General features: G+C 35.5%; 2 protein-coding genes across 3 annotated transcripts; one reads left to right on the plus strand and one right to left on the minus strand.

Moving 5' to 3' along the window:
- Positions 1 to 13,450: 13,450 nt before the first annotated feature.
- On the plus strand, positions 13,451 to 212,153 carry LOC149774336 (protein pigeon-like). 2 transcript variants are annotated; one of them, XM_089945450.1, is made up of 30 exons: positions 13,451 to 13,562; positions 19,189 to 19,265; positions 25,287 to 25,340; positions 27,044 to 27,113; positions 51,299 to 51,367; positions 53,413 to 53,568; positions 57,509 to 57,558; positions 68,066 to 68,239; positions 77,175 to 77,224; positions 79,592 to 79,632; positions 81,015 to 81,193; positions 92,907 to 92,973; positions 96,429 to 96,503; positions 102,779 to 102,871; positions 107,819 to 108,022; positions 109,437 to 109,597; positions 111,809 to 111,976; positions 130,510 to 130,740; positions 134,792 to 134,865; positions 137,840 to 137,963; positions 140,531 to 140,626; positions 146,186 to 146,274; positions 154,699 to 154,793; positions 158,711 to 158,759; positions 167,035 to 167,105; positions 170,375 to 170,436; positions 176,908 to 176,995; positions 183,596 to 183,655; positions 190,352 to 190,441; positions 208,821 to 212,153. In XM_089945450.1, exons 1-30 carry the CDS (start codon positions 13,460 to 13,462, stop codon positions 208,946 to 208,948), a joined length of 3,048 nt encoding a protein of 1,015 aa, XP_089801576.1. In that variant the 5' UTR covers positions 13,451 to 13,459; the 3' UTR covers positions 208,949 to 212,153. The 2 variants fall into 2 exon arrangements, with proteins under 2 accessions (XP_089801576.1, XP_089801577.1); XM_089945451.1 differs by lacking the exon at positions 183,596 to 183,655.
- A 9,385-nt stretch (positions 212,154 to 221,538) lies between these two features.
- Positions 221,539 to 243,347, minus strand: LOC149774337 (uncharacterized). The gene is made up of 4 exons (XM_089945413.1): positions 243,231 to 243,347; positions 240,573 to 240,946; positions 230,518 to 230,707; positions 221,539 to 227,327 (listed from the first exon to the last, which is right to left on the minus strand). Exons 2-4 carry the CDS (start codon positions 240,905 to 240,907, stop codon positions 227,217 to 227,219), a joined length of 636 nt encoding a protein of 211 aa, XP_089801539.1. The 5' UTR covers positions 240,908 to 240,946; positions 243,231 to 243,347; the 3' UTR covers positions 221,539 to 227,216.
- Between the last annotated feature and the right edge of the window lie 8,411 nt (positions 243,348 to 251,758).

Below are 251,758 nucleotides of genomic sequence, written 5' to 3' on the forward strand. Positions count from 1 at the left end.
ACTAAAATGGGTAAAATTAGTAACTACTTACAATATCAACTTGTGTGACGATCGTGATAAACACCCATGTATCTATTTATAGCTATAATCAGCTGAAATTCCTATGAAATCTCACTATCTATTTATAACTACAACTTGTGGGTTATTCCTTTGGAAAACCCGACTATCTTTTTATAGCCTCAGCTTGAGTGACGTTCCTGTTTATGAACTCTAGTACATATGTGTAGCTACAACCTGTGGAAAACACCAAGTCCATATTTATAGTCTCAAAATTTCCAGCGTCAGTGACGTCACTGTACTGGAAACTAGGGGATAAATGGCAACAGTGTTGCAAGTGGCTGACCTGAATACGCGCTACTGTAGGTAGGTAGGTAGAATGTATTTGATAGGGATAAAGGGAGTTTTATAGGGACAAACAGAGACCAACACACACACACACACACACACACACACACACACACGTACACCACAGAGGGAAGAAGAAAAAACAAACCCAAAATATGCTATTCACACAGGGAAGAGGAAAAAAAACCCAACAAATATACTATCCAGACGTTCTTACACTAACACACACACACACACACACACACACACACACACACACACACACACACAGAGATCGAAGAATAAAACCAAAATTAAAATATACTATCCATACAAACGTACGCGAACGCATACAAACCCCAAATATACTATCCACACAACGTCGCTAACGCGTGCAAACCCCAAATATACTATCCACACAAACGTACGCGAACGCACACAAACCCCAATATACTATCCACACAAACGTACGCGAACGCATACAAACCCTAAATATACTATCTATACAAACGTACGCGAACGCATACAAACCCCAAATATACTATCCACACAACGTCGCTAACGCGTACAAACCCCAAATATACTATCCACACAACATCGCTAACGCGTACAAACCCCAAATATACTATCCACACAAACGTACGCGAACGCATACAAACCCCAAATATACTATCCACACAAACGTACGCGAACGCATACAAACCCCAAATATACTATCCACACAACGTCGCTAACGCATACGAACCCAAAATATACTATCCACACGGAAGGGAGGGAAAACAAACCCAAAATATACTATCCACACCGAAGGGAGGGAAAACAAAACCAAATATACTATCCATACAAGCGTACGCGAACGCATACAAACCCCAAATATACTATCCACACAACGTCGCTAACACGTACAAACCCCAAATATACTATCCACACAACGTCGCTAACGCATAAAAACCCCAAATATACTATCCACACAACGTCGCTAACGCATAAAAACCCCAAATATACTATCCACACTCGGGAGGAAGAAGAAAAAAAAAACAACCAAATATACGATCTACACAACGTACGCGAACACACACACACACACACACACGCATGCACACCACAGAGGGAAGAAGAAAACCATTATACACTATCCACACGGAGTGAAGAAATAACCCTTTATATATATAATCAACAGAAAGTGAAGAAAATAACCCATTATATTCGATCAACACAGAGTGAAGAAGAAAAGTTTTTTGAAAGCACCTAAGCCCTCACCTGCAATGACCAACTCTGCCAAACACCTACACCCCACCCCCACCCCCAACACTACAAAACCCATTTAACCCGTTATTTTATGGCATCAGTGTGTGATTTAGGAAACATCAAGGCACAAAATGATGGATGAATAGACTGACTATTGTTTACCGACTTGCATGCCTAAAGAGCGTGCGTGAAGGAAAACATCCTTCCATATCAATTCTAACTAAAACATGATCCAGAGGGATAGAGAGAGGTGAAAGAGCACAATTTCATAAAGTGTGAGTAAAAACAAAACACGCCATCCTTATTATACAATGTCAAGACCAAGAGACACTTACGTTTTCTTTCTGGTATATTCTCTTTTAGAAGGTAGTATGAAATTTCACATCAGGGCCAGCGCATCGGCTCACATTGTCAATTTTTCCATTTCCATGTCTTCACTGGCACAAGTTCTTCCTCATCTTCAATTTCTTCTTCTTCTGAATCCCTCTTCTCTTTTTCGTCTTGTTTCTGTTTCTTCTCTCTTCTCTTAGGGCACTCTGAATCCCAGTGTCCTTTCTCCTGACAACGATATTAGGTATCTTGACTTTTGTCTCTCTTTCTTAGACGAAGCAGGTATTCTGGAGACAAATACCCATTTACCTTTGCAGATATAGCAAACTTCATCAGCACTTACACACTTTCGTATGACTCTCATCAAATCAACGACCAAAACAGTAAGTTTTGTTGCCACTTTCGCCTGTGAATTATGCTTCCGTATGACTTTTAGCATATATTTGACCAGCAGGTCGATCTGTGCTGACTCTTCCATCTTCTTGATCGTTTGAGAGTGGAATGAATACTCTGACGCTAAGACACTCTCCCTATATACAGGGACCTGCTGCATATGAAACCTAGTCAAATGTAATTTTGCAATAAGATGAAACGATTTCATTGAGAAAGTAAAAGGCAATGACGTGCCGTGTCGCCTCACACAAGACCTGAAGTGTTAGCTCAAATCCGTGTCAGCGATTTCGAAGACGACATAACTGAGCTTTAATCAATGCTCTCCAATTATGCCACAAAACCACGAGTCCTGATTCACGCCAAAAGAAATTTCGTTCGGTCCATAAAAAATAGTATCACATCTGAGAAACGCAAAAACGAACTTCCAGAAAACTGAGAACGACGGCTTACACCTACAACTTGAAATGTATGAGTTCAAGTAGTGCGTAAAACTTAGTCAAATTAAATTTTTATAGTCAAGACGAAACGATCTCTTTTCGAAGAAGAAAGCAGACACCAAGCGACAATGGCGATCCGTGTCACACAACACTTTTCAAAATGTGCATTATTAGAGGTTTGTTCTAGCGATCTGAACGGTTAAATTAAATGTTGATGTATTTTGTAATAATTCGGACACAATTTCCATGGGATCGCCCATGGTACGATTGTTCGTGCATTAGTTTAATTTTTAAAAATATTTTTTTATATAAATCGCCTTTAGGATAGATCCAGTAAAGCATGGCCATTCTCGTCACTGTGTGAATAGCTACTCAAGTCAATTCGAAGTGAACGCGGTAAGAAAATAAGTATAGCCAATGAAATGGCTTACAACGGGTGATGCATTGTTTTGTTCTAGGACTGTGTGGCATAATAATCCCTACGCTCTTGCGTTGTTACCATTACAGTGCAGACAGACTGGAATGTGAACTTACAAGCCCTCTTTGTGTATTGTACCATTTCTTCTTACCACATCAAAATACTGAGCGTCACAGTATTGGTTCGCGTTTTCAAGCTGACCATTTTTTTATATCTTACTTAAACATTTTAACATAAACACTCACACTCACATCGGTAGAGTCAGAACAGACGTGTTACAGTATTGAGGGGATGTTATCTTTTTTTTTTCTTCAAACTAATAAATTTGGGGTTTGTATGAAGTAAAGAACCGAAAGTACAGTGAACCTCAAGGATGATGACCCAGTCTGTCTGTCTATTGATGCGTGTATTTACTTAAGAAGAAATATGACCTCTAAAACACAAAGAGATACGGCAAGCATGATTAGAATGAACACAACAATGTTTTCCTTCACGCCCGTGTAATTTAGAGTTTCAATCCTCTTTCAAGACAAACTTGGTCTCCTTTTGTAGGGCTTGAAATAAAAAAAAAAATGAAAAATCTTAAGTACTTTGCTATAGATAATTTCATCAACAGACTAAACAACATACATACCGTTACAACACCAGAAAGCCTTAAATCTTCTATCAAAAAGAAATGCATCAAAAAATTAAAGATTAACGATAACTAACCAATGAAACCGAATTTAACAAAGGCAGTGACATGTGAAGAAATGTCTCTCACTTTGGAAAGGTAGGCAAATGTAATCTGTCATGCACCATCAACTTGAAAAAATTATAAACAGAGAGAAATCTGAATTCAAAATTCTTTTTTTTTTTTTTAAAAATTGTTTCGTTTCTTTTTTCCTTTTTGGAACAAATCTAAGCACTAATAAAGAGTGGAAAAGGGAAAATGCACATAAATGCTTTGATAGTTCTGAAAAAAATGAGGGGATATTCCTAACGTTCATAATCACCTATATATGCTTGGACTTGTCTGTGACTTATCCACAAAACAAGATGTACATATTTCTGGTCAAGCTGCAAGTGTGTGCGTGTTTTGGAAAATGGTAAAAATTGGATATACAATTTTCTCGTGACACTTATAAAGTGAAGAGTCTGTGCAAGTGTCAAAAGCCAAAGTCATATAAGTTTTGTATTTTGTACGGCTTGTAAAGATTTCCACTTTAGAAAATGTGAAGTATCACAAGTTATTATCACAAACAGAAGTGGAACATAGGGGCTTGCAAAAAAGAAAATAACCCAGACAGTTGGTGTCATCAAGAGTGCTAGAGACGGTACCCGAACTTGCTTGCTTGCTTACTTGAATTAAAGTGATTTTCGCTCCAATGGAGCATGTATCACTAGTTTAATCACGCACCGCGTGATTTTTAATTACTCCTGGGGAAGGAAAGAGAGCCGCATCCCTCAGGCTTTTATGTACTCACAGATTACTTTTAAATTTAGCCACTCAGGTGTAGGACTAACTAGTCCTTAACAACCTGACGAAAAGGCTTTAAACATGAGTGGGAATAGTCTCACCACACACTCATTTTTCTTAGTTGGTTTGAAATGCCTCAGGTGTCAACCCAAGCAGTATGTAAAGCCCGCTACGATTGGTCGGTAGCGATGACGTCACATTAGGACACATGGGCGTGTGGCAGGTGGAAATCGTTCCACATTCTGCCACGTGTACGATGTCCGAGCGTGGTAAAGGAGGAAAAAAGGTGCTCAGCAAGCCAGCGATGGATGTTAAGTACTCTCCAAAACGCCAGCCCGTACTTATTTGAAATCAAGTCCCGTTTTTGCTAATGGACAATAAAAAGTACCAATAATGTGTTTTCCACCTGTGCAATTAGTTCAAATCTAACGAGTCTGTTAAATTTCCTACTTCCTAACGTATCTATCTGATATTAGTGCTTAGTATACATAAAAATTTTGTTTCGAGAATAGTTTAGTTAAGGAGGGATACCAAGCCAAATATGGTTCCCTATTTAATAAAAGGCAATCTTTTGGAGTCCTAAAAAGGGCTGTTTTTTCTGCTTGAAGGTACCACGTCTCTCTTTCGCCCTCACGATCTTTCCCGCACTCCTAGTCTCATGATTCTTGATATCAGGAAATGCGTAGCCATGATGGGCGACAATGTAAGCAGCGGCTTCTACAAGTTGACTGAGGGGGTATCCAGTGTAGGCTTGTCTGTAGAATTGGGGGGGGGGGAAGAACTCTGACCCCAAATCCCCATTGAGAAGGTCTTGTTTAAAGGTGTCTAGAGATTTGTAGGCAACGTATCGTATGGCTCTTATACACTGTCTTGCTTTGTTGACGTCATACAATGCTTGATCTAGCCCCATTTCGGTGTACTTCTCAACGAGGGTCAGCGTCCCCTCCTCCTCCTCAACCGCATCTACGGGTATTTCCTCTTCTGGTTCTGATACTAATTCTTCAGTTGAGGTAGATAGTTTCAAATCCGCTGCTATGGTGTCTGTCGCTGTTATTGTTGTTGTGGTTGTTATTTCAGCTGGGATTGCCTGTAGTATCGGAGTGAGAGAAGAACGTAGTGCCTACGATAATTGACTCTGAGTTTGCCATACCGTTTGTCTAACATAATTGGCCCTTTGTTCTGCCACCACTCTTTCCGGGGTGGGTTGTTTGTTAGGTATAGTCGGCTGTTGACTAGATGTTATTTGTGGTCTCGAGGTGAGTGGAGTGCTAACTGTCTGGGTCTGCATTTCTTGCTCCCGCTGCTGTTGCGTATATTTCTTCCCTCCACACCGAGTTCTGGGTCTAATTATTTTAATTTCGTTGTACCCGAACTTACATTGTCCATATTATCACCTAAAAAAAAAACAAAAAAAAAAACAAAAAAAAAAAAAAAATAAAAACTCACAGACCTAAAAGAAACACTCATTCACTTTTTACTGACCATCACTATTTTAAAAATTTTGAGGTTTGTATGTGTTCGCGTACGTTTGTATGGATAGTATATTTGGGGTTTGTATGCGTTCGCGTACGTTTGTGTGGATAGTATATTTGGGGTTTGTACGCGTTAGCGTACGTTTGTATGGATAGTATATTTTAATTTTGGTTTTATTCTTCGATCTCTGTGTGTGTGTGTGTGTTAGTGTAAGAACGTTTGGATAGTATATTTGTTGTTTTTTTTTTCCTCTTCCCTGTGTGAATAGTATATTTTGGATTTGTTTTTTCTTCTTCCCTCTGTGGTGTACGTGTGTGTGTGTATTGGTCTCTGTTTGTCCCTATAAAACTCCCTTTATCCCTATCAAATACATTCTACCTACCTACAGTAGCGCGTATTCAGGTCAGCCACTTGCAACACTGTTGCCATTTATCCCCTAGTTTCCAGTACAGTGACGTCACTGACGCTGAAAAGTTTGAGACTATAAATATGGACTTGGGGTTTTCCACAGGTTGTAGCTATACATATGTGCTAGAGTTCATAAACAGGAACGTCACTCAAGCTGAGGCTATAAAAAGATAGTGGGGTTTTCCAAAGGAATAACCCACAAGTTGTAGTTATAAATAGATAGTGAGATTTCATAGGAATTTCAGCTGATTATAGCTATAAATAGATACATGGGTGTTTATCCACGATCGTCACACAAGTTGATATTGCAAGTAGTTACTAATTTTACCCATTTTAGTCTAAACCATTGTAACTTAATTTTCGGGGATATGTTTATTTTCCTTTTAATTCTGGGACAATTTCGTCATTTTAGCGTTACTTTTAGTCACATCCATTTTGACGTTGAGCATTTCCTTGATTATAGCTATTTATAGCATCATTACAATTATGCACATTTTTGAACACCCCAGCAAGATTTCAGGTCTTGGTAATGCTTTATATATAAATCTCACGCTTGTACTAGTGTATGTATGCCTCTGTCTGTGTTATGTTTGACCCTCTACCATCATTGTCCCTAGACAGTCCCACCATGTTCAATTCCCCTCGACGCTATACAGACCCACCATGTTCAATTTCCATATGTTAAATTCCCCTTGAGGCTAGAGTTGCCCAAGACTTTTTCCCATGTTCAATTTCCCTTGAGGCTAGAGTGGCCCAAGACTTTTTCCCATGTTAAATTTCCCTTGACGCTAGAGTGGCCCATGATTTTTCCCCATGTTAAATTTCCCTTGACGCTAGAGTGGCCCAGGTTTTTTTTTAATGCTAATTCCCTTTGACGCTAGGGTGGCCCTATTCACTACTGACGGATCTTGAACGAACTTGTTTGAGTTGTCTGATGCTGGCGGTGAAACGGTGCGTTCATTTAATGTATTTTCTATGTCTGAAATGCAATTTTTCTCCAATTTGGATTGTTCAAAATCAATATCGGTCACATTTTCCGCTGAAACAAATTCTGAAGTGTACTTGTAATGCGACTCTGCTTTTAGCAATGTGCTGCTTCTTTCGGTTTCTGTTTCCGATATATCGACCAGCATCTTCGCTAGCCTAGGTTCCGATGTGATAACCCTTACCAACACATCAGTACTTTGTCCTAGCGGCATCTACTGGATTTCATGAGTTACCTTCCGCGGTATATAGTGCCAACTAACTAATAGCGTAGTGCATTGTACATCGGCCAAAAATGGTGGAGGCAATCGACCTAAAAAGGATTCTTTGTAAATTTAACATCGAAAGCATAACTTTTGTATCAGAGGGAAGCTATTACAGGTGTATTTGAGTTGACAGTGGAAAATTACTTAGTTATCTGTCCTTTCAAGTTGTATGCTCGATCAAATCGGAACAGTGTTCAAATTTGAACAACTTAATATTGATTGGATGCCGTGGATTTCCGACGTATCCAATGAAATTTACAGACCCGAAGCACAGAAATATCTGCACGATACTCCAGTGTGTGGATATGGTTATCATATGGGAACTTTGGCTAGCGAAGATGCATCGACCAGAGGTGCAGGGTGATTTGGCAGCCAGATACGATTGGAATGAGGAGCAGCTCTTGACCGCATCACTGGTATTTGTACTCGATCTGACTTGTTCCTGTTGATATGAAAACGTGAAAGTAATGTTGAGGTGTGGTCAGCTTTGCAATACACGTGTGGATACACGGTATAAATGTCACGGTCTATTGCATCCGATGCTGCCTGTAAAGCCCATGCTAATGAATAACCTCCTTGGTGAAGGCATTTTGGGAACAGGATTCCATATACACAGGGGTGTCAGCAGAATTATTTTTGGGGCTTGGAGGCAAATATATAGTAGTCAGCTATTAAGTTTTACAAATGTAGTCCAGACCATGTTTGGAGGTATGTGCGGTACACATGCATTTATATCAGTGATGTGTAATCAACGCGCTGCTTTTTTTTCTTCAAAGTGTTCATGACTAAGTAATTCCTGCACCATTGATTGTCCCTGCAAGCAATTGCTCGAAGGTAATCAACGCCAAAAAAAAAGCAGCCTAAAACAACATGAATAAGTTTGGTTGTGTATAAAAATATTGATATTAAAGTTGGTTTCATTCACATTCCACCTGAGGGATCATCTGAAACATCGAAATAACCAAGTTGATAACATAACCAACTATGGCTATAAATTTATTGACTTTTCCAAATCAAATTATATGTAGGGCCTATATAGCAAATGGAGGAGTCGTTGAAGACATTAGACCTGATTGCTATTCCCGGTGGATTTATTTTAGTCTCCGAAGTTCGTATTTGTCTTTTATTATCAGATGTTTATTCTTCTATGATAGTTTGTATAAGCACTACGTTCAGAGCAAATATAGACCCTTTCATAGTGTTGGCTACCTTTTTCATATTGTCGATTCAGTAAGTAATAGGTTACCACTTATTGCCGATTAAAAGAAATCCTGTATCAAATCTGAACACTCTTCATATAGAAGTGTTCTTTGGTACCAGCTATATAAATCTGAATAAAAAGAGATGGTCGATTGTACAAAAATATTTCAGTGAAGTGAACCCTGTCCGAAAATATTTTCATATGAACCCCGCTCTGAGATTTTGAGATTTTCTAGATAGGGATCTCTTTCAACAGAAGGAAAATTTTACCGAAGATTCATCATTCACACACACATACATACATTACATATATATATATATATATATATATATATATATATATATATATATATATATATATATATATATATGCATGCATACATACATGGTATTATGATCTTCTGCTTTCCAAATCATCACATATAAGCAGCGCTTATATATATATATATATATATATATATATATATATATATATATATATATATATATATATATGCATACATGCATGGTGTTATGTCTTCTGCTCTCCAAATCACATATAAGCAGCGCTAGGACTGTGTCAGGCTAGTTCTTTCCGTTAGACTTTATGATGAGAGTTCACCTTCCTTTACAGGTAAGAAACTACTAACTACTATCTGTATTTGTGAGATTTTCTTTAGCGTAGTAATGCAGGGATTTGAATGTTTTAAACGAGATGTATTTTCGTAACAATTTAATTCTAGCTGGACGCATTTTACATATTTTGGAATTCTTATATATATATATATATATATATATATATATATATATATATATATATATATATATATATATATATATATATATATGTGTGTGTGTGTGTGTGTGTGTGTGTGTGAAAATTAAATTGTATTAAGAATTTATATTTATTTATGATCGTAGTATTAATTGATTGTAAAGACGATTTCGCAACCAACGTCATGCTTACTAATAATTTAGGAACAGGAAATACTATTTTGGAATTTTAGATCGCACATTCAATAAAATACATTTAATGCAGATGATTTTATCATTAGTTGGAACATTTAATTATTATACACGTTTTTATATTATTGTTCACTTATTGGACATTTCATTATTCACGTGATATTCCAAACTACAGAAATTCCAGAATTGTATGAAGTTGGTATGGTTGAAAGAATGTGATCATTCATATCTAAAATGTAAAACTTATGTATATTTATTTCTATATTCAGAACGGGATTTATTGTATGCATAATTTCAATAATGTTCTTTTCGTTAAACTTTATGATGAGAGTTCACCTTCCATTACAGTTGATCCCGTACCGCTCTGTGCGTCCCCAATTACGTGAAATAATATCAACATCGCTGGAAGCGAACCCCAAGTAAGGGAGCCTTGAACTCTCACCTTCCTTTCACCTTTTTATTAATCTAGATATGACTACCATTAAATTGGGCATGACGAAGAAAACTCGCTAATATGTTAAAAGTACTAGCCAAATTCCTTCCTAAAAGATGAATAAAGTTGTATAAACCATGTAACTCATTTGTCTAGAACACCTTATTTAGTATAATATGATTGTAACTACATCGTTTGTCACATGTCCATGAGCGGAATAAACCTTGTAACAAGAAGTATGTATCCAGTCTTAGCAGAACATAGCGAATGAAGAAATGAAAGACACCCATGTTTTATTTCATTAAATAACTATCCTTTCCAGGTCGGTGTAATCCTTAGGCATAGCAATAATCGGGCGTCCACGGTCTTTACCGTGAAACAAATTTTAGCAATGATATGGTCAATCAAAATTGTTGTAGGTCTGAAAGTTTGCGTCACATAAATGTTCACAATGTGAATGATGCCACTGATTCATAAAGAACGCGGACAGAAGTGTAATTTGCGAGACAAGAATCTCCTGGCCAAATTGCTGCTTTAATAGTTGCGGTAAATTTGCGCTTTTTAGGATGCATTGTGCGATGCAAGTTTTTTTTCCCTTAACAACTTACAGCAAAATTGACCGATATGAAAATTAAAATGAGTATAGTTTCCAAAATATTCCAGTGTATAAACATGTTTGCAAACTTATTGGTATGATTTCTCTGACTGAGCAACCAAAACAATTTAGCACGGTCTCATTTGTAATCATTACTTTAATTTGATTTTTTGCATCGTTATTAGATCCTTGAGCAAAACGGATTCGACGGCGTATACTTAAACAAGCTTGCAATCATTTACAGTAAGGTTGTTAACTGCATACCGGCATAAGATGACAAATAATAACACTTGTCTTGGTCGCCTTTGATAATGTTTCGGTGTTAAATTGGATTAAAAAGAACACATTAGCAAGTGGAACAAAGGCGCTGTTGTTTTTGAAATAATAAATAACCAGTTTAATCAATGAACGTTACTTTTACAGGATTATCGTATTTTATGAAAGACGACACTTCATTTTGATGCTGGTTGATTAGGAGCGTGGTCTAATATACCGTATGGTTCAGCCCGAATGCCATGTTAAATATCAAAATAAAAATAAAAATGGAACACACCTACCTGATTTACTGTTTTCGTGTGCATAGTAAGATAATGCAAATGGTTATTATTCAGTTGTTACATTTTTATCTGATAGTTATTAACAAATTTCTAGCCGAAATAAAAAAAAAAGTAGATATGAGCTATCACAATGAGATTTTTTAAACCAAATAACTCTCCATTGTTTCAATAAAGAAAATATAAACTTAATCTTTTTAATAAATCAGGCCAATATCAAAACTTGCAAACAGTAGTGTATGTTAATGGACCGAATGTCATGCTAACAGTCTTTCTTCACGGTATATTTACCCCAACAATTTGTGTAAATAGGTCTTGACGAGTAAAACGATATTATAACTTACTTCGCCGTTATCGTTAAATTTTTATCTAATTTATCGCTGAATTGTTTTGTTTTTTTGGAGTAAAATCTGGAATCAGTAAACCAACTACTTTTATTTTAAACTTTTGAAACATTTGAAAATATTTATTTTAAGGTACACATTAAACACATTAAATCCATTTAATATTAATTTCGGAATATATATTTTTGTATAGTAATACATACCTAATATAATTAATACTCCCATGTAACCAATGATCCCCAAATTATATCACGTCAGCATTATATATTGTATTCAAATATGGTACTAAATGGTACTAAATTTAGTAAATTGTCAAAATAACATCAAAAGCACTTTAATTAAAGCGACGTTGGTCAAACGGGTTTTGCCAATTCATGGCCAGATGATGCAACTATTAATGTTTGCAGTTAAATTAATGAAGGACGCAATACTCAAACAAAGTAATAAACAAACCGCAATAATTTAAGTTAAGACAGCATCCGACGGTAGCTCAGACTACTAGCATAAATAGACGAGCAACAAGGAAGAGTGATAGCACTGTACAAATCCTACCCTGATAAACGGACCTCAACCAGTTAGCTACTGAAGTTACTTGCCATCATTTTATAGACATTTTAGTTTCTCCCATTCCTATATTATATAACTACAATTATTGTAACTAATACTATGCTGTTTTATACTCGTGCTCTTGTACATTGTATATTTTTGCTCTTATCAATTATAATATGCATACATTATTTTTAAAAAATCCATTATAAATTCAGCTAATGAAAATCAATGACAGTGCTCATTGTTTTTGTATATTGAAGTTATTAAGTATAATGAAATATTCTTCATAAATCTATTTTATAAAGGCAATAACATTATCAGAGCAGTATATAGTAACCAAAACATTACCATAATAAGACTATAGACGAAAACAAATGAACAGCATTGATATTTTTTTTCAGTGTTATTAATTTTAATAACATTAAATGATATACTATGAATTCAGAGAACAAAAATTAACATACAGTGCTTTAAACAAATATTATTAAATATATTTCATCTTACGATGCCCACAAAATTAAAATAATGTAGACTTATGGTATTGACGTGTGATATTACATGGTACTAAATCATAAATTGTATAGGACATCACTTTTTATTTTTTAGTATACAAGTTGTATTTAGTAATATTAGTATATAGTGCAATATATAGTATCACGATAAATTCTACATAAATATGCTAAAGGCAGTGACATCATCAGACCATACTGTACTTCAAAGAAAGATTCATAAAATATATTTAAACTTTCAACATAAATAATATCACCATTTTTGTTGCGTTATCATTTTCTTTATTTCTTTGTTACGAGATCCTCGTGATGATCAGAATATAGAGCATGATAGTATAGTTAATTAAATCTTAAATTTGGTAAGAGAAATGTGGAATATCACATTTTAAACAAATGTAGATGTCACAATTAAGTAAGTCCCAGGTGAGACTTAATAATATTTCACATAGTCCGAATCAGCCCTGTGTGTGGTCTGAATCGGTCTGTTACCCGCTCCAGTGTCCTCTGACAACGTCGGGTTAAAATATATGTTCATGCTCGAATAAGGATGGCTATTCGGAATCCCTCGATCCTCTAGCAGTCATGTGATAATGGTTGCATTAACAAGGGTTTTAGACTTGAGGGAGTCTATTGAGAATTTTTTACTTCAGCGACGAGACGAGCTAAAATTGCCATCACATTTAAAGCGAGAATGTTTGTATTAAATTCACGAAGTGCTATGTTTAGATGACATTTGCAGTTATCTTTGCTTTAGTCCTACATGTAAGACCTGACGCTGATAGTTACGTATAGCACCTAAACAAAATGATCATGTGCTATGTCTTACATGTAGGACTGTCTTTGCTTTTCTACGTTACGACTTATTTCTTACGACCGAGGTGCGTTGCAGTGTACATTAGCATAGGGGCTCGTATCGTTGCTTAAAATTGATTTGTCATACAATGAAACATGTACTGTATAATAACTACAAGGGAGGACACTTCTCTCCTTTTTGACTCGAATTGCATATGAAAATGTGATTTCTAAATGTCAGCATCAAAACCCAATCCATGACTTTGAACCTGTAACCAAGAAAATCTTATTTACTATGTATCTTTTAGAATTATGCAAATAAATACATTATATAAAATATAGAAATGTATACCTTAAAAAGATTCTGCATCTTAATCCAAGCTTCAAATTTTGCAAGAAGTTGTTCTACATATACAAAATCATCGGCTACCCAACGTGCCAACTTGCCACTAGAATGGGATTCTCAAGAAATTCCCAAGTGTTTAGTCTGTTTCTAAATTTGTTAGTAATTTTTCCCATAAACAAGACATTGTAAACACATTACAGCCTATTCATTGTTGTTTCTCATCCACATAATAGCTTATTTTTTTTATAAAACGTTGAACATTACTAATTTTTTTTACAAGATTGTTTTAGTTTGCTTAATATCTCTTGCCATTTATTGGCATTGTTATGTTGAATTTCATAAAACTAGCTATAAACCTGACCTAATTACTCGACTGAACTGCTGAGAGAACAGTCCAATATAATGTATTTTATTTCTGTAGCTCGATGGATAAACATTACATCTTTTCAAAGCTGTGCGCAGAATAGGTCAAATTATCTCCAGTCATGAAAACATGGGGGTGGTATCCCATCTGTCCAAAATTAATATTATTTTGAACAGAATATTTTGGTGACTATAGCCTCTTTTCAAATGGTAAGCATTGCAGTATTTTATTTTTGTCAGTTGGTCAAATTCGTTATGTGTTTTGCTTCAATATTGGAGACAGAAACCAACCTTGTGCAGAAATGTATGTATGTATGTGTGTATGTATATATATATATATATATATATATATATATATATATATATATATATATACACAGTGCAACCACGCTATAACGCACCACGCTATAACAAAAATTTGGATATAATGCGGTCGTGGCATGGCTCACTAATTTGTTTATATTCATTTGCACATGAGCAAATATTTTTTGTTCAGATTACATGAAATAGTGTATAAAAAATATATTATCATTATGGGGAAGAGATCGCGTATGAATTCGAATTTAATATGATCGTGGCATGGTTCCTGAAATTATTAAATACATGTATGTCCATTTTTCTCATACCGGGAAAGAATATTTTTTTAAGTACGAGAAATAGTGTGTTCAGTGTTTGTTATCATTTTGGGGAAGCATTTGTGTATGAATTTTAATATAATGCGATCATGGAGTATCTTCTGAAATTTAGCAATATCACCAGGTTCTGGAAGTCTTATGCCAAAATAAACATTATCGGAAATGTTACTTACTACGGGTCAGTGAGTAAGTCGTCTTTGTGATTGTCTTCAATTAAATCTGTATACAATTGTTGCTCAAACAATAGCCAATATGTATTTCTTCTTTAACTGCATACACAACCAAGCAGCATGCAGTGCGGTGGTTGATAAAAGATTGTCACAGTTTAATAAACATCAAGAAATAAAAACCGCCAACATGTTGGCTGGGCTTGGCGGTGTTATTAGATGCAATCAGTTGACCAGTAAATAATGTCCTCTTTATTAGCTGGAAATTGAAAGGGTATGAAATTGTACATGTGTTCAGCTTAAATTTTTTTTATATAAAAGTGACTCATGACCATTGCAAGCCAACTGCACTTAGTTCTCTGGTTTTACATGGGTATGGTGTTTGTTTATGAACTCGTTATTAATTTCCTATTTTTTTAATAAAAATATTTTACCATTTTGGAAAAGCAAGTTCACAAATGCAATTCATTCTCTGCACTTTGCGTGATGATTAGTATAGTAGTTTTCACACATTTCTTTCAGTATTCACAAAATCTGAAGTAAAAGTTATATGAATGGTGAAAGCATGTGTTGATTGGTAATTATTCTTGCTGTAGTCTTTCAAATGAATAGGAGTTCAAGCATTAATTATTGGAAATTTGCAATGGATAAATGTACATGGAAATGCATATGAGAAACTTTTAGAAATTTGTACAGAAACTGTTCATAGACCCTGGAACGTAATGAACCGTACACCTGCTTCATCTTTCTTAACCTAATTTTGCTGTTAAATTTTCCCATTGAATTCGGACAGATAATGATGTGTGACAAAATTATTCAACAGTTTAAATTCGTATGCAGTTTGTGCAATGGAATTACATATATTATGGATTCATTACAAGCCCCGACGATATGATGTCAGACGGCAAGTAAACGGTGTTGATACTCTGTTTATGCTGTATATTAGATGTTGAATTCAGATACAATGATCTGGGAATTGTTTGTATTGAATATTGTAAATCTGTGTGCAATTTTTCAATGGAATTACATGCATTATAGATGAACTGCATGCCATGATGGCATAATAATAAACAGTGTTGATACCCTGTTCATCATATAAATTAGACATGAATAGATGCATATGTGCCAATGAGTTGTTCTCTGAAAAAAGTTAAATATTGTAAAAACCCGCATTAATGCAACCATGATATTAACATGATCCAATTTTTTAAATCCCAATTATCATGTTATAGTGGGGTTCCACTGTATATATATATATATATATATATATATATATATATCACATACATTAGAAATAACATGGCTTTTAAAGTGTTGGTATAAAGCAATTCTATATACCAATTATATATTGTAATCCACCCATGGCACAATAATACGAATATAAACATTCTTTCAACTGCAGGCCTATAGGTCAATGATGAATGTTCGCTCATTAATCATTAATGACATATGAAAATAATGATAAAAAGTATTAATAGTCCCCATTTTCTAAATGAATTTAACGTGGTTCACGATAAAAATTTCATTGCAATCCTTTCTTTTTTACGTTCCCCTTTCTCCAATCATGCATAAGGGCAATGTACACAGAAATATGGAGTGAGAGAGAAAACTAATTTAAGCTGGAAAACCTTAAAACTGAACTTGCACCAAGTAACCTACAAGAATATGGTTTGTCATCAGAGATCTCGGAAATGCTTAATCATGCGTATTTGGATGCCAATTTTTGATCTGGGACACAGAATATCACTGAGGCGGGAGTCCTCCGTACGCATGTAATAGGTGTGCAGCAAAGTTCAAAGACTTGCCAGTCCTGCTTCAGCCACCTGCTTTGTGGGAGAATGTGTTGATCAATTAGCTGTGCTGATATTTACAATGACAGAATTCAGTGACTGAAAGACCCCTTGATGTACATGTTGCCATTTTATAAGAGTACATAAAAAAGAACATGATGCAATAGCTGGGCAGCAAGTTCAAAGGCTTTGACTGGTGGCCGGGTGGGAAAATGTACTGATATTTACAGTGATTGAATTCAGAGGCAGAAAGACCCAGAGATGTACATGTGGTCATTTATAAAAGTACATCAAATAAACAACTTTAGGTTTCGTTATTGTGTTCATTTCCAAATGTAGCAGAATTAGCAGTGCATGTGACCTCAGAATCAAGACATGTTGAGACTTAGACAAAATGCCTTTTGTAGGTGGGTGACAAGTTGCCTAAAAATGTAAACTTTGCCTTCTTCTGTTTGGAAAGCGAAAACAACTTCGTCCTGTGATTATTTAAGAGGTACATTGACTGACCATACCATATTTTTTTTAAATGCCCCTCGCCTTAGCCTGGTTAGTTCAAGTGTTGTAGTGAAATGTATTCATCAAGGCATCAGTAGCTAGGCCTAGTTTTTATATCAATTACATTGACAAACAAACTCTTGCCCATTCACAAGCATTATATTTTGATAGCTGATTGACCATTAACCCTTTTCCTACTAAGGTAGCAACTATCAATTTCCTGTATGCTATCCTTTGATGGTAAAACACAAACTTGTGTTTAAAGATCAGAATCAGTGATCTGGATATATGTTAACTGCCTCTTGTACACTATTTTGTCATAAAATTAGTTTGAAACTGTAAGTAAACCAGTAGGCCTAACGGAAAATAATGGCGGACTTTGCTAAGTCTGGGATGTACCAGTTTATTAGATTATCTGTTCTCTTAAATCATCGGGCAAATATATTCAGAAAAAATATACAAATCATTGAAACCAATGCCTAGGTATTATTTTATTAAAGATTTAACTTTAAAATGCAAATTGTTTAGGTCAGAAACGTATGGGATAATGCTATGTTGTAGAATTCGTGAGATGCGCTTTAAGGTCTAAGCTGTTTTCTGACTTGACATGTATTTGCGAAAATACGGGGAAAAAACAGCAAATCAGATACTATTTATTTGCCTAAAATTACTACAAGTATGTATACAAGTAAATAAATCATAAATTTGCGATCCTGTCAGTGGACTGTTGTAATGAAGCTATATTATAGTGAGTGATTACATTACAAAAACCTCTCCATCTATAAATAGATGCACTCGCGTCTGTGTTGATTCTGTAGGAAAGAAGGGACTGAAACTTTTGATGGTGGGACTCCTATTTTTACCAAAATGGGAGTCCTGGACTCATAGTTTTAAAATCCTAAGCGAGACCTCTTGGTCATAATGGTATGTTTACACTTTCCTTGGGATCTATCTACAGTGTTCATAATATCAATGATACAATGTTGCAACTGTAGACACTGTAAGTTAAATTTATCTGTTATGAGGCACACATTCTGTAAGGTATTTAATGATTTGTTGTTGTTGTTTCTTAAACCTATTATAATGTTCTATAAATGGATTATTATTTCTTAAATATGAAAATGTCCAAACTGTGGGCCCTCCTTTTTCTGTCTCCATCTCTCTCTCTCTGGTCCATTAATTATCCAAGTGTTGGGGAGTTTCTTTTGTTTCATACGATGATGTCTATGGAACTATGAATGATGAAGTTAAATCAAACTGTCCAAAGGAAAAGGGGAGAGACAAAATGGTAGTAATGTAAATTAAAGCAGAATGACTTAGATCAGCTGTAAATATATTGAAATATTTTAATTACCTCTTGATGGTTCATCATTTCACTTAGTTTTTATTCCATGCTGATTTCCATACGCCAGTATGTGAATGCCTGAATGTTCAGTGTGTACAAGAAGCTGATGTGTTTGTAGTGCTCTACTTTCTTCAAAAAAACAATCTTTTATGTTTAAATCATAAGTGTGTCTTATATGTGAAAAGAAATAGAAACTGAGGAAGAAAACTGTCAACTTATCAGTTTGCAATTTGTTCGTTCACTATTTCTAAAGAATAATCACTATTATCCCAAAAATATTCCCAAATAAAATGTTAATAATTTCAATAAGAAAACATGATTTTTTAGAAAACGCTATGCTTATGAGTTGTCTGGAAAATTTTCAAGTAGTTTATCTCTTTTTGTAGATTCCATACGGGTCCTGAACCAGGAAAAAGATGGCTGCTTGCTGTATACATGGGATGAGATAACTGCTTGGAGCCAGGTACATTTTGTACTCAGATCTAATACCTTCTATTCACCCTGAACAGATCTTGTTCATCATAATATTGGTTTTGTATTGTTCAAAATTAAATGCCCTCACTTTAAAGCACACACCTGGCCCAACCCAAGTAGAGATCGAAGACATCGCAGATATCCATACCTTGTTATATATGTTTCTACCAAGCCTTTCCATTCCCACTCTAGGGGTGCATTTAGGATTGTAAACCTTCTTTGTGACCTATTCTGTCACATGAAATAGCATACCTAATATAATTACCTCATCTCAAATAGTGTATACAAGGCTTGTACTTGGGGCAATTTGGGCAAAATTGTCACTCATATGCACAGATTTACTTCATCTGGCAGGAAAAAGAAGTTAACTTCATCCAGTCTGATTAAAATAAAATCAGATCTCCACTGTCCTATGTGAAGATCTGACAAAGACCACATAGGGGTCATGTTCTGATGACCTTTGAATTTAGCCACTGGAAATGCAGCTTTCAAAAATCTGAAACTCATTCAGCACACATTGATGTTCCTCAGCCACACTACTCAGTCTCCAAAACTTCATCTGATTGGCAAATAAAATTTAAAGTTATGGTATTAATGTAGGTCATCAGAACATGACCTCTAATCGCTCCCTGTCAGATCTTCATGTAGGACAGTGGAGATCTGATTTTAACCAGATTGTGACTTTACCTTGCCGTGAGTCAGTACCTCATTGATATTCTGCACAATTTCTGAATCCTGCTTGCTTTTAAGTTCTAAAACTTATTTTAATCAGCATAAAATAGTAGATACATGCTTTAAGACTAACTTTTTGTGCTTATTTAGTGGCTTGTGATCCAAATACAGTATTTGCATCACATATTTATAAAAAGCCATTTTTTTTCTCAATGGATATCAATCTGTCCTTGCTTTGATCTGTCACATACTGTGGTCATGGTGTATATCAATATCATGGCTCAAGAGTGGATGGGCTGTATTTCATTTCACCCCTCGGAAAGTTACAGCCAGCAATATAATTATTTTTTTTTTTTACTACTCTGTGAATTACTGGATTTTCTGAGAGAAATAATCTTGTAATTCACTGTAGTGAAATAGTATAAATAATTTTTCACTGCCTGTCAATAAACATTGGTTTCATTATGACAAAGAAATTCTATGTTTAGACACTTGATTAGTCAAGATGTCTGATTCACATTCAAAAGCAGGGGTCTCAAACTCAAACCAACCCTGAGGGCTGCATTAGGGCATTTTTGATGGCCCAAGGGCTGCACCACCTTTGTTATCTCTCATGACACATTGTGATGCCAATCATTTTGTGGGCCACATGATATGGGTTTGCAGGCTGCATGTGGCCTGTGGGCCGCATGTTTAAGACAGCTGTTCTAAATGAACTTAATTCAATACAAAAAGGTTTGGATACTTTTTTCTTTGATTTTTTTAAATGGGTTTATTTTATATTGAATTGGGAATGAGAATTATGTTGCTACTTATATTTTCTATGCAAACATGCACAAAACATGTCAGCAGAACATAAATATTAATCTGTTGACATTATATGGGACCCAGTAAGAAATTCACTACTACAATCAGTTATACATATTCCTAGCCAATATGTTTGAATATAATATAAAAAGAAAATTTGCTTCCTGTGAGTGAATAAAGAGCTTTATTTCATCTTGTGGGTGAAATCTTAAGCACTTTCACTCACTTGATGCAATATATCCATTATTCACTTGTTTCAAGCAAATATCCTCCCTGTAATAGTGTATGTCCATTGCATTATGTGGGGTATGTCTGTTAGCTGTAGTAGATAGGGCAGAATACTCTTTTCAGGCTGTTCTCAATGCTTTTTAATATTCAAAGAGAAGTTCGCTATAACATAATAGTACAGTTGTATTAACAGATATGAAAGATGTATCTTTAAGTAAAAAAATCCCAGGAGAATATTTTGATCTTCTCTTTATATAAAATTTTTAATGGTACAATGATTTTAATAACCATGACAAAAGAGGAGGCGGGGAAGAAGTTCTGTTTGCAAATACATAAAAGAAAACTACTTTCTTGTAATACCATCCACTTTGGTGTATTTTGAATGACCTTGATTTTACAGAGTTCGGAAGTAGGGCATCACCTCCTGATGCATCAATACATTTTTATATCCATTAGAGGGGCCCTGAGTGGCCGAGTGGTCTAAAGTGCTCACCGTTCCAGATCACTGCCATCTCACCTTTATCTGCGTGTGTTCGAGTCCAAGGCTCGGCTAGCGTGCGTACGTGGGAAAGCCTGCCAGTAGCTTCTTGTGGGTCAGTGGTTCTTCCCTGGGTTTTCCTGGGTTCTTCCTCCACCAGTTATACTGGCCGCCATGTATAGCCTATCTTGTGCTGAAAAATGGCGTTAAACCCTATAACAACAACAACAAAATTTCCATTAGATAAAATGTGAAGTTAACATCAACATTATGCTACTGTGTTTATAGTGTACATGCATGATGAAGTACATAGGCTCTAATGACATGTCTGTAATTAGTCTCTGTCAAGGTAATTGGGGTAGTAATAATGGCATCAGATACTGACATAACAAAAAAAGAGAGGTGGTGCAAATATATGATAAATTTTTTAGATGCCCTCCTCAGGTACAGAGTAGATGAAATTCTTAATGGGAGGTTCAACATTATTGGGTACATGCGACAGTCACTGAACATAATTTTTGTTGCTGTCCTACTCGATGATGACTTATTTGTGCTTATTGAGGCAGAATCCTTTCTGAAAGATATTTTAACACCACAGGTTTTTGGCTTTGGTTACTCTGTGATAGGCTTGGTCAATTATTTGGCAAGGATTGGTTTACAGCTTTGTGTTGGCCATGGAGAGTATGAGTGGGAGTACTGCTAACAGAAAATGTAGCAGTGTTTTTGTCAGACAAATGCTTGTACATATGTAAGTAGGAAGCTCCACTGCATTGGGATTCAAAAATTGCAACGCAACCTGTGGAAAATATAAACCCTGTGGCAGAACATGCCATGAAGATTACTGCAGAGCACACAAATATTAAATGAGGGATTAGGGGCATCACCTTGCCTGAAATGTGGCACTGAAGTCAAATCACATAAACAACTTTGCCAGCCTTGTGGATTGGTTCACGAGTACTATAAAATGCACAGATACAAATCAAAACCACAAATGTATATGGCTGCCCAAGTACAAACACAAGCAGATACCACATCAAAAGAAATAAAATAATCACCAGGATTGAAGCTGTTGCAGTTTCTGATCCTTGCATATGCTTACCAAGTTGTATGAGAAAAGCAGACGTACTTGAATTATATAGACCCATCTTTGTGTTGGATCTGTAACTATTAGCACCACTGCCACTGGTTGTTACTGCAGCAGCAACCAACCAAACAACAGTAAAACATGCAAGTCAGTTTGCGCATGAGCACATTATCTGAATATCCAGAGATGCAAGAAAAGCCAACATCCTTGCTGTTGAAGACTGATATGAGCAAAACAGTCTTTGTGCTGCGGAAGAGCAACAGTGTTTCACCTCTTCTATCACTATTGAAGTGGCTGAGTATGTTTGTGCAAAAAGACAAGTGCAATGAATATTTTAAACCCACGTTGACTAAACAGAGAAAAAAAGGTTATTCAACAAGTATGCACGTCTTCAGTATTGGGGAAAGAAGATAGTTTCGAAGGTTCTAGCATAATCAGTGTGTTTTTGTATGAGAGTGGTGCCAAACCACAATTTGGGGATATGTAAGCATTCCTGAGGCAATTTGTTTTCATAACTGGATGACAATTGTGCCAGAAAAAAAAGAACTGGTTAGAAGTGCACGAGTATTGCATCTGCATGTGATGATGAGATTGGACAAGGACTGCCTGTCATGAAATTAAAATATGTGATTGTATTATTGATATAAGAACTATTACAGATCCTCAGTCTTACAGATGTGAAAAAATAAAGTGGAACAACAGCTGCGAGATGAAATTACCAAGAGAACTGCACTGATTGTAAGGTACAAACGTGTGTTTAGTCATAGATGCTGCTTGCAGTCTTACTGGAATCATTACAACATCAACCATTGTAGGTACACCAATCAGTATTGTTGTTTGAGCTGTATTGACAGTAACTGGTCTTCAGGTGGTGCAAGCAAACTAATTTTGATGTGACTATATTCAAGAGTATGCTTCTATACTGAATTGTTTGCAGCCACACAGAGCAGTCTCAGTATGATCAGTAAACTGTACTCAGTGGTAGTTGAGGATAAAATAATCGTTGCAGCCAAGTTTGTGTTGGCAGAAAATCACAGACAGCTCCAAGCAAAAATAAAAAGTTGAGCAGGTGCGGATTTACAGACCGTAAAAGTTGAGTAAAAAAAGAAGCAATCTTCATGTATATATTGATTGCTACTTTAGACCTGCCTCTCTGAGTATGCCACTCACTCTCTTGACAGGATTTGCTGACTACAATCACTGCAGACTAGAATAGTATGAAAGTGGGTCAGTTTGACCTTATTTGCTACCCTATGAGGACATGGACATCTGTACGAGACTCTATCCTCCTTGACTGGCTTACTCACGTCATGTGTGTGTTTGCACCTCTAGTGCCCCTTCAGCAAAAAAGTGATCAGACATCTATGGGCTGCATGGGGATAACTTCTTATGGGAGTTAGGGCTGTCAAAAATCACGAAAAACCAACCCGGGTACCCGTTGCGAAATTTAACGGGTACCCGGGTACCCGTTAGCACATGAATGACATGTACAACCGTAGACCAACTAATTGTTATCCCCATTTCTTTAATATTTTATATGGCGATAGAGGCTAACCGTGTAATGCACTACTCGGTCTGATGCGTCCGCACCGATGTAGCTGCGAATGATCTGACCGCACGCTTTTAATTAATAAATCTATTTAGAATGACCTTTGTACACAGATGGTAGGTATAATCCAACTTTTAATGATCACTGTGATCAGCCGCGTTAAATCCTTTAGAACACTCACCTTTTTTTGAAGTATAAGTCCTTGTTAGAACAGACCACGTTTATTCATCGGCTTTTGACCGCAGATTTGAATTACCCACGCATGCGTGTAAAGCAGCTTTACCACATGTCAAGAGTAATGCGTTAAAACCGTCTTTGTGTGTGTGTGTACGAAGATTTCAAGGTGTCTAGGTGATAATTGTTCATAATATAAATTGTGGGATTTCTTCGACATGTGTGTTCGGAAATCAAAGGTATCCATCTGGATTTCATTAAAAGAGCACGCAATGTACCGATCATTTAGCACCCACAATCAATATTTATCGTCTACAAAGAGGTTTATTACCTGTAGAACAATGCTATGTTTTAACCTTGGTATATAATGCCTCGGGGATAACGGTTTGTCCTGTTGCACAATGCCAATGAATTTTATTAATCCAAACAGACTCTCTGATGTATTGTTTATTTATATTAAGCAGGGATCTGGTTTCTAATTAAAGCCATAGCTGTCACACCTGTTTGAAGTGGTTGGCGAGTGTGTCGATTTTTTTTTTTACGGGTACCCGCGTTTACGTTTCAATACCCGGGTTTTTCAATACGGTCGGGTACCCGGGTACCCGAGTACCCGTTGACAGCCCTAATGGGAGTTAGAAGTGAGGATGGGTGTCCAGGGTTCCATAGGGTAGCGAATAAGCCAAAGCGACACTTTCATACTCTTTTCGGTTTGGTTAAAGTTAAGGTTATTTATTGAAAGAAGAAAAATATCTTCTGAAAAAAAACAAGTTGTCTACATAAAGAACTATTAAACACAAGATGAGCATATAATGTGCCATTCATGGTATTCTTGTTAGATCCTGGAGGAAACACTATCATGCCTAACATGATAATTCACTATGTGACATATGACAGTGGATAGTGAATAAAAAGCAGCTAATAAAAAGAGATATTTTCAGCAGATTATGTGGTCAAATATAACTTGTCAGATATGATCCATTGTAGCTGTTTCAACAGTTTCATGTCCTTTCTGTTTCAGAGTGCAACAGTCACCCACTTTGGACAGTATGACCCAGTTACCCAGAGGCATCAGGTAGGCCATTTAGGTAGAAGGCTAGTGGACTCAAATAATTTACACTCAGAAAATGTTCATATCTATGTAAAATACAACTTGGATCATAAGAACTCAGTATAATGAAATCATGGGGCTGTGTAACTTGGTTACTGTTTAACTCATCTGGCAAAAGACTAGGTGAACTTATGGTATGACACTGTTCTATACATCATCATCCATTATGTCATCTATATTCTGTCCATGCATCTGTTCATCAGCACTTTTTGTGAACACTCCAGTGGCTTCTTTTATGATCAGATTTGAATCTCTGCTGAGTTCTGTTATCAATGTGGTGATCTTGCATCAGATTTTCTTCCCCTGTGAACACTCTAGAAGCCCTATTTCTGATTAGTTTTGGCATATATACTTGTATTGTCAGGATGTTGGATGAGTTCAGTTATTAGCAACCTTCACACATTAATGAGGTGATCTTGCATCTGATAGTGTCTTGCATCTGATCTTGTAAACACTCTAAAGGCTATATTTCTTATTAGGTTTTGATCAAATTTGGTAGGTATGTTTATATGGTCACGATTACAGATAAGATCAGTTATCAGCAACATCAATACATAATAATGAAGTTGTCTTGGATCTTATTGGTTGAGTTGTGAACAAACTTTGAGTCCGTCTTTCAGATCAGATTCAGTATGTGAGATTATATCGTCAAGATCTATAATGAGTTATATTGTGAGCAACAAGCATACATATTATTGAGGTGATCTTGCATCTGATTGGCAGAGCCTGTAGAGGCCATATTTCTGATTGGCAGAGCCTGAAGAGACCACATTTCTGATTGGCAGAGCCTGTAGAGGCCATATTTCTGATTGGCAGAGCCTGTAGAGACCACATTTTTGATTGGCAGAGCCTGTAGAAGTCACAGTTCCGATTGACAGATTTTGATCAGGTTTGTTATTATATGATCAAGATCTTGGTTCAGATTGATTATCCACCCTAATTAATGAGGTGATCTTAGAGTCGATTGACTGGGTTTGTAAACACTGTAGAGATCATATTTCAGTTCAGATTTTGATTCAACTTGGTATATAAGCTATATCATTAAGAACTCAGGTGAATTAAAGTAGGAGCAACATCCATGCATATTAATGAGGTGAGCTTGCATCTACTTAGCTGTAGAGGCTGTATACCTACCTAATCAGATTTAAATCAGATTTGGTATTTAAGCTTATATCCTCAGGATCTGTGATGAGTTGAATATGAGTGAAATATACACATATCAATGAAAATCCAGGCTGATCAGTTGGTGGGAATTGAATCTGCAGTATTTTGGTCATGAGACAAAGGCCTTAACCACTGAGCAACTGCATCTTCCTTTGGCGTGAATCTCAATGGCTTTCAAGTTATGATTTCAGGTTTGCCACTAGGGACAGATCCAAGAAATGCATGCTGACCGAACAGATTAATTCCCGTTGTAATGCCAGTTTAAGTCTGTATACATTAAGGGTGGGGTTATGAACAGATTCTAAGTTATGAGCCAGGGCCTACACTCCAGGAGCAGGGAAAGATCCAGGGGACAATGTTGGGTGTGTAAATATCTTAAATATCTTGTCCTGTTTATGTTAAGTGATTATATGTATCTTGTGTTTACTGATTAGACATAGCATCTCAGTAATGATTTTTATTGTATTTGTCTGAATATTTAACATTTTTTTTTGTTATTTCAGGTTTTGTATATTTACAACCAGTGTGTACATGTGGTCTCAGCATCAATCAATCAACAGAGAACACTGCTAGGTGGGTTAAGTATCATATCTGATATCTGGCTTAAAAATACAGATACTTTAAAAGCATATTACTTTAATGTAATTAGCATTACGAAATAATAACATTCTTTTGATTTTCTTACCAAAATTCAGTATGTTTTGATTGTTGCACTCAGTCGACTTTAATTTAGTACTAAACCACATGTTCATCTCACTCTTGCACATCATCTCATAAAATATGTCATTTTGCAAAGTAGCTTGTTACCATTCATATATGTCTCACAAGTATTTTTAGCATTTCTTTGGGGATCATTGCTTGGCCCTCATCATTGTTGATCTTAGCACTTAGGAGATGGTGTACTGTTACTGGATCCAGGTTTTCACTAGAGACAGCCTGAATTTTCCTCAGATTGGAAACGGACTTAGTGTCTGCACTGTAATGCAGCAATGTGAGCACAACTCTACTGAATCCACCAGGAGGTTTAAATTGTTACCTGCCTGTAGGTAGATTCAGATTGCTGACTGCCGGCCAGAACTGCTCAAGATTGGTACTGTCTGGCTCTAATATTTTTTCAGTGCATGCTTTATACCATGACACTTTTTGTGACTTTAAGCCTAATTTGAAGACACCCTTGTTGTCATCATTATTATCCCTGTGACCACTCTTTAATAAGGATCATCAAACCCTGAAAATGATTATCATTTACTAGTATTATAGACGAAGGCAAAGACCCCCATTCATCAAAGACATTATGGATTACAATGGCAGTTATTGCCATATAGTTTAGTCTGGTTTACATTAATGTTTACAAAGGATTAAATCATGGTTAATGATACTTCTATCTGTATTTGCAATGCATTTGTTCTTAGTAGTGTATAATGCACATTTTGCCCAAAAATTGTGGCTACTGGTTACATTCTGCAGATGGTCATGCACAACAGTGAGTTCATACAATATATTATTATTATTATTATTATTATTATTATTATTATTATTATCATTATTATTATTATTATTATTATACAATTAAGATTATGATTTCTTATGAAAAATAAAATTGTCACTATGTGAGTAGTTTTGTCTGATTGCATGAGAACTTTTGTGAGATTTATGAGCCAGGGAACATTATATTGACTTGGTCTGAAGAATGATCTGAGCCAGGGAACATTATATTGACTTGGTCTGAAGAATGATCTTAGTCTGGGAACATTATATTTACTTGGTCTGAAGAATGATCTGAGCCAGGGAACATTATATTGACTTGGTCTGAAGAATTATCTGAGCCAGGAAACAGATTGACATGGTCTGAAGAATGATCTGAGCCAGGGAACATTATATTGACTTGGTCTGAAGAATTATCTGAGTCTGGGAACATTATATTGACTTGGTCAGAAGAATGATCTGAGCCAGGGAACATTATATTGACTTGGTCTGAAGAATGATCTTAGTCTGGGAACATTATATTGACTTGGTCTGAAGAATGATCTGAGCCAGGGAACATTATATTGACTTGGTCTGAAGAATTATCTTAGTCTGGGAACATTATATTGACTTGGTCTGAAGAATGATCTGAGCCAGGGAAAACATTATATTGACTTAGTCTGAAGAATGGTCTGAGCCAGGGAACATTATATTGACTTGGTCTGAAGAATTATCTGAGTCAGGGAACATTATATTGACTTGGTCTGAAGAATGATATGAGCCAGGGAACATTATATTGACTTGGTCTGAAGAATTATCTGAGTCTGGGAACATTATATTGACTTGGTCAGAAGAATGATCTGAGCCAGGGAACATTATATTGACTTGGTCTGAAGAATGATCTTAGTCTGGGAACATTATATTGACTTGGTCTGAAGAATGATCTGAGCCAGGGAACATTATATTGACTTGGTCTGAAGAATTATCTTAGTCTGGGAACATTATATTGACTTGGTCTGAAGAATGATCTGAGCCAGGGAAAACATTATATTGACTTAGTCTGAAGAATGGTCTGAGCCAGGGAACATTATATTGACTTGGTCTGAAGAATTATCTGAGTCAGGGAACATTATATTGACTTGGTCTGAAGAATGATATGAGCCAGGGAACATTATATTGAGTTGGTCTGAAGAATGATCTGAGTCTGGGAACATTATATTGACTTGGTCTGAAGAATGATCTTAGTCTGAGAACATTATATTGACGTGGTCTGAAGAATGATCTGAGCCAGGGAACATTATATTGACTTGTTCTGAAGAATTATCTGAGTCAGGGAACATAATTTTGACTAGATCTGAAAAACGATCTATTACTGGAAATGGGATATTGTGTTGAGAAGTGGGCATGGCTTTAAAAGACAAATCTTTTCTTTGATTGGCTGTAGATATATATCATGAATCTTCACTGTTCTGTATCATTACGCCTTCAAAATGAAATTCAAATTATGATTACATAAAAGAATGTTATTAAACTATGAGTTTATTTAACTATTTATGCTGTTGATTTTAATTATAAGGATTGACTGTTTTTTTTAAAATAAAATTCAGTGAAGAATGATCCAAAAACATTGTGCAAACTTTATATAATCTGCTTTGCAGATAATTCAGTTTGTACATTGATTTTTCGGTTCAGACTTCATAGAATTGAAAAAAACATGAACAGTCAACCCTAATTACATATCACAATAAAGCAAAGTATTCTTTACTTTGATAAAAGCTACAGCAAAGTGATCACTCTGTATGTGCTGTATTTCACTGCATGCATGTGAAGTGGCAATAATATAAGAATAGTATTCATTTTCTGCAAGTATGCAGAATGGTAATGTCATTCCCCACAGTTACTTCCTTTTATATATGTGGATATAAGCACATGTATATCTAAAGCTGTTACCAATTATTTATAAAACTCCATTGTTATGACTTGTATGTTTCTATCATCATGCATGTTATGCCTGCCCTGTTATTATAACTTAAGTGTTGTTGTGAATGATGTGAAATATTATCATTATGATGATGGTGATTATTATTATCTTCTGCCAGAAGAAAAAGCATTGGAAGTTCTTTCCATACTAAATACAAAATTTAAAATGTGCATAATTATTGTTTTCTTAGAGAGTGAGAGAACCCCATTCCATTCTGTCAGCATTCTGTAAAGAATTAAGCTTCCTGAATTTTACATTTTAAAAAAAGAATGAAATCACTCAAGATGAAATGTGGTTTTCTGTGATAGAGACCTTATGCAGTATAAAAACAGTTACTTCCTGGGTTTCGAGTCTTGGGACTAGTTTACAAACTTCCAAACATGCATGTAACACATTTGAGACACAAGAACAAAGAACTAACAGGGCAGTCTTGTTTTCAAATGTGCTATATTGTCATCATTGAACTATCACAATTTAATTAGGTAATTCCGGCAATTTCATTGCAAGCAGTACCCATACATGTACAGCAACTGATCATGCAACCCCAGAGATAATTTAAAATGACATAGTTATTATGTTGGTGAGTAAAATCAAGATTGTTGAATTTTGTGGGTTTGTGGGACTCCAGTTTGGTAGCCACTTCATGGGTTATAATTTAATATGTCAAATCATATGACTTTGGGATCTTGCTAAACATAATCTTTGAGATGATAACTTTGCAGATCATTATTATTTACTGCAGCACCTGCCAAACTAGTTCTTGATTCAATTTTGTCAATTATCAACAATAGGTTATTTGCTAATTTGTGAACATTTTGTCAATAACTGAGAACGCTGCATTGAGAACGGCAGCTTGGCAGGTGCAGCATTAAATAGTATTAATCTGCAAAGTTGTTGTCTGTATGATTTTGGAGCAAGATAATAAAGTCATCTCCTTTGACATATTAAATGCATGCTTGTTAATCTCTTCTCTGTTTTTCCCAGGGACTTTTTTCTTCACAAATATAAATTCAGCAATTGCTTTTGTGCAGTTATCTTTAACTGAGACAAGTTAATTGGTATAAGATTTTTTTTACTTTTTAATTTTCAAAGAAGATGGAAGTGAGTATATTTCAAAGATTTTAAGGTATCAAGTTAGTAATTTCATTTTTTTTCCTTCTATTTAAAGATATAAAGCACAATCATTGACAAATGCCAAAGCCTTTCAAAATGAATGGTAAATCTAAAATGTAGAATCTCATAAAGAATGGTCATGAATAAAACTTAAAATGTATCTATGACTTAAGATGATTTGATTTTTTAATGTTGATCTAAAAACTGAAATGCTTTTGCCAACTTTGGTAAATAGTAAAATATTTTGTCCAGGTTATATAGTACATGTTGCTGTAATCTATTCCAATGGACAGTACCTGAATCGACAAGAAGCAGGGGAGGATGCATGATTTTATTCTGAGAGGATTTGTTTAGAAGAGGTGGTTCAGTGGCTAACATTCTTGTTTTTCACCTAATATTGTAGGATTTAAGCAGATGGGTGGGGGAACCTAACTATCTGACACCATCCTGCCCAAAATGGATTTCTATAAGGAAGTGATATAAAACATTTTTAAAGCTTTACAGAAACAAAATCATTGAAGATTTTCCCACATATTCGAGAAACATCTGTGAGAGATTCCTTGCCTTTCTGTGTAGCAGCCTGACTTTCTGGAATCATTCCTTTAGAGATACATCAGATATTCTCCTGCTTGTGTGGTTTTCAGATTTTGTTAGATTTTGTTGCTCATTTGAGTTGTACCTCATTTGCATGTTAAAATGCGTACAAGACTAATGAGAGGAAAATCTTGCGTGAGAGTCTGATGGGCACAAAGGTGGCCAATTTGGTTCAGGAGCTGTAATTGTGAAGTGGTATTTAGTACTTGTAAGCTTACACTTAAAGTACCTTAGTACTTTCTTTTTTAATATGCTGTACAAGAGGTGGTAATTTAAACAAGGCTGATACCACATTTGCAATCTGCACAACAGGATTTTGCATTACGTGAAAAAGTTTTATCAGCTTACCATTCATGATTTGAAATGCAAAACATGAATACACCCATAATAGTCCAAGTTGTTTTATAATTTCTGGTAAATGTAGTATCTGATGTAAATTTGCTGATTTGTGCTTTTCACCATACGATACAGAGAATGAGAAATATAATTTTATAAGAAATTTTAAAAATCTTTTACTTGAAAGAAGGCTGTTTTGAAATATGTATTTTGTTAAATAAATCTACTTCAGAACTAGTTTGATTTTGTTGCATTTATTGAAAATTTATTTTATATATAACTGCTTTTCTAATTTAACTGGAACAATTTTATCATTTTATTCTTGAGTGGAGATAATGTCATTTTTCTGTGCAATGTATTTACAGCAATAAACCTTGCATAAGCTTGGGCAGAATTTGATAGCTTGCACAAGCTTGTTTATTATTTGATTATGGCTGTGCAGGTTTGTTCATTACGTAATTTAGGCTTACTTAAGGTTGTACATTACACTATTTAGGAGTGTGCAGGCTTGCAGCAATTTTCTGTTAGCTTGCAACATTTCTTTGTGCCAGCTTGCCGCAAAGTTCCAAATATTCGCTTGCACGATTAATTTTTGAAAGGTTCTCATAAGGTTGCATGAAGAGCATGTGATTTCAGTTTGTTGTTGTTGTTGTTGTTGTTGTTGTGGGGTTTAACGCCATTTTTCAGCACACAATAGGCTATGCATGGTGGCCAGTATTAATAGTGGAGGAAGAACTCGGGAAGAACCACCGACCCACAAGAAGCTACAGGCAAGCTTTCTCATATACAGTCGACTCTGGTTAACTGCACAGCCTCAGGCCCGTCACGAGACTGTGCAGTTAAACGGAGTGTGCAGTTAACCGAAGTACGGTACAGTACAGCTTTAAATCAGCATGGCACGAATATAGGTGAAGAATAATGTATAAAGATGATTAGAATCCACTCTTTCAATGTTTACTTAAATGAAACAAGAGTCTACAATGAACAGCACTAATGTAATATTGTTAAATCAAACACAATGAAATTGACGATTTCCGAAAGAAATCGGCAGTTGATGTCTGCACACAAGTTTTACTAATAAGTTGGTGAATTGCCGACTCTATTTTGTAAAACGGTTCAAACAGCTCACATTCTCTCTGTTCCATGAATCTGCGTAAATTCAGGAGTGACTGAATAGTGACTTTAGATGAAACCTGGTCATCTACTGCGTCATCGTCATCACTTCTTTCGTCATTTTCTACTGAGTCGTCGATTTCACCTTCTGTCTGAAGACCGTCATCTATTGCAACATATGATTGTTCCCACGCTATTGCTCCCTGGTGGGCGGGAATATACATGTATCTACCACCTATGGCGTCCTTTACATGTCAATCATTTACAAAGTCGCATTTGCCGGCTTAATTGTTGGCTTATTTGAAGCGCTACAGCAGTGGACTGGCAATATCTGATCCTGACTATACATTGTGCAGTTAACAGGAGTAAAATTGTAATGAATAATGTGCCACGGGCAGAACATTTATCGTGCTATTATCCGGAGTGTGCATTTAAGTGAAGTGCAGTTATCCGAAGTTTGTTCCCACTGAAAAGCATTGGGAAAAAACAGGACCGGCGTGACTACGTGCAGTTATCCGAAGTGTGCAGTTATCCGATGTGCAGTTAAGTGGAGTCGACCGTACCCACATTGGGATTTCAGTTTGAGCAATGTAAAGCAACTCTTGCAAGATGAAAATTGAATGCATTACTGAAAACGTCACCAATCTGCTTTGTTTTACTTAAAGTTACTTATATTTGCTTGCCTTATTTACTCATAATTTCTTATTTCTGTGTTTACTTAAAAATGACTTAGCAACATTAATAAGTAAAATATTTTATTTAGTAAATTTGTTATTAAGTAATATTTTACAATGCAAAAATAATTACTTAGTAATATTTTACTGAGCAATTTATTAATAAGTAATAGTTTACTGAGTAAAATAATTACCAAGAAATAAGATTTTACTTAGTAAAGTAATTGCTAAATAATATTTTACCAGCAAAATAATTACTTAACATTACTTGAAATTACTTGCAATTATTCATCAATTTGACAAACGTTTTTACTAACTTTTTACATATTTTGAGTAAAAGAAATACCCAACTTTTGCAAGACATGTGCAGGGACCAGTCTAACCATCATTCCACATCATGACACTAATTCAGTACGATGTCACAAATAGTTCCTCATGCTTCAACAGATGTCCCTTCATAATTTCTCTACACTCTGCCATGAGAAGAGACTCTTTACTCAGTGACTGTCTCGAAGTCACAGTTTCTAATTCATGGTGTTCTACAAGTTTTGTGAGTGACAGACCTTATCACCCTTTGCCTGCTATGTCTCAAGTATTACAGGGGACCTTCCCTTCACCTCATGCAAACAAGATGATGTTGCTTGTCCTCCAGTGTTGTCATGTATTCCATACTTTCTAATGGCATGGGAAGATTCAGCCTTCCAAGCCTCCAGTGATGACGTTTTCCACCTTTGACACGGGGAGTTTTGTCCTCCTCCCACTTGATCAACAACCTCAACCTGAGCTCCAGCATCTGTTTATCTTATGACAGAATGGGAGAGTCTGTCTTCATTTACTTCTGCAGTCTGGGAGAGTTACAAACCTTCTGACCAGCCTTCATCATCAGTTCATCAGCAGTTCTAACTTTGCCACACAATGTTCTTTAATTCGGAAATTCCAGCAGGTGACAGTGATGTTGCTACTTTGGGGATGACAAAGCCACACTTCATACATATGGACCAGATGGCCTTTGGGGATGACAAAGTCACACTTCATACATATGGACCAGATGGCCTTTGGGGATGACAAAGTCACACTTCATACATATGAACCAGATGGCCTTTGGGGATGACAAAGCCACACTTCATACATATGGACCAGATGGTCTTTGAATGACAAAGCCACACTTCATACATATGGACTAGATGGTCTTTGAATGACAAAGCCACACTTAATACATATGGACCAGATGGTCTTTGAATGACAAAGCCACACTTCATACATATGGACCAGATGGTCTTTGAATGACAAAGCCACACTTCATACATATGGATCAGATGGTCTTTGAATGACAGAGCCACGCTTCATACATATGGACCAGATGGTCTTTGAATGACAAAGCCACACTTCATACATATGGACCAGATGGTCTTTGAATGACAAAGTCACACTTCATACATATGGACTAGATAGCCTTTGAATGACAAAGCCACACTTCATACATATGGACCAGATGGCCTTTGGGGATGAGAAAGTCACACTTCATACATATGGACCAGATGGCCTTTGAATGACAAAGCCACACTTCATACAATTGGACTAGATGGCTTTTGGGGATGACAAAGCCATATTCATACATATGAACCAGATGGCCTTTGGGGATGACAAAGTCACACTTCATACATATGGACCACATGGCCTTTGAATGACAAAGCCACACATCATACATATGGACCAGATGGTCTTTGAATGACAAAGTCACACTTCATACAGATGGACTAGATAGCCTTTGAATGACAAATCCACACTTCATACGTATGGACCAGATGGCCTTTGGGGATGACAAAGTCAGACTTCATACATATGGACCCGATGGCCTTTGAATGACAAAGCCACACTTCATACATATGGACTAGATGGCCTTTGGGGATGACAAAGTCACACTTCATACATATGGACCAGATGGCCTTTGTATGACAAAGCCACACTTCATACATATGGACCAGATGGTCTTTGAATGACAAAGCCACACTTCATACATATGGACCAGATGGTCTTTGAATGACAAAGTCACACTTCATACATATGGACTAGATAGCCTTTGAATGACAAAGCCACACTTCATACATATGGACCAGATGGCCTTTGGGGATGACAAAGTCACACTTCATACATATGGACCAGATGGCCTTTGAATGACAAAGCCACACTTCATACATATGGACCAGATGGCTTTTGGGGATGACAAAGTCACACTTCATACATATGGACCAGATGGCCTTTGAATGACAAAGCCACACTTCATACATATTGACCAGATTGCCTTTGGGGATGACAAAGTCACACTTCATACATATGGACCAGATGGCCTTTGGGGATGACAAAGTCACTTCATACATATGGACCAGATGGCCTTTGAATGACAAAGCCACACTTCATACATATGGACTAGTTGGCCTTTGGGGATGACAAAGTCACACTTCATACACATCGACTAGATGGCCTTTGGGGATGACAAAGTCACACTTCATACATATGGATCAGATGGTCTTTGAATGACAAAGCCACACTTCATACATATGGACCAGATGGCCTTTGAATGACAAAGCCACACTTCATACATATGGACCAGATGGCCTTTGGGGATGACAAAGTCACACTTCATACATATGAACCAGATGGCCTTTGGGGATGACAAAGTCACACTTCATACATATGGATCAGATGGCCTTTGAATGACAAAGCCACACTTCATACATATGGACTAGTTAGCCTTTGGGGATGACAAAGTCACACTTCATACATATGGACCAAATGGTCTTTGAATGACAAAGCCACACTTCATACATATGGACCAGATGGCTTTTGGGGATGACAAGGTCATACTTCATACATATGGACCAGATGGCCTTTGAAAGACAAAGCCACACTTCATACATATGGACCAGATGGCCTTTGGGGATGACAAAGTCACATTTCATACCTATGGACCAGATGGCCTTTGAATGACAAAGCCACACTTCATACATATGGACTAGATGGCTTTTGGGGATGACAAAGCCATATTCATACATATGAACCAGATGGCTTTTTGGGATGACAAAGTCACACTTCATACATATGAACCAGATGGTCTTTGAATGACAAAGCAACACTTTATACATATGGACTAGATGGCCTTTGAATGACAAAGCCACACTTCATACATATGGACTAGATAGCCTTTGAATGACAAAGCCACACTTCATACATATGGACCAGATGGTCTTTGAATGACAAAGTCACACTTCATACATATGGACTAGATGGCCCTTGGGGATGACAAAGCCACACTTCATACATATGGACCAGATGATCTTGGAATGACAAAGCCACACTTCATACATATGGACCAGATTTTTGGGGATGACAAAGTCACACTTCATACAAATGGACTAGATGGCCTTTGAATGACAAAGCCACACTTCATACATATGGACCAGATGGCCTTTGAATGACAAAGCCACACTTCATACATATCGACTAGATGGCTTTTGGGGATGACAAAGTCAGACTTCATACATATGGACCAGATGGCCTTTGAATGACAAAGCCACACTTCATACATATGAACTAGATGGCCTTTGGGGATGACAAAGTCACACTTCATACATATGGACCAGATGGCCTTTGAATGACAAAGCCACACTTCATACATATGGACTAGATGGCTTTTGGGGATGACAAAGTCAGACTTCATACATATGGACCAGATGGCCTTTGAATGACAAAGCCACACTTCATACATAATAGACTAGATGGCCTTTGAATGACAAAGCCACACTTCATACATATGGACCAGATGGCCTTTGAATGACAAAGCCACACTTCATACATATGGACCAGATGGCCTTTGAATGACAAAGCCACACTTCATACATATGGACCAGATGGTCTTTGAATGACAAAGCCACACTTCATACATATTGACCAGATGGCCTTTGAATGACAAAGCCACACTTCATACATAATAGACTAGATGGCCTTTGAATGACAAAGCAACACTTCATACATATGGACTAGATGGCCTTTGGGGATGACAAAGCCACACTTCATACATATGGACCAGATGGCCTTTGAATGACAAAGCCACACTTCATACATATGGACCAGATGGCCTTTGAATGACAAAGCCACACTTCATACATATGGACCAGATGGTCTTTGAATGACAGAGCCACACTTCATACATATTGACCAGATGGCCTTTGAATGACAAAGCCACACTTCATACATATCGACTAGATGGCTTTTGGGGATGACAAAGTCAGACTTCATACATATGGACCAGATGGCCTTTGAATGACAAAGCCACACTTCATACATATGGACTAGATGGTCTTTGGGGATGACAAAGTCACACTTCATACATATGGACCAGATTGCCTTTGAATGACAAAGCCACACTTCATACATATGGACTAGATGGCCTTTGAATGACAAAGCCACACTTCATACATATGGACTAGATGGCTTTTGGGGATGACAAAGTCACACTTCATACATATGGATCAGATGGCCTTTGAATGACAAAGTCACACTTCATACATATGGACCAGATGGCCTTTGAATGACAAAGTCACACTTCATACATATGGACCAGATGGCCTTTGAATGACAAAGCCACACTTCATACATATGGACTAGATGGCTTTTGGGGATGACAAAGTCAGACTTCATACATATGGACCAGATGGCCTTTGAATGACAAAGCCACACTTCATACATAATAGACTAGATGGCCTTTGAATGACAAAGCCACACTTCGTACATATGGACCAGATGGTCTTTGAATGACAAAGCCACACTTCATACATATTGACCAGATGGCTTTTGAGGATGACAAAGTCAGACTTCATACATATGGACCAGATGGCCTTTGAATGACAAAGCCACACTTCATACATATCGACTAGATGGCTTTTGGGGATGACAAAGTCAGACTTCATACATATGGACCAGATGGCCTTTGAATGACAAAGCCACACTTCATACATATGGACTAGATGGTCTTTGGGGATGACAAAGTCACACTTCATACATATGGACCAGATTGCCTTTGAATGACAAAGCCACACTTCATACATATGGACTAGATGGCCTTTGAATGACAAAGCCACACTTCATACATATGGACTAGATGGCTTTTGGGGATGACAAAGTCACACTTCATACATATGGACCAGATGGCCTTTGAATGAGAAAGCCACACTTCATACATAATAGACTAGATGGCCTTTGAATGACAAAGCAACACTTCATACATATGGACTAGATGGCCTTTGGGGATGACAAAGTCACACTTCATACTTATGGACCAGATGGACTTTGAATGACAAAGACACACTTCATACATATGGACTAGATGGCTTTTGGGGATGACAAAGTCACACTTCATACATATGGACCAGATGGCCTTTGAATGACAAAGCCACACTTCATACATATGGACTAGATGGCCTTTGAATGACAAAGCAACACTTCATACATATGGACTAGATGGCCTTTGGGGATAACAAAGCCAGACTTCATACATATGGACCAGATGGCCTTTGAATGACAAAGCCACACTTCATACATATGGACTAGATGGCTTTTTGGGATGACAAAGCCATATTCATACATATGAACCAGATGGCCTTTGGGGATGACAAAGTCACACTTCATACATATGAACCAGATGGCTTTTGGGGATGATAAAGTCACACTTCATACATATGGACCAGATGGCCTTTGAATGACAAAGCCACACTTCATACATATGGACTAGATGGCCTTTGGGGATGACAAAGTCACACTTCATACATATGGACCAGATGGCCTTTGAATGACAAAGCCACACTTCATACATATGGACCAGATGGCCTTTGAATGACAAAGCCACACTTCATACATATGGACTAGATGGCCTTTGGGGATGAGAAAGTCACACTTCATACATATGGACCAGATGGTCTTTGAATTACAAAGCCACACTTCATTCATATGGACTAGATGGCCTTTGGGGATGACAGAGTCGCACTTCATACATATGGACCAGATGGCCTTTGAATGACAAAGCCACACTTAATACATATGGACTAGATGGCTTTTGGGGATGACAAAGTCACACTTCATACATATGGACCAGATGGCCTTTGAATGACAAAGCCACACTTCATACATATGGACTAGATGGCCTTTGGGGATGAGAAAGTCACACTTCATACATATGGACCAGATGGCCTTTGAATGACAAAGCCACACTTAATACATATGGACCAGATGATCTTTTGGGATGACCAAGTCACACTTCATACATATGGACCAGATGGTCTTTGAATGACAAAGCCACACTTCATTCATATGGACTAGATGGCCTTTGGGGATGACAAAGTCACACTTCATACATATGGACCAGATGGCCTTTGAATGACAAAGCCACACTTCATACATATGGACTAGATGGCTTTTGGGGATGACAAAGTCACACTTCATACATATGGACCAGATGGCCTTTGAATGACAAAGCCACACTTCATACATATGGACTAGATGGCCTTTGGGGATGACAAAGTCACACTTCATACATATGGACCAGATGGCCTTTGAATGACAAAGCCACACTTCATACATATGTACTAGATGGCTTTTTGGGATGACAAAGCCATATTCATACATATGAACCAGATGGCCTTTGGGGATGACAAAGTCACACTTCATACATATGGACCAGATGGCCTTTGAATGACAAAGCCACACTTCATACATATGGACCAGATGGCCTTTGAATGACAAAGCCACACTTATCACATATGGACCAGATGATCTTAGGGGATGACAAAGTCACACTTCATACATATGGACCAGATGGTCTTTGAATGACAAAGCCACACTGCACACATATGGACCAGATGGTCTTTGGGGATGACAAAGCCACACTTCATGCATATGGACTAGATGGCCTTTGGGGATGACAAAGTCACACTTGATACATATGGACCAGATGGCCTTTGAATGACAAAGCCACACTTCATACATATGTACTAGATGGCTTTTTGGGATGACAAAGCGATATTCATACATATGAACCAGATGGCCTTTGGGGATGACAAAGTCACACTTCATACATATGGACCAGATGGCCTTTGAATGACAAAGCCACACTTCATACATATGGACTAGATGGCCTTTGGGGATGAGAAAGTCACACTTCATACATATGGACCAGATGGCCTTTGAATGACAAAGCCACACTTAATACATATGGACCAGATGGCCTTTGAATGACAAAGCCACACTTCATACATATGGACCAGATGGCCTTTGAATGACAAAGCCACACTTATCACATATGGACCAGATGATCTTAGGGGATGACAAAGTCACACTTCATACATATGGACCAGATGGTCTTTGAATGACAAAGCCACACTTCACACATATGGACCAGATGGTCTTTGGGGATGACAAAGTCACACTTCATACATATGGACTAGATGGCCTTTGAATGACAAAGCCACACTTTTTACATATGGACTAGATGGCTTTTGGGGATGACAAAGTCACACTTCATACATATGGACCAGATGGTCTTGGAATGACAAAGCCACACTTCATACATATGGAGCAGATGGCTTTTGGGGATGACATAGTCACACTTCATACATATGGACTAGATGGTCTTTGAATGACAAAGCCACACTTCATACATATGGACCAGATGGCCTTTGAATGACAAAGCCACACTTCATACATATGGACTAGATGGCCTTTGGGGATGACAAAGTCACACTTCATACATATGGACTAGATGGCTTTTGGGGATGACAGAGTCACACTTCATACATATGGACCAGATGGCCTTTGATTGACAAAGCCACACTTCATACATATGGACCAGATGGTCTTTGTGGATGACAAAGTCACACTTCATACATATGGACCAGATGGCCTTTGAATGACAAAGCCACACTTCATACATATGGACTAGATGGCCTTTGGGGATGACAAAGTCACACTTCTTACATATGGACTAGATGGTCTTTGGGGATGACAAAGTCACACTTCATACATATGGACTAGATGGCTTTTGGGGATGACAAAGCCATGCTTCATACATATGGACCAGATGGTCTTTGAATGACAAAGTCACACTTCATACATATGGACCAGATGGCTTTTGGGGATGACAAAGTCACGCTTCATACATATGGACCAGATGGCCTTTGAATGACAAAGCCACACTTCATACATATGGACCAGATGGCCTTTGAAGATACTCGGCAGTTAGAGCGCAATGAGGGACGTTCGTCTCTATGACTGTCTTCCAACAGGGGAACAGTTTATCTTCTTCCATTCCGAATACTCAGTACATGCATGGGGGTTGGTTTCAAGAATAACCTGAGTACTGAATACAACCACTCTACACACTTTGGTCAATGCCATAACTACAGCTATAAATTGACAGTTGGTGGAACATGACTCATTGCTCTCTTCCTGCTGAAGAACCATAAGGTCATGCTAAGAGCACAACCTTTATCCTCTGACCTTCTGCTTAATGGCCAGATTGAAGAAATCTGGAAACAGACCACGAAGGAGACCAATTCTCCTCCCTCCCACAACCACAGTGTCAGTACAGGAATAGTACGGGAAATCAGCAAAAGGACACAAGGGCTACTCATAGGATGTATAGCTCTGAAAACTGTCCTGTTGAAGCTCCACCCAGCAAAAGCCACAGTTCTCACACACCAAAGTGGATTTAGCACCAGAGGGTCCTATCGTTCACTCTAGACTTATCTTGGTCCCAAAGGCAAGTGGCACTCTGTGACTGGTCATTGACCTTAGTGCCCTCAATTTATTCATGCCCTTTGGTTCTCAGTGGAAACACTCCAATGCATCTGAATACCATCCATAAGGGAGACTTCACCATTAGTGTGGATTTAAATTGTACATACCTTCATATGCCTATTCACAAGGCTTCCAGGACATTCCTGTGATTTGCTTCCAACATTGTATACCAGTTCAGGGCACTCCCGTTGGAGCTCAACATCAGCCCCAGGGCCTTCACTCATCTGATGAATTGAATAATGGCACATGTCTAGACTATTTCTATGGTGGCAAGTTATCTGGACGACATCCTGCAGAAACATCAGTGAGTTAGATATAACAAGATATGATAACCCTTGTTACCGTTCTGGATTTCTCGTCAACAAGAAAAAATCCGACCTAGTACCATTTCAACACTTTGTTCACCTAGGCATGGAGTTCAATACATGGCACATATTTTGTCTCCCTCAGGATCGGGCATAGAGATCGGAACCATGGTAGCTCCTTTACTTTTGAGGAATTCTATCTGTGCAGGGATTTCTTTGCCTACTATGCTTGATCAGTGCGGCAGCAGACCTCATGGTCCTAGGTCACATTGTTATGCACCCATTTCAATAAATCTTCTGCCTGAATGGAGTCCTAAACTTTGCCAATGGGAACTCCTTGAGTATTTAGATTTCCTCCCATCTTCTCAAACAACCACAATGGCAGTTGTTTCAGTCCTACTCAGAGCTTTAGAACCTGCATAGCATCTGCTGTTGTAAGATAGGTGAATAGCATCATTTAAGGTTGGCTAAGTTATTGCATAGCAAAAGTTGTTTGAATTGCTGGCAATGTAAACTTTTCCATACCGATTTCACATCAGTGACTTTACATAACTTATAGCAACAAGTCTCTCTTTTATATTATAGAGGACTTTTTAGACCTGTTATTTATTTAATTTGGAGTCTCCCATGTATATCTGATAGGATGACGTGAAAGAGCTTCAAGAATATCCAGGTTTATAACCTACAATGGTTGTGTAAATATTTATCTCATCATTTACTGAAGTGTCATGATGTTTTTCAGTTTTTTTAGATTAGAAGCTAGAATGACAATTTTTTTTTTTTTTTTTGTTGCAAAGCTTTACTTGAACTACTAAAAAGCTAAAATATTGATGTCCAACAAAAGTTTATGTTCGGAAATTTTGTAATGGATCTTGTCAAATAAAGGTAGAATATTTATTGTTCAGTGTAGAGGTTCCTACAGTTGGAAAGAAATAATTTGATGTTAAATTCATAAATTGGAAATTATCTGCTTGCTGTAGTAAAACCAAATTAAAACTGTTGCAGTCTTGATGTATCACATGATATGACCCATAATGTCTGTGAATGAATTCACAATAATTCCAAATTGGTGATTTAGTCTGAAAGATTATTGAATGCTGTAATTCAGATTAATAATTCAAAAAAAAATAAATCCTCTCAGATATTAACCCAACTGAAATTGATTCTGCTAAGACTGATATTAAGATCTGGAATGAAGAATTTCTGTTTCTTTCTCCTTTAAATAAAAAAATGTAAGACACAATAACAGAACAAGGATGAAGGTAATTTTCCCATGAAATTCATTTCCAGAATATTCTGAGTTGTAAAGAAGGTCAGATCTCTTTCTAAAAATTTAGTAAAGAACATTTACAACAGCATGTACACCAGGAATTTCAAGGGAACACCAGTGTCCTAAATTCAGACTCAAGTAAACATATTTACATACAAATAATAATAATCATAATATATAATCTACAATGATAGAGAAACATTAGCTATGTAACATGTTGTTGATAAAAAAAGAAGACATTAGTTAGGTAGGCCCAACTCCTGCTATCAGTTATGAACAAAGGTGAATAACACAAATTAAATATACATAGCATATAGTCATGGGCAAAAGCCAACACATGGTACAAATTAAATATACATAATTTGTTGTACAAGGACATGATATTGATTGGGTTGCTGCTACCTTGCTTCAGATTCCTTGCCTGATCCTCCCTGCTTTGATTTCATTCATTTGGATAAGTAGTTTTGAACCCTCTTCAACCGTGTATGCCTATGGCTGGAATGCATCACGAATCATTTCAGTAGTGTCTACCATTTGCTCCAAGATAAGATATGAAACCCTGGAATCTCCTCACCTCATTCATCTACTCAGTGCAACAATGGAGCTCTCATCTTGGGGCCACTTGTTTACAAGACCCCTGCAGATGATCTTTCCCAGTGGTTAACAATTTTAGCCCTTTTTCCCTTCATCTTCTAGATCAGGGATCAGACTTTGGGCTATATTAGATTCCATCTCAGCAATGGATGAACCTTATTTGCTGCATAAATACAGTTGGAGACCACATTTTGCATGCATGGCAGCACAACAGGTTTGGGAAGTGAGATCGACATGGTCCTATCAGTTTTAGCTCTTCTGGCCACAGGCTAGGAGAACTTATGGGTTGTCTTGCTGTCTGTTAGCACCAATTTGTTATTTCTATTCCTCTGAAACTACTTGTAGGATTGCCATGAAACTTTACATGTACTTCATTTGCAGAGTCTGTTTGGTCTTAAATGAAAATGGGTTTGCTTGGACATCCAATATGGACATGACAGTGGCCAGCATGAAAAGCTTGTTATCACTGCTGCATATAACTTAAGAATATCAGAGTTGGTTTCAACATTAAGCAGTTAGAAAGAAGAAATGGTGTTATTTTAACTCTTGGAAATTCATTTTGGCCAGTAGAATGTCAGTCACTTTGGGGGATTCTCATTTGTATCAGTCCTTGGCATTGAAGGCCATTGTGACAAGGTAGGAATACCAACTCACTATTCATGATCACTCTCCTCAAGTGGGATAAGATCATTGATAACTGTCTTCTGGAATAGAGCATTGGGGATTTGCTGGAGCATCTGGGCCTCTCTTTGCCTGTACAGTAACCTTAAATGCGGGTTTTTCCACATCATTTAGCTATTCTAAGAGAGGAAGCTAGCCCCCACATCATCAAGGGTTGCTGGGCCATGGTCAGGGAATACCATGGCATCACAGACAGGAGAACTTATGCCAAATAAGGACCTCTCTGACCTTGTCTGTTTTCTTTAGACTTAAATGACCATAGGTTCAGATGTGGTTTGACAAAGCCATTTGAACCCCTGTTCTGAACTTCATTTACTTTGCCACTAATCTGAGTCCTATTTTCTATTTGTCCTGGCTCTATTAGGCAGAATAAGTGAGATCAGGATAGTTCATTTCCTCATTTGGTAGCCCTGTTTTTATTGCCTGGTTTTGGAGGGGGTGGGGTCATTGTTGACCAGTAATGTGTCTTACCAAAACAATTCCTCTCTTCCAGGGTCTGTAAACCAAGCAAGATTTTAAGACCTGATCAGGGCTCTGAAGAGATTCCAAAGCACTCTGAGCCATTCAGGATTTAGATTAATACTACCTCAAGCAGGTGGAAGCTACTTTTCAGCTCATTCTCTGTTGTCTGGCATGCAGTGGGTTCTCTCCCTTTAGCATACTATGATTAGTCCAGTATTACTGTAGAAACCTAATGATTTGTCATTGAATTGGGGTACCATCATGTGTTCATGATTATTTTTTTAGTAGAAACTCAGCACAGAGAAGATGTTCATTATTTTCCAACTTGGTAGATTTCACTGCAGTATGTAAAAATCCCGTCAACAAATAACAAGTAGTTGAGCTACTTTGGACCATTTTAAAATTTTTAAATGGTGAAGTCATATTTAATTTAATTCTGAGCACTCGATGATATAAGAATTCTACACACTGAGACAATCCGTCAGTTTCTGATACCTGCTTTACATGTTGGTGTGACTGATTAATGGGAGACACTCTTATGATGCAGTATGTGCTAATTTTAAGCGTTTGCATAACAAGAATATAAAATTTAGACTGGTACTTTTGATATTATCAAGTCAGACAACAAACTTTATATCAGACCAGGCTGAAATACATTTCACAGATAATTCATTTGCTATATGCAGGCTCATGAGCAGCATATGTGAAATGGAATAATTTTTTGCAGTTTTCATATACTACATTTCCTTTACTAATTGGGTTTGTTGCTTTCTCTTTTTGTGCATATTTACACAAATATACTGCTTATTTGGGACCATGCCTCTCAAATACTCTGAAACACGAAAGTCATAATGCATTTTTGTTGGTGCATATTTGATTAGCCACCATGCCATGACTGCATTTGCAAAATTTGATCAGAAAATAATAATATTGAAAATGCCATTGTAACTGCAATTTTTGTACATTTGGCATTTGGCACCCTGTATCCCCAGGGATGGAGTCAACTGTTGATACTCTTCGTGCAGATGGTTACCACATTTTATAAGTTGTCACCTGTTTTTTTTATGGAGATGTGATATTTGATATATGCATAAACAGAAATAGGACACAATAATATCCCAGATGCTCCCCAAAGCATCATGGATAAAAAAACATGCTGCACTGTCTGGTGATGTGTAGAATGTACTTCACTATAATATGGTGGTCAGGTTGAAGAGAATGCCATCTTGTTACATAAAGTATTGTGCAATATTGAGACAGGTCAGTTAACTGAAGAAAATGTTGCATATGTATCATCCAGGCTATACAAGATTGTGGGGTGGGGGAAAAAATATCTTGTCTTCAAAGATGCCGTTACCAGCTTCATTTGATGCATATTAAATTAAAGATAGTAAAAATAGTGATTACATGTTTAGCATATAATTTTCTTTAGAGAACCATGCATTGGTATATACATGTACAAGAAAACTGTGAACTAAATAACGTAAATCCATAATTCCTTCAAAACAATGTGCATAAAGATGCAAAATTGTTACTCATCCCAGCATAGATCATGATGTGTCTGAATTTGGTGGGAAACATTATTCTAGGAATAAAATAAGGAAAGACATAGCACAATTCTTTTTCCGTTTGCACATTGCACATGTGTACATGTCAACGTCATTAAACAGTGTATACATTTTCAAACCTTTGGATTATTCTCAGTTAGATTCCATTTGAATCTAAATACTTCATTCCTTTCTAATAATCTTATTTAGGGATGGACATCAAGGACAGATTTTATTGTTTTCCAAACAAGTGGTTGATTTTCAGTTGTTTGTGATTCACTCTGTGATGATTGGCAGAGAACATGGGCCAACATATTTTTTGATGATCTGCAATTATTTAATTAGGTAGTAAAATTAAATGGTATATCAATTCAGGTGATAAACTTATATCAACAACAGCATTATTTGGTACAGTGGTATGTATGCCAGTTGATGCAACATTCATCAGTGGGCTATTTGTTCTGAATATAACATATTTGCACTCAGTGCAATGAAAGCAAGCACCACAGTAAATTATTAGCTTTAATGTGGCTGGTTAAATACAAATTAAATGAAAAATTATCAGCTGATCAGATAGTGGATATTAAACCAGTAACCTTCTGGTCATGAGTCCAGTGCCTTAAATAATGAGCCATTACAGATAGCATAGGTGGGACTAACAGTGGTTTCCAAGCTGTGACTCTACTGGTATGGCCCCATTGGGGTTATGGCCTAACTGAGCAATCCATGTTGACTGCACAGGTTAACTCCCTTTGTAATACTAATGCAGAACTTGTATCAGTAAGATCTGGTAGATGTTTGATAATGAGTGAGGTACATTACATAAATATTAATGAAGTAATCTTACATCAGATTGGCTGAACTTGTTATCCTTTTGGAAGCCATGTTTCTGATCAAACTTGAAATGTGAGTTTATATCATGATTCCTCATGCTTTCAGATGAGCTTGATATTGAGCTAGATCCATGCATATTAACAAGCTGGTTTTGGAACTGATTGATTTAGCTTGTTATCATTTTGGTAAGCCATTTTACTGATCAGATTTTGATTAAATTTGGAATATGGGCTTATATTAACCTTCACTTGGATGAGTTTAAGATCAAATAAGATGTATTTAAATGAGGTGAAGTTACTACCAGTCTGAAAGACATATTTATTTTTACATCAGATATTGATAGAACTTATTAGTATACAGTCCAAGTTTCCAGGATTTCCAGTAGTCTTTCGATTTTAGACCCATCTTTTGATCTCCTAATTTGCAGAGAAAACTCCCAGAAATAAAACAATCTGCAAAGTATAGGTATTTCATGCTAAAACAACATCTTCCAAGCTTGGTATTTCCAGCTTAAACAACATTCAGTGGACTTTTACAACTATCATACTCCATCATTCAAGTGTTTATTAATCTTAGAACCAGTCAAATCATTAGTCGTAACACAAGCTGATTCATTTATTGTACACATTTGAGTTGTTTTACTCATCAGTATTTCAGTATTGAGTAATGTATCGTGTATAAAACAGTTCTTGATCTATTTGGATATATAATAAATTTTTTAATGTACGCTAACAGATTCAAAGGATATTATGCCCTCCGAAGTAAGAAATATGCTTGCAAGTTCAACAGTACTTGGTCAGATGAATTCAAATATGTGAAATGTAATGAAAACATAGAAAGCTTAGTGTACTGCACAACCTGTGACACACATTTGAACATCTTTATGGTGGAAAAATGACCTTGAAAAGTATGCAGCACACTACAAATGAGAAATCATCATTACATGTGCCTAAAGTAATGCAAATGAATGCAACTTGGATGGCATTTTTCCAAACACAGCTGAGCTGCTTCTTCAGGAGTGTAAGGTCCTTGAGTGCTGTTTCAGCATGTTGAGGAAGATTCTGACAGACTACAGTGGAAAAAGGCATCATTAATATCGTGTAACATAAATGTTAAGTGACTGTTTTGAACTCAGTCCTTCAAACGATTTATATGTTGCTGCAAATAGAGCTTCTCTACAAGACTTAAGGACAAAAAATATTTCTGAAAAAAACAAGTTTGAGTATTTGAGGTTCCAGTGTGTCACAAGTTTTTGAATCGCTGACAGTGATTCTTGAGAAGGTTCATAAATTTTTTGTGAGATAATCTCCCTGATTTAGACCTAATCTCCCTGATTGTGAATACCAATCTCCCTGCTTTTGTCCCAGAAAACTTGGAATGTATGTAATGGGTTGATGTGTTTATACATGTACAGTCAAGAGCTTACACGAGTTCAGTGTTGAGAAGATGAGACATGAATGAGGTAGTCTTGTGCTGAATGGGGTAGAATGAACTTTTTACCACACTTGAGACTATTTTTTTTCAGTCCAGTTTTGAGTAAACTTGGTAAACTGGCTTTAAATCCCCAAGTTTTTATTGAGTTTTATTATTTAAAAAAAACAGCACATGTCAATAAAATTGAGCATTGTTGTAAATAGTTCTCAAATCATATGAAGTTTAAGCAAGTCTCTTTTGCTTTTAAAATACCTATTTTTTCTCTTTAAATTAAAACAATTCAAGAATTGTAATTTATGTTATTGTTGACTACTGAGTTTGGGGTGGCAGAGATCTTTCTCGTGCAGTTTTTGAAAGCCAGTAAAAAATAAATTTTAGGATACAAGATTTGTAAATTTCAATTGAACATTTATGAAAATTTGCACAATAAAACACCTTAGTGATTTATAATTAATGAAAAATAATAAAATAGAAATAGAGTGTCAGTACATTTGCAGACAAGTACAAACTTTGTGCAGTGTGTTGTACTCTGGGATCAGAATAACTTTATACAGTTGTAGATATTTATTTGCACGTAATCATGCTTTTTTTCCAATATTGATTTCGCTCAAATAAGTACATATTTCTGGGAAAGATGGTCCTAAATTTATACATTTATTTTTGCAGAGAATTATTTATTGAAACTTGACGCCTTTGAAGTTCTTAGATAGTTAAAACCAGTTTGATATGTTTGTGGTGAAATAGAGTTTGACATTTGCTGGTATTGCCAAGTTAAAGTACCTGTAACATTTGCCATTTATATCTTATTGTATGTATGTTGTAATATTTGATGACATAGTATATATTCAATGCCAGTACTTACAGATTGTTTGGAATTTATACTTCTTATTTCTAAGTTTTAATTAAAAAAAATACTTTAATGTGCTTTTCTTCTGAAACACTTCAGATTTATTTACTAAGAATAATTAAACCCATGGCTTAACCCCCCCCCCCCCCCCGTGACCTATGAATTATCATTTAATTCATGTTAAAGACATGTGACTATGTAGACCACAAGTGAAAGAGTCATCTGTAAATTGAACTTTACAAGATCTTGGATGACTTCAGTTATCGGCAAAGACTATGCATATTAATTATCTCCCTTTATCTTACAAAGAATTTTTATCAGACTGTTGTCAAACCAGTAAGATATAATATTTGAGAGATAGCTTGCATAGGTTGCATTTCTTACAATTTTACTTAAACCTGCTTAGTGAAATAGTCGACAGTTATTTTATTTGCTTAGCTTCCACTTTGCCAGTACACAGTAGCTCTCTGCATCTGCCTGTCTCTATTTATTTGTCCATTCATCCGTCATTTGGTTTATCCATCAGTTTATATGTCTGTCTGTCTTGTAGTCACTTTGCCTATTTAAAATCCTTACTTTGCCCAAATACCATTGAATATATCAGGTCACATGGTACTGTTTAAGCCTTGCTAATTGATACACATATGTCTCTATACTTGTAGCATTTACTACCTATGACAAAAATGGTGAAATTGGAAGAACAACTGACGTCAACAAGAGATCCAGCAAGGGTATATAAAGATTTTATTTTATTCACACAAAAAAAGTTGATAAAAGAATGCAAGGGAGGTAACATAAATAAATAAATATATATATATATATATATATATATATATATATATATATATATATATATATATATATATATATGTGTGTGTGTGTGTGTGTGTGTGTGTGTGTGTGTGTGTGTGTGTGTGTGTGTGTGTGTGTGTGTGTGTGTGTGTATATATATATATATACACATACATACATACATACATACATACATACACACACACACACACACACATACAACAGTTGTTGTGAACAAAGTTTTGTTACAGTTCTCTGGTGTTAAACTAAGTAACAGAAAAAAGTGAAAACCAACAAGTTTAGTAAAATTCAACAATTAATTAATTTCCCTAGAATATATGTGAAAAAAAGAACTTACAGGACTGTCCATTATAACCCAGATAGTCCTAAAAGTTCTATCACAAATCCAGAAGTATAGATTATTCTAAAAGAATTCTAATGGTGTTCTGAATGAATTCCAGTCTTGAATGTGCTGATGTGCCAATAGCCTGGAAGAGTGTTGGTGTGCTAACAGTCTTGATGTATCACAGTTATATAATCCAAAATGTCTCTAAATGAATTCACAGTAATCCCAAAAAAGCAATTTAGTTTTAAATTCTAAAGCACTTTGTAATGTCAGTGAATAATTGAAATAAATAAATCCCCTCAAATATTAACTGAAACACAACTAAAGGACTGATTCCACTAGACATGCTGTATGGTAGGAATGAGTAATTCTGATGCAAACAACATTAATATAAAAAATTAAGACAGTAAGACCAGAATGAAGGTCAAAAGTTGATTTCCAGAATATTCTAACTTGTCTTTTGCTTCAATTTTAGTAAGCTACCTGGCAAAGATAGGTAGACCATGTTTTCCTGTAAATAACAATTTTCTTCAAATACAATCTACAATCATATGCAAAAGTTAGGTATGTAATATATTGTTTACAACAATAAATTACATAGGCCTAAACTACTACCTTCAGTTATCAACAAATGTCAATCTCAAAATACAAATTAAATATACATAACAGTTGTAACACTTGGAGAAAAACTTCTCAAAGGTTATTCAATCTGGCTGATGCCTATTTGATCAATATGTTTTGAGTTATGAATGCAATTTGCATATGTTATATTATGTTTATCCACATGCTTTATTAGGTGATAAGGTGAGACCCATCATATGTCCGTCTGTCTATATATCACATATGTAAGTACTTCTGTAAACCACATGGCATAAATTTTCAAAACTGTAGTTTTGTTATCCTTAAGGTAACCATCTCTAAGAGAGGTGTCATCCTGAGCTGACACCATTATAAAGATGCCAGTTACAATGACATTTAATCTGTCAAATATTTTCTGCTCAGTCTTTATGTATGCAGGCATAGCAGGAAGACACATGCAGATTTTGCTTTGTGATCAATGGGTAAATTTCTGGGGATGGGGTAGAGTATCAGAGCAGTGTCTTTTCTAAGAAGCATGATAATATAATCCATGCTAAATGTTTTTTAACAAGTAAACATAACAAAATCAACCACATCTATGAAAATCACTTCTTACATTTTTAAAGTCTTACCCATGTTTCATTGATTAATCTCTCCAACAATCAGAAAAGTTCCCTCTTTATTTTAAATGATGGGCAGGTGATTTCCCTTCTAAATTTTCTGTTCTAGAATATAGACTTCTAGGGGTTGGAGGTCCTGTATGGGGATGGCAATGGAATTGAGTTTGATTCAGTTGGGCAGGTGATTTCCCTTCTAAATTTTCTGTTCTAGGGGTTGGAGGTCCTGTATGGGGATGGCAATGGAATTGAGTTTGATTCAGTTGGGCAGGTGATTTCCCTTCTAAATTTTCTGTTCTAGAATGGAGACTTCTAGGGGTTGGAGGTCCTGTATGGGGATGGTAATGGAATTGAGTTTGATTCATTTGGGGATTTGTGTGTAATTGTTATTTTCTAGTTCATATTATTTTTAATTAATATTATTTTTGTTAAATATTTTTAGGGATTTTCAGTGCCTTTTTGGCTGAGATTAAGGCCAAGAATACGAGAGTATTTTCACTGAATTTAGAGCGGCCTGTGTTTTTGAAGGCACAGTTTCTTTATGTAGACAGTGACTCAGACAAAGAATCCAGGATGATAGTGCTTCTGCATAAGGAGTGTGAGTATTTCATCAGTTTCCACTCTGGCTAGCTGGGCCCCATTACAACACCTTGGTATTCTTTTGCTTCACTGTCACACTTCAGCAAACAGAAAAACACCTTTGGTGTGATTGTCCTCACTGCTTATTCTCTTATGTACATCACTTTCTTCAGGTTTGATAAATAGGTTCTTTTTAATTTTCTCAAGTGAAAGAAGACTGATTATCACAGAATATGTATTACTGGTAGTTTGATGTTAGGAATTAGTATGGCTGGAGAAAAAACTGAAAGAACAAAAATGGTTGGTGTGTGACAGCATTAGTTCTGATTCACAAAACTGAACCAAACTTTATGGATAGCTTGCACTTGGGGAAAGAAAAAAATCATTTTATTTCGAGAGTCAGAAGGTCTAGGTTCCTGTGACTAAAATAAGAAAAATTGTTTCTGCCCAATGACATTAGTTCTGCATCACAACCGTGACCAAACTTTGTGGATGGCTTGCACTTTGGGTAAGTAAGAAGCCTTTTGATTTTGGGATAAAAGGTCAAGATTACTGCGACTCACAAAAGAAAGATTTTTGCGCAAACATTTCAACTCTCTATAATGTACCTTCACCAAATTATTTGGATGACTTTCACACTGAGTAAGCAAAGTATTTGGATGACTTTCACACTGAGTAAGCAAAGTATTTGGATGACTTTCACACTGAGTAAGCAAAGTATTTGGATGACTTTCACACTGAGTAAGCAAAGTATTTGGATGACTTTCACACTGAGTAAGCAAAGTATTTGGATGATTTCACACTGAGTAAGAAAGAGACTTATTGATTCTGGGGTCTAATGGTTGTAGATGAAGGTCATTGTGAATGAAGGAGTAAAATGGTTTGCATAATAACTTCAGTTCTAGACCATGTACTTTAACCAAAGCCTGTGGAGGGCTTGTACTTGGGGCAATAAAAGAAACATATAGATTCTGTGGTCAAAGGATCAGAGATCATGATTATGATTAGTCTAATAAGAAATTAATGGGGTCTGCGTAATAAATTTAGTTTGAGATTGCATACCTTGACCAAAGGTCCAGGGCAGTAAGACCTTTTGGTCACTCTCCATAGTGAACCATGCTCTACTAGTCCCTATTTAGAGGTTAGACATTGGCATACATTGCATGTATATCATCCATACAGTGTCACTTGCTTGAAAAAATGTGTCAGTTTATTCTCACAGGTACTGGATACAAGCTTGAGACTTAAGTGGTCAGACTGAAGATATCCCCTTCAGTGTAAAAAAAGAAGGTTAATAACTCTAGAAATTAAACTGTTACCTGTCCCTTAATTTGTGATGGTATTGATGTTTCACTGACACTTTTCAATAATTTAGGTATCATTTTGATGTGGATTAAAAAAAACTTAAGATTCATTTACATGTAATAAGTTAGTGACATTTTTCATGTGAAAAGTAGTTCCATACTTTTAGGAATATCTCTTCTGGCATCTTCCTTTAGCATGTATGAGTGAAACTGCACAGTCTTGAAAATACTTTGGACCCAGGGCAAGCGTAACCCCGTCCAACTAGATGAAAAATCCCCATATTTTTATATTTGTAGGCTCTTAACTTCACACAGACCTAATGTACATAGCTGTTTGTTTTAATCTTCTTGAAAATGTTTACATTTAGAATGTCACCTAGATTACTGAGAAGTATCACTGTGAATCTGACTGCCATTATTTAAGAAATCAAGGTTTGAAACTGCAGCATCTCGAGTTACTGATCTTGTCTCTTGTTATATATTTATCATGGCCTTCTTTGAATATAATTTGTAAAACCTTTACAAAATTGGCCATCATAAAGGTAGATGTTCACAAAGAAGACATAATCTGCTGGAACATTTTAACATGATAATGAAATGACACTTAGCTCTAAATACTGACCCATAGCAGATTATGGCAAAGTGATATAGGTGAATGACAAAGTGATATAGATGAATGACAAAGTGATATAGATGAATGGAAAAGTGATGAATGACAAAGTGATATAGATGAATGGCAAAGTGATATAGTGAATGGCAAAGTGATGAATGGCAAAGTGATATAGGTGAATGGCAAAGTGATATAGATGAATGGCAAAGTGATATAGGTGAAAGGCAAAGTGATGAATGGCAAAGTGATATAGGTGAATGGCAAAGTGATGAATGGCAAGCCATGTGAAAATCTGGAGCAAGTAATCACATTGAGCGTCTTTGTATGACTATGATCTATGCTTAATACGTTCTATATTCATCATAAAAATTGGCACCCTTTACCTAAACACGTCTTGATAATTATATTGGATGATCCTCATACCAATAAACAGAGTACAGTTAATTGTGTTCCAGTCTGAGTGCATTTTCTCCATTACAAATTTAGGGCAATGCTCACCATATTCAGGGTTTTTGTGTTGGACTTACTTCGGCATTTTTTAAAACATAAATCTTGACTAAATTTCCAGTTTTTAGAGGTACGATATAATGAATAGATATATTTTATTTTGGTGATACATTTTGTTGTCAATAGCATTCTTTACATTATAAATTAGTATCAGTATTAAAATTGGGTCGTGTTCATGAACAAAATTTCTAGCAAGACTTATCACCAATGGCAGTAGTTATTAACAATGAACAGACTCCCGAGTTTTACAAATAAAAAGAAAATCACCAGAAATGCAACCAGAATTTTTTTATTTGTTAAAAAACCACTGAAACATTATCATGTATGTTTTATTACTGGCAAACAAGAATTTAATGCAACCAAGTTTACCAGCATTGTGCTTACTGGGTGCATAGATAAGACAAGAATGATATTAATTTTCCTGACAAAATATTTGGGAAAATTGATCATTTTCATTAGTATATTAGTATTTCAATTATCTGGACCGAGATAAAAGTAATTATTTTGTTAGTATCCAGATATTTAAGTCAATGATTGTATTCTTTTACTGCAATAGAATGCTTCAGGAGCAAAATTGGTTCGCATGTTGTTTTTAATTTAAGAAGTATTTGGATACTAAGATGATAATGTGAATATTTCAGAAGTATTATGTGAATTAAGTTTTTACAGATGCATCTCCTACCTTCCTTTGTCAGGAAAGATGCAAACTGTTTTCCAGAATTGAAGAAAATCTATTTGAAATAAGCAACTTCCTGTGTACACATCAGAGAAAGATATTAGGTTGCTCAGATGTTCAGTGATGTCCAATATCAAATGCAGGGAGCCATGACTAAAATAGAGAAAGTAACATGAGCATTTCATGTTAAACATTAACCGGTTCCTTTTTCTAATCTTGTGATCTACTTCATAAAAAGATAAACTTTGTATGTATAGTTCCTGTTCACACATTAATTTACTGAACAATTTGAGTGGATTGCAGGGGAAGATAACCAGTAATGGTTGCCAAAAACTATGCAGCACATGGCCATCACTTCTAGGTGGAAATGTTTTCAATGGTGACTCCCCTAAAGCATAGTTCCTGTACGTGCTTTAAGTCAGTTTTGCAGCTACATGTGTCATTTTGTAGGATTTGATTACACATATCTTTAAATTGCTTTTATTTACTTTATTTCGCACCTTGTCCATCAAATTTGCTTTGAAGATTATTGCATAAATTCCTCAAAAAATGGTTAACAGCAAATTCAGTGATTATATACTTTGACATTATAGGCACAGTCAAGCAAGCAGGGTGATCTCATTGTTTATTGCAGTATCCTCAGTCACTGTCACTTCTGTTTACAGCATTATAATGCATGAGTATAGTAACTACATTTCCCTTTTTAAACCAATGTGTGCCAGGTGGGCAATGTCAGGTCCACTTGGACCTCTTGTAAATGATAAAAATAGTTATTGACATGTTGCTAGTCACTGTCTTTGAAGCAATAGCATAAAGATTTATTTTGTAGATTCACAAGAGTATTTCCTCTTCTGTTTTACAGCTGTTGGGCTATACAGCATATCATTGGGGAGAGTTGGAGAGAAGGGAATGGTGAGTATGCCAGTATATGCTTTAATTAAGAAATACTGAGTTTAAGAGAGGTATCAAATTTAGTAGAACTATATATTACTTGTAGCAGCATTTGTTAATCCATGAGAATGCATGTAAAAAATTACAACATTATGTACAATTTTAGGATGACAACAGGAGAACTTAATGATACATTATAAAACATTAAGTGTCAACTCCACTGTTCTGTGGCTTTTGGAAAGTTGCATGTAATTTGAATCTACATCACTGACTGAAATGACAATTTTTAGGAGCTGTACTTTTCAGTAAGTCATAGCTACTCAGACAATGTGGCTTGTGTTAATGTACAGAATGTTAGCCTAGGTTACCACTATCGTACTTTTTTGACAAGAAAGGTTAAATGCAAGAGAAATGGAAAAATACACACAAAACTCACATGAAAGCACATTTAGATGGTTTACTTCATTCTTAAGTGATAGAACACAATATGTTTGTATAAATAATGTTCTGTCTGAACCTGGAACAATTAGATATGGAGTACAACAAGGCTCAATTCTAGGTCCATTACTGTTTATTTTATTTTTTAATGACCTACCGCTTTTACTCAGGGACTCAATATCATCTACAGATCTCTATGCAGATGACACACCATTGTCAGACATCCAAAACACAAAGCATGAACTTGAAATTTTTTTACAGCATGCCCATAACAAACTGGACAACTGGTGCACATGCAATGGCATGGTGGTAAATACTGGTAAAACTAAAATATTACTTATTACAGCATGGCAGAAAAGGACAAATCTTGATAGTGATGAACTATGAATGACATGGAAGGATACAAATTAGCAAATGGTCTGTCATGATAGACTACTTGGTGTTTTGGTAGATAATAACCTATCATGGACTGAAAATATTAAACATATCAGTAAAAGAGTCAATTCAGATTTATGGTTTTTCAGTAGGATAAGACATTTTCTCCCTGAAAGGCACAGAAAACTATTTTATAACAGTTACATACAACCCTATTTAGACTACTTTAATACATTATGGGGTAATTCAAATGATAAAAACATAGGAAAGCTGGCACATCTTCAAAAAATAGCATTTGGGCTAATATTGATCCAGAAAGAAAGCAAGGAAAATTTAGCTGGTAAGTTAAAAATATTACCTGTTAAAGACTGAATCTGTTTGAGAAAAGCCAAATTAATGTACAGGATATCCAATAATAGTGCTCCTGAATATTTACAATCATTATTCCAGTATAGGCTACCTGGCAATACTTCCCACCTGTGATCCATGTCTACCAAACAGTATAAAATTCCTAAACCAAATAAGGAATTATTTTTAAAAAGTTTCCAGTACTCTGGAACTTTGCTCTGGAATAGTATTCCAGTTGAGATTAGAAATGCCCACTCCATTTCCTTCCAAACCCAATATACCCAGTGGCTTCAGAGATGCAGCTAAAATAAATAAATTCCTTTGTATGAGGGTCTCAAGGTAGATTAGTTCTTAGCTAATTGTGTTACCCTCTTTAAATTAAGTCATTATTATTTTTATTATTATTATTATTATTATAGAAGTTTGGGGACTTTGTGCTTGAATTTGTGTTATGTCACAAAAAGTATACAGAAAAGTCCTATGGATTCAGATCAGTGCAGCATTTCATCCCAAACCAATATCAAACAGAAAGGAAGAGAATCATATTCTGTGTAATTTACACTGCCATTCATGGTAGTCTTACTTCCAGAATCCACTTCTTTGGTCTAATTTTGTTGGTTCTTTCTGCTCTGTGTCACATCCATTATTTATTGATAATATTTTAAAAAGCAAAAAGGGTCTGTTGGGAAAATTCTGTGAGTGAAGGTTCTGTTGGGTAAATTCTGTGAGTCAAGGTTCTATAGGGTAAATTCTATGAGTCAAGGTTCTGTCAGTTAAATTCTATGAGTCAAAGTTCTGTTAGGTAAATTCTATAAGTCAAAGTTCTGTTAGGTAAATTCTGTTAGTCAAGGTCCTGTTGGGTAAATTCTGTGAGTCAAGGTTCTGTTAGGTAAATTCTTTGAGTCAATCATAGTCCTTTGCATGTAGTTTCATAAGCCTAGGAATTCTGATTATTTTGCTGTTAATCAATTAAATGTATTGGAAGAAAAGTTTTGGAAAAAATCATTCTGTAAAATTACATAATGCTGAGTTACCACCTGATTCTCCCTCTACATTTACGCTTTACAAACTAGAGAGTCTTTTAGTTAGATACTTCTATAAATTTATCGCTTTACCAAATAAAATGAATGTCCCTGAATACCCCTGGTGTGAGACAAATGCAATGTCCAGAATGTATCCTATAATTATTAAATCAAAATGCATGTTATAGTCAAATATGTAGTTTTCATTGATAAAGTAATACAGTTAAGTCTAATTCATTAGAACTCAGAACTTGCCTATTATATAAGCAATAATACAAAGATGAAATGGTTATTAATGTTTTGAAAATGGCCCCTAATATAACTCAGTAGTTATCTGCCAATCATTGAACTGGGGTTCCTTGTATAAACCCCGGATTCCCACCAATCTGTCTGGAAACTTATTGACAAGCTAAAGGACCAGTATGTTCAAATGGCAGATGACTTTGCCTAACTTTCAGAGAGCTCCTGACAGTGTGTCAAATAGGACTTATTTTACTGTGAATTAAACACTCTAATGATATATGACAATATAGAAATAAATATCACTAAAAGATGTACACAGGCAATACATATATGTGGCAAATCATATGGTTATAATATGTTAAAGTATGACTCTACTCAAAGCACTGTGAAGACAACCATATATGATAACATGACTCGGGTTATGGTGAAAAATAGTCCCTTGATAAAGAGGTAATTTCAGTCATAGCTTTTACAGTTTATTGGTTGTAATTACTTATGAATAATCTAAAATGATAATTTGATATGACTAAATGATGTACATCATCACATCATCAAAATATGTTTTATAGCTCCAGCACTTATCTAAATATGTCACATAGCTTGTCAAGATTCAAACTTTGGCAGTAATTTTGCACACACACCCCAAAGCAATATATCACTTTAGGTAGGCATATATATTAAATAACAAATAAGACAGTTGAGAGTAAATTTTATATTACAGCTCAGAAAGTTATTTATCATATTCATCATATTTTAGACTTTGGATAGTGATTTTGTCTGCAAGAAGTCCAAGCCCTACCAATCATTAGGCATATTTTACCTAATTTTCTTTAGCACAAACGTTTATAAGACAAAAGTTTCATTCATTCCACATGCACTCTGTGAGTACAACAAAATTAGCATTAGCATAAATGAAATATCTTGAATTCATGGGGTGTATCTTACAATGAATCATGTATAGGATATTTGTGTGTGCTTAATTTTATGGATTTGTCATTTAAAACATTAAAATTAAATATTGAGCCATGATGTACAAATCATTATGAAAGATTATACCAACACGTTCAATTCCAAGGATGTGCAAGCAGATTGGCTTAATCCTAGTGCATTAATTAAGTTGATTAATTTATTCATTGCTCACACTTAGCATAAATGCACAGAAATTAATGAAAATACCAGCATCCATATCATATCATTCATCCAAACATGAACGAGTTAAAAAAGCTAAATTCCATTGTTGTAATGTAGATGAATTTGGTCTTTTGTGTTATTAAAAGCCACTCTTAAAACGTCAAGCTCTCGACAGTTAGGGATTAGGTGCTAAAACAAAGCCAATGATAATAAACCATTTTCTTGAAGCAATATTTGCCATGTATAAACATTTCTGTTAAAATGTCACTCTCTCAGCTATCACAATGACAATTACTCAGTAGTTAAATGTTAAAGTGCAGAAAACTTGAGTAAAATTGCCTTCTGTGGAATGCTTGCCTGATCATAAGAAGTCCTCTAATATGAAGAAGCTCTTTCTTGGAGAAACTACAAATGATGCTGTTGAAACACTGTTGTGCAAATGGGTGAGTACAGCTCACATGGCAACCAACTAGGGCTAAAATTGTGAGATAATTGAAAACTATTATTCAATAACTATGTAACCAAAGGAGCACAAATATTAATTGCTGAGCTTGTTAGGAAGGTAAGTGAAATATGTCCACAGTATCTCATGACCAGTAGATTAAAATCAACAAATCTGGTACAGAAGACGTGACAAGCCTGTTGCATGATAATCAGACCTTGTCATCCAAAACTGGATCAGTAAAGTTTGTCTTGATGTTGTAGTTATAAATATGTGTAAAGTACTGTCATAGCATGTACTGAAGGAATTATTGCAAAATATGATGGAACTATTTTTGGTGCAGCTCTTCTTTATATTTTTTTTCTTCTAGAACTTCTTCCACATTTCTCAAATGTTTGCAATTTCATTGGATTGCATAAAGTTTAAATGAGTTTTCATAATTATAAATTGATAAAACATGTGACAGAACAGAGAGGTCAGTTTAAGACAGGAGATTTGCAAAATTTGGTCCGTTGTTGTGATTTCAAAGGGGGATGATTTTCATTGATATGATTTTTAGAATGCATATAGTAAAAAATTACAACTGTTGAACAAAGATTTTTTTATATATTAAAATATACACTTTATCTCATCACATAATTCCTTTTGTAATAACTTGTTGGTATACATACTCTCCTTATATGTACCTCATACATTTTTAGCAATTCTCTTGCAGGCTCATTGTCTGTATGATGTATTGTTTCTGGATCCGGGTTTTCTTTGTAGTCAGTCCTGAGCCTTTATGCTCTTCTAGGCACAGATGTTAACCTTGGGATTTCTCTAACCACTGACAGAATACCTTTTTTTCCCAATCATTATCTTGCATTTGTCACTTGCATATTCAATGCAACTGGCCCAAGAGAGAATTCTGTATCTGAAATATTAAATAGAATCTGTTGTCACTTAAGTGCTCACTTCAGCATAGTTTATACACAGCAATAGGTGACCCACTCACTACCATTCCTGCAAATATTCTGCATTAATATGCACGAGATGTATTAATACATCACTTGCCAGCCAATCAAAACAGTCCCAGCTGCAGCTGTTACGTGCAGCGTCTTTTGTTCAGCTGTTCTCGTTTGTAGCTGAGAGCGATAGCACGCATATTTCGGTCGAAAAAATGTGCATTACAAATTTTCTTTGTGCGTGCATCTTTTACTAACTTTCACAATACATACTTTTCTTAATGGATCTAAAATTCCCTGTTTATTATCATCTTTCTATTCTGGGAATTCATCAGGAGTTTAATTGCCATTCATTGGACCCTCTGGGAGTTTACTTTGTTTACAAACTGTGGCATCATGCTTTTCAAGGCAGACGTTAGTCTCATATGATTTGGACAGTCCTTTCAACTGGACTACTCTCCATTTAAAGTGGAAACTAGAATCTATAGGCATTAAAGTGTCTGCTGTTCTCCCGAAGCACGCCTTGAGACAGCTATACATGGATAATGCACCTTCCACGAGTTCATGGCCTGCTGATTGTTTACTGAGACAAGAATGGAACAGCCCAACTCAATTGCAACCCAGCATATGTCAGTGAGAGGAAGAAACAGCATCCCTCATTCCACATCAAACTCCACGTCAAAGTCGCCTTAGTGCGACCATTGCTCATGATAATGTGGCAGAGGGATTCAATGAAGGTGGCGCTCACCAGATAATATGTACTTTTGAGAGAGTGACATATGTAAGGTGAAGTAGTTCGCATTTAAAACATGCACAGTGGAGAGAATGTTGGCATATCTCTATGCTACATTAATGTAATGTGGATGATATTTCTTTTGGATATTGTACTTTTGGAAATTTTACATGATTTAAGTACACTGCTAACTAAAATGACTGCTCCCTTGTGTTTAAAAATCAATCTGAATTAGTCTAAAGTGCACTATACACAGCAGCTATTAAAATAGGGAAAATGAATTTTGCCAGACTAGACAATACCAGCTTCTGAAAGTGCAATGAATGAATTACCAAATATATAAAATGTAAAAAAAGTTATCGGTTCTTTTTTATACAATTGACCTCTGAAGTTCAGGAAGTGAAAATGACCAAGTAGAGCTAGCACTTTTTTGAAAGGTGCACATCTGAAGTAAGGCCAAGCTGTATACTCTATAACCCATAGTACACCCATCAATCATACACCAAAATAAAGGGAATTAAAGGTTCTTTGCATTATACCTAAGATATACAAGGTCTTTTTTAAATAGCCAGTATAACCAGTGAGGAGAGCCGGGGAAATTCTTTTTCTTTAAAATCCTAACCCTATGCAAAATGCGAAACTGTATAGCATCACCGAAGTGGTAAAGGCAGTACAATGTAGTATTCCGGAAGTAGGGACTACTTCCAACATGGCCACCATTGCTGAAAACGCATTGTCTCCAGCCAACATAATGACTTCAGTCCACTCCATTCAGTGTTCTATCGCTGAACTAAATAATTCCATTGCTAACATCATGGCATGACAACAGGCCTCTTCTCCAGGGTTATTCTTTGGTGGCTCAACACATCTCTCATCATTGCCTGTAGCCCAGCCTGCAACATTGCTCGATCAGATGATGCAGTCCCATGGAGTTTTGCTGGAAATACTACCAGCAATCGACATGGTATCCGAAAGCCAGTAGAAGCAGATACTCAAGGGTAAGCACATCAATCTTGCCACTCTTTTGCTACCACACTTTGAATCAGATCTATTAAATCACGATGACAAGGCTGGGAAGAATGATCCCTGATTACTTAAGCATCTCAGTCCAAGTGAATTCATAACGGCTTTCGGAAGATTTAAACGAATCATCTGTTCAGTTTATCCCAACAAACAGCATGAATTGGACATGTACGAGGCCGACATTATAAAAATTGCCAATGTCAATGGGGACATTTTCTATAACTACCATAATGTCTACTCCACTCAAGCTTCTCTTGCCCTGTGTGACTACAAACTCAAAGTAAACTGGGCTCTGAGGGATCAGGCAGCTCTTCAGCTATTGATTGGAGTCCAAAATAATAATGACATGCAACATCTGCAGTTCTGTTGCTCACCCAACTGACTTTTGCCAACAATAAATGTGCACTACCACGCCCATTGTGAACATAGCCAAACAGAAGAAAAAAAATGGATATTGACAAGTACAGCCGGCCTAGACAGATGATAGATGGAAAAGAACTCTGTAACAATTTTAAGTCCATACGCAGTTGCCACCGAACTATATTTGCCAGTTCTTACATACTTGCAATCACTGCAAGGCCAAAACGCAATGTTGCAGCCACCTGCCCAAACAATCCATTACAAAATTTTTCCAGCATTGGTAAACACAGTGTCAATACCCCTCCCAAATCAGTGCCAGATAAGATGCAACAAATCTGACCTACTTTCTCGCCACATGCTTCCACCCCCACTGACGTTAACAGATTGCAGCATGAACTCCTTAATCATCCAGATCAGAACTTTGTTCAATATTTGTCTTCCAGTCTGAAACGTGGTTTTGACACTATGGTGCAAAAAACTCACTTGCCTACAAAAGAGTGCAAAAACTTTCTGCTTCTAAACAACCATATATTGTGGATCAGTTATTAACAAAGGAATGTGCCAAAGGTTTCATGCTTTGCCCTTTCCCATCTCCACCATACAGTCAGTCCTATTGGCATCGCAGAAGGTAAATATTCAAAAAAGAAGAGACTTATCATTGACCTGTCCTCTCCGCATGGGGATCACGTGCATACAAGTATCAATGAACTTATTGACAAGGATAGATGCTCCCTATCCTGTGTCATGATTGATGATGCCATTCGAATTACTCAGAGTTATGGTAAGGGAGCTATTATGTGCAAAACTGACATTTCAGATGCTTTGAAACAGATTCCCATTGCACCTTCACAATGGCACTTGTTCTGCATAAAATGGAGAGGACATTACTATTACATTATTATGCTTGTGTTCGACTCCCTTTTGGGCCACGTTCAAGTCCAAAATTATTTGATACCTTATCTCAGGCGATTTGTTGGATAGTAAAACATAATTATGGTATTGACATCACCTTTCACCACCTTGACGACTTTCTTACAATAGAGCCTCCTTCTGCATGTGGTGAGAGAACATTGGCTTTGTTGACTTTAATTTTCAACAGATTGAAGATTCCTACAGCTCCAAACAAGACATCGGCCCATGTACAGTTATAGAATATTTGGGAATAATTCTGGACTTGAGCAAATGCAAACATGTTTACCACAGGATAAAGTGGAGTTTATTGTGAACTACATTTAACACTTTCTTAACAAATGAAGTGTCCGCAAGCGAAAACTGGTCCAGTTAATGGGCCACTTAAATTTTGCTACTCATGTTATCCTACCATGGCATGCATTCGTGTCATCTCGCATACGACTATCTACCAAAGTCAGGGAACTCGATTATTACATACACTTAGATGCAAATTGCAGGGAGCAACTATACATGTGGCACCAATTTTTGCTTCATGGAATGAGTTTCTATGTTTCTTGACAATCAGTCAACTACATTGGAAGATCTTGAATTATGCACAGATGCTTCATCCAAAGTAGGGTGTGTGGGTTATTTCAAAACTCGCTGGTTTGCAGCTGCTTGGTCTGATGATCTTCAAATGCTTTTTTCTGTGGAGGATGATTTCTCTATGGCATTCAGGGAGTTGTATCCATTTGTTGTGGCTCCCATTATTTGGGGTGCAGAATGGGCAGGCAGATGAATAATATTTATATGTGATAATATGGCCACAATGAATATACTTCAAAAGGGGAGATCTAAATATATGCATATAATGAAATTAATGCATAAACTTACATGGTGTGCAGCTTCTTGTAACTTATTTTTCTGCCAAACACATTCCAGGATTTATAAATAATGCAGCTGATGCCTTGTCCCGCCTTCAATTTCAGAAGTTTCATGCACTGGCACTCACATATACACTGTTTTTCCATCCTGGATGTGTGTTTCTGGATCCAGTTCATCGCTACTGTACCATGTGATGTAATTGCTGTGGTTCCAGTCTCCTTAGTTGTTCATTGTGTTTCTATATTCATTATGTGTGGAGTTCTGTATGTGTGTGATACTAGTGTTCTTTGTGCGACACTAGTGCATGTCCATATTTTCACAGCCATACATGCATTCAATTTCTTTATTCCTGGAGGTGTTATTGCATTCTCATGGAATTCATCTACCCATTTCATCGATTCTTATCTGAGTTGGATGTGATAATTTATTTATTTCCATTCTCAAATTCCCATAGTTCATCTTTGCCATTTTCCAAGACACTCATGGAACCACTCCGAGACATTCTCACAAGACTTGATATTTTCATAAATCATAGACTTATTGCAGCTCATGTGGCTTTGTCTTGATAAGTCAGAGGCTGCTGTTACAGTAGTAATACCAGTCTTAGTGTTACAGTAGTAATACCAGTCTTCTTAGTGTTACAGTAGTAATACCAGTCTTCTTAGTGTTACAATAGTAATACCAGTCTTCTTAGTGTTACAGTAGTAATACCAGTCTTCTTAGTGTTACAATAGTAATACCAGTCTTCATAGTGTTACAGTAGTAATACCAGTCTTCTTAGTGTTACAGTAGTAATACCAGTCTTCTTAGTGTTACAGTAGTAATACCAGTCTTCTTAGTATTACAGTAGTAATACCAGTCTTCTTATAGTAATTACATGCTGTTTCTTGCCATTGTCGATTTATTCCTACATGCATGTATACCTTTCTTTTACATTATTATTGCTATGCTGCTGTTGTATCAACCGATTTTTTCCCCTTCTTTTTCTTCATTGATCACTGAAGGCTTCTCCACTATTACATTCTGGGGGGACAACATCTGTTGCACATATGTTTTCTTTGGGCATTCACTTCATTCCTTTATGTTTATTCACCCAAGAATCTAATGACAGCACTATATGGTGTATTCAAACTAAACCATTGACTGAAGTACACACAGTTGCTGCTGTCATCCCAACCTTCGTTGAACAGCCCAGTCTTCGCTATGCTCCTTCAGTTTCCACTGAAGAAACTTTACTCACTGGTTATCCATAATATTCTGTCAGGGAGTTTCACAGACCAGCTGTGACCTCTGTACAACCACGTTGTGCCATTCAGTAGCTGCTGAATCACTCACTGACAGAATGAACCAAACAGTTTCATAAGTAGCAGCAGACAGTCCCCCTAGGCAAACAGTATATAAATTATAAATAAAAACTTAACTGGATCTGTGTTTTGTTCTGTATAAATTGCAAATATCATGTTTCATTGCTCACCAATCAATAGTCAGTAATTATCAGTATTGTTGATAGGAGATATGGCAACCTATCTCACCAGATTAGAGAGCATTTATTGGATTCCCAAACATTTTGTTTTAATTTCTGTTAGATTCTTCACATGAAGATAAATATGTTATATCATAACATCCTTTCTGACTTAAAAGACACCTTACTGCAGTTGAATTGAGCTGTTGATATTTATGTCTGTGAATTTAGGTGATGACGGGACAGCCAAAAACGGAGCAGATTGTGAAGAAGTTTGTGTGGTGTCAGTGGGATGCTGTGAACCAGAGACTGTTCTACATTTATTTCCGGAGTCATGGGGATGAGAACAAAGAGCCCATTCTAGCCAGCCTGCAATTCTACTCTAATGCCAGGCATGCCAACATGGTAAGACATGGCTGTAAATTAGAGAGAAAGTTATAAACAAAGGAAATCTTTGAAGTTCATATGGATTTATTTTTCAAATACATTACCTGATCAGAATACATTAACAATAATTTTGGAGTCCTTACACAGCCAAAACAAAAGCAGATATTGACAATGTCCTTCATCATCTACAGCATGGCAAATGTGATGATCGATTAGAAACTTTTATTTGTAGGATCGACTTGACAGTAAGTGAGCATATATGGTACTGACATTTCATTTTGGTACTTGATCTTTCTAAACTTACTGTGTTAAAAGGATCATTCATTCTCAGAATTTAGATTGTTTCTGTAGATGTCTTGCAATTATTTATTTTCTTGGTGTGCACTACACTGTAAACTTAGGATGACACTTGACTGATGTGCCATTAATTTTGTTGTGTCTTATTATAGATAGAGTACATGTAGGACTTGCAAGAACTATATGCTTTCAGAGGATAATAAGCTCACCTGTATTGGGTGTCATGAACCACACTCGTGAAATCTGTAAACTTTGGTCAGAGGACAAATGGGCAATGATCTCAGTGAAACAGTCCAGTGAGATAGCTTGGATGTGATCAGTATTTCTGATGAAACTGCCTTGGTAGTGAATTTCTTGTTGCAGTCACTTCTGGCCAAACAATCACTAATAAGGCTTAGCAATCTTTGGCTTCTTGAGCTTTTCGTACAGTTTCTACTCCATATACTTTGGTGAAAACTTAACTGTGTAGCATTATTATTTAAATTTGACAATGTTTTAACTGTTCAGTCACATACACAAACAGTATAAAGAAAGCTAACCTGAAGCTTTTGTTCTCACATAAGGACTTCATCAGTCAGTTGATTTAATCTCTACTGACTGTTAACATCACTCTATGGGATGGTTTGGTGAGCAATGTTAACAGATTGTCCCACATATGCAGCAGGTTGTAATGGCCCCCATCCTTGCTCAAACCAGGCTTGTTCTTGAACTGAGATTTTTACTGAGATACCTCAGATGAGCTTGAACTTGGTCTTCTATGTTCACTGAATCTCGCTTTCAGTGTCCTTTCCATTTTCCCAATAAAGTGATGATGTTACTGACTTTCACCCTTAATGTGATAGAATAGTCCACAAATATCTTTCTTATCAGACTTATCCTTAGGGTGAACTAACATTTGTCTTAGGGTCTGGTACGGTTTAAAATACACATTAATTTTGTGTTGTTGAAAAATGCGCTTCAGGCATTCAGAAGTCCCTGTTACATGTAGTAGGATGATGTTACCTTTCAAATCTATTCTTCCAGTTGGTCTGCTTATCCTGGTATGGTCATTAGGACTAGCCTTTTAGCCTGTCGGAAACCTTCTCAATCACCCACTCTGGTACCAGCAGCCTTCCACTGATACTGAGTTTCTGGACCAAAGTGGTCAATGTTTAATGGCACCAGACCATTCTATCACCAGTGCCAGCTTCTTCACAGCTCACAAACATAACTGTTTATGGCATCTTTTCTTTTCCTGGTACAAATTATTAATTCATTATTATTCATGGAGTACCAGTTTTTGTGGTTTTAGTTTAAGCTTGACCACAAATTTAAAGTTATTTAAAGTTGCAATTAAATATTAATTAAGGTAGCATTAAAATTGTTCCTATTAGAGTGTGCAGGTAAAGCATTACTAATGTATGTTGTTTGAATAACAATGGTATTTTTTTGATGCAGAGAAAGATATATATCATGATGCATTGAAGAACAATATTAGTTGATTCATTATGATTTATTTCACATGGAAAATTGAATGTAATTTAAAGCTCTGTAAAACGCTCCCTTGATAACTCGTGTCCAGATGACTCGTGAAGCCTGTTATAATGCAGTGTCTTGCATGGACACATTTTTTGTTTCAAAAGAGATATAAAAAATTGGCCACAGTGTGTTGAATGTAAACAAAATTGCAATCAGAATTGGTAAATGAAACCTTGATATATTGCTCGTTTTAAAATAAAAAATGTCAGTTAGTGCCTGAAAAGTTTGAATCAGCATTATGAAATTTCCAAGTTTTAATAAGATATGACATATTTTGTTACATTTTATTGGAAAAATGTTTCAGGTAAATAAATAATATATAGTGAAATAGTGATCAATGAAAACCTTGGTAAATGCTAACAGATGGCAACAATGAAGAAAATAAAAACCAATTAAATATGTCTTACCAGGTGAAATTCATATTTTAATAAATTCTGTTCTGTGTAGGCAGTATAATCATGCCATGTTTTTTCTATTAAAACATAAAAAGAGTCAGTTCACCACCACATCATTACCCACAAGCACTTATGTAAATAAAAACTAATTATAGCTCTATTTTGATCTACAACTTGGAAGCGTTTGTTGAATTTAAGTGTATATATATATATATATATATATATATATATATATATATATATATATATATATATATATATATATATTCATATATATAGTATGTGTGTGTGTTCTTTTATCACATTAAATATGCCTTTTTTATCAAATCAGGTAAGGGAAGTACAGTAAAATTGTTCAAAGGCATACAAATCCTGCCTGCATAAGGCCTTGTGATCATTATTGTGTCTCAAAATAAATCCATTTTATTTGACCAGTCAAACATGGTTTCAAATTGTATGTATTTTAAATAATTAAAGAATTATATATTAGTAATATATCCAAATCATTTGTAAATGTGATCATGGAGAGTAAAGGAATCAAGCGAAAGGCATACTTGGTGAATCAGTGAAGGAAAAGCTTTGTGTCATAAATAGGGTTCATAATGGTGAAGCAAGGTTGAAAGTTTGTAGTGAACTCAAAATTGCCAAGTCAGCACTCAAAGGTTGGCTGAAGGATGAGTAGAAATTTTGGGATTATTTGCATGATGTTGATTCTGATGATGGTTTCCAATGAAAATTGGGCATGGACTACAACTGATACAGAATTAGATGATACTGTGTACACCTCGTTCACACAGCAATATGAACAATCGATGTCTGGAACAATTATCAAAGCCCAGACAGAGAAAATGGCAAAAAAGTATGGATCGTAGCAAGTCACAGATGGCATTAGAAGTTAAAGTGCCAACATGGAATAAAACAAATTTATTTTTGGGAGAGATATGCTTAAAAAATGGGGCATGAAATGTGATGTTTTATATGTCAAGTGTCACAAACTGCAAATAGTATTGTGTTTTCGTATGCATTTCTTTTTATAATTTTTTTCGACCCATTGAATTCTTTTTTGGTAATAATTAGCCTTTGTGAATTTTTTTTTGTTGCATTCTACTGTAACTAAATCTATCTTTCAATCTGTGTTGTGACAGAAGAATAAAACAAATGAAAGCAACACAAGTTTTGATGTTATTGTTTCTCGAAATGAGTGTTAGTCTTTTTTGAAAAATAAATCTTTGTAAATTCTGAATGCCTGAGAAATAAAACTTGAATGTATCCAATTCATCACAAAAAGCAGTGACATAATATACAATGTACCCATTAAGTGTATGGAAACCATGTGGAATAATATATACTTCTATATAGTTTTTTTTCTGAACTTAGAGGTAATTTATGAGGAAAATCAAACCACTATTATCAAGAGATATTTTTTCACAGTTAATTTCAACACAAATATAAAATGAGTATTGAACAATGTAACATGACACACATACCTGCTCTACTTTTGCCTCCCTCCATTGATTTCCATATTTTTATTAGTTTGTATAGGTTCCTTGGTAACTCATGCCTTTACTTATAGGATGGTTGATGTTTTTGGACCCCATTGTGTGCTGCGAGTTATCAAGGGTGTGTGTTACTGATGTAATTACTGTCTGATGCTATTAGTAATAAATGCAACATTTCAACATGGAGTGGAAAAGCCTCTGACCTGATGACTCACAGGTATTACAGGTTGCTTTGGAGGGTCTACAAACCTCATATCTTAACAGTTTTCAGTTATTAGAGGTTCCATTTGCAGAGGACATTTCAAATGACCAATACCAGTCACATGTCCTGCAGTCGGAAACAGACTCCATTCAACAAATGGGTGAGAGAGTGTGTTTGCAATTTAGACTGACCAGGATTTACTCCAGACTTTTATTAACTGCAAGGTTGACAGGCAAACTCAGACCCAGCATCAACTTCTGCTCCCTAAATCAACACATATGGGCACCTAAGTCTGGATGACTTTCTTTAAAAACACAGTTTGTGCAACTCTTTATTCAAAGATATTTAGTCCTTTGCTTGACCTTGTGTTTCCTGCTGACATGGACAAATCCAATATTTTCCTATGCCAGCATTTCAGCCATCTAGGCATGGAGTTTACCTCCCTCAAGAACATGCCTTAAAATTGTCTCATTGGTATCTTCCAGAACCCAAACCTGGGAATTTCACCTTCAAATATGTTAAACAATTACATTAACATTATGGATATAAGCCTGCTACCTCATGAATTTAGCCCTGCTAAAAGACGAAAATCATCTTTTCCTATCTCATATATACAAAGGACATAACTCTTCCCCATTACCTCCCCTTGCCATCGCCAAGTGTCTCTAGTTTTTAAGTTTCATACTGATAACATGTACATTATACATTAAGCAATACAAGCCATCTTAGTGACACTATTGGGCCATCCAGCTTTAAATTTGGATTTATTGTGTTGGACAATCACTCTTTTACAGGTTGTATACATTATTCTTAATTTTTTTTTTCTCCAAATTTGAGTGACCTTGTTACCTTTATGGACTTCATCTACTTAAGACCACATTACAACATGTTATCATTGAACTCGTGTTGTCATTTATGAATTAGCATGATGCTGACTTTTTTCGCTTAGGCTGCCTAGTAGGCATAGGTTTCCACGCATGTCCGAGTATGTCCTTTGGGCCTGTAAGTCTGGATGCATTTGGTTTGTACCAGATCCATTATATCCATTTCATTATACATCCTCACTATTGCTTATCATCCAGTTGTCAACAGCTGTCCAGCCAGCTAGGATTTACAGGGATCTTAGTGACAAATGCATCAATTTAGCCATACCATCAGTGACATACCCTTACTATCATAGAGATTTTAGTGAGAAATATGTCCATCCACACTTGGAATACCCAGAGATTCTACCTACTTGCACATTTATAAAAATAAACTCTGTCATCATTGCATTTGTTACATTATTGTTTTCAGTGGAATGACAGTTGTAACAACCAAAAATAATAAAAAGTGACAAGAAAATTATAATTATTACCTTCCTCACTCTATAGCCAACTCTTTAGATACTCATTGTGTCTTTCTCTCTGTGTTTTGCTAAAGGACTGGTCCAGGAGTTCATGTGAAGTATGTTGATGTAGTAGCCATTGGTTCAGCATGTTTATGTACATCTATTGATAACATTCTTTGTAGCTGAAAAAAATATAAATAAAGTTTCATTTGCTTATAATTTATAATTTAAATCTATTTCTCTGTTCTGTATTTGTCAAGTCAACACTTAAAACTGATTCACTTAATTTTGGCAAGAGTACATTATGGTAACAAATCTGAATTTTTTTCACATAAATAAAACTACCTTGATTTCAGCTGAAAATAATAACTAGTAATATGACAACAGCAACCTGCCAGCCTCTAAACTCTGATAACACTGTAACATCCATTCCTATCATTCCTAGAGATCCTTTCATCATTGTAGTCATTTCAGTGCTTTATAATGAATTTACTAGTAGTTGAAAGATGTACAGTAAATCTTAACATCCAGCCTATCATAAACATGGGAGATGAAACATTTATAAACCAGTTTTACAATCAGATCTAGAAAACCCTATGAACAGTTGAACATCAGAAATGTATTATTTGTTATACACATTTACATGCACAGGTTATGAACCTTTTGCGCAAGCAATGTGCTTGTCCTATTACTCCAGGGTGTGTTTGTATGTGTATGTGTGTGAGAGAGAACTGCTGTACATGTATAAAAGTTTTCTTACATAATTTAAAGAACTGGTCTCACGAAGTTAAAGTACATGTATACAAAAGATACAAATGAACTTGACATGCTGTTAGATACCCCTCTCCTCTCACAACGCAATCACAGAGTGAAATATCAGTCAGCTGATTATACAAAGTTCTAGAACCTTACAAAACAAAGCAAGTCATTTTTCCAATGATAACAGTAATAAAACTGTGCTTTCAAACATGGCAACTAGACATATGACAAGTGGAGAACACACTATTAAAGTAGACACTGGCCTACCTGTCCAACAGCAGCTTCAGCATTCTAGTGTCATATGACAGTTATAACTTTGCCATCAGTGCTCTTCATTGAATAAACTGGCCCCCCAGATGATAAGCTCTATTTGGTTTCTCTGACAGCTCTTTGAAGTTTCTCTTCAGAACGCGACCAATGGAGGCAACCTTTACATCTTTACTCCCATGTGCATATGTCATTTTTATTTATTATGGATATTTAAATTACAACCATGTGACTCATAACCCTCCCTCTAGGCAAAGATGACGTAGCCTTTTATGTTGTCTCATGAGATTTCAGTAGCAGTTCATGACCTATAAGTTTCAATTGCCTTACATCAAATGGCCCAGTAATAGGCATGCATTGATATTTACATTTGCCTTAAGTCAAGTTCCCCAATACTTGGCTCACATTGATATTTACATTTGCCTTGAGTCAACTGCCTCAGTAACAGGCATGTATTGATATTTACATCTGCCTTATGTCAAGTGCCCCAGTAACAAACATGCATTGATATTTACATTTGCCATTAAGTCATGTGTCCCAGTAATAGGCATGCAATGATATTTACATTTGCCTTAAATGCCCCAGTACTTGACTCACATTGATATTTACATTTGCCTTAAGTCAAGTGTCCCAGTAATAGGCATGCATTGATATTTACATTTGCCATTAAATCAAGTACCCCAGTAATAGGCATGCATTGATATTTACATTTGCCTTAAGTCAAATGCCCCAGAAATTGGGACACATTGATATTTACATTTGCCTTAGGTCAGGTTCTCTAGTAATAGACATGCATTGATATTTACATTTGCCTTAAATTGGGTGTCCCAGTAATTGGCACACATTGAAATTTACATTTACCTTAAGTCAAGTGCTCCAGTAATAGGCACACATTGATATTTCTATTTGCCTTTATTCAAGTGCCACAGTATTAGGCATGTATTGATATTTACACTTGCCTTAAATCTGGTGTCCCAGAAATTGGCTAACATTGATATTGACATTTGCCTTAAGTGCCCCAGTAATAGGCATCCATTGATATTTATATTTGCCTTAAGTCAAGTGCACCAGTAATTGCCACACATTGATATTTATTTTTGCCTTAGGTCAAGTGTCCCATTAATTGGCACACATTGATAATTCTGTTTGCCTTAAGTTGAGTGCCCCAGTAATAGGCACACATTGATATTTACATTTGCCTTAAGTTTAGTGTCCCAGTAATAGATGTACATTGACTTTTACATTTACCTTTAGTCATGTGCCCCAGTACTAGGCATGCATTGATAGGTACATTTGCCTCAAGTCAGATGCCTCAGTAATAGGCATGCAATGGCATTTACATTTGCCTTAAGTCAGTGCCCCAGTAAGTGGCACACATTGATATTTACATTTGCCTTGAGTTGCGTGGCCCAGTAATAGGTACACATTGATATTTACATTTCCCATAAGTCAAGTGCCCCAGTAATAAACATGCAATGATATTTACATTTGCCTTAAGTCAGATCCTCAGTAATAGGCCTGCAATGGCATTTATATTTGCCTTAAGTCAAGTGGCCCAGTAATAGGCATGCATTGATGTTTACATTTGCCTTAAGTCAAGTGCCCAAGTAATTGGTGCACATTGATATTTACATTTGCCTTGAGTCAAGTGCCCCAGTAATAGTCACACATTGATATTTACATTTGCCTTATGTCAAGTGCCCCAGTAATAAACATGCATTGATATTTACATTTGCCTCAAGTCAGATGCCTCAGTAATAGGTCTGCAATGGCATTTACATTTGCCTTAAGTCAAGTGGCCCAGTAATAGGCACACATTGATGTTTACATTTGCCTTAAGTCAAGTGCCCCAGTAATTGGTGCACATTGATATTTACATTTGCCTTCAGTCAAGTGTCCCATTAATAGGCACACATTGATATTTACATTTGCCTTAAGTCAAGTGACCCAGTAATAGGCATGCATTGATATTTACATTTGCCTTATGTCAAGTACCTCAGTAATAGGCTGCATTGATATTTACATTTGCCATAAATCAAGAGAATTGTCACTTAGTTGTTCAATGTGAACAAATTAAATTTTCTCATCTTCTTAGCACCAGGTCTTGTGATATTTATTTAATGAGCCAAAATTCTTATCTGCATCATACATATTTAAAGCTAACATGTCTTTATCAAACTTATTGTGTCAACTTCTTAAAAATATGTAAACCGTTCCTTTGATAATCAAGTAATTGTAATTTACATGCTTTCCACTGTATATTCAAAGACCATTATATGTTTTTATACAGGTTTTATTTTGTTTTGTTACCAGTTTATTATACTTAATAATATAAAACTAGTCTTAAGCTCATTTCACTTGCTTTCAAGATAGAATATGATAAAATTATGTTATATAGTTTTTCTTTCTTTGAATATCTAGAGAGTAAAAATATTATACTTGTACATTAAATGCAAACAAAAAACATTTTTAAAGTTACTTCCAAAATGTTCTGTCAAAATATTTTATAAATGCAACATTTTTATTCATTATTTTTAAATAAATTTCCTGACATGCAGTAAGACAAGTTTAGAATTTTGCACGAAATGAAAGTTTACATTCAAATAATGTCTGTTTATTGCAGCTAAGCTCAGAACATGACAGACAAAATAATCAATATATATATTTTCTATTATTCTGAAAATAGCTTGAAGTTCCACTGAATTTTCCATTCCCAGGCAGTAAATATTTCAACAGGTAAGCAGGCATTTTCCCATAGAAAGATTATGAAGTGTTGATAATACCCTAAGGGACCGCTCCGGTGGCCTAGTGGTTAGAGCATCTGCCTTGGATGCGGGAGGTCTGGGCTTGATCCTTGGCCGATTTATACCAAAGACTTATAAAAATTGGTACTAACAGCTACCTCATTTTGCACTCAACATTAAGAGGTTAGTTTTAGAACTGGTCAGCCTGGTGTCAGGATAATGTCACTGGGTGGGATATCATACTACATGTCCGTGGTATGATTCCCCAGTGCTGGACATCACTATAAACTGCCACACTGCAGACATCATAGCAACATAAGCTATGTTAAAAATCCAAATCACACCCACATACATACCCTAAGGGAACTTTAGGCTCTGCGCATCAGTTTATTTAGCCCCCTAGTAATGACTCCCATGTCCCTTTATTATTAGATTTTTCTTGCTTCATCCAGTTTTGTTTGCATGTAATAGTTGCCATGTTTAAAGCCAAGGCAACTTGTTCTTTAGTAGTTCAGAGAAAATATAAAGATTCCTTCTTGTGCTTCTTTCATTTCAAAGTTTCTTGCATTTTTTTATCAGTCAAAGTCTGTCAGGTCAGGTCCTGGTATGATACTGTACTGAGTCAGTAGAAAAGCAGCTGGTCATTGTGATGTAACTATTGCCCATTGTGACAGGAAATGTGTTGTAACTATTGCCCATTGTGACAGGAAATGTGATGTAACTATTGCCCATTGTGACAGGAAATGTGATGTAACTATTGCCCATTGTGACAGGAAATGTGATGTAACTATTGCCCATTGTGACAGGAAATGTGATGTAACTATTGCCCATTGTGACAGGAAATGTGATGTAACTATTGCCCATTGTGACAGGAAATAAGCTTCTCATTCAAAACTGGAAAACTAGGAATCCTGAAATGGCTCTTGCCTAACATTTGCTACCAAAATTTAATTTAGTTCCCGTTTATCAGAAATTTTATATAAAAACATTCAAAGAATGCCTAACATATTGTTTTACTCAATTATAAAATGTACTGGAAAATGTGTCATTGTCAGTTCCAGATTTTCAATTGATTCATTGTTTGTAGTACTAGTTTTACTTTCAAACTATTTCTTTATAAAGCTAAATGTTTTCTTTAACATATATATATATCTATATATATATATATATATATATATATATATATATATATATATATATATATATATATATATATATATAATACAGTACACTATCCACTTAGTCACCGCAGCTTCTCCATTGGTGGAAAAAAAAACTGTTCACATGCTGTTTCATAGAGCAAATCTATTCGTCCAAAACTTCTGCAACGTGATTCACTGGAACTACTCTATTTTTGTATAAAAGTTTTATAATTTAAAAGTTTCTGTTTGTTAATTGCATTGTCTGAGTTTGATAAAGATGCACATTTTGTAACTCCCCCTCCCCATTGTCATAGCAAGACATTATGCAGATGCTGCTAATTTCATTATCACATTAATTTCTTTCGAGAAGTTCATACTTGATTTCATTGATGTATTGGATGAAGGGAGGGAAACCTTTTAGACAGTTTCACTTGGATGGTATCACTTGATGATAAATGTGGGAGATTCTCTGTAAAAAAAAGGTTATTAGCATGTTCACTATATTCAGTCATATCAAGGAATTGGTTTGCATGTTCTGTGACTGGTTTAATCATTTTGTCTCTAGCATCGGCCTGTCAGTCAAATTCTCAGTTGCATAATACTCATCACAAATAAATGTTTTAATTAACAACCAGGAACTGTATATGAAATTTGTGCTGAAAATTATATACCATGCCTTGTTGAAATGACCTTCATCTTTAAGTGTGCCATAGGTACAGAAATGAAGTTTATAGTGAACCTTGGTGCATGAACTTGGAGTATTGCCGTGATCAGTGATTGTGAATATTTAATTACTATGCTGATAAAGTTGTCTTCCATTTAAAAAAAAACACTACTTGTCAGTTTATTAGACAACAAATTACTTTTGTATCCTGGCAACGTGTATTATGTTTTGACCATATTTGTCCATCTTTTTATCATTAACTTTTCATATTCTGGTCAAAAGGTCAAATGTCAAGGCTACTGTTACTGAGAGAAGAAAATGCTTTTTGAATAAAAATGTCAGTTATCAAATTTTGTAGTTAGCATGCACACATTGGGTAAAGAATGAATATTAATTTGGGGTCAATATTTTAATGGTCAAGGTCACTTTGAGAAGATAAATGGTGTTTACATAATATGTTAACTTTACTGGGCTAGTGTATAATGTGCCTTTCAGAATAAAAGTTTGTTTTGCTAGTTTTGCAGAAACCTTCCTGTTTGTCTTTACTTTTCAGAGTTGCATATGACAATGTCTCATTTCACCCTGGTATACCAGGTATGTACCAAACTATGCAGTACTTATCACTTATATTACCACATTTAAAATTCAGCTGCACACTGAAGGCAGTTTGTTTTGCAAGTCAAGTGTACGCATTATAAAAGGATAGCCTTTGTGAACTGTTTAAACCTGATTTGACAGTTTGACAGTTTATATCAGGTACAAAACATATGTATGTTTCTCATTGCACTGGTTTTATTATTAGGGTCGGCAGGTCATTCTTTTTTAATGTTTTATTATATTTAATCATTAACATTATATATATATATATATATATATATATATATATATATATATATATATATATATAATTTTTGTGATTTTATTTAATTTTATTATACTTTTTCACCATGACAAAAAAAGTACTAGGTTGGCAGTTATAAACAGGGATGGTTTTCAGACTGGCCACACATATTTTTTGTTTGCCTTATAAGACCAATAACTTGACAAGTACATTTTATATCATGAATGACTTTTAATTATACTGACAATCTTTACAGATTCAGACATTTATATTTTACATATGTTCAGGATTTTAGAAATTGTTTTCTCATGAAGAATGTTAGAAATTAACAAACCATGACATGATCTTATTGTGAGTAAAATTAATTCTTATTTACATCAAATAAGTCCTGAAAGATATCACTAAATATAATGATTATTATGTCAATGCTAAAAGAAGTAACTGTTAACAATTTTAAAACTCTTGTGTTTGTAAAAAAAAACATTAGAAATTTTGTAGGCTTTTAAAATTCTTATTGCTCTTGGTATGGTGCAGGTGAATGTTGACATCGGCAAGCAAATAGCCTGACATAGATTAGCCATCAAGCAAATAGCCCGACATAGATTAGCCATCAAGCAAATAGCCTGACATAGATTAGCCATCAAGCAAATAGCCTGACATAGATTAGCCATCAAGCATATAGCCCGACATAGATTAGCCATCAAGCAAAATAACCCGACAGAGATTAGCCATCAAGCAAGCCCGATATAGATTAGCCATCAAGCAAATAGCCCGACATAGATTAGCCATCAAGCAAATATCCCGACAGATTAGCCATAAAGAAAGACTAAATCTGATGATACCTGTAAAATAACTTTACAGCTCTGACTTTGCATATAAAAATTTGCTTAAAACAGGCGGTGATTTTATTTGATGTATATCAATATGTTCTTCAAAAGTCTATGCTATGCAAATACATTAAATACATATTTAAAATCTCTTGCACCAAATATGAAACTATTTGGTGTTAAAGTAGAGTACCCAAACTTTCTTCTGGCTGTTCACAACCTAGTGATATTAATTCTGTAATTGTTGAGAGTGTACAGTTGAACAAAACAAAAGTTGTAATTGACGTTTGTAAATTTGCCAATTACAGACAAGTCAGTGCGTTTGTGTGTCCTGACACAACCCAATGGAACATTCTGTGTTTGTTACCAGCAGCAGCATCCAAGTTCAGCCACTGAACACCGCTCAAAGTCCTCTCCCCGACCTCCATCTTCTCCACTCCTGAGAACCTCCCCATACCAGCAGCATATCTCACCCTTCCAGAAACAGGTACAACTTCTGCTTACATTAGGATCAGCTACATCTTGTCGTTTTATGCAATTTTTATCTCTTTCAAATCTCATCTTGAGAACAAATGCATAAAACAAGGATGCCAATTATTGAACTCCAAACCAGCAATCCCAACAATTCTGATTTTGATAGAACCATTCTGATTTTTAACCTCAGATTATGTCATCAAGGTCATTTCTGTTAGATTCCAATTTTCCAGTAAAAAAGTAAGGCCTAATATATTCTCAAACCCAAACTAGTGTCCAGCATTCAGATATTGAGATAAAGAAAATTGTAGATTTTTTAAAAAATCTCCCCATGGTTACACACTTTTGATATAAGGATTTACCAATGAATAAATTGGGGTGAATACCTTTTCTTTACATTTTTTTAATCCAGTGTAAAATACAAAACTCCAGTGTTGCAAATTGCAACTTAAACAATGGTATATTTACACTGAAAAAAATTACTAGTAATAACTCAAAACTGGTATTTCTTTTACTCAAAATAAGTAAAAAGTTAGTAAACAAAACCCTGATCAAATGGATGAGTAATTTCAAGTAATGTTAAGTAATTCTTTTGCCAAATTTAAGTAATTATTTTGCACAGTAAAATGTTATTTCTTAGTAATTATTTTATTCAGTAAAATGTTATTTTATAGTAAATTATTTTACTCACAGTAAAATGTTATTTCTTAGTAACTATTTTACTCAGTGAAATATTACTTAGTAATTATTTTAATCAGTTAAATATTACTTAGTTATTATTTTAATCAGTAAAATATTACTTTGTATTTAATTTAATCAGTGAAATATTACTTAGTAATTATTTTACTCAGTGGAATATTACTTAGTAATAAATATACCAAACAAAATATTTTATTAATTTTGATATGTAATTTTTAAGTAAACACAGTAATAAGTAATTATGAATAAGTAAAGGCAATCAAATGTAAGTAACTTTAAGTAAACAAAGCAAATTGGTGAAGTTTTTAGTAATGCATTCAATTTTCATCTTGCAATAGTCATGCTACATTATTCAGACTGAAATCGTACGCTCATTGTGCAAGCCTGCAAGAACCATGTAGAAACTTATCATGCATGGTAGTATTTGGTACCTTGTGGCAAGCTTGCACAAACAGCATAAAAGAATTACAGCAAGCTTACAGAAAATTGCAGCAAGCTAGTGCAATTCAAAATAGTGTAATGTACAAGCTTATGCAAGCCTAAATTATATAATGAACAAACTTTCACAGCCATAATCAAGTAGAAAACAAGCTTGTGCAAGCTATCAAATTCTGTACTAGCTTATGCAAGGTTCATTGCTGTAAAAATATTGCATGCAAAAATGACATTGATGACCATTCAAGAATACTCTTCATAATGGTAAAATTGTTGCAGTTAAATTAGAAAAGAGGTTATGTATAAAATAAGTCTTAAATAAATTGAGCAAAATCAGACTATTTCTGAAGTAGATTTATTTTTTAAAAAATACACATATTTAGAAACAGCTTTCTTTCAAGTAAAAGGTTTTTAAAACTCAGATATTCATTTACCAGACACTGTAAAACAATTTGGACCATTATGGGTGTATTCATGTTTTGCAGTTCAAACTATGAATGATAGCTGATAAAATATTTTCATGGAATGCAAAATTCTGTTGTGCAGATTGCAAATGCTGTATCAGATTTGATTAAATTACCAGTTCTTGTTGATCATACAGTGTGACCCCACTATAACATGGTAGTTGGGAGCCATAGAACCCAACCGTGTTATAGACCAAACCGTGTTATAAGCAACCAAGTCAGTGAGCTGAAAAAGGGATGCATGTACCACAAAAATAAATTGCGGGGTGGGGTGGGGTGGGGTGGGGTGGGGTGGGGTGGGGTGGGGTGGGGGGTAGGTAATAAATGCGGGCAGTAAATTTACGTGCTTCATTGGCACAGTTACCATCTTAAATTGATGCATATTAAATGAGAAATACACCTGTAGTGAAAACAGAAGGCATATATAATAGTTTACTTTATTTATAGAACCAAAAATTGGTACATATATGAGAATACTGTTTATATATACTTGTCTAATGTATAGCATGAATAGAGTATCAACACTGTGTACTCACTCGCGAATCTCATCATAGACATTGAATCCACAATACAAGCGAGTCGATCAAAACTATGCACACACAGAGATTTAAAATATTCAGTAATTTTGTAACAGGTCATATTGGTCCGAATTCAGTGGAATAACATAGCACAATCACATAACGAATGATGAAGCACATTTACTTTTCAGTATGTCCCAAGTTGGTAAAAGCTAGTTAGCGCTTTAAGCGCCATTGGTAGCATTCATAAGCATAAACTTTTTCCCTGCAAAAAGGAAACTTTCACAGCACAGTTAACGTGTTCCAGTCTCATTGGAAAATGCAAAAATCCATCAGATTCCATTACTTTTAAGTCTGGTACTGACTTCTTTTGAAGAAAAGTTATTTGTTTTTATTGAAGATTGTAGTCAGCTTTCTTTGATGAAAGGTGCATGCATTTTTGAAGTCACTGCTAAAGGCCAGCTTTGGAGAACCAAACAAATGCCCCTTTCATATTGTGGTGGCAACATCAAATAATTGTATTGCTTGATTGAGACTGATATTTTTTCCATTTGCCGAGTACGTTGTCATAACAATCGGTGCTTCAAAGGTAATCTGTTTCCTTTGAAATTTCAGCAAAGTATTTTATCTGGGTAGATCATTAAAAAGGAATCGGCCTTCGTTTTGTCTATTCTAGTTACAGTTCTGCCCTGCCTAATTCTTTTTTACATTTGTGGTAGCAGCGTGATGCTGCCTTCTATGCATGCATCAGAAATATAACAAAAGTGTGTTCTGAATGATTTACTTCTGACTGAAAAGAATAGGATTTTTACTTACCATTCTCATACAAATGTCAGTCTTTGTAAATTACTAGTGAGCGGCCAAAAATCTGACAAGAGATAGATTATGAGATAATGCCCTGCCCGGTTGATCTCCGTTACCAGAAATGTCAACAAAAATGCGGATATCTCACAACATATAGTACTCATGCTAGATGTCAAGATAAGTGGATTATAATATAACAATGCACTGTTTAAATGGTTTGTCAATATGGACAAAGAAAATTTGTTTATGTAACAATAGATAAATTTCAGTCCATTTTATTTCCAGCTTGTGGCTTCCTTTTATTGGGGCCTCTGAATTTGGGTATTTATGGTGTAATCTTACAAGTACTATGTACCAATTCACAGTTGCAGCTCCTGAACCAAATTGGCTACCTTTGTGCCCACAAGATTCTCATGTGTGACTGTACCCTTGTGCATTTTAACATGCTAATTAGGTACACCTGACACGAACAGTAAAATCAAACAAAATCTGAAAATCATGTGTGACTATTTAGTTGTTTTGAGAAAGCATTTCAGTTTTTAGTTCAACATTGAAATATCATTTGACAAGTCATTTATAAGTGTTATTCTTGACCATCCTTTAAAGAGATCCTGAATTTTAGCTTTACCATCCATTTTGAAAGGGCTACAACATCTGTCAACAATTGCTACTTTATATCTTGAAAAAGAAAAAAGCAATGAAATTACTCACTTGATACCTTAAGATCTTTGAAAAAGACTTAATTGTCGTCTTCTGTGAAAATTAAAAATTAAAAAATTAAATGCAATAACCTCTGAATTTGTCTAAGTTAAAGTTAACTGCATGATAGCAGTTGCTTAATTTGATACGCATAAAGAAAAAAGTCCCTGAGAAAAACGGAAATGAGGTTAACAGGCATGAATTTTATATGTCAAAGGAGATGACTTTATTATCTTCCTCCACATAACACTGGGACATCAACATTGCAGATCATTATTATTTAGTGCTGTGCCTGTCAAACTCCAGTTCTCGACTCAATGTTGTCAGTTATTGACAAAAGGTTATTTGCTAATTCATCAACCTATTGTCAATAACTAACCAAATTGTATCGAGAACTGCAGTTTGGCAGGTGAAGCATTAAATAATAATGATCTGCAAAGTTATCATCTGAATGGAGCAAGAATACATAGTCATATCATTTGACATATTAGATCATAATACATGAACTACCGCCAAAGTGCTGTCCTGCAAACCTTTCCCAAAATGCATCTTGATTTTACTCAGCAATATGATAACTCCATGATTTTAAATTTTCTCTGGGGTTACTGCTCATGTATTGCACATGTATTGGTACTGCTTGCAATGAAATTTCCCAAATTTCAGAGCTAAATTGTGATGATTCCATGTTGAAAATATAGCATATTCGAAAATGAGGCTGACATTGTAATTCTGTATTCTAGTATCTCGTATATGTTACATGCATGTTTGGAAGTTCTTAAGCCAGTATCAAGACTATAAACAAGGTATTGATAAATAATTAGGTGTCTGTCGCAGAACAACACATTTCATCTTGAATGTTTTCATTTATTGATTTCTTTTTCTAAAATGCAAACTTTAAAAATTCAAGAAGCTTTATTCTTTCTTGAATGCTGCCAAAAGGTATGGGGATGGGTCTCTCTCTCTCAAAGAAAATAATAATTATATACATTTTAAAATTATTATTTAGTATGAAAAGAACTACCAGTTCTTTTTTTCTTCTGGGAGAAGATAATAATAATAATAATAATAATAATAATAATGATAATAATAATAATAATAATAATCACCATCATCATAATGATACTATTTCACATCATTCACAACAACACTTAAGTAATAATAACAGGGGCAGGCATAACATGCATGATAATAGAAACATACAAGTCATAACAATGGAGTTTTATAAATAATTGGCAACAGCTTTAGATATACATGTGCTTATATCCACATATATAAAACGAAAACTGTTAAAGCTACATTAAAAATCCAAAACACACACACACCACTTCACATGCATGTATAGTGATATATAGAGTGCATATTGAGTGATCACTTTGATACCTGCATCAGCCTATAACAGATTAATGAATAATTTAATTTACTTTTTCTGTAAGGCCAGAGTTGACATGTAGCATCCATGGATTGAACAGAATGCATAATTTTTGTAAATTGAAACTCACCAGAAAAGCACCATATACTGGAGCTAGAGTCCCAAGCCAATAAACCATTTGAAATATTTGGGACACGTAATTATTTTATTCTTGCAAGTAATTTAGAGGTGTATTCATGCCAGAAAATTAAATGAATTTGATTACATATTATTACTCTTTTGTAATTTTATAGAATAAAGTAACATTTATTTAAAGTGGCTGTGTTAAAATGAGTATTTGCTGCCAGAAAACTAGTAATCACATCAAGTAAGACTTTTACTAACATCAAGTACAAAAAATACCAAGTAATTCTGTTTATTGTTTCAAGTAATCTGTCTTTTTCTAGTACAGCATTTAAGTAATTCTTGCTTGAAAATTAGTTTCATCACTAAGTAATAGTCTTAAGTAATTTATTTTATTAAAATAAATAATATTGTCTAAAGTAAGTAATAACAAGTGATAATTAGTAATTTGTAAGTAATAACAAGTAATAATAAGTAATTGGTAAGTAATGACAAGTATCAGATAGTAAAACTTTTACTCAAATCAAGTAAACATAAATTAGTAAGTTGTGTAGATCACTTAAATGTTTGTAATGTCTGTTTGTAATTAATTTGTGAAAGTGTACCTAAACATTTGTATTGCAAAAGCAATTGAATATTGATTAATAAAAAATCATGTTTCTTTTGTGTACTTATTCATCTATAAATAGACATTAGTGTATTGTTCCAAGCAGGTGGAGAGAACAAATTTGATACAACTTAGGAATGTCAAGGCTGTCAGGACAAGACTATGTTCCTACGCCATATCAAGCATGTTTTTTTCCCCAACTCAAAACAAAACACCTGGTTTTGTATTTATTACATATTCCCTTTTTATTCACACATTCTTTTAAAAAAAAGTTAATGTAAACTTTTTTAAAAAAAAATAATGCAATTGGCGTTTTATGAAAGTATACAACTCTCAGCATGTGCATGTATTTAACCATGGCTAAGTCTGTATAAACTTTGCAGTTGCTTCATTGGTCTGTCTGTATTTAAAATATGGATTTAGTCTTCAGCTTTGACTTTTAAAAATGTTGTATGGGACATGAATGGATTTAATTGCTTTCACTGGCAAGTGCATTTTTCCTTCTCAAATGGAAGGTTTTGGACAAATAAGTGTCCCATTTTTTACACTCGACTTAGTGAATATACACTCTGCTTCCAAGCAAATTTCAGGCAAATTTTGCAGGCTAACTCACTATTTTTATGTCTTCAATTAATACAAGAAATTGTTCATGAATTGAATTGATATTTTAAGAAGAGAATTAAGATATCAAAGATAGATTACATTTTTAATATACCGCTTCGATGGCCTAGTGGTTAGAGCATCTGCATCAGATGCGGGAAGTTGCGGGTTCAAACCCCGGCCGAGTCATACCAAAGATTTACAAAAATGGTACCAACAGCTGCCTCGCTTGGCGCTCAGCATTAAGAGGTTACTGTTAGGACTGGTCGGCCTGGTGTCAGGATAATATGACTGGGTGGGACATCATGCTACATGTCTGCGGCATGATGCTCAGTGCTAGACATCACTATAAACTGTCACACTGCAGACATCGTAGAGATATTCCTGAGAAATTGTTAAAGCTACATTTTAAAATCCAAATCACACACACACACACACACACACACACACACACACTGCCTAAGAAGGTCCCCATTTTGATTTTGGGGATTTGTACAGTCATGGTAATTAATTGTTACTTAGAAGAGAGTCCTTTTGTCCATTTTACCCAAATAAATAGACTGCATATCTTGACTTAAAATCTTGTCGTGTGTGTATATGTGGTCTTAAGAAATTGTAGGCAAGGAATAATTGACTTAGGAATACTGTTAGAACTATGTCTGCATATATATTTTCATGTGTGCTGAAAGTAAGCTTCAGAAACGTTCAAACAACTACCCTTATATTAAGGGGGCACAGGGAGGATATTTGCTTGAGATGAATGAATAATGGATATAAATCATCAATTGGGTGAAAATGCTGAAGATACATATGATATTCGCTTGGAACAATCAGAGTTTCTTTTTAATTTATGCTGAAATCTATTGGATAGTGATACGTATAATGGACTGAAGTAGCAGTATTCTTACTTTACCGTTTTTGCTCAGCATGTTTTGTCTGTATTCACACAGAAAACTTAAGTAGTAGCATAATTCTCCTCAACTCAGCAGATAAAGAAACAGATTGATGAAAATGTATATGAACATTGTGGGGTTGAACGTAGTTATTTGCATGTTAGGTGACATATGCACTAATTGACCATGCAAACAAAAAAAAATAGCTCAGATTTCTTGGCCATAATGTCTTTTGATGGATCCATGAAAAGTTATTAATGGTATTCCACTCCAGTTATTTATCAAGATTATTTCTCGGGGATAATCCAGTAATTCACGGTTTTACATAACATAAAATGTGGTATTTGTGGTAATCTTTTGGCTTGCACACATTAAGTCCAGTATCCTGAAATTATTATTTTAGTTTGAAATAACAGGAAAGTTTTTGCTATAACCATTCCATTGGCATCAACAGATGTAGACAGCAAATTTATTTCTAAGCTTTTGATAATGACTTATAGGAAAGAACTATTCATATAAACTTGGCTTCAGTGTGTTATGGCATTCTGTTAGCAAATGTTTATTATTTTTACTCCTCTTAAACTACTTGGAGGATTGCTGTAAAATTTGACACACACATTCATCTCAAGGTCTAGTTGACATTAGTGTACAGGCAGGCAATGCTGTTTTTTGACAGATCTTTTTTTATCAAACTGTTTAAATGGAATACACTTGCATAATGGCGTTACCTGATGATTCAAAGATCAAACAGTCAAAGGTTAAAGTTCTGTGAGCACAAATGGTGATTTTGCATTTCCACATGATAACATTTCTATCAAAAGTCACGAGACCTTTGGACTAAACTTGTGCATGCGGAGGCAGATCCTTTCCAATTTTAAGACCAGAAAGTCAAAGGCCAGAGTTTCTGAAGTGGAAATTTTGATTATGTTTCAAGCACAGTAAGCGACTTATCATTGTAATTGAACTACAGTTACAGTGAGTAAGCAGTCCCATTTAATTTAAGGGTATTAAATTACCAATGTCCCAAGTTGCCATACTTGCATTGCATGATAAGTTTCCTATACCCTTGTCCCAAATTGCCATACTTACTTTGCATGACAAGTTTCCTATACCCTTGTCCCAAGTTGCCATACCTGCTTTGCATGATAAGTTTCCTATACCCTTGTCCCAAGTTGCCATACATGCTTTGCATGACAAGTTTCCTATACCCATGTCCCAAGTTGCCATACTTACTTTGCATGACAGGTTTCCTATATCCATGTCCCAAGTTGCCATACTTACTTTGCATGACAGGTTTACTATACCCATGTCCCAAGTTGCCATACTTACTTTGCATGACAAGTTTCCTATACCCATGTCCCAAGTTGCCATACTTTGCATGACAAGTTTCCTATACCCATGTCCCAAGTTGCCATACTTTGCATGACAAGTTTCCTATACCCATGTCCCAAGTTGCCATACTTACTTTGCATGACAAGTTTCCTATACCCTTGTCCCAAGTTGCCATGCTTGCTTTGCATGATAAGTTTCCTATACCCTTGTCCCAAGTTGCCATACATGCTTTGCATGACAAGTTTCCTATACCCATGTCCCAAGTTGCCATACTTACTTTGCATGACAAGTTTCCTATACCCTTGTCCCAAGTTGCCATACTTGCTTTGCATGATAAGTTTCCTATACCCTTGTCCCAAGTTGCCATACATGCTTTGCATGACAAGTTTCCTATACCCATGTCCCAAGTTGCCATACTTACTTTGCATGACAGGTTTCCTATATCCATGTCCCAAGTTGCCATACATACTTTGCATGACAGGTTTACTATACCCATGTCCCAAGTTGCCATACTTACTTTGCATGACAAGTTTCCTATACCCATGTCCCAAGTTGCCATACTTTGCATGACAAGTTTTGTATACCCATGTCCCAAGTTGCCATACTTTGCATGACAAGTTTCCTATACCCTTGTCCCAAGTTGCCATGCTTGCTTTGCATGATAAGTTTCCTATACCCTTGTCCCAAGTTGCCATACATGCTTTGCATGACAAGTTTCCTGTACCCATGTCCCAAGTTGCCATACTTACTTTGCATGGCAGGTTTCCTATATCCATGTCCCAAGTTGCCATACTTACTTTGCATGACAGGTTTACTATACCCATGTCCCAAGTTGCCATACTTACTTTGCATGACAAGTTTCCTATCCCCATGTCACAAGTTGCCATACTTTGCATGACAAGTTTCCTATACCCATGTCCCAAATTGCCATACTTTGCATGACAAGTTTTGTATACCCATGTCCCAAGTTGCCATACTTTGCATGACAAGTTTCCTATACCCATGTCCCAAGTTGCCATACTTACTTTGCATGACAAGTTTCCTATACCCTTGTCCCAAGTTGCCATACTTGCTTTGCATGATAAGTTTCCTATACCCTTGTCCCAAGTTGCCATATATGCTTTGCATGACAAGTTTCCTATACCCATGTCCCAAGTTGCCATACTTACTTTGCATGACAGGTTTCCTATATCCATGTCCCAAGTTGCCATACTTACTTTGCATGACAGGTTTACTATACCCATGTCCCAAGTTGCCATACTTACTTTGCATGACAAGTTTCCTATCCCCATGTCACAAGTTGCCATACTTTGCATGACAAGTTTCCTTTACCCATGTCCCAAGTTGCCATACTTTGCATGACAAGTTTCATATACCCATGTTCCAAGTTGCCATACTTTGCATGACAAGTTTCCTATACCCATGTCCCAAGTTGCCATACTTACTTTGCATGACAGGTTTCCTATGTCCATGTCCCAAGTTGCCATACTTACTTTGCATGACAAGTCTCCTATATCCAGTTCTTATTAAACTTAACGAGTTTACCACACATAGGTAAATACAGCTCTGTGTTGATCTATTGATCTGATAGGTCATTTACTGAACCACCAGTTTTAAATTTACTACACCAGAAATGCTTTAATGATGCATTGAAGATGTCACTGATTTTCTGCATATCCCAGCAAAGTTGTACTTACTGCTTGAAATGTCTTCAGTATTATGTGCATAAGTTATCCACTAAATGTAGTCAAAAACATTTTTTCTGGGGGGTGGGTGTTAAACACTATCATTACTGACACAGATATCAACTTTATCAATATTGTTTTGCTTAAATATCCAGTCTTCTACTACCAAACACAGTCATTCATTATTCTCACCAGTGTGGTAGAGAAATCTGTGTTTTGCTAACCTTACTTTTTCCATCTTGGTCGGGTTATCTCAGACCTGTCATTTCAGTCATGGTATTCACATGCTATTAACTACTTTCAAAAAGTAACCCTTGCTGTCTTCTGCTGTGCCTGACAGATGTTATAAAATCAAAAAACAAGAACAGATTTATAATAAAAAGAAATGCACTCATAAAACAACTTAAGGTCTCTCCGACTTTGATAAGACGATACAAAACATTTTCACACACACACACACACACACATGCTATGGCAAATCCAGCAAAAATCAGAAATGTGTTACATCACAATGTTTTTTTTTTGTCAAACACCCACAATCTGCTCTAGATGAATAAAACAAAATAATGTGAATGCAGATGTAAACTCCTGTACTTAACAACCAGAATGGCCCATTCATCAGCCCACATGCTATACCACAAGAAATGATTTCCATGTAGCGTATCATTGCACTAGTGATAGCAGCATTGGCCATATTTCCAGGACTGAAAATATAAATTTCCAAGAAAGTCATGAATTAGAAATGTCCTGGTGTTGCTACACACTTCGTTAGAACTGTACACTGTAGGAATATTCATATATGTAGGCCTACTTCACAGTATTATGCTATTACCTACCGTAGAACATTTTCTAAATTTGAACTTATGTAAGTTAAAACCTAACCGTATAAAAGATATTACTTATTTGTTGTCAGTTTCATATGACATCCATTGATTAAATGTGATAATACAGTAATAATGTCAAATGATTTTATGTTTCTATTTCCTCATGTGTAGAACTTGTGTACTTAGGGTAGACAGGTCACACATTGCTCTCATTATATGCGTCTTAATGTGCAGTACTGGATAAACAAAAGCACATTGCTTGAGACAATCATTGCACAGTACTTCCATCACATAACAATTATAACTTTTCTTGATTTGTTTTCCTTTTCTAAGAGCAGCATGTATAGCTAGATTCTACTTAGATAATTATTCAGGTTTTCATAAAAGAGTACAAAACCAGATGACCTTTATATAGAGTGAGAAGCAATACTATTACCTGATGAATATTGTGTTTTGAATCTGCGAACTAAATTGCAATGGTGCAGAGTTATTTTAGTTCCATTGAAAAGAATTGGGTGAGAAAAATAATCTTATGTCGGTATTTGCACCACTACAAGAAAATCCCAGTCATGAGGTTATATTATTTGTCTCCCCATAAGGCATAGGTGAATAATATAACCCCTTAAATAGGATTTCCTTGTCTTGGTTCTGTTAATATCAACACTCTTTTTCAGCCCAGTCCAACAGCCTTGGAATGTGACAGTGTGGAGATCAACTACTACATTTGTATGGTTCACCATGGTAAGATGACTTTCATGATGTGTTAAACTGTTTATGATAGAAACCTGTCACAACAAAATTTAGCACTTTATTATTACACCTCTTCATCATAGGTGACTTCAGAAGAATCATACCGTAACAGAATATGTACATGAGTTATCCAAAATTCAAGGTGTACTAATACAGGGCTTAATAGAATCTGTGTTGGCTTCAAAAGGTTGATGGTCAAGGTTGCGATGATGGATGAAGAAAATTGTTTCTTCACAGTAACATTATTAGTTTTATGACACAAATTTTGACCAAATTTTGTGGATTGCTTTGCACATGGGGGTAAGGGAGGTAGGAGCCCTATTAGTTTCAGTAACAAAGGTTGAAGTCATTGCAAGTGAAAGAAGAAATTGGTTTTTGCCCAAAGGTGACAGAGAACTTTTATACATGTACAATGTGTCGTTGACAGTACTGTTGCTTAGGTAAAGTTGAATTTTCAAGTTTTTTTCTGCTCTCTAGCCAGTAAATACAAGGCAGGCTTAACAAAAGGGGAGCCTGTCGTCAAACAGTTGTGAAAGCTATCCATTGATATTGTAACTGAATATATTCAGTTCTGATGTAACATTTTTTGGAATATTTGTCATGCATTTATAATTTTTGTTGTTGAAAAATCAGTTTAAAAAATGTAAAAGGTTTGATTAGAGAACAGAATTTTTTTGTCCAAGTCAAATTTAATTAGACCCATAGAGCAGTCTTGAAGAAAAAATGCAATCAGATTGACAGTTGCTTTCTTATAATGAGGTACAAATTCAACTGGCTGACTGCTAACTCTGGAAAAATCAACTGTACATCTGAACTTGCATAGACACATACTTTAGATAAAGTGATTAGGTCTATATTGTTATGTTGTAGTTAGAAAAGTAATTTCTCTTTTAGTGCAGAAACCAGAGCTGTTTATGTGAACTATGTCAGAATATCATCATTTAATTTGTTAAATATTTCTTTTCATGCAACAACAGGCTAGGTGGAAATGCATCTGTTTTAGATAGCTATGGTCATTTGATGTATGGATTATTTTTGAGGACTATTTGATAGGTGATGCTGACTTCTCTTAATCAGTTATTGTTTGCTTTGTTGTACTTTCAATGTGCTTGCATTAGGCACTGATATAATGGGACATATCATGCAAGAGTATCTCATTATACATTGCAGTAATTTCAGTTTTCTAAAACCCCTCAAATAATGCTGGTCATTGATTCTCTCATTTTTAATTTTTGCTTAATTTTTCTCACATGATTTCTGGTAAGAACCAACTTAATGTTGGTTTCATATATTTAACATCTAAATTAGGATACAGAATTTCTAAATGTCTTGCTTGGTACAGTTGTTATGACTCTGGTCTATAACAAAGTAACATCAAAGAGAAAAAAAAACAACAAGTTTTGTAAAAATTAAAAAAATAATTTCTTTCCCAAGAATACAAAGTAAAAATGTAAAACAATGAATTTACTGTTACAGTATTGCACATTAAATCCCAAATAATCCTAGAATTACTAACACAAATCCTAAAGAATAAAGGTCTGGATAATTTTTTTTGTGGTATTCTAAAATAAATCCAATGCTGAAAGTGTCGATGTGCCTGTGGTAGCCTGATCAGTAATGATTGGCTGACAGTCTTTTGTTGAGTCAAAATAATAACATTCAAAAATATATCCTTATTTGAATTTTACTATAAATCCAAGGCACTTTCTATGGGCATTATGTTAGATGAGCACTTGGTAAATAATCTGAACAAATTCCAGCCCAAATTAAATACTGGACACAACAGTATGACTCATTTCTGCTTCATTTGTTATTGCAGATATAACTACTTTTACCAGCAAGCAAGATTGTATATTCTTCTGCCTTACCTAGGTTGCAATTAGCATTTTCTATATTAAAAAAAAACAATAAAAAACTATTACATAGTCGAAAATTTCATTCTCAAAGATTCCAAATGTTTACAGGATAAAATCTTAGTTATAAGTAGAAGGTGTTTTACTAAAATTATAATAATAGACATTATAAACACAATGTCCTTGACGCAGACCTAGATAATATTCCTAATATTGTTAATCCTCCAGTTACAAAAAGGTAAACAATGTTGTTTACAAATCAGTCACTCATTTTGGAGGTCATCTACTAAAGCTGTCAACAGATACCTGGGTAATCAGTTACCCACTTGTTCATAATTACCAGGTTCATAAAATTAGCCATAGTTTACCCATTTATTTCATGTAAAGAAAAAAAACAGAATAACATGTTTCCAAGTTCAGATCAAAGATTATATCTAATGATGTCAGGAGTGAGTGAGACACAGAATAACAACCACAGTTTGAGACTTCTGTCTATGTGCTGTGGCGCATATATCCATTGTAGACCTCCGTCTGCTGATCTTATATTTTCAACATATGTGACCATTTGGCTAAGTACATAGAACAGTTTCCTTAATTTCTATTTATAGTAACAATACATGACACATTTCCAAGAAAACAGACAAGTTTCTTGAATTTGAAACCATTGTATCACAGATTCATTATAGTTTGAATCACAGTTAAGTAGCAGACCAGTCTATACAAAAAAAAACATGGTGCTAAATATTAAATGAAACAGGCTTTATCGATGTGACTTGTTGATGTTATATGCTAGAAAAATGCTAGAGGAGAGGGATTCTCTTAAACTGAAGTACATGTTGCATCAGAAAATGGACAAATCCATAGCACTTTACAAATTTTGAAATAGGAATTCAACAGTGATATAATACAGCATTCAGAATTTGTGAACTTTATGACCATTCGGCAAACGTTAACATGTAGACTAGTTAAAGTGAATGTTGTGTATAAATAATTTATCATTTTGTTTTATGTCTGTATTCTCATACTAATCCAAATGGATTTAGCCAGTTTGCGACAAGAATTTTAACTCACTGCAGATCCAGGTAAGTAGCAAAACTAAATGTATGTTTTTCATACTGTTTTCTGTAGTTATGGCTTGTAAAATATAGATTACTCCTTTTATGCTCAGATTACACTTTTTGGTCTCTTTACTGTTGTAATAATTACACTTATACCTCTTGTGTGGGTGGTTGGCATGTATGAACTTACAACAAAGCAGTTCAGGTTCACTTTTAATATAATTTCCCTTTGATCAGGTAACTGGGTAACCAGTCCTTAGGATTGACAGGTACCTGGTGGACCTTTCCTAAAATTTTGTCAGCTTTATTAGCTACACAATTTTACATTACTCTGAACATGTAATGAAATTAAAAAGATTAAAAATATTAACAAATAATGCAAACTAAATACACAGTGTTCATGGCTTGCATATATTTATGGCTCGTTTGAGTATAGCATGCATTTATAATTAGTCATCTCTATAGAAGTAGTATTAACAAGATTAAAAAGACCTGAGTAATTGACTGTTAAAGGTTGTACTTTTCTTTGTTTCAGCTAAGACACTACATGGAACTGTTTCTGGGATGCCAAATTCAGTTCGACGATTGCCCCTGCATTTCTTATGGCTTGGTAAGTACCATTGCAGAAGATATTAATAAGTTGGATATGTGACTTCATTATTTTAAGTTTTCCCCTCTCTAATAAATCTATACATTTGTTATATGACCACTGTATAATGAGAAAGTGAACACTTTTCATGGTAGAATAGATGACAGTGTATTAAATTGGTAAACAAATCTAAGATATTATGTGTTTTACTCACTAATTGTTCTATTTAGTTTCAGTTTTTCAGAGAATATAACAGATTTGAAGTGTACGCTATAGCTGCTGCAGTAAACTTACATTTGAAGACACCTCTGTCTGTGTGGGTTCGAGTCTTGGATTCGGCCAATGTGGGTATGTGGGAAAGCTTGCCAGTAGCTTCTCGTGGGTCAGTGGTTCTTACCGGGGTTTTCCCGGGTTCTTCCTCCACTATTAATACTGGCCGCCATGTATAGCCTATCGTGTGCTGAATAATGGCGTTAAACCCTACAGCAACAACATTTAAAGAACATCTGTTATTTATTTTACTGTTAGTAAGATTTTAATAGGAGTTTTAAAAAGGATCCTATAAGGCTTAAAAGACTGTTTGCTAAACAGGGGTTTGAATTTGTGTGCAATTTTGTGTTAATTCTGCAAGATTTGTTTGAAGCTTTTTGCCAGTGATATTTTGAATGTGTTTTATAATTTAAAAAAGTGTTTCTCAGTGGTAATTAAAGTATGGTCTTTGGTCAATTTCAGTTTGTTATTCTATGAGTTCACAATATATGATTAAAAAAATTACAAATTTGGAATATTGTATACCTGATATACTTTCATTGTACCATTCTATGAAATCTGACAATCACTCTGTGAGATCTGACAACCATTCTGTGAGATCTGACAACCATTCTATGAAATCTGACAATCACTCTGAGAGACCTGACAACAATTCTGCGAGATCTGACAAAATATTCTGCAAGATTTTTACATAAATCCTATTAGATTTTATTTAGGTCATTTAATAGTTCAAGCGTATTGGCATGAAGTGCAGATATTTTGAATTACTTTTATGATATATTTATTTGAAAGATGTACACAATAATGATGAAAATCATCTCTTGTATATTATATCCACATGTTTAATTAAACTGCAGTTTTGTTGTTGTGTCTGCCGTGGCTGAAACTCAGCATAGAGCTTGGATTCAGATTATGGCTTCATTATACGCTTACCTGCATAAGGGCTACTGTGATTGAAGCCAGGGAGCAGGCTCAGCTTGCAGGACATGATCAGCTTCATGTATTTTCATACTTACAAGGTGTAGTCTTTTAATTCTTAAAGTTTTTGCATTACTCATCAGTCAGTTCAACAGAGAAGTAACAGAAATGTCACCAAGAAATAACATTGTTAAAGAAATTTATTATTCTGTGAGAAATTGAATTCGAGGGGTTAGACTTTGAAGTGGTCAGAATTTCTTTGAGCTTTTTCTTCACTCTGCTGGATACCATATTTATGTTATTCTTGACATTGAACGTTATCAGGGCTAATCGAATCCCATAGCCTGACATCCCAGATTATACATTTATTGACACTGAACATTATCCGGGCTAATCAAATCCCATAACATGACATCCCAGATTATACATTTCTTGACATTGAACATTATCAGGGCTAATCAAATCCCATAACATGACATCCCAGATTATACATTTCTTGACATTGAACATTATCAGGGCTAATCGAATCCCATAACCTGACATCCCAGATTATACATTTCTTGACATTGAACATTATCAGGGCTAATCAAATCCCGTAACATGACATCCCAGATTATACATTTCTTGACATTGAACATTATCAGGGCTAATCGAATCCCATAACATGACATCCCAGATTATACATTTCTTGACATTGAACATTATCAGGGCTAATTGAATCCCATAGCCAGACATCCCAGATTATACATTTCATGACATTGAACATTATCAGGCCTAATTGAATCCCATAGCCTGACATCCCAGATTATACATTTCTGGAGTCATGCAAGTAAAAGTTTCCAAGGAGCTAGTTCAGGACAGGTGTTTTTATCCTATTTAAAGCAAGTTGGTCATGTCTGAATTATCATACTTCAATCACTTTTTCTACCTTTATCTGGGCATACTGAATATTTGAATCTACCTTTATTTATTCACATCCTCTGATACTACGTAAATGGTCTTTGATAGCTGTCATATGTGATCAGTTTCTATTATTGCTTAACTGCACATTAGGCTAAGTGACCTATTATTATCCAGTCAAAACACTTAAAATAAAACAAATCCAGTATGATTAATTAGCTATAGATACTGTAAACAACCTTCTTATAGTGTGTGTTCTCAACACATTTTCTTATCAGTTGATATCATTCAGATTTCACTCCAATGGAATGAATGAATATACTTTATCAACACAGGTATCAGTTTCCTTAATAAAATGATTAAATGGAAGAAATGAGTAAAAAATTTTGATTGATTATACAGTGGATTGATGGTATTGCATTTGAGGTGAAACAGTTATGCTGACGAAGTTGTCTGTTCACATTTTAAAGACGACATGCATGTTATGATCACTTTACCAGAAGTAATTGTTAAAGTAGGTGATCTTTTCTGCTTGGATGAAATGTGTTTAGTAAATTATTTTCACAAGGAATGTCATAAGGAAGAATCAGAGAAGGAAAATTCATGTGAAAGTGGAAGGATAAAACATAATATTGCCACCGAGTCTGAGGTAACTTTTCTTCCAAAGAGACATAAGCTAGACTCAGGGTCAGCAGATAAATCAAATATGATTCAACTGAGAGACAAAGAAATGTTCTGTCACATTGGGTTAGTAATTTATCCATGGCTTCATTTTTCCTTCAAATATATTCCCCAATTACATTAACATTAGGGAATATTAGCCCTACTACCTCCCAAATCCAGCCCTCCAAAAGATGAAAATTCATGTTTCTGTCTGTAATATATAGACAAACAGCAATAGCTCTTGCCTATTACCTCCCCTTGCCACCTACAGGTGGCACCAGATTAAAGCATTCGCTGTAAGAACTGGACAGATGTAGTTAACTTTACCTCAGAAAACCAGCCGGATTTTGTGTTATATTCATCCATCTATCAGAATATGTTCAGACTTATTACATCTCACTTTACAGGTCATATAATTAATTTTCAGCCATATTTATATGAAATTTCTAAACATTCATGGTCCTAGTTTCTGCTTTCTCTGACTGCATGGTTCTCATGGCTACATTGTAATAGAATGCCACCTCAAAGCTTGTTTGCAACATCGTGGCTACATCATAATTGTTGGATTTGGCATTGCTGGTGATTTTCTGGCTGGCAGACAAGGCTGGCAATGAACATGCTTGGGAGTCAACAGCTAGGGCATCCAAGGTGATCAACTTGGCAGCTTACCGTGCAGTGGTGAATGTTTTGATGTTCTGCTGTTTGGTGGCAAGATAGAGGAAGTAAGGAGACAGATAGCACAGGTACTGCCCCTCCATCTCTCTACATAACAGTCGCACTATAAATCATCTCCAACTCTCCCTCAAAGACAGGCTGACAGGAGATGAGGGGATGAGGAATCATTAACATCTAAACCCCAAAACCAGCTGCAATCCCAACCCTATACACAGAGACAGTCTGCTGATCAGTCTCGGAGAGAGTCATCTCATGAGGGTAGGAAAGCAAGTTTCTCTACCCCCATGCCTCCACTCTCGAGACCAACTCATGTGCCCAACCGCTTGCAGACAAATATCTGTTTGTTACCAGACTCTTGGTTTTCAAACAACATTGTATCATTGTCTTCATGTAAGACAAGTGGATTAATTGTATCAAAGGGACTTCAGATCTCATTTTGCCATCCCTCTCCCCTTTTGTCCTCTCCATTCCTGATGGAAGTACAGTTGGGTTGGTAATGGATTATCTATTACAAAAAGAGATCAGGGTGCTTATTGTGTAGCAGGTGGTGGAGGTTCTTTGGAATCCACAATCTCCAGGGATTTACTCCTTACTTGGAATCCACAGTCTCCAGGGATTTACTCCATACTTGGAATCCACAATCTCCAGGGATTTACTCCATACTTGGAATCCACAGTCTCCAGGGATTTACTCCATACTTTTTCTGGTCAGAAGGCCAATGGCAAACTCAGACCAATCATCGATCTCAGTCATTTAAGTTATCCTACAGCCAAAATTCTCGATGGAGATGGCTAGGTCAGTCCATCTTTCAATGGGTCTGTGTGAATTTATGATCAGTCTTGATTTGACAGATGCATACTTGTATGTTCCCATCCATCCATCCTCATGGAAATTTCTATGATTTCTTTGCTAAGGAACTTGTTATTAGCTTTGCTCTCTCCCATTTGGGTTAGACATAAGTCCTTGGGCCTTTACGAAACTACTCAACTCCATTGTCTCCCTGTTCCATGCAAAGGAAACTTCTTCCACTGTGGCATATTTGCACAGCTTTCTCCAGAAATACATGGTAATTTCCATTCTAGGTGAAGAAAGAACCATCTCTTTTCCCTTTTATTGAGTCTAGGTTTTCTGATCAATAGGGGAAAGTCCAACCTGTATCCATCCCAATGGTTCATCCATCTTGGTATGGAAATTCTCATTCGCCTGAAATTGGTGCATTTTCTCCACCCTCTGATGGTCTGAATCATTGATCTTGCAGAGTCCATTTCCAACAAGAAATGGGTAACAGCCAGGGAGGTTCTGTGACTTCTCTGATTATTTATTGCATCAGCTCATGTGGTTGCTATTTAAGATCTGGTTGTAATCTACTATTTAAACTAACTGGTTTGTATTCTACACTCACCCTCCAAAATGCAGGATGAGGATTTCGTTCACTACTTTCTTGAGTTGGCACAATTAGAATCACAATTATGAAAGCTTCAATAACTTAGGTAAAGGCTCTGATATTGATGTAGGCAACAATTAGTATTTGGTTGGTCGCAAGGCTTCACTGACTTGATGGTGAACAAATTCTCTCAAGATTTTAAAGCGCATACAAATTATTCCATGAAACATAATTATACAGCTATAACAATCAGAGTTTACTGTCAAAATTTTCTACACATAATGTTTCAGATTGATGTTAAATGTAACATATACTACACTGCTTAACAGTTAGCACAGGCCTATATGTATGGAGTCAAATGGGTAACAGGTGTTGTAATTATAGCACACTGCACTGGGTAACTTTGGTACATGTATATTGAAGGGCTAAAAAGCCATACACTCTATGAGGTAGAGGGTTATGATACAACCTGGTTTCATTACCAAGAACAGGTTGCCATATGAGGGCATTCAAAAAGTCATCAGATGTCCAGTCTCCTGTATCGATACATCCAGATCGGCTTTCAAAGAGGACCCGATATGTGCACTCAGACTTTATCTGAAGCAAACTGAGCTAATTCATGGAGCTCGAAGATGCCTCTTTCTCCCAGTTACACTCTAGATCAATATGGAAAACCATTTTCTGATACTGAAATGCTATTTGTGCTCCAGGATAATAACAGTCTTAAACTTGATGCAACAGTCTTAAACTTGATGCAACAGTCTTAAACTTGATGCAACAGTCTTAAACTTGATGCAGATTATAAGAACAGACCTGGGGCAAGAAACTTTGTTCTATCAGTTGATCAAGTCTTAAGAGAAGATGTTAGGGAAGTTTTAAATTCCAAAAAATTCCTTTCCTTTTTTTTTTTGCTGATGGACCATATCGGAACAAGAAATAGTGTACATCGGATACCTTGACAATAACAAAATCTTAACGTTTAAGTCCTCTGAAGAAATAAATATGTTGTACATTGTTTTTAATACGAATTAAAATGCTTTATCTCGTTGAACCAAGGTGAGAAATTAAAATTTTGGGGACATGTCAGCGGGACAAGTGAATTTTCTGAAACCTTACGTCTTGGATATATTTCTGAAGCATCTTGTCTTGGACAGGTGGTTGAAAACACATTTAATCAACTATGATTATGTAAACAAAAAGATTTAATGTAGAGCTGATATAGCTGTCAATATGTAGAGAGTGAAAATGACTTGGAAATGAGTTTTTTAGCAGACATTATTTAACTGAACTAAGTTAGCAAATTAGGATGTCTGTTAGGAAGATCTCAATTTTGATGATTTTATACAGTTTACTATGGACTGATTTTATAAAGTTTAGTATAGACTCATTTTATATAGTTTAGTATGGACTGATTTTATACAGTTTAGTAAGGACTGATTTTATAAAGTTTAGTATGGACTGATTTTATACAGTTTTGCTTTTGCAGGTGATAATTTGTTGGTGATATTGCCAGGATATTTTGTGCACATACTTAATGTCAGCATTGAGTTTGAGCCATGCCATCACATTCTGCTGCATAGTAAGTGTTATCATTATCTAAATTTTAGTCATGAACAATTTTGCTACTGTATTGAGCTATTACTCTTTTACTGTCTTTTTGCAATGTTATAGTGTTCTCTGATGGAGTGTACAGGGTTTCCCTGGTAATGAAAGATCTTGGAAATTTTTTGGCAATTTTGTCATGGAATGTAATAGAAAAATCATAGAAGAAAAATAAATATCTTGAAAAGTAATGGAAAAGTCATGAAAAATGGCCAAGAATTGAAAATCTCCCTTTTCTTGCTTGTCAGTCTGTAGTGTTAAATGGGTGGATCGGACAACTATTTGGGATTTTTATCATAAACATTAAAAATTTAATCATGGAGAAACACAAATTTGTGATAGAAAAGTAATGGGGAAAAAGGATTTTGTCTAGGAACATGATTATAATTTCATGCTAAATACCTCCCAAAGGAGAAGGCAATAATAGATTTAGAACATCACATGACCCCACCAGGCAACAATGCAAAAGTCCTATTATTCAGTAAATGTTCCAGTATCTACATTTCCAAACCACCAGTGCACCTATGCAAGGGGCATAACTCTAAAACATGAACATATGGCAATGGTTTTCACATATGTAATGCCTATTGCCAGGTATAACATCCTGTAGTCAGGGAGAACTGTATCCTGTTTTAAAAGTAAAGAAATCTTTAGGAGCTATATTTCTAAAAGCGTTATAAGCGGGTTCACGAGTTATCAGGGCGTGAGTTATCGAGGGAGTGGTGTATTCTATATTTTAAGATATTTCCTATCAGTTTTAGAGCCTTGTTTAAGTGTATGAATTCATGATGAGGGCATTTGCTACATAGCTATTTATAGAACAGGGGATTCTCCATCTGCAATGTGATATCAACATCAACATCAAGCAAATAATTCTACCAATGGTTGGCAATTGAAGGTTTTGAACATATGATGGCATGGTCTTAATCTTTTATCTAAATTGGCATATGTGATCTAAGTACATGGTCTTAATCTTTTATCTAAATTGGCATATGTGATCTGAGTACATGGTCTTAATCTTTTATCTAAATTGGCATATGTGATCTGAGTACATGGTCTTAATCTTTTATCTAAATTGGCATATGTGATCTGAGTACATGGTCTTAATCTTTTATCTAAATTGGCATATGTGATCTAAGTACATGGTCTTAATCTTTTATCTAAATTGGCATATGTGATCTAAGTACATGGTCTTAATCTTTTATCTAAATTGGCATATGTGATCTAAGTACATGGTCTTAATCTTTTATCTAAATTGGCATATGTGATCTGAGTACATGGTCTTAATCTTTTATCTAAATTGGCATATGTGATGTGAGTACATGGTCTTAATCTTTTATCTAAATTGGCATATGTGATGTGAGTACATGGTCTTAATCTTTTATCTAAATTGGCATATGTGATCTAAGTACATGGTCTTAATCTTTTATCTAAATTGGCATATGTGATCTAAGTACATGGTCTTAATCTTTTATCTAAATTGGCATATGTGATCTAAGTACATGGTCTTAATCTTTTATCTAAATTGGCATATGTGATCTGAGTACATGGTCTTAATCTTTTATCTAAATTGGCATATGTGATCTGAGTACATGGTCTTAATCTTTTATCTAAATTGGCATATGTGATCTGAGTACATGGTCTTAATCTTTTATCTAAATTGGCATATGTGATCTGAGTACATGGTCTTAATCTTTTATCTAAATTGGCATATGTGATCTGAGTAAAAGTTCAGTATTCAAAGCAAAGGATGTGTTGTTTTGTTTGACATACAAATGACTTCATTTGTTCATTGTGGCTTGGCAAAATCATTATTGTCAAGGACATTGTGAGTAACTAATTTTAGTTTCTTTCAATCTGTTTTTGTGTTTATTAACAGTTTAGGCTACCTATAGGGGCTACGTCCAAATGAAATCAAGATTATCAGGAAATGGTTATAGTGATGGGAGTCCTATAGTCAAACAGTGCAAGACATTGGCCATGACAGTTATGATCTGGGAGTTGTAGGATTCTATTCACCCTCCTCCATCGTAACTATCAAGGTCAGCATCTAACATTGTAGGACTTTGAATCCAATTCTTTTAATGCTAGTCTTTGACCCCCCCCCAATCCCAATATCCATTTACCTAGTTTTAAATTCATCTGTAATGAGTCATAGTGAAAATGCTGTACATTTCATTCTTCACTGAGTTTTCTTAAAATGTGTTTAAAGTTTATTTCTCAAACACTAGTATCATTCAGTTAGAGAATAGAGAAACTGTAAATAAAGTATTTGCATGGTAAATATTTCTTCAGGTTATTTCATCTATTTATTTTCACATTCACCCACCATCCACATAGACTCAAAATAAGTTTAACTCTGCATTTTCAGCACCATTAAAAATGAATAGCAAACAAAACTCTGGAAATGACAGTAGCAGAGGCTTGTCAAGTGAGACCTAAATATGCCAAAAATTAATAGAAAAGTGGACCATGACTGGACCATCTTTTCTCATATTTACTTTTGAGAATTACCATGCAGGTGCTCATACAGAGATAAGCCTTGCTGGAGAGCTTCCCATAACAACTATGACCTTGAACTTATCACCAACCTAAATGACATAAAATATTTTCTGAGCTACCATAGGCAGACATACATTCCTGACATCTTTGCTAATAATGATGGACTTGCTGCAGGACACTGTATCCATACCTCTGGTATTGAAGATTTAAAACATGCCCAGTCATTCAAAACGGTTAGTGCTGCCATAGAGATAGCTCATGGCCATAGAGATGCCAGCCATTCTGGATTTTGCAGAATTATTATGAACAATTTTTGAAAATTCCACATTTTGAATAACATTGGTGAAATTCCAGAAAATCAAAATTATATGATATAAAGTTTTTGGTAGCAGTTTGTATGTGGTCACAGGTTGGTTTAAAATTACTTATGCACCAATATAATATAACTGTGCATGGAGTTTATTTTCTCAGTGTGAACTATAGTATGAACTTAGCAATAAACCAGTCTATCAGACTCTGATTTGGTGAAAAAAGGTTGCAGAAATGAAGCTAAATTAGTAATGGTTATGGTTAAATTTTTAAGGAGTTCATTTTCAGGAAATGGAGGAATAGGTTCAGATTAATATTACTGGAATATCATTGTTTCTGACTGTGTACAGGTATGTATATCAGGCTCTTGGGAAGAAGAATCTGTTCATATAGGTTTTTTACTTTTAAAGAACATGTTATCTGTTCCAGATTGGCTGTTAGTTTGGTGGCTTTATGGCTCAGCATCGGAAGTAGGTTTTTAGTGCTGAGGCGATTAGAGTAATGTGCCTTGTCCGAAGACACATCGTGGTAGGTGGTATAGGCTGGTCTGGTTGTAGGATTCAGACCCACAACCACCATCTGCAAGCTTGGGAATGTAGAATAAACCCAATGTGCCCTCCTACATGTTATAAAAGGCAACTAAGGGAGGCTTGAGCCACTGTATCTTAATGGTTAGCATGCTTGACTTGTGACTGAAAAGGTACAGGTTTGAATCCTACCATATCATATCAGCCTGTATTTGTTACTATGACGTGTCCTTGGGTAAAGCACTCTACTCCACTTACCTTGGCACTTAAAGAACCTATTTGTGTTTCCGTGCCATAAAATACCAAACCAAACCAAAAAATCAAACCCACATCGTTTTGGTTGTGAATCTGTTATGCTAACCACTGGGCCATCACAGCACTCAAGATTCTGCAGATTGATACTAGGGATCCTGATAGGCATGCTCAGGGGTTGGTGTCTCTGTGTCCATATAGTTTTATGCCCTGAGATGGGGCATACAGTGTTTGTGTTGTCTTTAGGTCTGTGGTGTGTCTGAAGACAGCTTTTGTTAGAGTTTTTCAAGCATTTGTAGCTCAGTAATCCATACCACTTCATATTTGGAATATAACATCATTGCATATACTCCTCTCAGTACCATGCCTTTTCCTGGGTTCTGCCTCTGATGGTGTCAGGAATTATAAATTGACATATATCAGTTACAGTTTATGATTTAAAACATTTCCAGTAATTGTATCACAGTAATTCATAACCTGACTCATTCTATATTTCTATTATAATATCACAAGATGCTCCTCTCCACCCAGTACAACTCTTGCTGTGAGTTCTGCCATTGGGCAGGGTCAAGGGTTTGAGAATTATAAGGGGCCCACATATTTCTTAAAGTTTTTTTATCACTTATACCTCCATTTGAAAACTTGTATTCTAATATCACACATGTATTCTCCTCCCCTTATTACTCCTACTTCTGGTCAGGTCATTAGGTTGTGCCAGTTTATTTCAAGTTTAGAATATTATATGATTCCAAACTTCATTCTATCCCTAAATTGCCGTTTGTACCCTGGGTTACATCCCTGGATAAAATCAACAAGTCCAATCCTTTTGTTTGATTTTATTTCTGTTCTAATATTTTAATATCTCCAGATCTAATTCACTTTAAATTTGTGATTTTATATGATGTTACAAGTCTATCTCTTAAAATAAGTAACAGAAAGGAGTCAAGACAACAAGCTTTGCAGACTTTAACAAGTATATTATTTCCCTAGAATACAAAGTGAAAAAAGAGAAAAAAGAATTTATGGTATTATGAAATTAAATCCAAAAATGATCCAAGAATTAAAGACACAAGTCCTAGTAATAGAAAGTCCTGAATGAAACTGAGATCAAGTCCTGACAGTTGTGTCAAGGTAATTTAATGCATTACAGATACTAGTAGGGTATCATTGTTCCACAAACACATTTCTGTCATATTTTTTTTGTTTATAATGCTGCTATATCGAGATAGGTGGTATACTTAGTGTTACCCTTGTTCATTATCACTGTGTGCCATAAAATATGTGTCCTGTTATATCATTTTCCTGAAATGCAATGATCATGTTCTTTATGGTAGGTAAGACATGTCCATTCAGCCTTCTCTCCAATGTCTCCACATCACCAGTGTCAACAACAGCTTTCAGTCAAATGGTCGCAAGCACTTCAGGGACCGGTGAAACATTGAAAGACAAAACCACAGTGTCAATGCTGAGTAGCATGTTGGAGGGCTGGGACACACTTTCTAGCACCACAGTACATGGATTTATTGATCAGGCATCAGGTCAGTATCTCTCTCTCTATTGCTCTCTTACACTAAAATATAAATTCTATACATGCAGAAAGCATCCAGTCTGTTAATATTGTTTATGGGGTAAAAGAAGATCTACCAGTTAGTTTTCTGCTTGATGTGCACATGATTATGACCAACTAGTCTTGGCACACAGGGGTGTTGGAGAAAGATCATCATATCAGTCTCTGGCACATTAATAATTATACAGTAAATAATGATAATAAGGATTTTATTTAACAGATTTATTGTACTGTAAGTGCTAAATTCATGTGCAGCATTTTAAATGATGAACATGCAGACAGAGGACATTCTCTTTGTCACATCTGCAGGACATTACTTGTCACATCAACAGGACATTCTCCTTGTCACATCTGCAGGACATTTACTTGTCACATCTGCAGGACATTTGTCACATCATCAGGACATTCTCATCTTCACATCCATGTTAACATTATCACCTGGACAGGACATTCATATTTATCACATCCAAAGGACATTCACATTAGTCATATCCACAGGATATTCATTTTGTCACATCCACAGTACATTCACTTCATCACATCCAGGGGACATTCACATTTCTCATATCCACAGAACATTCACATTGTCACATCCACAGATGTTCACGATGTCTCTTCCACTGGATATTCAATTTTGTCACATCCACAGGACATTCACATTGTTACATCCACAGGATATTCAATTTGACACATCCACAGGACATTCACATTGTCACATCCACAGGATATTCAGTTTGACACATCCACAGGACATTCACATTGTCACATCAACAGGATATTCACTTTGTCACATCCATAGGACATTCACATTGTCACATCCACAGGATATTCAATTTGACACATCCACAGGACATTCACATGGTCACTTCCACTGGATATTCACTTTGTCACATCCACAGGACATTCACATGGTCACTTCCACTGGATATTCACTTTGTCACATCCAAGGGACATTCACGTTTGTCATATCCACTGGACATTCACATTGTCTCATCCACATGATGTTTACATTTGTCACATCCACAGGACATTTACACTGTCATATACACAGGATATTCATTTTGTTACATCCATAGGACATTCACTTTGTCACATCCACAGGACATTCACATTGTCACATCCAGAGTACATTCAGTTTGTCACATATACTAGATGTTCACTTTGTCACATCCGCAGGACATTCAAATTGTCATATGCACATAAGATTCATTTTGTTACATCCACAGGAATGTCTCTTTGACTGTGGAATTGAAAAAAGTCAGATCTGTAAGATTGTTGTTTGATTGAAATATGCACTACTTTCTTAAATATTTTTAAAAAATTATTCCACCATATTTGTGTGTGTGTATATCTATATATATATATATAATCTGTATTTTCCTCAGGTGGATATTTATTAGATACTAGCAGTTATGTGTTGTGGAAAATGACATTGAACACAGATTCACTGCTACAGGTGTTTGCTGAGTGCTACATGTCCACCACACGAGCGGCAATATTGCACTACATGGTAGTTAGACTGCGTGACCTGAATCTCCTAAAACAGGTACACATAGACTGACATGGTGTTAAAGTTGGCTATTCTTAGTGGTATGCGAGGCAATAAGAACAGGTCAGCTTGTATTACAGTCCTGCACATTGTATGTGTTCTTCGTTGTGCAATATCCATATTATGTAAGATTTGACAGCTCCAAGTTCATCTTGCAAACCTCTCGGCCAATTGTAACAAAATTTTTCTAATATTATCCTGACACTTTGACTTCTGAGTGTAGTACATTTGGAATTTAATTAACCCTTTACCTCATACAAGCGTCTTTGGACGCCTCTACTCCATTCGCATGGAAGCGCCTTTTGACGCCTCTGCAAGATTCGCATAGAAGCGCCTTTTGACGCCTGCTGTAAACATCAGCCATTTTGAGATAGTTTTCGTAGCGCCACCTTCGGGGAAAACCCCCCTATTACATACTACATTCATTTCTGCGAATGACAATTACGTCAGATCACGTGGTCGCTATTCATGCACTGGTCGATATCTGCTATTTAAAGTAACTGGGTCGTAATCTCCACTCTCCAAAATGGCAGCTGCGGATTTCATTCAGTACGTACGAAGTTTTCACGATTAGAATAACAACCACGAAAGATTCAATAAATTAGGTAAAGGCTCTGATATTAATGTAGGCAGCAATTAGTTTTTATAAATTATCAAATTCAGATGACTTAGTGATATAGACGCACACGAAAACCTTGTAAATTTCGAGTATTGGAAATGGCAGCTACGGTTAGTCATGCGGCCTCACTGACATGACGGTGAACGAGTTCTCTCAAGATTTCGAAGCACATAAAAAAATTCTTCTGTGGAAAATAATTACACAGCTATAACAATCGGACATTACTCTTAAATTTTTCCACATATAAATATATGTGTACCAAAAATGTAAAATGGTTAAAATTGTTGTTAAACGTAACATACACTAAATTGCTTAACAGTTCACAGGCAGGATTTCATTCAGTACTTACGAAGTTTTCACGAGTAGAATCTCAACCACGAAAGATTCAATAACTTTGGTAAAGGCTATGATATTTATGTAAGCAGCAATTAGTTTTTATTGATTATCAAATTCAGATGACTTAGTGATGTAGACACAGACGAAAAACGTGTAAATTTCGAGTATGGGAAATGGCAGCTACGGTCGGTCACACGGCCTCACTGACATGACGGTGAATGAGTTCTCTCTCAATTTTAAAGCACATTAAATATTCTTCTGTGAAAAATAATTACACAGCTATAACAATTGGACTTTACTCTTCAATTTTTCCATATATAATAGATGTCTACCTTAAACGTAAAATGGTTAAAACTGCTGTTAAACGTAACACCACTACATTGCTTAACAATTCACAGGCATGCCTATGCGGATGCGGTCTGCTAGGTAACAGGTGTTCTATTTATAGCGTGCTGCACTTTGTCACTATGCTCTATGAGGTAAAGGGTTAAATGGAAATAATTTTGCATGGTGGTATTTCAGCCCAGCTTTCACATGCATTTGCTCTAATTACAGTTGGCTTTTAAGTCAATACAAGATTAAGGAGAGATATGAACCTTAGATGGGACTCTTTTTAAAAATAATTTTACAAAACGGTGTTATTCAAGTGCATTTAGTTGCCAATTGAATTGATGGAAAAGGTAAAGCACTTGATTAAAATTTACCTTTAATGATGATATAAATCCATTTAAAGTGTAGAGTAGTTTATTTTATTGTTATGTGTTATAAATAGCTTTTTCTCCTGTATAGTGATTTGATTTTCTATGGCACAAAATCCAAATAGAATAGGTTTGCATTTGATGAAAAATTTTCTGACATGAAAAAATATAGTTGGAATTAAGGAGGAGTACTTTGAATTATATTAAATGTTTGATTTGTTTTGGGTTTTTGGAGGAAATGTTTCCAAGGTTACAGAAAAGAGAATGTTCTTCTTCACCATGACAGCAAGTCATTCAGCAGAGGTTTTAAATGATCAGTGTTTAAGTTGTCCAATTTTTGTTGTTTTTATTTTGAAGAGGAGAAAAATAACATCATAAGCATAGGTGTGGGATGTGAAATCCTAGCAAGAGCTCAGTACCCTGGTGAGATGTATGTATCTTGTATCTAAGCATATAATCAATACTATTATCCTAGATAGATATATATTTAGCCCAATGATCTTGTATGTTACATATATGTTTATAAAGGACACTTCAATGGCTGTTACATTTCAGTTGTTTGAGATAGTGTGCAATGATATATGTAGTGTTGAGGTGCCTGGTCTGATGGGAGAGTTTTTGATGGGAATGACTTACATCAGCATGAGACGCCAGCTGGACAAAGAGTGTATGAGGCTTATACCCTTCACAATCACAGAATCCTTTAGGGGACAGTTTGATAAGGTAGGTATATATATATATATATATATATATATATATATATATATATATATATATATATATATATATATACACATACACTGCTCCCTCGATAACTCGCACCCGGACAACTCGCAATCCCGCTTATAACGCGGTGGCCATCTTGGCTCCTGATTTTTTCCAGAGATAATATATTTAAAATATCTCTAAAATATGCTGAACATGAAAAAATTACGATAAGAATTGATAAATTAAACCTTGATACATTGCTCATTTTATCATCGAAAATGGTGATTAATGCCCATAAAAATATAATCCATATTTTGAAATTTGCAAGTTCTAAAGAAGAATTAATTTCAGAGATCTCGAAAACGCTTAATTATGCGTATTTGGATGCCAATTTTTTATCTGGGACGCAGAAAATCACTGAGGCGGGAGTCCTCTGTACGCATGTAATAGGTGCACGGGAAAATTAAAAGATTTGCTGGTCCTGTTTCAGCCACCTGCTTTGTGGGAAAATGTGTTGATCAGTTAACTGTGCTGATATTTACAATGACAGAATTCAGTGATGAAAGACTCTTTGATGTACTGTTGCCATTTTATAAGAGTACATTAAAAAAAAAAAAGAACATGATGCAACAGCTAGGCGGCTAGTTCAAAGGCTTTGACTAGCGACCGAGTGAGAAAATGTACTGATATTTAGTGATTGACATCAGAGGCAGAAAGACCCAGTTTTAAAATCCTAGCGAGACCTCTGTTTAAAGATGTCATATATTATGTAAGTTTTTATGATAAATAGTTGTCAGTATACTGTAAATAAACAGTCTGGTGAAATAGCGATCAATGAAAACTTCTGGTAAATGCTAACAGGTGGCAACAGAGAATGAAATAAACACCAATTAAACGTCTTCCTGTGTGAAAGTCACGTTCTAATCCTTTAATTCCATTTCAGTGTAAACATTATAATCACAACATATTCTGTTCATTGAAAACATGAAAAGTGTCAATCGACCGTCACATCGAAACCCGTGAGTACTTCAGTGAGAACCTAATTACATGTACATGCCTGCTTTGTTTTGATCAACAACTTGGGAAAGTGTTTGTTGCATTAAAAAAAAAATCGATTACAAGAGACCTCTGGGTGCTGGATTAAGGGTCTTGGAGCTGCCTTTGATGTAAAGCAAAACAGTAACAGAGACATCGACGATGATAGTGACTTCAAATGTTTCAGTGAAACTGATGTCATTAATGCCGAGGCTGTTTGGGAGAAATTTGTACAGACTCATGGTCCTGAGTTGGGCGTTTCTCTTGATGATATGGAGGAGTGGATTTGTGCTGACAATGATTGCCCCACAGCCGAATACATGTCAGATGAAACTATAATTATTTCTATAGCGAACAAATTTGCAGCAGAAGACGATTCTAACTGGAGTAACACAAGTGTTGAAAGTGATGCAGATGCAGATGTTGCACCCCCCACCCCTCTGCACAGGAAGCAATCAAATATTTTGATATTGCCATAAGGTGGCTGGAGACCCAAAATGTTGACTACGTAAAGCTCATGCAGTTGAGAAATCTGAGGGATTTTGCTCGGCAGCAGAGAAACCAAGGAGTAACACACACACACAAAAATAACTGATTTTTTCAAAAAGTGAATTGATATTTGTCAAGCATGGCACCAACGGCATGTATTAACTTGTTCTAATTTACATTGTTTTAAATTTGTAGACAATTAAATACGTCTGTACTGATTAACCCTTGTTTTTTTGTTTTCCATTTTACTTCTATCACATTCAAAAATATTTATCTATCTATCGTTCGATCGACACTGTTTCTCGAAAAGAGTTGATCTTTTGTATATAAAAAAACGTCTAATTTGGATCAAACAATAAAACTAGAATGTATCCAATTCAACATAAAAATTAGTGACATAGTACACAATGTGTGAAGTGGTACACATGTTAAGCGAACGGAAACCACGTGGAATAATGTTTTCGATGATCGCCTCAATATACTGTAATTTATCCTGAAATTAATGTTGTCCTATGAGGAAATAATAAAGTACATCGTTATGAAGAGATATTTATTAACATTTAATCTCAGAACGATTATAAAGTGAGTATTCAACAGTATAATCTGCCTACCCCCCCCCTTATTTCTCTGTTATGTCGTCAATCACTTTATTGGTTTTGGGCTTATTTTATAGGTTCCTCGATAACTCGCGCCTCACTTATAGTGCGGTCGATGTTTCTGGACCCTGATGTGCGTGAGTTATCGAGGGAGTGGACTATATATATAATTTAACACCATATATACATGCTTACACATTTTTATATGCTTGAATTAAGGCATGGCATAACATGCTGTGTCACTGTCTGTCCATATGTTAATTTGTTTCCCTGTTTTTTCTGCACAGTAATTCTGGTTCTTCACCCTCTGCCATTACCATACTTTGTAAATAGCTTGCATTTGGGGTAATTAGAAGCCTGTCAATTTGGGGTCAAAAGGTCTAGTTTAAAGGTCACTGTAACTGAAAGAACAATAATTTCTGCATAATGCCATTAGTTCTACAACACAGACCAAGATCAGATTGCATGGATTGTTTGCACTTGCAGACAAAATGATATTGCAAACAGTATGCTAAATTGCTGCCAGCCTGTAGGTCCGATGCCTGCTAATTTTATGTCAGACTGGTGCCAGAGAAGAAAATAGCCAGTCCCTCTGGCCAGTTTGATAGGTCAATTGACTAAATTTAATTGACAAATTGTACATTTTATCATTCTGAAGAAATAAAAAGATCATGTGATGAAAAAAAATATGGTAAATTGTTACTGATGATCACTTGCGATTCTATGGCATTGCTATCAGATCTGCTGGGTGAGATAAAAAGGGAAATAACTTGTGTATAATCTCCATACAGTAAGTGCTAGTAACTCCAGTTAAAAACTCTTCTGCATCTATATTATGTGTTATGATGCATGCTTTTTCCTTCCCAATGCCAATATGGGGAGGTATTTGGATGCCTTGAAACCACTAGAGGCTAAAATCCCCATAATAATATGACCCTAGCTAACCAAAATGATGTTCTAAAACATATTTGGATTACAGAATTCCCATGGATTATCAATGATCCACTCAGCAGTAAGAGCTATTGCAAACCTGGTAGATGAATATTAAAACCACCAGCACAGAAACGTTTGCTAGCAATATACTGCTGGAACTCTGCACACCTGCTTTCATAGGCATTGGATACATTGGATAACTGCTTCATCTTTGAAGCTTTGACTTAGTTCTGATACTGTCACTGATGATAAGACAATGGATGAGGATTCTGATTTTCATTCTATGATTGAGACTGGTAATCAATAGAAGCATCAGATTATGATGCCATGCCGTGCCTCTAGATATGTATAGATATGAGATATGCACCACCTTAATCTCAGTGCATTTGCCGATACCCCAAAGTGCGAGAGCCCATATAGCTCAATAGAAAATTAACATGGGAATGGCACTATAGCCTCAAACAGTTTATAGCCTCAAAATATAATGGTATTACAAGTGACTGACCTCAGTCTGACAGGAACTTAGTAACAATGTTCAAGTGTTATGTTCAAAGTAGGTATGGAAAATTATGTTTAATGTTTATAGGGTCAAAAGTGTTTATGGGGACAACCAAAACATACAAAAACAAATACTTATACGACACAAACAATTTTTTTTGCAAGAGTGAAATAGTATCTTTAACCAAAGACAGTAAACTTATGGAGAATTGCAGTGGTCTTTTCTTTCTTAAACTTCATCTCACAGTTGAACCATACATCAAGATTCTAGATAGCCTTGCCTCTCTACATAAATCCTTCTCTTCCAAATACCATATCTGTCATCTTCTTAATAGTCTGTTATGATTTCACAGTGTTGTCCAAGCTGAGCAGCACCCCTGAAATTACAGTAGATGACTCAACGTGTCTCTACATCTTGACATGAAAACAGATGAATCCATGAGGTGAACCACTGGTATTTATAGTCTGAGGGTGGATCAAAACCAGTTGACATGTTTCACTAATCCAAAAGTGCATTACAGAATTCATTCAAAGTGTAGAGTCTCTCTTCCAATCAGAAAAGAACTGCATGTGATGTCACATGCAATATATAGGTGTGCTTGTATTCGTCCATAGTGAGATGATGCAACATATTTTGAGCATGGTGGAAACTTAGAAGACAATCTATTGGGTTGCACCTGTGGTCAGACAAAGAGTGATTGCAAGGTAGCTATCAAAACAATAATGGTTATGCTTCCACAAGTGAATGATTTTAATTGGGATTGAACCAATTTTCATTCCTCTTCACAAGAATTTGTACTGGTACCTTCACTGCCTTCTCCTTCTTTACCTTGGGTAGAGTATTTTAGACAGAGATAGAAAGAAGAATTAGATAAATTTTTACACCAGCAGAAGAAGGACAGTGAAAGTCAAATGTTGATGGTGCTACTAGACATAAGGTATTTGAGACAGATGTATCAAACCTCTTTGACACAACCCAAGTGAAAAAGATTTTCCTGAGGCACAAACTACCAAACCAGTCATCACTTCCTCTACACTAACTACCCCTGAGATACCATCAGCAGCAGTGATCACTACCAAATCATCCACAGTGGCAGGTGAATAAATAGGGGTTGGCCACAGCAAGGGTATAAGGCAGTTAAGGCTCATCATGTCAATGCATGAGTTTGTTAAAAAACAAAGACCCAAGGGCTACTCACCACTCTAGAAAAGAGAGACTAACTAAAGATTGCCTAATCAATTTAAATCCCTTATTTTTGCAATGATGTTTGAAAGGTATACATATGCATGTAGGTCATTATCGTAAAAAACAAGAAAAGAGACATGTTTTCTTTCTAGTATATTCTCTCTTTTAAATCAAAATAAAATTTCACATCACATCAACAAGCATTCCATTGTCTATTTTTCCATTTGAATCTCTATACTCTTCCTCTTTATCACTTTTCTTGTCTTTCTGGATGATTATGGGGGTCTTCTTAACCCCTTTCCTCTTTTGTCTCTTTGTTTTTTCGTGGGTTCTCTTTTTTCTTAGGGAACTCTGGAGACCTGTTCCCTTTCTCTTGACAGTGATAACAGGTATCTTGACTTTTCACTTGTTTGGAAGAAGTGGGCAGTCTGGAGACCAGTGTCCATATTTATTACAGATATAGCAAATATCTTCACTTGTATCTCAAGAGGTGAAGTAGTCCTTCATCTTCTCTGTATGATGCCCTCAAAGATCTAACCAGAAGCTAGATGTATGTTGGTTTTTCCATCATGACTGTTTGAGAACTGAATGAATACTCTAAGGCTCTAACCCTATAAAAAGGGGTCTACTTCATGTAGAAACTCAAATGAAATTTTGCAATCAAGAGGAAATGATTGCACAATTTCAATGAGAGACAAGAAGAAAGTAAGTGGCCATGGCATGACTTATCGCCTTGCACATGAGAGGAAGTGTTGGCTCAAATCCATGCCAGCACTTATGAAGATGACATGAGTGAGCCTGAAGCAATACCTTTCATGTCTTCTCCTAGACCAAGAGATGCTACCTCCATCAAAATTCAACCTGAAAAGTATTACCACATTTGAGAGATAGAATAATGCTCCTTCATAAAATTCAGAATGATTGTTTACACTTACACAGTGAAGTTTAAAGAGTTCAGGTCCAAAGTGCTACTCAAGAAAGCAAAGGTTCTTTGTTAACCACACTGAAACAATGATGTCAAGCCAAAATGATCATTGAAGACTCTTCTTTTATCATGACAGTTTGAAGTCACCCATGTGGATCGAGTTTAACAGCCCAGCGAACAGACACCTTTCAAAGTCATCGATAAGATTCAACACGTTCACCAATCAAATGACCAATTTTAAATCAGTGATGGCAAAGCTACACTTTACATGACCCACATATCACTTCCAAAAGGGAGTGGACACAAAAAAAGTGTTATTGGTGGATGGCATTTGCAGCACCAAGTGCAGCATCTTTCAAATTAACAACACCCAAGACCAGATATCTTTAGCCTGGGTCATCATCGTGGGTTGAACATATGCTGAGTAGAAAAATGACACTGAGAATGGAAATGGGTCTGGAAAAGCATTCAACCTATCAAACAACAAGATGCAGAATTCCTGTTAAGCAAGCTGGACTATCAAAAGGCACAGCCTGTGGCATTCTTAAAATGCAAAAACCGCAAGAAGTTTTGGCTTTATGCTGCATGTTGGAAGTGTGTTTCAAGGAAAATATATTTGTGGCTATCATCACGAAGAACATTTAAATGCCATTACCACTATCACTTCATTCCTTGGATATATTTATTGTTGTGATAAATGCAACAAAGGATTTAGCCATCGTGAGCAACACATTCATTGCAGAAAGATATGTTGGTGATGTTTAGTCTCTAAACCTTGCCTTCACGAAAGACAGGAACAAATCCATTGCTCAGCTTGTCAAAGGGCTTTTGTCATCCCAGTGTGTTAGCAAAAACATCGCATGGTGTAAGGTTCACAGCAGAAAAGTGCTTGCCAACTCCTGAGATTGTGTTCTACTTGTGGAGATCTCATATGCATGTCACCAGAATTTGGACTTGGAACATGAATGCTACATTCAAAAATACAAATCGAGTAGGAGGATGAAAGGAAGAGACTGGCATTCACCTTCCTAATTTCTGTATAGCTCATTGAATGTGTGAGATGTACATGCAAGAATTCTTTTCATTGCCCTCTCTATAACAAGATTCCAACCATGTTTCCTGATTTCACCCAAGTGACAACATATGGAGTCAAGATGACATTGAACAATGCAGAGACTGCCATTGTTTTGCCATGGTGATGGCTTACAATTTTTTTGGATACAGTAGACAATGTTTTCAAAAATACTATTTAGAACAAGGCATCAAATGCCCCCCAAGTCAAAATGAGCCAAAATCACTTATGTAAGTGGGGCAAGTACAGTTAAAAGATTCCTTGAGTTATTTGGCCATTCCTTTGTGCCTTAAATATTTGCAAAGAAATGAAATGACCAAAGGATATTTTCCACTTTCAGTACCAGTGCCAATCAACACACAGTCCTACCATGCTTGCCTGATGTACACTATTACGACCCCAACAATATGCCCACTGAACAAAGAGAAGCCTTCTGTGCTTGGTACCACTTGCAAGCTTCAGACCCCTTTGACTTTCAGGAAAAAATGTTAAGGTATTTTTGCTGTCATGTGGAGTTTTATGGCATTGTAACAGTTGTGGAAATTTTTTAAAATTTTTTATGGAACAAGGATAGATTCATTCTGTGAAGGAAGCCTGTAGCTTCACCAAAGCATGCTCCTTAATGTACTACAGCCAATTCATGCCCAAGAACATCCTAGCTGGACACCCTTAAACTAAGGAGTTCATCGAACATCAGTACTCAACCAAAGCTGTGCACTGGTTACATTGCTTGTGTGAAAAGAAGACATATGGATCCAACATCCTGAATTGGAGGAGGCAAAAAGATAATTGGAAAAATATTCACTGGATGGGTGGGACATAGAAGACCCAAAGATTATTTATGAATTTAATGGATGCTTATTTCACAATTGCCCTGTCTGTTATCCTAAACATCTGATGAAAAATGAATTCTTAGCACCATGGAAGGATTGTACAAGAAAACTTAATAATAATGCCTGAAGTTAGAGCAAGAAGGATACCAGGTGATTGAAATGTGGGGGCATGAATACAATCAGCATTTCAAAACCAATCCAGAGTTTAAGCGCATTGTGGAAAGTTACAATGTATTGGACACTCTAGACCCATGTGACAGTTTATATGGAGGATGAACAAATGCTGTACAATGCAGATGAGGGAAAAGAAGAAGAAATCATATACCTGGATGTGTGTAAATATTGTCACTTTATAGCAGGACACCCATAAATGCTGGCTGAACATTGACATGAAAAACATCCATCAAAATGAAGTCTTTGATCAAATGCAAAGTCCTGACTCCCACCCACTTGTACCACCATGTCTTACCTTTCCACTCTCAAGGAAAGCTGGTGTTTCCTTTGTGTCGTACCTGTGCTGAATCTTGTAGTCAAGACCAACTTTATCATCACCTCCAAAAAGAATATGCTTTGACAGGAACGTGGGTCAATGTGGATTTGCTTTGTGCTCTGGAACTGGGATATTAGCTGTTAGAAATGTGTGAAATTTACCACAGTCCAAGACCAAAAAGTACCAAAAGGATGACGACACCTAGAATTTCATTTTCTCAGGGTATGTTGATGCCTTTCTGAATGTGAAACAAGAAGCCAGCAGCTATCCTTCCAGGTGGCAGACACCCCACGACCAAGACAAATTCAAAGAGGAATTCCATTCTTAGGAAGTCATTATACCACATAAAAAAATGAAGGAAGATGCTTGTTTGCCAGAGTCATGGTGAATTGCTTGTGTGGAGAAATGGCGCAACATCAGTGTTTACCCAAGATGGAGTACTTGGCAGAGCCCTCCCTCTACTATAACATGCTCTGTAACAAAAGAAAATATATTAAACATTTGGACATCATTGGCAAAGATTTGATCCAGGTGAACTATGAAGAAGAAGAGAGTTTGTATTGGCCAACAGATTTGGAAATATCATCATTACTGCCTACATGACAGCCCACTCACTTAAAATTGTATGAAACCTTACACCTATTATGAGATCATTGACATGGACAGTTGTGTCTACATTCATCACCTTGATCATCCTCACCTGACCATCGAAATAGACTATTTATGGGCATGGACAGATGCATACCCTGAAAACAAGATTCTTAGCTTTGCTGGTGGTGGTCCTAAAAATTATAGCAATGAATACTGAGACAAATGGGGAGAATTGCACACTGACTGCAGAGTGAAAGGATTGATTTTGAACCATCAAGCAAACCAACTGGTCAACATTGGTGCGCTGCAAGATGCTTTACAGTCTGGAGAGGATCAACACTTCGGAGTGACCACCGGAGTCGCACAAAATTGTACGGATACCATCGCACAAGATCATCAGTTGCCCTTTGGAAAAAATGTTTCAGATTGTCTGCTAGAAGCAAGTCTAACTTCCAAACCACTTTACTGATATTGTCTAGTATATCAGTGGGAAGACTTCCAAGACTGACACTTCATTACAAAGACAAATGCAGAGCTAGAAAAAAGATAAATCATTTCACACAGTCACAAGCAAACGCTAGGTTCAAGTTCAGTGATAAAATTGAGTGTGATGCTGTACCTTGTGATTGCATGGATGCTGTACCCTACGACATCATTGATTCAGCGTAACAGGTACACTTCTCTAATAGTACTACCACCACCATTAAAGTGATGCTCTGCATGTACCTTACTATTCTACTAGCAAGAGCGATGCCACTTATTGTCATCTTCATTACCACTTCACTATGCATCTACCATTCCTATGGATCATATCCATGCCTGTGCAAGGAACTTGGAATGTCACCCCCAACTCAAGGCGAAGATGTCATTATTTATTCCATCTTAAAACTGGATCCTAATGCCCCAGCAGCCAACCCCAAGATGTTCCAAGAAGAAGAGCAGTGGTGCCATGCCAGACTTATGCCCAGAAAAAGAAAAGTCCCAAGAAAAGAAAAGCCCCAAAAAAGGGAAACCTAAAGAAACTTCTCATTGACTTCTTCCTTAGTTGCAGCGTAAGCTGCTAAAGTAGTACCATCCCCAAGATCAAAGACCAAGATTGACAGTGTTACAAAGTTTGCTTGATTTATCCAAACGAGCCATCAAGATTTAGTCTGCTGCAAACCCCCAACATTGAGTAATGGCCATCATGACACAGTGTACTACCAGTCAGGGAGATGCATTCCAGTACAAAAAAGACAGGCAATTTGCTTCAGTGTTTTTTACTCCTGAAAGAAAAAATATGTCACCCTTGGAAGTGCACACCACCAGCAGTCTCTTGTCAAAAGAGCAAAAAGAAAGGGACTGCCTTGTTTGGCCAAACATCGGGGCATGTCAGTTCTGTTGAAAGCCCATCCACCCATGTAAAAACAAATTCAAACAGCCCCAAAAGAAATTATCTATACCATATGTGAATGTTGTTTGAACATTGTAGGAAAACATGAAAATTTTCTTCATCAAATGGTCAAAAGAAAATACCCATCAATCAAAAGAAAAAGATGTTGGTACAACACAGATCAATTCTCCCCATGCAGATATGACCCTTGCTCAAAGAAGTGGCTGCTTCTTTGTTTTGAGAGCTTATTGGACAAGTTAAAGAAGCATCAAGAAACAAGGAGGAGGAGGAAGATAAAAAAAGGAAAAATGTCACAGATGAAATTTAAAATCTCATGGAAGGATGAAAACTGACTTTAGTGACCACAAACAGTTGATGGAATTCCACCTTTGGCAAGAACAATGGACCCCTCATTTACATCCCAATCCTAATTTGACCAAGATGTCACAGTTACAGCAGGTATTATAATTGTTCATGGATCACATCGATTTGTCAGAAATGGAAAAATCGCAATGGTATGGACAAATCTTGCATAATCTTCAGCTCTTGCACCATAAAGCTTTAGACCAAACAGCTAAACCAACTCTGAAAGATTTCAAGGCCACGATGAAAAGCCAGTCACTGCCACCAACCCCCCCCCCCAGTGACCAAGACAGACATGACCACATTAATGCCAGAGGAAGAAGACATATGAAAAGTCTTTGAAACACCATCAGCTTGCATCCCTAGTAAGATTACAGTATCCTTGTATACCCCTTGCTCTGCTCCCCAATGAGAAGAACTCAAGACTTTGGTTAAAAAGATGATGTCAACCTCTTTTTCAACAGATGTCTAAAAGAAAGAAGGGAAACAGGAAATGAAAAAGAAAGCAAGAAAAAGTTACCTCTTTACCACCACCACCATTGGTTGCTATTCCTGTGGCACATCAGACGCATCAAGCAGTTTCCAAGCCCCTTGAAACCAAGAGTAGCATCAGTGAACAGTGTGTGACTTGTTGAAGAGAACCCTCATGGAGAATCTTTTAGCCTGCATTTACTACAATCATCCCCATGCAGCAGGTTATGGAGCAGTTAAAAAGTTGTATCATACTGCCAGAACCGAACTGAAAAGTGTATGTTTACCCCAGGTGCAAAGATGGTTGTAAGAATAAGCCATGTACATATACCAATTTGACAAAAATTTTCCAGCAGCTGAACCAAAGTGAAGGGCATCAGTCAACAAATACAAAGCTGATTTTGCTGATGTATCTTATTTGGCCATGTACAGTCACAGCTACAAGTAGACAACTAAGTGACCGTAGGTTCTACCAAAAACCAGACCATCATCCAACACCAGAATATGCAAAAACCATCACTAATAGTATTGACAAGGCATACCAAATTGGACACATAGACCAGCAAATGAGAAACTACTTAAGCCCAGAAAACCCAAGGGCAGGTAGATTTTATCTTCTACCTAAAATCCACAAACAAGGAAGCCCGGGCAGACCTATAATCTCTGGTAACAGGCATCCCACAGAAAGGATATAAGAATATTTGGATTATTTTATGAGACTACATGTCCACAAATTACCATCATATCTTCAGGACACAACAGATTAGCTCATAAAAAGCAAAGCAAGCGAACCATTACTGTCAGGTACATTGTTTGTCTAATTAGACGTCACATCTTTGTATACTAACATACCTCACAACGAAGGGATGCAGGTATGTAGAGAAGCATGGGAAACTAGAACTGTAGACAATCCACCCTCACACTTCCTAGCCCAACTCCTGGAGCTTGTCCTGAAACTCAGTAACTTTGAATTTAATGAAGAAAACTACCTCCAAATTAATGGAACCACAATGGGTACAAAAATGGCCCCTTCATATGCTAATATTTTTATGGGAAAACTGGAGGGTCAACTTCTAGCATCAGTTGAACTTACACCATACCAGTGAGTATGCTTTATTGATGATATAGAAATATTGTAGCAACATGGAAGAGAAAGTCTGGATGTTTTCATATCAAAGGCATATAACTTCCATCCCTCAATAAAATTCATGGTGGAAGTCTCCAACTCAAACCACATCTTCCTGAACAGCCAGACTGGTAGAAAACAAACTTCATACAGACATCTACTCAGAACCAAGTGACAAACACCAGTATCGTCCCCCAAGGAGCTGTCCCTCAAAACACCGCATTAGAAACATCCCATATAGCCAGGCACCGAGGATATGCAGAATTAGCTCTGATGATGAAACATTCCTAAAAAGGTTTGAAGAGCTATCGAAACATTTAATTTACTGAGGCTATGACAAAGACCTGATTATGAAGGTAACCCAAAGGGCTAAACAAACTAAAATATGGAAAGAAGGAAAAGGCTGATAGGATACCATTTATCTTGATCTACCATCCAGACAACCTCAAAGTAGGTAAAATCGTAAGGAAACACTGGCCTATCGTGGAATCGTCGGAAGCACTAAAGTTAATTCTCCCTAACAAACTTGTAGTAGCCTACCAGACACCAAAAAACCTCAAGGACATCCTGGTCAGGGCAAAGCTAACTCCAATCACTAAACAAGACCACCCTAGTCAACCTGGCCCCTGTGGCAATAAAAGGTACAAAACCTGCAAACATATGATAGAGACCAGGACGTTTTCTAGTACAGTGACTAGAGAAAAACTAAACATACATGGTCCAAACAAAACATGCAGAAAAGACAATGTCATTTATGTCATCACATGTAAGATCTGTAGCCTTCAGTATGTTGGAGAAACTGAAAAGCTACACAAAAGGATCAACCTTCACTGATCTGATTGGATGACAAAGAAGCTATACAAAAGCCCGGTTGCAGAACACTTCTCCTCCCCTGGCCACACTTTCAGTGATATAACACTTATTGCTATTGCTCACAACCTCAACTGGAGTCCCCAGACCAGGAAAGAAAGCCGCTTTAGAACATTGAAACCAAGCGGTTTAAACCAAGAAGACTAGAAAAAGACAGCCATGCACAAATAAAATTATCTTTTGCAGCTGATACATTTTCTTTTAAATAATTCTCTAAATATGCTTAGTAGCCTATGACTACTATAACGATGAAATATCTGGGATATAATTTGCATAAATTTACATAAAAGATGTCGTTATGGCTTAACAATTTCTAGGTCAATACAAATATTTTCCAGTATCAGCAACAAGCTGAAACAAACTAGTTGAAGCATAATACATTTAAAGGTTTAATTCCTGTATTAACAGCCATGTAAAGTTTCACAAACATAACCTTTTTTCTGTTTTATTTGTTTGTCTTGTCTATGTTTTGTATTTGCCATTGAAAAAGACTCATTAAAGAGTCAAAAGAGCTCAGGCTAGTTAGATACTAGTTTAGCACTGTTTGTTGTCAGATTATTGCGCATATATATATATATATATATATATATATATATATATATATATATATATATATATATATATATATATATACAGACAAAGGGTAATAGCTGTTGCCCATTACCTCCCCTTGATACCTGCAGATGCCAGTATGTAGCTTCACTTTTTGCAGACTACATGCCATACATTTATCCTCCAACAATCCAGCCCTTTTTTTTCCTATGGGGCCATCCAACATTCATTTTGGATTTATTGTGCAGATTTTTTGATGTATTGCAGGTTGTATGCTTTATTTTAACATTTCTACCAATTTTTCTGTGATTTGTCAGTTATCAGGACTTTGTCTTGTAAGACCACCATCCCACCATGCTGTCATTGACCTTATACAAGGTCATTACAAGTTAGCATACCTTTGACTTTATTTTGCTTACTCCATCTGTTATTGACCTTTTAGTATAAGAATTCTGAAGTGCTGCTTGATAATTAATTTATTCATATTTCACGTTGTTTTGATAGAATTATGGTTTAATTATTAACTAAGCATTGTGCATAAGTTTATATCAAGGCCATAGGTTTCAGATACAACATTTTCATTGATCTGTTAGTTACAATGGTGTTTTAGTGACCTTGTAATTTCAACACATTACTAGTTTCTGCTTTTGTTTGTGTTTTTTGTGTCATTTCAGTAGAAGTCACTAAGTCCGAGTGCATTCATGCTGGATCCATTGGATCCAACTCTTAATACTGCCATAACATTACTGACTGTTCAGTAGTCACTGGCTGTCCTGACATCGCCAACTGTCCAGCCGATACTGGCAGTCCAGCTGACAGTATCAGTCCAGCCATCCCAGCATGGGGAGAATTTCATTGAAATGGTCTTGCCAGATACTGATATCTTAATGATAGATTCATCCATCTAGCCACATCATCGGCATCTTATTACTGTACCAGAGATTTCAGTGAGAAATCTGTCCATTCTACCAGGTCTGTGATCTGGCCAGTACCAGTGATTGCTGGACCATTTGTATTCCGCCAGCATCCGGGCTGACCACACACCATTCACACCCCATCGATTGGATCTAAGGCATATTAAGATCTGTCCAATCAGTGTACTGTTGGCAACATGCTCTTTCTTTGATGGAGATTTTAATTTAAAATCTGTCTTTCCAGCCAGGTCTTTTGAGCAATTAGTACTGGTGATAGCTATACCACCAGCTTCCAGGCCTAACATTCAATGGTTAAACCAGCTATCATTGACAGTAGTGCCAGACTTCTGTATGTACCCTGCTTGTCCACAAGGGAGAGCTAGTGAAGTTTTACTGAGGATGGAATTGAGTCATCATAACACCTGGTTTGTCTTCTTTAGGACTACAAGTAAACCCAGTTAGGCCTTGACGCACAGTGCATGAAACGGACTCCTTCAAATCCACCATGGAATGGACTGAAGTTAGCTTTTGAATTGGCGTCAAGGAAAATTTCTTTTTTGGAATGACTTCACCTGTTCTACTGCTCTAAAGAATTGATAGATCTCTTTGAGGAAGAAGAAACAGACTTAAGGCAACAGATGTCTTCAGAACCGATATCCTGGCACTTGGCAAGAATCTAGTAGTGGTTCATGCATATGCCCATCTGTTTATTAGGGTGGACAGATCTGCTTCATGCCCATCTGTTTTTTAGGGTGGACAGATCTGCTTCATGCCCATCTGTTTCTTAGGGTGGACAGATCTGCTCCATGCCCATCAGGGCTGGGTAGAGATGTAGTTGCAGAATTGCAGACACCTGCCAATGGTCACACTTTGGAAGCAAGTCAGGATTGCAAGGGTCATTGACCATGCTATGGCCAACTCTTTGATGGGTTGGCCAGTCTGCTCTTGATATGATGTGTCATGTCTGTGATTCATGTGGCTCCTACCTTATCATACCTTCACTTTCCTGATGACCCTGGTCAGTTCACCATTGCTTTGGAGGAAGAATAGAGGAACCTTGGTGGCATGCAGCTCAGGAACTGCCCATCCACCTTGCCACTGAATGCACATGGGCATTTGGAACCACTCACTTCCCATCAGTGTGAAGGGATGTTCAGCTGCCTCAAGACAGGGGATCTCCCTAGTTACACATGCACCAACATAGATCCCTGGGATGCAGTCATGCAATTGCAGTATGAATTTAATTGTTGAGCTCACTGGACCTCTCTATTTCCTCAGAAAGGAGGGGGTATGAATCAGGTCATTTAGAGGGGCTGTGGGTTTAGTTCATCAACAATCCCCTCTCCCCTGTTCATGAATACACCATCAGGTCAGGAGAAGGATGCCTTTCTACAACAGGAGATACTGTTGCTCATCCAAAAAACAATCAATAGCTTGTGCAACAACTACAATACCCACTGTTTCACTCAAGCTGTTTCCTTTTTTGGAATGCAAACAGCAGGTTGAGGCCCACCTTTGACTGGAGTCACCTCACCCAATTCAAAATGGAGACAACAAGGTCAGTCTGCCTCTCCATCAGTCATCACAGGGCAAGTATGCCGTCAGTCTCTCTCTGACAGATGCATGCATTCATGTCCCTAGCAACCCCATCTCTCACAAGTTAATCCATTTCACTTACCTCCACACCATTTATCAATTCACCATTCTTCCCTTTGGCTTCAATGTCAGCCTCTGGGCTTTCACTCAGACCATGAATGGCATTGTCTCCCTGTTCTGGCTAGTGTCATCTACATCAATGGATGTGTACCTGGGTGGCATCCTACAGAAACTCATGGTAAGCTCTACCCTACTCCAAGATGGGAATAATCTTCCTTTCTTCGTCCAATATGGATATGGAGTTCTTAACCAACTGGAATCTGGTCCACCCCATGTGTTCACATTACCAGAATCGTTGAACAACAGGACTTTAGTGAATTCTTGCTTTTCCTTGGTTTATTATACGGCAGTGGATACTGCTTGGCCATCTCTTTCTGCGGGCCCTGCAAACACATTGGTACCCCATTTTATGTCCTCTTAATCAAGTAGTCATGATCATGCCTAAGATTCAATCATTCCCGCATCATTGGGTCAATCCAGGTCAGCTGACCATTGGAATTCCACTGAAGAAGCCCCATGCGGAAATAACGGTAGGTATTGCCACCAGTGTGTACAGAGGTGGGGTCCACCTGTTGCAGACCTTCACTACCATCAATGACACCTGGGAGCCAGGGGAAATGGCCTCTATACATCAGCATCATAGAAATGAAGGTTGTCATCAATACCTTTCATTTCCAACAAGATTGCCTCTGAGGCGATAATGGTCCACATTCGGTCTGACAACTCTGTGTCTCCTCAAACAGGGAGGCACCAAATCACTCTACCTGTGTGTTCTGATTTGACATTTCAGCGTGGGTGCAACAATCTGCATATCAACATACAAATCAGACACCTTCCAAGCAGACTCGATGTCTTGGATGAGAATCAGTCCAGAGATGGTCACGTCCATCATACAGAATGGTCCCTACATCAATCAGTCCTAGCTCAGCTTTGCATAATTTGAGGGCATCTGATGAACGACCTCTTGGCAACAAGGTGGAATCCATTGCTACACACCTTTGTCTCTACAGTTCCAGACCCAAAAGCTTGGGCTGTTGATGCCCTGTCAGTCATTTGGGAGGGGTTGTGGGCCTTTCCTCCTTTCCCATGGTGCTGATATTGAAAGTAACCCAGAAGTTATGGGGTCAAAATGGCAAGGTGATTCTGATAACTCCTCTCTGATGGGACAAGCCCTTGGTCACTGATCTATTCGTTCTAGCGATAGTACAACCAGGAAGATTGCAACCCGAATCTTCTCCAGCACCTACTGTCACAGGTGGTCCTTTCATGCATGGGCTACCGTCTTCTTCTACATGCTTGGCTCTTATCAGGACAGCTTTGCAAGACAATTCAAACCTTCAGTTGTTGAGGGAGTCTTGAGAGCAATAAGGTCCTTCACTTTGAAGGCTTACGAGTGGAAGTGGCACGTGTGTAGGGACTTGTGCCAGGTCTATCACATCATCTATTTGCTTGTCTCAGCCCCTCAGTTGGCTTTTTTTTCTCTGGCTCTTTGAGGAGAAACAGTTGGCCTCAGTTGCTCTCAAAAGCTATCGATCTATTATATCAGACACCCACCAAGATCATGGCAGATATGACATTGGGTATTACAAAGACCTTTCAGATCTTTCTGCAAATTTTCATCTCCAGTGACCAAAATCCATAACATTGTTTCCCAATTGGAACTTGTCCTGGGTTCTAACATGGCTCAACTCAAGCAAGTTCTAGCCCCTAGCCCACACTTCCCTGAAGATTCTATGATACAAGACATGTTTCCGGATAGCTTTAGCTTCTGCATGTAGGGTCAGTGAGCTACATGCCCTTTCAGTCAACCTGAACTATCTTCATTTCAGATCAGATGGTATGGTAGCTCTCCTATCACAACCAGGTTTTGTAGACAAAATCTGGGTACTGTCTGTCAGTAACCAATGAGTTGTCATCCATCCCCTCTCTTCCATAGACAAGTTGAGAGCAGCAGCCATGCAAGATCTTGTCAGTGCAAGATCAGTCGCCTCATGAAAATTACAGCTCATGAGATTAGAGCCATCTCCGTGAGCCTTACATTTGGACATTATATTTCGATCCGAGATATCATAGAAGCTATTGGCTTGCATGCAGAGTTAACCTTCTTGAGTTTTTACCTCAGAGAATTAGCATTGCAGAGACAAACTTTGGATCTGGTAGGGCTAGTGGCAGCAGCACAGATGGCCACCACACTCAACTATATCAATCGACACAGTCTGTTATATTTGGAAGTTTTTGTAGATGAGATGATCTCAACTTCATCTTCTCAACCATATAAAGAGTCTCAGGTCAAGGAATCATGGGCTGTGTTGCTTGTGCCATTAGGAGAATGGGTTATCTTAAATATGGGGAATCCCACTCAGCAATAAACTGCAACACCTGGTGGTATCAAGGGGAGGTAATGGGCAAGAGTTATTATCCTATGTTTATTGAGATATATAAGATATGGAAAGACATATTTTTGTCTTTTAATAGGGATGGATTCGTGAGGTAGCAGGCTTATATTCGTAATGTAATGTGACTGGGTAAGTATTCTTGGAGAAATATAATTTATTTAAAAATTTGCCTTTGCACAGACTCCCTATGGTGAAAGGCTGGCCAAACTGTCATATTCTTCAATGCACTCTGTCAGAATTGGCACCAAGGCAGCAAAGGAACGGCACCAGAAGCGTGGTGGTGTCACTGAAGATATGTGGGACATACTACAGCAACACCTACATTGGATGCAGCATGATAAGGCACACCGGTTCAGCCAGGAAACTGTAAAGCAGGGATACCAACAGTTGCTGATCAGTAATACTGGATTGGTAGGTAGTCAGATAAAACACAAAGAGGACACTTACTAATTATATCTCCTGAACTTACTGCCCATCCATCTTTCCATCCATTCATCATACTTAAGCAAGATATCTCAAGACTCTTGATCCAAAACAGATTTTTAGACATCTTGTGTGAGATCCAAGACCCGTTTAGGTTCTGATGACTTTGTCATTATAGTCAAGGTTGCAGATATTTTATGTTAAGTGAAGGACATGAGCTTGGTTAGCTTTTCTTGACCTTGAGCAAATTTTAAAGATTACATGATGATATTATGTATGCATTGTGGTTTATACATCATGGGTGGGTAAGAAAGACATGCATGGAATGTAATGAAGATATCTTAAGAACAATGGAACCAAATCATTGGATATTTTTAAATGATCCTTAAGATCTTGTTATGTTGTGACGACCTTAGCCTAAATGTTAAAGTCATAGAACAACTTTTGATTTACACAGATTCTTTCATATTGTACTATTATTTCAGAAAAGTTTGATTCTTGAAGTCATTGTATTCTTGACACCTATATTCAGCATGAAAAGATTATATTATTTATGATCACAAATGGTTTCCAAGATATGTATATGTCTTATTTACTTGTGTATACATGTGAATGTCTGCTCCTTTTTGCACAAAATATCAACTTGCACCTGAACTAAAATTGGGTCAGGTGTGGCAGGTAAAACTATAATTATTTTTTGTCACATGATGATTTCCCCTTATAGAAACAAACTGGTACCCTTTAATGTTAAAAATCTGGGGCTTTCATTTCTTTCTTCTTATTAGATTTTCCATTTCTTTCTGTCCAGACCAATATCACAGAATGACATTGATTGTCATGATAGGGATTGAGGGGAACTCAAGCTTTTGCTTTTAAAAACAAATTCTTATAGTTAGGGACTGACCATTTAATTTTCAGAAAGGGGAGTAGTAGTGGCCAGTGAATTTTTGGAGAAGAAAATTCCTGCTCCCAAATAGTTTCAAAAAATGTTCTTGTTCTGTTTTATAGACATAAAGAAGCCAATATATCCGTAACTTTTGTTTTAAAATAATATTCTGGAGCAAAAGAAAAATATCTTGGCCAGAAAGAAATTCCCTTTGCTCTCACCCCTTCCACACAGATAAATGGTCAGTTTTCTACTAAGCTGATGGTTCCACCTCTGGTTGTTTAAGTAGCTGATCTGTAAATTTTCTTTTCATAATGATTGTGCATCTAACCTCCACCTGCTTCATGTTACCAACTGTACATTTGTAAGTTTTTCTTTCCTACACCATGTGGTCTTGAGGATCTAAAATATGCCCAATGCACCGTCCTGCATGTTGTGAAAGGCAACTATTGGAAGCAACCTGTTTGCCATGGGATGCCAACCATAATAATGTTTAATCTGGGAAAGTATGGTTTATAGAAAAAAATATGACCTACATTATATGGATTTACCAGTGTTTGCCTTAATCTTTTTTGAGAGTTTTGCAGTACCTCTACCTTTTTTCTTTTGTCTCATGGCACATATTCAATTCTGATTGGACAGATTTTGTCTTCCTGGGGATTTTGGTGAGGTTATTGCTTTTAACAATTTAGTTGCCTTGCTGTTGCTTGGCTGTATATAGCCAGGATTTTATTTAGTTGCCTTGCTGTTGCTTGGCGCTATATAGCCAGGATTTTATTTAGTTGCCTTGCTGTTGCTTGGCACTATATAGCCAGGATTTTATTTAGTTGCCTTGCTGTTGCTTGGCACTATATAGCTAGGATTTTATTTAGTTGCCTTGCTGTTGCTTGGCACTATATAGCCAGGATTTTATTTAGTTGCCTTGCTGTTGCTTGGCTCTATATAGCCAGGATTTTATTTAGTTGCCTTGCTGTTGCTTGGCTCTATATAGCCAGGATTTTACTGATGTACCATTAAACCTATACTTACTTTTCTTTCCCGGAAAAATATATACTTAATTTATGTAAAGAAACAAGGTATAGCAAAGTTGTGTTGTTAAGCTTCATGTTTCAAATCCAGAACGTATTCTATTAAGAAATAACTCAAAGTACTTAGGGGCCCCGAGTGGTCGAGTGGTCTAAAGCGCTTTCCGTTATGGATCACTTCCATCTCACCTCTGTCTGCATGGGTTCAAGTCTCGGATTCGGCCAATGTGGGTATGTGAGAAAGCTTTCCCGGATTCTTCCTCCACCATTAGTACTGGCCGCCATGTATAGCCTATCGTGTGCTGAAAAATGGTGTTAAACCCAACAACAACAACAATAACATCAAAGTACTTCATAAGTGAAAATTTTAATGCTAAGTTTCCAGAATGCTTTTCAAGACTTTTTACTGTATAGTCACCAGTACATGCTGCTGGGACAGCATATACCATGTCATCACCACTTGGAATTCAGATACTTCTTTTTAGCTACTAGTTATGGTTCTAGCATGGAGATCTCAATCATTTATATGTTCTACTCCTGAAGTAAGACTCTAGGGAGAGAAAAGGACCCCACAGCGTCACCCAGGGGTGCCAAGTCTAAAATGTTTTGATAATGGGTCATTGATGATGCATGCAGATTTTCACATTTGTGAACTTTGCAGCTTGTGAGTTATTATAAATTTAAGCTAAATTATCTTCAGGGCATGATCAAAATTCTAAAAGTGTTGGAACAGTCTGCAGCAATAGGACTATTATATACCCAAGTTTCATTTGTTTAGCTTTAATAGTGGAGGAGGATTTCAGTGACATTACACACAGCTGTAGACATTTTTCTAAGTGTTGGAAAATCTCAGTGAAGCATGCGTAGTAGATGCTGTTTTGACAATGCTTGGAGGAAAACTGTGATACCATTATCTCTTCTGACAGGCATTTTATTAACTAGAAAAAGGGATAGCAATCAACCATTCCATGACTTTTTGTCGCTGTAAGAATAATTACCAAAAGGATCAAGTGGTGTTCCAATGAAAAATATCTCTTAAAAAGACTCAGCAGAAGTCCTTGAATTGGAGAGCTGGTGTTCATATATATATATATATATATATATATATATATATATATATATATATATATATATATATATATATGTGTGTGTTGAATTATATGATGTGAACAAGAAACACTTAAAACTTGAATTGGAGAACTTGTGTTGATGTATTTTCATCTCTCAGTGTGAACAACAAGCATTAAAGCTTGGCAGTTATTTTCTTGATGGAGACTGACACAAACATTAACTCTGGAGATCTGGGTATATTCATTAGTACTCAGCATTTGAAAAAGTCAGCACATATCTTGGCCTCAAAGTAAGTTACAGGGTTTTTGTTCCAGAAAGGGTCTTTCTTAGAATTATTTTATTAGGTTTATAAACAGCTGTAGGAAATATAGCTGTTATTAAAGATTATTCACATTTATGGTAAAAGATAATACAGCAAGATGAAATTAGATGATGAGTATTATTACAGTGGGAGAGGAGGGTTAGGTTTAAAATAGTAATTTTGAATGCAGCATGTTAATTTACTGTTAGAACAACTATTATAGATATCTTTATTAAGCAAGTAAATTCTTTTGCACGTATTGCAAAAAGAAAACAAACCTTTTAAAAATATTAAAACTGAATGGTCTTGTTTCTACATATTGAAACAAGTAGATGAGTAAGCTATCAATTTCTCCTGATTGCATGAGTAAAGTCATATTTTTTAATTGGAGTGAATTGTATCTAATACCTTTCAGCTGTTCCAGTAAAACATACCAGGGACTCTGGGAAGGCACTTTTAATGTGGTGTACTCATTGATATATGCAATTTAGAATTTTATCATCATTTTATTATGAACTCTTTGAAATCAGAGTATCCTGGCAAATAGTTTTAATATAACTGCCTTCCCTGGGTACCACGTGTGATTAAATAGAACATCCCTGAGCTATTTCAAGGATGATTCTTTGGCCTTTTTTGGTTCAAAATATGCCCTATGCTTTTGTGTAATTTCTAAGTTGTTGATAAGAAGATCATGTTATCAGAAATACAAACAGTAAGAAACATTACAAATATATAAAACCGTTTGTCTCTTTCCAGAATTCAGGGAGAAAATCTGAGCAAGTCCAAGAGCAGGGATCATTTCTAAACAGACTGCACAGTTCATTATCAAAGTATTTACTATTTATACCCTCACCCTATCTCCATCTGTCCATCCTTCAGTCCAGCACACAAATTTGTATGCAACTTTTTATGGATATCTGAAACATGGTTAATATTATGATCATCATGTGAAGATACTCAGCCAGACAAAACACTTTGCTTCTGCAAATCTTGTTGGAGATATTATTGACAAATCTTGTTGATATTATTGACAAATCTTGTTGGACATATTATTGACAAATCTTGTTGGAGATACTATTGACAAATCTTGTTGATATTATTGACAAATCTTGTTGGACATATTATTGACAAATCTTGTTGGAGATATTATTTACAAATCTTGTTGGAGATATTATTGACAAATCTTGTCAGAGACATTATTGACAAATCTTGTTGGAGACATTGACAAATTTTGTTGGAGACATTGACAAATCTTGTTGGAGATATTATTGACAGATCTTGTTGGAGAGATATTATTGACAAATGACTAAGATGGTCATATGGGGTGAGGTTGTGCTACTAAGATCATATAGGGTGAGGTTGTGCTACTAAGATGGTCATATGGGGTGAGGATGTGCTACTAAGATGGTCATATGGGGTGAGGTTGTGCTACTAAGATCATATTAAAGCTTAGATCAACTTATTTTTAGTCCTTTTTACTTCTGATTGTGTCAGTCCATAGTGAAACTAATATATTGGAGAAATACATAAGCTCTTATAGCTTAAAACACTTAAGATCACTTCATCTTTATGCCAAATGTAGAACTTTTGCCATATAATACTTTCATTGAATTAGAATCTGTGCAATAGACATTTAAGATGCTGTTGTATTTATATATCATATGAAGAAAAAAAAATAATTGCTCAAATTTGATTTTGCTATATTTGAAAAGATATTTTTTTTTATTTTTAAAAGCATGTCTGCTGTGCCCCCTCCTTGGGTTGAATCAGTTGCTAGAAGGTCTCCAAGCACAGTGCTTGGAAGACTTTATGCCTAGTTTCTAGGTTTCTAGATTATGGCAAAGGATTTCATGTCACTTAGTAAACTCATTCAGAGACTGGTATCTGCTGATCAGCCATTATGAAAATATTATTATAGCTTCAACTCACAAGTCCGACACTGTCAAACACTGGAACAAGAGTATTGCGTTTGCTGCGTGTACAGCTGTAGCTATGTCCATTATATCACACATTGTTATCAAGGACTGACTTTATGAAATGTGTAACGGCTGGACTATTTTCATAAGGACTTAATTTACTCTACCAAACTATCTGATTGTTGTTACTATGAATAATCAATAAGAAAACTTTTATGTGTGTTTTATTTGCTTGTTTAGCATTTGCTTTTATATTTGTTTCATTACTCTTACTTGAAACAAGCTGCACTGATATTTATTGCCATAGTAATGCTAACATTCTGTTTGATACATGACAGCATGCATAGCAGTACATGACAATATGAATAGCAGTACATGACATTGCATAGCAGTACATGACAGATTGCATAACATTACATGACAGAAAGCATTGCAGTACATGAGATTATGCATAGTACATGACAATATGCATAGCAGTACATGACAGTATGCATAGCAGTACATGACAGATTGCATAGCAGTGCATGGCAGTATGCATAGCAGTACATGACAGTATGCATAGCAGTACATGACAGATTGCATAGCAGTACATGACAGTATGCATAGCAGTACCTGACAGTATGCATAGCAGTATGGATCAGATTACTCAGGTGCATCAATGTATACTTTAATCTACTTGTGGGTAGCAGAATGAAGCCAGAATTGGGAGCAATTATAACGGTCACTTTAGGTGTTTTGACATGTCATATTAATATTTGCCATCCTGCATGTCTTTATTAGATATCGGGTTTTAAATTATTTAATTTATAAGTTGCGAAGTTAAAGATAAGAAAATGAATAAGATTTTTGTTATTAACTTTGAAGATCAGACGTGAGTATTTGGAATTGGTTAAAATATCATTACCATTGGACATTTCTGGCATGTATGTAACAGTTTTTGGAGGCATGATAAATATATTTTAATCATATTAGAAATGAAGTTTCATATTTAGCAAGATTTTAAATAATAATCAAAATTAATGAAAGATTTGTCTTATTTTACTGAGTTATTGATTGAGATTGACTCAGTGCTTCGTCAAGTTCCTGTTCCTCATGCATTTGATGCGAGTCAGCAGGGGATAATGGAACTGACTGGCAACTTCAAGCTTTTGATGCGAGTCAGCAGGGGATAATGGAACTGACTGGCAACTTCAAGCTTTTAATGCGAGTCTGCAGGGGATAATGGAACTGACTGGAAACTTCAAGCTTTTGATGTGAGTCAGCAGGGGATAATGGAACTGACTGGCAACTTAAAGCTTTTGATGCGAGTCTGCAGGAGATAATAGAACTAACTGGCAACTTCAAGCTTTTAATGCGAGTCTGCAGGGGATAATGGAACTGACTGGCAACTTCAAGCTTTTCATGCGAGTCAGCAGGGGATAATGGAACTGACTGGAAACTTCAAGCTTTTGATGTGAGTCAGCAGGGGATAATGGAACTGACTGGCAACTTAAAGCTTTTGATGCAAGTCAGCAGGGGATAATGGAACTGACTGGAAACTTAAAACTTTTGATGCGAGTCAGCAGGGGATAATGGAACTGACTGGAAACTTCAAGCTTTTGATGCGAGTCAGCAGGGGATAATGGAAATGACTGGCAACTTCAAGCGGATATTATATGTGGCTTATATCATGTCAAGACATGAGAATTGATAAACATAATGATGTCTCTGGGGTCTGAATCTGTGTGCTTTTGTCATAAATACAATCCAATATCATGTTCATTGTACATAAAATGTATGAAAATGAGAGCTTATATAAGATGCCCAATATAACTATTGTCTTTTTATTATTATTCATACTAGTTACCATTCTAGGTGTTTTCTTCATGACAAGCTTTTATCTCTATAGGCCAGATGACATGCTGTCAGACAAGGCTTTAGAAAGCCGACGCTTGGAATCCATTTTGGGAGCCCCACCTCAGTTTCTTTATGGGCTGTCTGTCACAGAGACATCTGAACAGATCCAGTCACTTGTAAGTCATAGATCTGGCACATGTGTCAGAGCTTCAATCGCTTCTCTCTACCACTGAGACATCAGAACACATATCCTGTAGATTCACCTTAGTCACTGACTTGACATGTGCACACACACACACACACACACACACACACACATGTGTGCACATACACACACACACACAGAGCCTTCTTTTACTTGTAGGATAACCTACATGATGAATCAGACTTGTACAATAGAGTTTTCATGGGCTGTCTATCCCAAAGACATTACAGTTATGACACCACACATCCTCAAGGGGTTTTCTGTTGCAGGTATGGCATTATTGTTGTTGTTGTTGCTGTTGTAGGGTTTAATGCCATTTTTCAGCACACGATACTGTACAATATTTTCAATGTACATATTCTATTATCCATCTATTCTCATATCCATCATGGTCTCGGTCCCACACCCTGATGGATAATCAAAGTTCTACTTTAATGCAGTTTGAAAGATGCTGTTGTTGTTGTTTTGTTTAACACCATTTTTCAGCACAAGATAGGCTATACATGGTGGCCAGTATAAATGGTGGAGGAAGAACCTGGGAAAACCCCAGAAAGAACCACCAACATTGGCTGAATCTGAGACTCGAACCCACGCAGAGGTGAGATGGCAGTGATCTGTAACAGTGAGTGCTTTAGACCACCCAGCCACTCGGGGCCCCTTTGAGAGATGCATACTTTAAATTTAAATATTCATATATATATATATATATATATATATATATATATATATATATATATATATATATATATATATATATATATATATATATACCATTTTTTATATCCATCATATATGTTGCAAAAGTAAGTCACCTTCACATTCAGAATGCAGTGTTTTCACCGCTAGTGAAATAACATCTACATCCCCATCAAAGATGAATACTCTTATTCAGTAAGTGCACACATATACTGCCTGTAGTTAGACCAGTGAATCTCTTCATCAACAGTCAAGTGTAATTGTTATTTTGTATTCAAAGATCTGATATTTCTATTGGCGAGTACAATAGTACTACTGGTTATGGTATATAAAGCTAGAATCTTGAAGTCACAGATATTAACTGTAGTCAAGATGAATTTACTCAAACTTTATCTATTTGTATTAAAACAATTACCATTTACCAATTAACAGGAATGGAACATACACACTAGTTCAATAGGTCCCAAATGTTCCACACTATAAAATTCCATACTACTCAAAAAGGATCTATTATTCTCAAGCATGTTAGATCATGATAAGTAGACACTGTTTAACAACATTCATCTCAGGGATAAAGAACACTACCTGAATAAAAGCATTGGGCTTTGATCTTAGTCCATGCATTTCTTGAATTCTAATTACCAAACTCTAAGAAATTACTGTATGATATCATCATCATCACATGATTCAAATAATATTTTAAACACATATTTATAAAAATCATATTAATGTGTAATTTGTTCCTTGTTTAAATTTCTTCAAAAAGTACATGCATGGATATATCACAAATCATGTTCTAGTGGCAGATCTGTTGTGGCAGATCTGAGACTGATGACTTAAACAAGACAAGTTCTGTTCTAATGTCTCATATGACAGATTGCCAATGGAGGCTCTATTATGAATAGATCTATGGTCAGCCTGTCCCTAAAGGCTTTTGATTTGCATTTCAGATCTATGACCAAAGCTGACTTGCATATAACAGGTTCTTTAATGCCATACCCTATGTGGGTATGTGAGAAAGCTTGCCAGTAGCTTCTCGTGGATTGGTGGTTCTTTCCCGGGTTCTTCCTCCACCATTGATACTGGCCACCATGTATAGCCTATCTTGTGCTGAAAAATGGTGTTAAACCCAACAACAACAACAGCATCTTTCAAACTGCATTACAGTAGAACTTTGATTATCCATCAGGGTGTGGGACCGAGACCATGATGGATATGAGAATAGATGGATAATAGAATATGTACATTGAAAATATTGTACAGTAGACTGGGACATCAAAAGATCATATCTTCATATGTTCATGTATCCATTTATAATATTTTGATGTGCAATGCCCTGACGGTTAACAGAGACTGGTAGTTAATAGGGTGTTGGATAATCAAAGTTCTTCTAGTATTATTTCTTAATTGTCAGTTACTATTTTATTACTGTTTTATCTTTGTTAAAGCTTCACCTAAACAGACATTTAATGTAAGGTACATTGAGCTATGGCATGATAAAGAGCATAATTTATTTGGATCATGAGATGTGCTTTGAACAGATATTTTTTATTGCTAAAATCATATGAAGTATGATTATACATATAAGTTTGGTACACTGAAAACACCTTTATTGAATTTTGAGATAAACCTGTTGTTTGATAACTAGTACCAGGCACACACTTAGGGACACAAAATATTTTAAAGTTGTTAAAAGATTTTACATAGTTTTAACTGTTCTTTATAGTCTGATTTAAATATATAAGTAATTTTGAAATTGATATTAAAGATAATTTTAACTTCTTTCATAACATGGTTATATTAGTCGTATCATATGCAGTGTTTATTGTCTACATCTTTCAGACTAAAGAAATGATGTGTAAGCACATCAAAAGATACATGAGAAAGGATTCTAAATTCAAGGCAGACAGTGTGGCTAAAGAATATGTGAACTGCCAGGTAAATAATTTAAATTTATAAGGGAAAGAAGAAAACTGGATACATTATTATGGAATATATTTTAAATCTTGGATTAACAATGCCATAAACCATATATACTCACTTATAAGTTGACAGGTTTCCTTTTACTGAAAATTTGATTTATGCAGAGTATGGATCATCCTACAAGGGTGACATACAAAACGATTTCTCCTTCAAATATGTTCCTCGATCACATAAAGATAGGAATATTAGACTACTGACTCACAAATCCAGCCCTGCTAAAAAATGAAAATTGTCTTTGTCTAATATACTCTTGCCCATTATTTTCCCTTGTCTAATATACTCTTGCCCATTATTTTCCCTTGTCTAATATACTCTTGCCCATTATTTTCCCTTGCCAGAGCCAGGTGTCATTAGTTTTTAGCTTCGCAGCTGTACTGATAACATTCTACATGTTACCTCCAACAATCCAAGCCATTTTTGTATTCAAATTGGACCATCCAATGTTCTTTTTTAATTTATTAGGTGGAATAATCATTCTGCTGCAGGTTGTATAAATTAATATTACAGTTTCTCCAGTGTGCAGGATGAGTGAGTTTATATTCTCTAGTTTCAGTGTGCAGGGTGAGTGAGCTTACATGCTCTAGTTTCAGTGTGCAGGGTGAGTGAGCTTACATGCTCTAGTTTCAGTGTGCAGGGTCATTGAGCTTTTGTGCTCTAGTTTCAGTGTGCAGGGTGAGTGAGCTTACATGCTCTAGTTTCAGTGTGCAGGGTCATTGAGCTTTTGTGCTCTAGTTTCAGTGTGCAGGGTGAGTGAACTTATGTGCTCATGTTTCAGTGTGCAGGGTGAGTGAGCTTATGTGCTCTAGTTTCAGTGTGCAGGGTGAGTGAGCTTATGTGCTCTAGTTTCATTGTGCAGGGTGACTGAGCTTAGGTGCTCTAGTTTCATTGTGGTGGGTGAGTGAGCTTACATGCTTTAGTTTCACTGTGCAGGGTGAGTGAACTTACATGCTCTAGTTTCAGTGTGCAGGGTGAGTGAGCTTACGTGCTCTAGTTTCAGTGTGCAGAGTGAGTGAACTTACATGAGCTAGTTTCATTGTGCAGGGTGAGTGAGCTTACATGCTCTAGTTTCATTGTGCACATGTGCTAGCTTCAGCATGTAGGATGACTGAGCTAAATTCCCTATTCTTGGATGTAAACTTCATGCAGTTCTATTCTGACAATTTTTAAAAAATGATGCAACCTGATTTTATCCCTAAGAACAGGTTGCCATTGCTAGGCAACCAACAAATAACTATTGATCAAGGGAAGTGAAGCTACTGGACACCATATGCAATCTGAAGTGCACAGAAGCATCAGCAATGGCCATAAAAGACTGTTCCTACCTTTGAAAGTAGGAAAACAAGATATAGCCCCACAAGCATTGTCTGCCTGGCTAAAGGGGGTTGTCAGATCAGTGCTCTCTGAACTCTCTCAGAATTGGGTATGACAAACAAGAAAAACATGATATGCAAGCCATTTCCACGAGTCTAGCCATTGAACAATAATGTCTTAATTCAAAACAGTGGAGTCAGTCAGATGTCACTCCCAGACTGATTTCACCAGGTTCTATCTGTGCAACATGACCTTGCAAAGGGGAGAACTGAATCTCACTGGGCCATTAGTTGTGGCCGAGACAGTGAACTTGCCCATATCTATGACAGCACAATATTGAACTCCGGTGGGAATTAATCACTTTTGCTAGATTTGCTTCGAATACTTTAACGTCAAGACAACAGTCAAGTGCAGAATTACACAGGGATATCACTTGCAAATGCATTTACAATTGTCTTTAGTTGTGTTAAACTAACATTGGGAGAAATTCATCTTTCTGGTGGTAGTTTGTAAACCAGACCCAGATTTCCTTGGGGTCAAATGAAAAGTTATTGCTTGCATTTTTGTGCTTAATTGAGCTAAGTCTTATGAACTATGTGACTTGTACATATATATATGCAGGTGAAATTTGGTCAGACTTTGTATTTAGTTGCATTTCATTGAAAAAGCTGATAGGATCCCAACACTTATTTTAAGGTCAGTGGTCTTGATTCAGATTCCAACACTTATTTTGAGGTCAATGGTCTTGATTCAGATTCCAACACTTATTTTAAGGTCAATGGTCTTGATTCAGATTCCAACACTTATTTTAAGGTCAATGGTCTTGATTCAGATTCCAACACTTATTTTAAGGTCAATGGTCTTGATTCAGATTCCAACACTTATTTTAAGGTCAATGGTCTTGATTCAGATTCCAACACTTATTTTAAGGTCAATGGTCTTGATTCAGATTCCAACACTTATTTTGAGGTCAATGGTCTTGATTCAGATTCCAACACTTATTTTAAGGTCAATGGTCTTGATTCAGATTCCAACACTTATTTTAAAGTCAATGGTCTTGATTCAGATTCCAACACTTATTTTAAGGTCAATGGTCTTGATTCAGATTCCAACACTTATTTTAAGGTCAGTGGTCTTGATTCAGATTCCAACACTTATTTTAAGGTCAATGGTCTTGATTCAGATTCCAACACTTATTTTAAGGTCAATGGTCTTGATTCAGATTCCAACACTTATTTTAAGGTCAGTGGTCTTGATTCAGATTCCAACACTTATTTTAAGGTCAATGGTCTTGATTCAGATTCCAACACTTATTGTAAGGTCAATGGTCTTGATTCAGATTCCAACACTTATTTTAAGGTCAATGGTCTTGATTCAGATTCCAACACTTATTTTAAGGTCAATGGTCTTGATTCAGATTCCAACACTTATTTTAAAGTCAATGGTCTTGATTCAGATTCCAACACTTATTTTAAGGTCAATGGTCTTGATTCAGATTCCAACACTTATTTTAAGGTCAATGGTCTTGATTCAGATTCCAACACTTATTTTAAGGTCAATGGTCTTGATTCAGATTCCAACACTTATTTTAAGGTCAATGGTCTTGATTTAGATTCCAACACTTATTTTAAGGTCAATGGTCTTGATTCAGATTCCAACACTTATTTTAGGGTCAGTGGTATTGATTCAGATCCCAACACTTATTGTAACGTCAGTGGTCTTGATTCAGATTCCAACACTTATTTTGAGGTCAATGGTCTTGATTCAGATTCCAACACTTATTTTAAGGTCAATGGTCTTGATTCAGATTCCAACACTTATTGTAAGGTCAATGGTCTTGATTCAGATTCCAACACTTATTTTAAGGTCAATGGTCTTGATTCAGATTCCAACACTTATTTTAAGGTCAATGGTCTTGATTCAGATTCCAACACTTATTTTAAGGTCAGTGGTCTTGATTCAGATTCCAACACTTATTTTAAGGTCAATGGTCTTGATTCAGATTCCAACACTTATTGTAAGGTCAATGGTCTTGATTCAGATTCCAACACTTATTTTAAGGTCAATGGTCTTGATTCAGATTCCAACACTTATTTTAAGGTCAATGGTCTTGATTCAGATTCCAACACTTATTGTAAGGTCAATGGTCTTGATTCAGATTCCAACACTTATTGTAAGGTCAATGGTCTTGATTCAGATCACAACACTTATTTTGAGGTCAATGGTCTTGATTCAGATTCCAACACTTATTTTAAGGTCAATGGTCTTGATTCAGATTCCAACACTGATTTTAAGGTCAATGGTCTTGATTCAAATTCCAACACTTATTTTAAGGTCAATGGTCTTGATTCAGATTCCAACACTTATTTTAAAGTCAATGGTCTTGATTCAGATTCCAGCACTTATTTTAAAGTCAATGGTCTTGATTCAGATTCCAACACTTATTTTAAGGTCAATGGTCTTGATTCAGATTGTGGGCTGTACTTGCTCATGGACATGATATTATTGGATTGTTATCAGTCACAGCTTGTGGATATTTCTGAAGTATACCACTTCAATGACCTATTTTTTTAAATATACAATAAAATATTACTTAAAGATTTTAGCAGGCATCGCATGTGGATATATATTGACATAAGTTGGTCTTAAAAGTGTACAATACAGTTGTTTGTTCTTATTTTATCTACTACTGTACTGTGAATGTCTGGGGGAGGGTTGTTGTTGTTGTAGGGTTTAATGCTATTTTTCAGCACACGATAGGCTTTACATGGTGGCCAGTATTAATGGTGGAGGAAGAACCCAGGAAAACCCCGTGAAAGAACCACCGACCCACGAGAAGCTACTGGCAAGTTTTCTCACGTACCCACGTTGGCTGAATCCGAGACTCGAACCCACGCAGACAGAGGTGAGATGGCAGTGATCCGTAACGGACAGCGCTTTGGACCACTTGGCCACTCGGGGCCCCGTCTGGGGGGGGGAGAACCCTGTAATTCTCACATATGTAGACTTGACAACTTACAGAAAGGTGCAGCCAGGGCGATTTTAAATGTCAGAGATATTTTAGCATCTGCAATATCTCGTTTTGACACTCATAGATGGATTACAGTTAAGGATTATACCAGTTTTAGAAAAGCTGTTCATACTCGTAAGGTCTATAATGATTTAACACCTGAATATCTTAATGTGTTTAAATTTGTAAGAAACATTTGCACAGTGAGTACATTATTGTTACTGGTATATATTCCAAAAGATCAGACAGAATATTGAAAGAAATGTTTTTCAACATTGTATAATTTGTATTGACTTCTGTTATATTTGTATTCTTGTGTACAGTTGATACTGACTTTGCATATTGTTTCTTATTATGTGTATATTTGTTGTCACTGCAGGACCATTATGTAAACAGATAACAAATTATGTCACCTTGGTAACTAATTATGTCACCATGGATAAATAAAGGATACCATTATTATTATTCTTGTTATTACATGTATTATTATTTGAGAATTTCAGGATTCAAAGATAAGTCTTTTTCTGAAGACCTTTTATTCTTTTTAGCTGACAAATACTGAAACCATCTCTAACTTTCTTGAGAAAATGCAGCATATTAAATTTGGTAACAAAAATATTTTCTTACATGTTTCATTTAATATGTTCATGAGTTGACTGTTAGGTGCAGTGCAAAATTTTTTGGCATGACCTCAGACCATAAACCTGATATCATGAAAAGATGATAAATGTGTATTCCAGCTGTACTATTTATAACCAGATAGAACAGCTAAGGCTGTTTTTCATAGTACAGTAAATGTGTATCCAGGGTGCACTCTTTATAATCAGATAGTCTAGCAGTCATAGCCGTTTTTCATACAGCCATCATGTTTATGTGTCCTGTTGTCATTTCCATAAATTGTATGTCTTAATGCGACATAGGGCTAGTATTGTTACATAGCTTAGTAATGATACGTCCTCTCTCAAATAGCTCAGTAATGACAGGTTGTCTCTCACATAGCTGAATAATGGTAAGTCCTCAGTTTTTAGATAAATAGAATCTCATATTGATCATTTAAAAGAAAATGTGTGAAATTGGTTGAATATTGTGATATGTAATGCTGGAAGATGGTGTATGTTATTAAATCACTTGTTTCATAATTATTGTATCTAATGAAGACGTGTTTATGATACTGTGGATATGATGTGTTTCAGGTGCAGCAGTCTCGGCTGTTATGTCACCTGCTGTGGAGTCTGAGGGGGAGATTCATATACTCTGAAGAACAAATTCTTCAGATTTGCCTGTAAGATCACATGTAATGAACAATTTTTTTTATTCACATGGACACATCAACAGTGCCAAGGTTGGGGGCTTTGGGCTCACCATTAACAATTTATGAATTAATATAAGTTCAAGATATTGACAGGTAATAGACCTGCTTAAAGCATAACTAGAATAAATGTAGATAGAGAATGGGAACACAAAGGGGGAAGGGAGAGAGAGTTGCAAAGGGTATACATTTCTTGGTATAATTTTCATATTCCAACATTTCCACTATGGTTTTAGTAATCCATCCTTCCACCCTTGTATGTACTGGTACATTTATGCATAGATCTTTGCAGAACTTATATATTATAAACATACAGAAATATATACAATTACCTACCTACCTACCTACCCACCCACCCACTCTATGTACCTATACACACAGTTGTATTTAAAGACATATATGCATATTAATTTCGTACAGTGAAACCTCCCTGGACCAGGCATTACTGGGACACTATTAGTGGTTAGGACCTGAGATTTGTATTTATACAGACAGTCTAACATGGGCTAATCTAGGGAAGCATCACTATATATACACAGATGTCTGTAGTTAACCAATAACCATATCTCCAAACCTATAAACACATATTTTACTATGGATGGAATGGTAGATAGAGATAAATTTAATATTCAGTATGAAAACAACTTTATGTAAGTTTGCCATTTTGTATCAGCATTTTCCCTTGTGCAGTTTTTGAGTGAAGAATACTTTTCTGACAGGTTTAAGTTCAGTTCTTTCTTAATGTGAGACATATTTCATAATTCATTATTTAATCTACCGTTATAAACATAGAATTTCAACTGTGTAATAAATAAATTGATCACATCATTACTGCAATTACCTGTATATATTAATCAGAGTAAATGTATAATTTTGTGTTGATATATCTTGAATTATTGTATTACCAGTATTATCTGTCTTGGTTCAGTGTATCTTGAACTGAAAGCTATTATTTAATAGAATAGCCACCCCCCTAGAGTTTGATAAAAATGAATTGCACAGAGTTGATCTCCCATTTTTGAATAAAGTTGGTATCTTTAAGAAGATAAACAATATTTCTTTCAAATAGTCCAAAACATCTTATCTGGATCCCCTAATTCCTGATGGTTCATAGTAACAATCTTTAATGTGTGTCCCAATAGAGACAAATTTTCCATATACAATGAAGGCAGAAACCATCCGAATACAAAGGAAACCCGATGAGAGATGTGATTTTGTTTTACTGATTCTTTGTGAATCTCAGTATTCTGCATATATATATATGCAGTCAATATATGGTAAGTCAAGTATTGAAACTTAAGATAAAGGGGAAGCTGAAAATCAGAGGAAATATTGGAAATGATTGAGCAAAATAGGACCATTGTAAGGAATATAGTGTGTGTGTGTGTGTACATGATTTGGATTTTTAACATAGCTTTAACAATTTGTAAGGCATATTGCTATGATGTCTGCAGTGTGGCAGTTTGTATTGATGTCTAGCACTGGGGCATCATGCCGCAGACATGTAGCATCATGTCCCACCCCCATATTTAACATGCATCTATAAATAGACTGCCTAATTTTGAAATTCCCAGGGATTTTTATCCGCTCTGGGGTTACCCCTCTTCTATGTGAATATGCTGGAGCAAGAGAGGTTTAGACCATGCTAATTTTTCTGTGTATGTTTACTCAGTGTGAGTGCATGTATTCACATTTGTGGGTACTGCATGAAGGGGGCAAGGGGGATGGGGTAGAGTGAGATAAAAAAGAAGGATTAGTGAAGGAACAGTACAGAAAATCAGAAAAGTGGATTCTGCTAATGTAAAGCAATTAAAATGTATTTGCTTATTTGGTTGCCATGCTTCCTGTGCATTCATTTTCTTCTTTTCACTTCATTTTATATATATTTTGTGACACAGGTATGTAACTTAGACAAGAATAATGATTAGTAGTGTCAATTTGAAATCAGTACTTATTTAAGAATTGTCCTCTTCCTTCAACAGTTCCTGTGCAATTTTACCCTAGTTATCTTACTGTTCATTAGTTTTGCAAACATTCTGCCATTGAAGATCAACATCAACACAACCACTTCAGGGCTTTCACTTTCTCCAGGAATTCAAATGTTTGTCTTGTAATATCTTCCTAGTTTTTCCTTTTTATTATCACGTTGAGTTTTGTCCTCCTTGACATGAACTGACAAAAAGTGGGTCTGATGGCATCATCTGTAAATCAGCCTGGGCAACTGTCAATACAAATATCTACATCTGAGTTCCAGGAACTTCTTCAGCATGTTGTCAACGATCATTTCTCAGACTTGGTCTAGGTTAGATTTAAGAGTGGCTTCAGTGATGAACTATTTCAACGGCTTGGCTATATATTATCAAGATGTAATTTTTTCCAGACATTTCGGCAACTTATTGAACTTTATTTGTTCAGCCTCCATTTTGAAAATGTCCTTATTGGCAAGCATCCTTGCCCTCCATAATAGCCCCTGCCTAACAAAATGCCTCATAGAACTTTGATGATGGGATAAGTCTCTTACAGCTGAATGTGAACACACCTCACCTGTGACTTCATCACTCATTTTTTTCCCTGAATGTGAAGCAGTTTTTCTTTCGAGACCCAGCATGTTTGAAAAGCTATTGCACAAAAAAACACAAGGTGGTAGTATGCCTATTGCACTTGAGGTAAGTTTGTGCAACTTGCTCACTGCGTGAATGGCATCATGTATCTTTTTCTTCACTGACCACATTTGGCAAGCATATACCATATTTGCCAGCCATAAGACGATACTTTTCTAACAGAAAATTGTAGCTTATACTCCGAATAAACTTATAAATGGTGTATGTCATCCAAATCACTTTAATATATTTTTGGTATGGAAAATAATCCTTCAAGAGAATGAAAAATAATGTGTAAAACATATTTCATTTTGAGGAAGAGATTATGTATGAACAAATATAGGATCCCACATTTAGTATTTTAAACAATCACATAATCATCAGTATTAAAAATTAACATAAATCAAATGTAACTGCACTAAAGCAGCATGCACTAGTAATATACATTGTTTGTAATATACATTATTTAAATTTAATTACATATATGTGCATTAGAATTTACAAGTTAGAAGATGAATGACCATAACAAAGACCTATTCCATCACAATTTTCTTCTTGCACCTAATGATCAAATAATCTGTATGCCCCATTGAGAGACAGACAGATGTCTTCACAATTGTAAATCTGTATTATTCACTTACCTGATGACTGATTTAACTTGTGTACAAGTGCAGTACCATATTCCATTATCAATTAATACCACTAGTTAAGCAATTCCATCTAATTTTTGTTTCCACTTCCATTATTACAAGAATCACATGGCTTTGTAGTGGTATTTACATGCTAATTAAATATGCCATGGCTGTATTCAGTCATTCCAATCATTCCAAGATAACACCTGTTTGAGGTCAAGATTCTGCAGACCAGATCAGATTAGCGAGGCTACCAATAGGGAAATGAGGTGTCCCATGGGTATTATGAACACCATACCATATAGTTAAAGGAAATGCCAGGTAGTTTTAATTGTAAATTTCACAGCCAGTGACATTTTTTAAGTTGCCAATATAACCAACACTAATTTAAACTATATCTGGCATGAGCAAAGATAAAAAAAATTGCCGCCTAAGTATGGGAAGAGTACATGCACTTTAAACAAAATCTTAATTGTTGGGAATGGAGAGGTCATTATACTTGCAAAGAAAATTAGATGGCATGGAAAATGGTCATTCTTGGGATTTAACCTAATGGAAACAATATGGATATAACTATTGTGAATTTTTAAACCTTAAAGGAGTATGGTATGTATTTTCATAGTTTACATTTACTGTTTCATTTATTAATGGTTTCTCTCTTTGGCAAAAGCTTCAGCAACATGGGGCAATAAGTTTAAAAAAAGAACAAAAAAATCAATGTAGAGCTGAACTTTCTCTCTCTCTCTCTCTGATATATATATATCGGATCATATTTTATTTTGATCAGGAGTTGCAAAAAGAAAAATGCAATGGACTACATATGCATCCTTCTCTCTGTATCTCTCTTCCCCTCCACCCCCACCCCCACCAAAAATGCAATTTAGTATTAATGATGCAATTTCCCTATTAATAGTAATCTGAAATAGCATAAAGTGATACTTTTAATATTTATGAAACTGGAAGTTATTATAATTTAATTCCACACAGCACCGTGAGTTTTATCCTGTCTGTAACTCAATAAATTTTCGGGTCAGCATCTTTATATGTAGCTAAAAGTACATAATACATTTAAAATACTTCTTGTGAAACAAATTAGGTACTTTTAGTTACATTTACTGATCCTTACTGGAAAGGTTACTGAGTTACAGGTAGGATAAAATTCACGATGCTGTATGGAATGAAGTGAAAAACACAATCAGAGGTGTTGATCTGGCCTCGTCTTATACTCAGCATCGACTTATATAAAAAAGAAGGATGGAAAGTTTACCAAATTTGCTGATTTGACTTATACTCTGCATTGACTTATAGGCCAGCAAATACGGTACCTGTACATCTTGAGAGAAGGTTAAGAAATGACAGTGATAACTTACATAAAAGTATCAGAGATTGGAACCTCTGTGTTTGGGAATCACTTTAAAATGTTATATCTCTTACCAGAATTATCCAAAATGATCTTACTACAAACAATGTATTTTTTATACTGCTATTAATCACTGTCATTTGCTCACTGCTGTTGTCCTTTGACCCCATAACCAACAGGTTTGATTAATTCTGAGAAATCATTTGGGTAAATGTTACCAGAAAAATGAAATATAATTCAGAAAGAATACAAACAGAATGCCAAGTGAATGCAACCCGAAAGTAATGCTTTTGGAAGAAAGTAGTAAATGATAATGGAATGGAACATGAATGCATTCCATTTGCAAATTATTTTCAAACTGCTGATAAATTTCCATAACCACAAGATTGTTATCATCATCAAGGATTAGATTCTTTGCTCCTTTCTTTATCATTATCCTTGTTGAGGCATGAAAAAACAACCATCATCGATGTGACATCATCTCTGGTGGTTGTATTAGTACAGTCTTTATTTGATTGAAGCAATAGAATGAATTAAAATTTGCTGACACTATATTTTTACTCTTTTTGCATTGTTGCAGTTATGTCTTTTCCATTGTATGCATTTGCTGTCAAATCAAAGCACAATTTTAATAAGACAGATACAAAATCTATAGTTCTTTTCCTTTAACACCAGAAAACTCGGTTTTGTTAAACCCATTTCCATTTCATTCTGAATGAGTTGAGTGAAAATGAGAATCAAAATGATGAATGAAGGAGATCATTACAAAATCTGAATGAGTGAAAATGAAAATCAAAATGATGAATGAAAGAGATAAAAATCTGAATGCATTTCTGAGACCCCAAAAAATCAGGATGAAATTCAAATGTTAATTACTAAACCAAAAGGGTGCAAATGCAATACAAATTAAAATTAGATTTGGTAAAATTGCACATTTCAGGATTTGTATATCTCTATTAGCATTTTTCAGAAGCCTCATTCATGGAATTGTTGGATCACATCTTGAGAACTATCAGTGAATTTTTTATGGTAACAATGGTAGATATAAATAAAGACCACCATTGCACATATTACTTAATCAGCTGACAATAGCCAGTGTGATGAGTTATAGGTACTTTGACAACTGCTATGGGTGAGCCCATTGTACTAATTTGCATAGGTTAAGTATACAAAGTGGAATAACCCAGATTGTCTAAAATTATACTGTATTTGTTGGCCAATAAGTCCATGTAGAGTGTAAGTCTAATCAGTGTTACGAGTCTTGGCTCTTACGAAAAGTAACAGAAAAGAGTGAAGACAACATACTTTGTAAAATTTAATAAATAATTTATTTCCCTACAATATCAAGTGAAAACAACAAAAAACTTACGGTTTGATGAATGAAATCCAAAAATAATCCAAGAATTACAAAATAGAAGTCCTAGTAATAAAAAGTCCTGAATGAAACTGAGTTCAAACCCCAATGAAGTCCAAAATGGAAGACGATGATGTCTGTTGTAACATGCACAGTGCTGTTATGTCAACAGTTTCTTGTTGAATCACAGAAAATATTATTCCAGATTTGAATTCCATGCTAATTTCAGTGAATGTCTTTGTCCAAGAATTTAGTAGGAGCACTTATGTATATCCAGGGAAAAGAATCACTTGAATTCAAAATAATTTGAAGAAAATAAAATAAATAACCCGGACACAACATAAACCAACTTGACTTTTCAAGTGTTAAGGCATGACTGACTAAATTCTTATCATAACATGAGTTATAAGACTTACTAAAATGCAAAACAGATGCCTGGATGGGGGTCAAGAGTTCATTTTTCCAGAAGGAATGGAAGTTTGTTACATGATATTTATCACATTGTCCAGGTATGTCCTTAACTTGATAATTCTTACTTCACGAAAGAATAAAAAATTTTTTTTTAAAAAGTTGTTTACCAAAACTGTCACTGGTTCTGAATCAAGGTACTAGATACAGTGTTTCTATTAGGTGTTTAACAATGAAATAAATATTTTAAAAAAGTCAGGTCAAACAGAACTGAACTTTTAAAAAAGTCAAGTCCAGTAAACAATATTACACTACAATAACATTTAATGGAATTTACATTTTTTTAAAAACTAACAAACAAATAATTAAATTACATATGCATAACATCAACAAGTTTTGTACATTTTCCATCCTTCATCCATCCATATATATGTCAATGCTGAGTATAAGATGAGGCCATATCAGTACCTCATCTTCATCTTTTTCACTTTGTTCGACACTGCATCGTGAATTTTGTCTTATCTGTAACTCAGTAAATTTTCAGGTCAGAATCATTAAATGGAATGAAAAGTACCAACTTTGTTTCAAATGAATTATTTTAAATGAATTGTGTACTTTTTAGCCACATTGATAAAATGTTAGGAAATAATAGTACCTGACGAATGTTGTGTTGAATTTGCTAAACTGTATTGCAAGAAGGAATGGTTATTTGAATTTGAAAGGAGAAAATTGGGTGAGAAAAATAATCTATTTTGGGGTTTTCATTGAGAGAAGGAAATCCCAGTTGAGGGTTACATTATTTGTCTCTCTGCTAGACTATTTTCTATTTGTGGGAAGCCCCTTCATCTGATCGATTATAAATTGTTGTTACTATGTATATATAAAAAACACAGTGATTCCCCTGTCAGATCTTGTCACATGCATGTTTCATACATGCCAATCATTATGCTTTTTTTCACCAGATTACATTTTATGCTTGCCTGTATATGGATTATGCTTTTTTGGTACATTAAAAAATAAAATTAAAATAAAGCAATATTATCATCTCTTTAAGTCTATAAATCTGAGAAATATTCATATAAAGATGACTGCTGTGTAAGAGTAGCATAAGAGTACTTGCCTTGTTTGCTATTTATAGCAACTGTATATGATCCATTTCCAAGAAAAAAGATGGGTTTCTTCAAATATGAAATTTGCCTCACAGATTAATTATATTGATATATTAATTATGTTTATACCTTATGGCATGTATGATGTATGATAAAACTGCTCCTTCATAAACCATCAACATGTGGTGTGACTTTCTGTCACACTGTCTCTGCTGGTGTGGCTAATGTGATAGGATAGACTAAACATCCCAAGTAAGTTTATAATACCATTATACTTGCTTATAAGATGAGTTGAACTGCAAACTGCACACACCCAGATCTGCTGTCACATAATGCACCAGTAGATCTGGGTCTGTGCAGTTTGTTAGGAGTAATCAGTAGAACATGCAACATATACCACGATCTGCAGGTATATTATGCCTTAGCTGCTCAGGATTGTTATTGTGTGTAGTTTGACTTGACTTACAAGAGAGTACATACAGTATGTACTTTACTAGTTATCCATAGGTCATGTACCATCTACTAGTTTTGTGCTAAAGAGGTAAATTCATTATCAAGGACAGGGTTGTAACACCTGACAAAATTGGAACATACCTACTTGCTTTTAATCTGCTTTATTAACTTCCTGTTTTGTTTCCAGTATGATCTGAACAAAAGTGTCACCCAACAGCAGAAGTTTTCTCAAACAGCAGCATTAAGATTTTCCATGTTATGCTCAGCAATGTAACAATGTCCTGTGTATTTTAAAGTTTTCAACATGTCAATATTTATCATTTTTTAATAGAACACTACACTCTTCACATTCTCAATTATAAACTTACTGTGTAATGATCTTATTTGTCAGTAGATATAGAAGTGTGAAGGATAGGTAGAAGCTTTACAGCAAGTTAATCTTAATAATATATGGTTACAATATTTTAATTTTCTTTTCAAGCCCCAAATCACAAAGCTTGGAAGAGTTGGAGTTGTTTCAGCTGCTGGAAAGATACAGCCTGATGCTAACAGACTTGGCCTACCCTGTCCCTCAAGGTGAGTGTAGCACCACTGTACCTCAAGGTGAGTATAGCATCACTGTACCTCAAGGTGAGTATAGCACCACTGTACCTCAAGGTTAAGCACAGACATACTCTGCCAAGTCATACCTTTGATACAGCCTTTTCTTACTAACTGGAACCTGTATTAACCCAGCATTTCTTTTCAAACTCAGCATGAGCCTGAAGCTTGAGTCCTACATCTAACATGGCCTAATCCTAGCTGCAGAACCAAGAGCTACACTTACTTTCACTTCTTACATGGGGGCCGCAAGTGGCCGACTGGTCTAAAGCGCTCTCCATTACGGATCACTGCCATCTCACCTTGGTCTGTGCCAGTTCGAGTCTCGGATTCAGCCAATGTGGGTATGTGAGAAAGCTTGCCAGTAGCTTCTTGTGGGTCGGTGGTTTTTTCCAGGGGTTTTACCGGGTTCTTCCTTCACCATTAATACTGGCCACCATGTATAGCCTATCATGTGCTGAAAAACGGTCTTAAACCCAACAACAACAACAACAACTTCTTACATGGTCTCATTTCACCAGCAGGGAATTCAAATACTTCTGACAGCATTATCTGTATTGCATTTTTAACATGGCCCAATCCAGGTCATTTTGCCAGTGAAATGAAGACAAAATTCACAAAAGTTAAAGGAATGTTAGCAAAAAGAAAGCAAAATCCAGAATTAACAGCACTGAAATGATGATGGATTTTAAAGAAATGAAAATGGAGAGTGTAAATGCAAAATTCAGATCGATAAATGACACGCAAAACAAACTAATGACAAATGCATCGCCATGGTTGAACACCCAATTTCTTTACTCATTACAAGATATAACATTGTTCTTGTTGATACAGACAAAGCAACTACCATTGATATTATGACTTCATCACCAGGGGTTGTTTTTGTACATCCAATCTTTATTTAAATAAAATAAAAAAATAAAAGCTGTTGAATCCACAACAGTATGTTTTCATTCTTGCTGTTGCAGTTATATTTTTTATTTATTTTCTATGCTGTCTTTTATATTTTATGTACTTGTTATTTTATTAAACCACATTTTTAAGAAGGCGAGGTACAAAGGAAGTAGTTGTCTCCCTTTAATACTCATGAATGGAAAACAACTTCAGTAGATGCAGTTCCATTTTGTTCCAGATGGCTAAAAATAAATGGATATATAAATGGAAGCAATAAACACAAGATCAAAAATATATGTCCAGGACCAAAAAGAAAAATGGAATGTAAATAAAATGAGTTCTGAAATGAAGTGTAGCTGCATTGCAAATGCTGTGAAGATTTGGTAAAATTATGTTTCAGGGTCCATACCAGCACAGATCTGAAGCTGCTAGAATCCCACTTCAAACACATCCTAATATTGCCAGCAGGAACTTAAAGGGTCTTAACTCCGATCTGTTCAGTATCCTTGGCATTTCATTGCACAATTTTTTGTATGGCAGAGCTCAGTTTTGAGAATATTCTCTAACCAACATTGTACTTACCAGTATATTTCCCTTGACAACCCACCTGCCACATTTATTTTGGTATTTCCCTCTATCTAGTTGGAATCTATCTCAGGGTCATTTTTAGAGGCATGTTGCTTTGCATTTTCAAAATATGTTCCCATTGCCTCCAACAGCCACTGTACCTGTGATTAATGTTTACATCATTCATTCCATATTTTTGCCATGCCTTATTTCATATCTTTTGCGGCAGCTTCATTTGTGGAGCCTTTAGCAGGAATCTTCCTGCAAAACTCCAAATTTATTTCATTTTTTTTCTTCCTCTAATATATTTTTTAAAATGTTGTGACTGCTTCCATTTCTGTTGCTTGGTGTATTATTAGCTGTTCTGGTCATAGAAAAGAATAGTTTATGTTATTGTCCTTTTGTCCATCATTTGTTGTCCAATGTCTGTTTGTTCATTAGAACAAGCATGTTATCACTTCTCCTAAACTACATGGAGGATTGCCATAAAACTTTACACACACTGGTTTGGTTGGTCCTGAATGAAAATGATACTGCTTGGACAGACAATATGGCTGCCACAGTTTCCAGCTTGAAAATTCTTGTTGCTACTCCGACGAAATGGATAACATGGGGTTTTCACTTAAAGACTAATAATGATGTCTAGTTGCTTTTAACTCATTAACCCCTGGAGGTTTTTGTCATTTTTGCATGAAATGTGAGTAGGAAACACATTTGGGGGGCTATTTCTGAATAAATCCTAATACATCGACTTCCAAGAGATTTTCCATTAGCCTAATTCCTAGTTGTCTTAGAAACATTGTTTTCCATTGGTTATTTTGCTTGTGCATGAGCAGAAGGGTAAAAGATGGAGTTCTTTTTTTTGTTTTTGTTTTTTTGCTTAATGGACCCATCATTTTTGTATCAAGACCGCTCTTTATTCCAAATGCCCACCTTATCCTACTTATTGCAAAGGTTCACCTGTCTGTGTGTAGTTCAGACTGGTCTGCCTTAGATCTGAGGCCAGAAAGTCTAAAATCCAGATAGAAAATGGGATTCTGACCACAGGCAAATTTTTGGTGAAGAAGAAACGGGTAAAAAAAAATTAGGTTTTTCCCTCTGTATTTTGTAGTGCAACTAAAACGTGCAGATTTTTTGGTATTACTGTAGAGTACATATCTCTCTACCTTTCTATGATACCACCCACTTTAGTGTATCATGCATAACCATGACACTAAAGAGCTCGGCAGTAGGCTACTACCTCCTGCCACGTAAACACTACGCCAGGGGTTAATGAGTTAAAGAAAGTGGTGCAAGTCGTACGTTCAGTATAGCCACCATGTCAGCTGTCTTAAAATTCTTGTTATTATTACTCATCCTGAATGGAAAGTCACACTGACATGGGATTTTTCAGGAAGAGTTCGTCCAATGCTGATCTGGCTTCAAATGTAGCCACCAGAACCGCCATCTTAAAAATCTATAATTACTCCTCCTCAGTAGATAGTCATATCAGTATTGGGTTCCTTATGATATTTGGTTGGTTCTAATGATATTTGGTTGGTTCTAATGATATTTGGTTGGTTCTAATGATATTTGGTTGGTTCTAGTGATATTTGGTTGGTTCTAGTGATATTTGGTTGGTTCTAGTGATATTTGGTTGGTTCTAATGATATTTGGTTGGTTCTAGTGATATTTGGTTGGTTCTAATGATATTTGGTTGGTTCTAATGATATTTGGTCATTAAAATGGTGCAGATCAGGCTTCAGTATGGCTCCCATGGTGGCCAGTTTGAGAAAGTTAAAAATCTTATTGATATTCCTGCTGAATGGATGGTCATATTGAGATGGGATTTTCACCAAAAGACTTACTATGATGTTTAGTGAGTCCTAGATGAAATTGTTGCTGATTTTACATCCGGTATGGCTGCCATAGTGGCTAATTTGAAAATTTTGATATTTGCAATATAATAAAAAAAAATCACAGACAGCTTAAACACTTAAGCAATTAAGCTTTCTCTCCTCTTTTTTCATGTGCTTTTTAGCTATAAAACATGGTAAGCAATTGAGGAAAACATAATGAACGAACAGCTGTATATGATAACTATGAGTACCTTATGTACAATGTCTGACATGTCAAGTTATTAGATGATCATTGGACAGTTTTGAGTTCGCTTGTTGGATATATCTAGCAAATGTAGAATTTTAGGATCTGTGATATGGATGGATGGATGGATGTATCTATCTATATATCTGTCTGTCTGTCTGTCTGTCTATCTGTCTATCTTTCTATCTATCTATCTATCTATTATCTTTGTATGTATCTATCTATGTATGCATACATGCATGTATGTATGTATGTATATGTATGTATGTACATATGTTCATATGTTTGTACGTACGTACATGTGTATGTTATATGTAGTTCATTTGAAACTTTTGAATGTATTATTTCAGGATTTCCAACAATGTTCACAGCTGTTGCCTTCAGATGCTTGGATTTCCAGTGAGTATGCATATTCATTTAAGGTGTAAAATTTAATAGTGTTCAATGCTTGAATTTGTGAAAATTGATTTAGGAGAAGTTTGCTAGTTGTGGCATTGGTGTCAATGTTGGTTAAGGCTTTGGTTAAAGTTTTCATGGTGGCAAGGCCCCCATATTGGTATAGCTTTAAACAGGAAACACTTTCTGGACAGATGCCATTAGAAATAGTTCTCAGTTAGTATATTGAGTGATAAAATTCTTTTCTCATTCAGTACTAGGGGTGAAACGATTCTTCAGTATATTGATGCATCGATACTTTTGCTCTAATGATATGCATATCAATGCAAGAGATGGATAAGCGATACAAAATGATTCTTACCGTATATAAGTTATTTTAGTCTTCAGCAGTCACAAAAACTTATTACTAGTTTGCCTTGTTATTCTTGAAATATAGAATTCATTTGAAACAGCATTTGCAGTCCTAGACACTCATTTTTATTAGTAAAAATGAAAAAGACTATTATGAATACTTACACGCTGTCTGTGTATTAAAACAAAGTGACATGGTTTGTAATCTGCACACCCCCATTCCATGTTAATAATCTTAACACAGCAGCATGTTCAGCACACAGGAACATGTGTTCCTATAATGAAATACTTTAGGCATCATTTATTAACCACTTTTACATGAAGTTTCTACAATTAATTTTATCTTGTCTGCTTTGGTCAATTTTCAAGCTACATTAACAGTGTGTCACATGGTGAAATATGTTACATTGAAGTCTCATATTGCTTGTTCTGTCAGGTTAAATAATAACTACCAATTAGGAATTAGTGTAGCTTATTCCTTGTGTGTCAAGCAGGAAGTTCTAGAAAAGCAACAGAGAAACTTCACACAGATGTCATTGATAGGTAAAGTATTTAAACAGAGATGCTGTCAGGGTGTGCGATTGCATGAATCGTGCAAATTTTGTACAAATTTGCACACTTGGAGAACAGTGATGCACAAGGACTCCCATTAGAATCTTGCATGTGAAAATGTGCTTGGAGAAGTATACAATTTTTGTTTAATCATTCTTTTCGTGGCATCTGTTTATTAGGTAGGCAGCTGGGTTCTTCAAGCACGACATGGATGGTTGTTAAACTAAATTTAATTGTCACATTGTGCCTTGGAATAAACATTATGGCATAGTTTGAACCTTCGATAAAGGAAGTCTTAAAAATGCAAGTTTAAAATATGGGCTACCTAGAAAACCCGAAATGTCTGACTCCCAGCATGGTTCATTACATTTTTGTTCAGCAAGTACTGGCTGGTGATATTGATGACGACAATAATTTTTAAAGTTGTGAAGTATAATGGATTATTGGAGCTGGGAAATTGTTAATGGAGATACCAGTGAGTGATTGTACAAGTCAAATATATATTTTGGAAGGACAAAAATAGATGTCATGACAGTCAATCTCCCTTTCAGCTGTCTTTGAAATTAAATGTAGGAAGGGTAGAATACTGAGCCTAATTAAAATACAGACAATTTAAAAGTAGAATACAATTTTCATTGTTTTTCTTCAATCAATTTAGACCTGTTGATCATATGCTACAAACCATATATATATATATATATATATATATATATATATATATATATATATATTAGGGTTAACATAAACTGAAAAAATAAGGATCAGAAAGATGAAATTAAGAAGTAAAGATATTTATTTGAAGATATTTATTTGAACACTTCTGTCTGCACAAGTAGACTATGGCATTGATGGACTAAAAACCCTATTGCAGCATTATATAACAGATAAGAAATCTGGCATGGTAGTCAGTAAACTACTGATTCAAGAAGTAAGTTTATGTTAGTGAAAAATCCTGTTTCGGAGCAGATGTATCCAGAAGATAATATCTGTGAGCTTTTGAAAATTGTAAATAACAGCCATAAAGATTAGTTCCCCAACACTTTCAGGCTGAAAAAAAGCTTGCTATGCATATAGACAAAAGCACAGAAAAACATTTGTACACAGATAAGGAACCAAGTTTGCTCAGAAATAGTTAACAGATTAATGCTTATACAACTTGAGGTGACATCTTTTAACGATTTTGATTTCAATAGAGCTCTAAAAAAGTGGAACAGGAAAAATTATTGAAGCTGTAGGTAAATATTGAACTATGACGATTTTCTCCTCTCCCTCCCTATTTTCTACTCTCCCCTTCTTTCAGTGACAAAGGGTGAATTCCCCCTTAAGATAAAATCCTAGCAGCATATCTTCTTAAATTGCACAGGGGGAACAAATTTAGAATTTCTCTTTTTATGGCGAGATATTTAATCAGTGAATGAAGGTGCTGATGGAGTAAATAAAATTAGCACAGAATCAGTAAGGGGGCAGATTTCAAACCGCTCAAGTATTTAACCTTGTGTAAATTTGTATAAAAAAATATAAAATAGGACTGGGTGTTGTCAAAAGTTTTCCTTCTTCCCTAACAAATACCAGGACTTGTAGTAATCTCAGTCTTTTGCATCTACAGGAAGTACAGTGTGATAGGTTTTGTTGATATTCATCCTCATTCCCAGATTTGTTCTAAATGAGATTTTCTTTGCATGACGATATTGCTTTATTTCTTCTGTTTTGAAGATAACATCATAATGTCTTCCAAATTTAAATGAGACATGAAATTTGTAATAAAATGGTTTCAAAGCATTCATGCCATGCAAAACAAAAGGGCCTGATGGCTAAAGTGAGTTAAATGGAGCCACTATTTAATGGCCTAAAACATTGGTAAAACTCACTGACAATCAACAGGTAGTCTGTTTGAAAGTAGTTTTGTTATTTGTTATCTGTGAGAATTGCATATAAAAATATGATGAATATATGTCTCTGTAATCTGCTTAATGGAAATACAACCAGTATGTCAACATACATATAGGGGCAACACCTACCTTCCAAAGATGGAAAGACAATCAAGTTCATACGTGTATTGATATGTATTTTAATGTAGGCTGTGTATCGCGAATCATATTGATTAGCGGCACAGGTGTATCGTGTCACTGCTATTCATCTCTGTCTCTCTCCCTGTCTCCTTTTCTATTTATTGATAGCTTTTCTAGAATGTCAAGTGATTAAATTCTAGTAATTTAATACTGAGCTACTTATGTTGGTTGTATATACACATTACAGTACATGAAAATACTCTGCCAGTTTATCTACCAATGGAAGTAAATTATAGTTTAGTTTTGAACTAGACTTCAGTAGGATCCCTGCCAGATGAGGCTCTGGTAAAAATGAGGCTTGTTGGACAAGTAAGTTTTGATTGGGACAGGGTTTTTGGACTTTCCTTAGTGAATTTTACAGGTTATGGTTTTCATTTTGTAAACATCAGGATCATTCTAGAAGGTTATTTTCCATTAGGTAATTTTTGTATAGAATATGCTATTGTGACCTGAGGTCAAGTAGAGAATAATATAATCTTGTAATTGTGAGGACTTGGTCATTTGTGCTTTAAAATCTAGCACTTTCAAGTTGTATTATGTTGTGACCAGTTAGGCTGAATTTTAATTTCTTCAAATTATTGAATTCAAGTGATTATTTTCTTTGGAAATATAAAAGTGCTCTGATAAAATTCTTGGATAAAGACATTCACTGGAATTTATAGTATATTCAAACCTGGAATTATATTTCTGTGATTCAACGTAAGACTGTTGACACATCAACACTTTCATAACTACCACAGACACATCATCAACTTCAGTTTGGGATTACATGGCTAAAGTTCACAAAGTGGAACAAGCCAATTCATTTTAAATCGTAGGTAAATCAAAGAGATACTATATGCTTTTTTTATAGAACAAAATTGATTACACATCATTTACCTTGAAGGAGAATGTTTGAGCCAACTGTATAAAATATGTTTGGTAAGTTTGTGAACAGTGGTGGTGTTTCTTTAAAGATTTTACTCCATATTTAAAATGCAAAAGCATGATTATTTCACTCGTCAGAATAGAGTTCAAGTGTGAACTCAGTTGAAATAGGAGCACCACCTATATGAAGCATATTTAACATGCTGAATTGAAAATTCAGATTAGTTCTCATGTTAATATTATTTTAATTTTGTTAAACTAATAATTACTGATAGACCCATGCTTTTGAGGATGATTTTAGCCACAAAAGATAATAAAAAGCACAATCATGTGTTTGCACCGATGATTTGTGTTGACATAAATGTTAACACCTGTACAGGACAGGCATTTCTCCTTCAGATATATTACCTGATCACATTACATTCAGATAAGTATCTTTGCTTCTTCCTAAACCAGTCCCCCTGGAAAGATGAAAAATATGTCTTGCTATCAATATATTTTATAGACAAAGGAAAGCAACTCTTACAGTTTAACTCTCTTTGCACCTACTATGTGTCATCCATTATATCTCTTTAAACCAGTTTTTCACTTCACTCCAGATGCTAGGATATATCCTCAATACAATTCATTTAATTCTTCAAATTATGTATGTTGAACTTAACCTTTCCCTTTTCTATTTCATTGGTACAGAAAGTAATAAGGTTGTTTTATATGATGCATACAATATTTTTGTAAATTTATTGATGTTATTTAAAATTATTATACCATTAATTTTGTCACATTTGACTTTGTATGGCAACATATATTTTCACATGGTTGCTGTCTTTCGGCATTTACTGTAACTATATTTCATTTATTTTTGACATGGTTTGCATTCATTTCAATTATGTTTATAATTGTTGTTTGCATTTGTTTGTTTATTCTCTTTGATTACAGAAATGACAACATGGTGTGACAAATGCAAGAGATTCAAATTAGTAGATGTTCATGCCTGCTCCATACCAATTGCTCTTCATCACACACTTGTAAAGTGAGTGTGGATAGAGAATACATTGTCTAATGTCCTTAGAAAACAGAAAGAAGGCAGTAAAATAAGAGCAGTATCTGTTTCTTCTCAGCATGAGGTACTAAGCCTATGTCCCACATCACAATCTCTCATAGTCTCATTGGTGCTGCTAAATGCCTCCTCCACTTGTTATGAAGATTCACAAGACTAAATGCTAGATCTTAATGCAGATGGAATGAGACACAATTCAAACCAAGAGTTGGAATTGCTCTTTCTATTAAATAAGGCAATATCATCAAGATTATCAATGATGAAACAGGACATTTATCAGGATCTCATTGGGGATAAGCCTTTAGGTCTGCCCACAAGGCATGATAATCCTAAATCAAATATCACCCCACCTATCAAGCCTGACAATGCAGTCATATCTGTATCTGCCCATAATGGGTGAATATAAAAAAACCTAGTACTCTTGCCATGCATAACAATGTTCTTGTTGGACATGGGATGTATTATTTGACTCTTACAGACATATGGCCAGCCAGACCAAATGAGCCACAATTTTACTTGTATAGATGAATGACCAGCCATACTACCTAACTATAATGGCATTAATATCTGCCATATGCCGTTCCAACTATCAACCAACCGGTCCAGCCATGTGAACATGCAAAATACAACTTACACTAACCATACTGCACAACCAAACCATCAGCTGGACCAAACATTAATATACTGCTTCAGAGTGAATGGCTTTATTCATAGAATCATCAAGCTGCACCAGAATGGCCATGCCAAACCAGCATTCTAATATATCACCGCTTTTAATGGCATATCTTGTGAAATCAGTGATGGATGTTGATGATAAGGAATCATCATTGCTATATGGAATGCTCTACCCATGGACCCAAGGTGTACAAGATGTAGTCTATCCCTAGCTAGATGAAGGGGATGAAATGGCAATGTCTGAATCATCTGATCTGACAATGGAAGGTACACAATTCAGTTTTAAGGTAGCTGTGGAAGAAATATATCATATCCTGTCTGTGTCCAAATGTCAGCCTCCACGTGCATCTGCATCTATCAGAGCAAGCTCCCTTATCTGGATGGCCTACTCAGGCATTGTTCCCAGAAGGGGCAATCATTAGTAGGAATACAGTCAAGGTAGTTCCCAAAGACCCATAGCCAGGTGAATTATAGGAGATCCTAATCCCTACTTTTCACCATCAGACAGGGAGATAGAAAATGGTTTTCCTCTTCCAAGCCTCTCACTACCCATCTTTGACTTACATTTTGCTCCATCTGCTGCATTTACATCAGGATGGATCAGCCTCTTTCTGCAAACAGTTGGGTGAACCAAGTCATGTTAGAGTGCCTATGAATATCATTTATTGGGCCTCCACTTTTGACATCCTCCTTCATGATGGAAACCCCAAATAATCCTATGAAGGCAGATATACTACAGAAAGAGATAAATCTTTTACTCATAAAGAGGCTGGTTGAGGTTGTACAAAAGCCAAACACTCAAGGCTTTTACTCCAGACTGTATCAGGTGATGAAGTCCAATGGCAAATTGAGACCGGTGATCAACATCAGCAGGCTCAACCAATTCATTTTGGCCCCGGCATTCAAGATAGTGACTGTAAAGTCTATCCATCTTTCAGTGCAATGTGCTCAGCTTTGTCCTGTTTGATGTGTATTTTCACATTCCAATCCATACAACATCACACAAATATCTTTGCTTCACTTATCGAAGCACAGTATATCAATTCCATGTTCTTCCTTTTGGTTTCAACCTAAGCCCTTGGGCTTTCACTAAAACATTAGTCTCATGGTTCAACCTAAGCCCTTGGGCCTTCACAAAAACATTAGTCTCATGGTTCAACCTAAGCCCTTGGGCCTTCACAAAAACATTAGTCTCAAGGTTCAACCTAAAGCCTTTGGGCCTTCACTAAAACATTAGTCTCACTGTTCAACCTAAGCCCTTGGGCCTTCACAAAACATTAGTCTTACGGTTCAACCTAAGCCCTTGGGCCTTCACAAAAACATTAGTCTTAAGGTTCAGGATGACCCCTTCCACAGTGATGGCAATGTACCTGGATGACATTCTTCAAAAACATTGGGTGAGTGTGATTTTGGTCAGGTATATGAAAAACCTTCTTACCCTCATGTACAATCTAGGGTGGATAATCAGTGTGGAGAAGTTGAATCTTATTCAACATTTTATCCATCTTGGTATGGAATTCCTTATACACCTCAGTTCCATACATCTCACGCACAAATGAAACAAATACATTGTTCATGCATTGTAGAGGATTTCAGACAAAACATTGATCTTAATGAGAATTTCTTCAACTCCACTGTCTGTTCATTGTGGCAGCAGATTTGCTTCTCTTTGTCTGCCTTTACAGGCACCCATTACAAATGACCTACATATCCCAATGGTGACATTTCATAGACCATATAGATCAGAATATTACAATATTGACCCATATAAAAAAACTTCCTTCTCCAGTGTACCACTCTGGTGACTTAGTGGTTAGAGCATCCACCTTGGATCTGGGAGGTCATGAGTTCAAACCACAGAAGAGTCATACCAAAGACTTATAAAAATGGTACTAGCAGCTGCCTTGCTTAGTGCTCAACATTAAGAAGTTAGTGTTAGGACTTGTCAGCCTGGTATCAGGATAATGTGACTGGGTGGGACATCATGCTTTATGTCTGCAGTATGATTCCCCAGTGCTAGACATCACTATCAACTGCCACAATGCAGACATTTTAGTGATTTGACTGAAAAATTCTTATGGCTAGGTTAAAAATCCAAATCACACACACACACACTTACACTCCTTCTCCAGTGGCTTGATAGGAAGCAGATCTCAACAGGAATACTGCTTGAAACCCCACAACCAGATATCATGATCTGTACAGATGCTAGTCTGTCTGGTTCAGGAATGCACATGCTACCAGACTTTAAAACTGTCAGTGGCAAGTGGACGTGTAAAGAGATCTTCACATCAACCTCCTGGAAATGAAACCCATACTCATTGCATCCAACAGTTGGATAGAACACTTGTGCTGACATACAGTCCTAATACTGTCAGACAATTCAACAGAGGTCATAGACCGACTGAAACAGGGAAGGACAAAATCACAAGACTTTTATGTCATGGTATGGGATTATCTTCAGTGATGTGCTCAGTATCAGATAAATATTCAGGTCTGCCATATACAAGGATGGCTCAGCATTTAGCTTACTCATTGTCAAGGTGAGTACAAATAATCTTCGAAACTTTGTATATGTATAAATTTGCTTATCATGGATGTCATGACTCATTCTCGTATTGTTTTGTAGCATACATTTTACGTAAATAAAAAATAAGTTCATTTTGTATACCTTTTCCTGATGATAGGTCTTTATATCTTGTTACAGCCTCTTTCTGCAGTATGTAGACAAAGGAGTCCTCCAGCTGACAGCAGATTTCATGGTTCAGCTTCTGACGAGTAAGTTTTTACTTACTGTTACAACTCTATGGTCTTAAAGTAACAGAAAAGAGTGAAAACCAACAAGTTTTGTAAATTACAACAAATAATTTATTTTCTAGAATACGAAGTGAAAGATGTAAAAAGAGCTTATGGTATTGCAAATTAAATCCCAAGTAATCCTTGTATTTCTAACATAAGTCTTAATGGTTAAAGTCCTAAATTAACTTTAGTGGTATTCCGAAATAAATCCAGTGCTAGAAGTGTTGATGTGCCTTGATGGCTTGTGTCATAGTGATGTGACAACACTCTTTTGTTGAATCACAATAATACAATCCAAGAATATATCCGTATTTGAATTTCTCTATAAATTCAAATCTCTGTTCCCAAGAATGTTATTTTTTTGCACTCCAGAGAAGAATAACTTGAATTAAATAATTTGAAAAAGTAAATTCCAGCCCAACTGAAATACTGGACACAACAATAATACAGTTGATTCTGCTCAGATCTTGCAGCACAAATGAATAATTTTTAGATAAACAAGATTATATAATCCTCTCCATGACCTCAGATCCCATTTTCTAAAAAAAAACAACTATTACCTAATGGAAAAGTTCATACTGGAAGGTTCCAAATGTTTACAAGATAATATCTTAGTTATAATTAATTAAAGGTCTTGTTACTAACACAATGATATAAAATGTGGTAAACAACAGGTAAACCTGGCATTTCATGGGGAATTTCCAATGTTCTGGACTCAGATTGAGACATACATGCTGTTTACAAAACCAAAATCAGTGATTCAGGTCAGGTAGAAAATGAACTTGATTTTGGACAAGGCCAAGTCCAAATCCAATTATCCATAGCATATAATGAAAAAAACCTAACAAACAATGCAAATAATATATATATATAACACTAACTACCTAAGAAGGTCATTACATTGCCACCACTATTTTCCTTAAATTTATCAGTTTGGTCCTCTAAGCTTAGCTTGAAAAACACTGTATGTCATTATGTGGTATTTAATAAAATTGTAGGCAAGTAGTCACAAAGAGCATTTTGATTTTTCCCTATCATTAAGGCAAGGAAACTTAGAAATGGTATCCATCAAACCAACCATCCATTCGTCTGCTCTCCCATTGGTCTGTCCGCCTTGTTAATTATCCACATTATTAGATTGGAATAAAATTAGCTGTGAAGCTAAATAGTTTCATAATTGGCATTTTGGATTTCGGTAATGTTATGTATATTTGATTTAATTTATATTTGGTTTAATTTAATTGTTTGTAAGTTTTAAAATCTTTTATTTTTAATTTAATTTTATGTCAAAATAATGTAGTTTTGTTTACTAGGAACTCAGTACTTTTCCAGAATATAGTTTGACCTTGACTGTTCATTTGTAAACATCTAAAGCTGACCTAGTTCCTGACCTTAATTTCAGAAATCACTGAGACAAGTAAATAACTTTTTATTTTTATCCTAGTCTTAGAGTAAAATGATTGGTTTTTGTCAAGGTCATACTGGGACTACGTGCTTTTATACATAAATACTTCTCAAAAATTTTGGAAAATTGACCCTCATTAAGGAATTTGTTTTGCATTTCTAGTTACTGTGTAATCATTGTTTATAGAGATTTTTCTCAGTCGGGCTTAAAAACACTGGGACATAAAGCTGTTCTTTTGTTGTGTCAGTTTGGAGTTATTTTACTGCTTATTTGAATTATTTGGATTCGAAAGGATTAACATTTTTTTCCTGGAAATATTTGAGTGCTCATACAGAATTCTTGGACAAAGATATTTCATTAAATTTTATTCGGAAATTCAAATACCGGATTATTGTTGGTGAAAAACACAGAACCGTAGACATTCCAACACCACAAAGGCTACAATATATGTCATCACCTTCCATCTTGGATTTTTAGTCAGGACTCGAACTTGAATTATTTAGAACATTTCATTATTAGGAGGTCTAAAATTTAATTCTTGGATTTGATTCTTAAAACCGTAAGTTCTTATTTTTTTTCATTTTTACAGTATTTTTCCAGGAAAATAAATTATTTGTTAAATTTGTCAAAGCTTGTTGTTTTCACTCTTTCTTGTCTTACTGTTGATTCAAGCCTAAACAAGTAACTTAAGTGTAGCTGAGATATGCCAATGCCTTCTATACCACATAACTTTCTTAGTTTTACCCTGATTGTCTCAAGTGAGTGTATGCAGTATGGTTAAACATTAGGCAGTAAAATTTTTGCTAGCATTGAACTATATAGTCAATACTAATTTTTGGGAAATAGAAGTTGTGTTGTTTTTTCAACTGGTTGCTATGAAAATAACACCATTTCAAGGGAAGCCACCCCGAAGACAATTCTGGTAGAGCATGTACTGAGGAGCATTCCTACTAAGTTTATTTGAAATGGCTTTAGTAGAAGTTGAAAATAGCTATGTTGTGGGATAACAAAGGACAGATACTGATCCAGGTGAGTTATAAACTGTTCAGCAGAATTTGATGAACATTGGCACAATACATCTGGGTGTAAAGTTCTTTCAGCATTGGACAATTGAGGCTGTTGTGCCATCAGTTTTGGATTAATGTAAAAAAAAAGAAAAAAAAGAATGGAAACCTTGAAACAAGATTCTCCAAAGCTATTAAGCCTATTGACCTATTTTTGAACTTTTTGACTTTGACAGAACTTTTTAGGCCTGATAAAACAACATTTGCTAAGGGAGTTGTGGATTATCCAAGTTAATTTTAATGCCATTTTACCTTTGCTTTTACAGTGTTGTACACATTTTTTAAATCTTCAACAAAAATTGTGTTGGCTCAAATATATATATATATATATATATATATATATATATATATATATATATATATATATATATATATATATATAAAAAACTCAGGTTCATTGATACTGAAGGATTTGTTAGCTTTTTTTGCCTCCATGTCTCTACTGTTTTCTTCATTCACTATCAGCTGCATTTGATTTTAAGTTGATTTAGCAGATTTGAATCTGTTTCTGTGAACACTAATTCATTACTGCATAGTTTCCTTTACAAAATACTGCTTAACTTGAGAGGTAATACCAATTTTCTGTTGAAATACCCACATAAAGTGTTCTGATTTGAATGTTTGGCTATTTGTTTCAGAATAGTGCCAGAGTAGCATTACATTTATTTATATTTATGTAATTTTAGTTAAATATTTGTTAAATCTTACAACAAAGCATTGGCTTTAGTATTTTTCTATCTTGAAACTAATTGACTTCGGAGTTCTACTCTATCTTCCAGATGTGTCGGACACAGAGGAGGGGTGTAAAATTAAGCACCAGATTATTTCCAGATTATGCCAGGTAATACCACTTCCATAAAGAAAATGTATGTCAAGTATTATTTTTCTTCATATTTCATTGGAAATGCTAACCTTAAAATTCCCAACAATCCCTTTTTTCTGAACTTGAATGAACCATTCAGTACTATTGACAAACTGTATATTTGGTTGTGCTACCAGCTAAGTGAAAAACTTGATAGAGCGATGCCTTTACTTTTTCTGCTTTTATATGAGTTATATCCTGTATTGTCAGTACAAAATGTAAAAGTGTAAAATGTGTATTTAAGCTACAGCCATCATTATCATTTTTGCAAGCACCATCAAGTGTTTAAGCCAAGGAAGATAACTTTTAATCAGATGATAATACAATTTATAAAGAGATATAAAAAGGTTTATATTGTTCTTTGTAATGCTCATATGTAAACAAGTTTTCATTAGTTATGTGTACTTTATTAATTTGAAATTTTTCAGAACTCTAATTGGTGAAATAGAATACACATTACAGACATTAGGAAGCTGGACTGACTCTCTTTTCATGATAAAATTAAAAAGCAACATAGTCTCTCTTCTGTGCATGAAAGAATAAAAAAGTCAGTTGTAATATATATAGCTGTAAATTTATTTCTGCCTGTACATATATCTAACCTACTTATACAGATTTCTAACATTGATTGGCACTCTTTATGTTCCATAACTGAATGCCTTCTATTCAGATTTCTGACATTGATGGGCACTCTTTATGTTCCATTACTGAATGCCTTCTATCCAGATTTCTAACAATGATGGACACTCTTTATGTTCTATTACTGAATGCCTTCCATTCGGATTTCTAACATTGATGGGCACTCTTTATGTTCCATTACTGAATGCCCTCTATTCAGATTTCTAACATTGATGGACACTCTTTATGTTCCATTACTGAATGCCTTCCATTCAGATTTCTAACATTGATGGGCACTTTTTATGTTCCATTACTGAATGCCTTCTATCCAGATTTCTAACACTGATGGACACTCTTTATGTTCCATTACTGAATGCCTTCTATTCCGATTTCTAACATTGATGGACACTCTTTATGTTCCATTACTGAATGCCTTCTATTCAGCTTTCTGACATTGATGGACACTCTTTATGTTCCATTACTGAATGCCTTCTATCCAGCTTTATGACATTGATGGGCACTCTTTATGATCCATTACTGAATGCCTTCTATTCAGATTTCATCATTGATAGGCACTCTTTATGTTCCGTTACTGAATGCCTTCTATTCAGATTTCATCATCGATGGGCACTCTTTATGTTCCATAACTGAAAGCCTTCTATTCAGATTTCATCATTGATGGGCACTCTTTATGTTCCATTACTGAATGCCTTCTATTCAGATTTCTGACATTGATGGACACTCTTTATGTTCCATTACTGAATGCCTTCTATCCAGATTTCTGACATTGATGGGCACTCTTTATGTTCCATTACTGAATGCCTTCTATTCAGATTTCTGACATTGATGGACACTCTTTATGTTCTATTACTGAATGCCCTCTATTCAGATTTCTAACATTGATGGACACTCTTTATGTCCCATTACTGAATGCCTTCCATTCAGATTTCTAACATTGATGGGCACTTTTTATGTTCCATAACTGAATGCCTTCTATCCAGATTTCTAACACTGATGGACACTCTTTATGTTCCATTACTGAATGCCTTCTATTCAGATTTCTGACATTGATGGACACTCTTTATGTTCCATTACTGAATGCCTTCTATCCAGATTTCTAACATTGATGGGCACTCTTTATGTTCCATTACTGAATGCCTTCTATTCCGATTTCTAACATTGATGGACACTCTTTATGTTCCGTTAGTGAATGCCTTCTATCCAGATTTCTAACATTGATGGACACTCTTTATGTTCCATTAGTGAATGCCTTCTATCCAGATTTCTAACATTGATGGACACTCTTTATGTTCCATTAGTGAATGCCTTCTATCCAGATTTCTAACATTGATGGACACTCTTTATGTTCCATTAGTGAATGCCTTCTATCCAGATTTCTAACATTGATGGACACTCTTTATGTTCCATTACTGAATGCCTTCTATTCCGATTTCTAACATTGATGGACACTCTTTATGTTCCATTACTGAATGCCTTCTATCCAGATTTCTAACATTGATGGACACTCTTCATGTTCCATTACTGAATGCCTTCTATTCAGATTTCTAACATTGATGGACACTCTTTATGTTCCATTACTGAATGCCTTCTATTCAGATTTCTAACACTGATGGGCACTTTTTATGTTCCATTACTGAATGCCTTCTATCCAGATTTCTAACATTGATGGGCACTTTTTATGTTCCATTAGTGAATGCCTTCTATCCAGATTTCTAACATTGATGGACACTCTTTATGTTCCATTAGTGAATGCCTTCTATCCAGATTTCTAACATTGATGGACACTCTTTATGTTCCATTACTGAATGCCTTCTATTCAGATTTCTAACATTGATGGACACTCTTTATGTTCCATTACTGAATGCCTTCTGTCCAGATTTCTAACATTGATGGGCACTTTTTATGTTCCATTACTGAATGCCTTCTGTCCAGATTTCTAACATTGATGGACACTCTTTATGTTCCATTACTGAATGTCTTCTATTCCGATTTCTAACATTGATGGACACTCTTTATGTTCCATTAGTGAATGCCTTCTATCCAGATTTCTAACATTGATGGACACTCTTTATGTTCCATTAGTGAATGCCTTCTGTCCAGATTTCTAACATTGATGGGCACTTTTTATGTTCCATTACTGAATGCCTTCTGTCCAGATTTCTAACATTGATGGACACTCTTTATGTTCCATTACTGAATGCCTTCTATCCAGATTTCTAACATTGATGGACACTCTTTATGTTCCATTAGTGAATGCCTTCTGTCCAGATTTCTAACATTGATGGGCACTTTTTATGTTCCATTACTGAATGCCTTCTGTCCAGATTTCTAACATTGATGGACACTCTTTATGTTCCATTACTGAATGCCTTCTATTCAGATTTCTAACATTGATGGACACTCTTTATGTTCCATTACTGAATGCCTTCTGTCCAGATTTCTAACATTGATGGGCACCTTTTATGTTCCATTACTGAATGCCTTCTGTCCAGATTTCTAACATTGATGGACACTCTGTATGTTCCATTACTGAATGCCTTCTATTCAGATTTCTAACATTGATGGACACTCTTTATGTTCCATTACTGAATGCCTTCTATCCAGATTTCTAACATTGATGGACACTCTTTATGTTCCATTACTGAATGCCTTCTATTCAGATTTCTAACATTGATGGACACTCTTTATGTTCCATTACTGAATGCCTTCTGTCCAGATTTCTAACATTGATGGGCACTTTTTATGTTCCATTACTGAATGCCTTCTGTCCAGATTTCTAACATTGATGGACACTCTTTATGTTCCATTACTGAATGCCTTCTATCCAGATTTCTAACATTGATGGACACTCTTTATGTTCCATTACTGAATGCCTTCTATCCAGATTTCTAACATTGATGGACACTCTTTATGTTCCATTACTGAATGCCTTCTATTCAGATTTCTAACATTGATGGACACTCTTTATGTTCCATTACTGAATGCCTTCTATCCAGATTTCTAACATTGATGGACACTCTTTATGTTCCATTACTGAATGCCTTCTATCCAGATTTCTAACATTGATGGACACTCTTTATGTTCCATTAGTGAATGCCTTCTGTCCAGATTTCTAACATTGATGGGCACTTTTTATGTTCCATTACTGAATGCCTTCTGTCCAGATTTCTAACATTGATGGGCACTTTTTATGTTCCATTAGTGAATGCCTTCTGTCCAGATTTCTAACATTGATGGACACTTTATATTTTCCATTACTGAATGCCTTCTGTCCAGATTTCTAACATTGATGGGCACTTTTTATGTTCCATTACTGAATGCCTTCTATCCAGATTTCTAACATTGATGGACACTTTATGTTCCATTAGTGAATGCCTTCTATCCAGATTTCTAACATTGATGGACACTCTTTATGTTCCATTACTGAATGCCTTCTATTCCGATTTCTAACATTGATGGACACTCTTTATGTTCCATTAGTGAATGCCTTCTATCCAGATTTCTAACATTGATGGACACTCTTTATGTTCCATTACTGAATGCCTTCTATTCCGATTTCTAACATTGATGGACACTCTTTATGTTCCATTACTGAATGCCTTCTATTCCGATTTCTAACATTGATGGACACTCTTTATGTTCCATTAGTGAATGCCTTCTATCCAGATTTCTAACATTGATGGGCACTCTTTATGTTCCATTACTGAATGTCTTCTATTCCGATTTCTAACATTGATGGACACTCTTTATGTTCCATTACTGAATGCCTTCTGTCCAGATTTCTAACATTGATGGACACTCTTTATGTTCCATTAGTGAATGCCTTCTATCCAGATTTCTAACATTGATGGACACTTTATGTTCCATTACTGAATGCCTTCTATCCAGATTTCTAACATTGATGGACACTCTTTATGTTCCATTACTGAATGCCTTCTATTCCGATTTCTAACATTGATGGACACTCTTTATGTTCCATTAGTGAATGCCTTCTATCCAGATTTCTAACATTGATGGACACTCTTTATGTTCCATTACTGAATGCCTTCTATTCCGATTTCTAACATTGATGGACACTCTTTATGTTCCATTACTGAATGCCTTCTATCCAGATTTCTAACATTGATGGACACTCTTTATGTTCCATTACTGAATGCCTTCTATTCAGATTTCTAACATTGATGGACACTCTTTATGTTCCATTACTGAATGCCTTCTGTCCAGATTTCTAACATTGATGGGCACTTTTTATGTTCCATTACTGAATGCCTTCTATTCCGATTTCTAACATTGATGGACACTCTTTATGTTCCATTACTGAATGCCTTCTATCCAGATTTCTAACATTGATGGGCACTCTTTATATTCCATAACTGAATGCCTTCTATCCAGATTTCTAACATTGATGGACACTCTTTATGTTCCATTACTGAATGCCTTGTATCCAGATTTCTAACATTGATGGACACTCTTTATGTTCCATTAGTGAATGCCTTCTATCCAGATTTCTAACATTGATGGACACTCTTTATGTTCCATTACTGAATGCCTTCTATCCAGATTTCTAACATTGATGGACACTCTTTATGTTCCATTACTGAATGCCTTCTATTCAGATTTCTAACATTGATGGACACTATGTTCCATTACTGAATGCCTTCTATTCAGATTTCTAACATTGATGGACACTCTTTATGTTCCATTACTGAATGCCTTCTGTCCAGATTTCTAACATTGATGGACACTCTTTATGTTCCATTAGTGAATGCCTTCTATCCAGATTTCTAACATTGATGGACACTCTTTATGTTCCATTAGTGAATGCCTTCTATTCCGATTTCTAACATTGATGGACACTCTTTATGTTCCATTACTGAATGTCTTCTATTCCGATTTCTAACATTGATGGACACTCTTTATGTTCCATTACTGAATGCCTTCTATCCAGATTTCTAACATTGATGGACACTCTTTATGTTCCATTACTGAATGTCTTCTATTCAGATTTCTAACATTGATGGACACTATGTTCCATTACTGAATGCCTTCTATTCAGATTTCTAACATTGATGGACACTCTTCATGTTCCATTACTGAATGCCTTCTATCCAGATTTCTAACATTGATGGACACTCTTTATGTTCCATTAGTGAATGCCTTCTATCCAGATTTCTAACATTGATGGACACTCTTTATGTTCCATTACTGAATGCCTTCTATCCAGATTTCTAACATTGATGGACACTCTTTATGTTCCATTACTGAATGCCTTCTATTCAGATTTCTAACATTGATGGACACTATGTTCCATTACTGAATGCCTTCTATTCAGATTTCTAACATTGATGGGCACTTTTTATGTTCCATTACTGAATGCCTTCTATCCAGATTTCTAACATTGATGGACACTCTTCATGTTCCATTACTGAATGCCTTCTATCCAGATTTCTAACATTGATGGACACTCTTTATGTTCCATTACTGAATGCCTTCTATCCAGATTTCTAACATTGATGGACACTCTTTATGTTCCATTACTGAATGCCTTCTATCCAGATTTCTAACATTGATGGACACTCTTTATGTTCCATTACTGAATGCCTTCTATCCAGATTTCTAACATTGATGGACACTCTTTATGTTCCATTACTGAATGCCTTCTATCCAGATTTCTAACATTGATGGACACTCTTTATGTTCCATTACTGAATGCCTTCTATTCCTATTACTCATAGAGCTAAAAGTTCCAATTCATATTCAAGGGAAGTAACTTATGACTGAAAAATGAAACCCCATGATATTTGTTTGTAGAGTTCATCAGAGGAATGCCTGAAACAGTGGGGTCAACCAAGCTGCAGCAGATACTTTGCCCACCAGCAGATTGCTGAATCATTAATGGGTGAGAACATGATTCATGGTTAATAATTATTTGTTGGCCTTGGAGCTGCAAGATTCTTTTTTAGTGCCAGCATATGTGGGGCTTGCAGTGATTGTCATTCTCTTCCCAGAGCCTTAGTTTCTTCCATACAAATGTCCCTATCTGATGTACTTGGCATATATGCTAATCGTTACAATTTGAGCATATGTCTTACTGAAACGATATTGAAATTATAGACTTCACCAATTAATTAAAAAATTATGAAAAAATAATTCCAGTCAGATATGGAAACTGGCTTTTCTGTGTTTGATCCAGATTACGGTTTCATATTAGGTTCAGTGTAATGGGTCAAGGAACCAGTCTGACTTTTATAGATGCTTTAAACTACACATATTTTTTCATGCAAACCACCTGCATGATCAAGCGTCTACATAAAGCTTTTCTACAAATGGTGTCCAGTGGACAAAAACACTATGAAGATAAAAGGGACAGTAAGCCTCTTGAAACATTTAAATAGCATATAAGTACAAAAGAAATATTCAGATTCTTGTGAATAAAGTAGAAAGGGCAACATTTGTATTTATTGGACATTATTCTGTGTTGATTCGAAAATGTCTAATGGCAGGAGAGATGACTGCGATCACCACTTGAAATTGAAGAAACAAAAAAAACAAAACAACTCGGAGATTATGTCAGTTGAGAGGTCTAGAAAGAAGCCTTTGTGCTTCATGTGGATTGGAACTGCAGATACTTAAACTGGACTGGTGGAAATTAAGGTCTGAGTGTTCTTTACAAACTTTAATTGAACATAATATTTGTTTTTTTGCTGCATTAGTCTCAGATCACACTTCTGGTCATTTTTAAATATATGTTTTCATGTGCACAGTAGCAATTCCATTACACCTTACTAACTTAGAGAAATTTTTTGACTCTCTTACTGAAAATATCTTACCAGGGTGGCAGGTCTGTAGATTTTTAAAGGCACGCAAGTGCTTGGATCACGCACAAGTTTTATCAATTTGCATACTTGGAAAGAAGTTATGCACAAGAACTCCTGCAAATTAGTTTAAAGTTGCACATATAAAAATATACTGGACACAGTATACATTTTTTATTTAACTGTAATGGCAAACTGAATAAATTAGAATCTCAAAAGAAAAACATTAAAAGTAAGGATAATTATTTGATCAAAAATACCTCTGTCTTTGTGTTTTGCCAATTGGTATAAGGCACTGGCTTTTGCAGATCACTGACATCTTGCCTCTGTCCGTATTGGTCCAAGTCTTGAGCAAAGCCAACATGGACATGTTAGAAAGCTTGCTGGTGGCTTCCTGTCGGTTGGTGGTTCTTCCTCAGGTTTTCCAAGGTTTTTCCTCTACTAAATATGCTGGCCAAAACATATGACCTATCTTGTGCTGAAAAATGACATTAAACTCATAAAAACCAACTAACCTCCGTCAATTCCAACGTATGTAGGTTAATACTGATAATTATTTATTAAAGAAAAGTACTAGAGGCATTCCTTACACTGATGCATATGCACAAACTTTGGTGCATTTCCAGAAGGTGAATCTATATGAAGTGAATTTGCTGACCAAACAGAGGATGATAATTCTAAAGCTTTGCTAGTTGAACCATCAAAGAAATTTCAGAAGTATATTTCTTTTATAGTACATTACAGTACACAATACCTACCAAGACAAGGTATGTTGTGTAATATTTGCAAAATTTGGGGTGAAACTAAACAGAAAAATCTTTACATCAGAATTTGGCATTCAGAACAATATTCATACACACATTTGGAACAGATTAAACTCCAAAACAGTTGACAGATTAATGCTTATACAAATAGAGGGGCAATATCATGAGGATTTTGATTCAAAACTGACCAAATATTGGAGGAGGAAAGATTTAAGAGACAGGTATGTCAGTGTTGGGTAAATATTAAACTAGGCCCACCCCCCTTCTTTTTTTCACTTCTCTCCTCTTTGGCAACAAAAGGGATGGAGATTCTTCATTTTATAATTTCCTGGCAGCATATCTGTATCAATGTATCAGATTAATGACGGGGTGGAGGGCATTTCATCAACAAGTCAGTCATGGGTTCATATAAATGATAGCATCCATGAAATTATGTTTACAGATTAACTGAGGAATGAAAAATCTCATTACATTTATAGTTTGATAGCATATGTTGAGTTTTCCCCGTATTGTTTTGGCTTCTATACTGGTTGAATCACCCTAAAGTTCAATCTTCAAATTGAAAAGCAATATTTTCATGACTCTTGGGTATCAGGCAAAAGATGTATTACCCAAAAATTAAAATAAACTTTTGAGTAATACACCTAGACCATGCTAAAAACTCAATATTTGATTGAAGTCCTAGATATTTTCACACAAAAAGACTAACAAAACCAATAGAGCTGGGATATGAGATTGAGGGTATATGGTTGATCTAATCAGCCATCCCAAAGGTCAAGGTTACTAAAGGCCTCTGCTGAGATCACTGGCTTATTTTATTTTGACATAATTAATTATCAGTTAAGTCCAAATAAAATATGCCACTGGATCCTAGCAGAGACTAAAAGCATTATACATTATTGGCATAACAGTTTGCTTGAAAGTTAACAAACTCAGAATATGGGCACATCAGTTTATCAACACTGTGTTTTGAATTGTGATAATAAGGATAAAGTATGATAAATGAAATTTAGTCCCTATACATGTATAACATCTTTTGACAAAAAAAAACCCATCACATTAGGGGGTTGTATTATCCTTTACACTTTACCAGGAGACCATTTATAAATTTGTTCAACTCAGAAACCTTTCTCAAAATTTAGCAGTAAAAATGTTCTTAGCATTGATTTACATTTAGGTATAATGCTCTACTCATGCACACGTTTATTTCCCTTTGTCTATACTTGTTGAGACATTGCATTACACCAGATAAAATTGTTTTATTTCTTATTTTATTTTATTTATTTTAGCAATTTTAATAACATGCTGTAAATGCAGATTGACAACTTGCATATTGTTAAACTTTTAAAGTACAGATATCTGCCTTTTTATATTCATGTTGCCATATGGTGGTTTTGCATATCTTGAAAAAGTTACAATTAATTTTGTTTACTTTTGTGGCAGTTCTTTACACTCCTATAAAACTGCAAATACTATGTCTTTTGCATTGACTCTTGACCTGTCAAACACCATAAATTGTCTGCGGTTACTATGTAATAAAGGGTGAGACCTAAAACTGCTAAAAGTGAGGCTCAGCTAGGGGGGAAATTTTAAAAGTAATATGTATACCATATATGCTTGCTTATAAGTTATGTCTATTTGACAACAACATAGACCTTTATATGCCATCACATAATGTACCCACAGATCAGGGTCACTGTTATTTGTTCTGCTCATTTCTCCTAACAAACTGCATAGACCCAGATCTACTTGTCACATTATGCAATGGCAGATCTGGGTCTGTGCAGTTTTCAGTTGGTATCATCTTCGTTTTTCATTCATTAATTTCTCTCATAACCTGGCTGGTCTTGGGGAGCCACTGATGACTTTGTGACATTCCCTTTCCATTTTGCCCTGTTCATCACTCCTTTTTGGGACTTTGCAGAGTCCATGTCTGTTCACTCTTTGACGTCATTTTTTTCATTCCTGTCAATTTGCCCAGAAGGATTGACTTTGACAGGCCAGATGAGTGTCAGACATGACCGTACCATCTTTCTTTATTGTGGTGAGTAGATCTTCATATGGTCCATTTGCACCTAGACTGCTCCGGTGGCCTAATTGATTAGAGTCTCTGCCTCGGATGTGGGAGGTCATGAGTTCAAACCCCAGCTGACTAATACCAAAGACTTATAAAATGGTACTAGCAGTTGTCTCACTTGGCGCTCAGCATTAAGAGGTTAATGTTAGGACTGGTTGGCCTGGTGTCAAGATGATGTGACTGGGCAGGACATCATGCTACATGTATGCAGCATGATGCCCCAGTGCTAGACATCATTATAAACTGCCACACTGCAGACATCATAGTAAAATGACTGAAAAATTGTTAAATCTACATTAAAAATCCAAATCACACACACAGATACTCCAGTTGCACCTCGGGTTCTAATGCACACCTCCTTATTAGAGACGTGATCTAAATATGAGATTTTCAGGATCTTTTGATAACATCTCATCTCCAAGGCATGGATTCTTCTTTCTAGTTCTGCTGTTAGGGTCCATGCAGGAATATGGATATGACGAGGGAGCACATAAGCTTGATCTTGGACCCAAGCATGATGTTGCTGTCCTTCCAGATAAGCTTCAGTCTAGCTGGTGCTGTGTTGTCTGCACAATCCTGGAAAGAACCTCAGGTTTGAACCTTCATCACAAGCGATAGCACCTATGTACTTGAAGCTTGTCACTGTACCCAGTTTCTGACCATTTACTCTTATTTCCTTTTGGATGCCACTTGTGTTGTTGATCATTAGCTTAGTCTTTTCAGCACTGATTTCCATTCCATACATTAGTGATAATTGGATGAGACAGTTCAGTAAGGTTTTCAGTTCTTGCTCATCTCCAGCTAACCCATCGATATCATCGGCAAAGTGTAGGTTGATGATTGTTCTGCCTCCAGCACTGACACTGTCCTATGATCTTCCAAGGCATATGACATGATCCTTTCCCGGTAGATGTTGAAGAGATTGGGTGAGAAGAGGTACCCCGGGCTGGCTAAGACTGTGGTTCTGAACCAATCTCCTATATTGCTACTGGCAAGAACTGAACTGATCACCTTGTCATACAGGTTTTCTATGGTGCTGGTTAGTTTTGCATTGATGTTCTATCTCTGGATACAAGGCTGCATGCCATACCTGGTCAGAAGCCATCTTGAAGTCAAGTAAGACATGATCGCGGTCCTGTAGATGCTGCAGATACTTTTCTGAGATTGAAGATTGGTTCTACAGAGCTACATCATGCTCTGAAACCTTCCTGTTCTTCAACATTGATGTGCTTTGCTTGGGGTTTAATTTTGTTGAGGATGATTTTAGGCATAACCTTGCTTGGGTGACTGATGAGGCTGATTGTTTGTTAGTTCTGGCACTGCTGCAGATTCCATTTTAGAAAGAGTGATGATCAGTGACTAGTTCCATGGGGTTGGCCATTGTCCTGTTTGCCAAATTTTGTTACAGATTGTTGTGAGGACATCTATCATGGATTTTCACGCTGCTTGAACAAATTCTGTTGGTATATTGTTTACTCCAGCTGACTTCCCATTCTGTAGTGCCTTTACTGCACCCTCTGCTTCTTCCCAGAGGATCAGGTGGTCAACCTCTGTTGTGGTCATTGGGAAGTTTAGTACATCTTAATCTCAAGAAGTCTCCTGTGTGTCAAGCTCTGAACAGTATTTCATACATCTGTTGATCCTCTGTGAGACTTACCAGCTTTTGTTGGTAGAGCTAACCTGTTTCTCTGTTGTCTGGTCTTTCACCAGTTGGTTTGCCTTTTCACTGTTATTCTGGTTCAGGCTTTTCTTAACTTCCTAACATTGGTCCTCTAACCAGTTTTCCTTCGCGCTCTTTAAGCTCTTCTTAATCCTGTTGTTAATCTCCCTGCATTTGTCTGCTTCTTTGAGGTCTTCTGACTTCCTCCTTAGTTTCCTCTTCACATCACCTAGGTTGAGGATATCTGCTGTGATCCAGGGCTTCTTATCTTATGATGTTTGCCAAGGATCTCACTGGCTGTACCTAATACTACTGTGTTGAAGATGGTGATCAAGGAGTCTAGGATTATTTATTTGGCACCCACAATTGTGAGTGAAATTTGCTGCCTACTAAAGCCTCAGACGCTTGTGCCATACATGGATCTTTATGTTTTTCAGTTTCAAACCTGATCCTAAACTGTCTTAACTTCCTAATCTTCCTCAGATGGAGTATAATTGTCATCATCAGTAAGTCATAGCTGCATCCTATGTCAGTTCCTGGGAAACAATGTGTTCTGGCAATGCTGATGCTAGACTGGAAGTGGTTCCTCACCAATTAGTGAATCTGGTTGTTATGTTTTCCAAATGGAATGTGCCAAGTCCATCTTCTAGATAGTTCATAGGGGCCAAGGATGTTCATTAGCACTAGATTATCGTAGGTGGTAAAGTCCAGGAGTTTGAAGCCACTCTTATTTGGTCTGTTCATTACAACTACCATCAAATTATGTGCAAGAGATAACATCACCATTGGAACATGGGATGTCAGGACGTTATGACCAGCTGGGAAATTTGAGGAGCTAACACATGAGATGGGAAGATACCAATGTCACATGCTTTAACTCTGTGAGATGCACTGGAAGAATTTCAGAAAATTCAACAGATGGAATCACCTTTTAAGCAAGTATATTCAGTAGATGTGAAGTCCTAAACAGGATCTGAGATTGTCTAAAATGGGGTTGTTCGAACGTAATTCAATAAAGGTTAGATCTAAATTGATCTGGTGAAATATATTTATTCATTTTCTGCAAACATTTTTGTTATATGAGATGTGTTATTGTAAACAAATACCAAACATGGGGTTTAAATTACCCATGTCATTCTAGGAAATCATTCTGTTTAACAAAGTATGTAATCTTTCTGTGCAGACTATAGTGGGAAAGGCAGGCCGGAGTTTTATAATAACACAGGTGTAGCTACAAGACAAGGTAGGTATAGTATGTATGGACAGACTTTGTTTTGAGGCTTACTTTGTCTCTATAGTGCTTTTAATTGTGAGTAAACATATAATCTATCAGAATGACAAGATCGTGTTTCAGTATCATTATTATGCATTAAAGAAACATTGATTCTAAGTAAAATACCATATATTCCATAATAAATACTCCTACTCTAATTAACACCCGCTCTCCTTTTTAAAACAGAACATTATTGTAAAACCAAGAATTGTCACCATTAATATTCACACTGTTACAATGTATATATCAATGCATTATTCACACTGTTACAATGTATATATCAATGCATTAATCACACTGTTATGATGCATATATCAATGCATTAATCACACTGTTACAGTGTATATATCAATGCATAAATCACAGTTACAGTGTATATATCAATGCATTAATCACACAGTTACAATGTATATATCAATGCATTAATCACACTGTTACAATGTATATATCAATTCATAAATCACAGTTACAATGTATATATCAATGCATAAATCACAGTTACAATGTATATGTCAATGCATTAATCACACAGTTACAATGTATATATCAATGCATTAATCACACTGTTACAATGTATATATCAATTCATAAATCACACTGTTACAATGTATATATCAATGAATCACACTGTTACAATGTATATATCAATGCATAAGTCACAGTTACAATGTATATATCAATGCATAAATCACAGTTACAATGTATATATCAATGCATTAATCACACAGTTACAATGTATATATCAATGCATTAATCACACTGTTACAATGTATATATCAATTCATAAATCAGTGTTACAATGTATATATCAATGCATAAATTACACTGTGACAATGTATATATCAATGCATAAATTACACTATTACAATGTATATATCAATGCATAAATTACACTATTACAATGTATATATCAATGCATAAATTACACTGTTACAGTGTATATTTCAATGCATTAATCACACTGTTACAGTGTGTATATCAATGCATTAATCACACTGTTACAATGTATATATCAATGCATAAATTACAGAAGTCACAGACACACATGTAGTGTTAAACAATGCATTAGCCTGGTGGCAAGTTCAAAGACTTATCAGTCCTACTTCTGCCAGCTGCTGAGTGAGAAAATTTACTGTTCAGTTAATCATTTTAACTTTGTTGACATTTACAATGACTAAATTCAGTGGCAAAAAGATCCCAGGTATACAGGTATGTATGGTCATTATAAGAGTGCATCAACAAATGAACAGCTTTAACTTCCATTATTGTGCTGTAATAAATTACATCATTCCAAAAATGTAACAACAACAACCCAACCCCCAACCCAGCAGGGCGTTAATTAGGGAATATATGGCACTTTTCCGGCATAGTAATATCATAGATGGACCTCATCAGTTTGTGGAAAATTAGGGGAGACAAGCATGGTTTATTATCAGAGAATTATGGTAAGAAAATGTGACACCATCTGACAACCTTCTTATTGCATTGTAGCTTATCATTACAACAAGAACTCACTAAGTCACTGATTAACTAAATTTTGTGTGACCTTAACCACTTACATGAGACAATGAAAGTCCCATTATGAAAGTCCAAATTATTTTAGGTTTTTTAAATTTATTTTAGATTCTTAGCAATATGGAATAATACCATTCCTGCATTTTCTATACATCTGATATGGTGTTGCAGTTTGGCAAGAACATGAAATGCTATGTCATATTTCAGCATCAATTTGCTTATAAGACAGATGTCATATAGGTGTTTTTAATACACAGAAGCGTTGCAGAATATAATTATTTTGCTTTTCTTTAACATTAGAACCAGATATTTGATGTAATAATAAAGTATGTCAAATTGAATTGTTAACTACTGTAATAACTCACTTGACCAATGTTGAACAAATCAATTATGTTTAGCAGTGACATGATGCAAGTCCGCTGAATCCAGCCTCACAAAAATATGGGGAAAAACAAAAGGTCTTTCTGGCTATACATTATGTAGATAAAGGAAAGCAACTCTTACTGGTTAACTCCTTATTCTTCCTGCTAGTTGGCTATCAGTATATCTGGTGTAAACCAGCTTTTTACTTTTGCTCCACATACTGGGATATCCTTCAGACAATACAGTTAATTCATCAATTTATTTACACTAAATTTAATGATCCACTTTTCTTTTTCAGTGGTAGAGTATGTAAAAATGTTGTTTTCTGTCATGCATACATCGTTATAAAATCTGGTAAATTTATTTACATTTTTTAAAATGATCATCACATTTGTTTTTGTCACCTTTGACTTCAAATTGCAACATATATTTTCACCAATGGAATTTCCTTGGTTCTGTCTTTAGACATTTACTCTAACTATAACTATAACTACCGCTCCGGTGGCCTAGTGGTTAGAGCGTCTGCCTTGGATGCGGGAGGTCGTGGGTTCGATCCCCGGCTGAGTCATACCAGAGACTTAAAAAATGGTACTAACAGCTGCCTCGCTTGGCGTTCAGCATTAAGAGGTTAGTGTTAGGACTGGTTGGCCTGGTGTCAGGATAATGTGACTCGGTGGGACATCATGCTACATGTCTGCGGCATGATGCCCCAGTGCTAGACATCACTATAAACTGCCACATTGCAGACATCGTAGCGATATGACTGAAAAACTGTTAAAGCTATGTTAAAAATCAAAATCACATCACATCACATCTAACTATAACTTGTTTTATAAAACATTTGGCATTTATTTCAATTATATATATCATTGTTGTTTGCAATTGTTTGTTTATTCTCTTTCATTATGGAAATGACAACAAAGTGTGACAAATATAAGAGATTAAAATTGAAATCCATACTCTTAAGGCTTCTACGAAATCCATAGACTAAAGGCTTCTACGAAATCATAGATTCAAGGCTTCTTTGAAATCCATACACTCAAGGCTTCTACGAAATCCATACACTCAAGCTTCTACGAAATCCATACACTCAAGGCTTCTATGAAATCCATACACTCAAGGCTTCTACGAAATCCATACACTCGAGGCTTCTATGAAATCCATACACTCGAGGCTTCTATGAAATCCATACACTCAAGGCTTCTATGAAATCCATACACTCAAGGCTTCTACGAAATCCATACACTCAAGGCTTCTACGAAATCCATACACTCAAGGCTTCTACGAAATCCATACACTCAAGGCTTCTATGAAATCCATACACTCAAGGCTTCTACGAAATCCATACACTCAAGGCTTCTACGAAATCCATACACTCAAGGCTTCTATGAAATCCATACACTCAAGGCTTCTATGAAATCCATACACTCAAGGCTTCTATGAAATCCATACACTCAAGGCTTCTATGAAATCCATACACTCAAGGCTTCTATGAAATCCATACACTCAAGGCTTCTATGAAATCCATACACTCAAGGCTTCTACGAAATCCATACACTCAAGGCTTCTATGAAATCCATACACTCAAGGCTTCCATGAAATCCATACACTCAAGGCTTCTACGAAATCCATACACTCAAGGCTTCTATGAAATCCATACACTCAAGGCTTCTACGAAATCCATACACTCAAGGCTTCTACGAAATCCATACACTCAAGGCTTCTATGAAATCCATACACTCAAGGCTTCTATGAAATACATACACTCAAGGCTTCTATGAAATCCATACACTCAAGGCTTCTACGAAATCCATACACTCAAGGCTTCTACGAAATCATAGATTCAAGGCTTCTATGAAATCCATACACTCAAGGCTTCTACGAAATCCATACACTCAAGGCTTCTATGAAATCCATACTCTTAAGGCTTCTACGAAATCCATAGACTAAAGGCTTCTACGAAATCATAGATTCAAGGCTTCTATGAAATCCAAACACTCAAGGCTTCTGCAAAATCATAGATTCAAGGCTTCTACGAAATCCATACACTCAAGGCTTCTACGAAATCCATAGACTAAAGGCTTCTATGAAATCATAGATTCAAGGCTTCTATGAAATCCATACGCTCAAGGCTTCTACTCCAGCGGCAAACCAAGACCTGTGATAGACTTCAGCATACTCATCCAATTCATTTTGGGCCTGAAATTCAAGATGGAGATGGCAAAATCCATCCATCTTTCAGTACAATATGATGACTTAGACCTGTCCAACGTGTATTTCCTTACTCCACTCCATACAACATCACACGAATATCTTTGCTTTGCCTGTCTGGTCAAAGTATACTAATTTCATGTTCTTCCTTTCATTATCAACCTGAGCTCATGGGTAATCTCAAGGTTCCTTCTCCCCAGCGACATTGGCATAATCAGACAAAATTCTTCAAAAACTTTGGGAAAGTGTGATTTTGGTCCAAGATATGAACATCCTTTTTATGCTCAAGTGCAGTCTGTGATGGATAATAAATTTGGAGAAGTTAGACCTTATTCCTTCTCAGCATTTTATCTATCTTGTAATTCCTTACAAACCTCAATCCTGTACATCTACAAATGCATCCTTCATACACTGTAGAGGATTTCAAACAAAACATTTATGTCAACGAGATAGTTTCTTCAACATTTTGGCCTGATTTGTTTCATCTTGGCTGCCTTTACATACACTAATTTTAAATAACACGTTCATCCCAATGGCAACCTTTCACAGGCCATCTCGATCATAGCAGGAATTACACTTTGAAACCCACAGCGGAAAATTATGATTTTTACAGTTTGTCTGGTTGGAGAGTGTACTTGCTACAGGACTTTATGATGGTCAGTGGCAAGTGGACATCTCAAGAGATGACCTTTCACATGAGCTTTCTGGAAATGAAAACCATCATCAATGCAGCCAACAATCGCATAGAACTCTTGCACTGACATACAGTCCTAATACTGTCAGAAAATTCAATAGTGGTCACATACCATTTCAAACAGGGATGGACAAAATCACTGGACTTTTGTTATGGGATTACCTTCAGTGGTGTGCCCAATGGATAGTGACAGAGCTGTGCTGTATATAGAGCTACACTGTATCTGTGCTGTGTTTGAACTGTGTTGAAGGTGTTGTTTTAGCTATGGTGCTAATTTGGGTTGGTAGATACCTGGTGTGCTGCTGTCAGTGGTGATGTTTGCCCATTGGAAGATAATGGTTATCTCTTGATGAGGGACCAAAGCTTTGGAACCAATGGGTCTGCATGGAACAATAGGGGCTCTATGTATCCTTAGATCAGGAGGGGTGCAGTCATGGTGGCTCCTTGACCATCCATCATGGTGGTGGGCTAAAAATACCTTGTGATTGTGAATGGGATGCCACAAAATATATGTCCCAATTTTTCTGAATAATCATTGTCACTATATAAGTGAAAATCTTTTATCACGATTTGAGTGAAAACTTACCATTGTCATTGTTTATTTGAAATTCATTTATCACTATTTGAGTTAAAATTATTGTTTACATTATTTGTGTGGAAATCATTAGCTGTACTACATGCAGTTTCATCCTGTTGAATCAGTTATGCAAATGACACAACTGGGTTTCATTGCCAAAACCAGCTTGCAGTCACTAAGCAACCAACAAATAACTATTTGCCCCCCCCCCCCGTATTGATTGATACATCAAGAGAGGTGAAGCTCCAAGATCCTGTACACACTCTGATATTGTCAGAAGTGTACAGAAGATATCTGCAATGGCCAGACCAGGATTTTTTGCGTCCAAGTCTTGAAAGCAAAATATAACACAGGTGCTTGCCACATTTTTTAAGGGAGTTATAAAATCAGTGTATACTTGCCTCTCTCAGGAACAGGTACACCTCATAAAAATCTTGGCTCAACAGGTATGGCTCATAATAATACATGCAATTTCCATGAGCATGGCATTCAAACATATGTTTCCATTTGAGACTAGTGGAGTCATGTGGATGGCATCGCAGATTACTTTCTACAGTTCTTATCTGCAGGATATAGCCTTAGAGGAGAGAACTGAACATCATTGGACCATTGGTAGCTGCACAGACAGAAACTACTCCCTGCTCATGACAGTATAACCTTGTAACCAGGTGATATTGGCCAATTTCACTGGATTCACCAGGGCAAACTTTACATGTGAGACCAATTAAGTGCAGAATCCCTTAGGGATCTCCTCACATTATGAGATTTTCATCCATGAATGGAGCATGCATGACTCAGGTAGGATGCTCCTCCTCCACTTACCTATTCTTCTAATGTGATCATGGAATTTATTTGCAGGAGAAAGCAGATTGTTTATTAAATTATGTTTCTCCTAGAATACTAACCTGATCACATTACCGATACTCCCTCCCACCCTTCCCCACAATGCAAGCATTCTTTAAGGTCTTGCTGAAGTAAAATCACATACCAGTAGCCACATAGCAAGTAGAAAGGGGAGTTAACCTGTGAGAGCTGCTTCCCTTTGTCTATATAATACATAGACAGAAGGATTTTTTTTTATTTTTCCCATATTATTGGAGGCCTGGATGAGGTGGTAACAAAGAAAGTTATCCTAATTACTGTGACCTGATAAGTATTAGAGGAGAAACATATTTACTAAATATTTGCTTTCAAAGAACCTTAATTTAGATTTCAGTATGACATATGTTTGTAAAAGCCACCAGGAATGAACTACATTATTATAATTGAAGTATTTTTGTGTACACTAAGCTGCCTCTCATTTCAGCATCAGGCCTCAGCAGCACCACAAGTAGCACATCTGATTCTGTGTCATTCCCACCGTTGTCCTCATTTCTAAACATGTTAGAGCAAGCAGGTATTTGTTTCAGTGTGTTATACCCTTATACCAAGTGCTTTCACCATGGAATAACATCCTATAATTCTGACAGATTTGTTTTGTATTTTTTATACTTTCATTCAGTATACTTTAAGACCACCCCTATGGTCTACTGGTTAGAGCGTCTGTCTTGGATGTGGGAGGTAGTGTGTGTAAACCCCGGCCAAGTCATACCAAAAACGTATAAAAATTGGTACTAGTAGATGCCTCACTAGGCACTCAGCATTAAGAGGTTAGTGTTAGATCTGGTTGGCCTGGTGTCAGGATAATGTGACTGGGTGGGACATCATGCTACATGTTTGTGGCATGATGCCTCAGTTCTAGACATCACTTTAAACTGTCACACTGCAGACATCATAGCGAAAAATTGATAAAGCTACATTAAAAATCCAATCACACACACACACACACACACAGTATACTTGGAGTTTGTATATACTTTTACTTTCTGTTATGGTCACTGCACTAATTAAGTTATTTCCTTAATTTTTCTAAATTTGATGAAATCCAAAGTGACTTCAGTATGATACAATAACATGAGTTAGTTTAGTGATACATTTAATTCAGTCTCCATAATTTTTTTCACAATTCTTCCATCAGAAGTGTGCATACATGTGATTCTATCAGCAGGAGGCCAAACATGCCATTTTAAAGGCTGTCTTCTGCACATACTGTTTAATAGTTGAAATCTACTGCTTTTGAATTTTTTTTAAAAAGTTCACAAATTTAATTAAAAACCCCAAGCATGTTATTTTACATGTTCTAACAACACATTAGAGACACTAGCCAGAACCAGTCTACTGGGGACAGGAAATGTTCCACCAGTAAAGTGACCAGCATGATTCTGCATGGCAGATCAGTTGTTCAAAATGGCTGATATGTGCACACAACAAGCTGATAATTTGTAAACGTATTGTTGGAATATGGGGAGTTCAAGGCCAAACACGTGATGTCTTTTGAGGTGGAGATAACATGGAGAGACCAATCATAATAAATTATTTCGGCAGAACACTAGAGTAAGTATTTTGATTTTTCTCATGTTTAATTCTTATTTTATTTATATTTTAAGTGGAATATTTTGGGCAGCTCTCACATTTTTTGTTAATTTATGGAAAGTCTGAAATGTGTGCTTTTCCCTGATTATAAGAAAATTCTAAGAAGTATTACTAGTTCAACATTGCATGGATATCATCAGAGTTTAATGCATATGCAAGCAAGTAGCAAAAGTCCAGAACTTGTATTGTGTGTTTCAAAGGTATGCATCATTTCATGTACATAAATCAAGTTCAATCTCTAGATAAAATACATCAATTAACAGTATTTGCAAGATATTTAACTTTAAAATTCAGATCAAATATTACTAAATAATGTGTTTTCATTGTCTATTTAAAGTCTAAATCAATCTTTATTTCTTTTTAATTTAGAATTGTGAAACCTGCCAACTGATTTTTGGATCTGAGCATTGAAGAAAAGGAAGTCCTTGGGGATGAGACTCAAAGTCCAAGTCAGAAACATCTTCTGTAAAGTGAACATGACTTAGAGGACTATTGGAGAGCAGTCAGCACACTGAAGCTGGAAGTTCTTTGCAGTCTGAACACTGATGTCCCATCATAACAACATTCTAATGCTGGTACAGAGAGGGCATTATCCGTTCTTTGCAAAACACAAAGGGACTTATCCAGTTATTCACTTTCTAGCATGCAGTATCATTTGGGCATTCTGTCCCCAATCCACTCAACTTACAGACATAACAAGTTACAGCCGGAATACAGCGGCAATTCTGCCTTAATAGTTTTGTCAGTCAGTCATACTGGCAATTCTTCCTCATAGATAATGCATGCTGGCTATTCGGCCAGAACAGTTCTGTCATTCAGTAGTACTGGCAATTCCACTTATATATATTTGTTGTTTAATACTCATAGAATTCATGTAATTGTTATTTAAACTTTTTTTTACAGATATTTGTTCAATAAACATTTTTGTATCAAGAATTTGTTTATTAAACTTTCTTATAGACTATTTGTCCATTATTTTTTCTTACACTATAATGTATTTTATGTCCAGTTCACCTGTCCATCAGTTCATCAAGCTGTGCATTGGTATTTAATAAATTGGTAATTTAAATTTTCAGTCTGCCTGTCCTAAATCACATCTATTGTATATTGTGTAAAGTGATTTAGGGGCAATTCTGGACCAGAGGAATAACCTATTAAGTGTGAAGCTTGATAATCACAGTGAATGTGATTACCAGACAGTAATTTTAATCACAATGAATGTGATTACCAGACAGTAATCTTAATCACAGTGAGTGTGATTGCCATACAGTAATCTTAATCACAGTGAATGTGATTACCAGACAGTAATCTTAATCACAGTTAGTGTGATTACCAGACAGTAATCTTAAACACAGTGAGTGTGATTACCAGACAGTAATCTTGTGTAGGAAACTCAAACTGCTGTTGAATTTTATTAAGAAAAATCTTAGCAGTGAACTAGAAGATAAACAACTCTTCATTTTTCATTGAATTGATAATGTACTGACTCACATTAATTAATTATTATTGTAACTTCAGAATCTAAATAAAATTAATGTTCAAACTTACTGTTTGAATATACTTTAAGATAATAAATATGGAAAAAAATGCACTTACTTTGTTTTCAATCCCCTTGAACAATACAGAATTTATGTTGATAAAAATCTACTGGTTTAGATGCCAATCTACTAATCAAAATTTGTAAATCTACTGGTTTGAGGTTCTGTCACAAGTATGAATGTGTTGAGAGAGGAGGGACATAATACATGATCATTTAGTCATCGTTGTATGAGTATTAGCTATGCAGTTTAGCCCAAAAATATGATTTCCTTGTTCTGTTCATCCATTACATAGAATGACTAGTTTTGACCAAGTTTGATGAACAGCCTATTGATATTGGCTACTAGACCAGTGTGTGCCATGTGGACCATCAAGTCATCTGTGGCCACTAGTTTTCTGTAGTGTCACAAATTCACTTTTCCATGGTGTACTAGTTTATGTGGATTTCATCGCTGCTACAAAGCTCAAATTTCAAGACTCAATGAAGAATGATTTTTGTTTGGAAAAATAGGACTCTTTCTGAGTATGTAAATTTAAATACAGTTAAAAATTCTTTTTTATCTTCAAAACCACAAAAACTGAATAGATTAATTCACAGTAACTTATTATATGGCATCCATAATGTGTCAGCCATCGTGTGTCATGTGCCCATCACCATTTACAAGCTACCACATTTAAGAAACTTGATATGTATCCATATGTCATTAAAAGTTTAGACAAGTTTGATTATGAATGACATTTGTGCATATTAATTTGGTGATCTGATTGACAGAGCTTGTTACCACTCATGAACCTTTGATTCTGAACAGTTTTTAGCTTTCCTGCATGGCCAAAGAAAAGTAGTCTCAGCTTAAGCTATGGCCCTGCATTCATCATCTGTTGCTTATCCATGGGACATTCATTTGATTCTACTGGTGGTAGGACAAAAACACCATTTTAAAGGTCATGTACAGCACATAGTTGAAATTTAATGCTTTTGAGAAGTACAAGATTAAACAAATTATTTGTGACCAGAAGAACATATTTTTACAAGTTCTGTCCACCCATGATAGAGAAACCAGCCAGAATCAGTCTATTGTGGACCAGGACTATTCCACAAGTGCAATGATCGATGCATTCTTGCATTGTGAGTGCTGTATTTTGGCATGTATAATAAGCACCAGTGTATAACATGCACCCCAATTTTTAACTCAGAAGGTGGGAAAACAAATGTAGTTCTACCATGCAACATAACATTTAAAAACTTCATAATTTCATTCTCATTTCATAGTGTAACAACTCTTAGTCATTTTGGATAGTGAAAGAAAAAAAAGTGGAAATATTGAATATATAGGATGTCCTTCTGATTATATGGATGACCCTTAAAAGGGTCATTTTAAGGTTTTTATTGGTGGTGGAGTTCAGTCTATTGCATTAAAGTCACAGAGTCAGTTAAACATTGCTCACTGTATTGTAACAAAGGAACCCTGCTATAACACAATGATTGGGGTCTACAAAATTGGATCGTGTTAATATTGGGGTTGCGTTAATGCTGGGTTTTACAGTATTTTACTTTTTTCAGAGAACAACTCATTGGCACTTATACATGTATTCATGTCTAATGTATATGATGAATAGGGTATCAACACCGTTTACTATCGTGCCATCATGGCATTTAGTTATCTATAATGCATGTAATTCCATTGAAAAATGGCACACAGATTTACAATATTCAATAATTTTTTTTCCCAGATCATTGTGTCTGAATTCAACATCTAATATACAGCATGAACAGAGTATCAACACTGTTTACTTGCCATCTGATATCGTACCATCGGGGCTTGAAATTAATCCATGATATATGTAATTCCATTGCAAAAAATTGCATACATATTTAAACTATTCAATAATTTTGTCACACATCATTATGTGTCTGAATTAAATGGGAAAAATTAACAGCAAAAGTAGGTTAAGAAAGATGAAGCACGTGTATGGTTCATTACATTCCAGGGTATATTAACGGTGTCTGTACAAATTTCATATACCTAAAATTTTCTCATATGCGTTTCCATGTACATTTATCCATTGCAAATTTCCTATAATTAACGCTTGTATGCCTTTTTGTTTGAATGACTACAGCAATAATAATTACCAATCAACACATGCTTTCAGCGTGCATATAACTTTTACTTCAGATTTTGTGAATATTGAAAGAAATGTGTGAAAACTACTATACTAATCATTGTGCAAAGTGCAGAGAATGAATTGCATTTGTGAACTTACTTTTCCATAACGCTAAAATATTTTTATAAAAAATAGGAAATTAATAACAAGTTCATAAACAAACACCATACCCATGTAAAACCCGAGAACTAAGTGCAGTAGGCCTGCAATGGTCACGAGTCGAACAATTTAAGCTGAATGCATGTGCAATTTCATACCCTTTCAGTTTCCAGCTAATAAAGCGGACATTATTTACTGGTCAACTGATTGCATCTAATAACACCACCAAGCCCAGCAAACATGTTGGCAGCTTTTGTTTTTGATGTTTATTAAATTGTGAGAATTTTTTATCAACCACTGCATTGCCTGCTGCTTGGTTGTGTATGCAGTTAAAGAAGAAACACATGTTGGCTAATGTTTGAGCAACGATTGTATACAGAATTAATTGAAGACGATCACAAAGACAACTTACTGGCTTTACTCATGGATCAGTAATAAGTAACATTTCCAATAATGTTTATTTTGGCATAACACTTCAAGATCCTGGTGATATTGTTAAATTTCAGAAGCTATTTCACGATCGTATTATATTAAAATTCATACACGAACTCTTCCCCAAAATGATAGTAAATGTTTTACACACTATTTCTCGTACTTAAAAAAATTAATATTTTTCCCAGTACAAGAAAAATACACATGTATTGAAAATTTCAGGAACCACGCCACGATCATATTAAATTTGAATTCATACGCGATCTTTTCCCCATAATGATAATACATTTTTTTATACCCTATTTCAATTAATTTGAACAAAAATTTTTTCATGTGCGAATGAATATACGAAATTTCAGGAGCCATGACACAACCATGTTATATCTGAATTCGTGTTACAGCAGGGTTGCACTGTAGTGTGGTTTAAAATGAAAAACCAAGAACAAAAGAAGACAAAGTGATATGTTCTTCAGTTATTGAATATTCAACATATACAGCACAGTAATCATAATATTTGTTCCACTGCAATGATGCTTTGCACAATTTTAGAACAAGTTACCAGTCATTATTACATGTATGCACATTTTTCCAGTCATAGTACAAAACTACACAGTGATGTGAAATGAAATGAATTTATTAACATAGGCAATCAAAGAACAAAGCCATAAATGTTTCTAAGCATTATTTATTTCTTTAATAAGGCTAGTACTGGTAAACAAATTAGGTACAATGCAACATGCAACCAATTTATTATTTCACAAGGAGGAAAGTGACACATGTAGCAGCTGTAGTTCCTTTAAAGTAATTAAAGCCCAGGTGCCCAACACAGCGTGGTGCCATTCCTGAAATCCACTTCTAGTCATGTTTCTGAATACAGTATGGTACCTGATTAATATACAGTTATGACCAGCTAAGGTCCATCTTTATTCTGACAGATAGCTAATTTACGCTCCTTCTCTGTCAGCTGACTGTGTGAAGTATCTGCAGTACATTCAGGTCAAACTTGCAACAATGAAGATTTTCATTTCAATTTGTTCAAAGAAAATATACTCTGTGCTGTCAAGGTTGCCATAAACTGAATAAAGGAAACATTTGTTGAATACTTCTTCAAAAGTTATCAAACCCTGCCTGAAATATTTTGGGTATTTGACAAAGAAGTGTAAGTGAAAAGCAGAGATCTGTTGAAGTCCAACTCTTTAGACTACAATTTTAAGTGCAGGTTTATAATTACGGATCCATTGGAAGATATGGGATTCACTTTGTGGCATGCATGACCCAAATCACAATCTATCTCTTAATGCCACAGATTTTTTTTATGAATCAGTGAACCCACTATTTACCTAACAAGAACAAGATAGATACAGTACAATTAACATGATTTTTGAAAACTCTGGGCATCACATTGGGGGATTTAATTCCCTTCATTGTCACTCTGCAAAAATACTCTGCAATGGAGCATTAAATACCCACTAATCACCACTGTTCTTTGACTGTACAACAATGGCAATTCCACTGTGGAGGGGCCGGTTGAGATTACTGATCAACATTTGAACAGCCAATGAACAAAGACTATCCAAAGAAAGATTTTGATATCAAGTGTGATTTACAATCAGATACCATTAAAAAAAATCAGGGATCTTTATTTTGATCTTATATTTGGACAATGAACAAATAATTTCAAAAGTGTTGTATATTCAGTACAGTTAGAAAAAGTTTATTGACTTCTTTTGCAATAAGTTTATTTTTTTACTTTATTCAGTGAAATCTGAACAAACTTACACACTGACTTGACAAGAGGTACACCTTTTTGAACTTCTCTTGAATAGTGTTAGTTTGCCCTGCTGCTTAAACATGAAATGTAATCCTCTGAGTTATGGATAATTATATTCCAGAGGATGGTTGTTTCTATTGAAAAAAACAAAACAGAAAGCACTGAAGTTGCACTTAAATGCGAACCATGTGTCCTTGACCATGTGTCCTTGAGCAGTAATGACCCAGTCACCAGGCTGAATATACATGTACACAACTATGAGCTAATTCAATTCTGACTATGTGAACTGTAAGGGACTAACCACTTAATTTATGAGGCTATATTGTTATTTCGAACAGGATATTTTTTGTTCTGTCATTTATCACAGGATAAATTTGCTTCAGGTAAAAAAAGGAATGGCATAGTGTTGTTTTTTTATGCTACAAACAGAGCAATACAAATGTTTTGAAGCATTTACCCCTGCCCCTTCCCCACCCCCATTAGGAAATGGTTTCTCCCTAATAAAGACTTGACTTAAGCAGATGTTTGGCAGAAATCAAGACAGTGACCATTGTGGACACTGCTATAAAATATTAACATCAGAAGATAATGTCAATTTAAGCTTGGGAAAGGTGCATTTCTATCATATGAAGCCATCTGACTTGGCACATTGTATTTAACAGCTCAAAGTTTGGTCTGGTCATTAACAATGAAAGTTTGATAATTATTCCTAATTATTCTGACCTCAGCATATTGTTGAATAACTTGGCAGATTGTATTTAACATTGTTTTTGTACATGTAGATTTATAATTGGTCAAAGTTTTATTTTTTAATTTGGAAGATTCCCTGAAAATGTCAGCATGTCATGAATTGGAAAAATAAAATTTGGTTAGCAATAATAAGCATTATAGCATTGTTTTTGAAATTAACAGTGGTGAAAAGTTATTCAAAACAAAATCAGGATCATGAAAATCTTTCCCAGCAGAAACAGCTTTCAGCTTGATGTGAAGAATGAGGCCACTAACTGTATAAAGCTTGATGTGAAGAATGAGGCCACTAACTGTATAAAGCTTGATGTGAAGAATGAGGCCACTAGCTGTATAAAGCTTGATGTGAAGAATGAGGCCACTAACTGTATAAAGCTTGATGTGAAGAATGAGGCCACTAACTGTATAAAGCTTGATGTGAAGAATGAGGCCACTAACTGTATAAAGCTTGATGTGAAGAATGAGGCCACTAACTGTATAAAGCTTGATGTGAAGAATGAGGCCACTAACTGTATAAAGCTTGATGTGAAGAATGAGGCCACTAACTGTATAAAGCTTGATGTGAAGAATGAGGCCACTAACTGTATAAAGCTTGATGTGAAGAATGAGGCCACTAACTGTATAAAGCTTGATGTGAAGAATGAGGCCACTAGCTGTATAAAGCTTGATGTGAAGAATGAGGCCACTAACTGTATAAAGCTTGATGTAAAGAATGAGGCCACTAACTGTATAAAGCTTGATGTGAAGAATGAGGCCACTAACTGTATAAAGCTTGATGTGAAGAATGAGGCCACTAACTGTATAAAGCTTGATGTGAAGAATGAGGCCACTAACTGTATAAAGCTTGACAATCAAGGAATATTTAAACTGATAGCAACACATGTACAAAACATGTTCTACTGTTAATTGCAATTGATTATGATAACTTACACATTAGTGAATTGGATTACATATTTTATGAGAGAGAGAGAGAGAAGAGAGTTGTCATCTGCAATCAGTGTGAGTAAGGTGGATTAAGTGGGATACAAGGGATTGATTCATTACATCCATCTCTCTCACTCTCTATCTCATTAGTGACTATATGCGCCTATAAAATTCTCTCTACAAACACATGTGGATGCCTTTGATTGCTCTCTTTTTCCTTCCATCTCCTCTCTATCTCTTTCAGTGCATAAAATGATGGCTGTTAAATTTACATTACTCTAACAAAATGTAATGATTTTATGCAAATAAAAGACCTATCATCATTTCATTTAACTGTAAAGCAATAAAGTTCTATTTTTCAGTGTGTGTTTGAATCACAGTCATATACAACACAGTACAGTAATGAACTAATCTGAGTGGAAACAATTTTATGGATATCATTTATCACATTTTGTATATGGTACCATGAACCAGTTGATAAAAAGACGTTTGGTCTCTAAATTTATTTCAGATTGGTTTAGTGGTTTCTACTGTTTCCAGCAGAATCCTCTACTCAAAATTATACAGAAACTTAAGAAAATGCTAATAGATAAATTTTGAGTGGAAAGGAATAATAAAGAAAACATGCCTCAGTCAAAGATCAATCATCAAGCTAAACTGGATAATGTCAGGTATTATTCACATGTCTGTCTGCTTCAAAAATTCTTAAAATTCTCAGACCATGGACTTGGTGTCACACTGACAGCTGTCAGATACCATATCAAGCAGTACCAGATAGTTGATATTTTTATATCAACTTTATAAATAAATGTGTATTATTCAGCACACTGCTCATGACAATCAAATCATTAATGATGTGTTGAGTAATGATGCTACCAGTTACAGTACACATGTCAAAAGGGCTCTGAGTATACAGTACACATGTCAAAAGGGCTCTGAGTATACAGTACACATGTCAAAAGGGCTCTGAGTATACAGTACACATGTCAAAAGGGCTCTGAGTATATTTAGGTCTTGTATAAGTAATGCCAGTGTGAAACAAGACATAATGTGACGCCTGGTTTGTCAATGCACAACTGAATTACTGCAAACTGATCTGAGATATGAGTAAGTTGAAACATTGAATTCTGCGACAGTCACCTCGCAATAAATGGCACACTGTTTGAAACTTTGACACTAGCTGTTTTGATTAGTTCACAAGTTCTTCTTTCCACCACTGATTTTTCTTTTACGTCTTGGAAAAGCTTGTGGGTTATATTACACATTTGATCAAAATTTTCATGCAGTAAAAAAAAAAAAAACAGTTATCTTAATGGCAAAGAAAACAACAGTGAAAAATAGCTGCTATTTTACTTTGGGTTATCAGTTTGCACATGAAATTAACATATAAGTGGCAGAGGAAACAGACTGTGTTTATGGCTTCTGTTGTGCTAGGTTATTAGTTTGCATATGAAATTAACACATCAGTGGCATAGGAAACAGACTGTTGATGGCTTCTGTTGTGCTAGGTTATCAGTTTGCACATGAAATTAACACATCAGTGACAAAGGAAACAGACTGTGTTGATGGTTTGTGTTGTGCTAGATTATCAGTTTGCACATGAAACTAACTCATCAATGGCAAAGGAAACAGACTGTTGATGGTTTCCATTGTGCCAGGTTATCAGTTTGCACATGAAACTTTCACATCAGTGACAAAGGAAACAGACTGTTGATGGTTTCCATTGTGCCAGGTTATCAGTTTGCACATGAAACTAACACATCAAAGGCAAAGGAAACAGACTGTTGATGGTTTCTGTTGTGCTAGGTTATTATTTTGCACATGAGCATCTATGTTCAAAACATTTGTGTGAACCTACATGCATCTAGGATGACTTATTTGTGATCATTTGTGAAATAATAAAATGATTTTATATATATATATATATATATATATATATATATATATATATATACACACACACACACACACACACACCACTCCCTTGATAACTTGTGCCCTGATAACTCGATAACCTGCTTATAACTCGGGGTCAGGCATGAATCCTATTTTTTTAAACTAGAAAATATCTCCCCAAAAATTGATCCCTATTTCTTGAACTTGAACAAAAGTCGCGATCAGAATTGGTAACTGAAACGTTGATATATCAGTTGTTTTACAGTCGAAAATGGTAGATATGACATAGAAATTTTAATCAATATTTTGAAATTATAAACTCATTCTTAGTACACCGTAATCAAAGATATTCAAGGAAATTTTGATCAATGAAAATGTCACAGTATAAGCACTACAATAATATTTAAATGCCAATTAAATAATTTTGATTAAGTGAAATTTGTGTTTTAATTCTGTCTTTTAGTTCCTCTCAAGTATAATCATCTTAAATGCAATGTGTATTGAAACGTAAAATGTGTCAATCTACCGTAACAGCCATGTCCGCAATCATTTCTCTGAGAATCTAATTAAGCGCCGACCGTGTTTTGACAACTGACTTGCTGAAGTATTTGTTTTGTTGTTGCACTGAATTAAGAGTTGGCCTCCTTTGTATTATCATGTTAATTATGTCTTTTGAATCAAATAAAGGAGGTGGAATATATTTTTTTTAATAAGAAGTTAAAAAACACGCAAATCCTACACACTTAAAATCTAGCGGCCCTGGTCGTATGTCGGGCTAACTCACTTGAGTTGATCGATTGAACATTGTTATAAATGTTATTGTGTATGCAACATAAACTACCTTAAATTAACTGACTCATTCATAACTGTAATCAAAGATAGCAAGGCAACCAAGCAAAACAACTAATTTGTAAAAATAAAGAGCTTGTTTTCACCGATACAGACCATTGTGGGCAAGCGATTTTTTTTAGAGAATTCCTGAACTAGCACTTAGAGATATCCTCAAGGATGATAAGAAGTTTCAGGTGAAACCACGATATCAATATTGTACTAATTGAACAATACAAAAATTGAGTTTCGACATAGGAGATTGTCTCAGGAAGTAAATGTCACTAATTTTTGAAAATAAGGAATCTTGTTTGGTGTTTCTCAACAGTTAGTTTAGTACCCGCTTACTTTGACTCACGACTTGGTAGTATACTATTAAATATCATAATGGGAACCAGACTAATCAACAAAACAAAAAGCCATGATGGCGTACACGTGATGGTTGTTGAAACCAGTTGGAACAATCTTTCACATGTTAGACATCTTGAAAATAAATGTTATTTATACAGAATAACGAACAACTTCATTAGAAAAAGTGCGTTGTTAACAATTATTATTGACATAAATGTAAAGAGAGGATTTGTTTCAACTTTTGGAGGTCCCTAAATAACTTGCACCTCGCTTATAGTGTGGTCTATATTTGTTGACCCCGTTGTGCATGAGTTATTGAGGGATAGGTGTGTGTATATATATATATATATATATATATATATATATATATATATCTGAGACCGACATACATTTATGTAGTGCCCCTGCCCACAGATCTGTTTTCAAGTCCATTGATGTATCTTCTTTTCTTCACAACATATAGAAATTCAGTATGAGAGTGAACTGTTAATTTTATCAACTTCTACATTGCGGGAACATTACATGGTCAGTTAGCTTTTAGGAAAAATAAAGTTGTTTTCATATGTTTATGCAGCAACCAGAGAACTATGTTTTCTCAGATTTTAATTACCCCTCTGTAATCTTTGATCGGATGTCAGAAGAAATTGTACATTAGGTTAATGAGAACTATACATGAGGTAACTATCAGAACTTGTGCAATTGTTTGTTTCCCTTTTGACAGGTATGAATGCAATTTTGTTGTAAACTTTTTGTAGTTTATCTTCTATTATAATTCTTTTTACTACAGGAAGTGCAATATCAATATCTTTTATATGATACTTAACAAAGTTCAGTCCAATAATTTGGTATTGACAAAGAAATGGTAATAATATTCATTGCACAAAGTGTAGCATTAATAGTTTTGGAGGCATTGTCATTATGTTAATATTATCTAAAATTTGATTTGAAATTATGTCTGTTACATTACCTTCATCAGAACTAGGAAATGTTTATAATCAGCTAAACTATTCACATTTTTTTAGTATCAGAAAGTAAGCAAACTGCTCCTGAAAGAGATAACGATGTAGATAAATTATCTCTCTCTCTCTCTCTTTCTCTTCCCTCCCCCCCCATCTCTCTCTCTCAATGAACCTCTTTAGAGCATGATGCAGGGATCATACACCGTAAACCACACCCATTTTATCAAGACCACATCCATTCCATGGTGGTCATCCATGATGACTCCATGAGAAAGTGTGTTATGCAGAGCTATTTTCCATATTCCACTATGGCAGCTTCATCAGGACACACAGATATGGTGCAGATTTTTTTTCTTAATCCTCTATTCTATCCCCACCCCCACCCAAAGGCATGGGGTTTTAAAAACTCAAGAGATCTCTACTTTACATTCAGTTGTTATTGTCGTGATGAATCTTCATCTGGTGAACCCCTCTTATGATCTGAAATGCAGCCTATTTTATCTGTTTGAAAATTACTAGAACATCACTACGTGAAGTACCATGAGGCAGCATCACTACGTGAAGTACCATGAGGCAAAGTCATTAGTGCAACATTTTGAGGAACATGGTATTGCTCTTCTAATGTGGATGTCTGTTCCTTACTTTTTCAAGGAAAGGTTAAATAACGTGGCTGATGTATCTGTTGGAGAAAAGAAAAGGAAACAATAAAATCCGATAAAAAGGACATCATAAGTAGATTTTCATCTGGACATTGCCAGATTTAAATGGCTGATTAAATTATGATTTCTGTGAACAAGTAAAATGTACCCAGAATCAGAACAATAAAGCATATCTAATGTGTTGTCATCAGCCATTCTGAAAAATGATAATCTTGAGAAGAAAACGTTTGTCAGGGTTTTAGTTCTGAATACTTTCAGACTGTTGGGTCTATTGTTCCAGGTTACATGTATGCATGTGACAGCAACACTGGTCCATGCACGTATGATTGAAAGTATACTTTCTTATGATACTTTAATATAGTTACCAATGTTAATGCTAATTTGTAAGCTGCAATACTGAAAACATATGGATTAGTATGTAAATGGGAGAAATTCTATTTCTTCAGAGCCATTTGTGTATTGGTACACTGAGAAAATAACATTTGGATAGTCCTTGTTTTATGATATATACATGTCAGATTTTGTGACAAGCCATTATCTGTCCAAAAGACCATAATCACTCCCTTACTGGTATTTTCTTGCAGTTATGGTCAAATAATAGTAATGCATATATACTGTTATAACGATTCTTCAGCTATGAGCCGCATTTTTTAAATAAATTTTTTACACAATTAAAAGGCTCACTCTTGTAAAATATGAAATATTCATACATGCACCAGCTTACAGAAACCATGCATGGTTATACTAAAGTAGTCCAGTTGAGAGAAATATTTAAGCATTTCAAACTCTTGTTTTAAATTTGAACTATAGCTATTGCTTTAAAGCCTTGGTTTCATTTTCCAAACATTCTGGCTTTTCAAAAACTTTTAAAGAAATGTATCATCCATTTGATGTGTTTTGTCCTGTGAAAATTAGAGGCTCACTTGGTATGCCAAGGACTTTGTGGCACATTATAAACTCAGTGTCAAGGACTTTGTGGCACATTATAAACTCAGTGCCAAGGACTTAGTGGCACATTATAAACTCACAACAGTTCAAAACAAAATGAGAGTTACACTACTTCCTCAATAAAGTGTGGCCAGATAACTCATTAACCCACTTATAATTTGGGGACAAGTGGTGCAAGAAAAGTTACCACAGGCATAACTTGCTTGTGGCAGCCAAGTGTTCATAGTGACATTGCATTTTGATCCTTCAATGGCTGCTCTTCATTGCAAAGCAGAATTTTACCAAGCATTGGATTGTTCACTTGCTAACAGGGAACGTGACCTTTGTGAGACAGGTTAGTGTTACCCTACCATTAACCGCTGTCGTTACACTGGTAATTCTGCTCATTATGAGAGGAACTAGCGATTGAGACACTTGTTTCATGTGCTTGATAAGTAGGCCAGTGGTACTGAGGGATTATGACTGAAGTAAAGAGTGGATCCCTTTTATGTTCTATAAAATGCCAAAAGAATTAACCCTTATTTATTGAACATGAAGAAAATCACAATCAAAATTGGTAAGCAGAATCCTGATATATTGCTAATTTTATTATCAAAAACAGCAGTTATTGTACAGAAATTTTAATCAACATAATGAAATTTTCAATTTTTAGTAAGTCCAGTATTTTGTTACATTTTCATCGCAAAAAAGGTCTCAGTAGACTGTAAATAACAAAATTTTGATGCAATTTCAATCAGCCAAAATGGCACTAATGCTTGCTTTACAAAAGAATACCAATGCAATAAGTTTTGTCAAGTGAAAATTGTGTTTTAATTATGTGGTTTAATTTGGTTTCATTGTAATCATCATAAATGGATATGCCCTCTTGTATTTGAACATGGAATATGCCATTCTACTATCACAGTAATGTCCACGAACATTTCTGTTTGAACCTAAATATCTGCCAACTGTACTTTGATCTCCATTTTGCAGACATATTTGTTGTATTATTACAATCGTTTAAAAGTAGACCTGCTTTGTATTATGATGTTAATTACATGTTTTGCATCAAATCAAATACAGGGTGTGGAATAGAAATGAAATATTAAAGTCATGGAAATCCTACCTGCGTAAGAGCTAGTGGTCAGTGTCAGATCAACTCATTTCAATTGACCACTCAAATATTATTACCGTTAAACTGCCTTAAATTACCCTAGTCATTCATAAATGTGCTGAAAGATAGCAAGGCACTCTAGTTTTCAGTGAATGCAAATCTTGTTTGATAGATACAGTTTATTATGGAGAGGCAAGTTCCAAACTTTGTAGTGAACTTGAGATTCCAGAACTGGCATTCATAGGTTTGCTAAAGGATAAGCAGAAGTTTCACTATTCATTGTAATGAAATCAATGCATCACTAATTTACTAGTAAAACGTATTTTAAAAATCAAGTTTCAACATTAATGGTTGCTTCAAGATATAAAATGTTTATCATTTTCAAAAAAAAGGAATTTTGTTTTCTTGTATGCCAGGCACCTCAAATGTCATGGGCATCATCCTCACCAGCTCAGTATCTCTATATTTTTACATTGCTACCTTCAAACTTGTAAATTGACTGTAAAACACAATCCACAAGGAGACTATGAATGAATAAAACATATTTCAACAGTAGATATTTAATGAATGACACTTTTATATTGGACATTAAATAGACAATTTAATGATTTTCTTCTTTGTGATTTGGGTTGAACAGCTCGTGCTACAGTTGTGTGAGTGAAATAATATGAACTTAAAACTGCATTGCCGAAAGTAACTTTATCGCACGTTAAATATTCATCTTTGATCATGCTCCAATAGTTTTCCATTATCTTGGTAATTGAACTGATATTTGTTATTTTAATTTCTATTATGGTGGTGGTGGTGGTGGGTGTAATAAAAATGTTACATTTTCGTGCTGGTGCCTCAAGATTAATTAAACGTTTGGTAGTGGCACCATCACATAGGATGGTTTTCCTGCCCCACCCCTTGCTTTTTCCAGGAACAGCCCGAGTTTGCATTGTTTGTTTCATACAAAGTGAACTTTGAGTATATGAGGGAAGAAATAATATCACCAAGCATACGCAGACACTGTTGCATAAGAGTAATGATTCTTCTGTAACAAATATACCCACTTTGAAGGAATTTTCTGAGACTATATCAGAAGTTGATACAGCGACACTTGCAGAAACTTTGCATATTTTGTGTAAGTGTGCAAATACAGCACGCATTGTTATTCAGGGCCTGTAACCCTGGAACACGCTGATCATAAATATTTATTATTTTAACATTTGCCATCAGAATCTGATTCATGTTCATATCTTCTGTTTTATTATAATATAAAGAAAAATATGTATTATGTCAAAAAATGTACCTGTTTGATTTTCAATCTGCTTAAAGTATGTAACATTTATTTCACTGAAAAAATCCTACTGACTAAAAAGGCAATCTACTTATTTAAATTTTGAACTTTACTGATTTAATGACCTGGTTCTGTCACTTGCTTGCATTAACACTTGTGAACACTCTAGAGGCTTTTAAACATTATGAACAAATGAAATGCACAAGATAATTGTAGCAATAATATCTTGGATGAGTTCATTGGTGAGTGACATATTTACATATTAATGCAAGTTTTGATCACTGTTGAGGTTTTATTTTTTAAGATATTGTGTTCAGATTTCGTGTATAAACTTATTTCATTGACATCTTAGATTAGTTTTGAATAGCACATATTTGGGTATTCTTGCATTTAATTGGCTGGCCTTGTGAACACATTAGAGGCTTTATTTTTCAGGGCAGTGTTCACCAACCTGATAGTCATGACCTTTAAAACCCCAAGACTTTCCTGACAGACACACTCTGTAATTTAACACAGTTACAAAATGGTTCTCAGTTTATATCCTAAGTAATAGATTTGTTTCTTCATAAACACCTCTTTCTTCCCCCTGCTTATTTATATCATCTATCTGTGAAATGAAAGTATAACATTTTAGTAATTTTATATTGAAATCATTTAATGTACATATGGCATAGTTAAACATGGTACATAGCATAAAATTATATTCCAGTTTGCTTGTTTAAGGAAAGCAATGTATGCATGTGTGTGATTCGGATTTTTAACTTAGTTTGAACAATTTTTCAGTCATATCGCTATGATGTCTGCAGTATGGCAGTTTATAATGATGTCTAGCACTGGGGCATCATGCTGTATTTTGTGTTAAATCCCACAGATGTTTACCACTGAAATTAAACTCACATGTCTGTAATTTCTGTTAAATCCCACAGATGTTTACCACTGAAATGAAAGTCACATGTCTGTAATTTCTATTAAATTCCACAGATGTTTACCACTGAAATGAAACTCACATGTCTGTAATTTGTGTTAAATCCCACAGATGTTTACCACTGAAATGAAACTCACATGTCTGTAATTTGTATTAAATCCCACCGATGCTAACCACTGAAATGAAAGTCACGTCTGTAATTTGTATTAAATCCCACCGATGCTAACCACTGAAATGAAACTCACATGTCTGTAATTTGTGTTAAATCCCACAGATGTTTACCACTGAAATGAAAGTCACATGTCTGTATTTTGTGTTAAATCCCACAGATGTTTACCACTGAAATGAAAGTCACATGTCTGTAATTTCTATTAAATTCCGCAGATGTTTACCACAGAAATGAAAGTCACATGTCTGTAATTTGTGTTAAATCCCACAGATGTTTACCACTGAAATGAAACTCACATGTCTGTAATTTGTATTAAATCCCACCGATGCTAACCACAGAAATGAAAGTCACATGTCTGTAATTTGTGTTAAATCCCACAGATGTTTACCACTGACATGAAACTCACATGTCTGTAATTTCTATTCAATTCCACAGATATTTACCACTGACATGAAACTCACATGTCTGTATTTTGTGCATATCACTGATGAATTGTCTATTTTTCCTATATTATGCAGATCCTGAAATACTGTCCAGGAGACACAGTCATCAGCCACATCATCTGGAAATGCAGAGTCTTGAAGATGTTGCACTTCATCACACTTGTACACACACTGACTACAATATGAGTACAGTCAACTTCTGATGTGACCACACCTGTAGGCACCAGCTTGAACATGAACACCATGGATTTTTTATGTGCACCCACCCACACCCACTACACAAATGCACAGAACAAATTTGAGTACCTTGACTTTCTGATGTGTACACACACTTACAAAACCATTTCTATCAACTTCAGATGGGTACCTGAAATCACTACAACATGGATACCATCAGATTCTGATGTGTACCCACATTCACTACAACATAAGCACAGTCAATTTCTGATGTGTATCCACATCCAATACAACATTAGTACAGTTGACTTCTGATGGGAACACATATAAACTATAATACAACCACAGTCAACCTCTGATGGGTATCCCACCCACTACAAATTAAGTACGGTCAGTTTATGATGTGTACCCACATCCAATACAACATTAGTACAGTTCTGATGAGAACACATATCAACTATAGTACAACCACAGTCAACTTCTGATGGGTACCCCACCCACTAGAATATAAGCACAGTCAATTTATGATGGAAGCAGAAAGAACTGAACACAAATGAACAGAGTGGTGTCAAGATCCAGTTTTCAAAATCTTTTTGTCAAGCCCTTAAAAAGTATACTGTCAATCTGTAATAACCAAATAAATTAGATTTTTGTACTCAGTATTAAGCTGCAAGGTCTTCAGAAATTATCTTAAAGGGTTTTGTTGATCTTAGTACTACTGGTCACTTAGTACTACTGGTCATTGGATGGCTTATTGTCCATCATACATCATCCAACATTTGTCCATCGGCACAAGTTTGTTATCACTACTCCTCCTAAACCAAGTGGAGAATCACCATGAATCTTTACACACCAAAAGTTTTATAAAAGTTAGTTGCAGGTTGATTGGAAAATTGAACTTGCTCCTGGGAAATTTAACCTTGCCCCAAAATATAAGAACAAAAATTTCACAAATAAAGTGAAACAAATAGGTGAAATAAAATAAATGTATACTATTTTGGAAGGTTCATATCGCTGTATTGCAACTTCATTGGTATGAAACATTACATTAAAAAAGTTATTCATGTTAGCAAGAACAATGTGGTATTGTGTCATGAAATACTGAGAATCATTATTGTTCTGTTCAACAACATTTATGCAAGGAACGTCACTGTCAGAATAATTATTTCAAATTAGTTGCAATTGCAACAAAAAGATAACCATTTCATGAAATCTGTATCGCTTGCCTGATTTGAATTTAGAAATATTTTCTTGAACATTCTTTGTCTTTTTTGCCTGTTAGTAAAGTATTCTAATTTTTTTTTTTTTTTTTTTTGTATTTTGGGTTTGTTTTTGTAAGCATTTAATATCTCCAAGAATGAGATATTGGCATAGTGTCTTCATAAAGACCAAGGAAACAAGACAAAACAAACCATTTAAACAACTGACCACAGCCCTTCAAGTACAGCAAAGGTGCATGTTTGAAATTCTGGAATTTTAAAATATAATAAGAACTGGTTTTTGATATATACTGGCACTGTTGGGATCCTATTTTTGAAGTTATTCTCACATGGAGTTTTGTTGCTTGTAGTATTGTGATCCAATACAGTTGACTAATTTAAACACTGATAGGAGAATTCTGACCATAGTAAAGCCTTTAGACAAGACATTAACTTTATTAATCCTCTGGAAAACAATACCACATGTGGGACTTGACAATTTATAGTTGGTTGAATTTTAGCTGCACTTTGAGAACATTATAGGTATCATCACACTGAGGAAATGGGGACTAATTGCTTTTTCCAAGGGCAGACCTTCACAGCCACTTTGGGTTAACCAGGGTGGGTGTCATACCCACCAGCCCAGATTAAATTAATTGTGCTTCCTTGTTTTTAACATTGCACCATGTGTTGAGACATAGCCTAACATATGTTCGATTGGCATGTGAAATTTTCATATTCCAAATAAGCTAGAATCACAAATTACACACATCAGCTAGCTAGAACTGACCAGTTATATCAGTATGCTGTTTGACAAAACATGCTGTGTACAGTGGACAGTTGTCAGTATGCTGTTTGACAAAACATGCTGTGTACAGTGGACAGTTGGTCTTTGGAAAGAGCTGAATTAGGACATTAATTTATAATTTTACCAATACTTTTGAAACATTGCCATTATGTTATAAGCATGTTTCCCCACTGTCTCCAAATGATGTGCATGTTTGTATATTTTTAATTAAAGTGTATGATTTGTAAATATATGTAAATTGTTGTAGTCACTTATTTAGGATGCTTTATTATTGTATCTTATATTTAATTTCCAACATAAATCCATGGTATTGTTATGTATATTTAATTTGTATAGTTTATTTGCTTTTGTTAATGATTATATGTGATGTTCATCTGTATTTTGTACTTGATTTTGTCCAAATTCAAGGTCATGATGCACCCGACTAGGGACATTTATTTTTTAAACAACATAATACATAGATAATTTTTCTCTATTATTTTGTTTTCAATATTCATATCATTGTCAATGGAGGTAATATGTTTATTTGAATTTGAGTCTAGGACATTAGTTTTTCACTTGGAAATTACTAAACTTGTTGACAACTTTGAATATTTTATAAAGGAAACTGACCTACATATTGGCTTTATTATTGTTTCTTAGCTTTTTATATTAATGTTGTTTACTTGAAAAAGTACTCATTCTTACCTTAACATCTGAAGCAGAATCAGTCTTATTGTTGTGTTCAGTTTTTAATTTGGGCAGATTTATTTATTCAAGGTATTGTTCACTGGAATTACAAAGTGCTCAATTATACTTTTGGACTGAACATTAAGTTTGAATTATAGTTAGTTTAGACAATGACATTTTGGATTATATTATTGTGATACATCAAAAGACTGTTAGCAACATAAATCACACCCCGAGCCATTGGCACATTAGGACATTCAAGACTACAGGTTTAGACAATGACATCTTAGATTATATTATTGTGATACATCCAAAGATTGTTAGCACATTATCACACCCCAGGCCATTGGCATGTTGAAGACTACAGGCATAACAACACATTCAATTTTGGAACCTATTTTTTAATAACACTGGAATTCAGTTGGAACTTCATGCATTTGGACTTGTGATAGAACCTTTAAGACTGTGTGGGATTTAAATCACAATACTGTAAGTTATTTTTAAATTTTCACTTTGTATTGTTGGGAAATAAATTATTTGCTGAATTTTACAAAACTTGTTGGTTTTCACTCTTTTCTGTTACTTAGTTTAAGACCATAGAGTCATAACAGTATGCACATATAGTTATATTAGAGGCAGTCATTTCAATCACCTGCATAATCCTTGTACGGGCAGAGATTTTTTTAAAAACAGTTTTTCTTGTGCCATACACAGTATTATATATATAATTGCTTACTTAGATATATATATACACACACACACACACACACACACACACATATATATATATATATATATATATATATATATATATATATATATATATATATATATATATATATACACATATATATATATTCTGTCAAGTAATTTTTCATTTCAGAGAATATGTTTATTCAGATTTGTATAATGGCAAAAAAATGTAGTAAGGGACCATCCATTTAGTACATATGCAAAAATCTGCCAAAGCTTGATCCCTCCCCCCCATACACATGCATACTTTTTTTACACCCCACCCCACATTTCGTATGTACACTTGCCCACCTCCCAATTCTATAGAATGTCCTATATTTAATCCATGCAAAAATGATCAAGGATTAATAATATTAACATGTTTAATAAAACAGATAGTCTGTCTGCATCAAAGAAATAAGCTGCATACATACTAAATGGACGGCCTCTAAGATATTATGTTAGGTTATTTGTTGATATCAATTTGTGGAACTCAAGAAAATATGTCTTACAGGATTGTTTTTGTCACAATCTAAGTAAACGGGTTATAGTAACTGATGTTTGGTTAACTACAGTCCTAAACAGGTCACAGTAAAGCGTGATTCTATGTAGTCTTAAGCAGGTCACAATAATGCTTGGTTTTCTACATTCCTAAAAAGGCCACAGTAATGCTTGGCTATGTCAAGTCCTAAACAGGTTAAAGAAATGGTTGGTTAACTAAAGTCCTAAACAGGTCACAGTAATGCATGGTTCTGTGTTCTCAAACAGGTCACAATAATGCTTGGATTTCTACATTCCTAAACAGGCCACAGTAATGCTTGGTTATGTCAAGTCCTAAACATGTCACATTAATACTTGGTTAACTATGGTCCATAACAGGCAACTATACCTTGGAGATTATGATAATCAATTTCTATGTATGAAGTTGAAAGATTCAAGATACTTTTTTATCATATTTCCATGTCCTCTACATGTGCATATTTTTTTCTCAGAATCATCATCCAGCATTTGATCTCTGTAGTAACACTCAAAATCATCATCCAGCAATTTGATTTTAGTAATAACACACAAAATCATCATTTAGCATTTGACCTCTGTAATAATACTCATAATATCATCAAGCAATTTGAACTGTTTAATAATACTCAAAATCTTCATCCAGCATTTGACCTCTGTAATAATACTCAAAATCATTATTTAGCATTTGACCTCTGTAATAATACTCAAAATCATCATCCAGCATTTGATCTCTATAATAATACTCAAAATCATTATTTAGCACTTGACCTCTGTAATAATACTCAAAATCATCATCCAGCAATTTTATCTCTGTAATAATACTCAAAATCATCATCCAGCTTTTGACCTCTGTAATAATACTCAAAATCATTATTTAGCACTTGACCTCTGTAATAATACTCAAAATCATCATCCAGCAATTTTATCTCTGTAATAATACTCAAAATCATCATCCAGCATTTGACCTCTGTAATAATACTCAAAATCATCATCCAGCAATTTGAACTGTTTAATAATACTCAAAATCTTCATCCAGCATTTGACCTCTGTAATAATACTCAAAATCATTATTTAGCATTTGACCTCTGTAATAATACTCAAAATCATTATTTAGCATTTGACCTCTGTAATAATACTCAAAATCATCATCCAGCATTTGATCTCTTTCATAATACTCAAAATCATCATCCAGCATTTGACCTCTGTAATAATACTCAAAATCATTATTTAGCATTTGACCTCTGTAATAATACTCAAAATCATTATTTAGCATTTGACCTCTGTAATAATACTCAAAATCATCATCCAGCAATTTGATTTCAGTAATAACACTCAAAATCATTATTTATCATTTTGATCTCTGTTATAATACTCAGAATCATCACCCACCATTTGATCTCTGTAATAATACTCAAAATCATCATCCAGCATTTGATCTCTGTAAAAAATATTCTTGGCAAAACCAGTAACTGTTATGAAAAGTTGTCTCCCTCGGTTTCAGGTCCCAGTTCAATAGAAAATGTTGGAGTACAAAAATAGTGACTTATTTTGATAGTAACTATTCTATAAGTGATGATGAAGTTGAAGGATGGTTTTGTGGAAAGTTGAAATATAAAACTATTCTTTGAGTCTTTTGACATTTATAAAATTGTGTAAATGTGAAGATTACACAATAATAAGCTAATGAAGAGTTTAACTTTAATGTATACTTTAAAAAATTGTTTATGTTAAAAATGTTTGACTTTTGAGACCATTTTTTATTATTTGATTATCATTTGCATAGAACCTAAAGTATTTATCAAAATCCATCAAGCAATAGAAGATGAAATGGTGTGGTTCTATTTGTACAAGCTTTAATGGTCTGGAGGTTACATAATGTGTAGATTTTCATTTGTCATTGATCAATTGCTGTTTCTTCAATCAGATTTTACACACTGAACACCTGTTATTTATTGTAATTTAAAGTGTACCTTGGTGGCTGTATTTACTGTACTCATAGGTATTCACTATTATAAATAACTATAGATAAATCACACACATATACATGCACACACACACATTTTGGTTTAAATGAGTGTCTGACGCATAAGTCACATGCAACTTGACCACTCCAGTGGCCTAGTGGTTAGAGCATCCACCTCTAATGCGGGGGTCGTGGGTTCAATGCCTGGCAGAGTCATACGAAAGACTTCTAAAATGGTACTAACAGCTAATTCGCTAGGTGCTCAGCATTAAGAGGTTAGTGTTAGGACTGGTCGGCCTGGTGTCAGGACAATGTGACTGGGTGGGACATCATACTACGTGTCTGCGGCATGATGCCCCAGTGTTAGACGTCACTTTAAACTGCCACACTGCAGACATTATAGTGATATGACTGGAAAATTGTTAAAGCTATGTTAAAAATCTAAATCAGAGCTAATGTGATGTCCATTTCCAGTAATTATTATTTTGTTATTGTGTCTCCCTGAGACTGAACTACTGAGAGGATTCCTTGAAAATTTACAAATGTATTCATCCTCGTGAAAATCCTGTTATTGTTACATCTTCTGAACAGTTGATCATACTGACATGGAATTTTCGCTAAGAGACTTATATTTAGTTGGTCCTGCTTGAAAATGGATGCCACAGTGGTCATCTTGAAAATCTTCATACTGCTAGTTCTCTTGAATATATGTTTGAATGGACATGGGGGTTCACTAAAAGACTTCATACTGTCTCTAGTTCATCCTAAACAATGATGGTGCTGAACTAACATTCAATATGGCCACCATACTGGCTATTCCAAAATTTTTGTTATTGCTACCTCTGAATAGACGGTTATATTGACATGGGGATTTCACTGAAACAGGTCTTATGACTGCTGGTTACTATTCAGCAAAAATGCGACCGTTAGATATTAAGTGTGGTGACCACAGTTGCTATCTTGAAAATTTTGTTGTAGCTACTCCCCTTGTAGGGATGATCATGTTGATAATGTTTTCATTAAAAGAATTGTGTTATTTATTTGATCCTAACTGAAAATGGTGCCCCTCCAACATTCAGTGTGGCTGCCATGGCAGCCATCTTGAAAATGTTACCTCAGCTCCTCTGAAACAATGGTTGTATTGACATGGAGTTTTAGTTAAAAGACTTGTAATGTCTACATTGGTCCTAAATTAAAATGATACCTGTCAGACATGCCTTCTGAAATCCATATAGCCACCATAGTGGCCATCTTGAAAATCTCACTACTCATTCTAAATTAATAGTCATAGACATGCTGTTTTCATTAAAAAAAACTTCATGTGATGTCTGATTGGTTCTTCCTTAAAATTATACCAAACTGACAATAAATATGGCAGCCATAAAATAAATATGTTATTCCTACTCCATCTAAATAGATAATCATATTGACTCAGAGTTTTTACTAAAGCCCTTTTGGAATGTCTAGTCTGTCCTAAATAAAAACAAAGCTGTACTGACATCTGGCACAGTCATCACAATGGCATTATTGAGAACCATGGTATTGCTACTCCACTTGAATGGATGATTATATCTAATCACTTAAATTAATTGTATCTACTTGCTACTAATTGAAAATGGTGCTGTTGTGACCTCAACCATAGCCACATTACCTCAAACATAGCCACCAGAAGTTCTTATTGCTAGTTCTCCTAAATGAAAGATTTCAGTACTTAGCAGCAAAAAAGAAAAATTGGACCTTCAATGGAAACTGTATGTTTCAGTTATGTCATTTTGTTTATATAGATTTTTAAAAGCTCTTGATTGGGTGGTAGGAGGATACTCTGTAGGAATAAAGTTTGGTTGCTCAAACTATAGTTCCTAACTTGTTCTTTGTTGAAAAAACACATTACTGTATTTAGCTTTCCACCAAGCCATTGTGACTCCATGATTTCAAGGCATCCAGCAACAACGAAACTGATCGCTGTCCTACCTTCTAGTGTCGACTGCTCCAGTCTTCTTGGATGCAGGAGGTCGTAGGTTCGAACCCCTGCTGAGTCAAGACTTATAATAATGGTACTAGCAGCTCCCTCGCTTGGTGCTCAGCATTAAGAGGTTAGTGTTAGGACTGCTTGGCCTGGTGTCAGGATAATGTGACTGGGTGGGACATGATGCTACATGTCTGTGGGCCATGATGCTGCAGTGTTTTTCATCACTATAAACTGTCATACTGCAGACATCATAGCAATGACTGAAAAATTGTTAAAGCTATGTTAAAAATCCAAAACACACACACACCTTGTGTCAGATTTTATGAGAAAAAAAATCCAGTTATTGATGACAAACATTTGCAAAGAGTCGCATTTTAATTACCTACACTATATACAGGTGACATGTGAACAGCAATATTAATATATTTACTTACTGAGCAAAACACTAGAGCATACACACTTGCCAACACACTTGCCATTGTACTGTGACCACTGGAAGATTTGAATGTATCTTTTTAGCTGCGATTCTGCTCATGTTCTTGAACAGACACTACTGTGTATATTTAAAAAATGTAGAATTTGTAATATAGAATTCAAAGTTTGACTGAAAATTTAGACATGACCATCTCTTTTTGTTTTTACCTCTATTTTGAGAAGTATGTGCTATAGGATTTGCTTTGTATTTGGCCTGCCTATCTGTTCGCATTGTCCAGGTTAGAACTCCTATATTGCTTTACCTGTTGATATGAGACTTGCACTGTGGGTGTATCATCCAATGACTATATATTGCACACAAAACTAGGTTACTGTGTCATACCAAATCACACATTGCTGCCAAAGTTAAGTAAATATGCACGTTATAATTGATGTTTCACACCAAAACTGGGTTATTGTGACCTCCTTTCCAGTATATGTTTCAAACTCATACAGTATATGCATCATGGGATGAACAGGTGTCAGACATCAAACTGGACAACTGTGAATTTTTTCCTGGATTTATAAAAAAACCAGTTATGGCTTACATTTGATTCCAGTACCGTTTCACATAATTTCACCAACTTTACTGTAAAAGGTGCTTCTAAGGTTGGAAATGTGTCATGCACCATTACTCTGTCACTGTAGCCATCTTTCCAAAATCAGTTGCATATTTCTTTATAATTTTGTCCTTTCTTCCCATCATAGCTGTAATTGTGTTCATTCATCCCATCCTGGCTGTAACGCCTATGCTATTGCTTCTGTTGTCATGCCTAGGGTGAGCATTTGTCATGCACCAAAACTGGATCACCACAGCCCAATTTCCATGCTTCAGTATAATAGAAAAATGGTTACAAATTGTGTCTGGGCTCAAATTTCAATACCTTTTGACCCATTACCACTACAACAAAGGTGTATATTCTCATGGATGTATGTCATACACTAAAACTGCTTACTGTTGCCTTCTTTTCTCTTGATCCTGACCAAGACGACCTGTACACTTAGCCTGTGGATAAATTAGATGATGGTTTATGCTCTGATCCCACTATAGAGCAAACTGAGTATAGCTTTAAGGTGGCAATACAATGTATGGGGTGTTGCTGACTCAGAATGTCCACCACCACCCCTTCTACACTGATATGCAGGGTCAAGGCCTCGGTTTTTAGTGAAAAGGAAGTCAGCCCTTCCTTCTGTCTTCCCAGCAATCAGGAAAATTCTAAGAAATTGAGGGGTCTATCTCCCAAGACTAGTGATCTATGCAATTACAAAGCATTTTTTTGTGGGAGTCAACTTTTTGGGGGGCAGACTTGCTGATTTAAGACTCATTCCGATGCCGACTTCACAGGTCTTCCAACGTTAGAAAAGAGTTACACTCAGTCCATCTGAATTTGCCTTCTCTGTGTGATGCATAACGACATTACGCACACCATATCAATGCTCATTTGCAATATGGTGGCCATATCTTCATTGTTGGACTTCCCATCTCTGGCAGTTTTTTGGGCTTGCAGACAATGCTGGCAATGCACATCCACCCTGACCCTGTGAATCTCTCTTTGGATTGTCTCTGCTGTTTGATGGCAAGATAGAAGAATTGCAGATGCAGAGAGCCCAAGAACTGCCCTTTCATCTCTCTGCAGAGCAACCATTGCCATCATCTACATCATCGACAATTCATTCTCAATGATGTGATGACTGGATACTGAGATATGGAATCCTTTGCTGCACAATCCAAAAGAAGACGCAATCCCAATCCTATAAATGTAGGCAGATATGCTAATTACTTTCAGAGGCAGTCATATCAATGGAATGGGAAACAAAGTTTCTCTATCCCCATTCCTAAACCTTTTGCTGTCGACTTGTGTCCCCAGACGACCGCAGTCATCTCTCCAGTAGGTGCCCACTTTTTTTCAAACAGTATTTAATTGATCTCTTTCCATCAAGTGAGTGGGCAAGCCAGTTCTTACAGAGGAGCTTTGGCTTTTGTTTGATCTTTTTTTTATGGTGTAAAGTACTACTTTCCATGAAATGGTGAATCGATGTAGAACACAAACAATCTAACTTGGCTGAAGTTACATAAATATAAAGCTGCAGTCTAAATTTTGCTAAAATCTGAAAATACTTGGGACTTATGCAGAAATGAATGTGGGTAGTTTTGACATTCAGGGACCAGGACTTTATTAACTCATGACTATGAACACTAACTACTGAACACATCTGAAATCTTGTTAATACAGACAATTGAACACATTAGAGGTTTGTCAATCAGAACATTAGAGGTTTGTCAATCAGACAACTGAACACATTAGAGGTTTGTCAATCAGACAACTGAACACATTAGAGGTTTGTCAATCAGACAACTGAACACATTAGAGGTTTGTCAAGGTCTAATAACTATAAAGCTGAATACAATATTTGTTTGAAGTAAAAGAAAAATAATCAGAAGTAATTGTGCTAAAATTGTGTTTAACATGACAAAATAATGACCTAGAAAGATAAAAAAGTTCCTATAACATTAAATTAAAGTGAGACTGCATATTTTCTTGAAATTCATTACAGTTTTCCACCTCTTGGAAAGCATCTTTCCTGAAAACATTTTTGGTTTTTAAATGTATTAAAGCAGGTGGCTCTGAGTACATGACTGAATTATTCTACAAACATTCTTCTACCTACATGACTGAATTATTCTACAAACATTCTTCTATCTACATGACTGAATTATTCTACAAACATTCTTCTACCTATAATCTCCAATCAATTTCTACAAGAAATTTAGGTAAGTCTTGCATTGAATAATTCAATGGAACTCAGTTATTTTTAGAGCCAAAATGTGGAAATCTTTTTCTGTTCATATTGAGTTTGCCGATTCATTCAAATTGTTAAAGAAAATGTACATGCAATATTTTGAACAAAAAATGAACTTCTGGATAAAAGTTTTTTCTACTGTTTGGAAGTTTGTGAGAAAAATAATTTAAAAGATAGATACATTTATGAGATTTACTGTAATACTACTAATAGCAGTTTATTATTAGATTGGTTTTATCTAATAATTTTACATGTTCCCAAAAGTATATATAACATATGTATACAATATGAAATATTAAACAAACTCTGTATGATCCTTTCCAGCATTTGTATAAAATGATAATTGTATGACAAAGTACAACACTGATATAACTTGGCTACATCCTACATTTTAACAAAACAGCCTGATGATGTATCTATGGCCATCAGCTGCTATGTGAACTTAAAGATTTTGTTTAATTTAAAAATCCAGTAAATAATGGGATGAAACAGTAATTGGTACACTGTATTTAAATCCTCCTCCTTCCATAATGAATTTTAGTTATGATTCTGTTTTTGTATTGTTATACTCTATAGTACAAGAAAGATAGCGAGAGAGAGAAAGCATGTATGAAGATACTTTGCTTTGATATGACTGATACATTGTACATTGTTATATAGGGTCTCAAGGGAGATTAGTTCTACTGAACTAAATGAGTTACCTTCTCTAAATAAAGACATTATTATTATTATTATTATTATTATTATTATTATTAAGTAATATTATGTTTGTTGTTGTTATTGCTGCAGTTGTTGTTATTATTATTATTAACATAGACTGCTGATAAGCTAATTTAGTCAAGACCTGATCAGAACTCAGCCGTTAACCATATTTGGTTCAAATCCAATCACAAATATATTAATAATTGTGTGGAAAAGAAATAACTCTGCTAGATGATAATGAATAACACTGACAAATAAACTCTTCAGATGCCTCATTATCAAGCAGCCCATATATTTCAGTTGCATCCAATGGCAATAAATAGAGTTATTGTATTGAAATGAAATTCATACAATCAGGGACTATAATCCTGCTAAATGATGATGGAGAACATTGACACTATAACTCAGTCAAGCCGATCTGACAATCAGGGACTATAATCCTGCTAAATAATAATGCAGAACACTGACAAAAGAACTCGGCCAAGCAGATCTGACAATCGGGGACTATAATCCTGCTAAATGATGATGTAGAATACTGACAATCAAACTAAGCAACGCTTTATCAAAATTAAACTGTTAACCATTTACATGTTATGGATGTGCAATTATATTAAGGTAATTATTATGCAGAAATGGAATTGGGATTGATGAAAGGAAGGACAGAAGAGGAATAAACAGAAAGATCCAATTCATTATCCCTTCTTCACTACAAAAAGAGGTAGAGGGATGCTACAGTATTACCACTGAAGCATGTAAAGGAAAAATGAAAGTTTCTCAAAGTAGTTTGTTTGCTTTATTATAGATAAAATGTACAGAAAATATAAATTTTAATGAACGCAAATATTGAGCAATAACAAATACCAGTTAAGTGCATTGTATAAGAATAATATGTGCAGCAATACTGTGTGGTATGAATAAATAAAACTTGTTCAGAAATACAGTTTATGCATGAAAACAAATATAAATTAGGGTTCAGGAAAAAGTACCTTACAGAAAATGGAAAGTACTAAAGGAAATAAGTCCCTAGGCAGCACAGCAAACACATGGACAAAATTTCAAGACTTGAGGTGCAGTTCCTAGTTATCATGTGAAGCCCTGCACCAGTCAGTCCCACATTGGCAACATATCTGTCCTATAATCTTGAAACAGTCTGAACACAACAATTAACATTTTGCCCAATACTCCACAATTAGAAATCCTAGTTGTTTGATATCTGTAAAATTCTACAGATATGTAGGAAAAACCCAAATATTATGTTCATGCCAAAATGATCATTATTCTACATTCATTCTGAGTAGAGTAGTTGAAATTTAGAACATAATTTTTTTAGATGTTTTCATAACTAAATGTCCATCAGGTAAAACTTGGAAATTTTCTCTGTCACTGGTGTCATTTAAACCTGACTTTCACATTAACAGACATCAGTGGGACATATGGGACACTTTAAAACATCAGTCAGGTCTTGTTGTTTTTGATGATTTAAATATTGCATTCAAAAAAAGTCACCCAGCTTAATCAAGGCTGCTCCATTTTGCCAACCTTTGCCATTTCTGAATGGTAAGAAATTCATAAAGGAAAGAGCAACCAAATAGCTGAAAATAAACATAAGAAGACCAGCCACAGCAACATTCAATTAACACTCTCTAACAGATAATTAAAAGAAAACTACACCAGTCCAGACCATTACACAACAAACAGAGCAAATATGCAGCATGCTGTCAATATAAAAAATGTGAATGAAGCTTAAATTGTATTAAGAGAAATAATTTTGCATGCTATGATGTACTTGCTAAAACTGTACAGAAATTTCCTCACAGATGACCATATTTCTGATGCACTGCATTACCTACCTTAGTTTTGGTAAAATGACTTTTTCCTCACATTTTGGTGATGTGCGAAACATTAATGGCAAAAAAGTAACTGGAGATAATTGAAAATCATTGAATCTATCAACTGTGCTTCTCTTCAACAGCCTGTCTGATCTGCATCAAAATACTGTGTCATTATTTCATACTGTATATCAGAGCCATGGGCATGCTTCATACTGTATATCAGGGCCATGGGCATGCTTCATACAGTATATCAGGGCCATGGACATGCTTCTCAACACCCTATGGTACTTCAGATTCTAACCCAATAGTTTATTATGTAATAGAGATCAGGGATTATGTTATTGGCAGTTGAGAATGCATTCAACACCAGACAATACTGTGGTATTCCAATGATTACAAGCGAAATACTACAACAAGACTAGAATGATAAAGCATTTTTATGTGATTGAGTGTTATGTCAACTACTTTGAAACTCTAAAACTTAGATTACTTTGAAACTCTAAAACATAGATTACAGGTAGAAATTTACTAGCACTGAGATGAGATGCATGACAGTTAGAAGTCCATTAGCACTTAGATGCATTACAGTAAGAAATCCATTAGCACTTAGATGCATTACATTAAGAAATCCATTAGCACTTAGATGCATTACAGCAAGAAATCTATTAGCACTTAGATGCATTACAGTAAGAAATCCATTATCATTTAGATGCATTACAGTAAGAAATCCATTAGCAATTAGATGCATTACAGTAAGAAATCCATTAGCACTTAGATGCATTACAGTAAGAAATCCATTAGCAATTAGATGCATTACAGTAAGAAAACCATTAACATTGAGATGCATTACAGTAAGAAATCCACTAACAATGAGATGCATTACAGTAAGAAATCCATTATCATTTAGATGCATTACAGTAAGAAATCCATTATCATTTAGATGCATTACAATAAGAAATCCACTAGCACTTAGATGCATTACAGTAAGAAATCCACTAGCACTTAGATGCATTACAGCAAGAAATCTATTAGCACTTAGATGCATTACAGTAAGAAGTCCACTAGCACTTAGATGCATTACAGTAAGAAATCCACTAACAATGAGATGCATTACAGTAAGAAATCCATTAGTACTGAGATGCATTACAGTAAGAAATCCATTACCACTGAGATGCATTACAGTAAGATATCCATTAGCACTTAGATGCATTACAGTAAGAAATCCACTAACAATGAGATGCATTACAGTAAGAAATCCATTATCATTTAGATGCATTACAGTAAGAAGTCCACTAGCACTTAGATGCATTACAGTAAGAAATCCATTAGCACTGAGATGCATTACAGTAAGAAGTCCACTAGCACTTAGATACATTACAGTAAGAAATCCACTAGCACTTAGATGCATTACAGTAAGAAATCCATTAGCACTTAGGTGCATTACAGTAAGAAATCCATTAGCCCTTAGATGCATTACAGTAAGAAATCAATTAACACTGAGATGCATTACAGTAAGAAATCCATTAGCACTTAGGTGCATTACAGTAAGAAATCCATTAGCACTTAGATGCATTACAGTAAGAAATCCATTAGCACTTAGATGCATTACAGTAAGAAATCCATTAACACTGAGATGCATTACAGTAAGAAATCCATTAACACTGAGATGCATTACAGTAAGAAATCAACTAGCACTGAGATACATTACTCATAGAAATTTACTAGCACTGAGATGCATTACAGTTAGAAAATTCAACAAATGAAATGGAAAAGATATCTAGAATGTACTCATCCCAGCAGCCACCTTGAGGGAAAAAATAAAGTGTATACAATTTGCTAAATAAAGTCAATACAATTCACTAATATCTTAGGTTCACTTAATCTGAGCCCCAAGACAATAAAAGTCTGTAATATTGGTAAGGTTAAGCCCTGAATCTGTCAACCTTGAAGACTGAGCATTTGCTTAATGTTATTACTGGTGGAGATATGATATTTTCAGGGCTTGAAAATTTTAAAAGCTTTCAGCAGAGAAATATTTCAATTTCAAACAAACTGGTTTTGAGTGAGATTTCAGTCTCATACATTGAAAGTTAGATGAATATGAGGCCATGTAATCTATTCTGTCACTAATTATCAATGGAGCAGTAGGTGTCGGAAAAAGAGGAAACCATCAGCCCAGTGGTAGCCCACATTTGTAAAAAAAAATGCAGTGAAATTCTTTTCATTGAGAGCAAACAATGCTTCAAATTTGATACAAGGATAAAGTACATGTGTTTAATAATGTCTAATTAAATACTGGTTCAGGTAAAATACAACACCAAAAAGTTACAAATCACATAGTGTATATGCATGTTGCATGTTCTTTTTTTACATTGGTGTATGAAATTAGGAATGTATCAAAGTGTCATGCTCATCTTTGAAAAATACCCTTTGAAAAACTGTAACCCAGAATATGAAATAAATTGTAAATACATGTATCTGATCACCCTAGTGTTTTACTGATTTTAGTATCTTTGTTCTAGAACTTTTCAGAGCAACTAAACAGTAGGCATGCCTTGAGCTTAACTTTTTATGTCAATGCATATTTGCTGACGTAAGTATTTCTCACGCATGCAATAGAGAAATCTAGCTGTTTTGCTAACCTTACTTTTCTTATCTCAGTCTGTTGTCTCAGTGGATGTCTGTCAGGTCATCTCAGTAATAGTGTCCCAAGTATTTTCACAAAATGGCTATATTTATTGATGCTTGCAACAAAGCACATTTTATGTGGGTAATAAAAACATGTCTTTAATGAAAATACCTGGATTTTTATGATGGGCTGATTTGATAAGTAGTCAGTGGCTTTACCATGGTGAAAACCAAGTAGAATTACATCCTTTTTGTTTACATGACATCTGCAAACCAAAATTGGTAGAAAGGGAAAAGAACTGAGCAAAGCAGAAAAAGTGATAGTTCAGTTATCTAGGGAAGATTTTAGTAAAACAATATTTGCATAAATATTAGGAAAAAATCAATTTACTGTGGCAAAATTTCCAAGTAGGTATAAAACTATTAGTTCGGTAGAAAACAGGCCAGGAAGTGGATGATCTCAGAAAAATGATAGCAGGGTGGATCATCATCTGTTACGGTAAAATCAACCAGAAGAAATCTTTAAAGGACATCATAAATACTTTTCATAACAGTAGGCCTTTGAAATTATCTGAATCAACTGTGAATAAACATTTAAAATTTCACTGATACTAAAAAGGGTAGTAAAGAGAAAAATTGTGATGTTGAAAAACGATTGGATTTATAGGAGGGCCAGTGTCTTTCTAACTTGCATATTATTGGAGAAAATAAAAAATTTCAGATGAAACTCCATAGTGCTCAGTAATAAAAGGAGGGCATATGCTTGGCACTGAGATGATGAGAAATGGGCTCTATGATGCCTTGGAGAACACAATGATCTAAACTGACGTGTCCAGGCAAGTGTCATATTTTCAGACTGTATTACTTACCATGGAGTGGGTACCTTTGTACCTGTAAAATAACAACCATATGTAGCTGTTCTTGAGGAAAATTGTAGCCAGTTGTTGCCAAGGTATTTCTGCAAAGTTCATGGACGTTTCAGGATAATAATGCAACCCCCAAAAATTATAGATAAATGACAACTAAAACAGAACAACAACCTTCCTAACGATGATGTGGCAGGCACACAGTCCAGATATTAACTTATGAAAAAGTGTGGAGGAAATCATACATTTTATCACAGCTGAGAGTACATGACATTCATTCTTAGCAAGTCCTCATCAATGTTACCAGTGACATGCACAGACTTATGTAAGATCTTTGCATGCATCTCTACAAGTAGGGCATGTACTTAGAACTAATGGATATATCACAGATTCTGAGAGAAGTGAAGAAAGGAATACATTATTAACAGAAACAATCCATGTCTTAAATAATGTGCTTCAACTCAAGGTACTATATGTGGTGGCAATTTTAAGGAAAGACGTTTGTCCCAAGAATGTAAGCAGGAAAGGAAACTCGGGTAGCATCAATAAATACTTGTCCATTCAATGCAATACCCCTGGAACTCCTGTCTTGTGGGGAGGATGAAAATTCCTTGCATCTGACCAATTCAGCTCATATTTTGTCAGGTGCATGACATTTTCTTGTGCATTTTGTTAAATAAAGGAAATAATTTCTTGACAAATTTTCATCCAAAAAGTGTTCATCCAGTTGTTTAAAAACACTGATCTTCTTGTTATGTCACTTTAAAGTTGGGTAAATTAAGTCATTTTGTTTATTCATATTCTTTTTAAAATAAAAGAATTCCATGATATGCCCTTTTTGATTGAAAGTTATATTCAACAAAATATATCAACAAGTCGTATTCAACAAAATATCTGTCAACAAACTATCACAGAAATATTCTGTCAGCATTCATTGTCAATGTGAATTTCTGCTGAGTCCTAAGTCCGGGAGAAAAATCCTTGGCGATCCTTTTAACTGAAGCAGGGGTGATGCAGGTACTAAATGGCACTGCTGGAATGAAGGTGATAAGGTACAATGAGCATAAAAACTACAGGTAATTAATGCAGCAGCTGTAGCTACAAGAACACATTATGCACAGCACTACACAACTATTTCAGTGTGCAGCTCCAATTTATAGGGTTATAACGCAGCCTTTCTCTGTCTAGCCTTTCATCCTCTGATTTTCTGTTCCTTGTGTTCTCCCAATGTTGTTCCATCATCTGCAACATATAAGTGACCACAGTCATAAAAGATATAATGCTTTTTTTCACTGCTGTAAATCTTTACTACATAGAAAAATTTAAGGATATTTGCTTATTTCAAAGTGACAAACATGTATAGTTCATTGAGTAGATGAAAAAAAAACAAAACATAATTTTCATGAGTGGTGAAGCCATGAGTGAAAATACTTGAATTTTTTATCTACATGATGAAATAAATCCATTATTCACTTGTAATAAGCAATTTTTTATTTTATTTTATGCCAAAATATTTTCTGAACCAATATGCATAACGAACTGAAGTAGCAGATATTCTATGGTCAGCTGTTTACCATGCTTAACATTATGTAATTCTCTTTATTAATTCAAGGCAGAAAAACATGAACTAAAATTTGATCCCAAAATAATAATCATGAAGTAGGATTTGAACCTGTTTTGTATGATAGGCGCTCATACTTACCACCTGACCTAGCATGTGACAAAATGGTGGACAAAAGTTTCTCAAATTTATCAAATTTATTTCTGTTGGAAAGTCTGTTAATTCATGGGTTAGCATAAAAAAAGATTATTTACATGTTTATTCTTTATGGGCTATGGAAGCAGGCAGTAATGGAATGTGATGCATATAAGTGTTTACATGTTTAATTTTTACATAGAGCCTAGACTTGTAAATATTTCCATCACATAAAAGTGCCAGAACCATTTAAACAGTTACTGTAGAATTATTTGTCTTACAGGAATTCACATCTTCAACCAACTGCTGAATACTGGTAGTACATGTACTCCATGATTCTAGAAGGATATTACTGCAATGTGTGCCAGCATTGTAGGTGCATTTCCTTGCAAAGTCACTAATGATAATCATTTTGAAACAGGTTCTTTGGAAATACCTTGCCCCATTCACATCTGCAACTTCTTATTTTGGTGCAACTTCTGTCCAGATGATGGTGCGATTCAGTGGGTTAGACATCCATGGGTTGGATGGTGTGATTCTATGGGTTGGATGGTGACATAGATGGGATGGATGGTGTGATTCTATGGGATGGATGATGACATAGATGGGATGGATGGTGTGATTCTATGGGATGGATGGTGACATAGATGGGATGGATGGTGTGATTCTATGGGTTGGATGGTGACATAGATGGGATGGATGGTATGATTCTATGGGTTGGATGGTGACATAGATGGGATGGATGGTGACATCAATGGGTTGGATGGTGACATAGATGGGTTGGATCGTGACATAGATGGGATGGATGGTGTGATTCTATGGGTTGGATGGTGACATAGATGGGATGGATGGTGTGATTCTATGGGATGGATGGTGACATAGATGGGATGGATGGTGTGATTCTACGGGTTGGATGATGACATAGATGGGATGGATGGTGTGATTCTATGGGATGGATGGTGACATAGATGGGATGGATGGTGTGATTCTATGGGTTGGATGATGACATAGATGGGATGGATGGTGTGATTCTATGGGTTGGATGGTGACATAGATGGGATGGATGGTGACATCAGTGGGTTGGATGGTAACATAGATGGGTTGGATCGTGACATAGATGGGATGGATGGTGTGATTCTATGGGTTGGATGGTGACATAGATGGGATGGATGGTGTGATTCTATGGGATGGATGGTGACATAGATGGGATGGATGGTGTGATTCTATGGGTTGGATGATGACATAGATGGGATGGATGGTGTGATTCTATGGGATGGATGGTGACATAGATGGGATGGATGGTGTAATTCTATGGGTTGGAATGATGACATACATGGGATGGATGGTGTGATTCTGTGGGTTTGATGGTGACATGAATGGGTTGGATGGTGACATCGATGGGATGGATGGTGACATTGATAGGTTGGATGGTGACATTGATGGGATGGATGGTGTGATTCTATGAGTACAGATATAATCATCATACTACCTAGTCTGATATGGTACAGATAAAATCAGTACAATGCTTGGTATGTTCTGGTATAGATGATAGTGAGATTCAATGAGTTGGACACCAATGGGTTGGATGGTGACATCAAGAAGATGGACAGTGACATTGATGGGATGGGTGGTGACATCAATGGGTTGGATGGTGAGATTCTATGGGTTGGATGGTGACATCAATGGGATGGATGGAGACACTGATGGGTTGGATGGTGACATCGATGGGATGGATGGTGACATGAATGGGATGGATGGCATGATTTGATGGGTTGGATGGTGACATCAAGAAGATGGATGGTGACATCGATAGGATGGATGATGATATTGAAGGGTTGAATGTTGACATTGATCACAGGGTTGGATGGTAAGATTTGATGAGTCGGATGATAAGATTATGTGGTTGGATAGTGAGATTCTATGGGTTGGATGGTGAGATTCTATGGGCTAGATGGTGAGATTCTATGGTTGGATGGTGAGATTCTATGGGTTGGATGGTGAGATTCTATGGGTTGGATGGGGACATCAATGGGTTGGATGGTGAGATTCTATGGGTTGGATGGTGGGATTCTATGGGTTGGATGGTGAGATTCTATGGGTTGGATGGTGAGATTCTATGGGTTGGATGGTGAGATTCGATGGTGTGATTCTATGGGTTGGATATGGTGTGATTCTATGAGTTGGTTGGTGAGATTCAATGGATTGGGTCATGAGATGCTATATACTGGTGTTCTAAAGAACCACTTCAAGTTTTTGAAATCCCATTTTAAACAGAAAAAAATCTTTTGTCTGTACTTCTGATTCTTTGCATTGTGTTTTCACATTTCTATATTTCTGGTCTTTTCAAATATTCCTATCTTATACAGATATAATCACTACACTGCCTGGTCTGATATGGTATAGATAAAATCAGTACACTGCCTGGTCTGTTCTATTACAGATATAATCAGTGCACTGTCTGATCTGATATGGTACAGATAAAACCACTACACTACCTGGTCTGTTCTGTTATAGATATGATCACTACACTGCTTGGTCTGTCGTGGTTCAGGGCCCTGAGTGGTTTAAAGTGCTCACCATTATGTAAAATAGTCATTATACTCCCATGAAAAAAAAATTCATAAATTTTGTTTGCTGCAGGTAACATCCTTAAGAGTTAAATTTCTAATCTGCCTAGAAATCGAAGTCTCACCTGGGAAAACAATTAATATAAAAACTTTTTATTAAATTGCTCACAATTTTATTGCCATCCCTGTACTTTTGTAGATAAGCATGCTTGTTCAGATATTCCAGGGCATCCTTCATTCTACATTGCTGGTCATACTCGACTGCCTTCTCACTCTCCTTCACTTTTTCTTTTACATGCTGTCGTCGCAGGTTCTCTTGATCTGACATCTGTTGCTTTAAAACCTCCCTAAAATGTTTTCTAAAGAAAAAATGTGCAGATTATTACCAGTGTATGGTCAAATCTTGACCCCACATACACCATAGCATACTGAAGCCGGGAAATGTGACTCTCTCTATATAGTTTGCTACTACCCCCATCCTACTTCCCATTTGTTTGTAACATCAGGTTTTAAGATGAGAATGATACATGAAGTAAGATTAAGAATTGCCAAATCATATTGGTGAATGTTACTATATATTACATTTAAACACAAATCACATAGGTGACTATTACTATATACTACATTTAAACACAAATCACATAGGTGACTGTTACTATATTTTACATTTAAACACAAATCACATTGGTGACTGTTATTATATACTACATTTAAACACAAATCATGTGACTGTTAATATATACTACATTTAAACACAAATCACATAGGTGACTGTTACTATATTTTACATTTAAACACAAATCACATTGGTGACTGTTACTATATACTACATTTAAACACAAATCATGTGACTGTTAATATATACTACATTTAAACACAAATCACATAGGTGACTGTTACTATATTTTACATTTAAACACAAATCACATTGGTGACTGTTACTATATACCACATTTAAACACAAATCATGTGACTGTTACTATATACCACAGTTAAACACAAGTCACATTGGTTTTTGTTACTTTATATTACATGTAAACACAAATCAGAATAATTTTTGAACATTTCCTTACCAACTGCATGAAATTTTAAAAGTTTATAAAATTTATATTGGTATAATTGTCAAAAATAAATATTTTGTTTTTCTGGTATGCAATATGACTAAGCAGAGTTAGCTGTACTCTGCAAGGCCATTATCAACTGGAGAATGGTTCTAGATAATTACAAGTTTCAATTACTTAGTCTGTATTATATATTAAAAATGTTTATGTGGTGTGACGGGTTGTTATGCCACCACTGTGGTGGGTGTGTTATGGTTGGGGTGGGGTGCTCCCAATATTCTATTTAAATTATTACAGAAGTCCCACCTAGGTTTGATTTTGGATGGAAGCTAAATTAGTGAAAGACAGATGTAAAGCTCCAAGCCCCCAGTCAGCAATGCTGATGGTTAAATGACTGAATATACAAAAAAAGTGAAATTCAATGAATAACAATTTAATAATGATTCAATAGTCAAGTGCTTCAAATTGCCCAAGTACTCTCCTTCCGCTCAACCCTGTGATAGCCTAATGCATCATTTGATTAGCAATGTGAGATAGCTTTCCACCTGTCCTTGTATTCTACTCATCTGTGTATTCTCCTCTCCTATTCCTCCAATTCCTTCTGCTCTTCCTCCCGACTTTCTCCAAATTCCTTCTCCTCGATTTCTCTATACTCCACCACCTCTACTTCCTCCTCCTTAACTCCTTTCTTCCTCTTTGACTCTCTCCACTGACTAGACTTGTTGACTCAACTGAATTGGAAGTTCTGTCCCCCAGAAAGCTTCCTTTATGAAGCTTTGTCTTTCCTTAGAATCTCCTCTCTAAGTTTTACTGCCAAATTACGAGTGGCTTCCTCGTAGTAACCCTATATTGCTCAGCAATCTTCTTAGGTGAGACTAAATTTTTGCTTGCTTGTTAGAAGTTATAATTCAGATCGAAATTGTTATCACACCCTCTATCTCAATTCCGATTGGGTGTCACTTTGACCCAATCCAATCAAACTTAGTGGACAATGTCCTTCTTGCTGTCTGTCCACATAGTGACAGGTTTAGAAATGCCCCATTTCCCCTTTGCAGGGCCTCTGATCTGAGGACTAAGCTGTAACACATAGGTGGGAAGTCATGCGATTTAAAAGCTGTGCCGATCCAAGATGCCAGTCTTCTCTCTGGTCATGGTAACCTTGCGTAAAAGATTAACTCTAGCCTGTGGCAATGTTTAGACATCCAGCCATGGCTTGTAATAATACCTTAGTTTATACACAACTTATGAACTGGGGCTGAGCAAATGTGACAGTTCAGGTCCAGAGCATGTAGGAGTTGCTAACTTTGATGAACTTCTAAACTAAAAAATCAAAGTTCAGATAACTGAGGTTCTATTGCAGATACACAGATAAGGCTCATTAATGAATGTACATAATTCATGTGGTCTGGGTAAAAAAACGTTAACATTTTGTTATGCATCATCTCGGAAAGTTTGGTTCAATTTCTTTTTACAACCAATATACAGACAACTTTGCTTTCATATGTGGCTGGCACCACAATACCTCTACATGGTATTCTACAGTATTGACATATTTTGGTATTTCACCGAAGTGATTAATCTGAAATATATTCCATTTGCTTAACTTTAAAGTTTCTTAAGTTTTGTTATCAAAGATTAACTAACCTATTTCTGAAATGTTAATTGGTTTGCCTGTTAATGTAGTTACAAACACTTCTAATATATGTCAAAGATTATGCAGTTCTCCATCCAATCAAAAGTTGCTTTGAAATGTCACTTCAATACCTCTTTCACAAAAATAATTGTCAACATTCAATTTTCTTCTTGAACTCAATGTATTAGTGACTTTCAAGAGTCTTCCATTCAAATGATTTTAGCTACTTTTAATGGCTATTGTATCAAATATACAAAGAGGATCCTTTGTCCTTACCTGATCAAAACACTCACTTATTTCTCTAGATTATTTAGAAAAATTCTACTTAATCTATTCCTACCTAACAGGAACTATTCAAAAGCTTAAAACATCAATTTATTCAAATGCAACCTTACAAACAAGCAAGTCTTTGCAAATGTTGTATTCAAGAGCAAGTGTGAGTCTTTACTATTGTGAAATTCCAAGATCCTGTTGATCCATACATAATTAATACCTGAAAGCCAGGGACTAAATTTAAGACTGTTTCTGATCTCTTAATAAAATATTTATGTAATATTTGATAAACTGTATATACTAATTAAAGCTGTATATCAGATATATATGAAAGTAAGATATATGTTAAAGTTTATTAGCTAGTTTATACAATTTATGAGATATTTTATTAAGTATTCAATAGATCTAATAAATTATATAAGATATCTTCTGTAATGAACAATTTTTAAGATATGTAGTTCTTTTTAATAAATAACAAATTGGCTTTCAATTAAATCTACATGTATTGTATATTTACATATGTCCTAACATAAATCCAGTAGCCCTGCAGGGATTGTACTGGGACTGAATAGCCTGTTATATATGTCATACAGTAAATTCAGTAGCTTTGCAGGGATTGTACTGGGACTGAATAGCATATTACGCATGTCTTAAAGTAAATTCATTAGCCCTGCAGGGATTGTACTGGGACTGAATAGCATATTACGCATATCTTAAAGTAAATTCATTAGCCCTGCAGAGACATAGAGTAGTGCAAGGAGATTTAAGTTTTCTATAGTCTGTGTCCTTGTCATGGTCTTGTAAACATAACAATATAAGACACTGCCTTCAGGAAGGTTTATTGTTACTGAAAGCATTTTAATCCCAAAACAGAAGAATGGTTTGTAAAGTTGCCTCACTGAGTCAATAATTAAAGGAAAGTTGGAAATTGTATTGAGTATTCTTCAAGTTACAAACTTATTAACATGTAACTAACCCATTAAACAATAATGTCGCAAGCAGCTTGAGAGAGTGGGCAGAATTATACTGATAGTATTGCTCTCTGAAAGAACAAATAAAAATCTTTCATGCTGTGATTTTATTAAGCAAATAGCAACACTCATACTTAGTCTACTCACAATATATAGGTATCTCTTGGTATATGTACAGCATGCATGTACTTTGTCTCACAATATATAGGTATCTCTTGGTATATGTACAGCATGCATGTACTAGGTCTCACAATATATAGGTATCTCTTGGTATATGTACAGCATGCATGTACTAGGTCTCACAATATATAGGTATCTCTTGGTATATGTACAGCATGCATGTACTAGGTCTCACAATATATAGGTATCTCTTGGTATATGTACAGCATGCATGTACTAGGTCTCACAATATATAGGTATCTCTTGGTATATGTACAGCATGCATGTACTAGGTCTCACAATATATAGGTATCTCTTGGTATATGTACAGCATGCATGTACTAGGTCTCACAATATATAGGTATCTCTTGGTATATGTACAGCATGCATGTACTAGGTCTCACAATATATAGGTATCTCTTGGTATATGTACAGCATGCATGTACTAGGTCTCACAATATATAGGTATCTCTTGGTATATGTACAGCATGCATGTACTAGGTCTCACAATATATAGGTATCTCTTGGTATATGTACAGCATGCATGTACTAGGTCTCACAATATATAGGTATCTCTTGGTATATGTACAGCATGCATGTACTAGGTCTCACAATATATAGGTATCTCTTGGTATATGTACAGCATGCATGTACTAGGTCTCACAATATATAGGTATCTCTTGGTATATGTACAGCATGCATGTACTAGGTCTCACAATATATAGGTATCTCTTGGTATATGTACAGCATGCATGTACTTAGTCTCACAATATATAGGTATCTCTTGGTATATGTACAGCATGCATGTACTAGGTCTCACAATATATAGGTATCTCTTGGTATATGTACAGCATGCATGTACTTAGTCTCACAATATATAGGTATCTCTTGGTATATGTACAGCATGCATGTACTAGGTCTCACAACATATAGGTATCTCTTGGTATATGTACAGCATGCATGTACTAGGTCTCACAACATATAGGTATCTCTTGGTATATGTACAGCATGCATGTACTAGGTCTCACAATATATAGGTATCTCTTGGTATATGTACAGCATGCATGTACTAGGTCTCACAATATATAGGTATCTCTTGGTATATATACAGCATGCATGTACTAGGTCTCACAATATATAGGTATCTCTTGGTATATGTATGGCATGCATGTGGAATTTTTTAAAAATTGTTACAGTTGTAGTCACCTGCTATATTGGAAAAAGGCTAAAACTAATTGTTCTTTATGATTCTTCAGATAATATCAATTATCAGCGCAAAATATTGATTGTTCTGGAAGTGACAGTCACCTACATAATGCTAAAATATAAACTGTATCAATATGATTGGCAGAGTTGTTGGTTTAATTGCACTTTAACAAAATGATTGGCTATAGCGTACATAGAAAATGGGAGCTAAGTGCCTTTCCCAGGGACATACCAAGGCAGCTAACCCAGGCTGGCCTGGGATGGTATTGAACCAACAACCTTTGTGTTACAAGTCCATTGCTCAACCAACTAAACTACCGCTGCTTGCTGGAAGAGTTGTAATGCGCTTAAGTCAAGTTGGTCATCTCATAACATTAAAAAATAGATATCATTCAAATAAAATAAAATATCTAATGAAATAATAACTGGTCAGCATCTGATATTATGTATTTTATGATACCTTGCATAATTTACAGTACCATTTTGTCAAAGGTCATATAAAGTTTATTTTGATGTCTTAGAAAAAAATGAATTTAGATATCTGATCTAATCTGATATAACAGATAAGTTTATGAGATGTTGTATAGATTCTAGGATATCTTAAAACTTATTAAATATCTGAATTTATTCTCTGCATTCAATATACTTTTTAAAGAATCATTTCAAAATTCTGTAAGCTGTCATATAAACATTTCAAAATGTTTTATTAACTTTATGAAATATTATATAAATTATGTCTATCTATTTCAATTTGTGAGACATGCTTTTTTCTGCATGTGAGCTCAATTTAAAAAAAACTTTATGATAATGTGAAATAAGAGAAAATCTTTACATAACAAATTTGAACCCTATATTTTAAGGATTTCATAATTTTACCATTAATGTTTACTTTATACACCTTTTAATGATTTTAACATTTATATTTTATATATTTTTTATCTTGTAGTCCTACATGTTGATGTTTATTTCGAAGGGTTTATTCTCCTACAGGTTTTGCAATTTTTAGCACTTTTAGAACTTAACTTTTAAATGACACTATACAGCCAATGTTGTGATGATATGCTGTTTCACACACATACACATACACATACACACACAAACACACCTGCAAAGTAATTAATACATACAATACAGCTTTTAATGTTCAACATAAAATTCTATTTTAAAAAGAATGACAAACGAATAGGGATGGGGAATATGATCTTTAACCCCAAGTAGCACTTTTACAATACCAATATACTCCAACAGTAAGACCATGCTTGGTGATGATCCAATCCCCTGCTTTCAGAAAATTTATAACAATTTTAAGGTGTGGTCTCCAACTGAGTTTTTCTGTTCACAAACAGTTATTATATATAACACTGCTGAGTTTACCAGAGCCCTTGTGTATTTGTTTTATTTATTGAATCTACAGATGGAGTGCTGGCTTCTTCATCTTGAGTGTATATCAACATATCTATTAGTAAGTACAGTGTGACATTCATACTGCCTTATCACATGTGACCTGTCAGTTATCAGTATGCAATAGATTACCTATACCAGTGGTAGAAAAGAAGGTATTTGTAAAGCCCATGAGAAGTTACTAGTTGAGAAATAAGACTTTAATATGTAGGCATGTTTTGTGAGTGACTGATAAGAGAGTGCACATATTGACTTATGTCAAGCATGGGATATTGATCTGTTACAATGCATTTAGTCTGGGAGTTTTGTCAATTTGCCTAAAGCTCAAAAGATTAGTGAAAGATTTTTCAAGTGATACATAAATTAATACATCTTTCACTAAACCCAATGGTCAATCACTTTAAATGTAATGAAAAGTTTTGTTGCTGGCCTCCCAGCCTGAAACTTAATCCAGACATTTCATTTTGTTGACTTTATATTGTGAAGGCGCAAGTTTAAGATCACCAAAAAATAAATGCAGGATTTGTTGTTCATGAAATTATTGTTTTATTACAATGACACTAGTTGGTTCACTAGCAGGATGATATAATTTACATTAGGTTTAAAAGTGAGTGGTTACCTGTGTAGGTTTAAAAGTGAGTGGTTACCGGTGTAGGTTTAAAAGTGAGTGGTTACCTGTGTATGTAAGACACATGATCAGCTGCAAACAGCAATATACACTTAGATATGCAGATCAGTGTTAGCTTGTAACTATGTCCCTATGAAACCAAAATTCATTCCAGCAGATCAGGGTCATCTTATAACCCTTGTTATATGAATCCATAGCTCACTCCTGCAGATCTGGCTCAGCTCATAACCATTTCATATGAAACCAAAATATATTCCAGCAGATCTGGGTCAGCTTACAACCTTGTTTGTATGAAACCAAAATTTATTCTTGCAGAACTGGGACAGCTCATAAACCTCTTTGCATCAAACCATAATTTACTCCAGAAGATCTGATTCAGCTCATAACCCTGTTTGTATGAAAACATAATTTGTTTCAGTAGATCAGGGTCAGCTTATAACCCTGTTTGTATAAAACCAAAATTCAGTCCAGCAGATCAGGGTCAGCTTATAACCCTGTTTGTATGAAACCAAAATTCAGTCCAGCAGATCAGAGTCGGCTTATAACCCTGTTTGTATGAAAACATAATTTGTTTCATCAGATCAGGGTAAGCTTGTAACCCTGTTTATATGAAACAAAAATTCAGTCCAGCAGATCAGGGTCAGCTTATAACCCTGTTTGTATGAAACCAAAATTCAGTCCAGCAGATCAGAGTCAGCTTATAACCCTGTTTGTATGAAAACATAATTCGTTTCAGCAGATCAGGGTCAGCTTATAACCCTGTTTGTATGAAACCAAAATTCAGTCCAGCAGATTATGGTCAGCTTACAACCTTGTTTGTCTGAAACCAAAATTCAGTCCAGCAGATCAGAGTCAGCTTATAACCCTGTTTGTATGAAAACATAATTCGTTTCAGCAGATCAGGGTCAGCTTATAGCCCTGTTTGTATGAAACCAAAATTCAGTCCAGCAGATCAGAGTCAGCTTATAACCCTGTTTGTATGAAAACATAATTCATTTCATCAGATCAGGGTCAGCTTATAACCCTGTTTGTATGAAACCAAAATTCAGTCCAGCAGATCAGAGTCAGCTTATACCCTGTTTGTATGAAACATAATTTGTTTCATCAGATCAGGGTCAGCTTATAACCCTGTTTGTATGAAAACATAATTCGTTTCATCAGATCAGAGTCAGCTTAAAACCCTGTTTGTATGAAAACATAATTTGTTTCATCAGATCAGGGTCAGCTTATAACCCTGTTTGTATGAAACCAAAATTCAGTCCAGCAGATTAGAGTCAGCTTATAACCCTGTTTGTATGAAACCAAAATTCAGTCCAGCAGATTAGAGTCAGCTTATAACCCTGTTTGTATGAAACCAAAATTCAGTCCAGCAGATTAGGGTCAGCTTATAACCCTGTTTGTATAAAACCAAAATTTATTCCAGCAGATCAGAGTCAGCTTAAACCCTTGTTTAAATGAAATCATCAGCTGAAAGCTACAAAGAGAACTTGCTCAACACTGATCTGCTGCTGGTACAATATGTGCTGGCAATCTTGCATGGGTCTCTACTACTTGCAGTTGGGTGTACCCTGGACGTCCGAAAAACAGTTATAGGTATCAGTGTTGAGACTGGACTCTGTGTGTGTGTGTGTGTGTGTGTGTGTGTGTGTGTGTGTGTGCCACAGACATGTAGCATCATGTCCCACCCAGTCACATTAATCCTACAACAGGCAGACCAGTCCTAACACCAACCTCTTAATGCTGAGTGTCAAGTGAGGCTGCTGCTTGTACCATTTTTATAAGTCTTTGGTATGACTCAGCTGGAGATCGAACCCGCAACCTCCACATCTAGACTGTACATGTATCATTAGTGAAACTAGATTGTACATGTATCATTAGTGAAACTATAGAGCACATATATCATTAGTGAAACTAGACTGTACATGTATCATTAGTGAAACTATACAGCACAGATATCATTAGTGAAACCACTGTAGATTTATTGTTAGTGAAACTAGACTGTACATATATCATTAGTGAAACTAGACTGTACACGTATCATTAGTGAAACTAGACTGTACATATATCATTAAACTAGACTGTACATGTATCATTAGTGAAACTAGACTGCACATGTATCATTAGTGAAACTAGACTGTACATGCATTATTAGTGAAACTAGGCTGTACATGTATCATTAGTGAAACTAGGCTGTACATGTATCATTAGTGAAACTAGGCTGTACATGTATCATTAGTGAAACTAGACTGTACATGTATCATTAGTGAGACTAGAGTGTACATGTATCATTAGTGAAACTAGGCTGTACATGTATCATTAGTGAAACTAGGCTGTACATGTATCATTAGTGAAACTAGGCTGTACATGTATCATTAGTGAAACTAGACTGTACATATATCATTAGTGAGACTGGATTACACCATTAATTAGAGGGGACTGTACAAATAGCATAGCAAGCATGAATACATTATTGAATAAATTAGATCCTATTAGCAATCCCTGCTAATAAGTGATTAGTCAGTTCTTAGTTGTCATGGATATGTGGATGGAGTGGCAGTAGGGTCACTTGCATAAATACATTTCAACCATATTTCATGACACACAATTTATTTTTTGGCTTTAAATTCAGGAGTGATATACAACAAAGGATATGTTGGAAGATAACTTTCCTTGTCCAGATACTTCATGGTTTCTACTTGTAAGTGGGGCACAAATTAAGTACCAAAACCAGTCAAACAGGGACAGAATTTTAATTTTGTTCATGATTAATATCCTTCCATATGTCAATTTCTATCTGCTAATTATTTTACATATATATAAAAATCTTCTTTTCTAAACTGAGTTTTTAGACTTTGATGAAGTGTAGTGGACCAAATGGTCAGTAGGACTCACCTATAGAGTTCTTTCTCTGCTGGGCCACCATAGAAAGGCTTCTCCCATGCTGAATGGTACCGTGTATACTCCCTCTTCTGCATTAAAAGTCTGCGCCTCTCATTTGCATAATGTTGATCAGTAGTTTCCCAACTCATGTTGATTCTTCTTTTTGGAGGATTTGGGGACAGTGGGTTTATTCGAGCAGGTATCCTCACTAGATCCATTGAACTGGACAGTTCAGGTGGTGGATAGGGGCCATATAGGGATACACTAGACTGGGACCGCTGTAGCCCTGTAACTGTTGGGGGTAAAGGAGTCCCTGAAGGGGTGATCCGTGGCAGAGTAGTGGCCATTCTCTCCTTCCTTTATACTCAAATCACTCTTCACTGCATCTAAAACATACGAATGGAACATAAATGCACCATATATACTCACTTGCATGTCCATTCATCTGCAAACAACATAGACAGACTCTGATCTACCCTCATCCTGACTGATCAGGGTCTGTGTTGTTTGTTCTACTGATTACTCCCAACAAACTTCATAGACCCAGACATGATGCTGCATTATGCAATGGCAGATCTAGGTCTGTGCTGTTTGCAGTTGGATTCTATTTATAATCAAGTATATTCTGTACTTCAGGGTATGCATTGATAGTTGCAGTCATGGGGGAAATGTGTCAAGTCTGAAATAACAGTTTCAGATTAAATGTGAGATGTGAGAAAAAAACATGGGGATTTGTAACAGCAGGATATCAAACTTTCTTTGGCTGGATGCTAAATACAATCATACCTGCAATAAATGAGTTAAACTTTAAAGTTTTATCATGCTAGAAATAAAAAAGCAATATGGTCTTTTTTAAATCTGACAAGAGGTCCAGAGTACCTGCAGTGTATTATTTTGTACAGTTAAAAGTGTTTCACTGGTACTTTTGTACAGCTTTGTCTGTTGGAGAAAAAAAAATTCCTTCTTCTGTACAACTTAGTTAAACTATAAACCCTCATTCAGTCACACATGAAAACATTAGTACAAAATACTTAATGACTGGAGGGATGAGGAAAGGGGGGTTACTATATGCAAAATAAGATGATTATTTTTGGTTGTGTTTTCTTAAACTTTATTATTCCCTGCCCCTGTTCATTTGAAACTTTGGATCAACAATAGGATGAAATTATTCCAAGACACCTGAGCATGGGTAAAATCCAACTTTCAAAGATTTCTTCTGGTAGTAATCTTATGTAAACATATAATTATATACTTATGTTTACCCTGGTATTTTAGTTTGATGTACTGGAGGTTGAAAGATGCTTTGTTGCACAACTGCTCTAAGTTTTTCTATAGCAATTGCATAAATTTTAATTAAAAAAAAACAAAAATATTTAGGTATTGATATTAAAATAGAGATTTAATTTGGGCACATTGTCACCGTTAATATTTGTGTATATATTCTAAATTAATATGGACTAAAGAAAAGGAAGACAAAAAGGACAAAGAAATCTAAAGCACATCCATGTACAAGGTAACAATTTAATCCACAATTAAGCGGATAAGAGAACTGTGCAAGAGCAAGTGAGAAGTTAATGAACAATGTCCATTTTAAAAACATATTACCACTTTAATTTTTCAATTTATTTACTGTTTAAACATTCAGTCCAATGGAGCTTTAGTATATACATGTCTGTTATTGTTCTAAATGAAGGACTAAAACTAATGCACTAATTAAAATTTACTTTGCAAGAGGAACTCTATCTACTTGCAGCAAGAAAAGTGCACATCTAATTCAATATAACAGGTAGCATATGCAGTCAGTTCAACCTAGTTTGTGATAATTCAGTTTTTAATTTGTGACATAGACAATGACATTCCAAACATTCTGAGCAAATATTTAAATGGTCCATATTAGACAGCCATTCTTCACATAGAGGTCAGTCATGAGTGTACTTGAAGGCAACCATGTTTGAAACACTGATTTGTTCCCAATTACCATTATTTTAAAAAGTACTTGTTTCACTTTATTTACTACATCATAAAAATTCATAAATTTCATCAGCTTAAATCAAGGCAAAGGAGACTGATTATTGTGAATGCTATTGATTATTGTGGATGTTAAGTTGGTATGAATGACACAAAATTAAACTGTTTAATATATTCCAGAGGCATACATTTGATAAAACCAAAAAGAAAAATTGTACCACACGACTACTCTAAATCAGTAATCAAGTAATAAAAAAAGAAACACATGGCTTAACTTCTGTAATCAAAATATGCTGTATGTGTCTGGTATGATTCATGCTTATTTAGTACTAAGCAAATGAAATATGGATCAGAGTAAATTTTGGTAGGGGTCAGTATTGTAGTGTTAAAAACTGTCTGAGGTTACTTGTCAATATATATATATGTACCCACCCTATAACTATAACTATTATTATTATTATTATTATTATTATTATTATTGATAGGATAAAAATCAACAGGATTATTATAGTCGTTTGTGTCCATTAAAGCGCTTTAATTGTTTTATTTACATGTGGGACAAATGCCTCTTACCCCTCTGATACGTTTAACCATGAAAACCCGATCGCAGTGAGGGGAGGTTGTCTCGTAAATTTACTATACCTCTGGAACCTCAACCCCTCCCAGTGCAGCCCCCCTCCCCCCCCCCCCTCGTCCACTTACCTATGTTAAACCTGTTTCGTTATTATCGGAAAAATAATCTCCCTTCACCGATCAACTTTTCTCTTTGATAACAGGCCATCCATTGACTTGTATTTGCATGACCACCAACAGTCACGTGATAAAAACGTCTCTACGGAGACGACCGCCCCTAGTGCACCAAGCGATACAAAGTCGTTAACACAGTATTGTGTTACCAGACACATGGAAGTCAAGCGAGGTATTAAAATCGATACCGTCCTATGAACACTGTTAAAATGTCATTCAGCCTTTCAGCTGTGTGTATTGAACGGCAGACTTAACTGGTATGCTCATAAGAATTTAAAATGTAATTAGCGACTATGACGCCTTATTCATTAACTCGTTTCTTAGATGATACCATAAATAAACCACAAAAACACGAATAATCAATTTAGAAAACAAAACAATGCTTAGTTGGATTTAATTATTCATAAAATTAAAAACAAATGGATCTTGAAGTTATTCTAGCCACACTATACAGGTCTGTATTTATGCATGTATGTTGACACAAAAACTCGTAACGTCGCAATTACAAAAAGAAAAAAAGAAAAGAAAGAAAAAAGAATTTCCCAACGTTTCCAGTTAAGTAAACTCTTATATATATATATATATATATATATATATATATATATATATATATATATATATATATATATATATACACACACGCCCATGTGTACATCAAATTGTACCCGTGTACCTATTTGCTCAGAAAAGCACCATCCAAAAATCATCGTTACATTTGACAATATTTCTTACTAAATTTTAATTGCTTGATATTGGAATATCGCCATTTACTATCTTCAAATTCCTTGTGCAATTAAATATTACACAAGTCAACATTCTACATTGCATTATCCCATTTCTAAGTCTCCTCTTTGCATTCTGATAGTTCATTTGGTTAGATATAAATCACCATAACGTTAAAAAACAAAAATACCTAACATTATCGAAGTTACAATGAAGTATAGTGAAAGTTAAAACTAAAACTTTAGCATCATGCAAGCCGAGACATTGTAATCAACGCCAACTGTGGTTATAACGAGACTTAACTGTAATGGCAAATCAGGACAACATATGGAGCTGTTAGATGATCACTGAAGAGGTAGAATTGTCCTGAATCCAGTACATTGCAGATTCTAAGCATGGAAGACATGGGAGCCCCGTTCCTCTCGATCGATCGATCGAGAACTTATTTATCGTTCTAGTGATCTCAGTCCAACTGTATTGGAAAAATGGCATACACTTTGTTAAAAACGTGCTTATTTATTTATTTATTTATTTATTTATTTCTCTTAACAGGCTGGTCGGGAATACGGGATTGTTCATTACAATGTCACCAAAATCCGACGATAATCAGATCCAAACACTCGTGTATAAAAATGATCCACGTTTCGTGTCAATGGATTTAATGATCCACGTTTCGTGTCAATGGATTTAATGATTCCCTTCGTTTGTACGTTGTGTCTGTAAATATACATAAATCGAAATGACTGCTGGAATTCACCAAGCTTATTTCATATGTTGTTGGTATTACAAATCTCAGAGGAGTACAGGATTTTTGCTTTCCGTCTGAGGAATCCTAGAGGAAATTCTCTCTCTCTCTCTCTCTCTCTCTCTCTCTCTCTCTCTATATATATATATATATATATATATATATATATATATATATATATATATATATATATATATATGTTCTGTACGTTTCGGTTTTAAATAAGGAAATATTTAATTCAGTGAGTAGGGATTTGCGATACCTATCTAATGAAGTTGCACTGAAAGCCCAGGATGACACCTGACTCATTCAAACTAACAGTATATTTTAGTTTATTTAATTTTTGAATTGATGCATTTCATATAAACCGCTATGATAGCACACCAATGGTGTTTTGATGAACTGCTAGTTTGTGACAAGTAGTTATACCTATCTGATATATCGCAAATTCCCCGCAATCATCTCAGTAGACTGTAAACGTTTTACCTGTGTAATATTTAACAGTAGTTATAAAATGAAACCTGTCAATTACAAAAAGGAAATTTAGAGTTGGGAAGACACAATTAAGAATGTTAATGTGTGTGATATTAATAATGCACATAAAATCACTCAGATGGAATATGAAAACACTAAATTACAGTACTGTTATAGCATACTTTTAAACCAACTCGGTAATAAATACTGGCAGATGTAAAGATGCGTACAGAATGTATATTGAAATTGCAAAATAAAATTATACAAATTATAATCACAGCATCGCACTAATAGAACATGCAAACAGAAAAATGCAGGATAGAATATAGAGCATATAATAATAGAAAATACATGCATTGAATTAAAATAAGAATTACGGAGGTAGTCCCTCTCCATAATAAACAGGTATTATCAGTTGCCTATTGAAAGAAGTGTTATGGTTACCGTTTAGACCTTGGGAAAGTAAAGTATACGTTCATCATCAAATTCTTCGAATAAAAAATTAAGAAAACATTGTTCAAAAAAAAGTACCTGCACGGAGGATACCTAATTGAGGGTCTTGCGGGGAATTGTTATGCATTATCAAAAATAATTATTAATATGTGATTTAACTGTTCAATTTAAAATGTTGAATGTCTTATCTTAATGTATCATTGTTTTCTCGAGTAAACCTCAAAATGACGTACAACATTTTTGTGATGGCTTTTATTTATATTTCTTTTTTATTTTGTGTTTTTACTTTCCCCGTTTTAACTTGACCACTGGGTCAGGGAACACCATTACAGGGTCACTTTACAATTAATCATTTCTGGTTGTCAATAAATCTAGGGACAATAAACATAATGCACACAAAAAGAAAAGACACGCACGCATACATGCATGCACAGATGCATTTAGCACTCAATCCATTTTGACATAAATGAGATAGGCTGACACATGTATACAGTGTATAGGCGACATAGAGCTCACAATATTACATTATTGGTTCGTATCTACCGCATTGCACAAGTTATATGTTCATGACTGAGGCCCATCTTTGAAGAAATTTGTCCTCTTTTTTTATTTAACTTAGCACTATATTTTCCAATGTTCTTATGAGTTTCAACTATTTGCTTAGAATCATAAATGGAAGGATTTTTGCATGCTGAATCTGCAAGTGTAACTATAATATTTAGAAACAATAAGCAAGAAATTACACAAAATGTCCAATTGTTCACATCATAAAACTGTTTCTATTATTATCCACGTTTGCAGATGAAGTTACATCTATGTTTGCAAAATTTAATGCTGATACCAAGATCTAAAACGAAAAAGCATAAAAAACATATAACACATAAAAAAGCTCAGTGGCATTATGATACAACGAATGTGAAGATATACTCGGTGGAAAATAAGAACTCTACGGCAGAACATGTCATTATGAATACTGTAAAACACATTTGCTGGTATTACGTACTGACCCCAGTGCTCAACCATGTCTTAAATCAGGCATCGGAGTCGAATCACGTAATCATCTTTGCCGGCAACGTGGATCTGTTCGTGAATATTAATGCACACATAAAATCAGATTAACACAGATACTTGTGATTAACACGCACCTGTGATTGCAAAAGCATGTAAATTAACGAATAGAAACAGAAATAAATAAAACAGAGATAAACGAAACGGATACAGAAATAAATTAATTTAAAAAAAAGCTAATAGGTACCACTGAAGCAATTGCAGTTTCTGATCCCGGTAGAATGCAAAAATTAAACAAGTCATTGATGGATTTCTTGACTACAGAAGGTTTTCCCTTCTCAAACGAAGTATACCTTGCCTCAGCTAAAACAAATTGCACAACAGCATCGAATGCAAAGACCAAGCGGTATGCGAACAGCTGATATAATTGAATTAATGGGACCCATATTTGCATTGGATCTAAATAATCAACAATTGGTTGCTTATCCTATACCGTTTCTGAATACAAGAGCGATGGTACAAGCAAATGAGCTGGCAAATAAACAGCACATTCCCACTTTGGATACAAATTCAAGTTTTGATGTTACTAAGAATTTTAAGTTAGTGCCCCCATTTAGAGAAAAGTAGATACGTATTTTCTTCATTTTGAAAACGTTGCTGAAAATATTAACTGGCAAAGGGAGCATTTGACTCAATTATTACAGTGTGCACTTTTAAGCAAATCCCGAGATATCTATGCATCCCTGTCAGTACAGCAAAATGTTGATTTTGATCTGGTTAAGTAATGCATCTGAAAGGGTTATGAGTTAGTCCCTGAGGCTTATCGGCAAAAATTCAGGAACTATAAAAAAGAAGCTGGACAAACTCATGTCGAGTTTGCTAGAGAAAAAGAGCAGTTATTTGATAGGTGGTACTTAGCCAAAAAAGTTTATCAAGATTATTCCTTGAATAGTTCAAGAACTTTGTCCATAGTGACATTCAGACTCACCAGGAAGAGCATAAAATCGAAACCTTGGAAACTGCTGCTCGTACTGCTGACGAGTATTAATTAGCTCAAAGTTTCTTTTGTAAATAAGTTTTCCACTCAGTAGTCTTCTGGTAGAAAATTATTTAGCCCAATACCAGCCCTTCTAAATTTCAATCTGGCACAACTGCTGGAATCAAGTTTCTAATAAGAATGATCAGAAATCCTTATCTTTTCCTTCGTGTATCTATTGCAAGATGAAAGGATACGTTATTTCTGATTGCTACAAATTGAAAAATAAGCATCAAAATCGACAGACCTATTCCAAATGCTTTTATTTCTAAGAGGTCAAGGTCACGGTCATGTATTAAAGCAATACATTCGTTGGGTCTACTAAACTCCAGTCTGATTTTATTACGGAGAATTTTGAACCAATTCATGTCGAAGGGTTCTATATCACTCATGGGTGATTCGGCCAATCCTATCCCTATTAAAAATTTATGGGACACATGAGCAACTCAGAGTCTTTTATTATCAGGTACTTTGCTTTTTTCTGAGAAGTCTTCTTCTAACGAGAGTGTTCTTATTCAGTAGAGTAGAGTGTGGCTTTGTTAATGTTCCTCTTCGGTGTGTAAATTTGTCATCAGACTTAGTCTGAGGACCTCTGATAGTCGGAACAGTGTATTACACTGTACCAGGCAACGACCTAGCCGGAGATAAGGTTGTGGTTAATCCGTTTGTAACTGACAAACCTTGTTTGGATCAGAAAGTCCAATTGAAAATGAATTCCTGATTTATACCCAGCTAGTGCAGTTACCAGAGCTATGGCAAAGAAAGCTCTTGAGAATGATCTTCTTTTTGTTTCAAAGGATCATTTTTGAAACTAAAGCTACATAAGTACCTGTTTGTTATTTCATTAAAAATGGGATTCTTGTGAGAAAATGGAGTCTACCCGAGGTACATGTTAGTGACGAGTGGTCAGTGAACCATCAAATTGGAGTTCCAAAATTATACAGACAGGGAATACTTAGTCTGGCCCATGAAACTTCTTTGGCTGGTCATTTAGGGATAAATAAGACTTAACACAAGATCTTGAATCACTTTTATTGGCCAAAAATTAAAAGTGATGTTTGTAAATATTGCAGGTCTTGTCATACTTGTCATATGGCAGGAAAACCCAATCAGAAGGTACCTAAAGCTCATCTGCAACCTATTCCTGCATTTGACGAACCATTTAGCAGAATAATGGTAGACTGTGTTGGTCCCTTACCTAAGACCAGATAACCAATAATTGTTGAACATAATGTGTGCGTCAAGAAGATTCCGTGTGGCAATTCCTTTAAGGAATATTAAAACTAAAACAATAGTAAAAGCTTTGATATAGTTTTTATATAAAAATAATCAGTTTGGGTTTCCCAAATATGTCCAATCTGATCAAGGGTCAAATTTTGTCTGGAATATTCCAGCAAGTTATGTACGAATTTGGCATCCAACAATTCAAGTCTTCTGCCTAGCACCCTGAGAGTTTGAGAGTTAAGGGGCTTTAGAAAGGTTTCATCAAACATTGAAAAATATGATTCGGTCATATTGTTTCGATACAGGTAAAGCTTAGGATGAAGGCATTCATTTACCATTGTTTGCTGTTGGGGAATCAGTTCAAGAGTCTTTAGGATTCAATTTTTGCACATACTGTGTATGGACCACTGAAGTTGCTAAAAGAGAAACTTCTTTCTGATGAAGATACTGGAATTAATCTTCTCGATTATGTTTACAATTTTAAGTATAAGTTTTGAAAGGCTTGTGAGGTTGCAAGAACTAATCCGCTCTCTACTCAGTCAAAAATGAAATTAAGGTATGATAACAATGCATAAGAAAGGAGTTTTCAGCCTGGTGATAGAGTTCTGGCTCTCTTGCCTATACCACAAAATCCTCTTCAGGCCAAGTATTATGATCCTTACACAGTTAAAAAGAAAGTAAATGGTTTAAATTATATCATAAATACTTCTGGGGGGTGTAAACAAAAACAATTTTGCCACATAAATACGTTAAAGGAGTATGTTGAGAGAGAGATAGCAAGGTTAAAAATGCAATTAATTTAGTTGTGCCTGTCTCACTCACTGAGGATTTAAGCGAAGGAATGCCATCGGACTCGACTGATTTAGGAGTGACGAATCTTCGGAATTGAGAAATTATGAATAATCTGGACCAGAAATTTTCACATTTGCAACAACAAGAAAGTAATGAACTTAAACAGTTATTACTTGAATATGAGCACTTATTCTAGATGTTCCTACAAGAACAAACAAAATTTATCATGACGTTGAAATTATAAATTCCACACCTGTGAAACAGTAAAATAATAAAATAAAATAGAGACAAACAGTGATACTTATAATTATATTGTTATAAAGGATATACAATATATAAATTTAAATTATACAATTTGTTATAGTGCATTGGCATTAAGTCCATTACGATACAAAGTATCTAACTTATGAATCGAATAAGTTTCTTTTATGAGTCTATTCATGTCACCATGCACAATATCTATTGGCATGAAAGAAAAATCGAGTAGAGAGTGATTATTGGTGTTAAAGTGTGTTGAAATATTTGAGGAAAACTGAGGATCTCTATAATTTGTTTATATGAAAGCGATGATTATTCATTCTCTTAGAAACTTGTTGAAGTGTTTGTCCAACATATTGCATGCTACATTTTTTTTACAGGTTATTAAATAAATCACATCAGTTGATAAGCAGTTAGTGTTATCACGTAGAGAAAATACCTCTTTTGTATTAGCACTACTGAAAGAAGTACTTTCTCTTCACATTGAGAGCACCGGTGTCTGTTACATTTAGATGACGAAATGTGTATTTTTTTATTTTCTGTCTGTTTAGTTCTAATTAAAAAATCTTGCAAATTCTTGGGTCTTCCATAAGCGAGAATTTGTTTAATTTTGTAAAGTGATTTTACGCTTGTTTTATTGGATAAATTTAGGAGACTATAATATTTATTAATTATAAGACCTATATTAGGTAATGAAGGATTATATTGTATTGTGAAAGGAATCACATCTCTCTCTATTTTACATTCTTCTGTGTTTAAAGCCTCATGTTGAGTAAGATTACGGGCATTGTTCAGCGCAGAATCAATTATATATGTAGGATAATTTCTATTTTGGAAATATGATCGTAATTTATTCAAAGAATTTTGTAATTGACAATCATCTGAAATAATGCGTCGGTATCATTTGGCCTGGCTATATGGTATACCGTTTTTACGTGACATGGGATGACATGAAGAATATTCCACATATTGGTGGGATATTTGTTTCCTTGATATGAATATTTGTAGAGATAGTGTTATCAATATTTTTTATTACATTTACATCTAAAAATGAAACATGCGTACTAGATGCAGTATAAGTAAATTTAATCGTCGGGTGAAAATGATTTAGGCGATCAATAAATTTTTTCAGTTCTTCATTTGAATGGTTCCAAATCATAAATATGTCATCTAAAAATCTGAACCAAACAGATGGATTAAACTTTTCATTTTGAAGAAAATCTTTTTCTAATTTACCCATGAAAAGGGAAGCGTATGAAGGAGCCATTGGACTACCCATAGAAATTCATATTATTAAATTGAAAATAATTATTTTCCAAGATAAGTTTTATTATTTTACAAATATCTTCACTAGATAGTATGCTATTATTAGAATTGTTATCAATAAAATATTTGCAGGCTTCAATACCATCTGCATGCGGAATGTTGGTATATAGTGATGTTACATCTAATGATACAATGATTGAGTTATCAGATAGCTGTGGGATAGACTTCAACTTTTTAATGAAATCAGTAGTATCTTTAATGTATGAAGGAAGTGATTTCATTAAAGGTTGTAAAACACTATCAATAAATTTGGATAGGTTTTCAGTATATGAATTGTAACCTGACATAATGGATCGTCCTGCATAATTTATAGGTAAATTATGGTCAGGATTTTTATGAGTTTTGGGTAATATGTAGAATTGAGGTGTACGTATGTTAAGAGGGAAAGTATCAAATTCCTCATATACGGAATATTTATTTTTAGCAATCTCATTAATTCATGTT

The sequence above is a fragment of the Sinohyriopsis cumingii genome, unplaced genomic scaffold (assembly GCF_028554795.1).
Source record: "Sinohyriopsis cumingii isolate HCF-2022 unplaced genomic scaffold, ASM2855479v2 utg000349l, whole genome shotgun sequence".
Lineage (NCBI taxonomy): Eukaryota > Metazoa > Mollusca > Bivalvia > Unionida > Unionidae > Sinohyriopsis > Sinohyriopsis cumingii.

What these genes read in the sequence shown, in the direction of transcription:
- LOC149774336 (XM_089945450.1), top strand. Translation starts at nt 13,460, where the DNA reads ATGGTTGCATTAACAAGGGTTTTAGACTTGAGGGAGTCTATTGAGAAT. An exon ending in TCTCACCCTTCCAGAAACAG is followed by an intron (nt 81,194 to 92,906) that starts GTACAACTTCTG and finishes ACTCTTTTTCAG; the next exon opens with CCCAGTCCAACAGCCTTGGA. An exon ending in ACCTGAATCTCCTAAAACAG is followed by an intron (nt 109,598 to 111,808) that starts GTACACATAGAC and finishes GTTACATTTCAG; the next exon opens with TTGTTTGAGATAGTGTGCAA.
- LOC149774337 (XM_089945413.1), bottom strand. Translation starts at nt 240,907, where the DNA reads ATGGCCACTACTCTGCCACGGATCACCCCTTCAGGGACTCCTTTACCC. An exon ending in GCAGAGAAAGAACTCTATAG is followed by an intron (nt 230,708 to 240,572) that starts GTGAGTCCTACT and finishes TTTTTTCTTTAG; the next exon opens with AAAACATTTTAGGGAGGTTT. An exon ending in ACAGGGATGGCAATAAAATT is followed by an intron (nt 227,328 to 230,517) that starts GTGAGCAATTTA and finishes TATATGTTGCAG; the next exon opens with ATGATGGAACAACATTGGGA.